This window comes from Crinia signifera, chromosome 3, assembly GCF_055691185.1.
Source record: "Crinia signifera chromosome 3, ASM5569118v1, whole genome shotgun sequence".
NCBI lineage: Eukaryota > Metazoa > Chordata > Amphibia > Anura > Myobatrachidae > Crinia > Crinia signifera.
This window is the reverse complement of record NC_139219.1, coordinates 56,294,968-56,583,325: the sequence shown is the minus strand read 5'-3', so window position 1 is coordinate 56,583,325 and position 288,358 is coordinate 56,294,968. Positions and strand designations below refer to the sequence as shown.

The window sequence follows — 288,358 nt, the reverse complement described above, 5'->3', positions numbered from 1 at the left end:
GCTAACTTCCTCGCTGTGGGCAGATGTATGATGCAGTGATAAGAGAGGAGAATGAAGCCAGAGGAGAAGTGGCCCATGGCAACCAATCAGCACTGAAGTTACATCTATAATTTGCATAATATACATATATACAGAGCAACTGATTGGTTGCCATGGGCCACTTCACCTCCCTTATCACTTCTTCATACATCTACCCCTGAGTGAATAGATGTGTATGACTAGCGAGACGTCACGGCTAAGCAAATATGTCAAAATCCATTTGTAGGACGCTAATGATTTTTCCACTGGTCACAGTCATCGCAGGCTCCGAGTAGCAAGGGACTTTTTCGGCAGCTGAGATGAAATCAGCTTGATCAAGGCTGGAGGTGACGTCACACACCCTCCCCTAAAACACTTGGGAACACTTGCCTTATCCTAAAAGCCGCCTAGCATTTTTCTGTTACGCCTGCCTTTTTTATTGGCATGCCCAGTAAACGTCCGGTTACCACTCATAGACGCCGTCTTCCTGTCATTCACCCTGCAAACAGCTAGCGGAGGCAAAGAGCAGAGAGAGGTCTTCACTAGCAGGCATCGTACACGTGCATTGCGGCACAGACACATGCGCAGTGTATTCATAATCGGCCGCTGTGGGAATTTGCACAGCAACAATCAGGTCTGAATCAGGCTCTATGGGAGTTATTCAGACCTGATCGCAAAGCATATTTTTTAGCAAATGGACAAAACCATGCTGCACTGCAGGTGTGTGTGTGTGTGTGGGGGGGGGGGGGGAGGTGTGCAGCAACATCACGTCACCACCTTCACAGGGCACTTCTGTAACGCTACATAAGAAACTCTCACTGGGAAGAATGGGGAGTGCAAACTACTTGCTCAGAACCTGAGCAAATTTGATGACCCAATATCTGGGTGACACAGGTAATACACAGGAGGTCAGTGACTAGCAATCGCATAGCAGCCAGATGAGTGTGGCTACTAGTGGTGTAGCTAGGTGCCACGGTGCCCGGAGCATGTTTCGCGCCCCCCCCCCCAATTTGTAGTAGGCAGGGCTCTTGCATGGCAAAATGGGGACGCGGCCTAACATTATACCACACACCGTAATGCCCATTACACATCTGACACATAAGTGCCGCTTACCTACATGGGACATAGGAACTTCATGCTCGATGCCAAGGGGGACTGAAATAGCTTGTTGTCAAGGGGGACTGAAATAGCTCGTTGCCAAGGGGGACTAAAATAGCTTGTTGCAAAGGGGGACTGAAATTGCTCATTGTAAAGGGGGACCCCCTCCCCGCCCGCTCCCTGCTTTGCCCGGCTGAGCTGCCCCTGTCCGCAGCTATTTTCAATTAAGTCTTCTGTTGGACCGCTAGCCAATAGGCGCTTGCGGTCCAGCAGCAATCAATGCTGCTTCTGACTGGCTGCTAGCGGTCCAGACGCAGACTTAAAAGCGGCGGACAGAGCAGCTGAGCACAGCTGGGCAGAGCAGGGCGGGGGAGGGAGCGGCCCTTTGATGTCTCGCCACCCGGAGCTCGTGCTCCGCTGGCTCCACCCTTCCTAAGCCACTGGCTACATATGTAACTATATATGTAGGGGCCTGAACTAAAGGTGCCCATACACGCTGCGATTATCGCATGCATTTGGGGCTATATTGCATCAAATCGCATGAGATTTGCATGCGATTTGCGTACAATGTGATCGGGACCTAGTTCAAAAAGTACGTGCAGCACATACTTATAGAACTGTGCAATGGGATGCACACGGGGGTACGCATCGTATCGCACAGCAAAAACGCACCGTGTATGGGCACGTTAAAATTAATAATACAGTATCTACTCCTTGTCCCATTCCAAACACATAGATGTCTGACGGGGTGTGGTATATTTCCCTGACAGTCGGGATTCCGACAGTCATTACTCAGACGTCGGAATCCCGACTGCACAGCGTGGGGAGCGCAATGTGGCGAGCGCAGCGAGCCCGCAAGGGGCTTCACTGCGCTCCCCACGCTGTGCAGTCGGGATTCCGACGTCTGAGTAATGACTGTCGGAATCCCGACTGTCAGGGAAATATACCACAGCCCGTCAGACATCTATGTGTTTGGAATGGGACAAGGAGTAGATACTGTATTATTAATTTTAACGTGCCCATACACGGTGCGTTTTTGCTGTGCGATACGATGCGTACCCCCGTGTGCATCCCATTGTACAGTTCTATAGGTATGTGCTCCACGTACTTTTTGAACTAGGTCCCGATCACATTGTACGCAAATCGCATGCAAATCTCATGCGATTTGATGCAATATAGCCCCAAATGCATGCGATAATCGCAGCGTGTATGGGCACCTTTAGTTCAGGCCCCTACATATATAGTTACATATGTAGCCAGTGGCTTAGGGAGGGTGGAGCCGGCGGAGCACGAGCTCCGGGTGGCGAGACATCAAAGGGCCGCTCCCTCCCCCGCCCTGCTCTGCCCAGCTGTGCTCAGCTGCTCTGTCCGCCGCTTTTAAGTCTGCGTCTGGACCGCTAGCAGCCAGTCAGCAGCCAGTCAGCTGAGCTCGCCACCTATTTTATTCTCCCTCTATGGGGGTCGTGGACCCCCACGAGGGAGCAGTCAGGATTCCGACGTTGGAGTAATGACAGTCGGAATCCCGACTGTCGGGGAACCGTCCGGCACTCATCTGACGGGGAGCATGGTAATCAGCCTGTGAGCTAAATGCTTGGGGTGGAAGTGGAGAGATCGCGTCGCTCCGACAAATAGAAGGGGAAAACATTTTCCATTATTTTGTAACGAGTTTTGTATCTAGTTAATTAACACCCATCCCCCACCACACATACCTGCCTGTGACAGGTCCCCTTTAAAAATAGCTCTTCTCAGTAACCTAATAGTCTAAGAACAGCTACAGTACGCTGTGGCCAGAAGCGGCAGCTTTGGTTCAGAATTTCCTAATTGTACAGTGCAGCAGAGTAGGCTTGTATTGTATAAAAAAGCTAAATTAATATAAAAAATAATAATAATAATAGATAATAATATAGTCAGTGGTATATGCCACGTTTGTGCTGTAGTGATAGTCTTCAGAACGTAAGATCTTGTGGCATTAATCGTGTTAAATCTCATGTTAGGAATGATTCTATTGTATACACATTACTATGGCAACCACTGGAGCATTACTTTTGAAATTGTAGCGTCAAACATGAATTTGAGAAAAAATAATTCTGGAAAGAAAGTTTAATAGTTAGGCCCCAGAGCCTGGTTTGGGAGAGGCTAAAGTTATAAGCATAATAATAGCTCATGATTCTAACCTCTTATAATAGCCGAGAAAATCTGTACCATAGACGATTTTCATGATCTAGCATTCTAATTGGTTATTTGACCTGGTATGAGTTTTTCCAGATTTTTTTTCTTTAAACCAACTTGTTCATACTTCATTATCCCAATGGGCATAGAGAGAGAATATAATAGTCGATCGCCATGCAACCACATTAATATGGTGTCCATGTCGACCTCTGTTGAAAGTGACACAAAAAAATAAATACACGTTGTCGACCTTTTCCATATCGTCCTTTGGCTCATGTTGACTTAACGCATGTTGACCTTTTTCAAGTGTTGACTTTTTGCTTCTCGGCCAATAGTGGTTGACCTATTGACTTAGTCGAAGTCCGATCCTGTGACAAAACGCGTGGGGCATGGCCTCTTCTGTCCAGACGCAGTGGCATTCTCTGTGGCTCAATCCTGGAGTATCCTGGCCCTGCAGCTGCCTGTGTGTTGGACGCCGCTCACCGCAGCTGGCTGAGTGGCATCCCGGTATCATCCCCGCATTGCTGGTTCTCTGCTATGGCAAGCTGTTAATCTTTTACCCCAATGTACGTGTGCAGATATACTGTATTGAGTCAAATATTTTATACATATATGCTCATTTGTGTGCTTTCTTTCATTTCTTCCTGCAAGCATATCTGTTGGCAGAAGTGACTGTGTTCTGGATCATCACAGATGGGAAAGGCAGGGTGATTTATTGGACTGGAGTGAAAGGTGTTAAGAGGAGAGTTTGGAGAGTGTAGTGATGACAGGAGTCACTGAACAAGGCTGCAATCCATACTTTCATCATGGACAAATGCAACATTTTCATTTATTAATACTATGTATGACATGGCACGCTCCTACCACACATGGACAGCTTAATAGGTGTTCCAACTGGCAGTGATTACTTCTGTTTGTGGAAAGTTCAAAGGAAGTTATATGGAGATTGCAGTGACTTTGTTCACTTTGCCGGAGTCATACCAGATCATTGACTTTTTTGGGGGGACGTTCCCGCGTCCCTCCTGGGGCCGGCAGTGTCCTGTGGTGGTGGTGGGGGGGGGGGGGGGGGGGGCATTTGGGAGTTCCCCTTGTCATCTGTGAATAGATACTGCAGCCAGAGGGGCTGGGGGCATGGCTAGCACCTCAAGGAGCCGCTGGCCAGGCCCCCACAGCACGTGGGGACGTGTTATTGCGGGAGCATGGCAAGTATAGGCCACGCCCCCAAATTTCGGGCGGTGTCCCTCTTTGCCTCTCTTCAATGTTGGGAGGTATGTAGATGAGAAAATAAATGTTGTATTTCCCTACACTACACAGGTTGAGTTAAGACACAGTTGATGGGTAAATTATGAGTACAATTTTATTTGCAAGAATAACATAGAATAAAGGGGTTTCTACTCCCGGAGCTGCAGTAACAGTTCTATGTGACTGTAGCAAAAAACACAAGATGCAGCACTTCTGAATTGGTTTAAGGCTGAATAATCTCTATTATTCAGGAACACTGAGGTGTCTTCAATTTCCTTATTATGAAGACTGAAGGGAAACTCCGTCACACAGCCAGGATGCAACAGGTCTTTGTAAAGAGAGTAGCATCAATTGAATCCCTCATTCCAATTTCCTGTTTGTTGTCACTTAAAGAATTAACCCATGGGGAATGTCAGCTCGTGTGACTGCTCTATCCGACCACATCCATAGTCTGAATGTGCTTATCATTAACATTCAGGGGGTTATTCTGATTCACTTGGAAAGGCACAATCACTCTCTAATGGACAAAACTATATGCACTGCAGGTGGGGCTGATGTAACATGTGCAGAGAGAGTTAGATTTGGGTGGGGGGTGTACTTCAAACTGATATCTATATTGCAGTGTAAAAATAAAGCAGCCAGTATTTACCCTGCACAGAAACAATAAAACACCCAAATCCAACTCTCTCTGCACATGTTACATCAGCCCTACCTGCAGTGCATATGGTGTTGTCCATTAGAGAGTGATTGTGCAATTCCGAGTGAATCAGAATAATCCCCTCAGACACAGACGCGATGGACAAGCCGATAATAATGGCCATCATTATGCTAAGAACCTCAGAAATGCAATACTGCAATGATATTAATAGGTTTAGCATTTATATTTAGTGTGCACCTGCAATCTCCTCCTCCTGCTTGCTGCACCACAAGTCTCAGCAGGTAGCACTTCACATGTCCAGGGTGTTCCAGGGTGTGCAGTTTATGGTCCCTCCCCCGAGGTATCACTACTGATTACACAGTATCCTAGGACACAGTATTGGATCATGTACGCAGGGCCGTTGCAAGGCACCGGAGCGCCCCAGGCGAGTCGGGGTGGGGGCGCCCCGGTGCCGGGGGGGGGGGGCATTTTGTGCCGCCCGGTTACCTGTCCTGCGGCGCTGTGTATTTAAATCTGGCGGCGGAGGCAGCAGGAGTCCCTGCAGTCCATTAGAAATAACCAGCGCTATCCGCCGGGCTATGCGGAAGCGCTTCTAGTGTGAAAACACTGGCAGCACGCTGATTGGCTGAGATCAGCGTGCGCCGTGCTGCCAGAGTTTTCACACTAGAAGCGCTTCCGCATAGCCCGGCAGATAGCGCTCGTGATTTCTAATGGACTGCAGGGACCCCCGCTGCCTCCGCCGCCAGATTTAAATACACAGCGCCGTAGGACAGGTAACCGGGCGGCACAAAATGCCGCCCTCCAGTGGCCGGCACCCTAAGCAAATGCCTAGATTTGCCTAGTGGTGGCGCCGGCCCTGCATGTACGACACCATCAGCCGGTCCAGTCCCTATTGCCGTGGGCAAGAGCGGCAGGCGGGACAGTGCACCACCTATGCTGTAGGGCATACATACGGGACCTTATTCAGGTCCGTTCGCAAAAGCTATTTGTTCGCACGTGGTCCGATGTTGTGTTACTGCGCCCACTGCAAATAGTTGGATCGCTGGGTGCACGCATCCAGGACAGCGGGCGAGGGGCGTGGATCAGCCTCATTAGCATATGTGAATGCTCAGCGTTTCATAGGTGTTCCCATGGGAATGGTGGGCGTTCTCATGCTAATGAGGCCGTGACATTGGCGCCATGGGTTGGACATCCGGTGATATGTCAGCTGCCCGCCCACTTCCTTCTGAACGTGCACACAAATGTAAGGGTGCCTCAGAGCACCCTTACATATACGTGCACGTTCCGCATCATTCGATGGCCGCCGACCATCGAATGATGTGGGTGTTCCCCTGCAGGCTGCGAATGGATGTTTATGTAATACAGAACGCACCTCGCAAATGGTGGGCCGGCGTACTACCATTCTCAAGGCGGGGTTAGGTTGACTCCCAAGGATGCATCTAAGCGAATCAACCAGAATAATCCCCATGGAGTGATCCGGGATCCATTTTTAAGCATTTCACTGCTTGATACATCAACACCGTTATCAATGTAAAGTAAATAATGAAAAGTACTTGTATTTCCAACAATAATTCAGTGTTTACATCTATAATATAACTATGTGACTTCCCTTTGGACTTCGGAGACTGTACTATTACTTTTCTGTATTGTTATATTCATATAACAATATCTACAATTACATTTTAGTTCCTAAGAACATGCCATAACTCAGTTTCATGTCGTACCCTGGTACTTCAGGTCATTGTATTCTCCTCTCTCCTTTTCTACAACCCTCATTTATTTTTGTTACGTTTCTATTTGTTTAAAAATCCATTTAAGCGTATGTTTGTCGACCGCGAAAAGGTCGACCACTTTTGGTCGACAGTGAAAACATCGACACGGGAGAAATGCCAACCTGCGGTAGGTTTGACATTGACAAAACGTCGACACAAGCAAAATGTCAACCTGGGTCTGTCACGGCATTTCTGGTGTCTGTGTTGACCGTGTCGACTGGTCCCCCGATTAGTGTACCGTCGCAACGTTCTAAGTGGTTACCGACGTGGATCGTACAGCTGCTGCGGAACTTCTTGTGAAACCAGATATGTCATCCTCAGTTTCGCTACCTTGAACAAATAAAAAACCCAGAAAGAGGTTCTGCAGGAGCTGGGACTATGTACTTACACATCATCAGTGATATATTTCTAGCTGCAAAATACATTTCAGAGCTCCTGGTTAGTTTGTATAAGGGCTAGCAGCATTTACTAACTCTGTCAATCAAAATTCTATGACTGTGAAGCTGCTGACGACCTCCAGGTGAGCTGTGCAGCCGGAGGAAGCTGCTGGCTGGTAGATGTGCTGGGGAGCTGCATCCCCCTGTGGCGAGTATAAGGAAGATTGTTTGTAAATGATCCCTGGCTGAGCTGGAGCACACTCCACAGGGGGGGAGAGGGGGGAGAGTGGGGGTGGGAGGGTAGTGTAATGACAGGGGGAGGGGTAACACACACACCAACAACAACCACTATAAAGCACATCTGACACGCTGGGCGCCTTGCATGCACACACGGATTGCAGTGCAGCAGCAGCCCAGGAGTAGTGAGCGCAGAAGTAGTGTGTACAGGGCTGCAGAGCCGGCAGAGGAGGCAGCATTGCAATAACTACAGCGGAAAAGTCAACATGTTGCAGACTTCTCGGAGCCCCACGGTGGGGAATGGAGACAGAACACTCTCTGGTGCTCCTAACAGCTGCTGAAGGATCTGGGGAACCCGGAGGAAGAGAGGACTAATGAGAGATACCCCTGATTCCTGTCCCTGGAGCAGTAGCCCCCTCTATATACCATTGCCATAGACCCACCTGTACACGCACGGTGCATGGTGCCCCCGTCCCGGGATCCTGCGCCCACTTTGCGCCCACTGCCTGGATCTGGCGCACGGGCGCTTTGCGCACCTACTACCTGTGCGCGCAATTACGCATCAGCAGCCCATGTTACCGCTGGATCTCCGCCGGCTGAAGGAAGTCCTGCCCGCTGCTAAGCTGCCTCCACCCCCGGCCTGGGGAGACCCTCAGCCGAGCCGCCCCCTCCCCTGTAGCTTTCCCTGGGGCTTTTGTTCCTCCCTTGTCCCGCAGTGGCTCCGAAGTGCTGCGGTGGTGGTGGCGGTGGCTCCTCCGCCCAGCCGGGACCCCTGGATCCGGAGAGCGGGACTGCAGCAGCAGCTGGCCCCAGCGAGCGGGCACTGAAGGCTGGACGCATCAAGAGGATGGTGCGGCTGGCAGCGGAGCTACTCCTACTGCTGGGACTCCTGCTGCTCACACTGCACATCACCGTGTTGAGGGGCAGCCCTGCCAGCCCTGCCAATGCCAGCCAGCATCAGGTGAGGGGTGCTCATAGGCTTACCTGTAGGGGGAATATCATTACAGTATGTGGGCAGAGATCTATCTATCTTTATTTTCTGTAATTTTAATTTTGGGATTTTTGCAGTGACTTGTAGTACAACACCAAAATGTGCAAGGGTGTAACATTTTCCCAGGTATATCCTTTACCTGGATCTGGATTATTAGGTTGTCAGTAATGCATTTATTATTTTTTTGCTGTCTGTGTCAACACCTGTTGACATGGACCAACCCTCACATGCTGCCCCACTGCGCTGGTGCTTCGCTCGGCACACTTTACCATTCCCAAATGTAGTTCACATGGATACTAAATTATACACATTTTATCGGAATGAAAAACTCATGCATCGACTTTGTATGTGTTGACCTATTGATTGTGTCGACCTTCTCAGTGTCTATGTAGTCGGTACCACCTTCACCTATAAATACTTGATTTTCGTGGAATTTGGCTTTGCATACCTGAATGGCTGGGAGAAATGATGTGTTGTAGTTTACCATCCCCTGCAGAGTTGCTGGCTCCTTGAGCCTCCCCTAAGATTGGTAGCAGAGTCCCTATTTGTTTAACGGAGACTTGGCAGAAGTTTAGAAGGAAAGCCAGCGGCTGTCACGTCAGAAACTGCTGCCATATGCGTCCTGCTTTCCTTTATGGTGGAGCAAAATGATGAGATGGGAAAGTCTTCTCAACAGAGGCAGATTAGGGAGAGGATTTATGCCCTGCAAAATCCACCATGGACATCAAAGCCAGGTGTGTATTATAGGAACACTCTTCTGGTGGGTTCTGCTGACAGCGGTTCTAAAAGAATTTTGAAGTGGAAAAACTAGAGCACTTCTCAATGTAGTTTTTAAATTGCATCAAAAACAGACTGATCAGTACAAAATCTCAGCACAAGTCTTTAATATGGTGCAGACACAAGTGCTGCCAATCTGTCTGGCTGAGCCACAGTTTAGAGGGCACTTACCTGTGTTGTATATTTGTTATAGCTCATAACCTATTTAAAATGCCTGGTGATGTGTTATTAGCGATAGGTGCGTCTTTCTTTCATCGTAATTTAAATTCAAACCAATGTCTGGTCCTTTTTAAAGGTTATTCATCACTGAAGTGCATTGAGTTGCCAATCCCCGATGTGACCAGTATAAGTGCCCCCTAGTTGCACAAATGTGATGTCAAAAAGACAGCACGGACAGGGTAATGGTTAGCGTTACTGCCTCACAGCACTGAGGTCATGGGTTTCATTCCCACCATGGCCCTAACTGAGCAGAGTGTGTATATTCTCCCCGTGCTTGCGTGGGTTTCCTCTGGGTACTCCAGTTCCTTCCCACAAGCCACCCTCCCCCCAAAAAAACATATACTGGTAGGTTAACTGGCTCCCAACAAAATTAACCCTAGAATGAATGAATGTGTGTGTCCGTATACATGTGGTAGGGAATATAGATTGTAAGCTCCACTGGGGCAGGGACTGATGTGAATGTTCAACTATTCTCTGTAAAGCGCTGTGGAATATGTGTGTGCTATATAAATAACGGGTAAATAGACCCATGGGTCGTGTCAGGGAATAGAAAATGTCACAGGAATGTTGGTAAATATGGTGCAAAAGGAACACTGAAACAGTAGAACACTTTTTGCTCTGTAAATGTACCCCTATGTATTTTTGAGCTGCTGGAATTCCTGGTCGGCCTATTTCTATTGCTGCCTGCCCAGTCAATTATAGTCCTATCAGTTTGACGTTGTGTGAGATGACTGGGGTGATGCCCTTGTGGTATGGAGATGGGGGTGCAGTAATGATTTAAAAGAGGGGAAAAAATCTGACATATTCCAGACAGGCTGGGAATTTTAATATGCTCTGTAGGGAGATGCTCTTTAGTAGTGATTAACTTTCAGTACCGTACCAGTGCTCAATCTGTTATTCTGTTATGAAAATGGCCACATTGAAGCAATTGGAACAAGGAAGTGAAAAAAGAGGGTGCAACAGTGAGGATCAGCTGCTAGTGTATCTCAGACGTTATGTAATACACTCACTTGTGCTGTCAGGTTGGTTTTTTTGTTCAGCGTTTGTATGCTTTTCTTGGTTTGGAGTCTCCTTTAAATTTTGTTTATTTCTTTAACCATTCTGAATTTCCGTTATATTGGTGACGGTGGATTCAGAGCCAACTTAAAGCCATTCCTTGCTACTACTGTTGCCCCCCACCCCACCCTTACAAGTTTGGTATAACCCGCTGACTGCTGGGATTTTGATGGTTGTTTCTCCAGCATCGGAATCCCAATTCACAGGAGCCCAACAGGGGGCAAGCACATTGAAGCCCCTTGCAGGCTTGATGGCTCACTGCACTCACCACCTATTCTCCTCTATGGGGGGGTCTTTAACCCCTACAATGGAAATTAGGCCCTGTAAGTCGGGCTTGTAACAGTTGGGATTCCAATGTCGGTCAAACGTCTGCTGGAATCACGACTGAGTCGTCCGGCACCCCCTCTTTACTTTTGTTACTATTTGTTTCTTTCAAGTTAAGCTGACCACCCAAGTCAAAGGGTTCCCCTCTGCTCGGTGCGACACTAGAGATGTGGGGTTGTTTTTCTTTAATAGATATCGCACCTATTTTACCTCTAGCTGTACATCATATCTAGGCTGAGGCTTATCTGCACACACAAGCTTATAAAGATAAGCCACTGTTAAACATCTGGGGGAATCATCTCGCTCAAGTTGAGTTCATTGAGGTCTAGCTAAAATATGACCACACTATGCATAAAGCAGACATGATGGTCAGGTACCTTTGCTGCAACCTGGCATTTGATCTTCCTCCCATCACCGCAGGTGCTCATCTGACTGGTGTCGGGGGCGTTTTATGGTGGCAGTCATGCTGTGAATTAGCCACGTGACAGCTTCTGTCTTGTGTGCATGGTAACAGCGGGACATACAGGGGCTCCAGGACTGTTCTGCCAGGTGCTAGAAGCTGCTGCTGATGTTGTGCAGTCCACCATACCTCCTACTGTCAGTGTACTCCACCTGATGCTAACCTGCAGAATAGCAGTTACTGAGGCTGGGTGAGAAGTGTGCATGAGAAGTGTGCATATCAGACCCCTGCCACCCCCCACATTCTACTACCCAGGTTATATTTACCCCCTGACCATTCCATTCCCAACTTATCTACATTTCCACTACACCTGGAATGAAAGACTAAATCGATCTATCCCGTCCCTGTATACATGTCCTTATTCACCCGTATATTGTCTATGGCACATTACCTACTTCAGTCCTCAAGGCACACGAACAGTCCAGGTTAGTGCTTGAGAACAGATGGTGAAACCTAAAATAACTACTGATTAAATCACCTGTACTCAAGGCTGTTAATTGCTACATCCTGGACTGTTAAGCTGGATACACACTGGGCGATTTTTGAGCTGAAAGCCGCCCAGTGCGTATGGCTGGGTGCTGCGCGTTCCCCTATCATCGCCATGAAAGCCGCTCATCTGCTGGTATTACCCCCCCCCCCTCTGACCGCGTCGGTCAGGGGGAAAGCCACCCCCGTGTGTATCCACGGAGCGGCTTTCCCCCCAGCGATGACAGCGTTCATCGCTGGGCATAATCGCCCAGTGTGTATGGACCTTTAGCAATCGGTCAGCCATATTGTCTTCATCGTTCAATGTCTATGCTCAATATGAGCACTCCATCGGCTGCATGCAATGTTATCGGGCGTGATGGGCTACACCCCAAACCTAGCGATATTGCTAGCTATTTGGTGCCTATCGTGTATGGAAAATGATTTGTCAGGCCAATGTGATGTCACCTTCATACCTTTACCTAGAACAGCGCGGCATAAGGATGTTCTAGTGTGCACAGAAGCAACAATATATGTCAAGCAACCAAACCATGTTCTATATCCTTTGGTCATTAGCAAAATTACGTGTGTGTGTGTGCGTGTGCGCGCTCAGTTTGTGTTTGGTCTTGTGGGAAATATTAAGTCAGAACCTGAATATAAAGTCCTCGGTGACCCATCCGTTTTACTTCTTTTAACTACTAGAAATGTCTCATTGGAAATACTATTTTTGTGTAAACATTTCTTTTATCTTTCATACTATTGCGCAGCTTGGTAAGTGTGAATATTAGGATTGTCTGTCTGTTAATGACTCCCTGTAACATACAATATAAGGCGCTTTCATGTCAATCTGCTGCAAAAGCCCGTGACATTCCTGAATCCCTTGCCTGTTAGCAGGCTCCTTTTTAGGACCAAATGGTTTAGATTATCCTCCTCAATGTAACAGGATTTGAAAGCTCCAATATTGTAATTCTATCTCCTGACGTGCTTTCAAGTAAATTATTTTTGTTGAAGCAGCTGTATTTCTGAATTGAAATATCTAGAACAAATATTAACGCGATCATATTCAAGTAATTAATATATACTAAAGTGATGTGTAACATCTGCAAGGCGGAAATCCTGTATCTGCAGTACTTTATAGTCTGCTTCAATAATACTTTGGAATTAAAGGGCAATTTCAGAATTTTAATCTACCAATATAAGCAATTTTCTGCGATGGAAAGATGCAGCAGTGTGTGTGTGTGTGTGTGTGTGTGTGTGTGTGTGTGTGTGTGTTCATTCCAGGATGTGGAAGTTGCAGTGTTGGCGTTCTGCTCTATTGCTGTGGATAGTGTAGTGTGCCTGTGTGGCATAAGGGAGGGGTGGTTGGGTCTCATTTAGGGCCTTATTCTAGTTCACTCTTTCTTAGATGGACAAAACCATGTGCACTGCAGGGGGGCAGATGTAAAATGTGCAGAGAGAATTAGATTTGGGTGAGTTATTTTGGTTTCTGTGCAGGGTAAATAATGACTGCTTTATTTTTACACTGCAATATAGATCTCACTTTGAAGTAAAACCCCACCCAAATCTAATTCTCTTTGCACAAGTTACATCTGCCCCACCTGCAGTGCACATGGTTTTGTCCATCTAAGAAGGATTTTGTCAGAGTGAACTAGAATAAGGCCCTTAATCCTACTTAATTTTATGGATGTTACAATCTTTTGTGGCTGTAATCTGTTCTAGGTGCGATCTGTAGGAATCTGGTCAAATTGGACCTTAACAGATGTTATGGGTGAAATTTTAATAGGATGAGAGATTTGGGAAGAAATCTCCATTATTTTTTTAAAGCGGCAATCATTTACACGGCAAAATAAAACTGGTTTTGCAGTGTAAAGGATTTCCGCTTTAAAAAAAAAAATGGACATTTCTTACCAAATCTCTCACTTTCTGAATGTCACATCCTATTACATTTCACCCTATTTCTCTGACCTAACAATTGTTTAGTGTGTACGCAGCAGGACCCAACAGTCGGTCCAGGACTTGTAGGCTCATCTATCGTCGGTTATTCTCTGTGATTTGAGATCAAAGATGAAATGCAGTTGGTATGGACCTTGGCCTAATTTCAGTTGGGAGCCACTTCGTACATTTTAGTGGGTATTTGAGGGCCGCACACAGTTCTTGCATATACAATACTATCCGTGGAGGAGGGTTTTTCGGCTGGTAGATAAGGGTGATAGTGCGATTGTGCAGAACTCTACTATCAGTGACAAGTGACAGATCCTGGGTGCGTCGGCCGACTTTAGTGATGGTTTGCAGAGGAAGCTGAGCTATTTCTATCGGATGAATATTTTGCACCCAGCATGAGGCTGGCGTAAGGCCCAATACCAATGATAGTTGTGGATGTAACCCAAACGGTGGGCAAGGCTTCCATGTGATGCTTAGTATGCACAGGTGGTTTCTCCTATCACCATAATGTACTAAGGGGACAGATGCAGCAGGACACAAGTGCGGCCGACTGCTTTATATTTATACACTGGTGTCTTCCTGCTATAGCTCAGTGCACGTTGGAACTGGTTAGTGTGCAGCCAGGACACAGGACAATACAGCTGCAATTAGTCTATTCGGACTACTTGCAGGTGATTAATACTGGAATATACCGAGTCAACTGCAGTGAGAACTGAGTAAGTTCCAGGTCTAACCCAGCTTGGAACCGTGGGTTAGATGTATGAAGCATTGATAAGGGAGGAGAAGTTATAAAGTGCCTGGTACTTTATCACCGGCCAATCAGTTAGTGCATATGCGATAATTATGAATGCGATAGGGGCGGAGCTGGGGTGCGAATGTTAGAACATCCCCCCCCCCCCTTGGTGTTAGGCATACCTCTCAACATTTCAAAATTGCCCAACGGGACCCCTGTGCAGTATTGGAAAGTGGGTTTTTCCTTCCACAAAGGGGCATGGCTTCACATCGGTGCTGATCTCGTGAGACCACGCTTCATTTTTGGCAGAGCAGCACCGATCGGAGGGATTCCCAAACCCCCCCCCCCCCCCATATCGCAGGACACTGCCAGTTTCAGGTGGGATGCTGGACAGTCCCAAATAAACAAAAATTGGGACAGTTGTTGAGCTATGGTGTTAGTAGCGGCAAAAGCGGCTTTATTTTCGCTGCTTAAAAATAAAAAAAAACTGCACCTCTTGGTTTGCAGCATAGGCCTCAAGTCGAATCCAATTTACCTGAACTTCCCTGGCAGCTCCTCAGGAGTCTTTTCATCTAATTTGGGGGCAGGTTCAAGGGAAACCGAATGCGATATATTGCAGCTTCTAAAAAGCAGCTGCGATGTGCACTGATGGCTGCAATCTGGTTTATCTTGTGTGCAGCCGGTTTGGTCTCTGGATGTGATGTGCATGGGAACTCGCATCGGATGTCAAATGTGATTTGGCCACTTTTTCTCATTATTTCTCAGCCCAATCCGTCAGAATCGGGTGAAATCAAATCGCATAAGGGTATGGCCAGCTTAAGACCTTATGTGAGGAGCTGTTGCTGATTGGGATTGCATAATATTCGGGACAAGTGTCCTGATCATGTGGCGTGAAACTGGGACTGTCCAAGGGCTCTCCATTAACGCAGTGGTCTTAATACTACTCAATGAGAATACAACATCCCTTGCTTTTGAACTGTATTGAGCATTATTTAAGACCAGACAGTCTGGGAACATAAATTACATTCCTTGAGAGATTTTGCCAGTAGCTTAAACTTGACTTTGCTTCTGATAAATTAGAAAGGAAGAGACACACAGCTGGAGAAGTGATAAAGAAATAAAGGCACTTCTAAAAAGAAAACCACTGACCATCTCGGAACAAAATCCTTCTGTTGAAAAGATCATTGATTTTCCCCTGACAATTTAAGTGAACATCTGTGCAGTATTGAAGCGGATTTCTTCTGAGGCAGCATGGGCCGTGGTGTGTGATATTTGAGATCACAATGCAGATCCTTCTTTCGGCACCCAATAATGAATCTAGCAGGTCTGTTAATATTTCGTTATGTCTTGCCATTTCGTTTCATCACTATATTTTACAGGCATGTACCAGGAATGATCGCAATGTGTCATCTCGGTTGAATTACATTTTATTAAAAACAAAAAATTGCGAACCACCTTAGTCAACAGCTATTCTTATTACAGAGATAAAGCGCTTGCAGGTCTTTACAAGTACCTTGGCCACTTAATGGACTGTAACCATCCGGTATGAAGATCCGGGTTGACATGTTGGTCTGTGAAAGTGGTCCCCTCAATATAAGTCCCCCGAGTGATTTCTAATGGTATAGGTCATGGTGATCAAGGCAAGAGTAATCCATTCATGAAGTGGCGGGTGGCTTTGGGCGGGTGTGTGTATGTGTGTGTGATCCACCTATCAAGATTTTTTTCTATTAACCTGCGAAGGTTCTCTTTTGTATGGAGCTTACAAAGAAACATTGGGTGAAATGTAATAGGATGAGAGATTCAGAAAATGAGAGATTTGATCAGAAACCTTCAGTTTTTTTAAAGCGGCAATCATTTACACTGCAAAACTAGTTTGATTTTGCAGTGTAAATGATTGCCGCTTTAAAAAAACCTGAAGGTTTCTTACCAAATCTCTCATTTTCTGAATCTCTCATCCTATTAAATTTCACCCATAGACTTTGCTGGCAGATAAGAACAGTTTGGCCCTACATATTCTCTCTGTGTATGATGTGAGGCAGTAGTGCTAGGAGTGCACATACGGGATTGAGTCGCACGGCACTTTGTACTATATGGTCTTGCCTGCAGCCTATTTTTCTATTTGATTTTGATGACCCGCTTCAGGATCGAATGCATTCAATTTCTGTTCGATCTCGCTTACATAAATAAAATCAAATAGACAAATAGTCTATCTAACAGTGTGACCACTCTAGAACTGCCAAGCCAACTGTATTCAAAAGCTCAGGTGACTCCTAATTCTACTGTACGATTTATTTACATGTGTACACTAGTTTGTGCCTTTACCATCTGACACAGCAACTGAATTGTGCCAAAGACATCTGATATGCTAAAAAATGTAAACTGTTGAACAAAATGTCTTTACGCTACAAATATATATGGAGTGAAGGAAAGTGTATTTTCTACTAAGGATTCTAGTAGCTTTTTTTTTGGACTAGTGTAATATGGTGAAGTGTTAGTAATGGTTCTCCTCAACGGTGACACCATAAGCTTGGGGGGGGGGGGGGATTATTGCACCATAAACGGAGATTGCTGTTGCTAGGTGACGTTCTCTTCACCTTAATGAACATTTACAGGTCATGGATTCCTATAAACTCTTGTTTGATCGTCTAGTAGATTACAAACTAGCAACTAATAGGATAGCACGCACCTGATGGGTCCTCTTGTAAATGCCACCTGTTCCTTTACTGAGAAAAAAAAGAGACCATCTGGCTACTGATGGAGCCTAAAAATGAGGCCTCGGTCTTTGATGACTTTTTTTATGGTAAAATTCTAAACCCCTAACGTTTGGTAAGCAGGCAAAATATAATGAACAGATGATTCCAAACTGTAGTGTTGTATTCTAAATTAATAATTAGTTCTGCAGGGGACAAGTTAGTACTTCATTAAGAATAATGCTAAATCCATCTGCAGTAGATTATATCTAAGGAACGAGTTAAAGGATTCCTCTGCACATCTGGCTGGTCTGACAAATTCTAAATCCTTTCGCAATTTGATGCAATCAAATCAATGAAAAGATTGTAATCTCTCTCTATTCCAAGTGGAATTATCAGCCCAGTAAATGCTGCTCCTTTCAGTGAGATGCAGGTGTGTACAGTCTGTGCTTGACATCTGGAAATAAACCTATGCTGTAGGGTAGGGTGTCTCTTATTTAAGGTACATTTTTAAATTTGAAGGTACGACGTGAGACACCTTCTGGGAAGTTCGCAGTGCTGCGTGTGGTTTTAAGCTGCCTGCCAGTTGCCATGCCCCCCTCGCTCGCCAAATTCGCCTGCACGGCTACAAATGGATGTTTTTTGCATATAAATCCATTTGCAGCCTTGTGGGCGGGGACCACATCATTCGATGGTCACTGACCATCGAATGATGTGGAACAAGCACGCAAAAATAAGACCCTCTCGGGTGTCCTAGCTTTGTGTGCACCCTGTGAGAGGACAAGTTCAAGTGTAAAAAATTCATCTTACTTCATCATTGGGGGGTGTGTGTGTGTGTGTGTGTGTAATATACATATAGAATACACACACAATGTCCAGTGATAAAGGCATATGTTGCTCAGAGGCCCACCTTTTGCAACAAAAAGAAAGTGCACTCACTTAAAGTGTTTTGCAGCAATTTGAAGAAAAATCACCTAAACCGTAAAACTTTGTGCCGCTTCGGGCATGTGTTAGAGCTGTCCGATTGACTTCATATTTTGCATTGGCTCTCAGAATAGCAAAAAGAAAACAAATAGAGCATGTCCCCTGTGTGCCGTGGCACCATGAGGTGCCTCGGAACACCTGCAGGGGTGCCCTGGATTGGTGGTCCAGGATCAATTCATAATTATTATGGTCAATGTAATACTCCAAAACCAGTGCTCGTGGTTCCAATCATAAAATATATGGACAAACAGAAGCAAATTCTGTCACTCGCCACACAGCTGACCCTAAGGATGACATATAAACACAATTTACTTAATTTTAATATATTTTTCTAAATTACTCCTTAACCATAACATTTTTTGGGCCTAGGGTTGCCCCAACAAAATTTCTGATACTATAGGGAGTCGTGATTCAAAAAAGTTTGGGAACCACTGGTTTAGATCAAACTTGCCAGAGTTTTAGGTCCTGATCTCCAACATTCTTGTATCTATTGCTGCTTGGCTTCCCAGTGTTTGATCCAATTATCTCTCACCATCCTGCTGGTTTGCTACCTTGCCTCTGTCACCAGGGTTGTATCTCGTGGCTATTTCTGTCAGTTCTTGTAGACTTCTGCTCTGTCTTATCCATTGCATTTCTTGGCTTGTCTGACTACGATGTTCTACTACCAGTTTAGCTCACTAGGAGTCTGGACAATGGATAACAACCTGGCTGCATGTAGGGCTCAACAAGTCCAAATCTCTATGCAGGGCTCCCTGCCGCTGTACCAGCTAGAGCCATTTATAAATTGAGAGTACAGAATCTAGCATATCCATGACATTGATTAGGACTGGGGTAGCCAACCCTGGTCCTCGAGAGCTACCAACAGTACATGTTTTGCAGGTCTCCTCACAGAATTACAAGTGAGCTAATTAGCTCCATCTGTGTATCTTTTAAAATGTGTCAGTGATTGAGTGCAGCTGTGCAGCAGCTAGGTTGTCTGGAAAATGGGACCTGTTGGTAGCTCTCGAGGGCTAGGGTTGGCTACCACTGGATTAGGCATTTCATGTGTCATATACACAAATTATTCATCCCAACAGAATGTAAGTAGATGTTGAATAAATGGATAGTGAATGAAATGGCTACTCCTATTTCACTGTCCATTGGGTTTGGCCTTGAATGGTCAGTAGATCAAAGTATTTCATCCTAAATTGTTTTGGCTTCAAAAAAAAAAATCGTACACTAGCCTTGGGATTACATTAACTGGAAATTTTGATTTTTACCCTTCACCTGTTATCCTAATGCCCCACAATTTAAGGTATGAACAGCTCCACTTTTTTTCTGCATGGAAATAGTGGCATTCTTTACCTGAAAGACCTCAATAGAGATGCAAATTTCCCTCAATTCTCACAGATTTGGAAAGATATACTGTATATTTACGCTTCCCTTTAGATATTTCTCCATTGACTAGGACCCAAAATAAATTAATGCTTCATGTGGTTGCTACTACGACCTGTCGGTTGGTGGTGGACTGGAAACCATTTTCCTTTTTATCTATACAGTCTGTTCAGTCCCGCATGTATAATATATTTGTCTAGTGTCCGTGAGTCTCCGAAACACTGACATCTGCTGGCAGGGAGTGAAACGACATCTTTCTCACACATGCACAAACACAGAAGGTAGCAGACTAGCTCACAAAGCTTTTGCTTCTAGCAGGCTTACTAGTATAATATATATTCTGTATGGAATACATGACCAGTATTTAAATGCTCTTCTTAATTATATGACAAAATTGTGGTGCCCTTGTTGGCTTTAGTAGAAAAAATGGACTGGTATCTTTTTAGTCTACTATTGTCTATCTGAACTGTTTGTGGTAAAGGTTCATTGTCACCCCGGCTGACATTTCACTGGTGCGCTAAAGATACCCGTACTGGGGGTGTGTGGCTACGGCAGCAAGTGGGTAGGTCGTGTGGTACCGGAGCTCCCCGGCCAAATATCCTACAACCCCATCCTGAGCCTAAGTAACGCCACCATCCAGGGCCGACTTTTCGTATGGGCTTAATGGGCACTTGCCCAGGGGCCCCAGGTGCATAAGGGTCCAATTCTGATAGCTGAGGATCCCCTTTTTCCAGAGATACCAGAATTTTGAAAATCGTCCCTGGGGAACTGGAGATATCCAACTTCAAAGCAGCAGTCCACATACGACCTGGTAAATGCAATTCCCAGTCATATTTCTCAGGTTCTCTTGGACTTAGAGTTTTTCTGAGTATATATTGACACTAGCAACTTGTCTCTATCATGCCCAGAACCATAGATATCAGCCTTCCAGCAGCCAGTCCCTGCTCCAGCTCCAAACGTCTAGTGTACAGTTTTATATTTTTGTCAATGGATTGCTCTGGCTCAGTCCTAATCTCTGATCCCCAAGTCCCCAGCACCTCCTGAAAGTTGGGACTCTAGGTTTTTATACTATTGAAGGCTAAGAAATCTATTTTCAGATAATGGCGATATCTGCAGTCAAACAAGCTGTCCTTCCACTGGAAAATGAACAATATTAAGCCCACTCCATTATCCAACCCTCCCCTGCGTATAAAACACCCCCTACCTCCCTGGAAGTCATTTATAAGGGACCCTTCATTCAGCTCAGTGCCCCCTTCCACACGTTAGTGTTCTCCCTCCAACCACCTGTGCAGTAAAGGAGTAATTAGCAGAAGTTACTGCTCCAGGTCCTACATGTTGAATGGAAGATAGAGCACCCCCTGCCACCCGTGGGACATCAGCTGATAGCACCCCCCACCCCTAGGAGGGGAGAATGGGTAAGGGCCCCAGTGCATTGCTTTGCCCGGGGGCCCACACTGCTGTTAAGACGGCCCTGCCACCATCCCCCGTGTAAAGGCACCCCTGTGGACGTAGAACCTTACCGCTGCCGGCTGAGATTGAGGGGAGGCTTGGGGCCTGCCGCTGCTCCGTCCCGCTGACTTCCGGCTGGACGTCCTCTCTGCTGCTGGGCTGGAGTGAGGGGGCGCGCGCTCTGATGAACCACCCGATGCTGCCTGCCTACTACTGCGGCGGTGAATTCGCCCGACGGCCGGACACTGGGGGCTGAGTCCTGGGTGAGTCATCTGTGCCGGTGGCCATATTGGTTGGGGAACTGGAGACTGCAGCGCACAGGAGGCGCTTCCCCTCGTGCAGGTGCTCTCCCTGGGCTGGTGGTCCCTCTCCCCCGCTGGATTGCCTTTGCTGCAGCTCCCACCTGCCCAGCTTCATTGCCCCATAGTGGCAGAGCCTCTGCTGCACCCTCCTACACTGCCTCAACATTATAAAGGCCTGGGACTGAAATACCCAGTCTCCTTGCAGCAGCTAATTACTCCACAGCTCATACCACTAATTACAGCCTGTGCTGCGCATAGCTGGGAGTAGGATTCGGCTGGCAGTTGGATAGTACTGGCCCACATTCCTTCATTATGGTGAAGCAAAAGCAACATAACACTCCTGCAGCGAAGCTGGCAAAGTATGCTAGGGGACAGGAGACACGTGATCCGCCGACATCACAGGTGGACACTGCATCCGGCCTGGATGAGGCTGGTGGCCCTAGCGCCCCCCCCCCCCCTGAAGATGCCTTGCCTGCACCCCCATCCTTTCAACAAGTTCTGGACGCCATTGCTGGCAGCGAGAAAAGGCTGTCGGACAAAATGGAAAAAGTACAGTGTGACCTGTCCCTGCTTAGGCAGGATGTGCAACGCATCAGGGAGCGTGTGGGAGAGGTGGTGATGCGGGTCTCTACGGTAGAGGATGCAGTTGTTCCCTTGCAGACCACCGTTTCTACCCTGACGCAGCAGGTCGCAAGTATACAGAATAAACTTATGGACATGGAGGGCCGTTTGAGAAGAAATAATGTCAGATTTGCCGGCCTACCGGAAAGGGAGGAGGGCTCAGCCCCGGAATTGTTTCTGGAGACCTGGCTCATCGAGTTGTATGGCAAGGAATCCTTCACCCCCCAGTTTGCCGTCGAGAGCCCACAGGATTCCCACTCGACCACTCCCCCCGGGGGCCCCTCCTAGGACATTTATAGCCAAATTCCTGAACTACAAGGATCGGGACGCAGTCCTGAGGTTGAACCGCACCAAGGGCCCCATGGTTAGGAATGGTGTGACCGTCTCCACTTTCCCTGATTTCGCCATGGATGTACAGAAGGAGAGGGCCTCATTTATGCCCGTGAAGCGCAGGTTGCGTGACTTGAATCTTCCCTACTCCATGCTCTTTCCGGCCCGCCTGCGGGTGGTGGCAGATTGAGAGACAAAATTCTTCAGCAACCCCCGGGAAGCGGCGACCTGGCTTGATCGGTTTGCGCCTGGTGCCCGGCAACTGGCTCTGGCTTGACCCTCCTCGATAGTCGAGTGGCAGATGTGGACTGCGTCTCCTCGAATGTGCTGCAGTGTCCTAGAATTCTCTGAGACTCACCTAGGTGTCCGCCTGTGGTTGATGATGCTTCTCTAACATTATTAGAACCACATATGCGGTACTATTGCTATACTCCTGTTGCGTTATATGGGGGGATATGTTTAGAATATCTATGGGTTTTTTTTATCCTCAAATAAGTGTTACTTTAGACGATTTACAGTTCTATGCCTTGGCCGGGGGGCCCCGATGCTTGCATTGGTGGTTATTACTTGATAGCCTCTAAGGTTAACTGGGTATTCCCTGACCTCTTTGGTCTTGGTAGTTTACTAGTTTAGGGATATAAGTATGCCGAAGTTGGGGGTGGTATACAGGGAGGGGGTGTGTTATGTTGGGACTGTTTTTTTTTATATGCTCTTCTATTTTTTTCTTTTCCTTTTTTTTTTTTCTGTTCTCTTGTCTATTTGTCATGCAACAATTATTCACTTACTATATACAGGTGGGGAGGGTCTGACGATTGAGGAATTGATAACTGTGATGTGCCATATGATCCGGGGCCGCTGTCTGAACAATGGCTGCCCTCAATATTGTGCACCTCTTACTCTAGTATGACGCAACTTAATATTTTAACTTGGAATGTTCGTGGGATAAATGACAGAGTTAAACGCTCCTTGGTTCTTAAAATGGTCAGACAATATGGTTCAGACATTACCTGCCTGGTAGAGACCCACATGGAGGGCAATAGACTACTATCTTTACATAGGCCCTGGGTAGGCTGGGCCTACCATGCCTCTCACACTACCCATTCTAGGGGGGTCTCAATCCTGATTAATAAGTCGGTACATTTTTTAATACTTGGGGTTAAGACGGACCCACTAGGTAGATACGTCTTCCTAAACTGCAACTTGTACTCACAGCCCTTTTTTATCCTGGCAGTCTATGTTCCTCCCCCCTTCACTTATGACGTCCTACGACACGCGGCCGCCTACGTGGCCCAATCTCCTGACACACCAGTTATATGCCTTGGGGATTTCAACAAACTAATGAACCATGGTCTGGACAAATGGTGGCCTCCTGGCTCTGTCCCTCCGGACGACCGCCCCTCAGGTTTTGCTAAGTACGTAGAGTCGATTGGTTTACTGGATGCTTGGCGCCTAAAAAATCCGTCTGTTACCCAGTTCTCCTGCTTCTCTAGAACTCACCACTCCTTCTCACGAATAGACCTAGCTCTGGTTTCCCCCTCGGTATTGCCTAGACTCCAGACTGTCTGTTACAAGGCGAGGGGAGTCTCGGACCATTCTCCTCTGGTGTTGACGGTGGAGATGGAGTGCCAGAGGGGACAGTCCTTCTGGAAGCTACACCCCTCATGGATACTTCAATTTGGGGAATCCTCAGGCCTTCAGTCTTTATGGGAGGGATGAATGTGGACAAGACGGGCCGTCTCCTGGTGCATTCAGACCGTCCAACTAATTCAATTGCCCAGATATATGGTTCTGACGGAGTACTGAAAACGTCTACTGCTGACGTGTTTCTTAAATTTTACCAGGATCTGTATCGATCAAGACTGAGCTGCTCGCAGGGGGGCCTTTTTGGCTACCTGGACTGCATTAATTTACCTGTACTATCCAAAGAGGCTAGGTCCTCTCTGGAAGCCCCTGTCACGGTTGATGAGGTGGAAACTGCGATCCGGTCCTTTCCTGGTGGGAAGGCACCGGGCGTGGATGGCATCCCGGTGGAGCTGTATAGGTCTCACCTGGACTTGTTTGCTCCCAAGCTATTGGATTTATTCAATGGCCTCTTTGAGCTTAATGCTGTCCCGGACTCTATGTCAGAAGCCATTATAGTGGTTATACCTAAGCCTGGTAAAGATCCTGACTTCCCTGACTCATACAGACCTATCTCCCTAATTACTACTGATGCTAAGATTCTGGCAAAAATCCTGGCCATTCGGCTAAATAAAGTGATACTGTCCATTATTCACCCGGACCAAACCAGTTTTATGCCGGGTATGTCTACCAGCACGAATTTAATGCGGCTGTTTACACATATCCAGGCTACACATGTAGACGAGACCTACTCTGCCATTGTTTCGTTCGATGCCAACAAGGCCTTCGACTCAGTCGAGTGGCCTTACCTGTGGCAGGTTATGGGACGTATGGGCTTTGGCCCTAAATTCCTAAAAGGGGTGCAACTATTGTACCTTCACCCGATGGCCAGGATTTCTGTTACTAGTCACGTCTCACTCCCTTTTGCCCTGGAGCGGGGTACTAGACAGGGGTGTCCTCTCTCCCCTGGTCTATTTGCTGTAGCTATTGAGCCGCTGGCATGCGTTCTTAGGGATCATCATAACATAGTTGGACTCCAGCTGGGACAGAGGACTGATGCAGTGGCACTCTACGCTGGCGATTTACTCCCTTTTTTTTTAAAGACTATAAGCTGTCCCTGCCAATCACCTTACAGTTGATGAAGGAGTTTGGTAGATTCTCCGGTCTCACCGTGAATTGGTCCAAATCCTCTATTATGCCCTTGCGTGGTCCCCCACCTCTAGCTGCAGATGCCCCCCTCTCGTTTAGCTGGGTCTCGCAATTCAAATATCTGGGGATAGTTATCACTAACGATAGTCAAGATTTTATCCCCAAGAATTTAAAGCCATTATTGTCCCTTATCAAAGACAAATTACTAGTATGGACCAAGTTGCCCTTAAACGTCATTGGCAGGACCAATCTAATTAATGATTATACAACCCAAGGTGCTTTTACGTACTTCATCAATCCCCGGTGTATGTACCGGCCTCCTTCAGACATTTAAATAGCCTATTATCCTCCTTAATATGGGCAAACAAGCGCCCTAGGATCAGCATCCGCACCCTCACTAGACCAAGGACTGACGGGGGTCTAGCCCTGCCCCAGTTCAGGTTGTATTATTATGCTAGCCAATTCTCACATCTCAGGCACTGGGTGCAGGATACCGATCTGACTTCGCTCCCAACTGCGTTCTTACATCAAATATGTCCCACGGTCTCACCTTCACATCTGCTGCTGGGTGGAAGGATCCCTAGATGTGCCCCCCCATTGGTTGTTCAAGCTATTAAAATCTGGCAGGAGACTCAATCCCTGACGGGGTACACCGCTATTGACCCCGGGGCTCCCCTCTGGCACTCCATCAAATTATCCGAACTTGCCTGCCTGTCGGGCAGGCGGCTCTGGTCGTCTCGGGGAGTGGTGACGATTGGTCAGCTATATGAGGCAAATGTGCTGAAATCCTTCCAGCAGCTAAAGGAGGAATACGAGCTTTCCCATATGTACTTTTTTTTAGGTTTTTACAGTCACGACATGCCTTAAATACTCAGTTCAACAACAGCCCCCCCTGTATTAATATCCTCCCCAACAAAAAAATTTCTAACCAACTTAGGGCAAATTAAAACTATTTCTCTAGCCTACTCATTTCTATTATCATTTGTACACAAGGACCCGTTATCCACTCTAAAATCCAGGTGGGAGGCTGATGTGGGTTGCTTTGAGGAGGAGGAGTGGGAGGAGGCATTGGCACATCCACGATACGCTACAGTGTCTGCGAGAGTCCAGCAAATCCAAATATTCATTCTGCATAGAACATACTTGACCCCGTGTACGCTGGTTAAATTTGGCGGTCGAGCCTCCTCAGACTGCCCAAGGTGTCGCTCCCCACAGGGGAACTTCTGGCATCTCCTTTGGGATTGCCCCCAGGTCAGCTCTTTCTGGGCTGCTGTTAAATCCACAGTAGTCTCCACTGGGATCCCCGGGCAGGCCCTGACGCCCAAAATGTGTGTGCTGGGAAGCAGGACCAATACCCCATTGAATAATTCGGAAGGCCAATATGTGAACAGTGTATGCTCCCTTGCCAAGGTCATAATAGCTAGATGTTGGATGGCTGACTCGGGGCCTACGTTGGCGGAGTGGAGGGCCCTGGTAATTGCCAATGTACAACACGAAAAATGTCTATATGTCTCGTGGCACTTTACCTAAATTGGAAAAGATATGGAACAGGTGGTTAGAGTCCCCGCATTCCTCACACTCCTAACACAGGGCACTGGGTGATGAAAGTGAATATTGGTGCTAACAGCCACATTGCACTGTCAGGTACTGTGTAATCTATATTATGATGAAAATGTTCTCCCCGCTTTTGTCTGAGCCTTACTCCACACGCTATATGCATGATAGATGCTCTCTCCTTTTCTTTTTCTTTTTTTTGTGTTGTACTGAATAAAATAAATCAAGAATTTATAGTATTGCCATGAAGCTTGCGCAGAACGGAGACACTGTAACCTTTTAGTAAAGATGTTCTTTATTCCACATGTACATGCAAATACAAAACATTACCGTATCGTGATACTCTGTTTTGCTCGTATATTCTGTTCAATAAAAATACTTTATTTATAAAAAAAAGATACCCGTACTGTTTTATTGCCCTTGTTGACTTTTCAAGACCTTTTACCGTACAATAAACTCCTATTTTTATACTATTTTTATGTTTCTATCCCTAAGGCCCATATCAGAGATTGTGTTCTTTCCTCATTCTGTGCTTTTTTTCTCTTCTATAGGACTTCACTGTTTTTCATTTGTGTTAGGACTCTCTATCTTGCATGTACCAACAGAACTGATCTCCAGTCAGTATGTTTTTTATTTATACCGGATACCAAGCTGGTCTACAATTTTTTGTATCATTGTAATTCCATTCACGGTTAAAGAAAAATTAGCAGGAGAGTGGCTCTTTCTGAAACCTTTTGTATGCAATTCAATTCTATGTCATGTTCCAAAAGGGAATTTTTTTACCCACCAACCTTTTTTTTTTCTTTTAACATCGGCAATGTTTTTTCTACAGTTTATGTATTTGAATTTAACCCCTGTAGTCTTCTGGACATTATTCGACCGTAAACAAATATAGTCACATGATACAAGGACGTGCATGACAAATTGTCATACAACATTGACTATAGGTTATAGATTAATTTCAGTCTTGCTTTAGAACTCACGAAAATGTAGAAAATGCAGACAGTGTATTGAATGCAAAGTGGTTTAGAGCCTTTTTTCTTAAACTAACCCCATATATCAAGAACATGCTGTTTTGGGATTCTTTGCTGATCCAGGTGGTTTAAATTATTACAATTAATACTTTTTTAGCTCCATGGCAGTAGAAAGTGCAGGTGCTAGTAGACTATAAAAAATATGTAAGATTATAAAATGCTCAAAGGAGATTTATTAAAAGGACATTAAATTTTATTTGTGGTAAAATGTGCTTTTCAGCAAATGCTGGTATTACTATAATTTTTACTAGGCAAACTTAAACAGGTCATGGTAGAAATGTGTGTGTGTGTGTATATATACAGGACCGGTGTCCACCCCTAAAGTGGAAAGGCACCGCACTCCGGGGGGGGGGATGCCGGGCGGCTAGGAACAGCGCTGGCAACCAAGCACGGTGGGGGGCAGCGCGTGCCACCTGCAGATTAACTACTCCACACGGGGGGGAAGGGGTATGCTTGCGGCTCCCCTGCTGGCCTGGTACCTTTTCTTCCGGGAGCGGCGCTGCTGCTGCTCATGTGACAGCTCACTACCGCCCTCCAGTGGCCGGTGCCCTAGGCAAATGCCTAAAGCTGTTTAGTGGTGGCGCTGCCTAGTGGTTTTCTCCGGCACTCCCAGGTACTCATGAAATGCTCTGGTGCCTTCTTTGAACTTGGCAGTTCAAGATAGTGAAAAATCAAAAAGCGGCACTCCTGAGTCTTCTTAGTGAACATAAAACAATGATTTATTCAATTTTTTTTTTCGTTCACTAAGAAGATTCGTGAGTGCCGCTTTTTGTTTTTTCATATAATATATAATTATTATTATTTTTTTTTTTTTTTCAGGCTCAACTGACAGTTTTAACTTATACCCCTTTCACACCAGCCTAAATTCCCGGGTTGGGTCTGGGAACAACCCGGGACTAGCTCTGGTGTGAAAGGTTCCAGGGACAAATTTCGGGTTAATTTGCTGGCAATTCAACCCTGCTAGGTAGCAGGGTTGCTCCCGGGTCCTTCCAGGGTTACTGGCTGGTGTGAAAGGTGCAGTGACATGTCCCTGCTTCCCGTGTTGCCTCTGCTAGTGCTGATTTGCTAGCAGGGCAACTTCCTGTTGTGGTGGACGCTCAGACACACCCAGGGGCAGCATACAGTGTGCAGGGAGACACTGCATGTTCTGTAGCACCACAGACCCCAGAAGTGCATTTTAACCCCTGAAATCCTGCAATGTGTGCCATGTCTTGAACAAATGAGGTGAGGGAGCTATTAATCATTAGAGGGGAATATGCTTTCATAAGCCTTTTAATTTGTTTTATACAAGTAAACAAAGGCTGAAACACTACAAATGTTTTGTGTCTTAATTATTAATAATCAATAATCTAATGTGAGCCTAAAAAAGGCCATTTTCAATGCTATTCTCATAGAAATGCAGGGTCATTCCGGGTTCAGTGTGAAAGGTGCCGACCCGGGTTGTCTCTGCTTCAAAAGCATGTGTGAATGGGTCCCAACCCGGAAATGTCCCTGCATGTCCCTGGAATTTAATTCCCGGGTTTGTCTCTGCATTTCTTGTGTGAAAGGGGTATAAAATGCAAATTGTATCCTTTTTCCTCCTCTGTTGCCGATACAGAGAGTACTTAGTCTGTTGCCTCTTGACAAGTCCAGATTGTAAGCTCCTTATGGAAAAGGTCCGATATTGTATATGTCTGAGTAAAAAATATCCCAGTTTGGCTGCAGAGTGGAATTGCAGTAAGCTCTGCCCCGCATGTGATAATTGATACATTTGTGTGATTTAATAAATGATTGCATTGTGGATTTAGGCTAATATCACACACATCCGCATCCTCACGGGTGATGATAAATCAGCCCCTTAGCCCAGGGGTTCCCAAACTGTGTGCCGTGGCACCCTGGGGTGCCTTGGAGGACTTGCAGGGGTGCCCTGGGTTGGTGGTCCAGGATCAATTCAAGTTATTTATGTTTAACATTATAGTCAAATTGTGCACAAACAGAAGTGAATCCTGTCCAATACCACATTACTGATCCTAATGATTAGATATAAACACAATATATTTAACTTAATATTTGTTTTTAACTTTCTCAATGAGAAACCTGTAGCCTAGGGGTGCCGCAAAATAATTCTGATGCTTCGGGGTGCCATGATTCCAAAAAGTTTGGGAACCCCTGCAGCCTTTTATTATATATGATTCAGGTCTTCCTATTGCCATAATAGGCTGTAGTTTAGCTAGCCCATGCTGCTAAAAACATGTCCTCAGACACCGCCTGTAAAGTTACAGTTAGGGTTGATGCATATTCCTCTTTATCTTACACGTGGACAATCGTTTGCTTTAAAATGTAAAAAACAAGCAAAGGATTAAATAACATTAGTATCCATAATATATACTAATATACATACTAGTATTCTCGATCTCTCACCTTTTTTTATAATACTATATAGTACTGGGCCAATGTACAACTATTAGATTTTGCTTTTTTTTCCAGTATTTTTTTGGTATCCAGCTTCAAAAGTGATAAACAGCCAGCCAATCCGCTCCTACCTACCATGTGACAACATGGGTTTGGAAAATGACAGTTAGGGGCTGGTTGTTTATCGCTCTCCATTTTATCACTTTTTGAAGCTTAGTGCATCTGGCCCTTCAAGAGGGAAAAATGTATTCTTTCCCTGATTTATTCCACATGTTTGCAGATTAAGGATGGCTCAGAAGTGAATGCAGCCAATGACCTCTCTGGCTCTGCGTGCACCTGTTTGCCTTTTTTTTTTTTTATATTATCTGAAGTCTCAGAGTAACTACATGTGCGTGTGCCTTCCAATTCATTCGATGTTCGCCAACCATCAAATGATGTGGTCGTTCCCCCACAGCCTGCAAATGGGTGTTTAATTTTAAACATCCATTCACAGCCCATGTGTATGAATGCGGTGTGCGAGGGGGGTGCATGCGTATCGGCATTCGCAGAGCGGTGTCTGGTGGACTCGCAAGGCTGCAAATTCACAGCCTTGCGACTCACCACAATAAGGGGGGGGGGGCAAAGATATCAGTGTTCCGGGACCCAATACTTTTATGTTGCCGGCCCTGCCTATAGAAGCCTATGGGCTTCTTTTTGCCAACCGACTCCTCCGCAGCAAACCCGCTGCCCCCCCCCCCCTTTCTCTCTCTCTCTCTCCCTCCCTCCCTCTGGCTTACCTTAGTCCAGGTAAGGTAAGCCCTTCCTCCCCCTAGTAAAGCAGCCGGATGTCCTTCCGGCTGCAGGGGGGAGGAGGAGGGTCCTGGGACAGCCTAGGGGATGGCCATCGATGGCAATTCTGCAACTGGCCATCGATAGTGCTAAACTATTCAATGGATGACCATTAATGTTTTTACATATCAATGGTAATCCATTGTGTTTGATGAAAACATGAGGGACGGGGCTTCACGGGTGTTGGGTGTGAAGCTATGCTCCGTGTCCCGGCTCTCTGAAAAAAAAAAAAAAAAAAGGAAAACCTTGTTTTGCTGTTCCATCAATGGAGGGAAACCAATCTGATTCTCCCCTCATCGATGTCAAAAGTATTCGACAACGGCCATGAACCATCGATGATTTCGAATGGTCGATGGCCATCCCTAGGACATCCTGCTTAGCTGTCCCCGGCGTGAGAAGCAGGGAGATGACGGAGACCCCCGCACACCACAGTACAGGTATCTCGAGGGATCTCCGTCACCGCACCGCGATGCTAGCCGCATATGTTAGTACATATGCAGCGAATGGGCGGCACTGTATTTTAATACATCCCGCCCTTTATCTCCTACAGTGTTGCTTAAATTCCGCATACTGAATCTTTTGGTGAATTGGCTTCTCATTACAAATATGTGTTCTAGTCAGTGTCCCTATGTGATATTTCCACTGTAGGCATTTAACTATTCCTTCACAGTTAATACATTGGTAGTTTGCAGTGGGATATTGATAACAAAATAAATTAACAGCAATAAGGACAGGGTTAGTCAATAAAGTGGCTCGCAGTGGGGGTAATAACTTCACTGCTGGTAAAGGACAGAAACTAGCGTGCCATTCATATGAGACTTGTGCAGTACAAACAGAATAGGCCTGAGAAGGGCTCGGGCTGAGAGTACTTTCACTGAGCCGATCAACAATCACATAGTGTATTAGAGCAACACACGGTAAGCACACGCCCGCAGGACTAGAGGTGCCGAGCGTGCGTTTTCGCTTAACCGCTTCTTCAGGGCAAGAAAGGTCCTAAGTGCAATATCTACGTTGTGCTGAGCGATCTGTGCTGAGCAGGGTTTTGTACACTGGGAGATTTGAGTTTGATTTCTAAGCAATCTGGCTGTATCATGCATCACTTTTTGCTTGGTGGTGTACACGCGGAGCGGCCAGTGCTTTTATTTCTAAGCAACCTAGTCATATCGCCCATGTGTATGCCCCTTTAGAGAGAGTTACTGTTTTCTAACATTTGGCTCAGACTGACTGACTGAATTTTTGGCCAAACCTAAATAACCTCAAACAAACTGGACCCTACACAGTACGCTGCTTGTTTCCAACAAGTGTTGTATGAGCAAGATCTGCAAAGGCACTAAGCTGGCTGCCATGCAGAAGCACTGTACACTACTGCTGCAGAGTCTTCATGCTGGGACGTTCCAGGAGGTTTTAACGGACAGCGCTTCCTTTAGGATTTGATGAGTGTGGCTGTCCATTTTTATGGGAATTCGGTCTAGCCATAAATTCACTTTTCACTCTGTCCCAGTATGTAGTCTTTGATGTTGTAACAATAGAACGATGTGCCTAGTGGAAGACGGCACCCTGGAGGAGTGACCAGAAAGTCCAAAGTCATTAACCCTTTGCTTGGTTACCGCTATGGATTCTCCATTCTATACACAGCGTGTCACCTAGGAACAGAGTAATATTGTTTACAGTATATCTTACTGCACTGCGGGACATGTCGTTTTCAGGACACGTTCTGAATCCTAATAATGATCAGCATAAAAGGGGGAATACAATTGGCTTACCCTGGGGTTTTAGCTCCCGGCTTAATTGCCCTGAGCTGTTGAATTACTGCTACTAGCCCCAGGGGTGCATTAAATGGGGAATTCTGCTCTGACCGACCTGTTATGACTTTAGCTTAGCTAGTTACTGCCCCCCGAACATACACTCTCTCTTACTTCCAGAAATGTTGCTTTTTAATTGAGAAAAACCCCAACCCCAAGTTGGGCTATTACTCACGGATACCCCTTTCACGCCGCACCGGATTGTTGCTGTGTGAAAGGGCCATTTGGAATAACCCAGATCCAGCAGGTTGCTGGGCAGCGCAAATGGGTAACCCAGGTCAAGCGACCCTGGTCCTGTTCATACTACAGGGAGGAAGCCGCGTCCGCTCTAAGTGCGGTCTACTCCCCTGCCCCCTTCTTATATCAGTGACCCAGTATATTGGGGCTAATCATCGCAAATACTTGGTTGCTCCCAGGATGGTCCCATGTCCAAATCCTGAGTGCAACCTGGCATTTGTGACGTGAAAGGTGCATGAGGAGTGTTAGTGTAGAGCACCAATCAGCGCTGCTCTGTCTGAGAGGCTGGGGCAAATGATTTCGCTATTCAAACTGTTACACTTACAAAGTTGACAACGTTTTAAAACTCTTCAGCTTCTCTGTAGGAGGGGTTAATGATTATAGTGTGATGTTATAGTTACTGCAAAGTAAAATAACATAGCTGCTGCCTGCCAAATCCCATTGTTAGAAGTAGTGAATATGAGTGCTCACACTAGTAAAAAAAACAAAAAAAAAACGGTGAATACATAATGTGCTCAAACTTAAATAAAATAATGGGTGCACATCTTACCCTTGGTGTCTGGAAGTCCACGTTTGTAGGGTTACCTGAGGCACAAAATATATTACCTCATCAATCCATGTGGGTCCCAGCGCGTGCCGCTGACATGGCGGAGCAGCAGCTGGCAGCGTCTTTTCAAGGTATTTTAAGTGGTTGTTGTGGGCGAGGTAGTGTTTTATAAGAAAGTTGCTGGAATATACACCAAACTGTGAACCACCAAATCTAGGGGAGACATCTTTTTTTTTAAATGTGTGCTTTTTTTTCCCCTTTCTTATCTTTACATTTATAGATTGAGTTTTGAAGGTTTGTTTGACAGTTGTCAGCTTAAATTGTGCAGTGTGTGTGTGTGTGTGTGTGTGTGTGTGTGTGTGTGGTTTTTCAATTTAGACGATACCTATTTACTTAAAGCAACACTTTTACAGTACATCAAGTTTATTGGCTCCTCCCCCTGCTCCGAGCCATTACGGAAGATGCTCCATGTTGTCCTAAATAAAAATGACAGGGAAGTGACACTGGCAGCAGGGAATGGGGTGGGATGAGCTGGGGTCTAATGACACTTACTGGTATTTATGATTTTAAGCTTGCGAGCAGGGCCTTCATACCTTTTGACTGTCTGTAAATATCCAGTTTGTTGTATCACTGTCTCCTACTGTAAAGCACAATGGAATGTGCTGTGCTATGTAAGAAACAGTAAATAATATGCTTTTTTGGGGGGTACTGCACCCCACATCTAGATACAGAAACCTGCAAAAAAAGTAGATGTGTCCCTAGCAACCATCAGATTTTGGTATGTGTAGCGCAGGCCTCTATAGCCTTCACTGCACCATGGCTGCTATTTTGTGAGCCCACGCTACCCTGCTCGTCAAGTGACTAGTGTTGCGTCTTTACATCACCAGGTTTGTGACGATACAAAGAAAAAATGGGCAAATCAATACTTTGTTAAATATGCTTTAAAAGCCAGTCTAAGTCCCTGTAGTGATTTCTCCTTTCATCTCTACAGAACGAACAACCCTCTTCTGAAGCCAGCTTTCCATTTACCCATGGCGAAAGACAGGAGTATCTGGATGACCAAGCGAAACGCAGGTCTCTACCTAAACATCGTGTTATGACCAATGGACATTCCTCTTTACAAAGAGATGGACCAGGCTCCTTCCTTTTGGATCTTCCAAACTTTCCAGACTTGTCAAAGGCTGATATTAATGGACAAAATCCAAATATTCAGGTAAATTTTGCACCTTTTTATATACAGTATCTTCCTTTTGGATGGAGGGAAGTGGGATACTCTGCGATTTTAAGTCCATCACAATTGAAAGGGTTTGCCCTATCCTGCAGGCTAGCCCTCCATTAGTTATCAGGCTTGCGTTGTGCAAATAGTTTGTAGTTGGTTCTAAAGAGGGGAGCGGGAAGGGGGGTAGAAGTAACATGAAGTTGTCAGTGAGGTGTCAGGGGTTGGTCCCACAGGAGGATTAAGCCCAGAGTAACTAGTCGCACACTGTAGGGGTCAGACCTACTGTAGATGCAGGAAGGAAATCCCAGGAGGTATGCTTTGGGGAGGGAAGTGGTGCAGCCAGCAAGGTATGATTTCTATTCAGAGACTACAGACACTGGCTGGGGTAACCCTAGACCAGGGGTGGCCAAACCAGTCCTCAAGACCTACCAACGGTCCACGTTTTCCAAATCACCTAGCTGGTGCACCGCTGTAGTAATTACTAACTGTCACATTTTCAAACCTGCTGCATTCATTCCTACTATAGATCCACAGGTTGCCTGAAAAACAAGAACTGGTAGATCTTGAGGACTAGCGTTGGCTACCTCTTCCCTAGACAGTACCCTCTGATCTCTATCCACACTCCCTCCCGTCCTCTTCACTCCATCGCTGACCGCCGACTGACCTCTCACCTAATCACCTCCTCCCACTCCCGTGTCCAAGACTTCTCTCGCGCTGCCCCCCTGCACTGGAACAAACTCCCGCAACCCATCAGGCTTTCTGATTCCCTTACCTCCTTCAAGCGCTCCCTCAAAACCCACTTTTTTCGACTAGCCTATCCCTCCTCCTAACCTCTTTTGATCCTCCTATCCTGCCTCCGTTCCTACTTATCCTGTTGTTTTTCGTTCGTCCACCCACCTATTTTTAGTATGTTAACTCTTATGAGTAGGGTCCTCCTGCCTCACGTACTCACCATACCTCTTTACCTCACATGTCCTCCTATCCTGTTCTTCCCTTCCTCTACTTCATCTTCAGTCTCCTCGACAATTTTGACACCTACTTCTGAACTGATGCTGATTTTATTTCTACCAGCTATACCCCTATTTATACTTTATTTTTCAACACACCCTGTACGTTACCTTGTAATTTGTTTTTTGTTTGCTATGTACGGCGCTGCGGACACTTTGCGGCGCCTTATAAATAAACGTACTACTACTACTACCCTGCAGACCAGTACATAAGCTGATGCCTCAAATGAAGAGGGATTGCTACCCTTATTCTTACACTTAAGCTTCATTGTACTTTATTAGACCACCATTGAGTGACATGAAGTTACTGGCATGTAGCTGTAGATCAATGGTGCATGTTGAAAGACTCTTAAAGAAACAAAAAGGATTACAGTGGTGTAGTAACGTGGTGCTTCTGTTGGACTAAGTAAATAAACATAAACACACAACCTACAATGAAATGGAGACCTTTCTCTTTAGCAATAGATATGGGGTTTAAAATCCAGTACTTTTAAATTACATGAAATGAAGACTATATACAACATTAGTGTAATGTGTTTTTTTAATACTAATGAGGAAATGTGTGTGTGTGTGTGTGTGTGTGGTGTGTGTGTGTGTGTGTGTGTGTGTGTGTGTGTGTGTATATATACCAATATTATTTAAGGCTATAAAATGCGAATTCAGCTTCTTGGCAGAGCATGATGTGCAATGAAAATAAACCATTTTCTTACATAAAAGGGTTTAAGATGAAGCTGTAAAATCCAAATAGTCAAAAGTGAAGTTTCAAGCAGTTAAATTGAATAACAGTTAACTGCTGAGTTAATGAATGTCCTATTGTGGAAAGACAGCTATAAGCGTCTGAAGGCTGTATTTCAAGCTGACCTAATAAGATCATATAGGGTATACAATATTGATGGGGTTTGTTGAATTAAAAGAATAAAATCCACAATAAACATAATTACAGTATAAAACACACCTAAAAATGTGGATGGTTACCCTAACGGTAAAAGCACAGCAGCAAATAGGGTATTCCCCCTAGGCCAGGCATGTCCAAACTATGGCCAACAGCTGTTGTGAAACTGCAAGTCCCATCATGCCTTGCCACAGTTTTGCTATTGGGGAATGCTAAAACTATGGCAAGGCATGCTGGGATGTGTAGTTGCACAACAGCTGGAGGGCCACAGTTTGGACATGCCTGCCCTAGGCCTCTAGAACTGCTTTTAGGCAAGGTTATACAGGATGCCAGGGTTCAGAAGACTGAGAGCAGCGTCCTGATGTTTAGGGGGGTATTTAATCTGGGATTCTGGTGGAACGTCCCAACAGTTGGAATCTCATCTGAATTCAATGTTCCGACTGAGTCCGTGGATCGGCGAAAAAGTTGCCGTTTTATCAAAACTGCCATGGATTCGACACTTCACGTCCGTTTCTGACAATAGACTATCCTATGGAGGCAGGTACTGTTGGAAATATCGGTAGAGATTGAATACCTCCTTACAATCCTGATGGGATAGTTGTAAGAATGCTTAGCCTGTAACTGTAAAGCTCCCGATCGGATGCCTAACTCTCCCTGTTAGTGCCTAGCTCCCTAATCCCCCCCCCCCCCCCCCCCCATTTCACAATCTAACTCTAAGGGACACAGCATACTTACGATTGGCTGTCAGGAATCCAGTGTCTGCATCTCCAGTGATGTCGGGATTTTAGCACCAGTATTATGCATGTCTGTAGGGATTCTGGTGCCGGGATTTTGACAGCCTGCATGCTGAATCACTGTATGCTCAATATTCTCACATGCGCTATTGAAGTGTCCAGATAGAAAACAGTGTCCCAAAACTTGTCCTCCAATGGGTTCTAGAATTTGTTTCTCCATATGAAGGCACATAAAGAAAATGGTATAGAACTGTAATGGTATATAACAGTCTCCTGATGTGTCAACGGGGACCAAGCAAAACGTGGTTCCAAGGGTACTGCAGGGTCATCTCACTCGTGCAAGATTGAAATCGCCTCACTCTGAAAAGGAAGCAGCTAATCTGGTGGATCCTCCTTGGCTAGATATGCTGTTAAAGTTCATTGCATGCTGAGGCCAGAGTGATTGGTCACCCTGGTCCTTCTTTGTCACAATGACAGAGACTGACAGGATTTTCAGATGAGCATAGAGAGGAGAGAACTGGGGTTCCGATTTTACTTAAGTAGATGCACAGGAATGGTCTCTGCATCCTGATGTGTTCACCCAGCTAGTGCTGTGCAAGGGTCTGCTGGAAGTAGACTTAATGGCTTCTTGTCTAAACCACCGAGTGCGGTGGTATGGGTCCCAGGCCCATACATCCTCAAGTGGTTCCTGTGTATACCTGAACAGCACTTGAGTACTCAAGAAAATCATGGAAGAAAACCCAGTCATCCTGGTGGTCCTGGATTGGCCTAAAAGAACTTGACATTCAGACATGCTGACATTCAGGGGCGGATTGGTAATGAAATCTGTCCCGGGAAACAACTGGAAGCAGCCTGGGGGGGGGGGGGTGTTACCGCTACTGCCCGGGGGGGGGGGGGGGAGGTGATATAATGCTACTGCCCTCGGCGCGTGGTAACACTACTGTCCGGGGGTGGGGGTGGTTGAAATGCTACTGACCATGGGGGGAGATGCGCTCCACGCAGGTTCCATCAGTGGTGCAGCTGCTTCCAACCTCACCGAACAGTGACCAGCAGCCGCATCCTGGTCACAAAGGGCAGGACAGCCCTAATCAAATATGGCCTCTGCATATATTCCCCGTATAACGACGCCAGCACCGGCCCTGGTAGAACAGTTGGCGGCCCAGCCAGTGGAAAAACTGCACCAGCCCACCGGGATATGGCCAGGTTTCCCGGTGGCCCAATCCGCCCTTGCTAACATCCTCCTATTGGCAGCTGAACTTTTACTGCGACTTCTGCACACAGAGACCTGTTCATCCTGCATGAAGCAGTTGGCTTCCTTGACATGGTTATTGAATCAATGGTTTTTCTAGTTAAGGGGTGATCTGATGAGGTCATCCAGAGGATGATGTGGACCAGAAAACTGTTTTCAAAATTTATTATAGCATTTGAAAGCTTTAAGTTGCTTGGTGCAAAGGGAGTGAGACTCCTACTTCAGCGTGTAAATTCCCATGGCTTTGCTCTTTTTGCAGGATGATCTGGCCAAAAGCTTGAATTGACTATTTTTGCAATAACCTTCTTTTTGAGTCTCTTGACACAGTTGGATTTAAGCCTCTTACTTGGAAGGCAGCTATTGGCCATTTGTTCTGCGAAATGTGCTCCCCATCCATATTGCTCCGTGTCTCTGAATGCCTTCTGCCATTTTATCTTGGATGTCCTCTCGCCACTTCAAACTCCACATTTTCAAAGCAGAGTTCATTATATTCCCACCAGCGAGGAATAGTTACCAACCTGATATCTTTATCACTTTTGAACACAACAATCAAGCCTACTCCACAAGCTCACTGCCATCCTTGACTCTGACCTGTCCTTTGTTCCTCACATTCAATCTCTCTAAATGTTACATGCATCTAAAAAACATCCAAAATGTATTTGTATCGTACACAAGACACTGAAAAATCCCTAATCCATGCACTCATTATCTCACGCATTTATTTATTGCAGTCCTCCGAACTGGTCTTCCTAAGAGAAGACTCACCACTAAAATCCATTTTGAATGCAGCGGTGAGGCTGATCTTCCTGGCTGATATTCAACCAGGTCAGTGATGTACCCCATTGGCAGCATGACATGGTGCATCATTGGAACCATTAATCAAGGCAGCATCTGTTTATATTTTAAGGATGCCAGTTTTGGGCACAAAGCTATGTGCACTTCAGTAGCCAAGTATACATCCCATATGGGCAGCTTTTATGCAGGATGGCCCCCATGGGGAGTAGTATCCCTTTTATAAAAGAGAAAAAAGTTTCCACAGAAGTTAAAACCAGGAAAAATATTTTCTACCACACTTGCGAACAAAGTTTGTGGACAGGCCAGATAGTGTTGGGTAGTCATCCATTGGTCGAATTGAATCATTAAGCTAAAATGTTATAAATGTTACTTCAGTGTGTAAACTTGAATTTTTGACATGCTCTACAATATCCATACACGTGCCAGGTCCTGCATGCAGTTGGGGCACTACTGAGGTTTGCTGTACTTCTAGTCTATGACCATGGTACAGTCTTTCCAGTCTAGGTACTACAATTTTATAAATACTGGACAGTCTACGTGTTCATTTCAGTGACGTCCGTAACATGTCATTTGTGATATGTGGAAAACTAGCCACAACATCGGTCTTGAGTCTCTACACCACAAAACGGTTGATACAACTTAGAATGTGCCTAAGAACTTTGTGCTAACCTAAGCATGTCTCTCATTTCTTATCTGGTTTTTAATTTTGAGGCTGATTCTTGTACTGTACTTAGAGATGGAGAAATGGTAACAGCTGGGTATATGGTATCCTTTTTTTTAAATTTATTTATGTAGTCAAGTTATTGGTGTTTTTTATGCAGTGCCATTTTTTATTTAATTTTTTTATTTTTTTGGTCTGTCTTAGCTGGTCCCTAAAATCTGTACAGCTCGAAGGGCAGGATGTATTAATATACATCGCCGCCCTTCGCCTGCCAGCCGCCGCGATGCTACCGCATATGTACTAACATATGCGGCTAGCATCGGGTTGCGGTGACTGAGACCCTCGCGATACCTGTAATGTGTGCAGGGGTCTCTGTCACATCCCAGCGGCTGTCAGTGTCCCCCTGCGTCTCCTCCCCCCCCCCCTCCGGCTGTGACACCTGCTGGCGGAGGAGGAGATCGATGGAGGACGGGAGGGGGGGTCGTGCAGGCGGCGATAGAAGCCCATAGGCTTCCAGAGGGTGGCGATACCCTGCCAGGCGGAGACAGGGCGGACGGCTAATGGCACATAGGAAAATGCGGTAAAACCCCCATTTTACCGCATTTTCCCTTAAGTACATCCCGCCCAAAGTATTCACAGTTTGGGCCAAATGTAATAGGGTGTGATTTTTATTTTATTTTTTTAAGCTGCAATCAATTACATGGCAAAATGAATCTGTTTTTTCAGTGTAAATGATGTAAAAAATGGGAAAAACCCTCCCAAAATCTTTCTGATTCTTGCACCCTATTATACTGTATTTGGATCCTTAGCTTATTAGCCCATATCCATGCATGATGATCCATTATAGGAAACCTTGTGTAATAATGGCGGTTAAGTAACCATATGTTTAAACCCCCCTCCCCCGCCAAATGTCTACATATCATATACTGATCATTTGCACAAATGAATTGTTCTCCCTTCTATATGGATCCCTACTAGGAACCCACAGGCTGAGGACTAGAACAATTTTAAACCCATATCTAAATACAGATGTTAACAATTTGAACGTCTTGTTTTGAGTGCAATTTCCTACCTTTTTTTAATGTACACAGTTATTTCTGTAATGCCTGTAATTTCTGTAATCGGGTCAGTTTATCTGCAATGGGAATAAAGTGGGTTATTTCTAAATTGTGTGGGTTTGTTTTTTTTGGGGTGGGGGGGGGGGGGTTCTTAGCAAATTGTGCAAGTTTCAAAATAGCTTCATCTTGTCTTGAGGGCCGCACACGTCCTCTGACAGCTGCATCTTCTATCAGCTTTGCAAACTGGTGACCAATCCTACCACCCATATTTTGTTTGGCTGTTGACGATAAATTGTCACCATTCATATTTTTGGTACTTTTAAAATGATCGGAAAACATATCTGCTGTTCTTTGGCCATAGATTTGATGGTTTACTCACCACAGGGCTGGAGCTGAGGGGGAACAAGAGGCGGTTTGTGTTTTGCTGATGGCATTCAAATTGTTCTGTACATGTGCAGGAAGACATTGGTATGCATGGGCAGATTTGTGTATTACTGGCACTTACCCTGGGAGATATGGCATTGGGGCCATAAGAGGCACCAATGTTAACCGAGCATAATAATGGTATGTTTGCTCATATACACACACATGTGCAACTACATAATGTACCCTGTGCAGCATGAGATGCCTGGTGCGAATGAGTCACGCAGTGACGTGTAGCCTTTTTTTTTTAATTCCAGTGCGATGCCACAAAACCACTTCATGAGACTGTACTAAGTTATTTGACACATGATACTTGTGACTGATTGATTGTGAACCGGTTCACGGAGCACAACAGAATTCGGGGTGATATAAGCTCCGGAGGCTGCTGTTTACTTTTAATAGATTGAGACTCAGTTGCACACTGATGTACAGGTGACACCTATTGAATTAATAAGACTTATGAAGCAGTTTTGTTGCATCACATTGTGATTCAAGACGTTTGAGAAAGCAGTACCATGAAGCTGGCATGCTGGGAAGGGATGTTTGGTGCAACTGCAATAGTGCATGATGAGGGACACCTTTCCAGCACTAGTGAACGCACACACCCACACGTGCATCTTGCAATCGTTGGAATTTCTTATGTGCAAACAATTGCAACTTTATTTGTGTGTGTGTGTGTGTGTGTGTGTGTGTGTGTGTGTGTGTGGTTTATGCCTTTTGCTTTTATTAAAAGTTTCTCTAGTCCTATTAAACTAACAATATGTCGGCTTTTTTTTTTTTGCCACCAAACTAATTTATCAGACTGCTTGCTTCAATGTATATTGACTAAAAGCACTACTATTATTAACCTTATTTGTATAATTCTTATTAAAAAAAAAAATTATACATTTTAAAAGGCTTTTTTTTCTTTTGTATACATTTTCTTAATTCCCGTACTAGAAGATCCTTTATAATCTTTAAGGAGCTAATGTACTAAGCCCTGGATAGTGATAAAGAACCAAACAACCAGAGCATAACTGACATTTTTCAAACACTGCCTGTAACATGACAGTTAAGAGCTGATTGGTTGGTACTTTATCTCCATCCACTTCAGCACTTAGTACATAGACCCCTAATTATGATGCCTGCAGTTATTACCTGTCCTCATCAGTGACTTAATTTTTGTATCCAATTTATCTTGACTTCGGATGAACTGTTAGTTTATTATTATACCCCTTTCACATCGCCACTAATTACCGGGTACAAGACGTTTTCTTGCCGGCTCGACCTGGTAATTAGTGCGATGTGAAAATGGTAGCAACATGGCAAGAATAACCGATTTAAAAAAAAAACGGTTCTTACCAGTTGCTGTGCAAACGGGTTAAATGGGTCGAGCAACCAGTTTCCCGTTCACACTATGGAGGAAGTAGCGACAGCTCTAAGCGCTGCCTCCTCCCCCAATGATGCGCTGACTCCCCGCCATGCCCCCTGGAGGATGTCAGCAAATTATGCCAGTTCGCTGAGGGAATGTGAACATGCCAAAATGCAGGGTCGCGCTGGGACTGAACCGTTTCAAAGTTCCGGTGCGACCCTACATTTTGCCATGTGAAAGCAGTATGAGTTCTAACATGACTGTTCTAGGTGGCCGAGTTGCTAAGCCACTGTTTTGTACGACACATGCTTATGTGCACATGTAAGTTTTTACAGTGACAAAGTCTGTGTCAAGAGTTTCCAACCAGCTACAACAAAGGTGAAGAAAGCATTTTCTTGGCTCCCCATCAGAAGCCGAAGGAACACTTTAAATTATCAGCATTTGGCAACAAGTGTAGTAAATTATACAGGACTTGTTTTTGTTCTCAGCCGTACAAATCCCAAACCGTATTCTTTATGATAACTCCCCAAAACGGAAGTATTAACCTGCTGCATCTGCTTTTTGTGATATCCAAAACCTTGTTTTATTGGTAAGGGAGCTGTCTGGCCTCTAGGTGAATGAGCACATATATTAAAAATCCTGGGCTCAAAGCAGATGTTACTGTCCTTGAATTTGCCGGTATTTAAAACATCTGTGCAGCACATGTATTTTTTTTTCTCAGTACATAATCCACAAGGTGTAAAACGTGACCCAGGGTATGGTTTTAACAAAAAAGATTTATTAAAATTGGAAATGTTGTATAACGAGTAATGGCTGTTTGACACCTCGTTCGGATATCCTATACATCGAAATTCAAGGTTCAGTTCTACTTAAAAAAAAAAAAAAATATTTAGCATTTATTCAGAAGAGGTCATTCTTAGGCATAAGTGAACGTGGCCAATGAGTCTTGTATTCTGCCTGGCCCTCACCCACATCACAGATAAGACCTGATTTTACTTTTCGGTTCACAAGTGCCCCAATAGTCCCCTCTGAGTCACATTTCTTCTGATTGGAATGCCAGGCCTGGCATTACCCTGTATTTTTACTTTTGCGAATGTTTGGTCGCCCTTGTTTTATGCCTGCCCTGTTTGTTGGGCGCGGTTGAGCACTGTGGCCGCTGGCACTACTTCGGTAAACGTAGCCTGTTCCATAGGCTGGCATGGCAGTAAGGGATTGTATTGCCTCCACCAGCAGCTGCTTCAGACCCGTTCGCTAGTCTGAGTATACTTGCAGCCTAGTGAACAGTTGAGCGCCACCCTGCCGAACGCTAGCATGTGAGGGAGATGTGTACGAGAACCTGTCCCCTTGCATATGGTCAAAGGGGAGAGAAATCATTCAATGATAACCAAACATCTATTTATTTTTGTCATAAACGTTGGTGAAAACTGACTTATTTCAGCCAGAGATGTCCGAAAAGGGGGCAGGAATCAGCCCACCTGCGTTCATGGGGATGCCCATAAAGCTCTGGGCGTTCCCCCTGCTCGAGCCCAGTGTCAGCCCCTGCCCTCCCCCTCTGGAGCGAACCTGTGTCAGGTGGTTTGTTACAAACCATATCAGTTGTCGCAGTGGAGGCAGCCATTATATGGGCTGAACCCAGGGTCCGTCTGGCCCACAGGGGAATCCCCAAGTGAGCCCCACAACCTGTGGGCCCACCACCACCTCCAAGGATCAGGTTCAAGACCACATTGAAATTATACGTGTGTTAAATTTTACTGCACAGGATTATGGTGGAGTTTGTTTGTTCTAGAGTGCATTGCCATTATTAATCTGGTACATTTTCATGCGTACACTAGCAGTATCTACTATATAATATTTATTGAGGGCTCCAGATCAGGCACTCTATGGCTAGCCAAGCCTTATGTATTTTCCGCTACCAGTGAATGCCTCAGTCCAACACAGGTGTGGTTTAGTAGTTCTAAACTAACAAGATGGTCAACCCTAAATATTAAACACAAGATTTAAAAAAAAAAAAAAAATTTGGGTGGGATTTTGTATGACCAATTAGTGGAAATGTGTAGATTCGCAGGCAAACTTTGATCGTAGTCTATATGGATGGTAACTGATGGGAAAAAAGTGTCAACCATTTTGGGGTTGACCTATTGACTTTACTGCAGATCTATCAACCGGTTATTGTCCTCTTCAAGGGAGACGTGTGGTATTGTCCACTATCCCTGGAGCCAGGGGAACTCCCTCTTAGGTTGGGAGTTTGCTGGAAATTTCGGCATAGTAGGCAGTTACCGGTTGATATTTTTAATTCTGATGATCTAGCCCTGTCATGTGACGCTTATGCTTGTGCTCCAACTTTTTCCACCATGGCAAAAGTAATTCCACTTCCAGATTTTGCGCATTCAAATTTTTCGGAAAGTCATGTGTTACTAGCTCCATACATTTATAACCGGTAATTTATTTTAAATGTGGCAATCTGTGTGCTTGTTATGAAGTTGTCCTTTATGGTACAGTGATGCTGCAGTGTATATGTATAGTGGGGGCACAGGCCTCTGTGCCGGGGGGGGGAGGTTGGGCACACATAGTTCACCCTGTGCCTATTATTCATACTTGGTTTCTGCTACTAAAGCAATCCGCATCAAAATGATACAAAAACCATTTCTCAAAGGTGCATGTGTCGGGGAGTAGGAAGGGTGATGGTGGAGTGTGCACATGGAGACTGCTCATGGACCTTCTTCTACAGAGAACTTATTTATACATTACCATGCATAAGCTATACTAGGCTATTGGTTGGGGGCCCACAGGTTGTGGGGCCCACCCGGGGATTCCCCTTTGAGCTAAACTGACCTTTCCTCTTCTCTTTACTGGTCGGTTAGACTGGGCACAGTTACTCTTGTATTCTTTCATCCCCTTGTTTTAATTCCTCTTTCCTCTCTGTAATTCCTCAGGTTACTATTGAAGTAGTCGATGGCACAGATACAGAGCCGGACAATGACATGCAAAAGGAAAACAAGCCCGGCTGGCCAGTTCCATCACCGGACTGGAGGAATTGGTGGCAAAGGTCATCGACTTTACCCAGGATAAATTATGGAGGCCAGGATTACAAATACGACAGCACCACGGAGGACAGCAACTTCTTAAACCCTCTAGGTGGGTGGAACAGACAGATTCCCAGTCACCGGACATTTGATCTGAAAGAACAGCCCGAGTATGGTGAGTTCACTGCACAGCTCATCCGATGTCCTATGTATGCTCATATGGATCTTTTCTTTGTATTTACTTTTCTACTAGAATAGGGATTTTAGAGTAGAAAAACCTATTTATTGCTGCGAGACATATTGTTTACAGTGCGGTGTATAGGTGGGTAGCTTATATGCATTTTCTGATACTACTATCCTCTGGCCTTTTAGAATATACTTATTTCTTAGTATTTAAAACGGAAAATGGTACATGTATAATTGAGTGCTTCAAAGGCCAATTTGTAATATTAACAACTGTGCCTCTTAAAGTTAAATCAAAGACAATTGTATAATTAGTGTATTCTATTGTCAGGGGTGGGCTGGTAGGGCTATTGCTAGGCACCACCATTGGTGCCATCTGCAAAGCTGCACTTCAGAAGTAAACAATTGACTGCACTACAGGAGTCACACCTGCCTACTGCCGCTGGGATATAAAAGTCCGGTCCAGACCTCTCCTCCCTGATGTCATCTGGCGTGATGTCATCGCACCATGTAATCTCATCACACTTCATATTGGTGAGAGAGAGAAGCCACACCTTCAACGCTTCACCCGCCTGTGCTCTCCAGCCACTGTGGGGGACTATTTTTATTCGTAAATTAAAAGCTGGCTGGTGGTAGACTGTGTTGTGTGGTGCCTGTGTATTTACTTATTTATTGTTTTTCTTGACCATCTTAATTAATGTTGATAACCATTACATAAACTTGTGGGTTGTGTCATATGGTCAAGACGATTATCTGCATGCAGTGAGTTGCTTGTATAACATAGACATCTATTGTATGTAATGTTAACTTCTTAAAAATGCTGTTTAGTGTACATGGGGGCATGAACACATTTCATCTGAGTGGATACTTTACAGACCAAGATATAAAAGCACAGCGATTGCCTCCATCATTCTACAGCTGGGGTTGGATTTGGCCGGCTACTGCGTAATGGCAACAAACGCAAAGCTGAAGGGAAGATGAGCTCCACTCGGCACATACGGATTGGGCAATCCCTCATTGCTTGGGATTTTCCCATTGAGCGAACTAGTTATTCCTTCTCATTTTCCTGAGATATTAGTTTTTTGTAAGGTGTGGAGGGGCTGGGGGCGGAGAAGCGTTCTTGTAAAATACTTCCTTCCTGGGCTCCACATAGGCTACATTTTGCCCTGGTCAGATAAGATCTTTCAGTGTCCCTCAATGGCCTTACAGAGCGATCGGTCTGTGATGCTTGGGTAAAATTAATCTGAAACAAGTGTGGATACTGTATTAGTAGGTAGATCTTGGTTTTACAGAAGTCCTTATGTCCATCTTGTATTTTAGATGCATTGAACCAGTAGTGCAGATTATCATTGTAATTAAAGTTAATTCAGTTAAATATCTGAATTCCTGTTGGGAATCGTTAAATAACATTGAGAAAAGTTTGTGTAAAAAATCGCATAACTTTTGTTCTATTTTAAAACCGAAAATAATCCAGAGATTTTTTGAGTTGTTGACTTAAATCAAAAAAGTTTTTTTTTTGTAATTTTCTTTTTATTTCCCAACTATATGTAAAATAATTTTAGTATAGCAGTGATGTTCCTATTCCAGAGTAATTTGTAGGCTGTACGCTAGCCATCGGGGACCCCATAATCTGTAGACTTCCATAAACCCAATATATATCGCCCTCTAGTTTAGTTCATTTTTAAGTGACAAAATAACTGTTCCAAAACCAACTTTTAAAATGTCAGTCCTTGGGTTGGTGAAGAGTTGATGCTGCTACTTGAGGTCCACAATAGTAATGTCTACAATTGCTTTGCTCATAGATTATGCTGATGGAGAGGGAGACTGGAGCACCTGGTCTGTGTGCAGCGTAACATGTGGAAGTGGAAACCAGAAACGCACCAGGTCTTGTGGCTATGCCTGTACAGCCACAGAGTCTAGGACGTGCGATATGCCAAATTGTCCAGGTGTGTAAAATAATATGGGCCAAAAAGTGTCCCTGTACTGTGCTGAATTTGTATTTTCTCCCCACATCAAAACCATCCTAGAAATATCTGGATCACTTCTTTATAAACGGGTGTTCTGTTGATAATTATTGTGCATATAATGAATGTGTTTTCAAAAAAAGAATAAAATGGTATTTGGCTTGTACTCAAGGTGACTGCAGAACACCTGGAAAAATGTACTCCTAGATATTTGGCTCACAAAATACATTCTTGATGACACGATAATACATTTTTTAAATACTCTACTCCTGCAAAACCAGAGAAAAGCACCTTCCAGAATACGAACTGCAATTTACCAAACTAGTTCTGAGATTTAATGCACCATAAGTAATATAACTTAGGAAATTGCTCCTTCTTCCTTTTATTTTTTAGCTAAAATAACTTTTCCAAATATATGTCCTAAATGAGCGCTAACCCTCAACTATGAATGTTTTCTTTATAAATGATCTAGAATTCAGTACATTATGCATTTTAAATGGATCGATATCTCCAATTAAAGTGCATGCTATGAAATTAAATATCAAAAATATTTTGAACACTCTAAACCTCCCTTCTCATAATGACCTTCCAGATGAAATTGGTAGTTGCTCGTTTATATTGGTGATTTCCTGGTTGGGAGGTCTGTTCCTCTACCAGGTTTAGAATTTTTTTTTTTTTTTTAGACCAAATCTAAAACTGACCACTCAGCTGTCAGTTAAATGGTTAAGAAGCAAAGTCCTTCCAATCCACCTAAAATGGTTCCAAAAATAGATTGAGGGTTAAATTTACATAAGGTTGAAATCATGAAAAAGAGGTGATGTTTCCCATCGCAACCAATCGGGTTTTGTCTAGAATGCAATATAGAAATTATAGACCGATATGATTGGTTGTGAAGGACAACATCACCTCTTCATGTTTTCAACATTTAGGGCAGTATTCAATGAAAAAAATTCTCTGTGCATGGCGAGAGATTTTTTCTCTCGCCATGCACTCTCCCTGTTCCGGAGCCTCCTGCTCCCACTATTCAATGTATTTAAGACTCGCCGCCACTCGCGGCGAGTCTTAACCCCTGCAGCGGACGAGCGTCCGCGGCAGGGAGCTTTCAGGGAGCCGGGGGACGGAAGCAGCCAGTGAGATTAAAGTCTCCCTGGCTGCTCCAGAGGAATGTGGAGGGGAGGAGGGCTCCCCGGGACCCAGGCAGCACAGGCTGCCCCCCCCCCCCATAGCCAGCTGGGGACCCAGTATTCCCTGCACCTGATCGTGCATATTAACGATCGGGTGCAGTGAATATATGAATATCTAATGAGCGGCTCGAGCGCTCCGGCCCCCTGCTGGCTGCACTGTGTAAAAAAAAATATATATATATTAAATTTTTTTTTTAAATTAAATATATATTCATGTGCTATAAGCACATGAATAAAATTAACATGCCCCTTCACAGAAAAAAAAAACTGATTTTTTGACACCAAAATTAAAAAAAAAAACCTTTTAGTTTAAAAGTTCACATTCCAGCTCTCCATCAAAAGATGGAGAATTTCTACACGGAGAGAGACGGCGAAAATCACTTAGAAAGACGGCAAATATTTCACATTGAATAGGGTGGTTCACTTTTGGAGAGCAAAATGCTCCGTCCAAGGTGAAAAAAGCAAAAATTCTCCATAAAACACGGAGAATTTTTCTCATTGAATACTGCCCTTAGTAAATGTACCGCTAAGTTGTTAAATGAACTAAACAAAATTTACCACTAAACTAAATTTTGACCACTGCAGCTATATTGAGTCATTAAAGGTACCTCCTCACGTAGTGTTTTCCTTTTGATTTGTATTGTAAGACAGACCTGTTCATCAGTCTAAGAAAGTAAAGGTGGTGTTTTTTTTATATTTTTTATTTTTTTATTATATTTTTTTTTTAAAAACTTAAATGGTTCATAATGGATCTTGAGATGGCAAAATGAGTAATTCAGAATTTGGGCTTATTGTAGTCAGGAGACACTAGGCTTGTTCAATTATCCTATTGTTAAGTCAGACCATCCTGGTGTGACAGACATCATGATCAGACATCATAACATGGGGTTCATAACCATGTGTAAGGACTTGGGTGGCTTGATTAGTCAGTTATCCTTTGTAACAACTAAGGAGAACGTTGCCTAATGGTAGCCAGGATATAACCCATGTCTTCTCATATTGTCTAATTTTATAGACTCTCCTGTTAAAACTTGCAAATTATAAACGTGGCTTAATTTTTAACCTTTTATTTTGATGTTCTGTAAAATGCAGACCTTGAACTTGTTTGTTTTTTCTTTTTATCATGCTTTATTACAACAGTTGGTGGGTGCACAGATTTATTCAGCCATTTTGTTTGCATAACCTTCGGAGCACAGGTGGCTTTTGGTGATTATATTTTATACAGCAGCAGGCATAATGAAGGATTTGGAATAACTTTTTTATTTTATTTGTTCACTTAAAGTCCAGTACCACTTAATTCCTTTCCTATAACTCATTTTTTGGCAGTTATGGGTGTTTCCTAAAGTTGGTAAGAAAAAGTGTAGCATTTCATAACCAATGAGGTGTTTGTAATTAAATTTCTGTGTGGTCTCCGAGCCTCTCGGCTTGTTACAAAGCTGCCATTTCCAACACAATACGTTTTTTACAGTAAGTAAGATTTTTACAGCTCACAGGAAGCTGGTCTAAGATTAATTTTTATACGAATACGCATTTTGCTGTCTTTGGCCAATAACTGAACATGTCTGGGTACAGTTAAGCGTTGCTACACTTCAGAATGCTTGTTACAAGGGCAAAGATGTGTTGGTGTCTTTTTTGCAACTGGCTAATATGCAAAAATAACATTGGCTTGACTGGAAAACTCCCGTGAGACCCTTTGCTACAGTGCGGCACTTAATCCACTGTAGACTGTGATACTTTTTGCTCCGTGTACATTCTGAGTCACTCGACACAAAGTACGGTTGCTTATTTTTATTATTACTTTGACAGTTTGAAAAGAGGAAATGGACATATTTGTACAAGGGATTCCATGACTACCATATGTGCAAATAACTTTATCACCTGCTCCTCCAGCTGATTCGGCTAAATCCACCTGCAAATTTTATATAACTTTAAAATTTAGATTTTTTTTTTTTTTACTTTATGCATGCAACTGAAATTTATTTCTACTTTCAGGAATTGAAGACACCTTCAGGACGGCAGCAACAGAAGTAAGTCTACTTGCGGGGAATGAGGAGTTCAATGCTACAAAGTTATTTGGTGTTGGTAAGTATTATAGGTGGTTACATAACCTTATGTTCTCATGTATATTTATTTTTTGTAAAGGTTCCAATGTGTGGGGAAATATGACTGACTCTTAAGCTGCCCATACACTTTTTCAGAGAAATCGGGCCAAACCGGGTGTGTTTGACATCCCTTCCGACCCAATGCAAGGTCCCGTGTGCATCCGGTCGGAGTGGGGGGGTCAGATGGGCAGCATTTTAAATCTATCGGATCGGACCAATCAGTGGCACATCGCAGGTGCTTTTTGGCTCCCGTGATGTCTGTCAGATCCATAGGGGTGTGCCAGCGGTGAATGACTGCTGGCTCACACCTACAGATGTAGCAGGATTCATCTTTGCAGGGGATGGCGATGGCGATGCCATCCCCTGCCCCGTGCCATCTGTATGCCGGAAGCGTGCGCGTCCCCTTCCGACGGTGCTGCCCTCGGTCGCCCGGTGCTCACACCGGGCGACCACACCCCCCCGCAGTGCCCTCGGGTCCCCCCCAGCCCCCTCGAGCGTGGGGGATGCACGCGCGTCTCAGTCAGATGGAGCGCCGTGTTGCTGGCGGATTGCCAGCAACACTAAGGCCGGCTCCATCTGTATATGCTGCAGGTGGGCGGCTTGTAGTGGTATTTCACGCTTATTTCCAGCTGCCTGGACCCCGCTGCCCATCCCCCGCCACTGCTGCAGCTCCCTGGGGGATATTAAATGCAATAAATTGCATGCGATGGCTCAAAGTGCCAAATCATACGCAAGCTTCCTGGGGAGCTGTCTTTAACCTAATTTATTAGTACATTCACAAAGTAACAAAAGTACAGGAATAAGCAAATGACTATAGTTTAAGACCGCGTCTGTTTTGTGAAGACTCAGGCTTAGTCAGTGCCTTTTTGAAGTTAAAATAATGGGGCAGATGTATTCACTTTCGTTAGTGAGGAGAAGGGGTATTGGCGCACATTATGTGCACTGATATCGCTTGTCCCTCATGTAAGGAGCCACTGTTTGCTATGAGCCCCTGTCCATATTGGCGCTGCTATCTAAAATATAGCAGGACGATATGCAGGGCAAATGTATGAACAGTCAGCAGTCAGCCGCTATATACTTTGACACCAGCAGGGTGGCGATGCCCTATCCCCACAGCAGGGACAGTTCTGTCCCTTCTACCAGCACCAGGCTGCGCAGGAGATCTCACATGAGTAGGGGGATCTCATGCATTCCCAGTACAGCCAGGGAGGGGAAAGGCGTCATGGAGACTAGACTACGCTCCCCCGCTTCGGCAGAAAAGATGTTAATACATCTTGTTGATGACCCTTCCTGCTTCCACTCGTTATTGAGGCAAAGCAGGAGGTGTTATAACAGCGCGATGAGCATCGCTATAATAAATCTACCCCAATGTGTGTTATGCTGGGTCGACTTTATTGTTTGTACAGCTTTTCAATCGCATGGTGTGTATCGTATCTTTCAGAAGTATTGCAATAGGTGTCTGGCCAATCGAGTGATATCTACAAAATCCATTGACTATGATCTCATGAGTGGGCAGGCATTTTCAGATGGTGTCTCCTGGTCAGACCTATCGAGCAGATGATATATATAGTTATATGCACAATATTGTTTGTGCAGAAACCTTGGCAACTGTTCATTTGGTCAGATGGCTAAACCATTAGTAATGTGTGTACCCTACAGAAGTCCATGCTTTTTTTTTGGAAAAGAAAAAAGTTGGCAAGTGATTGATTGAGATACGGGAATACACTTAATATTCATTCATTAGAGAAAAATCTGTGCTGGCCACATCTCCCAAGTTAGGGTATATTTGATGGTCCTGATTTTATATTTATAGTTATGGATATTGCCTCTGCATTAATGTTTTTTTTTTTTTTTCTGATCACCTAGATACTGACAGTTGCGAACGTTGGATGAATTGCAAAAGTGAATTCCTGAAAAAGTATATGCATAAAGTGGCAAATGACTTACCAAGCTGCCCTTGCTCATACCCAACAGAAGTAGCCTACAGCACAGCCGATATATATGATCGCATTAAGCGGAAAGAGTTTCGTTGGAAGGATGCAAGTGGTCCGAAGGAGAAGTTAGAGATTTACAAACCAACGGCTAGATACTGCATACGGTCAATGCTGTCTTTGGAGAGTACCACATTAGCGGCACAGCACTGCTGCTTCGATGACAGCATGCAAATTATAACACGGGGAAAAGGAGCTGGTACCCCGAACCTGATCAGTGTAGAGTTTTCCGCAGAACTCCATTATAAAGTAGACATCTTGCCCTGGATCATGTGTAAAGGTGACTGGAGTAGGTATAATGAGGTTCGCCCACCAAACAATGGACAGAAATGTACTGAAAACCCATCAGAAGAGGACTACTTAAAACAGTTTCAAGAAGCTAGAGAATTTTAAGACTTGACGCAATTCAAAAAATTGTTATCGCAGTTGGGTCTTCATAGCATAATGGGAAGATGAAAAGGTTGCACAGTTTTTTCAGTAGTCTTGTTCATGGTCTCTTTGTAAGTCTACAAGGCTAATGCTAAACTTGCCATGTTTTGTAACCAATGCAATGTAAACTTCTGTATCTAAATTACCATATGTATTTGTATATACAGTATATATATATATATTGGCAGACAGAAACTTTTAATCGTCTTGATCCTGTGAATTTTTTTTTTTCTTAAATAATGCAAAGTTGGTTTACTCACACAGTAAATCTAGAAGATCTGGGACCGAATCTATAAAGCCTCCCAACATCGTCAAGGAATGGGACTTGTCCTACAGCTTCCCTTTGGAATTTTTGGGAGACACCTATTAGGATTTCTGTATTTTTGATCTATATGGCTAACCCCCAAAAAAAAAGATTTTAAGGAAAAATGGCATAAACGGGATCATTGCAGTATAATAACTAAACACAAAATTATAAGATTGTTAAGCCTGCTTTTAGGTTGATTAAAATAAATGCTACAGGTTTTTATTTTTGAAAGTGGACTCCATGTCGATACGCCGATGAGGAACGCAGGGTAGCTCCATACATGTGACTTCTATTTCAGGGACTAAAGATTAAGAAAAGTGGCACTTTCTCAAAGACAATATATTCAGTGTTTTGTCGTCCTGTTTTATATTTTATTAAGGCTATATAGCCAAGAAACAAATGCAATTTTTAAAGATTATTTGAATAGTGTGTGCAAGAATCATTTGTTATTGCTGTTTACAAATACTACAATATTTTTGTAAAGTATTTATTATGTTGTAGTTCTATATCATGCAATGCGCATGTCTGTTATATTGAGGGGGTTTTATTTTTTTGGGGGGGGGGATTGGTTTTATTTTGTCTCTTCTGGAAATTTTTCACAAATTTGGGGCATAACTGATCTGTTATCTTTGTCCATGAAGTAGACCTCTTTAAATAAATTCACCCAAAGTGAAAGTTTTTTCCAGTCTTGTTTAAATTCTTACGATTGCCAAAATTTCTATAAATTACTTTAGCATGTCTACAAAGTCAATATTTTGGATAGTACACTCTACAAAAGGGACATGCTTAAAAGCATGACTTATTTTATTCTGTGGGGAAAAAACAAAGGCCCCCATCCACTAGTCAGATGTGGCCTGTTTTTATTCACATTCAGATCGATCTGGCAGACCGATTTGAAGAAAAGAGGCCAAATCCTGAGCTCCCTCAGATCAGATGTGCGGCTGAGTCTCAGATCCATCTGACAAAAAAATCTTAGGTGGTGCACCAAAGATCCATATGATCTGAAGCTGTCAGGGGTTTAACATAGAATTGATCAGATGCATCTGAAGTGAATAGAGTGAAAATTTAGCCCAGGTTCAGATCAGATTCCTGGGAGAGTTCAAGGGAAATCTGAAGAGATTTTAGCTTCAGATATGTCTGTGTAGTGGGTGTGGGGGCTTAAGAAAGCCATTTTGTGGGAGGAACCAACACTATTGAAACACACTGTACCTCATAGAGGTCAGAGGTTCCTTAAGGATTAATAGATTGGTCTCCTGAAGATGTTTTTAGACCATGAAATTAGGCAACATGTGTTTGTTAATTTGTAATCAGCAAACCAATTTAATGAACCACTTAAATGTACTTTCAATCCAAAAAGAGAGCGAGATGGTGTTAACGTTAAACATGCATTTTGTACAGCAATTTTTTTTTTTTCGCTTATTGAGTGCCAAGTGAATTTTTTTTTTTTTTTTTTTTTTAATTGGTGTGAAAATTGCCAGGCAAACATTTTTATTCATCATAATGACCTGTATTGTTTACCTTTTTAATATAGGAAATATATTTTTACTCCACTTTTTTTAATTTGAATTTATATAACAAATGTGATTACCGCTGGCATTTTTGACTGTTTTTTTTTTTTTTTTGCACATCTCTCTGAGATGTTGGCACTCAAAGGGTTAAGAATATAAAAATCTGTAAACCTTTTTACTTTGTATCCACTTGAATCATTGCATGCATATCCATATACAGAGGTAGATATTTGCCACTTTATAGAGATTATTTCATGTTAGTGGAAAATTGACAGCTGCAACAGCCTTTCTCCTACTGGGAAACGAGAAAGGAGGAACAGCTGTCTGTGCTGTCATTCCTGAGGCTTTCTGGATAGAGTAGTTATTCCCAAATAGGCATAGTGCCGCCGACGGGTGTTTTTTAAAATTTCACTTAAAGCGTTGCTTCCAAAACTGTCCCTAAAGTTTCCTTCTAGTCCAGGTTTTAAGGATATCCTGTGATTTAAGCATGGATATGATTCGAACCAGGACTTTAGGGCTTTAAGAATTGAGTCTGGGTAATACTGATGGCGTTTAGAATAACTACAGTATGTAGCTTTCCTTTTTAAATGCATTGCCAGATTCTGTCAGACGCAGGAAAAGCTTCAGCTGCAGGCATCCGTTCTCTCTGTTCGTGCTCCAGGCGCACTGCACATATGTCCTGATGGTTACATCATAATAGCTTGGAGTTGCATGCAATTGCAATGGGAGTTGTGGATGTGTCGGTGCAATGTCCAGTGATGCGGCCAATGTTTTATGCAAGGACATCTGTGCCAATTCCAGTGACAGCAGCTCAACAGCATGCTGTATTAACATAAAGATGGCAATACCCATCTCCATCGCAGCATCTCCTTTTGTACGTACACTCTGTAATCTAAGTGCAGTAGGGTTCTCTGAAAATATCTTGCTTGTGCATTTGCAAGTAGATCTTATCGATATTGTGTGCAGCTTAGAATTAGGCCCATGTTTTAAATTATAATGTTCTTATTCCTTATTGGTTGAAAGATTGCTTTGGGCAATCTTAGTCTTGATTTTTTAATCCTCTATCTCAGGATAGGGGGAATAAGAATTTTGACCTGTGCAAATAGATGTACAGTAAACAGGTGCCCAGACTGCAAGGAGGACTATGTTCGTTATATTCCGCTCTTTGTGAAATATACATATGTGTATTGGATATTAGTTGTATGTTCAAATCTATTCCAATTGAAGAATATTACAAATAACCAATAAAAGTTTTGAATAAGACTACCTACCATACTAATAGGTGTAAATGTTATGGCTTATATTGCTTAAAATAGATACCGCTGAATGATAAAGAGGTTAAACCTGGATTTTCTTCTTCTGTCAAAGAACAGTCGGTTCTTAAAGCTTAGGTTTTGGAAGAAGGAAAAATGGGCAAGTCTAAGGATCTGAGCGACTTGGTCATCTAATCACCATAACTGGCCTTTGTCAGGGCATCTCCAAATTGGCAGTTCTAGTAGAATATTCCGGATTTGCAATGTTAGTACCTACCAAAAGAGATCCAAGGAAGGACAACTAATGACAGTGTTATGGCACCGAAGACTGACTGATACATGCGGTGAGAGAAAGCTTGTCTGTCTGATTAATGCAGGCTATAGAAAGGTGTCCAAAAAACACACAGCACATTGTAGCTTGCTGCATAAACCGTGCCCCTGCTGACCCCTATCAACCACCAAATGCACCTTAGTCATGTCCATGCCCCTCCCTTGTGCCCAGAGTGATGTGCCAGAGCTGGCAAGCCCAGTCTATTACCGAAGACTATAATAATGTCCACTCCTGGCAAGATAAATTGTAAAGTGGTTAGTAAGCCTGTACGTTTAATATTCTCTAGAACAGACCTGACTGTCACTCAGCACAGCAGGAGGCGCAGCGCTGCAGATCGGATTGATAGCTGAGCCGGCACCACATAGCAGGACAGCAAAGAGGTGGTGGGAGGGGAGGTTTTCAAACGGGGGCCCCAGGGGTACTTACCCCCAAGGAATCCGGCTCTGCATGAAAGAACTAATGGCCTATCTAGAATAAATTGTCTTATCACCAGAGCCTAGAACTTTTATGTATGACTCCACTTCCTGAAAGGTAAAGTTCCTGGTTTAGCAAGATTGCACCCAGAACTGAAGCTCCTCAAAGATGTGAGTACCTGTTATCGCTGCTGCAATTATTAAATCCAATATCCCTGTTAATATTTTTACTGTTGTTTCACAATAAAACTGCAAGCTTGGTTAAGAATCACTATTACCCTTTTTACACCAAAAATCCCGGATCCGAAACTGCATTTGGAACACGGATCATTCAGGTCGGATCCAGGATTTACATTGCAGTGCCATGACCTCTCCAAGCACCGGGACCGCAATCACCCCTGTTGGGACTGCCAATTGGCACACTGGGGGCAGTCCAGCACCAAGGTAAACTGCTGGGCTGCCCCCGTGCACTCCCCCAGCCGCCGTCCATGAGGTCAATGGATGCCGCTCACAGGCATCCATTCACCTCCTCCCTGCTGCCTCTGATGTCTGCAGAGTACAGCAGTGGAGGCTGTGTGCCCACCATGCAACCTGCGGATTCTGTGGTTCGCAGGTTGGGCTTCCCCCATTGATGTAAACGGGAGCTGGCGTACCCATTTACACTGCCCTCTACCCAAATCCTAGCCATGTTCAACCCAGGTCAGGACCCATTTACACCGCTGCTGACCCGGGTTTTTGCGGTGGTGTAAAAGGGGTATAAGTTACATTAACTCCATTTTACAATTCTGATTGTGCTTATTATTAACCTCCTAGTTTTTACACCAATAGGACATATCAACAGGTTATGGGCCCAGACAGAATTGGGTCAAATCTGACAAAATCTCACAAGTATAAGGGGCCCTTGGGAGTTGCGGGGGCTGCTAGGAGGAGAGGTGGCTGCTGGGAGATGTAGTTCATCCTGTCTCCAGAGACAGATATGGCAGTTGGTGTGGCTCCACTATTTGAATTTTGGGTACTTGTTTCCTAGAACGGCGCCCACGATATTGATCTTAGGCATCGCAGGTAAAAAAATCACGTCGGTCGCATCGCATGCGGCCAAAAAATCGCATGCGATGCGACCGACGCGATTTTACATAGGGAACAATGTTAATGGCCCAATTGACCCGATTTCACATAGGGAACAATGTTAAATGGCCCACAGACCCCAAATACCCACCCTGAAGTGTGAAATGGCCCTCCCAATTGTTAACGCCACCTCACCATCAACGTCAACTTGAAGCGTGGCGACGGTACGCGTCCTCCGACCTTTTCATACCCCCACTATCCACGTCGGCGTGGAGTTGAGAATAGAAAGTGTGGCGAGCCACAGAGCCCGAAGCGTGGCGAGCGGACGCGGATACCTTCACAGCTATACGCGTCCCCTTGCGGGCTTCACACGTATCCGCGTCCCCTCGTGGGGCTCGGTGGCTCGCTGCGCTCGCCACACTTTCTATTCTCAACTCCACGCCGACGTGGATAGTGGGGGTATGAAAAAGTCGTAGGACGCGTACCGCCGCCCCTCGCGGGCTCGCTGCGCTCGCCACGCTTCGGGTTGATGGTGGGGTGGCGTTAACAATTGGGGGGGCCATTTCACACTTCAGGGTGGCTATTTGGGGTCTGTGGGCCATTTAACATTGTTCCCTATGTGAAATCGGGTCAATTGGGCCATTTAACATTGTTCCCTATGTAAAATCGGTAATCGCGTTGGTCGCATCGCCACCAAAAATCGCATTTTTTTGGTCGCATGCGATGCAACCGACGCGATTTACATTTTACCATGCATTTCTATGTAAAATCGCGGGCATCGCATTGGTCGCATCACATGCCATTATAATGGCATGCGATGTACATGCTATGCCCGCGATGGGCGCCGTTCTAGGAAACAAGTACCGAATTTTGAACTGTGCTGCATCCCCACCTCTGGAGCTGTCACTGTTATTGACTAATTAAGCTACTGTAATTGGAAACTTCTTCTTGCTTAATTAGCCATTATAAGGGATGCTGCAAGGGTGCCAGTCCCAATGTTTTTTCCAAACAAAAATAACGAATTCAGGAAACATCGAGCTTGTTCTGGTGTGAGAAAAAAGAAGCCGTAATTTCTATAGAATCACCGCGGCTCATTTTCTCTCCTTCCATTGACCAGGAAAAACACAACTCCCCATACAATTGAATAGGCCCCATAGAGGCTGATTTTATTTGATTATTTGTATTTTTTGTTAATACGCCATATTTTACTGTGTACATTATATTCTGCTACTCTTTTATGTATTACGTTAGCATGACAATAACACCCTTCATTCACAGTCAAGGTATTTCTGAATTTAAAAAAATAAATACATTTCTGTTCCTTAAAAATAACATCCCCACTATTTATGTTGGCAGTTTGACAGCAAACTTTCTGTTTCAAGTGGAAATGACTGATTTTATGCTTCAGATTTATTTTTTCTACCTTTCCGGCTTCAGACACTCAGCCAGTCATTCCACTTCTCGTTTATCCATTCATATTTCAGAATCCATTTTTATGCAGCCGTGTAAAAATAAAACACACAGGTAGGGCCATAAAATATCGCACTATAACATGATTCCATGTCACAGAGTGGTCTTGTAGTTTCTAAAAAAATAAAACCCCTCGACTCCACTGGTAACATGAGTAAAACTATTTTAATGATCGCCACACTCTGCCTTGGTGATGGATATCTGCTTTTGTAAATGAGCAACTCATGCAGCTTGGAAACAAACTGTGGAAATAGTTTGGTAAGTGACAGCTTTCTTTCTCCCACTCAAGAACTTAATTCCAGGGGTATAGATAAATCTTTGTGGGCCCCATTTCAACATATTGAAGGGGCCCCTGTCCCAGTGCTTATTGAGAGACACCTCTCCACAGTAATTATTACTTTTATGCCCTCAAGTATTGCCCTAGTTCATGTTTTGAATCATAGTAGTGTCCTAGTAAATTTTATGCCCCATAGTAGTGCCCTAGTTAATGTTATGCCACATAGTAATGCCCTAGTTAATGTTATGCCACATAGTAATGCCCTTGTTTATTTTTTGAACCATCGTACAATGTTTCCCCGATAATAACCCTAGGATCTTCATTCTCCATGACATCTTAAGTCTTACCCCCTTACCCCAACATCTTCAGAAAAATATTCTAAGGACCCATTTCTCAAACAAGATTTGCATCTATTTTCCTGAAACACCCTTTTTTCGGGGGTTAACCGCAAATATTAAGTATCCTTGAATGTGTGTAGGAGCGACCTCAGCAGATCTCTCAATACCTGCTGCAATGCCTCAATTCCCGCCAGCATCTGCTGGTTTCTATGCAGAATACAATGCAGCAAAATTTATCAATTTATCAATTTCCAGAATGCAAAACCGAATTCCTAGCCGGCAGAGAGTTCAACTGGGACCCTTCTCTGGAAGTGGCCGCTGTCCATATGCAGTCAGCAGGACCGCGCATGTACAGAAGCCCCAACGCGTCACATCTCAGAGACACACTGCTTTCGGAGCCACTATCCAACCAAAAGTGATCACATATTGCGTTGTGACCCTGGGTGCCAATGCCAACGTCAGCTAAAAGCAAATCTTCTCTAAAACGTGATCAAATGACAGTATAAAAAATTACATTTGTGTTCTTAAGCCTAATACAGGTTGAGTATCCCTTATCCAGATATCCGTTATCCAAATTATTCCAGAAACCATACATTCCAGAAAGTGAAAAAAAAAATTCTTGCTATAACCACTACTGTACACACACCTGTAACAGCACTACAGAGGACATGATATGTAACTGGCACTACCGAGGACAGGATATGTAACTGGCACTACTGAGGACATCTGTAACAGCACTACAGAGGACATGATATGTAACTGGCACTACTGAGGACATCTGTAACAGCACTACAGAGGACATGATATGTAACTGGCACTACTGAGGACATCTGTAACAGCACTACAGAGTACATGATAGGTAACTGGCACTACTGGGGACATGATATGTAACTGGCACTACTGAGGACATCTGTAACAGCACTACAGAGGACATGATATGTAACTGGCACTACTGGGGACATCTGTAACAGCACTACTGGGGACATGAAGTGTAACTGACACTACTGAGGACATCTGTAATAGCACTACAGAAGACTTGATATGTAACTGGCACTACTGGGGACATTTGTAACAGCACTACTGGGGACATGATATGTAACTGGCACTACTGAGGACATCTGTAACAGCACTACAGAGGACATGATAGGTAACTGGCACTACTGGGGACATCTGTAACAGCACTACTGGGGACATGATATGTAACTGGCACTACTGGGGACATCTGTAACAGCACTACAGAAGACATGATAGGTAACTGGCACTACTGAGGACATCAGTAACAGCACTACAGAGGACATGATAGGTAACTGGCACTACTGGGGACATGATATGTAACTGGCACTACTGAGGACATCTGTAACAGCACTAGAGAAGACATGATATGTAACTGGCACTACTGAGGACATCTGTAACAGCACTACAGTGGACATGATATGTAAGTGGAGCTACTGAGGACATCTGTAACAGCACTACAGAGAACATGATATGTAACTGGCACTAAATATGCAAGAAAATGATTGCTTAGCATTCAGATTCAGTATCTGAGTTAGTACACAAACTATGTTTCATGTTTTGATCCCTTGTTTTATGCACAAATAAAATCTATTTGTGCGTATTTCATGTGTTTGATGTGTTAGTACAACACAAATGCAAGATACCTTAAGATACCTCATTGAAATAAAATATTCCGAAATACGGAATAATCCATTATCCAAAATTCCTCTGGTCCCGAGCATTTTGGATAAGGGACACTCAACCTGTACAGTAATTCTGTAAAGGCTGTAAACAAGAATGTACATTTATGGAGAAATCGTAAATGGTGGAGCTTATTAGCATGTTTTCTGAAAATAGCACCAACAAAACCAAAAAAAAATCTAAAAAAATTTCCATTGCAGCTATGTGTAATGGGTTTTCAGGCTGGTATAGTATTTTCCTAACAACTTCTCCAATAAATGCTAGATGGTGTACACATGTGCATACAGAGTCGACCATGGAATAAGGTATGCTCCCTTTTAAACCACAAGCCATTGTATTTTGTGGTCCTAAACAAATTAGGTGCAAGCTCTAAGCATGCTATACAAGCAGTAACTTAAGCATTAATTACAGCTATCTTTAGGGTAGAGATGTCTGTGCCTATACATATGGTAAACGTATTTAACTTGCATATGTCCTTGCGTACTTGTGCTAGGAAATCATGCATCGGAAACACCCTATGTATCACCAGATTTCATTTACTGCATTCGTTTTTACAATGTATACTTAATCTTAAGGACTTGTTTTTGAGAACATTTGGGAAAATAGTCAATCTTTGTTTTCCCTGAAGATAGGAACAACATTAAATAAATTTGAAAAACCGACTCTCATTTCTTGACCATTTGTTTTAACATTACTATTTGTTATTTGATTATTAACAGTTTCTTATATAGTGCGGCAAATTCCATTGCACTGTACAATTGGAAACAGTGATAAAACAAAACTGGGCAGTTACAGTCAAAGAGATAGGAGGACCCTGCTGGCAAGCACACAATCTATAGGGATAAACAGCCAGCCAATCAGCTTCTACCTGTCATGTTACAGGCTGGGTTTTAGTAATAACAGGTAGGAGCTGATTGGCTGGTTGTTTATCACTCTCCATTTTATCACTTTTGAAGATTGATAAATTTGGCCCATGGGCATTAATACACAAGGATAGGTGTTATCTATTGCATAATGGTCCACCAGTTTCCTAAGGTTCTTGGTGGGCTGCAGGAAATGGTCTCCTAGCAATGTTCGCCTGGGGTCAGGAGGATGGCAAATTTTAATAATGGCAAGTGATGCAACGCGATTTCAATGTTAAATGCCAACCCAGACCCTATTTTTAATTGTATCCCCACCCTGATGGGTAATTACAATTTTAAATGCCCCCCCCCCCCATTGTTAACGCCACCCCACTATCAACGCCAAAGCGTGGCGAGCGCAGCAAGCCCGCGAGGGGCGGCGGTACACGTCCTCCGACCTTTTCATACCCCCACTATCCACGTCGGCGTGGAGTTGATTTTATATTTTATACACTTTTATATAGTGTGGCGAGTATGTGTAACCTGCGTAGTATTTGCATTATAATAGTATAGTATTGTATATAAAGTTGTGCTATATAATCTAAGTTGGCTTACATAAAAAGGTGCTAATAAATGTTAGAAATATATCTAAAGCATGTAAACATTCCAGGAGCAAATCAAACTGAAGGTATTTGAGATAATATTGTGATTATGGAGTGTGCACTTGCTTATACAGGTTGAGTATCCCTTATCCAAAATGCTCGGGACCGGAAGAATTTTGGATAACGGATTATTCTGTATTTCAGAATATTTTTATATTTGAAAGATGTATCTTGCGGTATCTTGCATTTATGTTGTATCAGCACATCAATCAAATGAAATACACACAAATATATGTTAAAACAAGGTTTCAAAACATGAAACAAAGTTTGTGTACAATCTCAGGCACTGGTTTTGAATGCCAAGCAATTATTTTCCTGCACATGTATAGAGCCAGTTGCATGTCCTGTCCCCAGCAGTGCTGTTATTGATGTCCCCAGTAGTGCTATTAGCAAGAATTTTTTTTTTCACTGGTTTTCGGAATAATTTTGATAATGGATATTTGGATAAGGGATTCTCTAAACATCCTAGCACCTTATGTGTGTACTTCTAGCATGTTCAACCTTTAAAATTACTTAACTTACTTAACTAAACCTGAAATAAAGACTCGGAGACATAGGTTTGGCAGAAATTGTTAGCTGATTTATTATCAAATTTTAAGCTAGATTGAATTCTTTAAACTAATTAAATAATGGTGGCCAAGAAAGAACGGCTACTTATCTAAACTCCACCCCCACTTATTGCAGACGTAATCAAAACTACCCTACCAAGCGGTATCCACTCAACCTACTCCATTGACTACCCACCTAGCCGGGTGGGGTCCCTGCCCCCGGGCGGGTGATCGAGCGAAAGGCCTAAGTGTTAGGCGCCGTCCCAGGCACCGCCGCCGTCCTAATCCATCAGCAGCATCTGCGCTGCTAGGACGGCGGCCATCTTCCTGGGACGCGTCACTGGAAGGCTTCGGGGACGTTGCTAGGCAACGCCCCGAACTTCCGCCGCGGCCGTCTCTGCAGGGGGAAGACTCTGCAGGACGGACCGGATGTGACGTCACGCAGGGGGCGGCAAATTCAAAATATAAGCCGGCATCTCTCTCAAACAGACGCCGGTTATAGCGTTCAGTCAGTCTATGCCTGAGTGTGTTCCTGGTCCTGGTGCCTATCGGAAGCCTCCTGTTGTTCCACGCCTGTCCTGCCTTGCCTGGTTTGGTCCCGCTGTGCCTGGGATTCAGCTTCTGCCTCGCTGTACACTCATCAGCCCAAGAGATCTGCAACTGCCTCTGGGACTCCGTCATCTTCTCAGATAAGTCAGGGGTTACCCTGTCTTACTCCTTACGCAGTTTTTTGACACACGGTGTCACTGGGCATTATTGTCATTTCTTTATATAACATCTCATTAGCATTGTTGCCATTCTCTTTATATAACATCTCTTTCGCATTGTTGCCATCTTCTTTATTTAACATCTCCTTAGCATTGTTGCCATTTTATTATATAACATCTCATTAGCATTGTTGCCATTTCATTATATCATATCTCATATACACTGCTGCCAGTCAGGGTCTCCTGCTCAGCCTTATTACTTCTTTGGGCTTCTGGGAGTTCCCCGGTATAGGGATTTAGCTAGCTGTTCCCCTTGTTCTCTCCTGGCCTCGGCGGACGTGTTGTCATTTCCTAAGACCTGCCTGTAGCGGAGTGGGGCGGACCTAATTCGCCCTTCAGCCGAGACGGGCCCAGGTGAAGCCTAGCACCGCACACGTCCGTCGATTCCAGTCAGAGGCAACGGAGTTAGGGTACCGGGGATACTGCCAGAATCCTTACACTAAGTCAATGAATAGGCGAGCGCACCGAAAAACAATCTATATACGTTTATATAAACAGATAATGAAGGCTAAAACTATTAACCTGCCGTTCTTTCCCGCCGATCATCCAACACGATTAAACCTCCAACACCCCCCCATCATTAAACAAGGGAAGGGAGGGCGGGAAAACTCAGCAGGAAAGAGAGGAAGACTCCTCCCTTTCCTGCCCTAATATCTCAGCTACCTCTGCCATTCCCTTTAACCTTATTGGATCCCCGAGTCACATGCTTCCCAAGGGTCACACACACAGCCTTGGATGTTTAACCCACTCCATGCCTATTGCTGGCATTACGTTAATCAACCTGTATAGCAAATACAACCGTGTTAAGGATTCACTGCTTTCACTCTTGTCAATGCTATTTTAGTGGTATTTGTTAGGATTTGTGATCCTTTCACATTGGCCAGAGCCGGCCTTAGGCATAAGCAAACTAGACAATTGCTTAGGGCATATGGAATGCCTAGGGACATCAGTAGCTTCTGCTGATTAAAATGATATGCAGCATGCTTATATTCTGTGTGTGAGTGAGGCTGTATCTGCATATGAAAGTGTATTCATGGAAATCACTGTAACATAGCATTCCGTATGCAGGTACAGCCACAGTCGCACACAGAATATAGGCATCCCGCATATCATTTTAATCATCGGAAGCTCCTTGTGTTTGCTGGTCATAACAATGCAAATAAGATGAATTTTCAGCAAAAAAGGCACCCAACGTTAGCAGAACTGGCCAGGAGCTGCATGGCTTATTGAGTCAAGATGTATGAGGAAACATCTGTATCCAAGCAGAGGCAGAGGTCACAGTGTTAGCGGCTGTGCGAGTGCTGTCTGTGGGTGGGTTGGTTGTGCAAAAGTGTTTGGCATATGTGTAAGGGGCATTATGTGTGTCATGTATAAATGCATATATAATGTGCGACATATGTGTAACAGGCATTATGTGTGTCATGTGTATAAGGGCATTAATAATGTGCAACATATGTGTAATTGGCATTATGTGTGTCATGTGAATAAGGGCATTAATAATGTGCAACATATGTGCAAGGGGCATTATATGTGTCATTATGTGTATGAAGGGCATTAATAAAGATTGGCATAATGTGTAAGGGGCATTATGGTTATAAGGACATTAATAATGTGTGTCATGTGTAAGGAGAATTACTGTGTGGTATTATCAGGGGTGCCGAGAGAAAGGGGTAGGGGGTACAAATTACCCAGGTCAAAGTCTGATGGAAGGGCCCACTGGGGGCCCCAGGCCCCTCCCCTTAAGTGACAGCAGCAGCTGCAGCTCTTCTCCTCTGCCCAGCACACACTGCTGGGTTGCAGTGTGGCCATGGAGGTGCTTAAAATACAATATTTTCTCAGGATTTTTTTCTAAGGGTATAATGTGAATAATGTGAGGAGTAATGTACATAAGGTAAAGTGGTACTACTGTGTGATGTTACGTGAATAAGGGACACCATCGCATGATATAATGTGAATAAAGTTGCACTACTGTGTGGCATAATTTGAATTGGGGGTACTATTGGGTGGCCATGCCCCTTCCCAGCAAGAACACACCCCTGTTTGGGCTGCGCACCGAATGTGTGCAATGTTTCTTTTTAAATATTGCGGGTAGGAGCACCAAAATGATGACTTCTATGATGAGGGTTGATGGTGCTGGGAAAGGGGAGCAGGGTCAGAGGCGGAACTAGTGTCGGTGCTAGGGGGCACCAGCCAAAATCTTGCCTAGGGCGTCATTTAGGCTAGGGCCGGCTCTGACATTGGCATATGATAAAATGGTCACCTGTCTCACAAAACAAAAATCGTGGTAAAATATTCTCTTATGATAACAATATTTAAAAATGTCTTCAATCTCTGTGGATATTTAAGATGTTTTAATTGCATTTCATTTCTTTAGGGAAATTATTAAAGATAACAAGCTCAAAATTGTAAATTGCAGCGTGTTACATGGAGAACATGTATTTGTCCTTTACGCTGATTGGTTGTTATGGGCGATTTCCTCACTTGTCATCTTAAGAAGGTATGATCGTTGTACCCCAGTTCTGTTAATGATACAAGTAGATGTTTAATATACAAAATACATGCAGAGTATTTCCTGGTAAGTTTTTCGGCTTCATTCTTAATTAGGTACTTTTATATCAATTATAAATTGACTTCACTATCACATTTGCTAAACAAGGCTGATACAGAGTTCAGATTAATGAAATGACACTGAGTAGTTTGAAGTTAATACCCGCTTCCCTTACACAGTTTCTGAGATACCCCACTCAGAAGTTTCCCACCAGTAATTCTATTGATATACAGTAGTTTATTGGAGCACATCGAATGTGAAAGTTAAGCTGGGTTAGACACTATACGATGTTAGGACACAGCAAAATCACCTGCGGGGGACCCGACGGAGCACTGTAGACGCTATGTCCATCAGTGACATAGCGGGTCCAAACTAGATTATGTGTCCCATATGTTGCTCCGATCCACCACATCAGACGACATATTGGCCCTTATTCTGGTTCACCTATAAAGGCAAATTCCTTCTCAAATGGACACAACCATGTGCACTGCAGGGGGGGGGGGGCAGATGTAACATGTGCAGAGTTAGATATGGGTGGGGTTTTACTTCAAACTAAGATCTGTATTGCAGTATAAAAATAAAGCAGTCAGTATTTTCCCTGCACGGAAACAAAATAAGGGTCCCAAATCTAATTCTCTCTGCATAAGTTGCATCTGTCTCCCCTGTCTTCCATTTGATAAGGAATTTGCCTTTGCGAGTGAACCAGAATAAAGGCCATTTTCTGTTACACAGAGAGTCCTTAATCAGGATGCTGTTTTTTTTTGTTATACAGCCAGGTTTAATGCAGGAACACAGTATTAACAGCAGTGGTATCAAACAGAGGGTTACAGCAGGTATCTGGGTGTCTCACCTCCAAAGCTAAGAACTGTGCATCTGCACTACACATGATTGCTCTGCACAGGAAAGGTGGTTGTAGCCCGCACATGTACACTAGCACATCAGATCGGAAGTTGCACCAACCTGAGCATTCTGGGTCCTAGTGTCCAGCTTGTTCTAGTTCAAGGACAGGGGCGGTGCCGAGTTCCTGTCCTTCAACAGTATCCTCCCTGGTTATTGTATTCATTTATTTCACTTTGCCAATGCTCTTAATAAATCTTTAGTAACAAACAATGTGAAGAGCAGTTGCACAACTCTGACAAACTCATCCATCCTATCCTTGCAAAATCACCTGCAGCAAATTTATGAAAGGAATGTGAGTAGGTCATTCTTGGAGTAGCTACAGAAATAGCTCGCTTTGAAGACTCCGAACTGCCTTGCTAGTAAAAGCGTTTGAAACCTCACCATCAAACAATTGCCAGCCAAGGAATTTTACAGAATTGTTCAGCTTTTGAAAGAGTTCCAAGCTTTAATAAAAAAAAGGAGAAAGGATGTCTCAGAAGTGCTGTAGGTCAAAGCAGGAACAGAGGACACAGAGGTAGCTCATTCCTGAATCGGTATTATGACTTTATAGGGTGAAAATTTGGAACACTTAACATTTGTTTGTGAGCCCTGAGCAAATGTGTTCTGCATTTTTTTTCTGTACTCCTGTCATTTGTGTAGCGCTGTAGTACGTTGAAGAGAGAAGCATTGAAATACATATGACTTAAGGGCTGCCAGTCATTTGATGCGAAAACACTCAGCTAGCTGCCTCACAAGCAGACCATGAATATAAATGACGACTGTAACGGTTACTGCTCTACAGCAGCCAAAGGAAACCTTACAGGAAGCAAGGAGACTACTCTTCGTACAACTGAGACTATGTTTTCTCCCCTCAAAAATAAATATTTCTTTTGGCAGTGATGACATTAAAGGCTTCATAGGTTATTCTGGCAAGTCCCGTTTAATACTAAAAACAGGAATAATTATCTTATATTTCATTTTATTTGGTGCTGCCTAAGTTAGCACCTACAGGCAAGTGAGAGTCACTCAGACGTTTCATAGAAGAGAATGTAGAATAATTATGTTTAACAAAGTGTTTATACAACTTTAACAGACTGGGGAATTTCTATTCGCTCTTTATAAAAGTTCTAGAATATCTTTGCAACAAGATAAATATAAAAATGAAGCACTTCTACGTATAATTTATAGTCCTGCAGTGACAATGTTATTACAAAGAGGAATTGAGTACTTGGTTAACATGGATCATTTTAGTTCATTTAAAATAAGAGTTACATTTAAAGTTACGTTGATGGAACAAATGTGTCCAAGCGGCGCAGCGCAAGTGGGCCCAAAATAGAAGCTCAACTAAAAAGAATCTGTCAGCAAATATTATAAAAGTTGAAGCTGTATCTATTTTTATTGAATCTATTTTCAGTGGAAAGTAGAATTCTGTGCGTATATGTCTTCATCCACTACCCATGTGTGGGCCATCTAGTGTAATAAAGCAAGATGCAGACCAGGACTCCATGAGATAAATGAGGATAACTGGTGCTGGTGTCCTCTGTAGGCGAATCACGACATGTACTGTACCTTCGAGTATCAGAATCTTGCTGTTGACCCCTATCCTGTGCTTTACGTGAAGGGGAGAATTCATTTTATTCATGAGTATGATGCTACATCAATGATTTTATGAAGAAATAACTTTTTAACAAATGGATGTGGCCAATATTTAAAGACACAATCACACACTGGTGGTAATATTCGGACCAGGTTCTAGGCACCACTAGTATTTTTGTTCTAGATTGCGACCAACGGGAAATCAGAGTGAGTTAGGCAGCCACTTACTAGTACTCCTATAATATAGTGCATTAAAGGGGGATACGGTCATTTGGTCTACAACAAATATGACGCTGCTCACAGCCTCACCCCCCCCCCCCTTCAATCTTTAACTTAACTGGCACAGTGCCAGTATGTGTGTGCAGGCTGGCAGAGGGATTCAGAGAGTGTCTCTCCCTCCCCGCACATGTGTCTACTCTCTGCTGCGCCGACCCCTGAATGTATGACAGGACTCAGGAGTCAGGCCGGCCTGATGAAAGGGAGCAGAAGAGGACACAAGCAGGGTGCCTGCCACTGGACCAGAAGAAATACGGGTCCCAGTGGCAAAAGGGTGAACAGAAGGGAGAAGCAGCCTGCAGTAAACCTGGAAGTGGAGGTTCCCATAGGATGCAATAGTTCATTGGTCTGGCATATCCCCCAAAAGCCGCCTTCTTTTAAGCCCAGGTTAGTAACCACACACACTGTAACTCTACCTATACACCCCCTCCCCCGCAACCCTAACTCTATTTATACAGTACACCCCTGCAAGCCTCACTACAGTGTATACACATCCCCCTCCCCGCAAGCCGAACTATCTTGCAGAACACCCACCCCCTACCACTGTATACTGTCACCCACCTGCAGCCACTCCACGTACCCCACTTCCCCAACCGCACTACTAATGCACCCCGACCTCACCAACCCAACACCCAAACCTCCTAACCCCCCTGGACTCCCATAACACTACCTGCCCATAACCCTACCACATTACCAACGCGCCCATCCATCCCACACCACCACCACCCCCTCACCAATAAGCACCCTCCTCCACCCACCACCCACATCACTACAATACGCACGCAACACCACCGCACCCACCCCCCTCCAGCACCCACAGGAACCCCGCATCCACTTGCACAACCACGACAACCGCCCCTCCCACACCTACACTACACTCCCCCCATCTACCTGCCAAAACACTGCACCTGCCCCTCCTGGCATGAATACACCAACACACGCCACACCTCCACCCCAAATTCCTTAACTCAAAGTATCCATGCACCCACCCATGCCTCACCCAAATACACTACCCTTGCTACTACACCCCCAGCACCACCGCAAATGCACCGCACTAAAACGGTGCACCACCACACCTAACCAACCCACACCACCCCACATACACTCCACCACACACAATATCCCCCCCATCCGCCACTTAACAACACACACCACCCCCTAATGCCTTTTCACACCCATAGCACCCTTGCACCCAACCTTCACACACCCACCACACCCCTACCTACAACATCCCCCCACATCCACCTGCAAAAACACTGCACCTGCCCCTCTCCATCCTGCAGTACCCCCGCAACAAGCAGCACAAACACTGCACCCGCCCATCCCCCCCCACATTACCCACGCACCCATCTGTCTCCCAACCACACCACACACTTCCCACAGCACACCCGCAAATGCATGTTTCGCAACCGGTGCACCCACGCTCCACACCTACACACCACCCACACGGACCACCACCACACGTGTAACTCCACCACCCACACTATCTCGCACCTCACACTAGCCCACCCACACCACCCACAAGCACCTCTGCCACACACCATACTACAACACACACCACACCACCGCACCCGCTCCTCCACCACGACCCACAGCACCCCGTCATCCACTTGCGCAAACATGACAACTGCCCCTCCCACACCACCTCTCCCCCACCAACGCTACACCAGCCTTTCACACATCCACAACATGACCAAATCCTTCCCTAACACACCCCTAAACCCCATAACCGCCTCCCCAACACTGGCGTCACCTAACCCCCACCCAACTTCAGCACCCTCACCCCCGCACCTAACACACCCACACCACCCACATGCACCTCCAACTCCAACACTCACAAAAAACGCCCCTCCAACGACACCAAACGCAGCACCCCCACATCCACCTGCCAAAACACTGCACCTGCCCCTCTCCATTCCGCATTTACCCCTGCAACCAGCCACACCAACACCACAGACGCCCATCGTCTGTAAGCACTGTTCATACCAACAAAATAACCTACACCCTCTTCATAATCTTAAAAATGAAACCTCTAACTATAGTATGAATACAGGTAATCCTCCATATAATACAAACCAGATTTCACACACTAAAGGCTTCCACATGTTAAGTGGGCGGAGCCCCTTACGACGGTGTACATACATACATACATACATACATACATACTGTATGGCTGTGGCTTGTGGTCAGCTGTCACTGAGACCGAAGTAGAATTTACTATTTTTGCCATCTACAGATTCACTGATTCACAGATCCCCCCCCCCCCCCCCATATGAGCATTAGGTATTACACAATTATACCTCAATATGAATTTCTTCATACACTATGCACAAAACATTTAAAAAAATATTCTCATGTCCTGCCACATAATGGAAACACAGTTCATTATAACAGAAGAGACATTTGTCTTTTGAATAATGGTCCATCCTGAGTGTTGCACTGGTAGCAGAGAATCTCTGTTTGCTAAAGGCTGTGCTGTGTATGCCTACTTGTCTGACCAGTGTGACTTTGCTGTGTGCCTATGGATTTGCCAATATTTGCATTGGATTTACTATGCCTACAGGTGGCCCTGGGCTGTCCAATTTCACACAGTTCCAGCATCTCTGGAACATTTACACAGCTGCAGTAGGACAAGCTGCATCCTTCATTATCTACTGGGCATAGGAGACTGCAGCGGATCAGCACCACTAAAAGAAATGTGACTGAATGTTCCATTTGTACATTGCACACTTATCTATATTTTCCAGCCTGTTTTTTGATCCACCTAAATGTGATTACATAGGTTTTTTTTGGCACCATGAGACCCACATCATCTCTACTGACTTCTAATTGTATTAAACTGCCTGTACCTGTCAGCCCCAACGTCTACTATTGGTCTTCTCCACCAGCCAATAAAAATAGTCAATACAGATACTATATCAGTGACTCCCAGGCCTGCCTAGAAAAGATGGAGTTTTAAGGCAGCAGAACACCCAGTGCCCATCATTTATAATATCATGTAAACTCAGAATAGTCCAGTATCCCACAATTCCACAATGCTGACCATATACAGACTTATGCCCGCCATATACACACATATGGACCCAGGATGTACCGCTGATGAGTCTGATTCCAACCCATCCTATGGTCTGGACGTCTGACCTCCAACTATGATCCGATGCGCACAGGACCACACATCGCATCAGATGTCAACCTCATCCGATTTGGGCCAATTCCACACGATTCCTTGTCTCAATCTGTCAGAATCAGGTGAAATCAGCCCCAAATCGGATAAATGTGTGCGGGCTTAAGAGCCTTGAATCCACCACATATGATCACTATATTTGGCCAATAACCCACTAATCTCAAAATGTCAATCAAATATAGATGTGCCTACTACAACTGTACTTTTCATGTGCCACTGAATTTGCAACATAATCCAGCCAAGCATCCCCCTAAAGTCTTCTGGTCCAGCCAAACTTCCCGCTAGAGTCTTCTGGTCCAACCAAGCATCCCGTTAAAGTCTTTCCGTTAGAGTCTTCTGGTCCAGCCAAAAATCCTGCCAGATTATTCCCGCTGGAGTGTTCTGGTCCAGCCAAGCATCCCACTAGAGTCTTTTGGTCCAGCCAAGCATCCCACTAGAGTCTTTTGGTCCAGCCAATCATCCCGCTAGAGTGTTCCCGTTGGAGCCTTTTGGTCCAGCCAAACATCCCACTAGAGTCTTCCCACTAGAGTCTTCTGGTCTAGCCAAGAATCCTGCTAGAATCTTCTGATCCAGCAAAGCATCCTGCTAGAGTCTTCTTCACAAAGCATCTGTCTAACTGGCATTACAAAATGCAACAAAAATAAAATCCAAATATACACTGAATAATAATATTAGCACATCATGTAGCTTCCTTGTGCAGCTTCTTTTTTTTTAACATCAATATTTTTATTGAAATGGTTGTTTTTCAACACATTTTTAAAAGGAGGGGTTACAGAGAATAGAAAGGGGAGGTTTAAACACTGTGACATGGAGTGGGAGGAACTTAAGATATTTCTCCACTGGGCATCTGAGAGCTTTATGTCGAGATCAGCTTCCCATTTTTCTTGTGCTTTTGATTTAGGGGTGTCGAGTAAGTCCAAAAGAGTTTTATACCAAAATGTAATATCTCCACTGGAGTCAGATTGGTTAAGGCGGGTATATATTTGTGGGATTGAAGTGTGTGAGGGACTAGCTCGATAGGAGATACTGTTCCACCAGTGGCATATCTGGAGATAGTGGTAGAGCTCAGATCTGGGTAGAGTAAATTTTTGTTGGAGATGTGGAAAAGATGCTACTTGGGGGCCATGTAGAATATCTCCTAGTTTTGTTATTCCTGAGGAGTACCAGTGAGAGAGATGTAGATTGGGTATCAGATGGCTGGAGTGCTTTCGAGGAAACGTAGGGAAGCTGAGACGTGGGGTGGGACAATTTATTCAACAGTGAGTCCCACACTGTGAGGGAGGCCCTAGTGGAGGGAAGAAGTGATTGTAAGTGTGGGATCGTACAAAATAAGTACATTCATTTGGGTAATAAAGACATTTTAAATGCAGCCATGCGGCCTAGTCATGAAATATCAAACGCGAGCCAAGATTTGGAGAGAGTAGTTAAGGACTGGAGGAAGGGTGCAGCTTCTGTTGTGACTCAAGGGATTATGGAAGTGATTCTAGTAGGTTTGCAAAAGCAAACTCCTTCTTTAATGGACAAAACCATGTGCACTGCAGGTGGGGCAGATGTCACATGTGCAGAGAGAGTTGCATTTGGGTAGGGTGTGTTTAAACTGAAATCTAAATTGCAGTGTAAGAATAAAGCAGCCAGTATTTACCCTGCACAGAAACAAAATAACAAATCTAACTCTCTGCACATGTTACATCAGCCCCACCTGCAGTGCAGCATCATTTTGTCCATTAAAGAAGGTGTTTGCTTTTGCAAACCAACCAGAATCACCCCCCTATGTACTAATCCTTGGAGAGAGATAAAGTGAACAGAGATAAAGTACCAACCATGAGGGTCATGTCATTTTTCAAACACATCCTGTAACATGGCTGTTAGGAGCTGATTGGTTGCTACTTCTCCATCCACTTTATCTCTCTCCAAGGCTTAGTACATAGAACCCTTTCCTGAACATCGGCACTCACCTATTCAATGCTGCTGTTAACGACAGCATTGAAGGGTGTAAGATCCGACTTTTTTAAAGTCGGATCTGTTTTGTTGGAAACGTTTGCTGATTGTCAAATTCACAAGCATTTTTTTCGAAAAAATCTGCGGCCATTTCCAACAATTTACGGACTTTCCGACACTCGACAGTCGGAGCATTGAATTCCAACTGTCGAGTGATTGTCAGATCTGACGAAAGCGGCCCAGGATTCGAACTGTCAGGTCATTCAGAATCCTGGAATTAATACCCCACTTAGGGCCTTATTCAGATGTAACCTGTATAGAGAGAGTTAGATTTGGCTGAGTTATTTTGTTTCCGTGCAGGGTAAATACTGGCTGCATTATTTTTACACTGCAATTTTGATTTCAGTTTCAGCACACCCCACCCAAATTTAACACTCTTTGCTCCGGTTACATCTGCTCCTCCTGCAGTGCACATTGTTTTGCCCATTTTCCAAACAAATTTGTACTGAGCTCAGATCTGAATAAGGCCCCTAGTGCCTAATTTAAGTAAAATGGACGTAAATATACAAGTTACATTAGACTCCCTGCTAATATTAAATTGTTTATGGGTACAGTTAGTGGTTTGTTTTCTAAACTAAAAGGTTTAATTATTATTATTATTACAATATTTGTTTCTTTATAGTGGCAGGCGTATAGAACACTGCTGGATCTCATTAGAAAAATAATTGTGTCTAAGAATAACATCTTTGGAAGTTCAGGGCAAAACAATAATTGAAAGACTATGGGATGTATTCAATGCAGCCGAGGAGGGGTTTTTTTATGGCGAGGATGGCTTGTTTTTGGATTGCAGAAAAAAGCCATCCTCGCCGTTTAACCCCCTCACCCGCCACTCGTCCTATTCTGTGTGTTCTGGGATACTCCTCGCTGCCAGAGGATTCCCCATATCGGCTTTTTCCACCTTGCTTTTTCTACCTCGCTTTTGAGTAATAGCGAGGTGGAAACAGCGAGTGCAGAGGGTCAGAATACTGAGGGTGGGCTATGATGGCGAGCAATAGGCACTGTTTGCTGTCATACTGTAGCTCACCTGATCAGCATTGAATATACCCCTATGCCTGGCTTATGAATCCACAAATTGTTATAAGGCACTGTAGAGAGATGGAAAGATTACAATGTACGGTACTTTAGGAGTATCACGGCTCCCACGATGGGCGTGGCACATGAAAAAATCGCATTGCATCGCTTCGCATCGCATTTTTAACAGAAAAGCATCCAAATGCATTGAAATTTGTATGAAACATGTTCAATGGCACCCAAATGGCATTTTTGAGGCTGTACCACCCCCACTATCAATGCGAACCCGAAGCGTGGCGAGCGCAGCGAGCCCGCGAGGGGCGGCGGTACGCGTCCTATGACCTTTTCATACCCCCACTATCCACGTCGGCGTGCAGTTGAGAATAGAAAGTGTGGCGAGCACAGCGAGCCACCGAGCCCGAAGTGTGGCGAGCGCACAGGTATCCGCGTCCCCTCGCGGGCTTCACAGGTATCCACGTCCCCTCGCGGGCTTCACAGGTGTCCGCGTCCGCTCGCCACGCTTCGGGCTCGGTGGCTCGCCACACTTTCTATTCGCAACTCCACGCCGACGTGGATAGTGGGGGTATGAAAAGGTCATAGGACGCGTACCGCCGCCCCTCGCGGGTTCGCTGCGCTTGCCACGCTTCGGGTTCGCGTTGAAAGTGGGGGTGGTACAGCCTCAAAAATGCCATTTGGGGGCCATTGAACATGTTTCATACAAATTTCAATGCATTTGGATACTTTTCTGTTAAAAATCGCATGCGATCACATGCGATTTTGTAAAAAACGTTAAAAACGGCAAAAATCGCATCCCATCGCATGCCACTATTTATGGCATGCGATGGGAGCCGTGATAATCCACAAGTACCCAATGTACTGTACAGAATTTCAAAATAGCACTGTTTTTTTACCTGAATGTCAACACAGTCGACATGGACACAGTTTAAAGTGCACTGCATCCCCTCGCAATGCTCCTGGAACAGTGCCTCGCTAGGCTCGGCACACTATTTTATTCTCCCACCATAGTGGATGGTAGGGCATGAAATACCTGTCGGCACATGTTGGCTCAAAAAACTGTGAACCTTTTGACTGTCGACCTAGACACTGTCGAACTAATGACCTTTCGACCTAGAACCATGTCGACCTAGAACCACGTCAACTGTTTCCCATGTCGACCTAATGGTCTCGACCTAATGACTGTCGCCCATAATGCTGTAGACCAAATTACCTCATCCCAGTGAATTTGTCAAAATGGGTGTAAAAATTGTCAATAAAACATTTTTATTCATCATAATGACCTGTAATGTTTACCTTATGTAGGAAATATCATCTTTTTTTTAATTATTTTTTTATAATTTTTATTGGGTTTTACAATAAAATGACATTAAAACAGTGATATATAATCTTTTTTTTTTAAACAATTTTTTTTAATTGGATTCATATAACAAATGTGAGTGGCGCTGGCATTTTTAGTGGCCTTTTTGAACATCTCTCACAGAGATCTTGGCACTCAAAGGGTTTGTTTGTTTGTTTGTTTAAATAAATAGTATCTTTCCGAAACGAAACAACAGGTTTCGTAAAACAAAATCGAAAAAAAGTAAAACATTTCTATTAGTTTTTTAGTTAGAAAACTAAGTATGTATTATAGTGACACATTTCATGAATTATATTTTAGATTTTGATTTTCCAACTACTGTAAGCCCCCATGAAGCCCTGAACTTATCCCACCAGTGTTGATAATTTTTAAGAACACTACATGTATCAAGTGCTTTGATCCATGGCAACACTTCAACAGATTGGAAAGAGGTTATTATTGCGAGGTTTATTATTCATACGTTGTAAATGCTTTTGAGGCTGTCCATACGTTTGCTTCAGTGCTGGTTTTGATCACTGGGTACTTCACGGTCTGTTCTGGATTTAAGATTGCAAGTGATCAAACGCTGCACCTGGGATGGTTCCCTTGCTCAAAAATAAAAAAAAAACCTTATCTGTTTTAAACTTCATGATCAAAGCGCGGCAGTCAACCCTGCTTTTTGCTGAGAAAGCCGTAGTGGCATATTTCAGCCGTACAATCACTGACTTTCCATTCTATTAACCTTTTCTCCCTCTCCACTTGTTTGGATATCATATGTTTGAGAAATCAATTCGCTCCTTAACTCTTTCAGTGGAGGAGGCGAGACCTATAGGCTACCATGGCAAAGGCTGCAGAGCGCTGTTCATACAATGCAATGGACAGACTATATTGCAGAGGCCTGATCCCGTATGTTGGGTGTGGTATGGTGGTCCAACAATTGAGATCCCGGCTGTCAGTATCCCGGCATTGGAATCCCGACTGCTGCTGCGGGCTCGGTGGTTCGCTTCGCTCACAACAGTTAAGGTTCCAATATCGGAGTACTGACTGGCGGGATCCCAATTGTCGGGCAGTCATACGGCACCCCAGCGGAGATGGCCGCCGAGTCACTGTACGTGTGTGTGTGTGTGGGGGGGGGGAGAGTTGCAGCCTCTGCCGGCGCCGCTCACCTCCATCCAGGGGGGGAACACCTGCTCCCAACTGCCCCCAGGCAAATGCCTAAAGCCGCCTAGTAGTGGCGCCAGCCCTGATTATACTGATATTTTTTATAATCAAAACTCACCACCCACACACATATGTGATACAAGCCGATGCCTCCCCAGCCACTAACCTCACTGCACCTCACTGGTATGCATGACCCGCATTGTAATCAGGACTTTCAATCATTATAATAACAATCGCATCTCAAGTATGAGATGTCTGTCTATCAAGGAACTGTCTATCAAGGAACCAATTTAATTATTTTACTATGGAGCAAGTTGGTAAATCAAGAATCTGGGAAGCAGCTGTCACCTTACTTTGCATTTCAGTGTTTCACGTATGAAGATCTCTGGATCGGATTACCGGTAAATTCAATTTAATTAAGCGAATACTGTATACTGCTAATGCAAAATGGGCACACATCACAGAATAAGGATAGTTATATATTTTATTTGATTCTCAGAAATAAACTGTTAATTGCTCCAATGTGTTCAAGCATTAATTCATTTTTAATTGACTCGATTAACCAGCCAGGACTTCATATTACCCCATCTTTTTATGGCTTGAGTGAAACAACGTTACAGCTAGTGGGGTCATCACTGCATTGAGTTGTTATGTATTTATGGTTCCCTTGGTAACGCATGGGGTAAGTCTTACCTGGCTTTCCTCCCAGCAACCCCTGGTGAGTATGCATCTTAGTACCTTAAGTGTAAACCGCAATGGTCATTTTTCACTAATATACAGCGTCTACTTTCCAATGAGCCATGCTTGGCTTTTTCTTAACATTTCTGAATGTGATATGCTGTCATTAAATTTCTGTAGTGCACCGTACAGCCAATTTTAGATTTAATCCTTCCTTCCCATATGTAGTTTACAGCCAAAGTGCATTTTTGCGTTCAATTCTTGCTTGGTCAGCCCTGGAATTATATACTCTGTACAGCTTTAGCCAACACTGGTTTAAGGAAAGTTTAATCAGTCCTCAAAGGAAAGAAAAAAAAAGAAACAAATATATTATTCTAAAAATATATATATTTGTTTAACCTACTTTATAGACTGTCTCCCATATACAAATTCTAAAATAGTTTTTTTCTTTTTTTTAGCGTGAATGAGATAGTGCCACTTTTGTTTTCTGATGGTTCAACGCACAAAAGCTTTTTTTTTAATGCACAATATTATTTAAAAATCTTGTATAAAATGACCTTCAAGTGTATATGAAACATATGTATTTTTAAAAAATTGTATAAAATAACCCTAAGGTTATGTGTTTAAGGCAGTGGTTCTCAAACTGGGTGCCGTGGGACCCTGACAGAATTTTAATACTTGGAATTTATGACCAACCATGTGGTCAGCTGGTATCTGTTGTTAGGTATCGGGTGTGACCCCGCAGCCGGGACTGCTGTTTAGGACAGCCACGGCAAACCCTATTCTGACTCTGTTGTACCCCCAAGGCTGGGTGACCGACTCCTGCAGGTGTTCTAGGCTTCGCCTGTAGCCGTCACGTTTGAAAGGGAGAGTTAAGCCCGCCCTAACTCCGGTACAGCCAGGTGTTAGGTATGGACAAGGAGCCGGGGACCCCCCCAGGGTACAGTCAACAGGAAAAACTGACTAAGGGGCCTAACTAAAGTTTAACCAAACGGCGGCTTGCCGGACCCTGGCTAACGCCGCTATGCGCCAGCGACCTAGTCGCTACGACCTGCGACACCTGTCGCAAAAAACCATAAAACAATGCAATAGAAGCAACACACAAAAGGAGAGACCAGGGAAGGAGAATCCCCGTAAAAATGGGAAGAGGAAAGAAAGTGCCTGCTGGACACTAAATGGACCCAAAAGTAATGAGACTAGCCTGACCCGCTGTAAAGGAATTATGGTACTCTTTACTTAGAAGGGCGCCCACGATTTTGATCGTGGGCATCGTTAGTAAAAAATCTCGGGCATCTCGGGCATTGAATGCACTAAAAAATCGGGTGCGATCAACCGACGAGATGCCCGAGATTTCCCATAGGGAACAATGTTAAATGTCTCAATTGACCCAATTTTCCTGTTCAATGCCTCAATTGACCCGATTTTTCCATAGGAAACAATGTTAAATGGGCCACAGAGGCCAAATAGGCACCCTGAAGTGTATAATGGCCACCCGAATTGTTAACGCCACCCCACGATCAACGTCAACCCGATGCGTGGCGAGCGCAGCGAGCCCGCGAGGGGCGGCGGTACGCGTCCTACGACCTTTTCATACCCCCACTATCCACGTCGGTGTGGAGTTGAGAATAGAAAGTGTGGCGAGCCCGAAGTGTGGCGAGCCCGAAGCGTGGCGAGCGCACACTTTCTATTCTCAACTCCACGCCGACGTGGATAGTGGGGGTATGAAAAGGTCGTAGGACGCGTACCGCCGCCCCTCGCGGGCTCGCTGCGCTCGCCACGCTTTGGGTTGACGTTGATCGTGGGGTGGCGTTAACAATTCGGGTGGCCATTATTCACTTCAGGGTGCCTATTTGGCCTCTGTGGCCCATTTAACATTGTTTCCTATGGAAAAATTGGGTCAATTGAGGCATTGAACAGGAAAATCGGGTCAATTGAGACATTTAACATTGTTCCCTATGGGAAATCTCGGGCATCTCGTCTGTCGCATCGCACCTGATTTTTTAGTGCATTCAATGCCCGAGATGGCCGAGATGGGCGCCCTTCTAAGTAAAGAGTACCGGAATTATAAAGCAAGAATAAGCAAACAAGGGGAAAGAAAGGAATCAATTGAACACCCTCTGGGGCAACTCACGGAACCAGGAGAACCAAGGAGCAGCATTCCACTGGGAAGAATCACGGAGGGCACAGAGCGGAAGGTGCTGAGGCAGGTGACAGAGACAAACTGAAGCTATCACCGGCGAGGACTGCTGGGCTTGCTCCCTTAACCCCTTCCCGACATTTGACGTACATTTACGTCATGGTCGGGATGTACTTCCTGACACATGGCATAAATGTACGTCATGCCATTAAACTGTCACCGCGTCTATAGACGCGGTGACAGTTTGGAGATGTCTGCTGTCCCTGACATGAAAAATTTTGAGCCAGAACTGCATTTTTGTGTAAAAAATTACATTTTTTTACACAAAAATGCAGATCTGGCTCAAAATTTTTCATTTTCGCAAGGAATGAAGGAGACAAAGCACCCCAAAATCTGTGCCCCAATTTCTCCCGAGTATGGCAATGCCTCACATGTGACCAAAAAATACCAGTTGGGTGCATGGCAGGACTCAGAAGGGAAGGAGTGATATTTGGATTTTGCAGCACAGATTCTGGTTGAATGACCCCTGAAGCACCCATACAGTGGAACCCCCCCACAAGTGACCCCATTTTGCAAACTACACCCTTCAGGGAATTCATCAGGGGGTATAGTGTACATTTCAAACCCCCAGGGGTTTCACCAATTTTGATACAACTGAGCTGTGAAAATGAAAAATTAAATTTTTTCATTTTCACAGCCCAGTTGTATCAAAATTGGTGAAACCCCTGGGGGTTTGAAATGTACACTATACCCCTAAATGAATTCCCTGAAGGGTGTAGTTTGCAAAATGGGGTCACTTGTGGGGGAGGTTCCTAACTTTTAGCATCTTATGGTGCCTAGAAACCTACATGGTGCCTAAAATATAATCTCATAAAAAGGAGGCTCCAAAATCAAGTAGGTGCTCCTTCTATTATGAAGCCTGTGGTTTGGTCAACGTGCACACTAGGGCCACATATAGGATATTTATGAAAACAAAAGAATTGGGGGAATCAATTTTTAGTCACATTTCTCTAGTAAAATCTACTGTGTTCCTTAGAAAAATGTATTAAAATTGCAAATCTGCAAAAAAAATGAAATTTTGAAATTTCACCTACACTTTGTTTTAATTCCTGTGAAACACCTAAAGGGTTAACAAACTTCCAAAATGCTGTTTTAAATACTGTGAGGGGTGCAGTTTTTGAAATGGCATCATTTATGGGGGTGTCTCACATACAAGTCCCTCAAAGTCTCATCAGAACTGAACTGGTCCCTAAAAAAATCAGTGTTTGAAATTTTCTTGAAAATTTGAGAATTTGCTATTCATATTTTAAGCCTCCTAGTGTCCAAAAAATTTAAAAGGAAGTTGAAATAATGATGGAAACATAAAGTAGACATGGTCTATGTTAGTTATTAACTATTTTGAGTGGTATGATTATTTGTCTCACAAGCAGAAAATTTAACATTTTGCAAATTGCTAAATTTTCCATTTTTTTGCGACATTTTGGTATTTTTCACAAAAAAACACAGACTGTATCGACCCAAATTTACCACTAACTTGAAGTACAATGTGTCACGAGAAAACAATCTCAAAATCACTGGGATAAGTAAAAGCAAAAAAAAGTTATCCCCACTTAAGTGATACATGTCAGATTTGAAAAAAAGGGCTCTGTCAGGAAGGCAAAAACTGGCTGTGTCAGGAAGGGGTTAAATGATCCTCAGGACCCAATGAGGATAGAAGTCCAGCCCCGCCTACATTAATTGCCCTCTCCGGACACCTGAGGTTTATTTGGCCTAATAGAGGCCACCCTATCCTGCTGCCCAGCGGCGTCATCCGTTGTTAAGCAACGGCGCCGCCGTGAGCAGGAAGTCCCCCCGGCGTCTGCTGGCGTCCCAGGTTGCTGGGAGACGCCTGATTGGAGGGCGGGTGCTGCGTCGCTCCGCCGCGTCCTCCGGCGTCTCTGGTTGCCTAGCAACCGGACGTCGGACCCGGAAGGACAGGCGGCTGGACGGACGCACCGCTCTGTCCTTCCTGATGTGCGCCTACAGCGCGCAACATCTGTCTGGTGATCATCATGCTGTACTGATGATGGGCCCATTTTTATGTGGAGGCCTGGCACTGCAGCTCCATCTGCCCCATTGTTAATCTGGCCCTTCCCATAATATATCTGACACCACAAGACAACTTCCAGGATGGAAATGGAATAGTGCAGTTAGAGATGCTAGGAATAGAGCGAAAGATACATACGCTTGCGTAAGAGCACCTTTATAGCTTGCACTACCTGTCAGCCCCCCCTCCAAAAAAAAGCTTTCAATAAGGGTCCATAAGTATATTATATTACATCACAATATTTTGCCAAATTAACACCCAGACACTTTACCCACTTGAGTGCAAACATGAGATGTTCAAAATATCCGCTAATCCACTCTGATACTCCACTTTAACTTTTTATTTGTGTGGTGCCCTGGGGTGGTCTGGATGGGGCAGTTTTGGGGCGGGTGAACCCCTATAATGTTAGGGACCTGTCCGACGAGGTCACCTTGGCGAGCGGCGGGCATACTATTGGCCAATACTATGCCAAGAACCTCATATATTATATATAAAAATGTAAATGGTGTCTGGTGCACCCGCTATTCTGTAAGCAAATATTCCAAAATAAGCAAAAATCTGATATCCAACATATGTCTGGTGCCAAGCATTTTGGGTATAAGAGACTCAACCTGTAATAATCCAATGTGCCTTATATTTTGTGGAGGAGAAATGGTAGCGTTGCATGGGGCAGTGAGTCAGCAAATTGGGAATAAAGTATGTCTGAAACTAAAGTATTCTGCACTAGTTTTGTATAGTCTAGTAGTAGCCTTGTATGACAATTTTCTATATAACAGCATTAACCAGTAGGCTCATTTACTTGGCTGTGTTTATCCTACAAGATGTGTGGATTAAAGGCCACTGTTTACAATTCCAAGTGTAAGGTTCCATGAGGAAATCAGTAAAGCGATAGGGGGGATTTACTTCATGGTAAAGAAAGTAAACTGTAACTTATAACTTACATCTAGCTTTAGTCTTACTATAAACTAAGCCAGTGGTTCCCAAACTTTATTGAATAATGGCACCCAAGAGTATCTGATTTTTCCACGGATAGATTTGGGCAACGGTTCAATGTCTTTAACAATTTCTTCTGAACTCCTGCACAAACAATTTGGTGTCAAATGATGAACGATTGAGCAAACGATTACACATGAACGATTGATCTTTAACGATGGTGGAGGGAGCCAGTCAATCAGCCTTACCAAATTGTTCATCATGCATACACATGAAATGATTGGTACACATCGCTAACGATTGGTCGCTGATCTTTCTGCATGCAGGAAAGACCAGCGACCTCTACCAACGACCGGTGGGTACGCGCATCGTCCGATATATCATTCATACACACGGAACGATTTGAGAAATTGGTCGTTTCAATCCGTCGGGAACGCCCAGATCTTTTGCCAAATCTTTCCGTGTGTACGCACCATTAGGCCAGGAGTTTCTTATTGATAAATTTTGAAATAAATTTAAAATTATGTAAACTGCGTTTATATGTCATGCTTAGGTTAATTAGGTGGTGATGGATAAGATTTGCTTCTGTTTGTCTGCATAAAATATGATTTGACCTTACTAGTTACTAATAATTTGAATTTGTCCTGGACCACCAACTCAATGCACCCCTCCTAGTGGCATAAGGCACCCCACGGTCACAGTTTGGGAATCACTGAACAAAGCTACACAAATAGGTGTGAGATTGGAATATCAGGTGATCAAGGGCGTAACTACCGTAGGTGCAAGGGGTGCAGCTGCTATGGGGCCCAGAGCTGAAGGGGGCCCATCTTTGCTGTCTAAGTAATATGTTTTACATACATTTATCACCACCAGTTGCTAAATAAGGGGCAAACTTTTGCTCTGGGGCCTACGAATATCTAGGTACGCCTCAGTAGGTGACCATAGTCTGCAGTAAGGATGTGAGATAGGAGTAGTTTGGAGAGAAGAAAATATATTCACAGATAGAATGAAACAAACTTTTAAAGATTTTCTTTTTACCGTACTTTTACAGTAGCTATCCTGTTACGGGGGATAATGGGGGAAAGAGAACCTCTTTGATGTTCCATTAAAGTCTCATTATTCGACTAGTATACATTTAAGGGGCTTATTTAATTAGCCACAGTTTAAGCTTTTTATGCTTTTACTGTGGATTAAATGAAAGCATCCAATGCGTGCTCCGGACTTTCGACAAATTCCATTAAAAAAAGCAATTGCAATTTCACCATTAATAGTGATGCTAAGTGTGGGAGGAAATGGGGAAATGACCCTGTACCCCCAAAAGTGCAGACAAATATTGTAAAATAATAGCAAATATCTATTAGTGGGCATAAGAAAATAAGGGGCTCGTTAAATGTTTCAAATGGCAGATTTATGCTTTTTTTTTTTAAATAAAAGTAAAACAATACTCTGGTTTGATTTGGGGCACATACAAATATTTGTAAATTGATTTGTGCGTCATTTATAGCCAAATATAAAACACCTGTAACTCCCACTTGCAAGGCTACAAGCGCCTGTCCCATCCATGCAGCACCCACATATACCTGTCCCATCCATGCAGCACCCACATATACCTTTCCCGCATCTTTTAAACCACTATTCCACACTTGCGGAATATCACCCCAAAAATGACATGTAATTATTGACTAAAGTAAGCTAATTAATCATTGGGGAAAAGGGGGGGCACGGAACCAATATCTGATCCAGAGGGCTAATTAAGCCTAGTCCGCAGCCCAAGTGATTATTGGAGGACCGCGCATTCGCACAGTCCGTGGTGAGCATGGGTGACCTTCCTGTGCGATCATAGCCAGGGATGGCTGGCCATTACTAGCTGTTTGCAAGGTAATAGACAGCTGGTGGCAATTGTAGGTGGCACCCCAGCGTTTTCTAGGATTTACACCTAAAAATGCAGATGGGCCCAACCGTAGGGAGGGAGGGCAGCTGACGTTAGCAGTGGCCTCCATCTCCCCACAGTCATCGCAGCGCCAAGTAAGTCTAGCCTTACCCGTGCCACTGCCATGTAGTGTAGTGTAATCTCCCATGCTATTTGCAGTATACATACTACCATTGGGTGACATAATCAGATGACATGGCCTGGCTTCCTACTGCTATGCAAAAAACAAACAACTGTACCTGTCTTTTTATCCAGGTATTGAGGGGCAGATTTATTAAGCTCGGAGAATTGATTAAGAGGGATATTCAATCGCCGTCGAGCATCTCCCGTGGGGGAGATGCTCGACGGGCCCTATTCAATGCTGTCTTCCCCGACAGCATTGAACAGGGTTTCCTGGCAGAACGAGCCTGACATCTCTAGCTGTCGGGCTCGTTCTGCCGAGAACAGCCGGGAAGTGATGAGCTGCCGGCTGCAGCTTGTCACTTTCCGGCCGCAACTCTCGGCCACGCCCCCTTCTCGTCCCGCTGCAGGCGGGACATTGAATCCCGCCTGCATGTTCTCGGTCGAGCTGACCGAGAACGGGACTGGGTCACGGCAGGCGAGCAAGCTCGTCTGCCGTGACCAGAAGATTGAATACCCCCCAAAGTGTCTGGTTTTTATCACCGACCAATAAGCTCCTAACTGTGTAGTTACAGGCTTGGTTTGAGAAATGACAGGTAGGAGCTGATTGGCCGGTGATAAAAACACTTTATCACTTCACGAGTTTAATAAATCTACCCCTGAGAACCCAATAACAACCTTAAATGGCTGTCTAGCTGAGCTCCAGCAGTGGATGAGTGCTAGTTGGCTGCAGCTGAACCCGGATAAAAAAGAGGTCCTTATGATAAAACAAAATTAAATTCCAACCAGCCAAGAGTAGTCCTGATATCTCTATCACTGTTGAGAACACAACAATCGGACTTACTCCACAAGCTTGCTGCCTAGGGATCATCCTCGAACTGTCCTTTATTCCTCACATTCTATCTGTCTCTAAATCATGTTACATGCATCTAATAAAAACGTATCCAAAATTCGTCCATATCTTACACAAGACACTAAAAACTCTAATCCATGCACTCATTATATCACGCATTGACTATGGCAATAGCCTCCTTACCGGTCTTCCTAAGAAAAGACTCTCACCACTACAATCCATTTTGAATGCAACTGCGAGGCTGATCTTCCTGGCTAGACGCTCATCGTCTGCTGATCCTCTCTGCCAATCCCTCCATTGGATGTCTGTATACTGTATTACCGTATTCAATATAAAATACTTCAAATCAAATCAAATTTTATTTGTCACATACAAAAATCCTACATAGTACAATATGTAGTGAAATTCTTTTTTTTATACAACTGTCCTACATTACGATAAAGTAGATCGGCTGAGGAAGAGTGTAGAGAGAATGTGTTGGGTAGGCCCAGAAAGAAAGAAAGAATGAAAGTCCCGGTACTAGGAGGTCTGGTTGAGGGCTCTAATGGTCTGTGGGAAAAAGCTCCTTCTCATATGCTCTGTGTTTGCGGTACTTGTGTATTATCACGACGCCCACAATTTCCATCGCAGGGCATTGTACAATGAAAAATCGCGTCGCATCGCATCGCAATGTTTAATTATACAGGCACCCAGATGCCTTATTACCAGACTTGATTTTTTATTGTATACCCAGCCTCATGGGTCATCGAGTATGTAAAATGCCCCCCCATTGTTAACGCCACCCCACTATGAACGCCAACCCAAAGCATGGTGAGCGGCGGCAGTACGCGTCCTCCGACCTTTTCATACCCCCACTATCCACGTCGCCGTGGAGTTGATTTTATAAAGTGAGGCGAGCGCAGCGAGCCCCGCGAGGGGACGCGTATACCTGTAAGTAACTAATTAAATAAATAAAATATAAATCCCAGGACAAGGACCAACAGGACTTACACTTGGAGGTTCAATACTAAAATACACTGAACATGTGTGTAATCTTGTCATTGTTCTGGACAATGGCATGACACTAATCATTGGGTATCCACCACAATCAAATCCTCATTCTTTCATATGAGGAACATATCCAGAATCAAGCACTTCATTCCCCCAGAAGATCTTCCTACAGTCTTACATGAATTTGTATCATTACTCCTAGACTACTGCAATGCCGTCTACCTTGGGTTCCCAGCATTAAATTGGGTGTGGTATAGGGTACCGACAGTCGGGATCCCGACAGTCATTAGCCCGATGTCAGGATCCTAACTGCCCTGACTGCACTCGCCACGCTGTGGGCACGGTGGCTCGCTATCCTCCCCACCTATTCTATTCTCCCTCTATGGGGGTCATGGACCCCCACGAGGGAGAAAAGCCGGTGGCCGTCGGGCAACCGTCTGTTGGAGTTTTGACAGTCGGGATCCCGACGTCAGGTAAATGACTGTTGGGATCCCGACTGTCGGGACCGCGTCCGGCACCCCATTAAATTGCACCGCTTGCAGATGGCACAAAATACAGTTTCCAGGCTATCAACCAACCAGCCCTTCTCCAGCCACATTACACCCATTCTCTACTCCCTTCATTGGCTGCCTGTAAGATGGCAAATTGCTTTTAGGGTTGGCTTACTGACTTTCAAAGCCCTTCATGACCAGAGCCCAAGGTACTTGAGGCAGCTTCTGATTCCTTACTGCCCCTTTCGATTACCACTTCCTGCAGATGATGGACTATTAACAATACCTAGAATCTGCCTGAGCTCATCTTGGGGTGAAGCTTTTGTGGCCCCCAACTCTATGGAACTGTCTTCCTAACACAGTGCGAGAGGCCCCCTATATAGAATCAATCAAAAATGGACTCAAGACTTTCCTGTTCTCTCTAGCATTTCACTAATATTCACTGTTTAGCCTGTTTTGTGCTGTAATGATAAATGTAAAGCACTTTGAGTCCTATTGGGAGAAAAGCGCTATACAAATAACATTATTATTATTATTATTATTAGTACCAACTAACCAGCTCCTAACTGTAACATTGGTCGGTGCTTTATCTCCCTCCACTTCACCGTTAAAGGCTAATGGGCCCCATACATCAGCAATCACAATTAATGGATTTCCAGATCCAGGGATTATTTGGCCAGATAAATGGATTTTACAATCTATTTGACTTGCCCACACATTACAGATTTATTTCAGTGATCGGCAGATTTTTCCATCTAAAGATTGCATCTTCATATCTGGAAATTGCCCAATCGATTGTCATTTCAGCTGTTCATAATGTAAATAGATGAAGACGAAGAATTGGGAATGCCCACACATATTAAAAAGATCTGCAGATAATACCAGATTATTAAGCATGTTTAAAAATCTGATTAAGCAATCGATTGGCGATTTTGATTGGGATTGCCAAAAGGGGGAGCCCACACATCTAAAATTAATTGTGGCAATCATCTCCATATCTGAAAATTGTCACAATTAATTGCTGATGTATGGGGCCCTTTAGTATATCTGCCCCATAGTTTGCGGAATGCCACACATCAAATGGGTTCCAATACAAACTGCGAGATTTACTATGCTGCTGTTTGGAGGCTGAGGAAGCAGTTTGCAAGTGAATCTAGTTTAGATCAAATAGTTTTTTAAGTTTTTCCATTTTATTCTGACACTGCACAGCCTCCTCTGCATCTTGCCGAGTCCTTTCAGGGGACTATCCAGGTCGACTCGACATAGATATCCCAAAAAACAAACATGTGGACGTTTTTCATCCTGACCTTTTCCTGTCGACCTATAAGATGCCCTTAACTTATTGTGACGTACCTCTACTTTAATTTAAGCTAGCTTAACCTAAAATAAACTACACTGACATAAAATAAACCACACAGACAATAAATAAATACACAGACAACCATGTGCTAGATTTCAAAAGTTTAACAAGCATTTATTGTTTGGTGACCATGTTTAGACAAACTTTAACGAGAATATGGAGCTGAATTTTAAAGTAAATTTGGAGGATGGGAGGTTTCCGGTTCCGGAGCTGGAGGAGCAAGCTGCTCTAGCTTAGAGCTCCGTGCCTCCCAGCCTTACCATCACCGGACCGGACCCGCAGGCATCCTAGCAAGCCTGCCTAAATCCCGCTAAACACCCCGAGACGGCTCCCCGCTGCCTACCTGATCCGCCTGAGGCTCCAGCCGCCCTGACGCCGCGATCCCGGCTCCCTCCCGCAAGCCGCCATTGATTCCAGCCGGCCGCGTCCACGTGACCTGAGACGCGGCGGCTGCCTCGCCGCTGACACAGACACAGACCTGGACGATCGCCCTACCTCAGCCCCTCAGCCCAGCAGCCCTGAATAGAACGGGCACTGAAGAACAGCTCCCCGCGATCGCCCGCCATTGTGCCTGACCGCCCACACCTACAACACCGGTGACGCGGAGGCGCCCTGCACGCAGATCTGCAGGGGGACCTGGAAGGAAACATACCTGCAATTCCAAACTCCCCAGCCACGACACAGCCGACTGTGAGTAACCAAGGAGCAGTGGACACATTATTACTGCTCCCCCCTGACTCCCCCTCCATCTCCCATCGCCAAGCCATTGGGAGGGACAGACCCAGCTATCTCACTCTCCTCATCCCCTGGCTGAATATTATAACAGCCTAACTATAATGGCGACCATCAAACCCGATAAGACACAAGGGACCCCAGTTTCTGAGGACACCCCTAGGCACCGCTCCTCTAGTCGCAGCACTAGGGACAAGATGGCGACCGCCCCGGCTACTCAGCTCCAGAACAAGCAGCCACAGCCCACTGGCAGAGGGAGGAAAGGGGCAGACACTCTGGAGACTCTGATGCCTGCACCACTACCCACAAGCGAGGACTCATCCTCGATACCAGACCCTGGATCCCCTGCCCTTTCTAGCACTGGCGATAACCCCCCCCGATCTACAGGTGCATCCCCACTACCACCTCCCCATCAACAACAGGAGCCCCCTATAACATACTCCGCTATGGTAAAAGCCATCCAGGACACAATCAGCCCCATAATGGAGGCCCATGCAAACAAGGTGACACAGGCAGTGCAGGACTTAAAGTCACAATACAAGCAGATATCTAAGAGACTCACCACCGCCGAACAAGTGGTGGGAGAAGTTTTCCAGGATGTCGCAGAGTTAAAAGATAAGACGACGCTTATGCAGAAAACACAGTATCAGATCCAGGCCAAACTAGATGACCTTGAAAACCGATCCCGTAGGAATAACTTGCGAGTGGTGGGACTCCCTGAGTCTCTGAAGGGACAGGCCCTCTTTATCTTTATCCAGACCACACTCCCTGAGCTCCTAGGAATCTCCGAGGAATGTGAAGGAATGATCGTCGAAAGAGCTCACAGAATAGGCCCGCAGAGACCCTCAACTGACTCCCGCCCACGCCCTGTTATATTCAGATGTTTGAACTTTGTCCATAAAGAGGCATTGTGGACAGCGTCCCGACGCAAAAGAGACCTCACCTGGAATGATACAAAAATATATATCTTTCAAGATTACTCGGCTGAGGTCGCCAGGGCGAGAAAGGAGTTTGCCCCCTTATGTTCACGCCTAGCAAGGAGTAACCGAAAATTCGCCCTGATGTACCCGGCCCGGCTCCGTCTGTTCTCTGGTTCAACGTTTAAAGACTTCTCCACAGTAAAGGACGCGGAGTCCTTCCTACAAGAAGAGAGCACCGGGCCGCCCTCTCCATCTTTGTTTTCCCAAGACCAGCCTGCTGATGAAAATAATGACGCCTAGGACTTTTTTCTTTTTAGGGTTCATTGGTCATCCAATGCTAAGTGTTGTTGAGATCTAGAAGTTAATTGAATTGAGATGTTGAGGACTCGCATAACACTGTTCTGGTGCTGAAATGTCGGGGTGGGGGGGGGAGGTTGGGGGAATTCCCCCTCCCCCCCCCCCTTTCCCCGACTGAACATTATTTAGATAATAGTATTTTATTTTTTCCTTCCACGTTTAAATAGAAACAGGTTTGCTAGGAGTACAGATTAAGCAAATTAATACATTGATAATTTACCGGGTCTGGAATGGCGGGCGAAAGCCCTAATCGACACCTAAATAGGTGTCATATAGTACCACCTTAATGAGGCAGAAGAGGCCCATGGTCTGCTGGCTCGGATCTTGGGGCGCCTGCCTGATCTTGCCACACCTGCCACTCCCCGGAGGTTACTTAACTATAGATTGCTATATTTGTATATGTGTTTATATGTTTGTTTGTCTGTCTGTTTATTGGTTTGTCTTCAGCAAGACGAAGATGGTGAGAGGGCCTCTCGCTGGCCATCTTGCTGACACGATAATTTTGTTAATCCCCCTTTCTGCCCTCATGTTGTTCTCCCTCTTGTGTCAGATTGTGTCTAATGTCATCATTTTTATCCGTAGAATGTTCATGCTCACAACTAAGCTCATAATGTTAAGATCAGAAGACGTGGAGGACTCCAGGACCTGTAAGTTGCCTTCCCCTCCCGACTGACAAATGACATGCATTAAGGTTGGTACGATTAATGTGGGGGGCTTTCACTCCCCTGCCAAGCGTAAAAAAATATTACTATACCTATCCAAACTGGCCTTAGACATAGTATTTATCCAGGAAGCCCATCTGGTCCCTGCGGAGATCCTAAAACTAAATACCTTGGGATGGGCTGTATTATCTTCAGCCCCATACAATTCGAAAGCTAGAGGGGTGGTCACACTGATTAGAAGAAACATTCCAACAACAACTCATTCAGCACAGGTAGACCCTGAGGGACGCTATACCATACTAGATGTAACTATAAACAATTCCAGATATATTCTGGCTAATATCTATGCACCTAATACAAACCAAAGCCAATTTTTCATCACTCTAACGGCTAGACTGCTTCCTTACGCCCACCAAAATATAATCCTAGCAGGGGACTTTAACTCAGTGGCATCTGCTGCCTTAGACAGAAATACCGTGTCCTCTACCAGACGCACTAACCCCAAATATGGGATCCAATACCTCCTCACGCAGTTACAACTAATAGATGTATGGAGGGCATGCCACCCTATCGAAAGGGAATACACTTGCCTTTCGGCAGCACATGGCACTCTTTCGAGAATCGATTATGTTCTGATTTCCTCTTCCCTTTTTCCTAGGGTGGAGGGATCAGAACTTGAACCCATAACAATTTCGGACCATGGTGTCTGCTGGACGGCAGTGGCAACGTCTGTAGATAGGGGACCAGTTAAACAGTGGAGATTCCCATCCCAGTTGACAGATACCCCATCTTTCCGCAACATGTTAGAAGCGTCCTGGATGGACTACACAAACAATAATCCCCAAACAGAGGAAGACTCCCCCTCCCTATTTTGGCAGGCCTCCAAACCTGTCCTAAGGGGAAACATCATGTCTTACACGGCCAAGCACAGAAAAGAATCCCAAAAACTATATATTGAAGCCCAGTCACGCCTTACTGAGGCGTACCACAATTTCCAGACCTCTCCTACCCTAGCAAATAAAACCAAATACACTGAGCAGAAAGCACTCTTTGATGCCCTACTGGTCCAACTAGAGTCTAAACTCACCTTCCTGTCCCGGGCAAGATTCCACAGATACGGCAATAGGTCTAACCGACTGATGTCTAACTTGCTTACAGGACAACATCCCCCCTCGATCATACAAGCCTTACGCAGAAAAGACGGCACAATAATCCACTCCGGACAACAAATAACTGAAACACTACATGAGTTTTACGAGACGCTCTATGCCCCCCCACACATAGATGAACAACAAAGAACAACATTTTGGGAACCACTCTCACACCCATCTCTAGATACTGACTCATCCAATACCCTGATAGCCCCCATTACAGAGGAAGAGATTCTGGCCACAATTCAGACACTTAAGACAGGAAAGTCACCAGGCCCGGACGGCCTGTCCAATGAATATTACAAATTACTTGCTCCCAAGATTGTCAAACCACTTGCGGCCCTATTTAACTTAATACTACAAGGTTCCCCCCCCCCCTATACTTCAATTCAGCCATTCTTAAAATTATTCATAAACCCGGTAGAGACCCACTACTCCCAAGCTCCTATCGCCCTATTTCACTCCTTAACACGGACTATAAAATTTTTACAAAAATACTAGCGGACAGGCTCAAGTTCAAGCTTCCCTCCCTGGTTCACCCCGACCAAACGGGATTTGTATGGGGCAGACACTCTGCACTTAACGTGCGTAAAGCATTAACAGTCATACAGTGGGTGGAATCCACAGACAACACTGAGCCTTGCGCTCTACTATCCCTAGACGCCGAGAAGGCTTTTGACCTCGTTACGTGGGACCACTTATTCTTTACGATGGAAAAGTTCGGGCTGCCGGAGGAGTTCACCCGCACAGTCAAACTACTATACTCGGGATCATCCTCCCAAATATTATCAAATAACTATATGTCTAGCCCCATACCACTATTTAGGGGGACAAGGCAGGGCTGCCCCCTGTCTCCCCTACTGTTTGCCCTGGCAGTAGAACCGCTAGCTATAGCACTGAGAACTTCTGAGGACTTTACAGGTGTGCGGGTGGGCTCCTCCGAGGTCAGGCTAAGTCTCTTTGCGGACGATATATTATTATTTATATCTAAACCCAATACCTCCATACCAGCGATCCAACATATTATATCACACTTTTCCCATTTCTCTGGCTTTCGAGTAAATTATGACAAATCCAGATTGTTACCACTCTCAACCCTTTCCACATCACCAGACACATCTCAACACACCTCGCAATTCACTGTGTGCACACACACACTCAAATACCTAGGAGTTCTGATCCCAAGAAAATTGAAAGATCTCTATAACGCTAACATTCCCCCCTCCATTATATCGGTCGACAAATTGCTCTCAGGTTGGATGGAACTACCTTTGTCATTGGCAGGCAGAATCACTGTGATTAAGACAATAGCCTTCCCTAAGCTGTCCTATCTTCTACAGATGTTGCCACTTCAAATCCACAGCACAGACCTACAGAAACTTAAAACCCTATACCTCAAATTTGCTTGGGCAGGGAAAAAAGCCTGCATACCATTTAGTAGACTTAAACTAAGCAAATCAGATGGCGGATTCGGCATGCCTGATATACAAGCCTTCTCACAAGCAGCCCATTTTAGGTATATCACTGACTGGTTTACCTCTAAATCAGAGTATACCATCCCCACATTGGAAAACCAAATATTTAATCAGTATTCCCCAGCAGCTCTGCTACACGCCCCGATAAGACTTATCCCCAAGACAATCAGAGATTCCATCCTGTTCAAGGCGACTTACAGATCCTGGAGGCAAATCAACAGGGCCGTACACAGACGGTTCACCTCCTCACCATTTACCACCCTCTGGGGTAACCCCTTATTCCCCCCCGGTCTGGAGGGTGCGGAGTTTCTCGGCTGGAGAGACAAGGGCATCACGTGCATACGCAAAATATTTGACCCAGGGGGTGGAATACTCCCATTCTCAACGTTGCAGGAGAGATTTGAACTGCCTCACCGACAGTTCTATATGTACCTCCAGTCGAGACACTTCGCGCAAACACACCTAAGACCAATGGACGGGGAAGCAGATGTAGACCCAATTTCAGATCTATTGAGGCCAGATTGTATACTGGGATATAGAATCAAATATTTATATTCTGCCCTAATAGCGACAGATAAGGAGGCACACTACCAACAACTCCAAACTAAATGGACCAAAGATATCCCAGACCTTTCACCCTTACCTACCATACTTAAAAAACTCCCGGTCACCATGAAACACTTGCAGTCGGTTGCTTTACAGGAGACACACACAAAATTTTTAAATAGGGCGTACATAGCCCCGGTGCAGAGGGCACACTTTGTCCCCAGTGATACGGGAAGATGTTATAAATGTCAAAAAACAGATGCCTCGTATTTCCACAATTTCTGGGAATGCAGAAAAACCAGAACATTCTGGGACAAGGTAATAAATTTTGTCAATTCTGCATACTCTCTGAGACTCCGGAAGCAACCGACTGCATGCTTATTCCTATATTTTAGAGATTGGGACCTTGGTCCAAATAAGGGCCAGATCATCCCGACTCTTACTATTATACTAACGATTGCAAAAAAATTGATATTAACACATTGGATTCATAGGACTTCCCCGTCCATCATGGAGTTAAAACAAAATATCTTAAACACACTGTTCTATGAGAGACAGGCTCTGAGAGCTGATCTTGAGAAAGGAGCAGGACGCTTCTATAAAAAATGGGGGCTCTACATCAGCAGCCTAGACCAACTAACACAAAATAGAATCCAAAAAATGTTTGAGACTATGACCTGGTACTTGCTCAGACAACTGTCCACCTGAATTAAACTAATTTGGCGATGCCACCCATGTTTTCTTTGGCAACAAGAAGATAAGAATCACGACATTAGAACCTTACAAACGGATAATTTAGATAAGGACTCTTTGCTTAATTTGGCTACTGTCTGACGTCTCCCCCCCCCCCCTCCCCTACCCTCCCAATACTCTCCCACCCCGTTTCCCCTGTTAGACTTATAGATAAGATAATAAGATATACTGTTTTGTGAGACTGAAAGAGTGAATAATTCGGATTAATATACCTAAGAATCCATGTGGTCCCCATGAGACTTGGTCCCATGATTGATCGTAAACATTCTGACTATAACACAAATAAGATTCACAAGTATGACAATTTTCTGGCGATGGTGTGTATATTGTTGTATTGGGATATGTATCCCATAACACCTGATGTTTTGAACAAAGAGCTGCATAGATATACCTAATTATTACCATATGGCGGCTATGTCTCGCAATTTATGCATATGTATATTTTATTCTCTTTCTTATGTACTGAATAATTGAAAAAGACAATAAAAATGTTTTTCAAAAAAAAAAATTTGGAGGATGGGAGAGAGAAAGTAGCTACCAACGCCAGCCCAGTCAACTCCAAAAAACAAGGAGGGGCTCACCACCGCCTCCTACCTGCATTGTGCGGGACTCACCACCCTTTAACCTGGCGGAGCAATGGGCGCTCCCGCACAGGAGCGCCCATTGTCCACCTGCATGGGAAGGACACACCCGCAGTCCTACCTAAAGGGGGTGCCCCACAATGACCGCTTATGCCATGCTTTGACCGCTGACTGGTAGCGACTTCCCACCAATCTGGCTCTAAAAGCCTACAAGAATCGCACCCAAACTAAGAAACAGTGCAAAAATGTCCTGAAAAATTCCTGGGCGGGCAGGAGGGGCTTCCGAAAGGCAAGAGGAAGCGGAAACCACCTGACCAGGACAATATACCCCCTAGATGTAAACGCCCCTCAGACTGCTCATAGGACGCTACCTTATCACCAGACTACCCCCAGTACAACCCTCCTGAAACTGAAACTAGCCTAAAGCTGGGTACACAAACATACAATCATCGGGCCGTTCTTCCGTTCTGGGTCGGACGGCCGTTCAATTGTATAGGTGTGTACGCTGTCCCGACTCCCTCTGTACAATCAGTAAACGGCCAAAAATGGTCTTGTCAGTCGAAGGTTCAGTGCTGTTTCATTTTCATCCGACAGGACGGGCCCATATCGGAACAAAAGTGCAGTGTGTACGCATGTTTGACCGATATGCTGGCCGTTCTTGCGACTATACTGCCAAAGCTGGAACGCCCATGTGGGCATTCCATAGCTGCATGATCTCTCCTACAGCACAAGAAGCGTTCACCTCTCCCTATAGCATTTTAATAGGGAGTATACATAAAATATATATATGTATATATAGCACATATGGTAAAAGCTCTTAATATACAAATGAGATAGCTGAATATATCCTGACCGCTAAACAACAGTGTCAGACGGAGATACTGTATAAACGGGGAAGAGTTTTACCAGCGGCTGTGTCGGGAGCAGTGACCGGCGGCTGTTGTGACAGGGAGCAGTGACCAGTGGCTGTGTCGGGAGCAGTGACCGGCGGCTGTGTCGGGAGCAGTAACCGGCGGCTGTTCTGACAGGGAGCAGTGAGCAGCGGGTGTTTCGGGAGCAGTGACTGGCAGCTGTTGTGACAGGGAGCAGCGACCCTGATGTGATTTATCATCGCTGCCGCTGTGTAGCCCGGAGCCGCATCGCGCTGCTGCAACATCAGTGACAGGACTCCGGGCTTCACATATAGCTATACATATAGCGCCAGCACAATCTTTAGCGGTGTATGCTGGCTGATAGACCAATTCCAAAAGATCATATTAATCTAAACAGTGATCTAGTAGTTTAGGTTGTCATGCTACCTTTAATACACATTCTTACTGTCTTTTTACGGAGGGGGAAAGCGTCTACAGTCAGCCGGCAGGGTGACTATGGACAGATATGGCAAACTGCTATAAAGACGGGGGAAAGTATCTACAGTCAGCCGGCAGGGTGACTATGGACAGATACGACAAACTGCTATAAAGACGGGGAAAGCATCTAGAGTCAGCCGGCAGGGTGACTATGGACAGATACTGCAAACTGACTGTAGACGCTTTCCCCCGTCTTTATAGCAGTTTGCCGTATCTGTCCATAGTCACCCTGCCGGCTGACTGTAGACGCTTTCCCCCGTCTTTATAGCAGTTTGCCGTATCTGTTCATCTGTCCATAGTCACCCTGCCGGCTGACTGTAGATGCTTTCCCCTGCGTACCCCGACTTTTGTTTAGGTTCTGTGCTCACGTCTCTTTGTTTTGGTATGCCCTTAACCCAGACCATTATGATAATTTTGTTTATATATATCGTGTCAAAAGCCCAAATCGAGAGAGTGTGTACGGTGGTACAATCTTTTTCTTGCGACTGTTTGGACGGGAGCACATCGGACGTCGCAAGTAAAATTGTACAGGTGTGTCCGTGCGTATCGGCTGTTTGTGGTCGGTCCGACGCGTCTACGGTCAGTCGAACGGTCGCAAGAAAACAGGGATTGTATAGATGTGTACCCAGCTTAACACTTGCTTCTAAGTAACTGTCCCAAAAGATAAGGCTCTTATGTGGCATCATGCTTATTCAGCTCTCAGCCAGTTTAATGGTTGACCCTATGACCCATACCCCCTTTCAGGAGGGTAAAAATAGAATAATATTTATGAGCCTTTGCCCCTTGAGTATCAGTGTTACATTGTGGATACCACTGGTACCTAAAAGTCAGGGTTGATACTAAGAAAATATACATATTTGTGCTTGTAAAAATAAAAGCGATAGCACGCAAGTAGGTTCTAGGGGCGTACCTGCATTTGCCAAATCTTGCCCGGAAAATAAAGATTCCCTAATAAATATGAACAAACCCCCATACTAATCAAACATCTTCATTATTTCTGTGTCTGATGTAATCCAATGAGAATAAAGCAATCCATATGGGAAAGAAAATAATTTAACGCACTAGGAACCACACAGTAGAACATCAGGACGCCTAGTACTGCTATATGGGATGCCTACATGTAATTCCTACATAAATCCCCATTCCTACAACCACACCGTAGAACATCAGGACGCCTAGTACCGCTATATGGGATGCCTACATGTAATTCCTACGTAAATCCCCATTCCTACAACCACAATGACGCTACAGGGGTTAAGTGCTCTACACTATTATTCTTCACTGTGCATTTTAGAATATACGTTTTTTTCTCTCTAAATGATATTTTGGCATGTGGATGACTCCTCTATTAATTAAGCAAATCCCGCCGTAGGGAAAATTAATGAATGAAAGGAGAGAAATGCGTGGGTCTAAATATTTGAATTAAAGCTGTCTCTTTTATAAACAACTTACTGTGAAATTTATTGCCAAGCCTTTTGATTCTAATTGTGGAAATAAATTAAGTCTAGAAGGTAAAAGAAACAAAAATTATTTACCCACTTAGTATCCTTGGAAGTTGTTACATGTTCTTAAGATTGGCCAGCTGGAAGCTTCAGCAACTCGTGTACAAGATTCTGAGGCTCTCACGTGTAAGGAGGGGTATTAGACAAATGACATCATCCTGATAGAGGGGACCCCCACAGGGGTCAGTTAAGTTTACTTACCGCCCCCCTGTCACCCCAAACCTTAACTCTCTGTCACCACACCCTAACCCTGCCCCCAGGGATGTGGTCAAAATTTTGGCAGTCAGGATAGATAGACAGAATACCATTAATGGAATATTGATGGACAGAATCCTGACAGGTCCTGCCAGTAATCAGTGGGGTTAGGCACTAGGGCAGGCATGTCCAAACTATGGCCCTCCAGCTGTTGTGAAACTTCAAGTCCCACCATGCGGTGCCACAGTTTTGCTATTAGGGAATGCTAAAACTATGGCAAGGCATGCTGGGATGTGTAGTTTCACAACAGCTGGAGGGTCACAGTTTGGACATGCCTGTAGTAGGGGAATCTTAGGGATAGACTAGGGAGGAAGGAAAATAATCTGATTGGTTGCTCATAGAAATATTCCATCTTCAAGAAAACTCCCATCTTAGTAAATAAACCCCTTAGTGATAGCCATGCTTGAGCACAGGTGACTTAGTTAAATCAAAATATTTGAGGGACTAATTATCTGTGCTAAAGCCTGCACATCACTAAATCCTGCACTGTTGCTATAGGAGATATGGTAGAAGGAGACAGGGACTGCAGAGTAGGGTAATAGGGTGATAAGGTAGAATAAAATGGAGATTTTTTTTTTAATGAAAACTATTTTTAACCCCTTCCTGACTGAGCCAGTTTTTGCGTTCCTGACAGAGCCCTTTTTTTCAAATCTGACATGTATCACTTAAGTGGGGATAACTTTTTTTTGCTTTTACTTATCCCAGTGATTTTGAGATTGTTTTTTCGTGACACATTGTACTTCAAATTAGTGGTAAATTTGGGTCGATACAGTCTGTGTTTTTTTGTGAAAAATACCAAAATGTCGTAAAAAAATGGAAAATTTAGCAATTTGCAAAATGTTAAATTTTTTGCTTGTGAGACAAATAATCATACCACTCAAAATAGTTAATAACTAACATAGACCATATGTCTACTTTATGTTTCCATCATTATTTCAACTTCCTTTTAATTTTTTTGGACACTAGGAGGCTTACAATATGAATAGCAAATTCTCAAATTTTCAAGAAAATTTCAAACACTGATTTTTTTAGGGACCAGTTCAGTTCTGATGTGACTTTGAGGGACTTGTATGTGAGACACCCCCATAAATGATACCATTTCAAAAACTGCACCCCTCACAGTATTCAAAACAGCATTTTGGAAGTTTGTTAACCCTTTAGGTGTTTCACAGGAATTAAAACAAAGTGTAGGTGAAATTTCAAAATTTTTTTTTTTTTGCAGATTTGCAATTTTAATACATTTTTCTAAGGAACACAGTACATTTTACTAGAGAAATGTGACTAAAAATTGATTCCCCCAATTCTTTTGTTTTCATAAATATCCTATATGTGGCCCTAGTGTGCACGTTGACCAAACCACAGGCTTCATAATAGAAGCACCTACTTGATTTTGGAGCCTCCTTTTTATGAGATTATTTTTTAGGCACCATGTAGGTTTCTAGGCACCATAAGATGCTAAAATTTAGGAACCCCCCCACAAGTGACCCCATTTTGCAAACTACACCCCTCAGGGAATTCATCTAGGGGTATAGTGTACATTTCAAACCCCCAGGGGTTTCACCAATTGTGGTACAACTGGGCAGTGAAAATGAAAAATTTATTTTTTTACACAAAAATGCAGTTCTGGCTCCAAATTTGTCATTTTCACAAGGAATGAAGGTGACAAAGCACCCCAAAATCTGTGCCCCAATTTCTCCCGAGTATGGCAATGCCTCACATGTGACCAAAAAATACCAGTTGGGTGCATGGCAGGACTCAGAAGGGAAGGAGCGATATTTGGATTTTGCAGCACAGATTCTGGTGGAATGTTGGTGGGTGCTATGTCGCATTAGCAAGACCCCCAAAGCACCAATACAGTGGAACCCCCCCACAAGTGACCCCATTTTGCAAACTACACCCCTCAGGGAATTCATCTAGGGGTATAGTGTACATTTCAAACCCCCAGGGGTTTCACCAATTTTGATACAACTGGGCAGTGAAAATGAAAAATTACATTTTTTTACACAAAAATGCAGTTCTGGCTCAAAATTTTTCATTTTCATAAGGTATGAAGGAGAAAAAGCACCCCAAAATCTGTGCCCCAATTTCTCCCGAGTATGGCAATGCCTCATATGTGACCAAAAAATACCAGTTGGGTGCATGGCAGGACTCAGAAGGGAAGGAGTGATTTTTGGTGGTGGAATGTTGGTGGGTGCTATGTCGCATTAGCAAGACCCCCAAAGCACCAATACAGTGGAACCCCCCCACAAGTGACCCCATTTTGCAAACTACACCCCTCAGGGAATTCATCTAGGGGTATAGTGTAGATTTCAAACCCCCGGGGGTTTTACCAATTTTGATACAACTGGGCAGTGAAAATGAAAAATTACATTTTTTTACACAAAAATGCAGTTCTGGCTCCAAATTTGTCATTTTAACAAGGAATGAAGGAGAAAAAGCACCCCAAAATCTGTGCCCCAATTTCTCCCGAGATCGGCAATGCCTCACATGTGACCAAAAAATACCATTTGGGTGCATGGCAGGACTCAGAAGGGAAGGAGTGATTTTTGGATTTTGCAGCTCAGATTCTGGTGGAATTTTGGTGGGTGCTATGTCGCATTAGCAAGACCCCCCAAGCACAAATACAGTGGAACCCCCCAACAAGTGACCCCATTTTGCAAACTACACCCCTCAGGGAATTCATCTAGGGGTATAGTGTACATTTCAAACCCCCAGGGGTTTCACCAATTTTGATACAACTGGGCTGTGCAAATGCAAAATTACATTTTTTACACAAAAATGCAGTTCTGGCTCAAAATTTTTCATTTTCACAAGGAATGAAGGAGACAACGCACCCCAAAATCTGTGCCCCAATTTCTCCCGAGTACGGCAATGCCTCACATGTGACCAAAAAATACCATTTGGGTGCATGGCAGGACTCAGAAAGGAAGGAGTGATTTTTGGATTTTGCAGCTCAGATTCTGGTGGAATGTTGGTGGGTGCTATGTTGCATTAGCAAGACCCCCCAAGCACCAATACAGTGGAACCCCCCCACAAGTGACCCCATTTTGCAAACTACACCCCTTAGGGAATTCATCTAGGGGTATAGTGTACATTTCAAACCCCCAGGGGTTTCACCAATTTTGATACAACTGGGCAGTGAAAATGAAAAATTAAATTTTTTTACACAAAAATGCAGTTCTGGCTCAAAATTTTTCATTTTCAGAAGGTATGAAGGAGAAAAAGCACCCCAAAATCTGTGCCCCAATTTCTCCCGAGTATGGCAATGCCTCATATGTGACCAAAAAATACCAGTTGGGTGCATGGCAGGACTCAGAAGGGAAGGAGTGATTTTTGGTGGTGGAATGTTGGTGGGTGCTATGTCGCATTAGCAAGACCCCCAAAGCACCAATACAGTGGAACCCCCCCACAAGTGACCCCATTTTGCAAACTACACCCCTCAGGGAATTCATCTAGGGGTATAGTGTACATTTCAAACCCCCAGGGGTTTCACCAATTTTGATACAACTGGGCAGTGAAAATGAAAAATTACATTTTTTTACACAAAAATGCAGTTCTGGCTCAAAATTTTTCATTTTCAGAAGGTATGAAGGAGAAAAAGCACCCCAAAATCTGTGCCCCAATTTCTCCCGAGTACGGCAATGCCTCATGTGTGACCAAAAAGTGGCAGGACTCAGAAGGGAAGGAGTGATATTTGGATTTTGCAGCACAAATTCTGGTGGAATGTTGGTGGGTGCTATGTCGCATTAGCAAGACCCCCAAAGCACCAATACAGTGGAACCCCCCCACAAGTGACCCCATTTTGCAAACTACACCCCTCAGGGAATTCATCTAGGGGTATAGTGTACATTTCAAACCCCCAGGGGTTTCACCAATTTTGATACAACTGGGCAGTGAAAATGAAAAATTACATTTTTTTACACAAAAATGCAGTTCTGGCTCAAAATTTTTCATTTTCAGAAGGTATGAAGGAGAAAAAGCACCCCAAAATCTGTGCCCCAATTTCTCCCGAGTACGGCAATGCCTCATGTGTGACCAAAAAGTGGCAGGACTCAGAAGGGAAGGAGTGATATTTGGATTTTGCAGCACAAATTCTGGTGGAATGTTGGTGGGTGCTATGTCGCATTAGCAAGACCCCCAAAGCACCAATACAGTGGAACCCCCCCACAAGTGACCCCATTTTGCAAACTACACCCCTCAGGGAATTCATCTAGGGGTATAGTGTACATTTCAAACCCCCAGGGGTTTCACCAATTTTGATACAACTGGGCAGTGAAAATGAAAAATTACATTTTTTTACACAAAAATGCAGTTCTGGCTCAAAATTTTTCATTTTCATAAGGTATGAAGGAGAAAAAGCACCCCAAAATCTGTGCCCCAATTTCTCCCGAGTACGGCAATGCCTCACATGTGACCAAAAAATACCAGTTGGGTGCATGGCAGGACTCAGAAGGGAAGGAGTGATTTTTGGATTTTGCGGCTCAGATTCTGGTGGAATGAATGGTGGGTGCTATGTGGCATTAGCAAGACCCCCGAAGCACGGTGAAATGATGAACCTAAAAATCCATAGATGTGTGGTATATTTTAAAACACTCCTTTATACATAGGCCGGGTTTGTCGGGGCAAGTGTCACACTGGAAAATAGTTTGCTTTCTTATTCCCTTTTTATAGCAAACTTTGCACCTTTTTTGTGTCCTGCCCTTTTTTCCAGTGGAGGGGATTTCATCAGGAAAATGCTGCCCTGGTACAATACGGGGGCCAGTACTAGAAGTACTGGGGCCCTCTGCCTGCTGGTTCCCAAATATTAGGCCCTTTATGACTTCCTCTTGAAAGTGCATAAATGTCCCCCTCTGGCTGGTAGAACGGAATAGCACGTAAGCGTTATACAGTGCCATCTGGATGATATACACGGCCAGCTTCTTGTACCAGATTTTTGTTTTCCGCAGGGCACTGTACGGCTTCAGTACCTGATCTGAAAGATCCACTCCGCCCATGTACCTATTGTAATCCAGGATACAATTAGGTTTTGAGGTGTGGGTACTGGTACCTCGTACAGGGACGGAGGTGGTACTGTCTCCGTGAATTGTTGTCAGTATAAGGACATCCCTCTTGTCCTTATATTTGACCAACAACATATTTTCGGTGCATATTCCCCTGCTTTCACCCCTTCTCATTACTTGGGCAATGTGCGTTTTTGGGAGGCCTCTTTGGTTCTTGCGCACAGTACCGCAAGCTGCTGTACCTCTTGAACCAAGGGCCTTAAACAGGGGGATGCTGGTGTAAAAGTTATCCACATAGAGGTGATAACCTTTATCCAGGAAGGGGTGCACTAAATCCCAGACAATTTTTCCACTAACACCTACAAGGGAGGGGGGGCATTCTGGCGGTTCAATTCTTGAATCCTTCCCTTCATATACCCTAAACCTGTGGGTGTACCCTGAGGTGCTTTCACACAGCTTATACATTTTTATGCCATACCTTGCCCTCTTACTGGGAAGGTACTGGCGGAATTTAACCCTTCCTTTAAAATGTATAAGGGACTCGTCTATGCAAATGAATTTATCTGGGATGTACATCTCTTCAAATTTGGCACTGAAATGATCAATGACCGGCCTGACTTTGAATAGCCGGTCAAAGGTGGGATCATCTCTGGGTGGGCACTGTGCATTATCGTTGTAATGCAAAAATTTAAGGATCGTCTCAAATCGAGCCCGGGGCATGGCCATACGGTAAAGTGGGGTGCTGTACAGAACATCTGTACTCCAATATTGCCTAATTTCTGGCTTTTTTACTATGCCCATATGAAACACCAGACCCCAAAACGTCATCATCTCTACTGCATCTACAGGGGTCCACCTAGCAAATGATGACGTGGGGTTTTGAGCAATAAACTGCTGGGCATATAAATTAGTTTGGTCCACCATTAAATTTATAAAATCATCAGAGAAAAATAATTTGAAAAAGTCAATTTCTCTGAGACCTGTGGAATCAAATTGGATTCCTGGCATGGCCAAAAACTCAGGAACCTGGGGCTCAAAATTGTCTGGTGGTGGGGTCCACACGAGATCAATTATTGGGGGGGGGGGTCTCAGCTGCTCTACGGGGGCGTCTTTGAGGGGGTCCCTCATCACTAGAGGAGGAAGAGGAGCTTAAGATGAATCCTTCAAATTCCCCGCTTGCATCACTGGCTGTGTCAGAGGCAAGCATGGCATATGCCTCCTCCGCTGAATACATTCTTCTGGATGACTGGGATGACATTTGGGATGACATTTGGGATGCCATTTTTATTTTTGTGTTACTGGTAGTGAAATGTTTCAACACGTGTATAGTGTAGGGGGGGGGGTACAAACTTTATTTCAACCCGGGGGGTATGTAGTGTGTAGTGTGTATGTAGTGCAGAAAAAAAAAATACTTTATACAAAAAAAAAAAATGAAGGGGTTAAAAAATAAATAAATTGAAGGGGTTAAAAAAAAAAAATTGAAGGGGTTAAAAAAAAAAAAAAGGTCCTGTGCCAAAAATTGAGCACAGATGTTGGTCAGTAACGTCCGTCACTGAACAGCGCTCAAAGGCAACAGGAATTTGATCAAAAAAAAAAAAATAGATCAACCCTGTGCCGAAAAAGCTGATCAGTGATGTACGTCACTGATCAGCGCACAGTGACCACAGGACACCCACAAAATCACAGTGTGTGTAAAAAAAAAATTAAAAAAAGACCCCACAGCACCCACAAAAAAAAAAAGGTGATCAGTGATGCGACACTGATTACCAGTGAGGGGCAGCAGGTGCACAACCTTTGGTGCAACTGACAGTGCAACTGGCAGCAACTGACAGGTATATATATAAAAAAAAAAACCTCTGCACCCCCAAAAAGTTGCTGATCACCTCAGATATAGTGATCAGCACAAAAGGCGGGGGCAGCAGACACAAAATTTAGCACTCTCTATCACTCTCTGTCACTATCTCTCTCTATCTCTCTATCTCTCACTACCTATCACTCTATGACACTGCAGCAGCAGCACTGACAGTTATATATATATGAAAAATAACCCCTGCACCCCCAAAAAGTTGCTGGGGGTGCACAAAAGGGGGGCAGCAGACACAAAATATAGCAGTCTCTATCACTCTCTGTCACTATCTCTCTCTATCTCTCTATCTCTCTATCTCTCACTATCTATCACTCTATGACACTGCAGCAGCAGCACTGACAGGTATATATATATATAAAAAAAAACCTGCGCCCCCAAAAAGTTGCTGATCAGTTAATTTATACTGATCAGCACAAAAGGGGGGGCAGCAGTCAGTTATATAAAAAATATATAGCACAATCTGTCACTATCTCTCTATCTCTCTCTCTCTCTATCTCTCTCTCTCTATCTCTCTCTATCTCTCTATCTAATAACTCGCAGCAGCACAACACAGCACAACACAGCACAGGATGTCACAAGAAGAAGCAAGATCCAGGCAGTGATCAGGTAAGTATTTAGCAAGGTTCTGGTCAGTATATGGCGGCAGCTGGGCACGGTGACCGCACTGCACGCAATTCCAGACCGGAATGGCGTCTGCAGTGCAGTCACCGTTAGTTTAAACCCCCCTCCATGGCTGTGATTGGTCCGTCGGTCCGACGAACCAATCACGGCCTTTGGGGGCGGGCGGGGTGAGGTGGGGTGACACCAGTGTCACCCTTACACCCCGCGGTGATTGGTGCTGTACTTTACAGCACCAATCACCTCCGATCCCGTGTCACCGGCGAACGTTATTCGCCGGTGACACAGAAAACGCTGTGAATGGCTGTTCACACTGAACAGCCAATCACAGCGATCGCTGACGGGGGGGCGGCATCGCAGCCCCCCCTGGGCATGCAGGGACATGTCTGCTGTCAGGGACAGCAGACATCGTCCCTCTGTCACTGCGTCTCTAGACGCAGTGACAGTTTGAAGTCATGACGTACATTTACGCCATGTGTCGGGAAGTACTTCCCGACCATGACGTAAATGTACGTCAAATGTCGGGAAGGGGTTAATTAGGCGGTAATGCTTTTGGTGCATTAATTCATTATGTCAACATGAAAATGTCAACATGTTCCTGAGATCGCCATTGGCCATGATGACATTCAGAATGTAATTATGTAGGCAGGGATGAATGTTATTATGCTGACTCTTCGTTCTGGTGGCTCAGCAGTAACTTCCCTTCTCTGAGTGACTGCAGCAACTCAACCAGCGTCTTCTGTGCACCAACAGAAGACATTTGCCTCACTTCTGGGTCAGAACTGTGGTCCTCCCGTGTTCTGGTGAGTATATTTGTACCCCTAACCCTCCCTCTAGTGCCTAACTCTAACCCCCACACCCATGGGTATGGGTCATAGGGGTGACACTATGAAGGCAGGGGCAAACGCAGGATTTTCAGAAGGGGGTTTCCAGAGGGGCAGAGCAAAGCACGGAGATGTACACTTAGGTGACCCAGTATATGCCGGGTCATTTAAAGTATTATAGATAGACCAAATGTATATAAATAATAATAATACCCCTGGGCATAACAATAATACCCCTGGGCATAGCAATGTATTGGGGCACCTACCGATCCTCCAGAAGTAGGGGTGTGGGAAGCTTTGATGTCCCGCGGGTGGTAGGGGGTATTATATCAACCCCTCAGCATGTAGGGCCTGGATCAGTAATTTCCACTGATTACCCCTTTACTGCACAGATGGTGGGAGATGAGGTGGGAGAAGGGGGCATTGGGCTGAATGAAGGGGCCCTGATACATAACTTCCAGGGTGGTAGAGGATGTTTAATACACAGAGGAGGGGTGTATAGGGGAGTGAGCTTATACTGTACATAATTTTCTGGTGGGAGGACAGCTTGCTTGACTGCAGATATCTCCAGTTCCTGGAAATAGATTTTTTAGATTTTAATGGAATAAAAAACTAGAGAATCCCACCTACCAAATGATATTGTGGGCTAGGGGATCAGAGTTCAGGAGGCAGAGCAATCTGCCACCGAGGATATAAAACTACATACCAGGTGTGTGGAGCTGGAACAGTAACCAGCTGCTGGGAGGCTGATATCTCTGGTTCTGGGAACAGTAGAGACAAGCTACTAGTCTCCATAAAAGGGGGAGAGCCCCAGCTTTTGGAATATACCTTTAGAAAAACTCTAGTCCATGGGTCTTCAACCTGTGGCCCTCCAGATGTTGTGAAACTACATGTCCCAACATGCATTGCCACATTTTTTCCTATAAGAGCATGCCAAAAACCCTCAGGGCATGCTGGGATATGTAGTTCCACAACATCTGGAGGGCCACAGGTTGAAGACCTGTGCTCTAGTCAGACAGAACCTTAAATATCTGAGTGGGAAGAGCAATTAACAGGCTTGTATGGGGACCACTGCTTTGAAGTCAGATATCTCCAGTTCCCACAGGCCGATTTTTTAAATTCTTGTACCCATGGAAAGAGGAGACTCTCAGCTTTCAGCCTAGGGCCCATAGACTCCTGGGGGGGGGGGGGTTCTGGGTACTCAGAAACCCCCCTGCGTGCGCTACTGTGAAGGTCTACATACATTTAAAAAAAAAAACTTGAAAAACTCACGTCAACCTTCTGTTAACCTTTTCATTGTCAACCCAATGCTTGTGTCGATCTCCCGTCCCTGTCAACCTCTTAGCCATGTTGACCTTTAGTGGTCAACTTAATGTATGTTGACCTTCATAGTCTCGACCTAGCGACCATATCCCCACACCCACACCCTTATCTCCAATCTGCAGCCTTACACTCATGCCCACAGCCTAACTATCACCCCCCCCCCACAGCCTAACCCTAACTCACCCTCTTGCAGCGTAACCCTAACCTTCCTGTGCACAGCCTAACTCTCACCCCCCACAGCCTAACCCGAACTCACCCTCTCACAGCCTAACCCTAACCTTCCTGCACACAGCCTAACTCTCACCCACCCACCCCCACAGCCTAACCCTAACTCACCCTCTCGCAGCCTAACCCTAACATTCTCATGCACAGCCTACCTCTCACCAGTCCCCCCACAGCCTAACCCTAACCTTTCCATGCACAGCCTAACTCTTATTCCCCCCCCCCCCCCAACACACAGACTAACCCTAATGTAGACATTTTGGTAATGTGTATATCTAACCTGTCAACATGTTGCTGCCTACATTTTAACAATTTCGACATCATAACTGCATTGTTGCTGTTGACCTGACACCTCCAGACAGGGAGAATGTGAGAGGACCCTCATCTAAAGTGGACAAAGATTCTACAGTCTCAGAAGACGTCTGTTACTTCTTGGCTCATGGCTAGGCACAGGGGATTATTCTGGTTGATTCGCAAAGATGCAAATTTGCAGCCTTGCTTGTCCACCAAACCCCACCTTGCGAATGGTTGGCTGGCGCCACCCATTCGCGATTCGCACGCAGGGCATGTGAATGGCTGTTACACAGTAACATCCATTCACAGGCCAGCAGGAACCTCCTCGCCGATGTGGAAGGTGCACGCATACGTAAGGTTGCTCTGAGGAACCGTACATATGCGTGCACGTTCAGGGGGAAGTGGGTGGGCAGATGACATCTGGTGATGTCAGTTGCCTGCCCCTGCCCCCCCCCCCCCGCCTGTCCGTCATGCCCGCATTAGCATGAGAATGCCTATAAAATGTTCCCATATGCCAATGGGGCTTCCCGGCACCCCACGCCCCTCTCTGCCCCTCGCTGTGTTGGGTGTGCAAATGCGCAGAAATGCGCATGTCAGTGACGTGCGGTGGTGGCTATGTACAGAGAGGAACAGTAAAAGCCACCACCGCCCCCGCTGCCGCCGACACCCACCCTCACCCGACCATACCCCCCCTTCATATATTTTTATCACTCACATTAAGCAGAGGGGCCATTTAGAAGCCCAGGCTGCATCAGGTACTCCTTGTTGGCAGCCTGCTGCTGGCAGTTGGGACTGGAGCCCCAGCGACCTGCGCTGGACATGACAGGGAACTGGGGGGAGGTGCCGATTCTCCTGCTACTGAGCTCAGCTCTGCTCACCAGCAATGCTGGCACCTTCAGTCTTTGACTGGCGGGATGAGATGGACTTCTGGACTGGCTGAAGTGGCATTTCATCAACGACCTCCTCACTGCAGTCTCGGCCGCATATCATCAAAACAGTCGGGCCGGCCCTGGATGATGCAGTGTACAGGCGGCCGAGGAGGAGCAGGAGCTGTGGGCGAGCTGGTGGACGAGCTTGTCTGACTCTAAAAATGGGCCAGGTTGTGAGGAGAAGAGAGCGGCAGGCTGCTGCTGGCATGTAGGAGAAGCAGCTCTTCGTCTGCAGCCCCAGGGATAAGCACTAGGACGTGACAGGCAGGCAGAAAGGTACTGGCAAGCTGCACTGCAGGCGCTGCGGCACGCCCCTGTCACTGAGTCACCTGTAAAGGTGCCGCTTTGGCTTGCATTTTTAGTGGACTTCTACAGCCCTCTGTTTGTCCCCACCCCCTGCCCTCCCCCCTGCTTCTATCTATTTGTACAGCGCAGCTGGAGGCACCCCTTTTGGTGCCTCCAGATCAATTAAAACATGATTTCACAATTAAAAATGATTAGATTAATATAAAGAAAATACTTATGACACAGAGTATGTGTCATAAGTATCTTCTTTGTATTATTTTAATCATTAATGACATGGCACTGCCTCCCCTGCCTGCACGTCCCTGACACATGTGCATGCGTACTAACAAAACATCGGTCCCTGTGCCATCGCAGGGAAACTGCAAACGGACATGAACAAGATCCACAGTGTAGTGTGTGAGTGCCACCCCTAACGTGAAGCACATTGACTCCCATTCATATTAGCATTACTGACCACAATGGCATCACTTTATCATGAGCATTATTCTATAATGTGCCATACTACCTACATGAAAGGTGAGCACTCCCTTTACATACAGCCCATTCACAATGGAGACTCGGGCAAGTATATAACCAAAACAATAGAAGGAATTAATAAAATGGACAATACAAATGTTATACAATGAAATACATTCAGTACTTTTCTTTGACACGGAGGACTGTTGGCAGCCAATTGTCACTATAATTATATGACGACGTCTACTTCGACTGTTTTTTATTTTGCAATTAGACCACACACATGCACGTGGTGCCAAACCTCACTTTGCGGTGTTTCCTGGCAGTGAGACGTCCTCAATCACTGCCAGAGCTTATCAGATAAAAGGAACCACAATTTATTTTTTGTATGTCAGTCTTCATGAGTCATTAACAGCGCAATGTGCATGAGCAACAGGAGAGCACATGGGGAAAAGGCTCCCTTTGGGTCAATGTGTCAGTTAGATTCACCGCCCTGCTTTTTCCAGACTCCTCATTTGGTGATAGACTTCGCAGCTGATCACAAAAAAAAATACTTGTAAAAATCCAATATTTTCTAGGATTCCAGGTTTAGAGTTGTTTAAATAGGATCAGGGTTTTCATTCTTCATCTCTGCGTAGAGTCGCTTTCACTATGAGCAAAGTTCGAATACATGTCACATTTGGGACAAGGCAACAGGTAAGGGCCCTCATTCTGGTTCACTCGCAAAGGCAAATTTCTTCTCAAATGGACAAAACCATGTGCACTGCAGGGGGGGGGGGATCAGATGTAACATGTGCAGAGAGAGTTAGATTTGAGTGAGTTACTTTGTTTCCGTGCAGGGAAAATACTGGCTGCTTTATTTTTACACTGCAATATAGATTTCACTTTGAAGTAAAACCCCACCCAAATCTAACTCTCTCTGCACAAGTTACATCTGCCCCCCCTTGCAGTGCACATGGTTTTGTCCATTTGAGAAGGAATTTGCCTTTGTGAGTGAACCAGAATAAGGGCCAAGAAATGTTCGCATCTAAACATTAGGACAGATCACAAATTGTAGTGACGCGGGTCTCATAGGACTGTAACGATTGTGGTTCCAAACAGCCGCGGCAGTAGTGCTGACCATGTAGTGCAGAGGGGGGTCGCTTTGCATAGATAAACATGTGATCATGTACGTAACGTATGTGCTGGATGGTTTCCACCGTGATCAGCAGTGTTGAATACAACAGGGGCAATTTGGCACCAGAATGCAGTCCTTAGGTCAACAATAAAAAGGTCAACAGGCAATAAAGTCGACCACTTTTGGTTGACAGGCCATAGGTCGATATGGTCAAAAGGTTGACACATTCAATAGGTCCACATGGGTCTGAGAGTCTGAGGGCAGGCTTAGGAGTGTGTGAAGCATGCGGATTCCCGGGTGCAGCTGTATTCAGCGCTGCTAATTCCCAGGACACACTGACATTTTTGTAAGGTGAAAGGTTAAACATTTATCAGAAAGGCATTTGGTCTAAATATGGAAAAAAAAGCAGCAGAAAGATTCTGGAGCACTCACACGGAGATGTAGAGGTGTCAGGATATGAACTCGGCGCTTCCGTTTCTGCTGCTCTACTCACAGCTATTCTGGCTGTTGGACAGCTCCCTATATTCCCTCTGTGTTCTAGCTCCGTCTCACTGTTCTCCTGACTGATGTTCCAGCATGTTCTAGCTATGCTTGCCCACCCTTCCAGAATGACCAAGAGGCTCCTGAATACCATGTCCCATTCCAGGCCCTGACCTCCCACATGACCCTGCACCCCCATACTACCAATATATTATGCACTAGAAAATGTCCAAAGCAGACAAAACACATCAGCAACCCCAAATTCCAGGTTCTTCGCGGGTTCATCGAACAGACAGATCATCGTGATCCAGCTTTTCCGAATTTTGCAGGGCTTCCGGGAAGAATAGGGTGCGCGAGCGTCTCATGTGCGCGCGCCCCATTCTGGCAGACTCTGACAGCTGGTGGGGGATGGTGAATGGAGATAGAATGAGAGCGGCTCCATCTGTATATGGGAGACACCTGCTGAGAACAAATAGATGGGAAGGTAGGGATTGCCAAAAAAGGAATGGGTAGCAAACAGCTAAAAGAAGGGAGAATTTCTAAACCTCTTACAGCAGTTAAGGGTAGGTTCTAATATGGGAATACAATAATTAGGGACATTTAGCAACCCAGGGAAGGAACTATGATGGAATATTGGTTGCAGGTCTTACAATACATGGCCATTGTTTAGAATGTTGACAATAGTAGCCAAGTGTACAGAATAATAATAATAACTAATGAAGTGCGGAGATGAAGGTCTCGTCTGGTATGACTTTGAGTCTACACTGTTGTAATAGTCGAGACCCACCAGTCCACCAAACAAAGCGTCCTGCCTTTGGGCCTGATTCAGACCTGCTAGCTAGGCTGCATATAGCCTAGCGAGCAAGTTAACGGTGCCCTGCCGGAGAGATCCCTCGCTACGCTGCGAGCAAATGTGTATACTTACACGTCATCTCGCATGCGCCCGCGCAGAGGAGAAATCATTAGATGGTTGCTCACCATCGAATAACCTCTCCTCTGCTGCACGGTTTTGTCCAAATTTGGGGTGGGCACAAACGTCATGTGACGTCGGTGCTGAGAAGGTAGGGGGACCAACATCATTTGATGTCTGTGCAGAGCAGGTCGGGGAACCAACGTCATGTGACGTCGGTGCTGAGAAGGTCGGGGAACCAACATCATTTGATGTCTGTGCAGAGCAGGTCGGGGAACCAACGTCATGTGACGTCGGTGCTGAGAAGGTCGGGGAACCAACATCATTTGATGTCTGTGCAGAGCAGGTCGGGGAACCAACGTCATGTGACGTCGGTGCTGAGAAGGTCGGGGAACCAACATTGTTTGATGTCTGTGCCGAGCAGGCTGAGGAATGCCTGCATTCAATGGGGCACACTCACAGTTTCTATGGGTGCTCCCACCATTTTTGAGGGCATGCCCATGAAAAGCTGGGTGTCCACCCCAGGACACCCCTAGCTGCCAATCACTATGCAAACGCTTCGGCGACTGAAAGATCTCACCCAAAGCGCTTGCTGCAGGGGTCTGTATAGGCGCATTACCGCTTATGCACAGTCGTCGTCCCACCCCCACCCCCATCAAATTCAGACCAGAGAAGGTCTGAACCAGCCTCTTTGAGTGTTCTAAACAAAGAATTGTGATTGGCAAGGTTTGCAGGAGCCTGTTCGCTGCCATTGAAGGGTATCTTAACCTTGCTGCCTCGTATTGAATATTGTCTCCTGTATCTGTGATGAAATTGCCTTGATAAAGGTCCATGTTATAGGAATGAAACGTCCAACAGCATCAGCTGGTATGTGTTTGTCCATAAATTCAAATAACTTAGACTTTTTAAAAAATATCTCTGTTCCCCCAAAAGGGAATGTGTGGATTCTTTTTGTCATCGGTGTGTCCTTTGTAGAGCATCCTCTGTTGCCTGGCTGAGTGAGAGTGCAGGTTTATATTATATATCTTTAGAATGTAACACCAATTTATAAAGAATGCGTAATTTTTAATGAAAAAAAAAAACTAATAATAAAAAACAGTAGATTATTTGAAGTAATCACTATTTGCTGTAATATTGTGTTTTGACGTTCTTCTTTCTTACACCAGAAGGAATATTGCCTTCAGCTGCGGTGATGATGCTGGAGGGTCTGGGCTGCAGGAAATGCAGGGGTGAAGCACCTGTTCTAAACTTCAAAGAGCTGCGCTTATGCTCTGCACTTTCTACACAGCATGAAAAATTGTGAGAGTTCCCTTTGAAGTTTGATTCAGGCAGAGCATTGTATTGGCAAAGCCGACTCGGAGTCCGTATAGGATTCAAGGAACTGACAGAAGCATTGTGAGGACGAAATCTAAACGGTCATCTGAACATTTTACATATTTGTTAAATAATAATAAAAAATAAATCATTAATACGGTGTGACAATATTGCTGTGAAGCTACAGTAGCTGTGTAAATAGCGACAGGTTGCATTCTAGAAGTCACTATGGGACACGGCTCATCCCCTCCTTGTAATGTGACACTTTCTTCTTCTTTTTTTCTGCAGAGAGTTCATTTCTTTTTGCTGATGACAATAAACTTGACTTGACAATTCCCTTACGCTGAATGCCACTAGGATTGGATTAAGCTTGACATGTGATCATTCCCAAAATAGGATATTTATATTTATGCTTTTGAATTGAAATACTATAATGCAATGAAGGAAGATTTGAGAATATGTTCCATAACAGACTAAAGGAGGTAATTCTGGTTGACATGCAAAGCTGCGAAAATTTGCAGCTTTGCGCATCATTTTAACACCGCCGGCTGGGTACCGAAACAGCACTTTTCACGTGCTACCCAGAACTTTAGTTGGTTTAGACATTTTAAGCGGCTAAACCCAGCACTGAAGGAAATAAAAAGAAACCAAAAACATTTCATTATCAATCCTCGATATCCCGGTATTCTCAACAATTGAATTGCCCCCCCCCCCCCCCCCACAGATGCTATATTGAATACTTAATTTAAAATATACAAACAGCATGACTAAGAACGGAGCACACATCTTCGTTGCTTTGACCATTTGATGCCGTAGATGGTTCCACACACATAATTATTCCCCAGGGTTCCATAACCCAACCTCCTCCCTAAATGAGAAGCATTTGCACTTGGAGTTGCACTTCTGTGGGGAAATACATTTGTAGGCACTGTTTGACCAATGTAATGGAAACCTTTAAACACACAAATGACATATGAAAAGCAGACCTAGCATCACCTCACCCCCAGAGTCATTTAAAACATTTAAGTATAAATTAAGAGATACTTTAGGAGGACAAATGGAAATGTTTAGTTAAATGATGGCGGTGGGCAAAGTGGTGATAGGAAAGACTTTGATGTGACATTTGTACTGTTTTCATCTGGCACATTTTCCAGAGCGTCCGCCAACTCTACAGATGTGAATGCAGACTGCTTCTGAAGGCAGGGAGGTGAGCTAGTCAGCCAAGTAGGAGCACTTACACAAATATAGAAAATGCATTGCTAACCCGGAGTTCTGCTGCTTTGAAAAGGTGCCTCAGGGGTACAGTTACTAAAGCTTCTAAAGATAAAATGAGGCACCGATGCCCATAGCAACCAATCAAAATCTATCATTTTCTAGGATGCAATAGACAAATGATAGACAAATGAAAACTTCTGCAATGTACTTTCACTTTGAGCTGTGACCGTTTTTAGCCCACAAACTCCGCCCACCCCCAGTCTCTAGTGACCTCGCTGCCTTGCCGCTGATTGGCTGAGAGAGCACTTTCAGCCAATCAGCCGCAGGCCTATCTTTTGGAAAAAAAAAATCAAATTCTGCAGCCGCTGTCCGCAGTGTTCATTCAGCGCTTCCCAGGAACTGCGGACTGCCCGTCCCGCCGCTGCACCTAAAGCCCCTCGGCGCTTCATGCAGCACAGACCCCACACTGTCCACCCCCTTCACATGGGAGTGTGCCGGTGGTGCTTTACCGCTGGCACACACCTACGGATCAGACCAACACATCGTGAGTGCTAAATAGCCATGATGTGCCGCTGATGGGTCTGATCCGACAGATTGAACCTGCAGCAGGTAATGTAACCTTTAGAATGTAAGCTCTACCGAGCAGGGCCCTCTCTCCTCGTGTGCGTTACTTAGAATATATCTCTGCCACTGTTATAATTGCGTCAGTGTCTGCTGTTGCAATGGTCTTTTTTATTTACCATGTACTTGTCCTAATTTGCATTTGTACAGTAAATCACACTCTTTTTTGTATTGTTCTTTGCTCACTATGTATTGTCAGGCGCTGCGGAACCCTTGTGGCGGCATATAAATAAACAATAATAATAATGTACCATTAGATTGGATTGATGGTTGCTGGAAATGGGCCTCTATATACCTAAGTAGATATTCTTTTAAAAACCAGATGTTTGCAGCGACTATAGTCATTTACCACATTAACAATGTATAGAGTGTATTTCTGATTAAGTTAATATCTTCACTGAAAAAAATAGTGCTTTCCTCTCAAAAATAAGGACATTTCTAGGTGACCCCAAACATTTGAATGGTAATATATGTAAATATATATATATTTGTTGGACGTAAATATATATATATATATATATATATATATATATATATATATATATATATAAAAAGAAAAGGTTTCAGAGGGTGCTATATAATGATATATTTATTTTGACAATACGCAATGTCAAATTTAGAAAACATAAAAATACTTTAAAACATGACATAAAAGACACATATATGTGTATTACAAGAGTAAATCGTTTTGGTTATACGTAGACACTTCAATTTTTTCACATGAATAGAGTACTTCTATGAAGATAGTTAGCTCAAAATGAGCTCAAAATATATGGCCTTTAGTCCAGCCAACAACCATATATAACTGATGTGTCTCAGTTGGATCCCAAAGTTGAAGCCAACTGAGACACATCAGTTATATATATGGTTGTTGGCTTGACTAAAGGCCATATATTTTGAGCTCATTTTGAGCTAACTATCTTTATAGAAGTACTCTATTTCACGGCTGTTTACTCCTGATTTGTGAGATTCTGGAATACTGGTTTGGTATACATCCTATTCAATATTCGAGTATCGGTTTGCTTTCGCCCCTGAGGAAGTCATACTGACGAAACGCGTTGGGCTCTACATCCTAACCGACTAAACTCCTACCAACAAACAGTCAAAGAACAGTACTAACAGTGACTAACAATCTGTCAAAGGAGTGTTCATGTGAAAAAATTGAAGTGTCTACGTATAACCAAAACGGTTTACTCTTGTAATACACATATATGTGTCTTTTATGTCATGTTTTAAAGTATTTTTATGTTTTCTAAATTTGACATTGCGTATTGTCAAAATAAATATATCATTATATAGCGCCCTCTGAAACCTTTTCTTTTTATACCTATTTCCGGATTCTTCCTAACAGAGGATCCTTCAGAGGTGCTGCTCCTTTCATCTTTGTGCGCAGGTTGGGGAATCCATATATATATATATATATATATATATATATATATATATATATATATATATATATATATATATATATATATATATATATATATATATATATGTATATATATATACACACACACACACACACATATAAAAGAGAAAAATACCCAGCGCAAATAAGTCCCAAAGTGTCCAAATTATCAGGCTAAGTCCAATCTTTTCCCATATGTGTGCAGCTTCATTAAGGGATCCAACCACAGCTCCCACGAAGTATGCTTGCAAAAAGAAAAGAAAATGAAGCGCAACAGTCAGCAACAGGTAAGTACACTTTTACTGATATACAGCTGACAAACATAGGTAAAACATAAAGGAATAAAAACTTCCCATATGGAAGGGCGGTACAGCGATACCAGGTACAGATGGAAACCCGACAGCAGTGATCAGTTGCGGACGGAGCACCGGACGGCAGATTACCAGCCACGACTTCCACAGGATACAGCAACCACGCCCAACGTGTTTCGACTACGGTCTTCGTCAGGGGGTGACGGGTATCGCTGTACCGCCCTTCCATATAGGAAGTTTTTATTCCTTTATGTTTTACCTATGTTTGTCAGCTGTATATCAGTAGAAGTGTACTTACCTGTTGCTGACTGGTGCGCTTCATTTTCTTTTCTTTTTGCATATATGTATGTATATATATATATATATATATATATATATATATATATATATATATATATATATACTCACACACAGAGTTTAAAGCATCAAATACAAATTGGTAGGAACAAGAAAAATCTAATCTAAAACAGGTCAAGAAGGATAAATAGATATTATGCTGTAGTAACAACTGTTTATCAATTCATTCCCATTTAGGGGGGTATTTAATTCCGGGTCACGCCTGTCGGAACATCCCAACAGCCGTGACCCTATACCTTATTCAGATCTGATTTGCAGTACAAATTTGTTCTGAAAATGGGCAAAACCATGTGCACTGCAGGTGGGGCAGATGTATAGAGAGAGTTAGATGTGTGTGAGTTATTTTGTTTCTGTGCATGGTAAATATTGGCTGCATTGTTTTTACACTGCAATTTAGATTTCAGTTTCAACACACGCCCATTTTCAGAACAAATTTGTAATACATTCTGGGCCTGCTCAACATCAAATCAAGTCCTAAAAAGGGGGCGTAGCCTCGAGAAACGACCGTGGATAGTTGAGATCCGTCCGTGAGCTCGACAATACATGTCCGTTCTCGGAAAAACGAGCACAACTGCTTTTAAAGTCGGGCTTGTTTTGCTGAGATGCCTGTCCAATGCGGTCGGGAAAGACAGCATTGAATAGGCACCCGCAGCTGTTTCCCCCCATCAGAGCGATGGATTGAATACCCCCCTTTATCTCTGTAAAAACTGACGTCAATGCAAATACCGATACAGTATTTACATGTAATAAAATTTGTACAAAAATATATTTACAGTACACTTGGAATAATCTTGCAAACACAATACAATGTATATTAATAGCTGACTTTATTTGCAGTCTTATAAAATAGATTTAAACAAACAGCGGTTATATTCCGTTTACAGTACATAAGACTCTTACATACTTTGTACATGTTTACTTCAGTTTCCTCTTTTACCGAGAACATCAAAGTTCAAGAGTGGAAATATTGACCAGAAGTACTAGCAAATATTTGTTATATAAGATCACCGATTTGTTTGTAATCCCATCTAAAATATACTGTCATTTAAATAGACTTGATATAAGGTTCCATTAAACTTCTGATTTTTTTTTATGATTTAACTTAAAACTATTGCGTTTATTTCCTAGTCAAATATATGTGCATACAACAATAAATATATGTTTTCCATGACTCCCAAGTAAATTAAATGTTAGGTTGCAACTCACCTTAAATGCAGGGGAATAAAGTACTCAAAGATTCAAATAATGCTGAAGAACAGGCACTGCCCATTATAAATTAATTGGAGATGGGACAAGAGTAATTAAATTCACCGGAAAAAAAAAAACTGCACAATTATCTACACAACAGCCATAGGTATGGAAGGCGGTTAACGGAAACACACTATTACTAAAACATATCTGGAATTTAAAGGGAAAATATAATTAGGTAACATATAGCATCCAAAATGTAAAACAGGCACTATACTTTGGAAGCAAAAAATAGTAAATTATTCACGGAAAAGGAGATGTACAGTTCACACCAAGTCCAATAACTACATACAGATTTAGGTCTAATGTAAGTGTATTATTATCAAGACGCCATCACAGTGGCACATTATGAGACTACAGGTTACACAGCTGCATGCTGTTCAGCTTATACAGTGTATATTGTGCAATGATAAGAGACTGAGGATTAGTGAGTTGTTGGAACACAGCAAAACATTCCTATGAGTGTGTTATCTGTGTGGAAGAAGTTGGAAAAGCAGCAAGAGTCTGGTTCAGCTGAGGGAACTCTCCAGTCTGCACACTCCACCTTCAATGGCTACAGACTGTCCAGCCACCGCCCCGGGAGGAAGCCTCGAAATGTGTGTCTAAAAGAAGCAACAGAAGAAACTATTGTCATTAATCGTACAATGATACAAACTAGTATCTAAAGCAAAAGCAAACGCAAACAGAACATATCCTGCATAAAGATCACCTATTATTTATCAATGCCGGAGAGTAGCCGTCACTATCATCCTTTACTGGTGAAAAATTCCTTATAAATAGGCCCCTCGGCACAGGTTTGTTGTGTATACTTAAAACTACCCCAAAAACACTTGTTGCCAACAATGTAATGGCTCCAGTCACTTCCAGCTCACATAAATAGGCAAGAAATGGCGTTAGATGCCTTCTAGTATCTTGAGCAAGGCTTGCAACCTATGTATGAACAATGCAATCAGGGGAACTCCACAAGAGGTGCACTGGTAACATCAACAAAGACTTGTGGCCCGATCCCATACAGCATGCAGTGCAACAACGGGCCGCGATGTGAACTATGGGCCTGATTCTCAACTGGGAATAAAGTAAGAAGAGCAAGTACTTGGACAAACCATGATGCAATGAAAAGGGTGGCCATTTTTTTTTCTTCATTTTTTTGCATGCAGGGTAAATACTGGCTGCTTCTGCATGTAGCCCATAAATGCTGGGAAGCTTTCTTTTTTACATTGCAATTTATATCTGAGTTTGGACACATTCCACCCAAAACTACATCTCTCTGCACGGATTTAGACACCATGGGGCACTAGGGAATATACCAGTTAGGGCCTGCCTCCCTCAAACAATCCTTATAACACTATATTTTTGTTCTCGATAGAGCACCTTGGCGCGTGCGTAGTTTAACAAAAATTGCTCAGCTGTATGAACATCAGTATTGCGTACAAATCTGAATCAGGCTCTAGGTCTTATGGAAGTAGGCCTAATACCTGTGTCACATTTTAAGTAAACTGACAACACAGTCGGTTGTGTTCAGATATTTCTCATTATCAAAGAACATGGGGAGGGGGTTATACTGGTTGATTCACAAGGCTACAACTTTGCAGCCTTGCATGTCCACCAAACCCTGCTGTCAGCTGCCCACCCCGGCACTTGCCGATTGCCATGGGACCGCCCATAAACACTGGGCATTCCCATGGGCGTGACTATCCTCCGCCGCCCCAAGCCCACAGCCTTGGCTATGTGCACCTGGTGAACATGCTGTTTGCTGTGGCCACATGCACACGGCGTATGCACATGACCATGTGCATACACTCGCCATCGGTACCTGTGCGAATGTTCTGGTCCAAGCGAACAGACCGGAATAACCCCCATGGTGGAGTGGGCAGGATCTAGGTGTATAGGTTAAGTGTGTATAGAGTGCAATTCCTCCTTACACAGAAGCTGTAAACTCTGGGAATGAGCATAAATCCATTTAGATTTGTAAATTAAGGGCGTATAGAATCCCTAACATAATCTTGGCCCTAATTCAACCCTTAACCCAAACCTCAGCCATAGCCCCTAACCACTACACTAACCCTAATACCCCAACTGTAAGATTTTTGCCTACCGCCGCTTTCTTAGCCAACAGTAGACATATACCATAATAAAGCCGATAAGGGTAGCGATGAAAAGTAAGTTTGGTACTTGTTTCCTATCTGGGCGCCCACGATTTTAATCGCGGGCATCGGGGGTAAAATCGGGGCCATCGCGGGCATCGCGGCCGATAAAAAATCGGGTGCGATGTGCCAGACGCGATGCCCGCGATTTTCCCGTAGAGAACAATGTTAAATGCCTCAATTTACCCGCGATGACCACGATTTACCATAGGAAACAATGTTAAATGGATCAATTTACCCAAATCAGCATAGGAACAATAGTAAATAGGCCAAAAACACCCCTGAACACTGAAATGTCCCCCCAAAAGTAGTTGACGCCACCCCGCCATCAACGTGAACCCGAAGCGTGGCGAGCGCAGCGAGGCCGCGAGGGGCGGCGGTATGCGTCCTCCGACCTTTTCATGCCCTACTATCCACTAGGGCGTGGAGTGAGAATAGAATAGTGTGGCGAGCGTAGCGAGCCACCGAGCCCGAAGCGTGGCGAGCCCCGCGAGGGGACGCGGATACCTTCACAGGTAAACGCGTCCCTTCGCGGGCTTCCCAGGTGTCCGCGTCGCCATGGACACCTGGGAAGCCCGCGAGGGGACACGTATAACTGTGAAGGTATCCGCTGCGCTCGCCACGCTTCGGGCTCGGTGGCTCGCTGCGCTCGCCACACTATTCTATTCTCACTCCACGCCCTAGTGGATAGTAGGGCATGAAAAGGTCGGAGGACGCGTACCGCCGCCCCTCGCGGGCTCGCTGCGCTCGCCACGCTTCGGGTTCTCGTTGATGGCGGGGTGGCGTCAACTACTTTTGGGGGGACATTTTTATGTTCAGGGGTGTTTTTGCCCCATTTCCCATTGTTCCCTATGATAATTTGGGGAAATTGATCCATTTAACATTGTTTCCTATGGTAAATCGCGGTCATCGCGGGTCAATTGGGACATTTAACATTGGTCCCTATGTAAAAATCGCGGTAATCGCGTCGGTCGCATCGCATGTCATTATAATGACATGCGATGTACCCGCGATGCCCGCGATGGGCGCCCAGATAGGAAACAAGTACCGTAAGTTTTATTAATACAGCGCAACCGGACTCAAGGCGCTTTACAGACATAAAAAAAATGCACATAATACATAGGATTTGGGTAGTATTCAATAATTCACACGGACATAAAATCAAACCTTGAGAGCACAGTTAGCATGATGCTGGATTTGTACAGGCATTTTGGATAATAAATTCCACGTTGTGTATTCCACCCATACAAGGTACCAGGTGAGGCAGCCATCTTAGGCTCACTGCGTAGGATTACCCTGGGTGGAATAGTTTACCCCTAGAAGAAATTACATAAAGTTAAGTGATTGCTGTGTAGAGTAGGGTCCCAATAAGACAGTCCGGTCCATGTATTTTTCATCTCATTTCCATGTGTACCAGATGAGGCAGCCATGTTGGGCACACTACACTAGGTTACATTGTAGGAGGTAAGCCATATAAGGACCCAATGCAGATATGGGAAAGCGGATCATAGCCCACAGAGGCCATTTGTAGGTGATACCTCTAGTATACCTCTATTACTATGCAATTCCCATTTTATCATTACTATATGATTGTAAAAGTATTACCGACCCATATACAATGTATAAAATCAGCGTCAGATTGGCAACCCTTAGGGGATATTCAATCTTTCTCCTAATTTCTGATTTTTAGAAATAAGTGGATTTCACTATTTAATACCGGCTATTTTGACAAAGGAAATGGATGGGATTTGTGAATCTGCATCTGCAGAAAACGCGGCTACATTTTGGAATTATCGTCCGTTTCTACGAAAAAGATGGAGATTTGTGGATCCACGTCTTTTCCAATTTTTGGAAAAGTTGGTAAAAAAATTGGTAAAAAAAAGGGAAAAAAGGTTGAATAGAAAGCGAATTCCATCGATTCTTTGAGGAAACTGACGCTATTTCAGCATTTTTAGGCAAAATTGCGGTGTTGAATACCACCCTTAGGGCTAAAGCTTCTAAAAAGGAAAAGAGGTGATGTTGCCCATTGCAACCAATCAGATTCTGTCCATCATTTGCTTGGATGCAATAGAAAAAGGAGAGCCACAACCTGATTGGTTGCTATGGGAAACATCAACTTCTTTTCATTTTTAGAAGTTTTAGTAAATTTACCTCATAGAATCCCGAGACACCAATAAATAATTAAAACAAATATTGTCTGCTGCGCCAATTTTAAATAAATAAGAATAAAAAAAAAGAAACAAATAAAAAATCACCCTATCAGAACAGGCATTCTTGGGTTCACGCTGGAAATTGCTACTGGCAGCTACAATTCCTGAGACACAATTATAGGCGCGAGATTAAATGATTTCAAAGAAGGTCAAAAACATTTCTTTAGAAGTGGACAGAGAGGAGCAGCTGTTTCTGTCATCAGACAGAAGATTACAGGAATACACCGGCAATATGATAACTGCGTAGGCCAGATGTCAAAGCATGCAACTGTGGAAAGTGCAAGGTTTGTGAGCGTAGGGGATTGAAGCTATAATGGAAATACATGAGACATCTCCTATCTGTGTCACACAAAGACTGACACATCACAGCAAGGCAACATCTTAAGGTTAAGCAGGACGCTGCCTCATAAATCAGCAATGCCACGGTCACTGATGAGTAGGCCACATTCTTATGCACGAGACCTTACGCCCTATTAATGTCACAGACTGCCAGCAAATCTATAGGCTGTATTCGCCTTCGAATGTAGGCTGTGGGTACAAATTAATGACCAGATTAAAAAAAAAGAAAACAAAAACTTTTTTTTTCCCAAGAACGCATGGAAGCGACTTATCTATATGCTGTTCAATCATCTTGGTTGGGCACTGTGGCCAGTTTGTGTGCATCCTGAAGGATCTGGTATACGTGACGCAAAGCACTGCTGTTATGTACCTAGGGCCTTATTCAGATGTGTGTGCGTGAATGTTTAAGCTGCGAATGCTTTGCTATCACAGCTTGATTTCAGATGGGGCGGCGAATGACTGCTGCGGGTACATGATGTTTTCTGGGAGCAGCCTGGAAAACAAAGACGTGTCCGGGCCAGTCTGGCGACTGCAGCAGCGGATGCTTGACTTCAATATGCAAAAAATGTGTGTTTTTAATTGTCAGGACCTAATTCACAACTATCTGGCACTCAGAAAGTTTTTAAAAAGCTTCATGAGACAAAGTTGACGATATAATACATTCTATTAGAAAACATACCAGCGCACAAAAAGTAATGTATATATTTATGAGACAATGCATTGTGTAACATTGTGCACCAACCTTTAGTATTTTTAAAAGTCTTTAGTAGAACTTGAAGGAGTGGGTAGCAGATTAGCACTGCTACTTCATTGTGTGGTATCCCATACCCATGCCATTTGCCCTGAGTTATATGCCACAGGATGCTGCATGAAGATTGTGGACACATCTGCTGCCCACACAGGCTCCCAAAAAATTGTTCCCCATTGTATCAGGCCTTCAGTATTCTAGCATGGTAAGTGGCCCAATAGCGTCGTTTCCTGCCTCTCTCCACCCCCCATTCTCACCCTCCCTTAGTTTCCACGCCCCCTTCCTCCTGGGAATCTGTCCACTCATACCAACCACTTCTCTGGCACTTTCTCCTCCCAAGTGAAACCACCTTTTGGTACCTTCTACTTCTACATAATGCTCTGCTCAAACTAGAACTATATACCAAAAACAAATTCCTTGTATACGCAAGTATACCTGGCCAATAAAGCTGATTCTGATATCCAACTATAACTAAACTATATCCAACAGTCGTGGCCATATCACCATGCTTCGAACACGGTGCCTTGTTGCACTTGGCGCACTATTATAGTCTCCCGCCACACCCTAGTGGATGGTAGGGTATAAAATACCGCCTGTTGGCACAAGTAGGCTCATAAAAACGTGAAAAACTCATGTCGACCTTTTGACTGTTGACCTTCCCATTGTGGAGCTAATGCATGTCGACCTTCACAGTGTCGACCATATGACCCCTACCCTTTCTTGCAACTGCTTATCATCACCCAGCTGTGACTGGCTCAGCACATAGCCAATCAGAACAGCCATGAAGACCTAAAACCGCGAATGAATGTGTGTTGGAGAACAATGGTACAATGGAAGAAATGAGCGGTAATGCCGCCCATACACTGTGCAACGGACAGGTGCGATGCACTCTCCCGCACACATCACATCGCACAGCACGTCGCATGCGCCTCTCAGCCAGCTCAGCTAACAGCCAGATTCCCTGAGCTTGTGCAGGCTGGGGGAGAGGCGCTCCATCTGATGTCACTCGGCGGCTGGGAGCAGAATTCCTGTTAGTCTCCGCTTCAGGGAGACGGGCAGGGTTAGGGGGGAGTGTGGGCAGCTATGGGGAGGATGGGGGAGCAGCGGGGAGGCGGCGGAGGGCTCCGTCAGATCGGGGCACGCGAGCGTCTCGTGCGTGAGTTTCCCTTCTGCCGGACTGCGAAAGGTGGCAAATGGTGATAGAATCACCAAGGGCAGCTCCATCTGTAGGTGCAAAGTGATCTAGTTCATCGCTTCGTGAATGGGAAGACAACTCAATTTGCCAATAAAACCTCCCCAGAAAAACAGAGAGCAGAAATAAAAGCACATCGAGCTGATGGTGCTAATGGCAAATTCCTATTGTAGATCTGCACTTATATCCTTTGCTGTCACTATTACATATTTTAAATGGAAGGGTAAAGAGAGATTAGGTATGTGGTCCCATCCTGGTGTAATCTTTCATCATACCAATGGTGCCACTGGAGAACTTCGCCAAAATCGAGGAATACGTATGAAAAGCACCTAGCTGGCATTGAGGTCCTAATTCAGACCTGATCACACGGCCACCTATTTTCGAAGCCAAGCGATCAGGTATATGGATTTTCCCTGACACTCCCAGAAAATGGCTGGTTAACCCCACAAACGCCAGATTCTTGTTGATAGCCTTGCGATCAAAAAAGTAGCAGGATTTTCTCACAGGACGACCTCGCGTGTTACAGCCCGTACGCATGCGCAGTCTATTGATAATTTCCAGGCCTGCCATGTGATCAGGTCTGAATTAGGCCCTTATAACACAGATGTGCAGAAAGTAACTTCATTAGATGAATCTGTGCCACCTACTATCCCTACTGATCAGACCCCTCAATCGGTTGCCTCATAATGCATTTCCTTTAAACTGTTGGCCTAATTTGGCAAGATAGAACTTCAATATTTTGGGTCTTCCATTGTTAGTGTTGAACTCGCCTCCCTCCCCCAGTAGGTCAATTCTGCTAAAAGTCCTTTCCACCTGAATGTAAGTTCAAAGAGCAGCCATCGCTCTCCTCCAGCACTGGTACAAGTTGCAATCTACATGCATATTTTAGTGGATGTTAGCGGGTCCTCAATAAGGAACACGTTACAAGAGTAACACAAAATTCTATTTATAATATTGAAAAAAATTATTTTTATACAGGTAAAAATTTTTTTTTTAAATGACTGCAAAAAAACTACAATCATCTAGTGTTTGTGTCTCCTATCTAACACAAGCACAAACACAGAGGCAATCACAAGGTAGCAGACTGGCTTTCGAAGCTTTTGGTTTGAGCAGGCTTAATAGTTTTGTTACACATATATACACACACACACACACACACACATAACAACAGATGAAAGAAGGGGCGCCCAATAGTGTAGTATTGTCAAGCTAAATTTAATAGATTAAAATAAATAATGTACGACACGGAATTGGACGCCGAGAGACGCACCGCAAACAGGAGATGGCTGTGCCGGAGGTACCCGTGAGTGCACTGAGTGGCTCCAGTCAGTTCACATTCCTGTATTGCCAGTGTGGATATTGTTTTTACACCATGTGGTTCCTAGTCCACCACTGATCAATACTGCGGTACGCATGTCGTACATTATTTTAATGTTTTAAATTTAGCTTGACAATAGTACACTATTGGGCGCCCCTTCTTTCCTCTGTTGTTGTAGATTGTCCTCTGGTGGTCTCATGGGGATTGAGACTGAATGAGGGAGCAGCGGTCCTTAAGTTGGACAAGTGTATTAAAAACTAAGACCCTGTGGACTCAACGCCAGAAGTTTATTGGCAGCAGGTGTCAGCCCACCTATTCCAGTTCTTTGGCTATATATACTGTATATATATATATATATATATATATATATATATATATATATATATGTCTTATTCACAAAGCGCTGTTGTGATGTAGAGGGTAGGAGTAATTGGGTCGACCAAGTTTAGTTCGACATGCATTGGATCAACAACTGAAGGTCGACACCTGAAATAGGTTGACATGGGTAAGGTCAAACGAGTTGGAAGGTCGACACAAGCATTAGGTCAACAAGGGGAAGGTCGACAGTCAAAAGGGTCGACAAGAGGTTTTAATATTTTCTGTTCCGAATGTCGACATGGGCACCGTCTAAGTATGCCACTGTGCTCGCCATGCTTCTGGCACAGTGACTCGCTGCGCTCGGCACACTATTTTGTTCTCCAAAAAATATACCGCTTGTCGGCACATGGCTCAAAAAAAAGTGAAAAACTCATGTCGACATTTTGACTGTCAACTTTCCCATTGTCCACCTAATGCTTGTGTTGACCTTCTGACCTTACCCATGTAGACCTATGGCCTGTCGACCTTCACTGGCTGACCTAATGCATCTCAACCTTAATAGGGTCAACCTAATGATCGTATACCGATGTAGAATCAATGGTCTCTTAAAACAGCAATAGAAACCAGTGCACATAGTTTTGGAAGATGCTTTTTTACGCGCTCACACTGACTCCAGTTCTGTTCAGATTTAGGCCACAGATGAAAAATGTGGTTGATAAAGATTTCCAAAGAAACCACACATACCAAAGACACGGCTCCGCTGCGACAGGGAACAAAGCTGCATTATTACACGTTTGTATCCCTAAGTGCTTTGTAGATGGGATTACTGGTTTTAATTGCATGTGGTATACCTCCGTCCTTTTTACGTTTTATAAAATGTATAGAATAATTATTAGGGTTGCAATTTAGAATAAAAAAAAATAAAATAAAAAAAAATAATACGTAAAAATTACAGTTCTATAATAGTAGCTTTGGTGTAGTGCCAATCCCAAGAACATATAATTAGAAAGTGCACCACTGAGGCGCTCTGCCATAATACTCCACATCTGCAAACACTGTAATGACAGCCATGAAGGCGAACAAAGAGAGCGTGAAAGATTAAGTCATCTCATTGTCTTTCAACATATATAGGGGTGCATTCAATCCCTGCCGCTATTTCCGACGGGGGAAATAGCTGCGGGCGCCTATTCAATGCCGTCTTGCCTGACAGCATTGAAGAGGCAGATCAACGGACCAAGCCCCGACTTCAAAAGCGGTCGGCCCCGTTTTTCAGAGAACGGGCGTGAATTGTCGCGATTACGGGCACATCTCGACAATCCACGGGCGTTTAAGCGGACACTCCCCCTTTCCGCCGTTCGAAAGGGGGGACATTGAATCCCGCCAAGCGATATGCGGTTGAGCAAAACTAAAACGGGCTAGGGTACGGCTGTCGGGATGAATCGACAGTCGTGACCCGGGATTGAATAGACCCCATAATCTGGAATAGCAATCAGTTAAGCGTTTATAATGTGTCCAGCACACTGTCTGTTGCATATTTATGCTAACTGTTGTCATGGCAGTAACAATGGGCTAATGGTTCGCATTACTACCTCAGAGAACGGTGTGGAGTTTTTATATTATGCCCGTGCTTGCGTATGTTTTCTCTGGATAATCCGGCTTCCTGCCACAATCCAAAAATGTACCAATTGGTTATTTGGCTCCCGACAAAAATCGACCCTAGTGTGCCAAGATTGGCCACTAGATGGGCCAAGTGTTTCTCACATGCCAGCAAATTCTACGTTTCTATCGTTGTAACAGAGTTATTTATTTATCCCCAACTTACTCCGAAGCTCTTAAATTTGGAACAGTGACCACAGAAGACTGATATTAACAAAGTGTTGAGGGCCTTTTTTGCAGGTTTACAATATACAGGTGCACAACTGATACTCCTGCTCCCTCGGATCCAGCACTGTGCCGGATTATACGTTTTACGGGATTATCTGTGGTATCCCAACACTGACTCCCTCTCTCGGCAAGAAGTGCCACGTCTCTCCTTCAATGCAACCAACTCTCTCCGACAGCAGCGCTGCTTCTACCACCCGTAGCGCAACTTACCCTCCGCCCCCTCTAAACCCTCCCACAGCCTAATTTCCCACGGCAACTGATGTGTCCGAATTAAAAGAGGTGCCGGGAACATCAATGGTGTACCTGTATAGGGAATTAAGAGTATAAATTAAATGCCACATACAGCATATTAGTGGGGACAGATAACAAAGGGAAACATGCTTATGTATACTATTCAGTGGTAGGACAGTTTCTAATATTGAGGAAAGTTAAATGGAAGTGTGAGTGAATCAAATCGCGTACTTTTCCCTGTACACACTGTAAAAGATGGACTAAAGCAGTGGTGGCCAACCCGTGGCTCTTGAGCCTCATGCGGCTCTCCCCCTTGTAAAGTGTGGCTCCTGCTCCCACTGCTGCCCGCCGCCCACCATCCGTCCCAGTCCCCCCTGCTGCCGGTTCCCTGAATCCCTTCTCCTTCTGAGGGGAGGAGAGTGCGCATTGCGCATCTCTCCTACCCCTTACTGTGCATCCTTGTGACTGGGCCGTCTGCCAATTAGAGCTCGCGGGCCAGCAGCCAATCAGGAGCCGGCCAGTGAGCTTTAACTGGTGGACGGCCCAGTCACAGGGAAGTGAGGGGGAAGGAGACGCGCGGTGTGCTGTGCTCTCCTCCCCTCGGTGACATCACAGGACTGCAGGGGGACGCCAGATTTTTCCCCTAGATGGATAACAATTAGAGAAAAGAAAGACTGAATTAACTGCCCAGTAGAGAGACTTATTGAATAGATTCTTTAAATATCTGTTTTATTCCAACTCCAGAAGGGTTGTGATAAAGTGACATTTCTATATAAATAAAGGAGATTAAAAAATATGCAGTATATACATTTTTTTTAAAAGAGATTTTAAACTATGTGATTGACAGACCAATACAGAACACACAGCCGCCGCACCTGCGTATGTAGCGGCTGGGTGATAATATGCTAATGAGATTCAGGAAATGTTGGATCATCTGGAGAACATCAGTCATCGGATCCAATTTAAGATTACTCAGAATGGCCCGGAACTTCATGCTGCTGAAGCCAATGAAGTGCATCCAGACACTCCCACTATCTCAGATCTGCTGCTAAGTAAAAAACTATGTAACTTTGAGAACAACAGTTGCTCCATAGAACTTCTGCGGAACCCTATGGTGTGTCAGAATGTCCATCTCAACTTAAGACACCAGGGGCCAGGCCAACTGCGAATGATTCAGTGTTGTGACACGCCTGCATTTTCTTAGCCACTCCCCCGATACCACCTGCAAATGGTCACGGTCAGTCTCTTAGTAAATATTCCTCTTGCGACTCACTGTTGCAAATGAAAATTGCGGTACTTGTTTCCTAGCACGGCGCCCATCGGGTCCCATCTCATAGCTTAACTTAAGGTATGCGATGGGACCCGACCGACCCGATTTCGGGCTTTTTTTACAGCTTTCCCGACAATTAAAAAATCGGGCCCATCGCATGCCATTATAATGGCATGCGATGCGACCAATGCGATGGACCTGATTTTACATAGGAAACAATGTTAAATGGCCCCCCATACCCGATTTTTGATTGTATAACTACCCTGATGGGTAATTTCTATATCAAATGCCCCCCCATTGTTAACGCCACCCCACGATGAACGCCAACCCGAAGCGTGGCGAGCGGCGGCGGTACGCGTCCTCCGACCTTTTCATACCCCCACTATCCACATCGGCGAGGAGTTGATTTTATATAGTGCGGCGAGCCACAAGCGTGGCAAGCGCAGCGAGCCCCGCGAGGGGACGCGTAATACCTGTGAAATAATGCTCGCCACGCTTCAGGCTCGCCACACTATATAAAATCAACTCCACGCCGACGTGGATAGTGGGGGTATGTAAAGGTCGGTGGACGCGTACCGCCACCCCTCGCGGGCTCACTGCGCTCGCCACGCTTCGGGTTGCCGTTCAATGTGGGGTGGGGTTAACAATGGGGGGGCATTTGACATATCATTTACCATTAGGGTGGGTATACAATTAAAAAGGGGGTCTGGGGGGCATTTAACATTGGGTCCAATGTAAAATCGGGTGTCAGGGACCATTTAACATTGGTTCCAATGTAAAAATCGGGACGGTCTGGTCAATCGCATCGCATGCGATGCGGTTGAATACAATTAAAATCAGTGGAGCCGTGCTAGGAAACAAGTACCAAAATTGCTCCACTGCGTCCTACAGCGACACTGCGGGCAGCACTGAATAAGGCTATCAGGGACTGCTGTAGAACCATTGAATTCCATCTGTATAAACATTTAACTGAAAATTCCACTTTTATATAAAACTAAATTATCAATGGGAAAGCCAACATTTCTAAATTACTGTAATTTATGAGAATCTGCCACCTCGCTACTAAACTTAAGTGTTATATGAAAATTAATTTAAGGGGCTGCGATAGTTCCCAATGCGTGTTATGTGAACGTCTGCATACGCAGTTCAAACTTATTACTTCTGAGATTAGCAACTGTGAAATGAATTAATTGCAACACTACTTTTAATATATACGTTTAAAAAGTGATTATATTTGGTTTTTATTGGAAAACGAAATGCAAGTTATTGCAATGTAAGAACACAAGAGAAATCATAAAAATCTTAATAAGAATGTTTTCTCAAGTCAAAGTTTAATGAGGAATTATGCTCAAATACATAACAAAACTTTGGTTATTTTTAAAGCGGTTGAAATGGTAATTCTTAGGGGTGGCCAAACCAGTCCTCGAGTGCAACAGTGCCAACAGCTCATGTTTTCCAGATCACTTAGCTGGTGCACAGGTGTAGTCATTACTAACATTTCACATTTTCTGAATGAGGATACTGCCAGATCATTATTATTAATATTTTTTGATAGATTACTTTTCTGAGAAATATATTTATCGATATCAATATATGTACAATATATGGGTTTGGTGATTATATTACATAACTTATTGTTTGAAAACACATTTAAAACGCAACGTGATATTACTAGGCAGGGCCACTGAAAGAGCCACCGGTTCGTGGGTAAAAGGGGGCGTAGCCAATAGAGGGGTGTGGCCAATGGGAGGTGCATATATATATATATATGCTGGTGTTGGGGGCTATGTGCCGGAGGATAGTCTGCTGCCTCTCTCCCCCACTCGGCATATGGCACTGAGCGCTGTGCGCTGAGTGGGGGAAAGAGGCTGTGCTGCTGTGGCTGCCTGTGCTCTCTACTCCCACTGCCAGGTCTCCATCAAGTAAAGGTAAAAAGTTCCCGCTCCCCTCTCGACTGCATTCATTTGATATGCAGTCCATGTATATTGTGTCTGACTGAGTCTGTATACATAGTGCAACAAAAAGTATTAGTATACACATAAGTGTGGAAATAGAGTGACTTGGTGCGCTTATATGAACACCGTTTAGCAGCTAGATATACAGTTCTTAAGGTGCCATTCAATAACACCTAACAACAACAGTACAAAAGAAGAAAGAACTGTTCTCCAGCGCTTAGGTGGTTCCCATCAAATCAATCACCATTAAAGTGATTAAATAAAGGTCTCAAAGTTATATCACCATATAATCCTTTTCATAGGAGATAGGTAATTAATATCCAAATGAATACTCCTCCACAAGTGGTACCATAGAATAAAAGAAAAAAAACAGATAGTGCAGACTGATAAACACTTATCTATTTTAATCAAGATGTACACTTACAATTGCGGGGGGTATAAAAACACATATGTACCCACAACCCGGGGCAATTCAGGAAACGGGGCAGTCTCAGCGGCAGGGCAATCCAGTCTAGATCTGGTCAAAGTCCTTCCTGCTGAATGTCCGAAATCCACATGGTTCCCAGGTCCAGATAACAAGCGAATGGTGGTGGCTAAGAAGCGCTAAACGCGTTTCAGATCCAATAGATCCTTCATCAGTAGCATTCTTAACCCAGTCTCTGAGCGCTTTAAATAGCGCTATTGATTACAAACACTTCCGCGTTTGCGGCGGAAACAGTATGGCCGTGCGTTCCAAACGGCCGGAAATGCGTTCCACAGTGTTAACTGTGGATGCGCATATGACTTGCCGGGCACGCTCTGGCTTCTCACGTGATTATGACATGGCTCTGCGTTCCAACCTTGTATATTATGCGTGTCACCAGTGGAATTTCCCATACATTTAGATTAACACATGATGACACATTACAAACATCATGTAATATCACAAATACAATATATTAGCGTGCATAAAAAGAAATATTCAGATATCACAGATATATATAAATATATATATATATATAAAATAGGGTTATACATATATATAAAATTACATTAAAAATCAATGTTAAAAGATTATAAAAACAGTGATCACTTCAATATGTAAAAAGGAGGGATGGTCATTTTAAGACAAGAAATGTTTGAGCTCGAATTCACCATTTAACCTCCCTGGACCAAAGGTGTTAAGGCGGTGAATCCATCTCATTTCTGTCTGAGATAGCCTTTTATCGATATCTCTAGTACGCCATCTGGGGGTGATCATTTGAATACTGCAAAAATGTATTAAAAAACATTCCTTCGACTGATGGCGAGTTTTAAAATGGTTTGATAAATGGTGCGTTGCTAAACCTTTTCTGATGTTATATATATGTTCAGCTAAACGTACTTTCATTTGGCGACTCGTCTTGCCAATATAAAATAAATTACAAGAACATTCTAAAAAATATATTACGTTTTTCGAGTGGCAAGTTATGAATTCATTTATCAAATATTTCTTTTCTTTGACTTCCACTATTTTGCGGTTCGGATTTTTAACTGATTTGCACATAAGGCAGTCACCACATCGATGGAATCCCTTTGTTCTAATGCTCTGTCGTGGTACATTGTCGATGGTGCTTTTAACTAAATGGTTTTTTAACGAGTGGGCCTTTCGATAGATAAAAACTGTTTTTTGAGGAATCAAATGTCCCAGAATCGGATCCTGTTTGATCAAATGCCAGTTTTTGTTAAAAATATTCTCAATCTTAAAATGGATGTTATTGTACTGTGATATAAAAGCCCATTGGTATTTATTATTAGTCTCAGTCTTCGGTACTTTCTCAGTTAATAGATCCTTCCTATCGATGGCTTCAATTCTATTTTTAGCTCTTGTGAGAACTTCTGTAGTGTAGCCTTTTGCCTCCAGTCTTTCTGTAACTTCATTAATTTGCTCAGAACATACCAACGCATCTGAGCAATTTCTTTTTATTCTGGTGTATTGCCCAAATGGAATACCGTCCAGCCAATTTTTATGGTGTTGGCTGGTTGTATCGATGTATCCATTTGAGGTTTTCTGAAGGTCTTTGTGTTAACACGATTATCGTCAATATAAATAGTCAAGTCTAAAAATGCAATTTCCGATGTGCTGGTATAAAAACTTAGATTAATATAAGTCATTAATATTTAAGTTCTCACAAAAGGTTAAAAGGCTTTCTTGACCATCCCTCCAGATAAAAAATATATCATCAATAAAACGGTACCAGAGCACCAGACCCGCCCCCAGCTGCCCGCCCTGCCAAACATGCAGATGTTCCCAATATGACATGAATAGATTGGCGTAGCTGGGGGCGAATCTGGTGCCCATGGCGGTGCCCACACACTGCAGGTAAAAATTCCCTTCATGATAAAAATAATTATTAAGAAGGATAAAATCAATACTCTCAATAATAAAATTCTTAAGATTGCAGGATAGTGGTGATGTTTCTAAAAAATATGAAACTGCTCCTATACAGATGGGTCTTTTCCCATCTTTGCAGGGGATGGCGCTGGCGTCGCCAGCCGCCATCCCCCGCCAGCGCCATGGCGATCGTGAGAAGGGGACGCGCGCGCACGAGAGGCGCGCGCGTCCCCTTCCGACGGCGCTTCCATACGTTTCCCCGGGTCCCCGCCGGCTTGCCGGCAGTAACCCGGGGTCCCCGCCGACTGCCCGCACCCCCCACTAACCCCCCCTAACCCTGTCCGTCTCCCTGAGGCGGAGACGGACAGGGTTTCCGTCGCGCTAGCGCCGGAGACTGAGACGCGCGTGCGCGTGAGACGCACGCGCGTCTCAGTTTTCTCGCTGGCGAGGCTGCTGGCGGGTCGCCAGCGCGTACGTTCTGGCGACCCGCCAGCAAGGATGTACAGCATGACATACTGTACCTTTATTTTTCTCTATTATGGTATATAAGGTGCTGATGTCTGCACTGCATAGTATGTCACCTTCTTGCCAGGAGTAATTATTCAAATTGCGAAGAAGGTGCCCAGTGTCTTTCAAGTAGGCTCGGGTGTTTACCACAAGTGGTTGTAGGTAGTAGTCTACAAAGCCAGATAAGTTACTTGTTAAACTGTTGCACCCCGAGACTATAGGTCTCCCTGGAGGTTTGTTTGCGTCCTTATGGACCTTTGGTAAAATATAAAGTGCAGGTATAGTGGGTTCCTTAATGTTCAGGAACACAAATTCCTTTTTCGAAATAGTTTTATTGTTAAGGGCTTTGGCAGTGAAGTCCAGTAGGGCTTTGCCTATTCTGGTTGTGGGATCGTTTTTCAATTTTTTATATGTACCACCTGATGATATTTGTCTCTCTATTTCTTCCAGGTACATTTCTTTTTTCATCACCACTACCCCTCCTCCTTTATCTGCCGGTTTAATTATAAGCGATTTATCATCTTTAAGTGCTTTCAATGTCATAAATTCATTTTTGTTTAAATTACACTTTTTTCCATATTTTGTATCGCTTTTTTCTAAAATTTTATTGATTTCTTCACAGACCACTTTGTTAAAACAGTCTAAAAAACTACCCCTGCAGTGTGTGGGATAAAAACTTGACGGTGGTTTAAAAGGTGTACAATCACTTATTGGAGGATTATCCTCATAATTTTCCTTCGATTAAAAAAAACGCTTAATTGTCAGTTTTTGGATGAATTTTTGTACATCCAGAAATAGATCAAAGCTATTGGGCTTAGAGGATGGTGCAAATTTCAATCCTTTTTGTAGAATTTTTATCTCGGACTCCGTTAAATCATGGTCTGACAGATTAAAAACGTTTCCAACAGTTTCTTTAGAGGGGATTGAACTAGGTATTGCATCAATATTGTTTTTACTTACAGAAGTAAGTATTGTTCTACACTACAGAAGTTCTCACAAGAGCTAAAAATAGAATTGAAGCCATCGATAGGAAGGATCTATTAACTGAGAAAGGACCTAAGACTGAGACTAATAATAAATACCAATGGGCTTTTATATCACAGTACTTAAATATTTAGTAGTTAAATATTAATGACTTATATTAATCTAAGTTTTTATACCAGCACATCGGAAATTGCATTTTTAGACTTGACTATTTATATTGACGATAATCGTGTTAACACAAAGACCTTCAGAAAACCTCAAATGGATACATCGATACAACCAGCCAACACCATAAAAATTGGCTGGACGGTATTCCATTTGGGCAATACACCAGAATAAAAAGAAATTGCTCAGATGCGTTGGTATGTTCTAAGCAAATTAATGAAGTTACAGAAAGACTGGAGGCAAAAGGCTACACTACAGAAGTTCTCACAAGAGCTAAAAATAGAATTGCAGCAATCGATAGGAAGGATCTATTAACTGAGAAAGTACCGAAGACTGAAACTAATAATAAATACCAATGGGCTTTTATATCACAGTACAATAACATCCATTTTAAGATTGAGAATATTTTTAACAAAACCTGGCATTTGATCAAACAGGATCCGATTCTGGGATATTTGATTCCTCAAAAACCAGTTTTTATCTATCGAAAGGCCCACTCGTTAAAAAAAACATTTAGTTAAAAGCACCAATCGACAATGTACCACGACAGAGCATTAGAACAAAGGGATTCCATCGATGTGGTGACTGCCTTATGTGCAAATCAGTTAAAAATCCGAACCGCAAAATAGTGGAATTCAAAGTCAAAGAAAAGAAATATTTGATAAATGAATTCATAACTTGGCACTCGAAAAACGTAATATATTTATTAGAATGTTCTTGTAATTTATTTTATATTGGCAAGACGAGTCGCCAACTGAAAGTACGTTTAGCTGAACATATATATAACATCAGAAAAGGTTTAGCAACGCAACATTTATCAAACCATTTTAAAACTCACCATCAGTCGAAGGAATGTTTTTTAATAAATTTTTGCGGTATTCAAATGATCACCCCCAGATGGCGTACTAGAGATATCGATAAAAGGCTATCTCAGACAGAAATGAAATGGATTCACCGCCTTAACACCCTCGGTCCAGGGGGGTTAAATGGTGAATTCGAGCTCAAACATTTCTTGTCTTAAAATGACCATCCCTCCTTTTTACATATTGAAGTGATCACTGTTTTTATAATCTTTTAACATTGATTTTTAATGTAATTTTATATATATGTATAACCCTATTTTATATATATATATATATATATATATATATCTATCTGTGATATCTGAATATTTCTTTTTATGCACGCTAATATATTGTATTTGTGATATTACATGATGTTTGTAATGTGTCATCATGTAATCTAAATGTATGGGAAATCTCACTGGTGACACGCATAATATACGTGGTTGGAACGCAGAGCCATATCATAATCACGTGAGAAGCTGGAGCGTGCCCGGCAAGTCATATGCGCATCCACAGTTAACACTGTGGAACGCATTTCCGGCCGTTTGGAACGCACGGCCATACTGTTTCCGCCGCAAACGTGGAAGTGTTTGTAATCAATAGCACTATTTAAAGCATTCAGAGACTGGGTTAAGAATGCTACTGATGAAGGATCTATTGGATCTGAAACGCGTTTAGCGCTTCTTAACCACCACCATTCGCTTGTTATCTGGACCTGGGAACCGTGTGGATTTCGGACATTCAGCAGGAAGGACTTTGACCAGATCTAGACTGGATTGCCCTGCCGCTGAGACTGCCCCGTTTCCTGCATTGCCCCGGGTTGTGGATACATATGTGTTTTTATACCCCCCCGCAATTGTAAGTGTACATCTTGATTAAAATAGATAAGTGTTGATCAGTCTGCACTATCTGTTTTTTTTTCTCTTTAATTCTATGGTACCACTTGTGGAGGAGGAGTATTCATTTGGATATTAATTACCTATCTCCTATGAAAAGGATTATATGGTGATATAACTTTGAGACATTTATTTAATCACTTTAATGGTGATTGATTTGATGGGAACCACCTAAGCGCTGGAGAACAGTTCTTTCTTCTTTTATACACATAAGTGTATCAAGTCACCTAGCGTGACTTAGACGTTCAGCCTCAGGGCAGCGACTCCGAACTTGTTCTCGAATTGTGTGTCATCATTTGTTAACAGTGTGCTCGGTACTAATATGAATGAGAATTGTTACAAAGTAACTAAGAATTAGGGCATTCTCATGCTAATGGGCCGATGACAAGGGTGTGTGTGTGTGTGTGTGTGTGTGTGTGGGGGGGGGGGGGCAGCTGACATCACCGGATGTCAGCTGCCCACCCACTTCCCTTTAGAATGTGCCCGCAGATCTAAGGTTGCCCTGAACAACCTTAGATCTGCGTACAAGTTCCACATCATTCCATCGAATGGTGTGGGTGTTCCATTCGCAGTCACTGTGAACGTACGCGCCTTGCGAATGGTGTTACGCAAATCAACCAGAAAAACTCCCCTAGGTGTAGCTGGACATGTGTATATCACCTAGCATTTCACTGTGGGTTCTCAGTGAACAGATTTAACAGCAGCTTTTGAAAGCCAGATGAAAGGTTGGAACAGCCACAATCTAATCCTGCAGGTTTCTGTCTGTCATACTTCTGTGATTGCCGTTTTAAATGTTCAAATAAAGTATAAACAATGTCTGAAAATTGAAGCACAGTTGTACATAACAGGGCCTCGCTAAACAATCCTTTCCTTAAATTAACAGGGAGAATAATGCAGCTGGAGGGAGACGCTAGGCCACACTGCGTGTCTCTTCCTCCTGTAATCTGGTTCTGGAGCCATACATTGTCTGCTTCTGCAAGTCATTTCAGGTTCGGTCAACCTCTGTTTTATGACCTGCATAGATTTACCCGTTGCCACGTTTCCGGATGGGTGTGTGAGGTAATCTCAGCAGGGCCAGGGCATAAAGCTGGGGCTGATATGGTGGGTATGAGACAAAACATAGACATTCTGAATGTCAGCACCGACATGTTGGCAGTCTACATGTTGACAGAGTTGGCAACCGATTTTAACCCTTGACAACTCTAACTGCAGCCTAATCCTAACCCCGGCCTAACCAAAATACAACTAGCGGGAACACTAGTGTGTATCCAGTTTTAATGATGCAGAACAGACTTATCACCACGAGGGGTATTCAATGCCTCTGATGGCGAGCAGTGCCGATAGCTCAGCATCAGAGTATTTAACGCTCTCCCGTTCACTGGCCGTTTCTACCTCGCTGGTTTAATTTGGCAAGGTGGAAACGACGAGTGTGGCCATCAAAACGGTGGTGCTCTCCACAACTCTGTATTAAAAAGAATACAATGAAAAACCACATAATTACCAAACTCAAAATATAATGTATAGCACACACAGTAAGCTAAAGGACGCCCACACGGACCCCCTCTCACGTCGGAGAAAAAACCACCGCTGCCCCTTTGTGGTTACAAATGACTGCTGCTGGGTTTCCAAAAGCCTCCGAAAGTGGATTTGATTGGCATTGCCCTTAATATCATATACGGTAAATAAAATCGCATTTTCTCTAAGACATCAAAGGGAATGAAATAAATGCAGTGAAAACACAGACATTTCCCCTGTAGAATAACATTAGTGCCACAGAGTAAACGCTGGAATAAAACGAACCGGGGCTTTGTCTTATTTTGAGAAAACACAAACTTTAAATCTGGTTAAATCAGATATAGAAGCCAACTATCTGCAATATTCTGAAGTGTGAAATTCATCGCCTACGGCATCTGTTCTTAATCCCTTCCCGGCATTAAAAAAGATATGCAATGCTTTGAATGCGGAGCAAGCATATAGTATGGCCAAGATCAACTACAGTTTTTTTTACTGGTCTACGAACTAAAATCCCCTATCAGGAGCAATTTAATAATAATAAAGTGCAAAGCCAATAGCAACTGGCGGTTATCACATCAAATTACAGTGCAGAATAGCACACGGCGATGGGGTATAGTATGGGAAATTTATTATTATTATCATTTATTTATATAGAGCCACAAGGGCAGTGCCTAACCGAATACATAAATGAGCAAATACAATATATTTGCTTTTATATATACTTTTAACAATATATATATATGAATTTTGTACTGTATATATAACCCCTGCATTTGTTCTCATCAACTACCCAAAGTAACCTCCGCTTTCTGGCAGTGACTTAGGGCTCAGCCTGGGGTGCAGCCAAGTTCACAGCACCATTACCAGCCGACGGGAAGCAGTGGATTTTAGCGCAGAAGATAAAACAAAGCGACATCTTAGCCAGCATTGGATTGGCTGAAAAGAGCAGTTTCAGTACTGAATTGAACTCTGGTGTCTTGAGGAAACGAGTGCACAAGAGTATACATGCTGATATAGCAGTGGGGGTTATACATTTTGCACTGGGTCACCAGATGAGCTATATTCTACAGTCAGAGACACAAAAATAAATAAACTTTTTTTTCTACCAATAGTAAGAAATCTGGAGGATTTCAACTATATAGACTTCTTTTGTAGTAATCACATTTTATTATAGTCTATGATTTTCTCTACATTTTTAGGTCAATCTATGATACTAGATTTCTTATTAAGCATATGTTAAAAACTAAATACATAAGTAAAGGAATTTTAACGCTATACCGGTTATAAACTTTCAATTAAAAAATAATTAAACAAACAAAAAAATTCAACTATTGGAATGTACTTTTCCAAAGACAGATGTGTGTGTACATCTCTGTAATGATTTTATTGCTTTATTGCATGGATATGTGTCAGATACCTTTGATTTAAAAAGAGGAACCCGACAGGGATGCCCTCTGTCACCAGCATTATTTGCTATGGCAATAGAGCCATTAGCTTGCAGAATCCGTCTAGACCCACAAATAAAGGGAATAAGGATTGGAGAAATTGTAGATGTCATAGCACTATATGCTGACGATATACTGGTATTTTTACAAGAGCCAGAAAATAACATACAGGCTATGCTTGACTTGGTGAACAGTTTTGGCGCAGTCTCAGGACTGCGAATTAACTGGGAAAAGTAAGTATACTTCCAGTATCAGGTAGAATACTAGAAGAACATCGAGATCTATATCCATTGAGGTGGACACTTAAATTCAAATACCTGGGAATATGGATAACTCCAGATGTCCAGGAATATATAGAATTAAATGTCGACCCAATTACAGCTGGTTTTAAGGAAAGGATACATACATGGAGGAAATTGCCAATAACCGTAACCGGACGCATAAACATGTTTAAAATGATTATGCAACCAAAATACTTATATGTATGGCAGAATTCACCTGTATATATATCCCTAAGTTAATATTTACAGCTATAGAAAGAATACTATCATCATTTATCTAGAAGTAATGGTTAGCATTACTGCCTCACAGCACTGAGGTCATGGGTTCAATACCCACCATGGCCCTAACTGTGCGGAGTTTGTATATTCTCCCCGTACTTGCGTGGGTTTCCTCCGGGTACTCCGGTTTCCTCCCACAATCCAAAAATATACTGGTAGGCTAATTTGGCTCCCAACAAAAATTAACCCTAGAATGTCTGTGTGTGCGTGTACATGTGGTAGGGAATATAGATTGTAAGCTCCACTGGGGCAGGGACTGATGTGAATGGTCAAATATTCTCTGTAAAGCGCTGCGGAATCTGTGTGCGCTATATAAGAAACTGCTAATAAATAAATAAGGATAAGCAGGCACGAGTGGCAATTAAAACCCTATATAAACCAAAGGAAAAGGGAGGGCTAGCTCTTCCGAACCTGAGGAATTATTATGTAGCGTCACAAATGGCGGCTATGAAAGCCTGGGTGACTAACGAACTGGAACCAACAATAAGAGCTCTTGTAGGGGAACAGCAGGGAATATGGAAATTACCAATACACTTTTTATTGTCGGGGCATTCTCTAAGAGGAATAGCTCCAACGTTTCGGCAATTGGCATTGGTATGGCGATATGTGCATACACTGTCTGAGTGGACAGGACTAGAGGTAGAGTCCCCCATATGGTTTAACAAAAAATACCCAGAATTGGACAAGCTATCTATGAATAATATTTGGCAAAAAAAAGGCGTAATAGAGATAGGACACCTATATAATAACGGCCAATTCAAATCATTTAATCAATTGCAGAATGAATTTAAAATATCAAACAGCTATTTTTTTTAGATATCTGCAATTAAGGCATGCCATAGAGAGGCAATTTGGAGGGCAAACTCTAGAAATTTCCATATCAACTAACTAAATGGGAAGAAGATATAGGTCCTCTATCAGCAGACAATTGGAAAAGAGTAATGGGGCTATTAAGAAATGCTACATCGTGTGTTAGATACCAACAGGTACACTTCTTTACTCTGCATAGAGTATATCGTACTCCGATGATGCTACATAGAGCAGGCTTAAGGGATAATACAAGATGCCCTAAGTGTGCAGAAGAAGGGGCAGACTTCTGGCATTTAATATGGGGATGCTCTAAGATTCGGTCATTCTGGGAGGAGGTATGGAGCGATGTTAGGGCCACAGCGCCCAATATTGCCCGGCTGGGCCCCAGGATATGTCTATTTGGATTAGGAATGGAGGGAGGTAATTCATCACAGCTATACTCATATATTATAAGCTTGATCACCTTAGCAAAAGTGATAATAGCACGCACCTGGCTCTCAGCAGCGCAACCAGAAATAGCGAAATGGAGAGCCCTAGTGAAAGATGTGATTAAACATGAGAAACACATGTTCTATACAAGAAACGTAATGGCTAAATTCCATAGTAAATGGGATAGATGGTGTGACTCCAGCATGTATAGAACAAGTGAAATAGAAGAAGATCTAGGCCCGGACCAGTGCAATCGGGTAGATATATAAAAACATTGGAAAGTGATATATGATAGGCCTTAAGTATTAAAATGTTTATGATGAGAAACACAGAGCACTAACATACATAAACACAATTAGTTGATATGGATAATTAAAAACGTCACAAAGAACGAATAAAGTGTAACAAAATTAATATAAATATATACACACTTTAAGATATATAAACACATTATGTAACACTAAATAAGACACCTTAATAATTGGATTGAATTCAAAAAGGGGAGGGGGGAGGGGGGGTGAAGCAACAAAAAAAAAAAAAAACATTTTGTGGTGTTTCTTTTTTACTATAAACACATATAATAATAGGAGGATTGAACTGTGACATAGATTTGCACTAGTGGATATAATCTATAAATACATAAATAATATCATTATAGTATAAATTTAATCATTATAATATATATATATCATTTTGCAAGTGTTGGAATGGACTCGGGCCGAATGCACTGGTCTGAAAAGGACATGCTACCACATAGTCGAACTAGAATCGATATAAAGTATAAGAGTGAATATTATATAAAAAGGTGACCTGTAATTGTATTGTTTTAAGTGTATTATGTTTGTAAAAAGTAATTGTCTTTTGTATGAAATGGAAATTAAAATAAAGATTAATGAATAAAAAAATAAAAAAAATGATTTTATTGCTGATCATAAATCTGAAGACTCTATTGTATAACTTATCCAAAATGCACGGGACCAGAAGATAACGGATTATTCCGTATTTCAGAATATTTTTTTATTTCAATGAGGTATCTTGAGGTATTTTGCATTTATGTTGTACAAACACATCAAACATGAAAAGCACACAAATATATTTTATTTATGCATAAAACAAGGTTTCAAAACATGAAACAAAGTTTGTGTAATATCTCAGGCACTGCATTTGAATGCCAAGCAATCATGTCCTTGCACGTGTTTAGTGCCAGTTACATATCATGCCCTCAGTAGTGCCAGTTACATATCATGCCCTAAGTAGTGCTTTTAGCAAAAAAATCCCAGAAAGTGGGAAAACATTTTTTTTTTTGGTTTGTTTTTTTTGGTATGGTTTTCGGAATAATTTGGATAACGGATATTTGGATAAGGGATTCTCAACCTGTATTACTTTCACATTTGTCTATAGTGCAAATTAATTTGATTTATTTTCTATAATATCACATTATAAAATTTAACAATGGCAGAACTGGTTACAGTAGATAAGGACTACAATGGCTAAGGCAACTTTGGTCCTGACGATATATTCAGATACTGGACAATTTATTAGTCATCCACAAAGTAGAATTTATACACATAGAAGATGCTGGGCCCAGGTTTACCAAGAGATAGGTGGTGTGGGTACTAATTACCCGAACCTGTTTGAGGGGCCGGTGGGTGCCCATGCCAGCTGTTGATGGGGATAAACACTCCCATTTTCATTATATATATATATATATATATATATATATATATATATATATATTTCAGAGAAGGCATAATCACACCTCCCTGATTTGACCACATGCCTAAGTATCAACTGGGCCCCCCCTGAATGTCTTGATGGCCATGGTTGCGTCCTTATTACTCTTGTGACCAATGCTGGCTACAACATTATTTTTGAAAGCTTAAATTTGAAGGCACATAGCATGATTTACATACTGATATCAAACTATTAATTATTCAATGCCATATAATGCACAAATATATTGAATTTGTCAAAATAGGTGTGAAAATTGGCAAGCAAACATTTTTTATTCATCGTGACGCCCTGTAACGGTTACCTTATTTAGGAAATCTAATCTTTTTCTATACAACATTTTTAATTTGAATTGATATAACAAATGTGCGACACTGGCATTTCCAATGGATATTTTGCACATTTCTTACAGAGATTTTGGCACTCAAGCATTAAGAATAGATCTTTATTTACAAACCTTAGCTTTTCCATCCTGAGCAGACATATAACCAACACACATGCTTTCTGTGGTATGACTCCACAGGAACTCCACTATAAAGGAAAAGCAAGAATGAGTATTTGCAAAGTTCCACAAATGGCTCAAAAACACCAATACAAAAGCATTAGAATATAATGCAAATGTATAAAAAAGTATTTTTCGTGTATACCTAGAAGTGCTTGTTTATCATCTGTGGAGTCCAACTTTGATGAACACCTGCATGATCGAAGAACAATTACCCCACCAAGAATGCTGTCTTCATCAGCTAGGAAAGGTGAACCTGAAAATGATTAATTCAATTAAAAGTTATACTTACAAGAACAACAAAAAAGTAAAAATAAATGCATTCAATTAGAAGTAGGTTTATTTGAGATCCATACACCAAAAACAGAACTGAGCTAGAGTAAATACACTACTGGAAAGACCCAAGTCTAAAGCTGGGTACGCACCTAAATAATCTTCAGGACGTTATACCAATATCAAGTGAACGGCAGTTGATTTGTATAGGTGTATATGCTGTGCTGATATAGGAGCATTAGCAGATACAGTACATATATACTGCCTCACAGCGCTGAGGTCATGGGTTCGATCCCCACCATGACTCTAACTGTGCAGAGTTTGTATATTCTCCCCGTGCTTGCGTGGGTTTACTCTGGGTACTCCAGTTTCCTCCCATAATCCAAAATTATACAGATAGGTTAATTGGCTTCCAACAAAAATTAACCCTAGAATGTCTGTGTGCGTGAACATGTGGTAGGGAATATAGATTGTAAGCTCTACTGGGGCAGGGACTGATGGGAATGTTCAAATACTCTCTAGTAAAGCGCGGCAGAATATGTGTGCGCTATATAAGAACCTGTTAATAAATAAATATAATGCTCCTGCAAGGGTTTTGGAACAAAAGTTTGCATCTCATGTGCTGTATAGCCAACCACCCGATCCACATAAAAGAACTGCAACACCCCCCCCCCCCCCCCCCTCCCGATGATGCCCCTGCCCTTACAGATGGTAACCAGATCAGCTAGGGATTGAAGTTTACCCAGCTTTAATGGGGTCTTTCCTATTAAACTAATAGATCAACTTTTAGATTACAGTATGTATTTATCTAATACGCACCAGCCAATGAACTGTGTTTGAAAACGACAGTTGTGAGTTGATTGGCTGGTGCTTTATCTCCTTTCACTTTATCTCCAGTTTATCTCTTCTCCAGGCTTAATACATCTGCCCCTCTGTGTATAATACAATAAGAAGTTTCAGTGATTGTCTTCAAGTCTTATTAGTAACAGTCTCTGGAAAACTGATGAGTTCACAAACAGGGGCTGGTCAGTGATATCACCACTTTACCATTTCCGATGTTTGTGTTGTAATTCATGATGGAGAGGGACTGGAAGTACCCCAGAACACTAGTCAATGTTTAAAGGTGGCCATACACTACTCCAGTCTTTTGAATAGGATTTCTTTCTATTCTCCTGCCGCGCCCCCGGTCTCTTTGCTCTGCACTGCGCTGCGGTCCCCGCTCCCTGCCTGCAGCTACATCTCGCGTTGCTCCCCCGGACCGGTCCCCACTCCAAGCCTGCTCCTGCCGCTCCCCCTCGGACCGCTCCCCGCTCCCACGGACCGCCAGCTCCCCGGATTTTTACATGTGATAAGTCGCATCCGATTTATCACATTAAAAATGGCACATCAAGTGCCAAATCTGATCAAGCCCCCCCGGGAAGCTGTCGGGAATGCTCAGGGGAAATCGAGGCTGACTTGTCCTTAGGACAAGTCGCCCTAGTGTATGGGGGCCTTTAGTCAGTGCTGGCCACACCAATCCTTGACATCTACCAACAGTTAACATTTTCCAGACCACCTATCTGGTGCACAGGTGAATTAATTACTAACGATCTCATTTTCTAAACATTCATTCCTCACTGAACCATTCTACAGATCCACAGGTGGTATGGAAAATATGAACTGTTGGTAGATCTCGAGGACCGGTTTGGCCAACCCCTGGTCTATGCGATAGTCAATGCCAGCACTGGTGGCTGATAGCCCTAAAATGTGTGTGCAAGCAGAAATGCAAGCATGTCCTCCATCACCACATAACCGACAAATGAGCACAATTTACTTAATAGAAGAAGTTTTGATAAATCTCTCAATAAGAAACTTTTGAAACCTCCGGAATCTCTACTGTGAACATATACACAATATAAACTCCTGTCTGGCTTACAAGTATCAGGAATCATACGCCATGTAGATTACCTATAACCTACAGTAAGCATTTATTACAATACTAGGTGATTCATTGCGCCCTACGGGCGCTCTTCACACCGTCGTAAGGGGCTGCGCCCCCTTAATTTGTGAACATTTGCATATGAGAAAGATGGTTAGAATTGTATGAAAGATGCCTGTATTGCAACTTGAGTTATAGGTGAAATGTGTTAAATAGAGAGCATATGATGTGGAAGGGGGTGTGTATTGTTTTGTTTAATTAAAAAGAAGTTACAGGGTAAGATGTACATTGATAGTGTGGATAGTACAGTGACATTTGTGGGTGTGGGGGGGGGGGGGGCTGTGTGTGCATGTTGTTTAGGTGTGTGTGTGCAATAGTATAGTAGGGTGTTTCTGAGTCAGCGGCTCCCCACTGGCGGAGGTCACGACACAGGAAAACAGGAGGCTGGGTAGTGATAGGGGTGTGTGGGCATAAGGGGGACTAAAGAGGAGGGTGGGAGATACTGTGCAGCTTCTGCCAGTGGGTGAGGGTCCATCATGGCAGTACAGGAGTACAGGATGGTGGCCCTTAGTCAGTGTCTCCTCCTACTGGGTGGGAGTTCGGGTGCATGAGAGCAGGAGGCTGGGCTATGAGGCATGATAGGGGCATGTGGGCAAAACAGCGTCAGCGACTCCCCAGTGGTGGAAGTTACGGTTCAGGAGAGCAGGAAGCTGGGTAGTGATAGGGGTGTGTGAGTATACGGGGGACTAAAGAGGGGCTTAGGGGTGCCGTGAATCAAGGGAGGGGGGGGCGCAGTTGTCGGCGAATCGCGGGAAAGGGCGGGGGTCCGCAAAGCGTGGGAGGGGGCGTGAATTGCGCAAGGGGGGGTTGCGAATCGCGGGTCCGTGAATTGCGGGAGGGGGGGGGGCACGGGGCGCGATGAATCACCTAGTTGGTTATATATTCTTGTAGAAGGATGGTAGGATGTTGCTGTCATTCAGAATGCATTTACATAAACAGTAATAGTAGCAGTAAAAGATCTGACTTAAAACACCTACAGTAAAACAGAACAGGTGTTATATATTATACAAAGAATTGGTTGATGATGTGTAGGTTGACATGCACATAGTTCATAGTTGTCACTGGAAAAAAATTGCTACACGAAAAAATCAACACAGAAAGTTCAACACATGTAAATGTTGACATAAGTGTGGCACTTCATCGGTGTCCATGTCGACACATGAGAATGAATATGAAAACATTGAAAAAGTGAAAAATAAATCTTGTCAACCTTTTTCATTGTCGACCATAGCCATGTCAGTGTTTTGCATGTGCCATTTAATCGTGGGGATGCCGTGAATGGGGGGGGGGGGGGAGGGAGGTGCATACCTCCCAACATGACCCTCTCCAGGAGGGACACATTGCTCTGTTTCTGGACTTTCTTCTTAATTTATGGATTACCATCATCTGTGCTTAAACTCCTTTCTTATCAATTACCCTGTTTAAAACAGGTGATGACAATCATAAATTAGGATGGAAGTCCACAACCCAGCGTTACAGCTCCAGACACACTTTGAGTGACAGATGTAGCCAAATATATAAGAGATGATAATATAGTGTCCTTACAAATCTTATAATGAGTATAAAAATGTAAAGCCTTTGGGCCAGATTCTCTAATCTTCAAAAGTGATAAAATGGAGAGGGATAAACAGCCAGCCAATCAGCTCCTGCCTGACATTTTTCAAACACAGTCTGTGACATGGCAGGTAGGAGCTGATTGGCTGGCTGTTTATCACTCTCCATTTTATCACTTTTGAAGCTTAGAGAATCTGGCCCTTTTTTCCGAAGCATGGCGTAAATCTGTCCCTACAAATAGCATATATAAAACAGTAGATAATCCAATATTATTGTGTATTAAACTCTCACTAGGATGCAGCCAACAGAAACCCTAGGAGTCTTACTAAGTGACATCTAATGTAATATTCTCACACGCAGAAAAAAAAAAGACAAAATCAAAATCCAGATGATTTAATGTTAACAGTAAATTTGGCTTGTAGTAATGGCCAGCGATTTACTGGTGGGAATAAAGTGCTGACGTGCTTCCCCGATCAGTACAAACAGTATGGACTGCTCCAAATAAATTAGGCAAATGGGAGTATCCTTGATCCAATGTAAGATCCCACAAACAAGTATCCATGATGTGTTTGTTCGCCAAGGACATTTCCTCAGGGTACAATACCGGAATGAGAGCTCTACAGACTAATCAAACGAAGACATTTGAATGTAAAAAATTAACAAATACAGACATTATTCTAAATTCAATGGGTGGACACCTTTGTAAAGTGCAACAGAATATGCTGCGCTATATAAGAAACTGCTAATAAATAAATAAACAAACTTTGGCTTTCACTGAACTATTAGTATTCTATGAATATATCATAGCTTGTATACAATCCAGTATAGTTATACTATAGACAAGGATTCAGACCACACTACTTTGCAGTGAGAGAGAGAGAGAGAGCTTGTGCTTCAGTAATGCTAGAAATGGACGTTTATCAGCTATCATCAAACAGATCTCTCCTGCAGTCATAACTCACAGCACCACTCAGTGATATCTGAGGCATGACGCTAGTACAGGCTCTCCAGACCATATGCACTGAGCAATGTTTTAGTATTATTTAATTTTTTGGTACATGTTTCCTAGCACGGCGCCCACGATATTAAGTTGTATGACATTGCATCGCATGCCATATGCACGCATGCAATGCGATTTTAAATTGTATAAGCCCCAATACGATTTTTAATTGTATAAGCACCCTAACACTATCAACGCCAACCTGAAGCGTGGCGAGCGCAGCGGTACGCGTCCTCCGACCTTTTCATACCCCCACTATCCACGTCGGCGTGGAGTTGATGTTATATAGTGTGGCTAGCGCAGCGAGCCACCGAGCCCAAAGCGTGGCGAGCACAGCGAGCCCCGCGAGGGGACGCGTATTACTTTACATGTACAGATTCGCCAGCCACCATCCCCCGCCAGCCGCCGTAAGGGGAAGCACGCATCGCCTTACAACGGGGCTCCCCCAGGGTCCCCGCCGCCATGCCGAGGGTCGCCCCGGGTCCCCGCCGCCTTGCCGCCCCCCCCCCCCCCCAACCCTGTCAGTCTCCCTGAAGCGGAGCTGGACAGGGTTCCCGTCCCCCCGCCGACGGGAAACTGAGACGCACGTGCGTCTCAGTCAGATGGGGCGCCTCTCTGCCGGCGATCGCCAGTGGCCAGATTCTGGCGCTAGCGAACCAATAGTGAGAGGCGCTCCATCTGTATTCCGCGTCCGCTCACCACGCTTCGGGCTCAGTGGCTCGCCACACTATATAGAATCAACTCCACGCCGACGTGGATGGTGGGGGTATGAAAAGATCGGAGGACACGTACCGCTGCGCTCGCCACACTTCGGGTTGGCACTTATAGTGGGGGTGGAGTGGGGGTGCTTTTAACATAGTAAGAACCCATTACGGGTGCTTTTAACATTGTAAGCACCCATTATACAATTAATTATCTTATAGGGGGCACATTTAACATTGAAAACACCCATTAGGGTGCTTATACAATTTTAAATCGTATACCATTGTATATGGCATACAATTTAAAATTGTATAACATCGGCTGCCATCATGTAACATTGCATCGCATACCATACCATCGTATGCCTTATGGTATGCGATGCGATGGGTGCCGTGCTAGGAAACAAGTACCAATTTTTGAATGCATCATAGGTGAAAAAAAAAATTAGCACAAAAATATAAATATATTAATGTGGCACTTCTAAAGAAAAAATATATAGATCCTTCAAATAAATAAAAAATATACTTGAAGACACCAAAAAAAAAAGAAAAAATATTTTTTTTATTTGTACGTAAGTTCAGTTCATCTAAAAAAAAAAGCCAAGAGCAAAACGGAGAGGCAAGCCAAAAATACACATTGAATACACAAACTCCGAGGTACACAAAATTTCCCATAAGAAAGCAACGACGATGACCAAGTGGCGAACAGGGCAAAGTTCTCTGGGTTTTTTGGGGGGGGAGAACCAGGAGCGTTGGATAGAGCGAGAACCATTTTTGGAGAGAGGACTGCCCCTCGACACAAAAAAAGCAAACCTCGCTGGAAAAAAACGCGAAATGGGAGCATTGAATACTGCCCAGTGTGTATATCTACAAAAAAAAGTGCACAAAAGGGCCAATTCAGACTCATTCATTATGGGCTGAATTTGGACCTGTCCCCAATGGAGGCGGACAGGAGGCGGCAGCAGAGGAACGCCCAGTGTTTTATAGGCGTCTCCATAAAAACACTGGCCGTTCCTCTTCTAACACAGATGGGGCGGGCTGCTGATGTCGAATGATTTCTCCTCCATGTGTCCGCATGCAAGGTGATGTGCTACTGCTGTACACATGCACTCACATGCTAACAAGAGGATTCATGCGGGGGGGCTTTCGGCCGGGCAGCGTTTATCTGTTCCCTGTGCTGCGAACATACGAAGCCTAGTAAAATGGTCTGTATAAGGCCGAAAGTACGTTTCTTGTGGCTTACGCCACACACTGGATATATAGCCACCCCCCACTTTTAAAAAAAAATGGGATAACTCACTTTCTGAGTTTGAAAATGACAGTTGGGAAAACTCACTTTCTTTCACCCTATCACATTTGGACCATAATGGCTATATATAATTATTGTTATAAGTGAATGATAACTGAAATAAAATTGGTCACAGGTTGTGGTGAAACGTGAAGTGAAAGGTGACGGAGTATTATAAGAGAAGGGTTGTATGATACTGTGACTTAGTTACACAGGGATCATATAACTAAATCACAAGGTTACTCTTGTTAGGGCAATTTCAACCTAGAAAAGAAAGCAATGGCCAACAGAAACCAGATTGCAGATGGTTTAAAAGGGCAAACTTCGGAATTAAAACAGAGAGAACGAGCAAGAAAAACAGATGTTCAATTAGTTAGAAGCAAATTCCAAAACATCAGAAGTCTGTTATTTTTAAGAATTACGCGAGAAGAAGAAAGAACAAGAGAAGAGCGGCAGGTTAAAGATACGAAGGAGCAACAGAGAAAAAGATTTCATCTCAATGTAATTAATTCAGGGATAGGCAGAAAGCTTCATTTCGGTCTTTGACGAACCACAGTCTTGCGATGGTAAATAGTAAAATGTCTGGGCTTTCAGAGTTTCCAACTTCGCAATCACTACAATGCTGGCGGAGTTAGTTTAAATTGTATTATTTTCATAACCTTTGCCAGCTGTGTATCAAGTAAAACAAAAAAAAAACATAAAGAGGGGAAAGTTTACAGAACAATAGAAAACTCTCTTTGCCAAAAAATGAAAGATGATGATTAGAGTCGCAGCAATTTAGTAAACAAAATTCCCAGAAATACAGCGTAATGCAGAGAACGTTCAGGGGCTTACAGTTCATGTGAAATAAGAGGAGAGGGAAGATGATGAATGGGACTTTTGCATGATGTGGACGGTATTAATCCGTGCACAAAGACATTACTATGCTCAATGTGTTGAATTGTACAGCAGGTGATTACATTGACAAATACATGGAGGGTATTGTTTCTAACAAAGCTCGTCATAGCGTGAAACAAGATCAAAGAAGCGTTGTTGTGAATTTAAGCCATGCTTGCAAAAAAAAAAAAAAAGGTTTGGTGTGACAGTGCTGTTCCCCTCCCTCACAGAAAATGATGTACTTGCCAAGATAAGAAGAAAAAGAGGGCTGAAAATGAGCAGGGAGTTGGAGGTCAGAGGATTGAGATGTTAGAGAATGAACATCTCGGGAACAGCAAGGGGTAAAAGGCAGGAGAAATCTGAGAGGAGCAAGGATTAGAACGGAACATTATACATCCCAAGATTTCAGCCATTAGAAGTCTTTCAAACACGGTTTAGCAAACAACAGTAGAGATGTTACAGTTGACCTGTCATTTGCCGCATAAATTCCCAATAGCATATAAAAACAAAATAAAATAAAAAAGAATAAAGGAGGTTACAATCGGGCAGTGTGAGTGACAGCGAAACATAATAGGAATTTTGTTAAAGGGATTTTTTTTTTCATTTTTGGAAAAGTCAAAGCATTTTGAGCCCCACATAGGAATTCACTCCTGAAACTGCATATAAGTTCTAAAGACTACATTTCTCTAGTTGTCTTCTAGAGAACTATAGAATATACTGAGGGTAATACAGCAGTTAAAGATGTCACCTAGGAGAAACCTCCCCTCCCCAGTTATTACATAGGGTGCAAGGTTTAGAAGAAAGTGGGGGTTAATGGACTATTTAACCTACGGTAATACAACTTCATGCCAGAACTCCATTCTACGTCCCATAGACGGGGGGGGGGGGTTGGGATCACGGCTCGAGGGGGATGACACACACCCACTGTGACCCAGAACATGGCCGGCCTGGGTCTGGCTTCACAGCCAGCCTGCGCTGCCGGTAACTTGCGAGTGATTCGCTGTGTAGCAAAGCGCTCGCACTTTAGTGATGTGTCCATACTTTTTGGGCTGAATTCGTATCCTTTAAATGCACTCACCTAAAAGCGGTGAGATGTATGCACATAAAGATTTCTTTCATTGTCATCCGTCATATATCCTGATACGTCCTCACACAGTGCTGGGATTCCCCTTATGAAATAAAACACTCACCTGGGAACAGGTGTTACTGTTCACATAAAGGTTTCTTTGTCACAGGATATATAGAAGGGCCACATTCTCCCAGTCATATATAGGAGATTACATTCAGAAAGCTAATCCAAGTCCAATAAATGAAGTTAAAAAGAAGTGTTTATTGAGCTATAATCCACATGGAATCCTCAAAGTATATCCCACCATCCCTTCAAGGTTATGTACAAATCCTGAGATCCAGAACGAATCACATTTATTCCACAAGACACAAGGAATAATAAATAAAATCAGTAAAACGTATCGGTAAAAATTGCTTAGACACGTGATCCACTGGAAGTGTAAAATGAATGCTTCTGCATCCTACCTTCCCATGATTCCTATTATCTCGCCTCCCCATATGTATCTCTGCCTCTTGTATGTCCAAGGATGCCTCTTCCGCCAACCTACCTATGTGCATCCATCATCTCCCCTTCCCCTTGCACCTGTCCCCATGAATGACCATGGCCACTGCCTCCTCAATTGTGCATCTTACACCCCCTCCCTATTACCTTCTCTGCCTCCAATCTCCCCATTCATGCCCATGATCTCCCCTCCGCTTATGTCCCTCTAACCTTTCTTAAGTGGGCCTTTGACCCCCCTTAATGTACCGCTTACCCCCAACATATGCTTCTCTGACCCCCCTCCCTAGCTGTAATTTTGACGAGGCCACCAACGCTAGTGTACCATGGCTGGTGGCTGATAATAGTAGCATGAAGAGTACTTATGTAATATCTGGGCTCCCGTTTTTCTTATGAGACCGTGTCCGCTCGCCACGCATCGGGCACGGTGGCTCGCTGTGCTCGCCACACTATATAAAATCAACTCCATGCGTAGTTGGATAGTAGGGGTATGAAAAAATGGGGTGCATTTAACATGGGAGCCCAGATAATACATAAGTACCGCATGAAGATTAATAGTTCACAAAAGGGAGCCGAGCAGTGACAATTTTAGTGAATCAAGTAAACGAGCTCTTCAAAATTTAAATATTGCATTACCATTATGCCGAGATGGAAAGAAACTATACGTTGTGGTACATGTAAATTCAAAATGGCTAGTTTTTTTATAAAATATAAATAGTAGCTTTCGAAAAATAATTGAAAGTACTTTAAAACTTAGTTATTAAATTATGTTTTACTGCACTTTAATATTTATTTTATGTAGTATTTTCTAATTTTTGTTTTTGATTTATAAATGAGAGGAAGGAAATGGTCCACCTGTCACACAGCTGTGATTTTGGAGGATTCTGTTACAGATTTGCATTATGGGTTGTGACACTGGTGACTCTGGATGTAGTGTGACCAAAGTAATGTCTGGCTGAGGTAGTTTTACTAGCAGAAGATGAGACTAAAGTAGAGACACTTTATCCACCATTCAAAGTGTGTTAGAAAAGTTTAGGTACTTGTTTAGTTTAACGGCGGCAGCGTCTCAGTCGCAGCAGCGTCTGTGTCCCCTTGCGGGGCTCACTTTGCTCGCCCGCGCTAGCTCGCCACACTATCTAAAAACAACTCCATGTCAACGTGGATAGTGGGGGTATGAACTATTCACGTTGGAATGGACTTTATTTTAGAAAAATTGCCGAGCGCCAAACCCGGACGTAGCGGGCGGCCATACTTCCGCCGTGAAACTAAACAAGTAGTAAAGTTTATTACACTCGCTAGCATGGTTATCCCATGGAAATTGTGTAAATACACGATGACTAGTTATGAAAGATTGAAAAAAGAAAAAGCTCAACATAAAACTAAAGTTCCATACACACTGGTCGATTTTGCCCAGCGTGTATGGACAATGATGATGGGGAAAATCGCTGGACTGAATAGAGCTCTGTGCATTCACATTGAGCGATTTTTGCCCTTCTGAGTGATTTTCCCAGGAGTGGATGACTTTCCATAGCAGGACGCTATGGAAAGTGTCCACCCTGTAGCTCATCTGCTGGTAACACCAGCAGATGAGCGGCGGCCACCAGCGATGATGCGGGAGCATTGCTACCCCGTACACACTAGCTCAAACTACAAAACTGACCTGCTTTCAGCTCAAAATCACCCTATACGTATGGGCCTTAAGAAATCCACAAATAAACAGTCTGTAACATTTGTAAATGATAAATTCAGATTTACTTAATCTTATATGATAAAAGCCTAATGCTGCTCCTCGCCTCGATGGGGGCAATTCAAGTGCATCGTTGCCAAAAGATGGTGCTTGACAAAAATGTCGCAACTGAAAAAAATCAACATTCCGCAGGAGCTGCTGAAGCTCTTTTGCACTGCTATTGTGGAGTCCGTTCTATGCTCCTCTATTACAATCTGGTATGGAGGGGCCAATGAATCTGACAAACGAAGCCTGCAAAGAGTGGTGAGGACAGCAGAGAGGATTATTGGGACGGACCTCCCCCTATAAGGGAACAATACTTAAGTGGGGTCAAGAAGCCAGCTGGGAAGATCGTGGTGGACAAACTTCACCCTGGCCATAACTTATTTGATATTCTCCCATCAGATAGACGCTTCAGGTCCATCCCTGCCAAGTCGTCAAGAACTGCAAAAAGCTTCTTCCCAACAGCTACTCAGCTATTGAACAATGTACTCTAAGATACTGCTAATCTAACACCTAACTGCTCTGTCTAACCTTGCAAATCATAACATGTGAATTGTCATTTGTATGCGCAACTGATGCAATGAACGTTTGTCCTGTTATCCCTCTTGTACCATGCTTGAAGCTGCACTGTATCCACAAAAAAGTCCTAGTATACGAGAGTATACATGGCCAATAAAGTGATTCTGATTAGGCACATTGCCATCAGCACTGACATTACCATGAAATTGTTCCCTAATTTTAACAGACTAGCATGGTATAGTTGTAGATGAAAATGTTCATTTCTTTTTGAAATACACAGTACTTTGGATTGAAAAAGGCACAAGTGATGGAAAATTAATTGGTAATCTATAATACCTCTTCCTGTCAGCTATTAAAGCCTTATACCATAGCCCAATAGCTTTGGTTTTGATGAACAGTCTAACCGCTCCGATCTTTGGCTTAGGTAATGGAACAAGACAGGGATGCTCTATTTCACCTTAGCTTTATGCATTGAGCCATTAGGGGTCCCGGTAAAGGATTCACAGTATCATTCATCTACCTATCTATTTCTAGAGTCCGTGTGACATTGGGGCAGATGTATTAAGCCTGGAGAAGATAAAAACTGGAGATAAAGTAAAAGGAGATAAAGCACCAGCCAATCAACTCCCAACTGTCATTTTCAAACACAGGGGTAGATTTATTAAGCTCGGTTTTTATCACTGGCCAATCAGCTCCTAAGTGTGAAGTTACAGGCTTGGTTTGAAAAATGACAGGTAGGAGCTGATTGGCCGGTGATAAAAAACAGACAATTTATCACTTCACCAAGCTTAATAAATCTACCCCACAGTTCATTGGCTGGTGCTTTATCACCTTTTACCTTATCTCTTTAACAGGCTTCTTACATCTGCCCCTTTGAAACACTGCAATCTGTTGGCAGCAAGTGAAACAACATATACTAGCTTTGGAAGCATTAGCTTCAAGCGGGCTTACTAGTGCCACATCTTTGTTTGCAGATGATGTCCTGTTAACCTTACCATAACCTTTGACCTCTCTTCCAAATATACAAGATTAATAAAAAGCCAACGGTAGAAGCGTTGTAAAGTGGATTGTACCAAGTCAGAGGCACTCACATTTTATCAATGAAATAAATTCAATTCCACTAGAACAGGGCTGGACAAACTATTTTTTGATACCTACCAAGATTTCAAGCTTTCAGATCACCGAGCTGATGCTGATGCACAGGGGCATGAAGCCCAGGATTCTTCGGTTCTAACCTATTTTTACCCTCTCATTTTTATTGAAATGTGTATTTCCTTTTCGGTTTCACAGATGTAGCCATGGTCATTGGTGCGGCGATCCCGCAGCTTGTGCTCGTTTGTCATGCCAAAGTCGCCGGAACCGCCCCGTTGCGATATTGCCACTCAATGCATTTCTATGAGCCGCGGGAGTGGTACATGCATGGCGGCAGGATCGCGTCAAATCCCACGGGAGTCACACGTAGTGATTGGTGCAGCAACGATGAGCATGGCTACATCTGTATATACCAGGAAATACCATTCTTAACCCTAGAACACATACAAGAAACACTCAAATTACTGCCTGCCAAAATGATGTAAGTGTTCTAGCGTTAATTTCTACAGTACCTAAAATGACCTAATCTGAGTGTTAGTACATAAAATTATCTACTTTGCTGTTAGAACCTAAAAAGACCTACTTTGTGATATGCGATGCACTAAAAAGTTCAAAACGCATGCAACCATCGCAACATGTATGGGCACATTCAGTCATTACTGTCACATTTAAAAAATGTCCCTAACTGACACATTCTACAGATCCTCAGGTGGTCTGGGAAACAAACTGTTGGTAAATCTCAGGACCCTGCAACAGAGAATACTAAAGCATTAAGGTGCTGTGTGATGGGATGCCCGCGGAGCTGTGCCGTGCAGGCAACCGGGCGTGCAAGGGGGGGGTTGCGTGTGGACCAGAATAATCCCCTAAACTTCAAAGGAGATAAACTCTCAACCAATGAGTACCTATCTGTCATTTTTGAAACACAGTCTGTAACATGACAGTTAGCAGCTGGTACTTAATCCCTCTAAGGCTAATGCTGGGTACACACCAGAATAATTAGGCCTCAATCCCCTCAATTTCGATGCAATCTCTACCGATTGTATGTAAATTGGGCATGTTTTAGATCCGATGCGATGCACGTTATTGCTGGTCGTTTTGCAGATCCTACCTGCTGCAGTCAGGATTTGTAAACGATCCCTTCAACTGGGTACAGATCGTTATTGGATTGTATGCAGACTGGGAGCAGACCGTCTGACCCAAAAGATCATGTGCTCACGATCATAATCGTTCTGGTGTGTACCCTACACATTACACTCCATGGCCTGTTAGGATGTCAGAAGGACAGAAATTTGGAACCACTGCAATATACTTCTGAATAAAAATAAGAAATCTTCATTAGGGTTGATCTGGAGCACTACCCAAATTTGAATTCCAGAATGTTTTCAGAAACAAATGTTGATGAAGCTAAATCCATTCCATGCTACACCAGTCAATACGGCGCCTATCTTACAATGACACAGCAAACGTGCTGTAGCCTCCACAGGTGTGTGGCGGTGGTTCTACCCAGAGTCATGGGGATAGTGTTCATTAACCATATCCATTCTAAACAAAGATCCATCTTTATTTCGGATATGTTTTATTCTCTACATTGTTGACCCCTGAGGTCTGTAAAAGACTGCTGCCCCCTCACTTATTTTTCCTTTGCCATACATTACACCTTCTACATACCTATTGCTTACGTTCTGTACAGACTTACCCTGAAGACCTTGGACTTGGGTCTTCTTACGTAAAATCTAAAAAAATCCAAATAACCTACAGTATAAAGTAGACTTTAGCCTCCGAACATCCAAATAGTTCTAGAAAAACAAACAACATATGACCTAACAATGCCGTCCAGAATCTTGCGGTGAGAAGATTTATCAGCAATTTCTAAACAATATTTTTATCTGCTCTTTATTTGTCCAAGTTTTCCTGAACGCATTATAAAAGACAAATATTTACGGCAACTCTGCAATCCATAAACGCTGGCTACGTATTAAAAGAACCCATCACGAACACATCCCCATTTGTAATACTTAGAATTTTGGATAATACTTGTGTATATACAACATCTTTTTATTTGCCGTTGTTTCGCTGTTCGATTACTCAACAGATCCCTGTCCAGCGCATTAACATTTAACAAATGTGTTTTTACAAATCTAATTATGCCACATCTTTTATTTTTAGTCTGGAAACACTGGTTGGTTGTACACATTAAAAAAAACCGACATCTGCCATTGGTTTGTCCATCACCTGCAGATTAGAAAGCTCCAAGTGCCTAAGCCAGCCATTGCCTTTTTGGAAGAATTCCCAAACCTTTTATAGAGTTTGAGAGATGCGCTCGAAATAGGATGGAAGGAATGGACTGAAATAGCCAAAATCAGTCGCCTCCAAGTACACAACAAGGTGGTATTTTGTGGGAGAATTTGATATTGCCGAGCCCATTCCTCATTGCTCTGGAGTCAAAGCATGAACAAATTTTATCTGGCTCTTCTTGTGCGATTCATTCTAAATAGATAACTATTGTTTTACATCCTGCTGCACGGCTAGAAAGTGCTATTCAGTTTGTAACTGCACATTTTCTACACCGCTTTCAATTACCGTAGCACATTAAGAATTGTTTACGTTGTGCGCAGTAACAGTCTGCTAGGTGTATGTCCTTATGCAAAAACAGAATATTGGTACCCATGAAACTTTCATATTGCTACAACCTAAAAAAGTAAGAACAAATACTGAAAACTTTAATAACGGAATAAAATAAAAAATGGCATATTGAATAATGCTCTACCTTCTAGTACATTCTAAGGGTATTCAAAGGTATATATTTCTGTGTATGTAGAAAAAGGTGAAACAAGGTAACCCCATCAGAGATGGCTTCCAATCTGCAAAGGATCAACAGTATACTACAAAGAAATGTATTTACTAACACATAATTGGTATTGTTTTGGAAGTGTGTGTGTATATATTTATCAGTTTCTTATATCGTGCACACATATTCCGCAGCGCTTTACAGAGAATAATTGAACATTCACATCAGTCCCTGCCCCAGTGGTGCTTACACTCCTATATTCCCTACCACATGTACACGCACACACAGACCATCAAGGGTTAATTTTGTAGGGAGCCAAATAACCTACCAGTATATTTTTGGAATGTGAGCAGAAACCGGAGTACCCAGAGGAAACCCACGCAAGCACGGGGAGAATATACAAACTCTGCATAGTTAGAGCCATGGTGGGAGTCGAACCCATGATCTCAGTGCTGTGGGGCAGTAACGCCCAAAATATACAGTTTTGGGGCGCTGGTCTTGGACCAGCACCCTGAAACGTTGAAGTTGCATTAAACACATTTTTTAGAAGTGTACCCACGTTTTCCAGTCTCTGAGTGCCGCTTGCCACGCTACAAGGATTATTAATGGATCTATTTGGTCCCACTTGAAGGCACCAGAGCAAGCCAGTCCCAGGGGACAGCAGAGTGCCGGAGCATGGACATTGTATATATATATATATATATATATATATATATATATATATATATATATATATATATATATATATATATATATATATATATATATACATATACTAGGTGATTCATCGCGCCCTCCGGGCGCTCTTCACACCGTCGTGAGGGGCTTCGCCCCATTCGAAGTGGAAATATATGTGAGTGTGAGATCTAGTGTAATTTGGTGAATAATGTTATTTTAGTGAATTTGAGTGACAGCATAAATGTTTAGAAATGAAAGTGCATATAATTGCAAAGGTGGTGTAGTCTGTGATAGCTTTTGGTGGGAGGGTGAGGCAGCGGGTCCCCTAGGAGGCCTTGCTGAGAGTGGTAGGCAGCGGTGGGTGGCTGGGAGCCTGCGTGTGTGTTGAGTGGGGGGGGGGGGGGGTGTGGGGGGGTTGTGCTTGCGTTGTGTAGACGTGGGGCTGGCTGTGTGTGGCAGGTGGTGGGGAGGGGGGTTGCGTGTTGTGTTGAGGCAGCTGGTTCCCTGGGTGGCCTAGCTGAGAGCGTTAGTCAGCGTCTGGGAGCCAGCGTTTGAGTCTGACCTGGGAGTGGACAACGTTAGTTAGGAGCGTGAGTCAGTGTGTCCCCTGGGCGGCAGGTAGTGTTGGGGGGGTTGTGGGGGGGGGGGGGGGGGGTGTGTGCGTTGTGTAGACATGGGTTTGGCTAGGTTGGGCGGCTGGTGGGGAGGGGGGTTGGGAGGCAGCGTTTGTGTCTTACCTGGGAGCGGACAGAGTTCGGTGTGAGCGTCAGGCAGCGGGTTCCCTGGCGGCAGGTAGGGTGTATGTCGGTATGGGGGGACACTGTGGGGTGTATGTCGTATGGGGGGAACACTGTGGGGTGTATGTCAGTATGGGGGAACACTGTGGGGTGTATGTCGGTATGGGGGAACACTGTGGGGTGTATGTCGGTATGGGGGGAACACTGTGGGGTGTATGTCGGTATGGGGGGGACACTGTGGGGTGTATGTCGGTATGGGGGGACACTGTGGGGTGTATGTCGGTATGGGGGGACACTGTGGGGTGTATGTCGTATGGGGGGAACACTGTGGGGTGTATGTCAGTATGGGGGAACACTGTGGGGTGTATGTCGGTATGGGGGGAACACTGTGGGGTGTATGTCGGTATGGGGGGGACACTGTGGGGTGTATGTCGGTATGGGGGGGACACTGTGGGGTGTATGTCGGTATGGGGGGGACACTGCGGGGTGTATGTCGGTATGGGGGGAACACTGCGGGGTGTATGTCGGTATGGGGGGACACTGTGGGGTGTATGTAATATTGGGCAGCATCGCCTCAGGTCCCTGGGTTACCACCATTCTAGGATGGCGGTGGGGCAGTGTGGTCAGCGGGGTCGGTCGGGGGTCAGCGCTAACCGCACATACAGACCCCATGGCATCCAGCTGAGAGCATTGCAGGGACAGGATCCTGCAGGAAGGTAATTACTGGCGATAGGATCGCCTATTACAATGCGATCATAGGCAGTAAGATTCTGCGCAGATCGCATTGTATATGTGATCCTTGCTAAATGTGCCCCTTATTGCAGAGGAATCCAGCACCTGCATAAAAAAGCCCAGGTTTTGTATAAATATCAGTTTTTTTTTTAAGTAAAATAAGCCAATCTAAATAGTTTCTTGTGCGCACTATGCACACCAGCGTGACCCTTTCCATCCCTCCTATAGGATTGAATACATCACTTATATTATGGCATGCCCCCCCCCCCAGAACCTCACAAACTCACTTAGCGACTGCCAACCAATGCAGCGCAATTCTGCTCCTCTCTCATAGCCGCCAGGAGTCGGACCGCCTTGACCTATCAGGACCTTGCTGAATATCACTGCGGCAGGCTCGCACCCCCAGCCCCCTTCCGGTCTCCCGTTAAACCAGTGGTTCCCAAACTTTTTCAGTCCAAGGCACAAATGCCAGGGACGAATCAGCCGCCCAGTCTGTCCCTGCAAGTAAGGTAAGCTGAAGACACAGGGGGTAAGCCATAAGCTACAGAGTGGAGAGGGGGGAAATAACTTACTGTGGGTAGCAGCTGCATGCTCTTCATCACTGAGAGCCCTCAAACAGCAGCAGCAGCAGCACTGATAGGATGCATTAGCATCAGCTCCTCTGTGTATTTGGGGGCGGAGCTTGTTACTGCATGCTGTTTGGAGTTGAAAGGAAGTTTGCCTGCACCTAACAGTCAGTTAGGCATTGCTTAGTGCTGCTCATCACATGCTGGGAAGGGGAACACCCTAGCTTTCATCTTCACAGTTCACGGCATTTTCCGCTAAGCCCCGCCCACTGCAGCTCGTTAAACCATGCCCACCACACCTTAATTGTGTCCCTTTCTTAAAGTGAGCACCAGGCACAGCATTCAGCAGCAGCCGGAGCCTGACCCTGAAGGCAGACGGAGACTCTTTCCCTGCAGTCGGGTATATGCTGCTGCTATGAATCCACCACTGGGGGCAGAGGGAGTGCTCTAGCAGGGAGCTTGTGCTGCACTGGTACCACCCTCCGTAAGCCCCTCAGCCTCTCCGTGTGCACTTGTGCATTTGCAGAGTCACCTCCTCCCCCGGCTCTCTCTGTAACTCTGCATCTCTTCCCTGCCTCCCGTTGCTGGCTCCGCTCAACATAAAACAGCCTCCTTAGCACTGCCAGCCGCGGCACCCCAGTGACAGCGCTGCGGCACCCCAGGGAGCCGCGGCGCACAGTTTGGGAACCGCTGCGTTAAACAACTCTCCCCCTGTTGTCCTTCTTGGCTCATCCAAGCACATCCGCTCGTGCCGGCTGACTGACTCTGGCAGCCATCGGAGTTAATTGTGCTGGCACCCCACTCCCGGCGCGGAGAGACTCCCAGCAGACAGACACTTCCGCACACCAACCCCAGTGCCGGCTACCTCCATTCACTTCTGGACCGGCTCAGCTCACCTCACACCACGGAAAAAAAAAAAAAAATGCAGCTGTCAGTAGGCTTATTTGTTAGGGCCATCTGCCGCGGCACCCCTGTGACAGTGCTGCGGCACCCAAGGGAGCCGCGGCGCACAGTTTGGGAACCACTGGGTTAGAGGCAGAAGGGGGGCGGGCGTTGCAGGTGTGAGTCAGAAGGGTGGGCGGGCGAAATGTCCGGCGGGGCGGTCTATGAGGTGGGGCCTGGGCGCGCGGTGTGTAGGTGCCCTATAAGCAGTCCGGGGATGAGTGTGTTGGGGGAGGGGTTGTGGGAGGTGAGCAGCCGTGGATGGAGTTAGTGGGCAGGCATGGGGAGTGTTGGCCGAGGAGGGGTGTGTGCTTGTGGAGAGCATGTAGGACGGAAGTGCGGAAGTGCCTTGCTTCTGCAGTGTGGCTGACGGTGGATGGGACTGTCAATCACCCGTGAAACCCCGCCCACCGTTTGCCACACTGCGTTGACTGACAGATCTGGCCAAATATATAAGAGATATACACACACACACATACACATATACATACATACACACACACTGTATATATGCACACACTTAAGAGTGTCATTGTTTTAATGCACTTGATTTTGAGTAAGTCTATGGGAGTATTCAACCCAGGGTCACAACTGTTGGTTCTTCCTGACAGCCATGATACTGGCCCATTTTCATTTTGCTTGACCGCAAATCGGCAGCCGGGATTCAATGTCTTGCCTGCCGATCAGTGAAAAGGGGGCGTGGCCACGTAAACAGCCGTAGATTGTCGAGATCTGTCCATGATTGCAACAATCCATTCAGGTCCGAGAACCTGCTCGGGTCCGATGCGCATGGCACCGCACATCAGACCTGAGGGGGACATCAAGCTGAGCCGATTTGGGATGATTTCACGGCCCGATTGGTCGCAAATGGACAAAATCGGCTCAGGGTATGGGCACCTTAAGTCAACAATCACTAGGTTGACACCTAAAAATGGTCAACAGTGACAGAAGGTCGAAACAAGCATAATGTCGTCACTTTTTTTTTTTTTTACAGACCTCCTAGTTTACTATCTCAATGGGAGAGGCAATCTAATAGTGTGTTAAGTGCAGCGTGGCATTGTAAAGCTCGCCATGCTAGGGGACAAGTCAGACTCAGTGTATGGGGGCCTTTAGACATTGTCGACCGGATGCCCCTGTAAATGCAGAATACATGACATTAAACTAGAGGTCTACTGATCTGCTGGAAGACACTCTGGTTTCAATTGGTTCTGTGTATGGTCCGTCCAGTGCTCCAGAAGCCACAGACCACCCAACACAAGTGTATGGCCACAGGTGATCCATCCGTTTGGCTTTGGTTAGATTAGCGGCATAGAACCTTCCACGAGATGAGCAATGTGCTGATAGCAGTAGGTCAGAAGTATTACAACTCGTTTCCAGAAAAGGAATGTGTGCCGTATGCCCATCTATTATTGTGTCAGCATAATGGGAGTAACACTGGAACATACATGGCAGAATCTCATACTGAAAATATTCAGAAACCCATGTGCTCTTTCTCCAAACAACTGCACAAGACGTGCCAGCGGTACTGAAGCCACGATGCTGGTTTAATTAACTGTTTAAATACACTTATGTAAATCTTAGTTTGAACTGTAAATAGCAGGCGTCTGCTCACCGTCAGTGGGACCTGTGCGATTCAATTTGGACTTCTTTATCAAACTGAGCGCACTTGTTTCATGCTGCTTATTCCTCGGTGGGGGGCACAGGGGGTAACTGGAGACCACTTCACCAGTCACGATTTACGCATGACACATCAAAAGCTGGTTTTGCTATTTTTGTATAGATAAAATTACTCTTTATGCACAGGACAATATCCAGATCTAAGCTATAAACAAATTTCTCAGTCAGCTGGAAGAATTTCCTTTTATCTGGCAGGCATATGTGAAAAAAAGAAATAGATCTTCGGAATAAATTCACAAACCCTTCACTTTAGAAGTCACATTACTTTATTTATTTACTTAAGATAAGGAGTGGGTCAAGTTGTTAGGCTTATACACCTAGTATGAAATCTGGCTTCCAAAAAACTCTCTGTAATATAGTATACACTAGTTAAAAGATCATCAAAATGAAGGCTTCTGTAATGTACTTTCACTTTGAGCTGTGACCGTTTTTACTTCACTTTGAGCTGTGACCGTTTTTACTTCACTTTGAGCTGTGACCGTTTTTACTTCACTTTGAGCTGTGACCATTTTTACTTCACTTTGAGCTGTGACCGTTTTTACTTTACTTTGAGCTGTGACCGTTTTTACTTCACTTTGAGCTGTGACCGTTTTTACTTCACTTTGAGCTGTGACCGTTTTTAACCCACAAACTCTCCACCCCACACCCAGTCCCTATCTGCTCCTAACTCCAATCTATGGGGTGTATTCAATGCGGCCAGCGAGGGTTTTTCTTTTATGGCAAGAATGGCCTGTTTTCGGCAAGGATCGCCAAAAAACAAGCCATTCTCACCTTTTAACCCCCTTGCCAGCTGCTCACCCTATTCTATGTTCCGGGGAAATCCTTGCTGTTAGAGGACAGCGAGAATTCCCCCAAATGGCGAGGTTCCCGACTAATGCAGCGGACCAGCTACATATAGGTGGAAATGGCGAATGCAGGGTGTCAGTTGAATACTGAGGGAGGGCGATGACTGCAAGAGTTGGGCACTGCTCCCCTGATTGGCATTGATTATACCACTCTGTCTTTACCGCTCCCTCTCACCATATCCAGCAAGTTTGAAAAAGATCAGTGCCCCTACAAAAACCCCCACTTAACCTCATAGTGGTGACACGTAGATAGCTATAAAAGACCACACACAGGTTCCTGTGTGTGGTCTTTTTCTTCTCCAAGATGCCCAAGTGCCGCCTATGCTCTTCTATATACATGCCAGCCTGGAAACAGCCTGTTGCTGAGGAAGGCACGGGGTGCTATTGCTGTCTATTAAGCAGTGGATTGCCGGCTTTCTCTTCTGTGTATGTATATATATATATATATATATATATATATATATATATATATATATATATATATATACATACATATACATACACACACACACACACACACACACACACACACATATATATATATATATATATATAATGAAACCACTATAAAGCACAGTGGTTGTATTACAAGTAGTTCACAGAAATCTGTACATAAAATAATGTGCTTTTCATAACCTGTGAAAGACCTTCACTATCACTACTGTTAGAACTCCAAAACTAATTTACGGTATTGCTGAGGGTTTATACAGTATGGCGGCCATTCTCCTGATTACTGTACAGCATAGGTCTCCGCCATGGGATTCCTGTTGCCTGCAGGTTCTACCTGTTCTAAAATGTCAGCAAATAGAATAGGAATTTGTCAAAATAGGTGTGAAAATTGCCAAGCAAACATTTTAATTCATTATAACGACCTGTAAGGTTTACCTTATATAGGAAATCTAATCTTTTTTTTTTATTTGATTTTCTATAACAAATGTGAGCGACGCTGGCATTTTTTAGCGGATATTCTCACTGAGATGTCGGCACTCAAAGGCTTAACCACTACATTCTCTGATAGCACTGATGTAAATATCTAGCAAAGACGTCCAGTACCAAAGTGGGGTCCGTGCATTATTACAGGAGACGACACTTGGAGCAAGACTGTGTAGAAGAGGGTTGCTGTGGTTGTGCCAAGGTTGCAAATCACTGTGTAAATACCTTGTAGTTTATTTCCAAGATGGGAGTTCTACTGAAGATGGGATGAGCAACCAATCAGAATCTACTTCTTTATTTAGAACCTTCTAGAAGATAATAGATCTAATCTGATTGCTTGCACATAGCCACATCCCATCTTTAATAGAACTTCCATTTTAGTAAATAAACCCCCTTGATTCAATCATAATGGATAATCAGGTAAGCAGTACCCAACCGCTTGATCTGAACTTAGGCCAATAAGCAGCCCTCCAGGCGTTGATCTACTACACTTCCCAGCATACCTTGCCTTGGTTTTGCTATTTGACATGCCAAATCTGATGCAAGGCATGCTGGGATGTGTAGTTTATTATCAGCTGGAGGGCTGCTTATTGCCCCACCCCTGTACTAAAGCATACATTCTATGTTCAGAATAAGATCTTACCAATAAATTTGTTTTGCATAGACTCTAACAGCGCTTGATGTGCATCTTCTGCCTGCAATGCAAGAGAGCATTCCCTGGCCAGTATGGTCCTCACGAGGTGCTCGCCACAGCCTACAAATACAGAAAGACAGATAAAATTCACATACAGCTGGTTGAGGTTTCCTGCATTGTGTGTACACATATAACTTGATTTACTTTAGCAGTTGATAACATGACACATAAGCCAACCTGCCTTGACAAGACCCTCTCCCCACAATATATAGGCTTGCTTACGCATGTAATGTAGGAGTAGGCCATCATCATATCTCCCAACTGTCCCGCTTTTCGTAGGAATGTCCCATTTCTTTGGGACGTTCTCGCGTGCGCACAGCGTCTATTCCTGCAGCTTGAGGGACTGGGTACACAGCCAGCAGCCCACAGAGCCGCTAGCCACGCCCCCATAGCGGCAACAATTGGGGGGGGTGGCCTTGTGGTAATAGGACACACCTCCTTATTGCTAGACCACCCCCAAAAACCAGGCACGAGCCTTCGGCGTGCAAAGTGTCCCTCTGCAAGGCAGTCCAATGTTGGGAGGTATGCATCATGCAAACTACAGCTGGGCTGGCACATTATAAGCTAGAACAGGGCTGGGCAACACCGGCCCTCCAGATGTTGATGAACTACACATCCCAGCATGCCTTGCATCAGTTTCAGCATGGCCACATAGCAAAACTAATGCAAAGCATCCTGGGATGTGTAGTTCATTAACATCTGGAGGGCCGGTGTTGCCCAGCCCTGAGCTAGAAGCTCCGTACACAGGTTTTCCAAGACAAATTTATAAATGAAAGCATGATACTAAAGCAATGACATATACATAGAGATATTTACTAAAGTGCAGGTTTATAGAAGTGTGGATGTTGGCTATATCAGCCAATCAGATTCCAGCTATGGTCTTCCTGAAGGTGCTTGATATATGGTAAGTAGAATCTGATTGGTTGCTATGGACAACATCTCCACCTCTATAAACCGGTACCTACGTACATATAGCCCTCAGTGTGCCTTAAGGAAAGAGATTGTAAAACATTGGCGTCATAAGCGATAATCTTACATTCTACAAAATTGCAAGGCACAGCGAAGACTCATTAGGGTGAAAAGGCCATAAAAGAGGACAATGTTATTTTTTATCTTTTCACAGTTATTAAAAATTGATCAGGTAGACATGGGTGCCCCAAGCCTCCAACTTACATTACTGCTAGCAGCTCAGTATCCCTCAAATGTTATATACATAGATATATAGATCTCTCTCTATCGATATATATATATATATATATATATATGCAGAAAAAAGGAAAAAAGCGCACTAGTGAGTATAATGAATGTATAAATTTACTCATGTACATATGCTCACATACATCAAGGTTTAGGATAATCAGCTTGCCAGCAAAACATGGTACATCAACCGGTAAGATGGAACAGGTGGGGGACGTCAGATGGTGTCCGGAAAAACCTCCAAGGCAGACCGCTCTCACCGCCGCACTTGTTGTCAGGAGTCTAAGCCACGCCCAACGCGTTTCGTCACCGTTGGACTTCGTCGCGTTGGGCGTGGCTTAGACTCCTGACGTGATCCTGCGTCTCTGGCTGTCTGCTTCCAGCTAACAAGTGAGAGGTCCCGGAGTGTTGCGGTGTGACGTCCCTGGATACAGGCCTACAAGTGCGGCGGTGAGAGCGGTCTGCCTTGGAGGTTTTTCCGGACACCATCTGACGTCCCCCACCTGTTCCATCTTACCGGTTGATGTACCATGTTTTGCTGGCAAGCTGATTATCCTAAACCTTGATGTATGTGAGCATATGTACATGAGTAAATTTATACATTCATTATACTCACTAGTGCGCTTTTTTCCTTTTTTCTGCAAGTACTGTACTGGATCCTTTTGGTGAGGATCTCCAAAAGAGCGGCACACATCGAGATACCATTGATATCCATATCATCAGAGGACTGAGTTTTGCGCTGGTATTTTCTCTGTATATATATATATATATATATATATATATACACAAAAAGAAGATGGAAAATAACACACACAACAAAAATCTCTTCAGGACATATTTGCATCACAAACAATTTGCAGTCATGCAGGTGATAAATAAAGAAAGTACTGTAGTAACAGAATTTTCGCTATCCGCATTTGCAGTATAGAGCAGCCATACAGAAAGTAACCAACTTTCCGGTCTATGGTTCTCCACTGGTCTTTAGGAAACATGGAAACAATTAAGGTGTAAGCTGCCAAATACAGGAGCTGAATGGAAAGATTAATCTGCAGTTTTGATATACACAATACAAGTGATGATATACATGAACAAAGTACATTTCATATGGATATGGAACACAACAGGGAGTGCTAACTTGAGCTCAAAACAGCTAATGTTTCCTCCACATAGAGCCACCAGCTCCTGTCTACTCTCCCTCACCTCCACTCACACAGTCCCTCCCCTTTCACACCAGTTAAATGTGCAGTCTGTCCCAGTCCCATGGTACTGAGTCTCCTATTCCTTCTCTCATAGTCCCAACTTGTACATCCCGCATTTGCCTTTTACTCATAGCCCCACATCTCACCCACCACTCTGCACCTCCTTATACTGCCTCACAATCCAATAATAATTACTCAAAGTCTGTAACACCACCAGTCCCACATACATCTGAATGCTTTTTCTCTCTTGGGCCCTTATTCTGATCTATGCGGCCGGAGCCGCATACGTTGCTCCGGCCGCACAAACCCAATCCCCGCCTACAAGACGGATCGCCACGGCCGTCCGTACGCGGACGGCTGGCGATCCGCATGAAAATGGTGGGGCGTACGCCTCCACCATGGTGGGAGCTGCCCCCTGCATTCGATGGTCGACGACCATCGAAGGCAGGGCCGCACGCTCCACCAGCTCACGCAAGCTTAGACCACACGGACAATCGTCCGTGTGAAAGCTTGTATTGGGGCGGGCAGCTGACATCCGGCGATGTCAGCTTTCCTCCCCCATCACTGGCGTCATAGCCTCATTACCATGCATACGCCCCGCGTTTGCATGGGAACGCCCATGAAACGCGGGGCGTATGCATAGGGAAATGAGGGTATTAAGCCCCTCACGCCCCTATACGCCCCCTTTGCGGCGTATAAAATTTTTGTGCGGCGATTTCGCCTGCACATGCGCAGAGTGACCTCTGCGCATGTGCAGAGTGAAAACATCGGCGGTACGGCCGCACGCGGGCCGTACTGCATAGATCAGAATAAGGGCCATGGTCCGTTACATCTAGCTTTGCCCTTTTCTTCCACATTGTCTCCTGTGGCAGGGATAGCAGGTTTCCACAAAGATAACGTGGAAAATCCAGAGCAGGATTTTAGAGCAGCAGCAGAAAAATTAGACCCAGTCCAGTATTCTAAGTTATGTGATCAGGGTTGGGCTGATTATCAGCACCTGTGGCTTTCTGATATAAGTGTTTCCAGGGCAGGAGGTCATTTCTCCTGATGGTGGAATAGCTGCCCAGGTGATAGGCCTGGGGTGTGAGCTACAGTAGGAATATACTGAGGAGTTCGTACTATGCTGTGACAATGCTGCAATGCTGTAACCATTCTTGCCTATGCTGTGTACCTGCTACAAAATAAAGACCAAGACTTCATTTCATCCAGTGTTCCTTGTCACACTCCATTACATTCTACATTTGGACAGTATGATATGCCTAATATTTGCAATGACTTCAGTGAAAATTGCAAACTTTAAAATTCAAAAATAAATATTAACAGCATATAATTTGTGCGGGAGAACCGGAGACACCTTTCCTTGCAGCGTCATTACCTAGGATGGCACATGGGACTGAGAGATTGAAGTATGAAGCAGTAAAAACAGTGGTTCGCTTGCTATGGGTAACTTCTCCATTGGTCCGCTGCTTCATAAATCAACCCCTGAGTTACATAAATGTACAACATACTTCAGCGTTTAGCTATTAACCTATCCCAACCCAACCCAAATGCACAGCTGATACAATGGCTTAGAACTCATCACTGCTTGACAAATCATTAAAGGGTTGAGTTTAATAAATGTGATGATGCAATACATGTGATTAGTGCGTGCAGATAAAGAAGGGGCCCGGCTCAACAGATTTAGAGGTAATAGACAGACCATCCATAGGTCGGCCCCATATGATCGACAAGGTCAACAGGTACAAAAGGTCAAGATGCAAATAATTGAAAAAGTCAACACTAGTCTTTTTGGTACTTATATGTTAGTTGGGCACCCACTAATCTATTTGCTTAGCTTTCCCCATCTGCTCACCATGCTTCGGACTCGGTGGCTCGCCACACTCTATAACTCCATGCCGACATGGATAGTGGGGGTATGAGCGTACTAACTACATTGGGCGCCCAACTAACATATAAGTACCTTCTTTTTTATTTTATTTTTTAGATTTTGAAGTGTCATTTTGTATGTTTCATTATATGCAATGTAGTGTACCATGTACGTTTCCCACACTACAGACAAGGTGGCTTAACACAGATTACTTTACTCATTCGTACGCCACGTGGATGGTAAATTAAGCAAATGCAAAAAAAAAATGAGCAAAAAATAATAATAAAAAACTTGCGCCAACTCTTTGTTTGTGGACCGATGCCATGTCGACCTTTTGAATCTGTTGACCATAAGATTAGATGCTGAGGGGTTTATTTACCCATAGCAACCAATCAGAATTTACTTTCTTATTTACTTAGCCCCTTCTAGAAGATAATAGATAAAATCTGATTATTTGCCCATATCAAAATCCCTTCTTCAATAGAACTCCCATCTGGTTAAATTAACCCCCGACTATCCAGTGATTTGAACCCATAAAGAAATGCGTACCTGAACAGAACATACGATCAAAATGTGATAGTGGTCACATAAAGTATTGCCATTATGGCATATATATATATATATATATATATATATATATCCAATCCTGCCGGCACTCTTCACATGTATGTGTTCTGACGAAGGGGATCAAACCCCCGAAAGCTTAACTTTAATACACTGAATTTCTTCTGCTGAATTGTTGCCTCCAGAGTGCCATCATTTATTGAAGTTTATATATATATATATATATATATATATATATATATATATATATATTATATATGCCAACAGAAATTTATATATTTCTGGGGGCCCCCCACCCCCTGCAGTCAGCCGCCCGGCACCCCCACCCCCTGCAGTAAGCCGCCCCCCCCCCCCTGCAGTCCGGCACCCCCCCAATAAGATTTTTTGCGCTGCAGACTAGGAAGGGGAAGCTTCCTGGGGATGCCAGTTTAAAGACGCAGCTCCCGGCCGCCACGCGCTTACACACACTGCTGCGGCGCTCATGTCAGTGTGTGTCAGCGGCGGCCAAAAGCTGGCATCCCCAGGAAGCTTCCCCTCCCGAGTCTACAGCGCCGCGGCCGCAAATATTCTTGTTAGGGGGATGGTTTAAGTGTCAGCCGCCCACAGAAATCGAGTACCGGGCGGCTGAATGCATGAGTGGCTGATTCTGGGGCCCCTCCGATGGTCGGGGCCCGGGTCAGCTGTCCCCTTTGAACCCCCCTGTCGCCTGGCCTGACTACATCCACCCACTGCGTATGTCCAGGGAAAATTACACATCCATCATTTGGTGTCCGAAGGGCTCAGACGACTGAAATAACCGTTTTACTAATATTCATATCATTTAAAAAAAAAAAAAAGAATTTACAAGGGAAACAAAATAATGCACATTATCTAATATCACAAATGGAAAAACGGAAAAACTTATACAGTATATACCATAAGTTAAATCCACAGAGCTTGGGCAGTAAAAAAAAAAAAAAAAAAAAAGAGTGTGTTCAAACACAGAAAAAAAAGGTATTGGGTAGCGATTGCCCCCTTTAGGGGTAAATTTATTGATGCAAGCACAAAAAAACAACAACTCATCAATGGTGTTCCCCCTAAACACTCTGTTCTCTACTGGATTTGCATAAAGATATCCTGTAGAACAGGGGGTGGCCAAACCGGTCCTCGAGATCTTCCAATGGTCCACGTTTTCCAAATCACCTAGCTGGTGGACAGCTGCAGTCATTACTAATACCCCTTTTACACCAGCCCAAATAACCCTGGTTTTTACCCAGTAGCGCACAAAACCCAGGTTTGTAGGCGGTGTAAACACTCTGAACCGGGTCGCGAAACCCGGGATTTTAACTCGGCATCAGGGTGTAGTGTAGGGTAACCCGTTCACTGCAATGGAAAAGACGGCGCTGGGAGATGCCGTCATCTCCCAGTGCTGGCCCAGGCCCCGTCTCCCATGAAATCACCTACCCGGCATTATGCCGTGTGGGGATGCCACTCTAAAAATAGTCAAAAGCCAGGTCGCACCCAGTTTGGAGCAGGGTTCAAAAACCCAGACTGTGACCCGGCTTTTAGATGTAACTGTCACATTTTCATACCTGCTGCATTCATTCCTAATATAGATCCACAGGTTGCCTAAAAAACACGACCTTGAGGGCAGGTTTGGCCACCCCTGCTGTAGAGAAAAGAATGCTAAGTGAACCAACACCTGTGAACTGCCATTTCAAAAAAACAAAACAAAAAAAAACATTCTTTGGAAGGTTTTTATTGGAGGGAGACACACACCTGTGTTCAGCTATCTTCAGGAACTTAGAGCAGTAACTGCACAGTGTATTTTGGGGTTTTTTTTTTTGGTAAATGACATGTCTACCTGTCGAAAAGTGTCATGAAAGCGTCGCAGAAGTAAAAAAAATCCCCAGCAGTCGGGCACTGATGCTCTTTAGAATAGTGAAGAGGCAGCTGCTGGTGTCACATTTTATAACACTATACCACTTATTGCAGCTTCATTAGTATAATCTGACTCCAGCAGCTGCCTTGTCAGATTCTAAAGCAATTAATGTGCATGCTGAATTGATAAACGTCTGAATTGATCTTTACTTTCAATTGGTGAAAATAAACTGTAAAATATAATTACAGAAGAGAAGAAAACGTCAAGGCTGCAGCTCATGGGTTATGGATAAAAGGGTGGACAGAAGCTAAGTAGACAGTCAATAGGTCGACAGCAAAAAGGTTGACATGCACAAAGTCAACATTGATAAAAGCAAAAGGTCGACGTGGATAAAGGTCGACACGTGAAAAATGTATTTAATAAAGAATAATAATTTTCTTACGCCCCATACGCACTAGAAAATAAAGTAAAAGATGTCTTTCAGAAAGCCCTTTCTGAAAGATATCTTTAACTTAATCTTCTAGTGTGTACACTGAATGTGGATAGTTAGCAACCTTCTCCCTCGTCCTGCATGTTCAGGCAAGGGAGGTCTTTGTTAATGGCATTCCGCACGTCCACCGAATGCAGAGGCTATTACATTTGGTTGTATGTATTTATCCATAAAGGGGCGCTCCAACATGGGAAAGTGCAGCATTTCAAGGGCGCCCTCATCCAAATGCTGGGCTTTCCCATGTAAATGCGGCTGTGATGCGGTGCGCCGGGCGGCTGACGTCACATGACGTCAGCCGCCCGTCCTGTATTCAGTCCAAAGCCCGCAATAAATAATAAATAATTTGTCTGTGCTTATATTACATAGAGAATGTATGCAAGTGATTTTAGGGTTTTGATTTATTGAGTTACATATTTATTATAGTTTTCTTTTTTCTTTTTTTTTTAGACATTCATAGGTCAAACATTTTTTTTTTAACATATAATTTAATTTCCCCAGGTATATCTGCACTCCTGGCGTTTTTTTTTCTTCTTCCAGTTTAATTTAGAATAGTAATAATATTTTTAAGTTGCAACATCTTAAATAGTATATCTATGTGTAATTATACTGTACATCTAGCTTCAATACGGCAAGGGGAAAGTAAGCCGCCAGGTCCTAGTGCAACACTGATAACATTTAGCGTTTTGAGCTGCACCACCTTAGTCTTAGGGGATGCAGTCAAAATCCCGATGGTCAAAATCCAGACAAGGTCAAAATCCAGACAAGGTCAAAATACCGACATTCAAAATCCCAACATATAGAATGTAGACAGGTGAAAAAGTCAACATGACTTTCGGTCGACAGGTCGCGATGGTTTTTTTCACTGTTTTTTGACCCGACATGTGCCGACAGGTGGTTTTTCATGTCCTACCATCCACTAGGGCGTGGTGGGAGAATAAAATAGTGTGCCGAGCGCAGCGAGGCACCGTGCCTGAAGCATCGTGAGCGAAGCGAGCGATGCGAGGGGCTGCGGTTGACTTCCAACTGTGTCCATGTTGACTGTGTCGACATTCGGGTAAAAAAAAAAAAAAACAGTGAAAAACCCCATGTCGACCTCGCGACCTGTCCACCGAAAGTCATGTTGACTTTTTCTCCTGTCTACATTCTATATGTCGGTATTTTGACCTTGCCGGGATTTTGACCATGTCATGAATCCAGTCTTAGACACAACACTGTGCTGATTAATTTGATATTTTAAATATTAATCACTGAATAATGTATAAAATAAAAATCTTAACCATTGTATTTAAATTAGCAGATATTACCAACAGCTAAGGGGCACGATATGAAGAGAAAAAATGAGTTTACTTTACAGATGGCTAGTTACCGTTACAACTGAAGTACTATGCTCAATTCAGCAGATAAATGTTGGATATTAAATTAGAGAGAACAAATGGACAGGATTTATCTTTTCGATTCTAGGTAAGTAATAAACTGTTTCCACAAATACCAGTCTCCAGACTAACCCTGCTGCCGTATAACTGTCTAAGTGGGGCTTATATAAATAGTTTGTGTTAAATTCCTGTGCGCTTCCTCAAGACAATTTCACAATTAAATAAATTATTCAGTGGGCCAAGCTACGGAAGTCACATAAAGCGGTTGTACAAGTACATGATTGTAAAAAGTATTTAATTCTTCTCTTCTCTTTTATTTTTTTGCCCATTTGACTCCTGGGAGTTTTGAGATTTCATGCATATAAAACTTCTAACAGTTGGAAAAGAAGTGTAGGTTTGAGAATGTATAATATATCGCTTATGCCTGGAAAAACCACAAATCATCAGGTATGAGGGGCAACGAAAATGGTTTGATTGTTACTCCAGTGTAATTTAAATCATTAAACCAGACAGTCTGATCTGTAACTGGTGCTCAAGTCAATGACCTGTTTACGTAGAGCTCCACCAAACACGGCCTCCCATTATCGTAATGTCAGAAACAGTTAAAGCCACATTACAAGAATTTTAAAGCCGAACATTCCAACCACCAGTATATTAGTGGAGCCGAGCAGAACCACAACAAAAGATTCAAAAAGCAGCGTGCTACGGGGCGTAGCCCATGTACTCATTTGGAAGCACACAATGGAACGAAATTGCCAACACAAGGCAAGATGACCTGCCAAACACTGGGAATTAAAGCCCTACCATAGATAAGGAGAACCTTCACAGCTGATGGTCCTAAAGCGGCTGAAGAGAAAATAACCGACGGTGTAGGGCCTACCAGCAGCACTTCATGGAGAAATTATTGTAGTTCTCCCTCTTTTGAAGGACTCTGCTTTTAACTCAGGAAATTAGAAACAGGAGTGCCAGAGGGCATACACATCCAAAGCTGTACACTGGAACACACACGTTTTCAATTACCGAACATGAAAGGAACTTCTGATGAACGAAAAAAAAAAAAAATGAAATCCAGTCTTCTTTCTGGGAGCCATATGCCGAAGAGCTTGGAAACCTGACATCAGCTCCAAGCTGGTTCTTTCTTACTCCTGAGTCAGGTTATGCTATAGACGTTGGCCCCATATCCCTTTCATTACTGATCGAGGGCTTAAGATGTTAAAGAGCCCTGCTTAGTCAGCAACTTTCAGCTAGCACAATGGTGGTGTGAGAATAGTGTAATATTGGGCCTGAAAATATAGGTAAAATTCACATCATATCTTTGAAAACCCATGCATTTGCTATTCCCTGACTCATACTCTAGGTGCCGATTTATGTTTTTGCTGGTGGGTGCTCAAGCTAAAAATATAGAGGAGTGGCTTCATGGGGAAGGGGTGTGGCCACAAAATACCACCAATTTATATTACGGAGCACAGTTGTCTCCAATATTCAAATTACAGCAACAGAGTTCCACATACATAAATGCCCCCACAGTGCAGGTACATAAATGCCCCCACAGTGCAGGTACTCCACGGACAAAATACACTCTTCCCGGCATACTGTTTCCCAGGTGGTCGGGTCCGGCAATGTGGGTGCTGCAGCCGCAAATTAGCAAGTTAATATGGCGGTCCAGCAGCAGGACACGGGCCCGTGGGTGCTCAACAATGTCCGTGGGTGCTTGGGCCCTTGAGCACCCCCAGAATCGGCACCTATGCCCTTACTGGGTTGTAGCTCTCTGCGGTGGTGCTTCAAGCACAGTGTGGTCTGTATTTTAGCACTGATATGCAGACCAGACCTGTGCTATAAGTAGCACAGCAGAGAGCGACAACCCAGGCAGGAAGGAGGAACTGCACGGGTTTTTAAAGATGCAGAGTGCTAGAATGAACACTACAATTGTTTTTTTCCATTCTTTTAATTGGATGGACACTCATTGCTACACTGCTAATTAAATGCAACAATATAATAACAAATAAGTTTCACTTGTTTTGTTCATTACAACTTGAGTCATACATCTGATTCTGCAGTGATCCCTAAATATGTTACTGCCTATCAAATGAGTAGATTGTAGATTGCATTTCAAACACTTGTCCAAGCAATCTTCCCTGATATCTGAAGATAATTAAGGTTGAGTAAAGTTTGTTCCTTGATGAAAGTGCAGCAGATGTACGGTAGATATGACCTAATGTAAACAGTCAATAGTTTAAAGTCCGCACATTTTCTATGAAAAGCCAGAAGGTAGTATTACACTATTGCTCAGTCCTTCATTCAAGTATTATTATATCACCAACTACATAACCAAGGAGGTCCTGAGGGCATGGGGTCAATTGGGTCAACCCAATTTAGGTCAACATGCATGGGGTCGACCACTGAATGTCGACAGGGCTTAGGGAGACAACTGAAATAGGTCAACGTGGCTAAGATTGACAGGGTTGGAAGGTCAACACAAGCAACAGGTCGACAGTCATAGTCGACATGGGCACTGTCTAAGTGTACCGCATCCACTGCCAAAATGCTTTGCAGCGCCCCCATATTTTTTTTTTCAAAATTAAGCTACAAAAATGTAAAAGCGAGCCCGCGGGAAAATATGAGTGACATTGTATCATTTGCGGTGTCATCTATTGTGTACCTAGTTTAACTATTACTTTGTCGCTGTTCCCACAGTGCAATGCGATATGCTGGCGCTATGTATATTTTAATAAATAAACTTGGGCCTTTAGTATAATGATATATCATACTTGTCTGCTATCCAGGATTGCCTAGGACTGCTTACCATTGTGCTTTATCCTGGTAAGTTACCTAGTGAAGTGGGTGAGAACCGGTCTTGATTATATGATGTGCGGTGAATCACATCACCCATTTCCGCTCTTGCACAAGGGTGTGTCCATGAATACACAAATTGCACCTTTATGCCTCCACCACAAACCTCTACAGCAGTTGGCTCCCAACCCTGGTCCTCAAGTAACCCCAACAGTTTACGTGTTCCAGGTCTCCATACAGAATCCTAAGTGAAATAAGCAGCTCCATCTGTGGATCTTTTATAATGTGTCCGTGAATAATGAGTACACCTGTGCACCTGCCGGGTGACCTGGAAAATGTTAACTATTGGGGGTAATTGAGGACTGATATTGGTAACTGCTGCTCTAGATTTAGGGCCAGATGCCCTAAAGCTTCAAAAGTTATAAAAGGGAAGAGTGATAAACAGTATTAAGCCTGGAGAAGAGATAAACTGGAGATAAAGTGTATGGTGATAAAGCACCAACCAATCAACTCCCAACTGTCATAAATTCAAACACAGCTGATTGGTTGGTGCTTTATCTCCTTCCACTTTATCTCTAGTTTATCTCTTCGCCAGGCTTAATACATCTGCCCCTTAAGGTGCCCACACACTAGAAAGATCTGCACATCTTTACCAAAGATTTTTCTTAAGATCCCGTGTGCGTTCCTATGGCTCTTTTGTTAAATCTTCTGATCTTTAATGCAGCATGTAAGATCAGAGGATTTAGCAAAAGATCCACGGGAGCGCGCATCGGACCGAAATTGGCCGATTTTCAACCGATTGTCGGTAAACATCGGACGATATATGTGCCGATTGGCAAAAAAATCGTTCTAGTGTGTGGGCACCTTGTGTCTCTAGGATCTCCCAGATGTAGAGGTTAGCAATATAACGCTTTGGATTGAAGGATCCCATTGAGAGGCTATATTTATTGGTTTATTCTGAATTCATGCATTTGCAACACCCTCTCCCCACCTTGCTAATAAAACACTACATGCAGCATTTTAAAACAGGTGGTTAACGCATATAAAATCTGTTGTTACAAAAAAAGCCTAAAATAAGTTTTCAGGCATGCATTTTTATAGGCAGACTTAACAAAATAAACTTTACCAACCATATTCATTCTTGAAACAAAATCTGTTTCTTAAGTTTGAAACAATATTTCTAGGATGAGTGTAAAAGAAATGACATAGAAAATATTTTTCAAATAGATGCAAAGCCCAAAAACAACAATGCATCAGCGCTGCTCTTCAAATCCTGCTCAACATCAACATATTTTCATAAAAGTTCAGTATTAAAGGCTTTCTTGGGTTTAAAGCTGGCAATACAGAGTTCTTACTGCTGATGTTGAGAACACAAATAACATGATAATGGAATATTACCAAAAAAACACATTTCCAGTCAAATGGGGACATTTTGTTTCCCTAATACAGTTTAAAGTAGCAATCCCATTTTGTTTATTTTTCTGATACAGGCTATAAAAGATTACTAATTATCCTTTTCCTTGTTTTGTTTCTTCAGGTTGCTGCTAATGATAACTCTGCACCGTTTGCAATCATGTGACTACTATGGTAACCACAGTTACACGACATGATGTAGTTAACAGAGAGGTGCTGCAAGGTCCCATATAAGCCCAGTCTGCTTCCATACTGATTTTCCTACCAGAGAGATTTTGAGAAGGAGAAAATTATATGAAGGGGGCAGCAAAGGACCGACTCCCTTAGTGGGCAAGGGTCCTAAACCTGACCACCCCCCCAACCACAAGACAGTTAGGTCCCTTTTTGTGGGAACTGTCAAAACTTTGCCCAAATACAGGAGTCTCTCATCCACCCCCTATTCCAGTGACAAAACAAGAGAATAATATATAGAGCAGTGGAGTACAGCCACAGCCTTCCCATGTGTTATTATACTGATTCTGAAATAGGCAAAATAGTCCTCTATAGAACAGAATTCCTCACATCTAAAATACTGTTCAATATAGCACCCTGCATTTTTACAAATCCTGTGCCGTTCCTCTTCCCTGGCTGGGGTTTCACTCTTTGCTGTGCTGTTTCTAGCACATGTCTGGTCTGCCTATCAGTGCTGAAATATAGACAATATTGCGCTAGAAACATCAGAGCAGAGAGCGACACCCCAGGCAGCGTAGAGGAACTGCATGGGTTTTGAAAGATGCAGGCTGCTAGAATGGACATTATAAAACCCAATGATGTAGGCCAAAACCTGCCCTAAGGAATTGTGGGAGGACTGTGCAAATGCAACGCATGGAAACAGCTGTGCCCCAAGTTATTTAGACTGGACGGTAACAGATAAGACATATCTGTTTCACAGTTAACCAAGAAGCAATAAACTATATTTTACACAGTTAAGGTTTATCAAATTTAGCAATTTGTTGGTTCAGCATGAGCAGTCTTTGGCCCGTATTCAATGCGGCCGGTGATGCCATTAAATGGCGGAGATTGCAGAAAACAAGTGATCCTCACCTTCTTCTACGTTCCAGAGGAATCCTCCCTTTCAGAGGATGGCGAGGATTCCCCCCAAACAGCAAGGCTCGCGGCTAATGCAGGGAGCCCACTGCATTTAGCCGCAAGTCTCGCTGTTTTAGCGGACGCATACGCCGATTCCGCCTCGCTCCAAAAACGGAGCAAGGGGGAATTGGCGTTTGCGGGGGGTCGGTTCAATACTGAATGCGCTGCTCGCTTTCACAGCTCGCCAGAAGTATTGAATACACCCCAATGTTAACTCTCCCAGAATGTCAGGGAGACTGCTGAATTTTGGGTAATCGTTGCAGACTAATAAAAGAGTTGGAAATTGTTCCGAATCCCACTCCTCCGTCTTATGTGTGTGGGCCGTTTAGGAGGGAACTCTGCTTCATTGGCTGTACTCCTCTATTCTGCTAGTTTATTACGAAGAATTGTATTTCTGTGCAATCACATCATAAATCTGCTAAACATGTAATTGATCATATTTAGTTAGTACTTAAGATGTGAATTGCTTCACACAAATTGGTGCAACATAGCCAACCCTTAAGTTTCGCTGTAGGGCACTTTCAAACCTGCTACAATATAAACGCACAATCACAATAAACACAACTTCATTCAGATCTAAACTTATTAAATTATTAATTGATTTTGACATAATTTCTTTGCATTGTATCAGGATACATATGGATCTGGATTCCGGTATTGGCATCCTGACACTTTCAGGGATCTGGCGCCAGTCTTCTGAAGGCTGTCGGGATGCCGGTGTCGGTATACCGAACACTGGCATTCTAACTGCTGGGAGTGCACCCCCATAGTATTTATTATCATGCACATAATAGACAGACAACTACAACGCATAGCATCATATGCATTACAATAGAACACTAAACACTGAAACACAAAGCAACGCAAATGATGGGGAAAATGGTTAATATGTATATATTACTGTATCTCTTATATATTTGGCTACATCTGTCACTCAAAGTGTGTCTGGAGCTGTAACGCTGGGTTGTGGACTTCCATCTTAATTTATGATTGTCATCACCTGTTTTAAACAGGGTAATTGATAAGAAAGGTGTTTAAGCACAGGTGATGGTAATCCATAAATTAAGAAGAAAGTCCAGAAACAGAGCAATGTGTCCCTCCTGGAGAGGGTCATGTTGGGAGGTATGCACCTCCCTCCCTCCCCCCCTCCCATTCACGGCATCCCCACGATTAAATGGCACATGCAAAACACTGACATGGCTATGGTTGACAAGATTTATTTTTCACTTTTTTAAATGTTTTCATATTCATTCTCATGTGTCGAAATGGACACCAATGAAGTGCCACACTTATGTCAACATTTACATGTGTTGACCTTTCTGTGTTGATTTTTTCTTGTGGCGATTCGCGGCACCTCCCGCGACCCCCCTCCCGCGATTTGCAGCACACCCCCCGCAATTTGCGGCACCCCCGGTGACTCCCGCGATTCGCGGCCCCACCCCGTGACACACCCCCCCTTCTGCGATTCGCGGCACCCCGCGACCCCCCCTCCCACAATTCGCGCAAACCCCCCGGGCCCCCCTCCCGCGGTTCACGGTGCCCCCCACGACCCCCCCTACCGCGATTCCCCACCCCTGACCCCCCCTCCTGTCATTGCGGCAACCCCCCGCCCCCGCGACCCACCCTCCCGCGATTCACTGCAACCCCCCGCGCCCCCCCTCCCACAATTCGCGGCACCCACACCCCCCCCCCCCGCGACCCCCCCTCCCGCAATTCACGGCATCCACCCATGACCCTTCCTCCTGTGATTCGCGGACACCCCTCACCTCCTCCACCCCACCCCCACCCCCGCGCGCGATTCACGGCAACCCCAGGATTAAATGGCACATGAAAAACACTGGCACAGCTATGGTCGACAATGAAAAAGGTTGACATGAGTTTTTGAAGATTTATTTTTCTTTTTTTGAATGTTTTCATATTCATTCTCATGTGTCAACATGGACACTTATGTCAACATTTACATGTGTTGAACTTTCTGTGTTGATTTTTTCTTGTGGCGATTCGCGGCACCCCCGCGACCCCCCTCCTGCGATTTGCAGCACACCCCCCGCAATTCACGGCACCCCCGGTGACGCCCACGATTCGTGGCCCCACCGCGTGACACCCCCCCTCCTGCGATTCGCGGCACCCCGCGACCCCCCTCCCACGATTCGCGCCGGCCCCCCCTCCCGCGGTTCACAGTGCCCCCCACGACCCCCCCTACCGCGATTTCCCACCCCTGACCCCACCTCCTGTCATTGCGGCAACCACCCGCCCCCGCGACCCACCCTCCCGCGATTCACTGCAACCCCCCGCGCCCCCCCTCCCACAATTCGCGGCACCCACAACCCCCCCCCCCGCGACCCCCCCCTCCCGCAATTCACGGCATCCACCCACGACCCCTCCTCCCGTGATTAGCGGACACCCCTCACCCCCTCCCTCCCCTCCCACCCCCGCGCGCGATTCACGGCAACCCCAGGATTAAATGGCACATGCAAAACACTGGCACGGCTATGGTCGACAATGAAAAAGGTTGACATGAGTTTTTGAAGATTTCTTTTTCTTTTTTGGAATGTTTTCATATTCATTCTCATGTGTCGACATGGACACCGATGAAGTGCCACACTTATGTCAACATTTAAATGTGTTGAACTTTCTGTGTTGATTTTTTCTTGTAGCAATTTTTTTCCAGTGACAACTATGAACTATGTGCACGTCAACCTACACATCATCAACCAATTCTTTGTATAATACTGTATATAACACCTGTTCTGTTTTACTGTAGGTGTTTTAAGTCAGACCTTTTACTGCTACTATTACTGTTTATGTAAATGCATTCTGAATGACAGCAACATCCTACCATCCTTCTACAAGAATATATAACCAACTAGGTGATTCATCGCGCCCTGTGCCCCCCCCTCCCGCAATTCACGGACCCCCCACGCACCCCCCTCCCGCGATTCGCAATCCCCCTCGCGCAATTCACGCCCCCTTCCACGCTTTGCGGACCCTCTCCCGCGATTCGCCGACACCTGCGCCCCCCCTCCCTTGATTCACGGCACCCCCGCGCCCCTCCCGCAATTCACGGCACCCCTAAGCCCCTCTTTAGTCCCCCATATACTCACACACCCCTATCACTACCCAGCTTCCTGCTCTCCTGAACCGTAACTTCCACCACTGGGGAGTCGCTGACGCTGTTTTGCCCACATGCACTGTACTGCCACGCTGGACCCTCACCAACTGGCAGAAGCTGCACAGTATCTCCCACCCTCCTCTTTAGTCCCCCTTATGCCCACACACCCCTATCACTACCCAGCCTCCTGTTTTCCTGTGTCGTGACCTCCGCCAGTGGGGAGCCGCTGACTCAGAAACACCCTACTATACTATTGCACACACACACACCTAAACAACATGCACACACAGCCCCCCCACACCCACAAATGTCACTGTACCATCCACACTATCAATGTACATCTTACTCTGTAACCGCTTTTTAATTAAACAAAACAATACACACCCCCTTCCACATCATATGCTCTCTATTTAACACATTTCACCTATAACTCAAGTTGCAATACAGGCCATCTTTCATACAATTCTAACCATCTTTCTCATATGCAAATGCTCACAAATTAAGGGGGCGCAGCCCCTTATAACGGTGTGAAGAGCGCCCGTAGGGCGCGATGAATCACCTAGTATTAATATATTTTGTGACAAGGACCACAAACACAGTGTCTCAGATGACCACTATCACAGGCAGTAGCATACAGGCACTCTCAGCATAGCAGACTCTGGGAAGGTTCCAATGATCCCTATGCTAACACCCCCTCCCTATAACTCGGGTAGATAGTCCATCATCAAGAGCAAGATGACTCTGCCCTGGAAACTTTTATATCAGAAAATCCCAGGTGTTGCGGATTACACCTGGCATTCTGCTACGGCTTCTAAAACCTGGTCTGGATCCTCCACATTATTTTCATGTGGGGGAATGCTGACTCAATATATATCTGATGTCTCCTCATGCACTATTGCCACAGCCATGACAGACCGCCTTCTATGGACCCTCCTACATCCAGTGCCTGGCTCCTATGGACCCTCCTACATCCCAATGTTGAGCTGTGTCACCAGGACCATATCAGAGAAAGGGATTCAAACGGTAAGTTCATACAAAAATCCCTTTTTCTCTTTCAATGGTCCTGGTGACACAGCTCAACATTGGGACGTTCCAGAGCCGGTCCTTTGGGTGGGTACGCTCAGGTCTGCAGCTCTCATCACTGCTCGCCCGAATGATGCGTCCTCCGACGCGAACTCATGGAACCTATAGAATTTGGCAAAAGTGTGAACAGATGACCAAGTGGCGGCCCTGCAAACCTGCGGCCCCATGTCGAACCGCCCAAGAGGTGGCGACCAACCTGGTGGTATGCGCATTAATCCTGGCCGGCACAGGCCTACCAACCTTAGTATATGCAAAGGCAATAACAGAACGCAACCACCTAGCAACGGTCTGCTTAGAGGCAGGCCAACCAATCTTGTGCACATCATACTAGCAAAGTGTCGGTCTTCCTGACACCCTTCACCCTGTCCACATAAATGCGCAAGGCGCGCACAACATCCAAATTCCTCAATTTGTCCCTTTTTCTTGAACCCTCTGGGGGTTGAAACACAGGCAGAACTATCTCCTGATTTAGATGAAAAGCAGAGACTACTTTTGGCAAAAATTGGGGTACTGTTCGAAGAACAGCCCTGTCATCATGAAAAATAAGAAAAGGAGACTTGCATGACAACGCTCCCAACTCTGATACTCTCTTTGCTGACGCAACAGCCAACAAAAATACAAGCTTCCATGAAAGGAACTTAAGGTCAGCCGACCTCAGCGGCTCAAAAGGCGCCTTTTGAAGACACTCCAGTACCAGCGATAAATCCCATGGAGCCACTAGTTGCTTGTAGGGGGGTTTCAATCGTGAAACCCCTTGCAGGAAAGTTTGCAGCTCCGGTAGCAAAGCTATCCTTTTCTGGAAATAAATCGACAAGGCCGATATCTGTACCTTAAATGACTGAAGGCTTAACCCAGAGGAGAAGCCATCCTGCAAAAACTCCAGCAATTTAGAAAGTCGAAATCGCGATGTGTGCGACTTCTGCCTTTCACACCACCTAATATAGGTCTTCCAGACCCAATAATAGTTAGCCGAAGACACTGACTTCCTAGCTTTAACCATGGTGTTAACCACAGCCTCCGAGAACCCCTTATTCTTCAAGATAGCGGTCTCAATAGCCAAGCCGTCAAATTTAGCTGAGCTGAATCCAGTTGTAAGAACGGCCCTTGGCTTAACAGGTCTGACCTCAGGAGGTAGACGCCACGAGTCCACAGACAATCTCTGAAGCCTCGAGTACCAGGACCTCCTTGGCCAATCTGGGGCCACTAGAATCACCGGAATTCCTTGGGACTGGACTCTTTTCAATACCCTCGCCAGCATTGGAAACGGCGGGAAGACATAAAGCAGATTCCCCTCCCAGGGGATAGTCATTGCATCCACTGCTTCGGCTCGTGGATCTCTAGTCCTGGCATAGAACCTGGGCACCTGATGATTGAACCTTGATGCCATCAGGTCCACATCCGGAGTTCCCCACTTCAATGTAAGCTGAAGAAATACTTGTGGGTTCAGGCTCCATTCCCCTTCCAGCAGCTCCTCCCTGCTCAGAAAATCGGCCTTGATATTCTCCACCCCTGGGATGAATATCGCTGACAACGCTGGAACATTCAGCTCCGCCCACAAGAAAATCCGGGAAACCTCCCCCATGGCCAGCTTGCTGCGTGTGCCTCCCTGGTGATTCAGGTATGCCACAGCCGTGGCGTTGTCAGTCTGAATCCTCAAAGGAAGGCCCTGCAATCTTTCTCCTGCCAGAGATATCACTTTCCAAACAGCCCGCAGTTCCAGGATGTTGATTGGCAAGGCAGACTCCTTCGAGGTCCATAAGCCCTGAAGGCGTAGGTCCAAAACCACCGCCCCCCAGCCCCTGAGACTGGCGTCGGTAGTCACTACCAGCCAGTCCCAGGACTGCAGAGACCGACCCCACTGAAGGGAATCCACCTGCATCCACCATTGCAGAGAAGACCGTGTCTGTGGAGACAACACTATGTGCTCTGACTTCATGCTGTATTTCCTGACCAAGACGTCAGAATATCCCACTGAAACTCGAGAGTGGAACCTGGCAAACTGTAGCGTCTCGAAAGTCGCCACCATTTTCCCCAACAGTTTGAGACACCTCCAAACCGATGGACTCTGAGGCCCCAGGATCTCCCGAACCAAGGTGGCTATGTCCCTGGCCTTTGTTTCTGGCAGAAATACCCGATGTAGATGGGTATCCAGGACAACCCCCAGGAATTCTCTGGGGTGGCACAAGCTGAGACTTTTGTAAGTTTAAAAGCCATCCGTGAGTCTGCAAAAAACTGATGGTCTCTGCCAAGTGACTCTGCAACTTCTCCGCCGACTCTGCTTTGAACAGCAGGTCGTCTAAATACGGAATCACCGTGATCCCTTTCAGGCGGAGAGCAGCCGCCATTACAGACATAATTTTGGTGAATACCCTTGGCGCTGTGGCCAGACCGAAGGGCAACGCCTGAAATTGCAAATGCAGGTCTCCTATCGCAAACCTCAAGAGAGCCTGATGCTCCGGATGGATAGGGACGTGAAGATATGCGTCCTGAACATCCATGGACGCCAAAAATTCTCCCTGGTCCAAGCTTAGCAGCACAGACCGTAGAGATTCCATCTTGAAATGGTCTACCCACAGATGGAGATTCAAAGACTTTAGATTTAAGATTGGTCTGAAAGACCCGTCTGGCTTGGGCACCAAAAACAGTTTGGAATAAAAGCCTTTTTTCCACTCCGCTCGAGGGACCGGGATCACCACACCCTTCTCTAAGAGAGATTGAGCTGCCCCCAAAAGAGCAGCCCGGAGCTGAGACTCCTTTGGTAGTGGTGTAGGAATGAATCTTCTCGGAGGAAGACCTTTGAAGGGAATTCTGTAACCCTGGGATATAATGTCCAACCCCCAAGGATCCCGGCCCAACAATGCCCAAGTGTCCCTGAACCATCTCAGACGCCCCCCCACTCTGACCACCGTCGGGATAATTCCCGGGTAGTCATGCTGAGGGCTTGTCCTCACCTTTGGTGCTTGGTTTCTTATTAAAGGAACCAAACTTTGACTTAGGGGCCTTGCCCCTGGAGGACTGAAATTTTCCCCTAAAGGACTGTCAACGAAAGGACGCACCACCTCTAGGGGAGGGCCGAAAGGACGGCCTAAAAGCAGAAAACCTTGAGGCCTGTTTTGCTGCAGGAGCCGGCAGGAAGGTACTTTTGCCTCCCGTGGCCTGCTTAATAATATCTTCCAGCTCTGAACCAAACAACAGCTTTCCTTTAAAAGCTAAAGCCTCCAAGGCCTTTTTAGATTCATTATCCGCTTCCCAGGCTTTAAGCCAAAGCACTCTCCTGGCATTGACGGACACTGTGGAAACTCTGGAAGCCATTTTGAGAGCTTCCTCCTCAGCCTCAAGCACATACTCCGCAGCTGCTTTAAGCTTCTCAGCAAGCAGCAACACACATGGATCAGCATGTAAAATTGTACACAGGTCATTGGCCCACACAATCATGGCCTTAGAGACCCAGGCTGATGCTATAAGCGGGCGTACAGTGAAGCCTACCCCCTCAAATATTGCCTCGAGGTTACCTTCCAGCTTTTTGTCTACGGGGTCCTTAAATGCTGCCCCCCCGGACAGGTAGCACCGTGGCTTTAGAAAGCCGAGCCACAGAAGCATCCACCACCGGAACTTTTTCCCAGAGGTCTGCATGAGCCTCAGGCATGGGGTATAGACTTAAGAATCTCTTAGGCATCTGCAGCCTTTTATCGGACGTTTTCCAAGCCCCTTCCAATAGATCCTGTAAACCTTCATCCGCAGGGAAGGTAATAGTCTCCTTACGCTGCCATTTAAAAACACCCTTTGCCGGAGTTTTATCCTCCACAGACAAATTCAAAGCATGCTTAACAGCAGTAATCAAGTCCTCCACCCCTGAGGCTGAGGACTCTTCAGAATCATCACCCTGATCCCAGGGGATGTCTGTGTACTCTCCCTCCTCATCAGCAACAAGCAATGGCACTGAATAAGACCTTTTAGGGGTCCCCACAGTATCACCATCAAATTTGTCTAACAAATCATTAAACCTGCTGATCCCCTTAGCAGTATCCTGCATGACCTGTAAGAAGCCAGGATCTGCCTGCGTCAGAGGCAAGGAGCCAGAGGACTGCTGAGAAGATGACATAGGTCTCGGGGAAGCTACCAACACATCACTCTGCCTGTCCAGCAATTGCACTAAGGCATTAACAGACCTGTCCAGGGCACTGGCCCACGCAGGTTCCGATTGCTCTACCCTCTGGGGTTAGCTCCCCATGGGTCTCACAGCAGCGCAAGTAATACACAAACCCCCCTTGGCCATCTGCTCAGGGACAAAATTCAGTGTACAAACCCTGCAAGCGCTGAATGCATTAAGGGCTCCCTCCCCCAAAGCCACAGACTGTTGCTCAGACATGATGTTCTACAAATAACACAATCACAGCGCACACTGTACAGGCGTTTTATACAGAGCCAATGTACTCAGTCACTTATCTGTCTGAAGGCTTCAGATGTGGGGAAACGATGCCCAGGAAATCCAATCACTCTGCCAGGATCTGTCAGCCAGCTCAGCTCCGCTGCAAGCGTTCCGAATGGCGCCAAAACAGAGTGAGGGAAGAGACCAAGTCCCTGCTGCTGCGGGGTCAGTGGCTTTTGGCGCCAACCACCCCTAGACAGCCGCTCCCATTGCAGGATCTCCAAGTTCCAGTGTCTCCCCCTCTGCTGGGGACCACTTGGAACATGCCTGTAACACACTGCTGTCCTCTCATATAGGAACTCAGTGTGTAAGCTCCGCAGAAAATGGCCGCCGCCATCACGCCATGCGCCTGTCCCCCATGATCCCCACCTAGCGTGAAGACGGTTTCAGAGCGCTCCGGAGCCCAGGCAGCTTCTTAATAGAAGCTGTAAGCGCTGCACAGGGAGACCAGACAGGATGCGCTTCTGTCAGCTCCTGCTGCGCTGTCAGTGTGAGGATTCAGTGAGAATCCTCACACTGTGCCTACCTAGCTAGTGTAAAAGTTAATAAAATAAAAAACTCCTAACTAACTAATGCTTCGGCTGCTCCAGCAGCCCTTTAGAATAGCACCCACTCCAGTGGGCACCTAACATGAACTGAGGAGTCTGGGATGCAGAAGGGAGGAGCCTACCCTCCAAAAGCTTTAGGATAGGTGCCTGGCTCCTACGGACCCTCCTACATCCCAATGTTGAGATGTGTCACCAGGACCATTGAAAGAGAAATACTCTTCGTAGTCACAACGCAATGTGATAAAACCGCTTCTCAAGACAGCACTGATTCCTCTGTTTATGAGTAGTCGATACGATGCAGTAGCTTTTTTTTTTTTTAAACTAAATTCTGTTGTGCTTCACGTATGACCGTAAATATTTAAAACTAATTCCAGTGCAGATAAAGTCGCAGCTCAGAGTTTCGGCTACAGACAGAGTGATGTTTCGCTGCGACTATGGTGCGAATAAGACGCATATTTTTAAAAAACAGAACCTAAAATATTTTGCACGGTGCGGTTCATCTCAGCCTGCATGGCATATTGAAGCAAGTTGGAAGAGAACACATCTGTATGCAGCCTGATTATAACTGAAGATGCCATGTGAATCATACCACATATGTACTTAGGCAGCATTAATTACAGAACGAAATTGCTATTGTTTTATGCAAAGGCATTTACAAATTTCGACATTTCAAATAATAAACAAATGTATCTTCAAAGGGCTGATTATGTGTTTACATTTAAGCAATTTCCAGTGTTAAGAAGCTGATGTTACCCCCATAAAAATAAATGATTCCAGTAAGGACTTGCAAGTCGCACCTAAAAGTTTGGGAATATACTATAGCAATATTTGTGTTTCGCTGAAACAACATGATCATTTATGAGCTATGGAGACAGACAGTCCCCATTCCCAGATTTATTCACTTAGTGTTTATGCTTGGTCTACACCGCTTCATAAAATGCACACTTCACCAACCCCCAGGCTCGGCCTCAGGAAAAGAAAACCGTTTAGTTGTCACAAAATAAAATAAGATTTTTCAGATCTTCATTCTAGACTGAGTCATTTCATTCATTTTAAATAAATGTATTGCCAAATAAATATAGCTAAGCTTTGTAACAGCCACGTGTAGGTGTTAAACTTTACCAATTAAGTACATTGTGGGCAGCCATTTTGTAAATGTAATCAATAGTTTATCACACATCAATAACAACGTAGTAAGAACAGTGGCAGCCACATAGAAAAAGAGAAAAACACCTGCAATATAAACTAGGGTATATAAAGAAATTTACAGAAAGATACACACTACGCAATATTTTAAACAATATAGCGTATTTTGGCCCTACTGAGTGATATTGGGGTAAATGTATGAACTAACGTTAAGTGCATATGCTGCACTTAACGCTAGTTAATTGGGGGCCGATTCGCCAGACCAGGGCTAGCGTTGTCCTATTCCCACGGCAGGGACAACGCTAGCCCTGCTGCTGGCTCCGGGATGCGCTTGAGATCTCGTGATAATAGCGAGATCTTGCGCATGCTCAGTGAGCTGGCCAGGGGAGAAAGGTGAGGTTTTTTTTATGAAATGTGCAGCCCTGATGAGGGTGCCGCTAAGGAAGCCATAGACGAAGCACATTACGGCTCTTCTTCTTGGCAAGGGGACTGATAATACAATTAGGATATACGGGTGCCCGCTTCAACGCATTATGGCAGGAGAAACGGGACTCGATATTTCCTAAATGGGTACTTATATGTTAGTTGGGCACCCACTAAGCTATTTGCTTAGTTTTCCGTGTCCACTCGCCACGCTTCGGGCTTGGTGGCTCGCTGCACTATATAAAATCAACTCCACGCCGACATGGATAGTGGGGGTATGAGCGTACTAACTATAGTGGGCGTCCAACTAACATAAGTACCCCTAAATGTAATACACGTTAATACAACTACCCTATTGTTTGTAATATTACTTAGTGTGTATGCTAGATATCGCTAATGATGAGCTCTCCCGTGGGTCATTAACGATGTCCTCCATCGTCTATACATGCAGCTCAATTTGACTATATTGTCAACTGCATGTATGGAGCGGGGACCAGATGACATCACTGAACGATATTGTTCAGTGATGATGCACTATATCGTTTGATGGGAGTTCAATGGAAATAGCTCACTATATCACCCACGGAGCGAATCGTTTAGTATGTCCCTGGCTTTAGTAACAATAATAATAAAAACGAATCCAGTAATGTCAAGTTAACATAAAATCATCAAAAGTTTACCTAAAATAGTTGCCAAGAGTACATAAGGGAGAGAGAAAAAGGTCATAAAAAGAATAGGAAAGGGTCGAGTGCCAAGCACATTAGAGGGTTGATAGATTGATCAGAGTGTACCTGGAAGTAGAGATTCGATAAAATTATACCAGTTGTCCCAAACCTTGTTAAATTTGGGGACGGTATTATTTTGGATGCTGGCTGTTCTATTCCTTGGACACCACAAAACCCAATGAATCACAACAGTTGGTCGTTTAAGAAGAGGGGTAGGGAAGGGGAGTGCTTCCAATTAAGACGAATTACAAAAATGCATGAACATTCATTCCCAGAGCTTAAAGCCCCCATACATAAGATGTCTCGCAATCGGACCCATTAGTGGACCCATGGTGTTTTTTTAACACTCGTGATGTGTCGGGTACGGTCCACCATAGGTCTACACACCTACAGTATGTTCAACGGCGGGGTTCGGGCAGCAGGGTCGGAGCGGCGGCTGGGAGCTGGCCAGCGGGGTGGGAAGCTGCTGGATAATTTTGAAAAAATATTTTAAAAGACTGACCGGACGCAGATTGGCTGAGATAATTCTCTCAGCCGATCAGATGGGAGGCCATTGATTGGCTGAGAGAATTCTCTTAGCCAATAACCAGCTGGCCTGTCTTCTCAAAATATTTTTTCAAATGCAGCTGCCTGGCAAACGCAACTACAAGCTCCTAGTGTGCGCAGTCCAGATCCCATTCCAAGCAATCTCATGAGGAGCCTGGAGATGGGAGGCCAGGCCACTATTGAATGATATACGATGGATACATTACCACTGAAAACAAGACAGAATCACTTGAAAGGGGCAGGTTAATGGATAGATATGAATTTATTCTCAGAGTGAAAAAAAACTCTGAACCTAGCAATAGTAAAAAGAAAGCGTAGTAGGGAGTTCGCATCCCTACTGTACCTCGTGGAAAGTTTTGGGAGTAAATTTCCCCAGGAAAAGAAGGAATCAGCCTGGATTATTAGCTTTCCTGCAGCCATAATATCAAAAGCCTCATTTTCTTTCATTACACATGAGTATTTCTAGTTCACGGAGAATGGCAGGTCTGACTATTGCTTCTCTCCAAAAAAATAACTGCTCTGCTGCTGCTAAATGCTGACGGAGGATTCTTTCAATATTTCAGGATTTACATTTACTCATAAATTTTAATCAAAAGCAAATTTTGTATGTAACTGACCCATTTAGGCCCCCGAAGAGAAGATCAAACCTTACTCCGGATGAAACAGCTGGTTCATGGATTTATGACTTCTTCCTATCTATGGCCCTTATTCTGATTGGTGCGGCCGGATCCGAATATGCGGCCAGCACCGTGCGTCCTAAACCCCGCCTTCCATACGGATCGCCAACTCCGTCCGTACGCGGTAAGAAGCTGTCCGAACGGACCGCACGTGTATTTCTCATGAATACACCTCCTCCATCTCAGGGAACCTCCCCCATCATTCGATGGTCGCAGAACATCGAATGCTGGGCCGAGTGGTCCGCCAGCTCCCGCAACCTCAGACCACACGGGCATTTCTCCGTGCAAAAGCAGGGATCTGGGCGGGCAGCTGACATCCGGCAATGTCATATGTCCGCCCCCTACACGTGCGTCACGGCCGCATTACCATACGTACGCCCAGCGTTTGCAGGGGAACGCCCATGAAACGCGGGGTGTAAACATATGGTAATGAGCCCAAACAGCCCTTCACACCCCTCTCCACCCCCTGTTCGTAGTGTACACATTTCATGCATAATGTGGCCGTGCGTCCCGCTCGCACATGCGCAGAGACGCCTCTGCACATGCGCAGACACAAAACATCGGCGGCACGAACGCACGCGGATATTACCGCACCAACCAGAATAAGGGCCTATAAGTAAACCAAACCCCCCCAAAAAAACTAGTTGCCAACTTACAGTAGGTGCACCTACTGTACAGATGTGTCCTCCTACATCTAGCCTCAATATGTCATGAAGAGCGAGATGCTTGGCCAAGTCACTTGCTAACGTAGGGCATCTGTTTTGAAATGAAAGTTTTATAGAGCAATTGCATTTAAAAGTATAAAAATAAAGAAAGATGTCTAACGCTCACCCACTGGGCAGCTCAATAGGCAGATCGCCAATCAAGACACGGTTCTCGTACCACTGAGTCAATCACATAGTATTATGAATCTTGAGACTGGTAAGGTTGTAATAAAACTTTCATATGTATAAAAAAAGGAAACAGCTTTCTTTGCCTTATCAAATATAGTCTCAACCCAATCCATACGGAAAATGAAGGCAAGTTTTTCCTTACATAATTGAAAATTTGCAGGGGTTGGTTGAATCCAATCTTGCAGAATAGTTTTTTTTTTTCTGCAGCACTTATTCCGACGAGTAATTTTCTGCAGCCTGGGGGGAACCTCTGTCCTTTTGGGAAGATACCCAGAACCGCCCATTCTGGAGAACAGGGTAGAAAACAATAAATCAAGTGGGTTTCAGCATCTCTTGTAACCTGTCTCCAGAAACCCTGAACCACTGGGAACTCCCAAAGACAAATGGTATAAGTCTGCTTCTTCCTTGGCGCATCTAGGTCATGTATGGTAATCCGATAAACCCATTCTGAACTGCCTATGAGGGGATAAATAGGTCCTGTGATAAAAGTTTAGAAAGAGCCCGTTATATGTAATAGCCGTTAATAAAGTACTAGATTTTAAAAGACCTTGTAAACAAATCACGCATAGAGAGGGATGGAAACTATGTCAACTATTGACACATCCCTTGGCTGACATGGTCATGGTCTAGGTTTTCACTTAAAAATGTATGATAAAGTAGACATAGCCTTTTGTAGAGGAATTGATTTGGAGAGACAATGGTCTAGTGAATTATCCCAGTCTTTTTCAGAAAAAGTTTTTATTACAGAAGCGATATAATGTTGTGCCAGAAAATAGGCCAGAGGGTATGCCCGTATCGTTTCAAATTTAGCAGTTGTCTCGAGGAACATCAGGGGTCGTCACGCATCAAAAATAAGTGTTGTATATCGTGTATCCCCCCAACTTCCACACTGTGAAGGGATAAAATGCTTTCCCGTCTTGAACATCTGGGTTCTGTATAAATGGGAGGTGGATCGATTTGTGGGCATTGAGACAATATTTATGGCACAGGATGTGCCAGAGTCATCTAGCCGTCATTAGTAAATTATCACAAATCTCTATAGAGAGGCATGGTTATATAATCAAGAACATTAGGAAAATTTATGCCGAAAGACTTGGGTTTTTAATGGAGAATTTCACCAAAACATAAAAAAGGTGTTTATTTTTCCCCAAAAAATTCCTGAATTTAAAATCACTGACTAGATTCAGGGTGCTTACCATGTGTTCTCCAAGCTCCAGCCACCACTCATTACATAATGGCAAACTAAGTAATGATGAACGGTTATTAAGAAGTAGACAAATCCCTCATGGGAGTTTTTCATTAACCTTCTTTTAAATCTCTTAATTATATATCCCTTTTCTTTCAATTTAAGCTAGAGGTTTAATCTAAAAGACAGTACCCACATCCTTTACAGATCACTTCCACATTAAACAGAAAAACTCTAATTTATTACCACAGACCATTATGCTTATCCTTTAGCAAGCAGATGGTTAAGACATATAATCATCCTTTTGGCTTCGACATTTGATTGATGTTTTTGCGTACTTGGTAAAATAACAAATAAACAATAAAAACCACCGTAAATAAATGACCTGACCGGGATTCAAATATTTGGCTTTAAATGCATCAGATTATTACACAATTGTGCATTCAATTTAATCTGATCCTGGTTTTTATTAACTGTATTTCTATTTAATTTTCAACTGACATAATCATACAGATAACATACTAAAATAATATAAACAGGCTTTACAGTGGTCTGCATCTTATAAATTGAAAAGACAAATGATACAGTCAGAAGATAAGAAGCTAGACCATCTCACGATGGAAAAGAAGAAGTACAAAATACTGTTAATTGTAAACTGGGATACATATGGATGATAGGTGGTGAGAATGCCAGCGGTCAAAATACTGATGCCAGCATCCTGGAATACTGATACCAGGAATTACTTACAAGAGTCAGGTTAGTAAACTTAACCTACCCCTGCTGCTCACCCAAACCCTCCCTTCCTGCAGTCTAACCCTAACCCTCACCCCCAGCCTTTCCGTAACCCTCCCTGCTAATGCCTAAACCTAACCTTGGACGCCACCACCTAAACTTAAACCACCCATCCTACAGCCTAATCCCCATTCCCCAAGTACGTAACCTTGCACACTAGTATCGGACACATCTCCTTGAGTTTACTCACTGATTGTAAAGAGGGGTAATAGAGCTAGTTGCTAGGCTAATTAAATACCTAATTTTACCTGGGGGGGCTGCAGCCCTGCAGCCCATACGTAAAAACCGCCACTAGAGATTGTGAATGTGGCACCTAGAAGCATGAGTGTGTACAGCTACATCCGAGAAGAATCTTTTAAAATAAAATATCCAAATGTAGATGAGCCCCAAAGCAGTTAGTAAGAGCTACTATACTTGCTAAAGTGCTGAGAAACGGTGCTGATGACTCAATGTAAATGTATCTAGCTCTCATTCCTTTTTTTCCCAAAAATTTAACAGTATAATGTGGGCTAGGTGTAATGAGGGAGATTACTAGACTAATGAGGGAGAGGGAGATTGCTGTTATTTCAGGGAGTCTCCTGCAGAATGCAGGACGGTAGGCAACTATGCTGTATGCCAAATGAGAATATTCATTGAATCCTTGGTCTCCACAGTACAACAAGATATTTTCAAAATATTTAAACTGACGACATGCTATCTCTGAATTCTGATAACACTGAGTTTTCTATTGATGACTATATATTACCAAATCATCTTAGATAAGGACAAACTACTGTAGGTTGATTGTTGCCATATCTCTTCAGATACTCTTAATGGAGGTATTCAATTAGCCAACTGCCGGCACCAGAGGTATTTAATTAGCATTGAATACCCCACAGACGAGTCCCTGCAGATAGGGAAAACTATGTAGATCCATATTCCATAAAAACGGTGCGTGAGTACCCAGAGACCAATCGGTAAAGACTGGTTGTAGGGCCAGAATTTGTGAGAAAAATTAATGTCATCAGTTGATTGGTCACAGATTAAGTCCCCTGTGAATAGTTAATTTTACCCAACTTCTGAATAATCCATAGATTCTCAAACGTGATCCTCAAGGCACCAAAGCAGTAAAAGTTTTAAATTGGCTTGGTGGCTCAGCAGAGATGGTTAAATCAAAATGTCAAAGGTACTGAATAAGTTACCTCTCGCCAAGCATGGATAGCCTATAAAACAGGAGAGTTGGGGTGCCTTGTGGACCGCATTTGGGATCCTCTGGAATAATCAATTACCAAATAGGATAGATACTACAGTTCAGGGGTATTCAATTAAGTACCGATTTTTCAACCAGTCCAAAAAAACTGCACTCTCCACCTTTTTTATTTAAAATTTACAATCCATCTATCTATTCAATCGAAGCGCCAACAAGTTGAAAAATCCATCATGGTGGACAATGCGGCCATTTTTTTTTTCATTTATTTAGTCCTTTTTCATCGATGCAGTTTCAAATGAAAAAAAAAAAAAGTGAAACCGCATCAGTGTAAAATGAGTAAAAACCGTCCGAAACAGCTGCAATTGAATACTAAAGTCATATTTGAATACCCTGTAAGTCCTTACCTTCCCCATGCAATATCCGCAAATGGGCATGTGCCCAATTAAATCACCCGTCACAAAAAAAAAGGGATACCACATGCTATATTTTCTCGAAGGCGACAGTAGAAAAAAACATAACAATTTGAAAGGGGAACAATCTTGGAAAGATTCAAAGCAGCTGTCACATTTACAAATACAGTATTATTCTGCGTAAAGTGACAAGGGTATAAATAGAAGGAGCATTGGTACAGGAATAAGACTGCAGAAAAAAAATGCCTATGTGGCAGACACATGTTCTGGTTTACTCATTCAGCTGGAGAAGTAGCAGTAAGTAATCATGGAATGGAAGCAGTAAATACCTGAAGTACTCACAGCTGTAGAATAAGGGTTGTGAACTCCAGTGTTTTCAGCCCAGCAGCCACAGCCATAGAGAGCAGCCTGAAAATAAGACACACAGCGCTGAACATTATCAAATGTAAATGGAGATGGAGATGGAGATGGAGATTTCAGATTACGAGCCAGATGTACTAAGATTGAAAAGTGATAAAATGGAGAGTGATCAACCACCAGCCAAACAGCTCCTAACTGTCACGCAACAGGCGGTGTTTGAAAAAATGTCAGTTAGGAGCTGATTGGTACATTTTATCACTTTTCAAGGCTTATTACTTCTTACCCTACATGTTTGTAACAATACTTCATGACAAAAACAACACAAATAGGTCGTGTCACTGAGACTTATATATGTCATATCAGGCAGCTTAATCAGAACATCTTTTATTGGACAGAAAATATAGAAGAATTAGGTTACTGTGGTTATAAAAAGTCAATCTCTATAGGCAACATTTTAAATAAGCACCCAACAGAAGCTTAAAATACAAGCTGAAACTATACTGCAGGTGGCCATTTTGTGGGATGATTGCAGGAGGCCATTTTGTGGGTTGAACCTATGAGAATGAAGCCTTGTAATTCACTAGAAAACCTCAAGACCACTAGTAGGGAACAATAGCACATACTCTTCAATTTCAAACATTTCCTGCAGTTTATACAAGCATGATACAATGGAATCAGAGTTCTAAGGAAGTAATCATGAAGTACAAGATACACTATGCTACAGGGAGCCAATGAGAACACTCTCTTACCATCATGTATTTATCTGCTTTTCACAAATTGAAGTGTAAATCAATAAATCAACCTATGTACTAAATTATTTTATAGATTATTTGGCATATTAAATTTAGGCAGAGTATTTCACCAGGTGAAAAAAACAGGTACCCTCACTGTAATTTTTGCCCGTTTTTTTGTGCATGTGTGTGTGTGTGTGTGTGTGTGTGGGGGGGGGGGTGATCATTTCCATCGCATATTATAATTAGCATTCAGGGATCAAAACAGCAATAGACAGGAGTCCAAAGGTAATAATAAAACTTTCTCTATTGAATCAGTGTTAAAGAATAAAAATCTACCTCAAACACGGTCCTCAAGACTCAAAACAGTTGACCTTTTCTGGGTCTCCTCACAGAATCACAAGTGGAATAATTATTCTACCCACCTGTAGTTCTTTTAAAATGTCAGTGAGCAATAAGTACACCTGTGCACCGGCTGACTGACCTGAAAATTGTGAACGGTGTGGGTCCTATGGATTGAGTTTGAGGGGTTTGGTATAGTTCAATGTCTAGTCAGACAGTCAATAGGTCAACACCAAAAGTTTGGCATTAGTCCAACAGTGACAAAAGTATTGATACAAGTAAAATGTCGACATTGAAAATCATTATGTGTACATAGACACTGGATAAGCGTACTGCCATGCTACGAGCAAACTATTCCATTCTCTCTCTGTGTCCACTGGGATGGTAAAATATGAACATGTTGGTTTAAATAATTTTTTTTTTAAAAAGGTGGTTGTCGGGATATTGAGTGCGTTGGTATTAGGGATCCCGGGATTGAGGTCATCAATACAATGATGAACTTTAATCCCCTTCTGTCCCCCAAACCAGTGTTTCTTACCTGGGTGGCAGTGGTCGGGAGCCCAGTGGTGGTGAGGAGGTCAGGTACCGGGAGGTGATGTGGCAGTCGGGTTCAAGGTGGTGGTGTGGCAGGTGGGCATGGAGCAGCAGGTGGGCTTTGCAGTGTGACCTCTGACATCAGGTCTAATGCCGAGAGCAGCGTGCTGAGGTCAGGAGAAGCCGGGCAACATCTGAACTGTTCTCTCAGCGCTGCGCGGCATTACACATGCGCATGCACAGGTCAATCCCGGAATTGGAAGCTCAAATCCTGGCGTTTTTATGGCCAAATCTCGGTATCCCGCGATTGGCCACCTTAGCTGGCATGTCTAACTTTTGGTGTAGACCTATTGACCGTCTGACTAGACATGGTCTAGTCAGTCATCTGGAACCAGAGTTTGAGAACCACTAGTCTACCTCATGACACCTGAAGTAATCAATCTGAAAGCACATTATGGGGGGTATTCAATCCAGGATCATGGCTGATGATCGACAGGTGAACGACAGGGATTCAGGGATCGCCGCAAAGGGGGTGTGGCCTCGAATACGGCAGTGGATTGTCGATCTGCACCCGGGATCGCGATAATCCATCCATAACGGCTTCTACAGTCGGGCACGTTCTGCCGTGATCCGGCTTCTATGCTGCTGCTAAAGACAGCATTGAATAGGGAGCCATCGGGAATAGCGGCGGCACATTGAATACCCCCCTATATATGTTAGCAAGTTCAACCTAATATTTGCTTAAAGACCACCCATCTTATGCATACCATCTACAAATCATGGAATGAAGAACATCTTTAACCTTGGAGTTTGGTATACATTTAATGTCAAATTAATCTGTGGAAGAATGTTCTGTTTCATAAGAAAAGGAGAACATTTTCTGGAGCAATGCAGGGTCAGAAAACACTTATTACTGAGAGTAACTACAGCTGAAGTATTAATACACACATATACACTTGAACGTATGACACTGTTCTGGTGAGCCAAGTCAGCAGGAACCTCTAGATCTCCCACAGTCCTCTAATAAATACCTTTGCAGTTTAAATCCACATAAAACAACAATCAGAGCACAATATTGGAAACTGCTCAACATAGCAGGGATTTTATTAAATTAAAAGTAATTAAGACCTTAGACTCAATATTTCTACAGTGAAATTCCACCACTTCCTCCAGAGTAAAAGTTTGAATTGACTGAAGGGGATTCAAAGGGATTACCACGTTGGACAGAGTGCTGTGGAATGCTGGCCAGTGTACCTGGTTACAGTACATTGGTTTACATTTTACCCTGATCTCACTTTCTCACACTGAAGGATCTACACTGTGCATGGAGCCTATAGTACCTGAATTTATGAATTACCGTTTACTTATACAGCGTCTGCCGATCCCGCTGCACTTTACAATTGGTCACAAAACTGTAACAAGACAGGGTAATAAAAGACAAAGCAGCATCTGGGTACTGCTTGCAAGCTTTGCTTTTATAGGGAAATCATTCAGAAGAATAAATTATCTACATATAAAAAGGTGCCACAAGGGTTCCGTAGCACCGTACAAATAAAACAGCACAAACAAGCAGCATCTGGCAATATAATAAAGTAACAATAAATGAAGTGTATTCAGGCATAAAATAGATATAAAGCAAAATACAACCAATAAGATCATTATATTTCTAGCTAGAAAAAGAAGAATATTTTAATAACAAAAGTGTTTAGCTAATCAAAAAAGAAAGGGTTTTATTATTAGCCACGGTGATGACAAAAAAATGACGAATTCAGGAATCAGTCTGTCAAACGTAAGAGCCAGGAAAGATCAACAGCGACTATTTCCAAAAGTAACCGAGCTTTAATTATGTGTAAGACAAGTACAGTATATGCCAGGGCTGGGCAACACCGGCCCTCCAGATGTTAATGAACTACACATCCCAGGATGCTTTGCCTTAGTTTTGCTATGTGGCCATGCTGAAACTGATGCAAGGCATGCTGGGATGTGTAGTTCATTAACATCTGGAGGGCCGGTGTTGCCCAGCCCTGGTATATACAGTAGTCATTTATACTGATGACAATATGTATTGTACTGAAGGTGGCGGACTTTGGGTTTGATTCAAGGTTGATTGCAAAAGCAGTATCTTTATGAAATGGGCAAAACCATGTGTACAGTACTGCAGGCGAGGCAAATGTAACGTGCAGAGAGAGTAAAACCCGATACACACTAAAGGATATAGTAAAAGATATCACTCATATCTTTTACTATACCTTCAATTTGTACACGCAATATCATTATTGTTATTCATGTATTGCTTGATGCGATTTAATATATAAATTTATACCTTTTTAAGCAGTGTGTCCGTGTCATTTTCTGCACGTTGGTCATTTACTACTTTTTTTTCTGGAGTATATTCCCACAAATTTACCTGTAGCCAGCAGCGCAAAACACACCACCCCCCTCTTTTTCTTTTTCTAGTAGTGATTATTTGTGGGTACAGGCAAAACCCACAGGTGTGGCCTGCAGCAGCTGCTACATATTTGATATATATTTATACCCAATTTAAACCCTATATTGGGTCTTCATTTAGAGCGCTGGGGTTCCTGCTGGCTGTGATTTGGCTTATCCCCAATTTCACAGCTTGCAAGGAAACAATTTTCTTCTAGTCAAGTATGTATGCAATTACCGATGCCGGTTATTTTTACACCGCTGAGCAACTGAGGACGCTGGGATCGGAGCGGACAGGCATCCCACAGCGCCGGTCATCATCGGGCATCCCCGGGGCGATCGGTGTCCCCATGGGGGTCCGCTTCCTTTTCTAACATCTACTGGGTGAAATAAAGACCATTGTATATGCCGCAGTAGGCTATATTTACATTTTAAACACATTTCCGGGTCACGTGATCAGGACTAAACACAGCCCATCCTGATAACTTACCTCCGGACAGGTGTGTATGTTCTTTATTTTTAATACATTTTGTATAGCTTATGTTTAGATTAACTATATATCTATTTAACGGGATGCGGTCTTTTGGTCTACTGCATTATGGTCGACAGTCATTAGGTCGAATCCATTAGGTCGACATGCTAAAAGGTCGACATGACTCTAGGTCGACATGGGAAAAGGTCGACATGATTCTAGTTCGAAAGGTCATTAGTTCGACAGGTCATTAGTTAGAAAAGGTCATTAGTTCGACATTGTCTATGTCGACATTCACAAGGTCGACATGGAGTTTTTCACTGTTTTTTGAGCCAACATGTGCCGACAGGCGGTATTTCATGCCCTACCATCCACTAGGGCGTGGTGGGAGAATAAAATAGTGTGCCGAGCGCAGCGAGGCACCGTGCCCGACGCATTGCGAGCGATGCGAGGGGATGCAGTGCACTTTAAACTGTGTCCATGTCGACTGTGTTGACATTCAGGTAAAAAAACAGTGAAAAACCCCATGTCGACCTTGTGAATGTCGACATAGACAATGTCGAACTAATGACCTTGTCGAACTAATGACCTGTCGAACTAATGACCTTTCGACCTAGAATCATGTCGACCTTTTCCCATGTCGACCTAGAGTCATGTCGACCTTTTAGCATGTCGACCTAATGGATTCGACCTAATGACTTTCGACCATAATGCAATAGACCAAATGATCCCAACCCCTATTTAACTGCCTCCTGATCTAACAAACATAGTATGATTAAGTTTTACAAGACGGTTCACTTGATTATTTTTAATCAATCCACATGTGTGTATTATTTTAAATTATTAAAGAGATATATATTGAGCTGCTTTTAAATTGAGAGTATACATTTGCTCCTGAGGAAGCCGGAGTGCTACATCCGGGGAAAAACCTTGAGCACCTTTTACCCCATCAACTGGCACTATACCCTCCATTGACTGTTTGTCCTGAGAATCAACCACTGCATCACTGGACATTGTCTTGCCCCTAATTAACCAGATTACCAAGTGAATTACAATCTCAAGGATTCCAGAGCTCCTGGAATTTTCAGTGCACATTAAGGAGGACAAAAGAGGCACGTATATATACGTATATATCTTCCCATCCTCTTCAGACTCCATCAGCCAGTATATCATCATGGAATGGTAATATAAATTAAAATACTATCCACCCAGTTGGAACTGTGGGACCTCATACGAATATACAGCAAATACAGCTCTAGTTTATTCTGTTGTTTTTTTTTAATTATGTTTGAATTAATAATTTTTTATTGTGGTATATATATTACTAATATTATTGTTCTTTATTAAAAACTAATTTTAAAGAGAACCGTCTTGTTATCATTCAGCCAGCGCTGGCACATTTATTTTTCTTGATTTTTTTCACAGCAATTTGGATTTCAGTTTGTACACAACCCGCCCAAATCTAACTCTCTCTGCACATGTTACATTTACCCCCCCCCCCCCCCCCCCATCTGCAGTGCAGCATGGTTTTGCCAATTTCAGAAAGTTTTTGTAATCATCTCTAAATCAGGCCATTAATGTGGTGCATAAGAGAAACAACTAACTTTAATAACTTGCATTTTATCAGCATTTTTTCAATAAATGTTTATTAAGGGGAAAAAAAAACGCTAATGCAACAGTAACGGGTTCTTAGCCTAAGCCATACCATGTATTCTTTACTAATGATTTTCATACAGAAGTTTAACACTACCCAAATTCCAGCCACTAGAGGGAGCCTCTCATGCATACAGAGACAGGCGATGTAACCGTGCTAAATATAAAGCAAACAAAATAGGAGTATGGGTCATAAGGTTGTCAGTAAGGAGGTTGACTACTATTGGTTAATGGGCCATAGGTTGTCACATGAAATTGGTCGACATGACTAAGTTCAACATGCAAAGGTTGACATGAGTTTTTCATGGTTTTTGGCATCTATGCCGATATACGTCGACATGGACACCATATAAGTGTAGCGCTTAGCTTGGCACACTGTTATAATCTAACTATTTGTCCACTTAATAATAAAGTATGAAAAACCACTTGCCTTTGAATTTTTTTTGAAAAACTTATGTCGACCTTTTTCAAGTCAACCTATTGCATGCGTTGACCTTTTGACCATGTCGAACTAAGTTAAGTCTACCTTTTTTCATGCATCGACCCATGGCCAGTTGACCAACAGTGGCTGACCTATTGACAGTTGACCTTTTTGTCGTCGACCTGCCCACCGCTAACCGTAAAATACGAGGGGTGTGCAATACGTTACTGGATGTGCATAGGTAGAATAGACACAATCTGGTTGTGAAGTTTGATCTCTGACTAAAGGTCTTGTAAAATGTTAATGCACAGAAGGGTATAATAGCAGCACTGCACACCATAGAAGTCAGCATGTTCACTTCCTCCACAAAAGGAGCTCAACTGAGGCTACTGGAGAATCACGACCTTCTACAAAAGTAATTTACGACATCATGAGAGTTCTGACTGACTTTTACGGAGAAAGCACAACCCCAAACCTTTGTGTTTGAGTGGTTTGCAGAATTTCAGTGCAGGAGGCAGTTCCTGAAAGACTAAATATGCTGCAGCCAACCTGTGTCTGCCATCACACTCGTCAACGTTGCTACCATGCGAGCCATAGTTGAGGTGGAACCCAGGATAGGTTGCCCATTTAGAGACAGATAGGCATCTCATTGAGATCAATCCGTTTGATGCTCTGTGTGAAAGCATCACCTGTGTAAGATTTCTGCACGCTGGGTGCCCCATCAGCTGACGAGAGGAGAAGGGGCTTGGGTGACTCGATGCTGCAACACGGTGGTCACTCAAACTCTGTCTGGGAGATTATCAGTGGCGATGAATCCTAAATTTACGGTTTCAACCCAGAGACCAACAATCGGCCCAGAGGACCCCAGTTGGAGGTGCAACGCCGCAGAAGTTTAGATGTCAGTGCAGTGTGGCCAAGCAGATGCTGGTTGTTTTTGTGGCAAAGACTGGGCTATGTAGCTACTTTACTCGTACAGCGGTGTCACTGGTACAGCAACCACTGCCAGCCACAAGTGCTGGAAGCCATTTCCAGGCACCGCCCAAGAACTCACGCTCGTGGTGCACTTCTCCATCATGAAAAAGTGGTGGATTTTCTGGTCCATGAATGCATCCTGGAGCTTGGTCATCCACCATACAGGTGAGACCTGGCCCCTTGTGACTTTTTTTTTAATGTTCAAACAAATCAAGTGCAAGATACGTAGGACTCATTTTGAGTCACCTGAAGCAGCAGTAGAGACGTTCATCCAACATGTAGAAGAACTACCTGCTTCAAGACTGGACCAGCTGCTTCACCAAATGGCTTGAGCACATTGAACTGTCCAATGACTTCTCTGGCAAATACTCTGAAAATGGTTTTCATTCTAAATATTATTTTTGCGCACCTTGAAACTTCCCTTGTACCACTGGTAGAAGATCATGCAATTTCTCAGCAGTTTACTTGTAAGTCTACCTTTAAATAATGGATACAGACTAATCTTTTGTGCATTATTTAAACATGCATTTCAGAGTTGGAAATCATTTTTTCTCCTGCACTTGTTACCAGATGAGCAAGAACTTTGCTTAATAAGCAGCATGAATCCATGTTTTCCTTTTAAAGCCACTAATTCTAACTTCAATGTGCTTTAATATGAAATGGCATCCCTAGACTTGAGAAGACAAGAAGGCTGCTTTTGAGTCAGAGGTAAAGCGGTAGAGTTTGAATGAAGCCTGATTTACTAACTAATGCGAGGATTCGTGCGGCATCACAATAGAACCTACATTGCCCACAGCCATAACCGTTATCATTAGTAAATACACTTACACTAGCCCCACGCCAGATCCACCTAAAACAGGCTTCCTTTCCCCATATGCATGAATCAGACTACAGTGGCACTGATCACAAGCTACACACCCACAACAGAATAGTTCCATGTGATCGCATTGGAACCTCAGATCGACCATTGCAAATTGAGAACTGGCAAAGATCTGTTTGAAGGATAAATACAAAAATGTATTCACTTCTGCACATGTGCGGTATGCTAAAAGCGCTATTTGCACATTAACTAAGAGCAATCCAGCTCATGCCTTTATTAAGGAACTGTCCTATACACTAATTCTGGGTACACACCAGAACGATTTGGGCTCAATTCCCCCAATTACGATGCAATGTCAACCGATTGTGTATTTAAAAAAAAAAACAGAATTGGGCGTGTTTTGAATGTGATTCCGATCCGATGCGCGTCCCCGCCGGTCATTTGTCGCTTTGGAGATTTTACCTGTTGCACTAAAGATTTGTCATCTACACTGGATCGGGTATAGATTGTGTGCTCCAACAGATCGTACAAAAATCGTACGATTGTTTCAAGATTGTCTCCCGATCATGGTCATTGTGGTGTGTACCCTACATTAGAAACGATGGGATAGGTAATTAGCTGTGTGCAGAAAAATGCTCTCTATGACCCTAATCTTCACATGCAGTTTTGAATATAAATGAATTTTGTGCTTAATTGCTGTTGTATTTTGCAAATGTAGTTTTATTTTTATGATCCTTAAAAGGCTCATGAAACCTACAGTAAGTCAATAAATCTCCACTTAGTAGAAGGGACAAGCTCTTAAATCAGTAGCAGGCATAGGGCACAGAGAGAGAATAGGATCGGTTCTTCCTTAGCATCAGAAGAGAGATGTTTTGGAAGCAGGGACTAGGTAATTATTATGCAACAGCACCAAATCAGTAGCAAAGCCCAATCCCAGGCTTCAACCCCGAAATCCCTCAGTACCGCAATGAGGGGGATGAATCAAAGTCTTTTTGGGCCTTATTCTAGTTCACTCTTGGAGGCAAATTCCTTCTTAGCTGGACAAAACCATGTGCACTGCAGGTGGGGCAGATGTAACATGTGCAGAGAGAATTAGATTTGGGTGGGGTTTTTCTTCAAAGTGAGATCTATATTGCAGTGTAAAAATAAAGCAGTCAGTATTTTCCCTGCACAGAAACAAAATAACTCACCCAAAGTGCACATGGTTTTGTCCATCTAAGAAGGAATTTGCTTCTAAGAGTGAACTAGAATAAGGCCCATTGTGTGGCTTCAATTATCTGAAGCAGTGGCTGATTTTACCCCTTAGTAAGACAGCAAATCTTCTGACAGTGGCTGACACCATCTGCTTATCAAAAACTAGCCAGGCTCTCCCACAAGTTCTTATGATGTCCCAAGGTAAAAATAATCCTTGCCCCTGCCAATCCCAAAATGCATGCATTCTGCAGTCACAGCACTTTATGCATTCCTAGGACCTTATTTCATACACACGGCAAGTTTCAAGTTGGTATTGCCTTTTAAATTATTACCTCTTTAAAAATGCGGACTACAGAAGGAGCCGGCGTCATGCTTGCAGGGGCTGGCGATCGAATCCATCAGAAGGGGACACGCGTGTGCGCATGAGATGCTTGTATGCCCCGTTCCAACGGACCTTCCAGTCACCGTCTTCCCGGTCCCCACCGCCGTCCCGACTCCCCCCTTAACCCTGCCCATCTCCCTGAAGCGGAGAAAGGCAGGGTCACGCCGCCCAGCCACCGAGTGACTGGGACGCGCGTGTGTGTGAGACGCCCATGCGTCCCAATCTGATGGGAGTCCTTCTCCGCCAGCGCTTGCATTCTATCAAGCGCTGGCAATGAAAGAGGGGCTCCATCTGTAACTAGCAAGACTTGCTCCTGTGCCTCCAGCTGGCGGGGTATTAAATAATGACCGTTACCTGCTAACTCGAGAGCACCGAATGCAGAAGATCTGTAGTGATAAAAGTTTGCTGGAACATGAAATGTGGTTACATACAGCACCACAAAAACAGCAATGGGGACCACATTGGTTAATTTAGTACATGAATGAACCCTTTGAGTGCCAACATCTCTGTGATAAACGTTCAACGTATCCACTAAAAATGCCAGCGTCGCTCACATTTGTTATTTAAATTCAAATAAAAAAAGTTGTGTAGAAAAAGATGATATTTCCATATATAAGGTAAACATTACAGGTCATTATGATGAAATAAAATGTTTGCTTGGACAAATTCATTGGCACTCAATGGGTTAACTATGGTGGGGGGGGGGATTGGCCAATACAAGTTCCATGCAAAAAACGGGTATACCTGGCCAACTCTTCCAGGATGCTTCATGGCTAATCCTCCACTGGAGACAGCAGCAGCTACATTCCCATCTTGGTCAACAACTATTGCTCCAACAGTATCCAGAGTTCCTGAGTCATTCTCCTGTGGAGTAATAACAGCAATTGCTTGAAGGAATATTAACAAGTCACTGAGGCAGCCCTTTAATGTAAACCGATTCTACTATAAATACTGGAAAGGAAATGTAAGCATTTCATTTCAGTTGAGAAGGTCATGAGACACACGTAATAGTTTTTGCATTGTTTATATTGGCATAAAATAAATAGAACACAGTTTATTAGATACACACTGTATTATTGTAACCTCAAGAACCCTTGTGTTGTCACAGTTACTTAATACCATTTTTCTTTTACTTTTAACATAATAATGCAGTAAGGTCATGTTTCGTACAATGCCAACAAGATCCGTGCACAGCAAATGAAGGATGACATTCTGAGACATGATAAACGCTCGCAGGGAGACAAAAGGATACAGAAACAGTATTAGTATAACTGGAAATGGTCATTGCGATAACCTACAATGAGCGCTTTCTTATGTTATTAAGTAACACGTCTCTCCGATATTATATATATGCTTTTTCTTAGTAACTACACACTTGTTGCTACTTTCTGAAAAATCTAATAAAATCCTATTTCAATAAATATATATAGTGTTTATTCTAGCACCCGCCATCTTTGAAAACACATGCAGTTCCTGTTCCCTGCCTGGGGTGTCGCTGTCTGCTGTGGTGTTTCTAGCACAGGTCTGATTTGCATATCAGTGCGCATATATATATATATATATATATATATATATATATATATATATATACACACACACACACATATATATATATATATATATAGTACTCCAATAATAAAGGCACACGACACAACGATGTTAACTAGCCCAATACACTTGTTGTGAAGTTATTGCCGTGTGCCTTTATTATTGGAGTACTACATGCATCGTTTGAAGAGCACCGACCAAGCTGTATCAAGATAATTGGAGTGCCGGCATATTTGGAGGAATGTGTGTGTGTGTGTATATATATATATACATACACACACACACACACACATATATACACACACACACACACACCCACTTAGGGGGGAATTTGATTGGATGAGAGATACAGAAAGTGAAAGATTTGGTAAGAAATATCGATTTTTTTTTAAAGAGGTAATCATTTACACTTAAAATCCAGTTTGATATTGCAGTGTAAATGATTGCCGCTTTAATTTTTTTTGGAGATTTCTTATCAAATCTCTCTCTCTGAATCTCTCATACTATTAAATGTCACCCATATGGTCCAAAACTAAGCCGGCACGCAATACGACAATGATGATGACGACAACTTAACGTCGGGTGCCTTTCCTATCGTAATTCTGACTTCCTGGAAGAACAAGGTATGGCACTCCGAGCAGTGATTGGAATAGTTCCGGGGGGGTTGCCTATGTGAAAGGTGGCAAAGCTGCCACTAACTGAATACCCGTCTCTGAACGAAGTGGGATGTTTCCCCTAACATGGCATCTTAGCCAGGAACCATAATGGACATATTTAATTAAACAAAACTCTCTGTGAACTCTTTGTATAATGTTTTGCTCAGTAAATAAAAGTCTTTGACATATATTAATGTCCAACTGATTGGTCTTTTAAAAATGACAGGTCATGTTTTACATTTTATGTAATTCTTTCTGTAATATGTACACAAAGTGACGATGGAAGCGCCAGGAAGTAGTTTATTTATGATCTACGCACAGAACTAGGCTCCGCGTAAAATGTTCTTTAGATGAAACATGATGTCCTTTAGATGAAACATGAAAGGACCGCTTTAAAAATGTCATTAAAATTCCTTTTTAAGACTAATCTACTAAAACGGTGTATGTACAGAAACTCAGTGTATGGCTTTTTAGATCAAGTTCTTGCTAATTGTGGAAAGAAAATAAGACAGGAAAAGATTTTGACATCACTCAGTTATTAGAGCGATTATCAATTACCTACAGGTAGCCAGGAGCGAGTTCACTCCTGACATGCCCTACAGCCCGTTACTGGTCTACTAGAGTGTTGCTGCTGGTAGCATTTACTGTAGATGGAGAGAAATAAGACCGATGACATCTTTAAACGCTTAGTAAATGTGGCATGCAATCATTTCGCCTAGCAACTCAACCTCTGTGGCTGTAAACATTAAAGTGCATCCAGGATTTATATGGATTCGTATCCTACTTTATTAGAAAAGGTCTTTTAATAACACAAAAATATGGAAACTGTTTCTGGTAAAATGTGCTCGTGAAAAATACCAGATTTATTTTTTTGTGTGGAACATAAATTGCTCTGTAAAGAATACGGAAAGATCCCAGAATGAATGAAATGATTAGAAAACTGTTCCCTATACTACACTTTGATTACTGATATAGCCTTATACCAGCATCCATAACAAATGCGAAATAACTGTACAATTTACTTTACATTATAAAATTATAAAACAACTGTCATTTACCCAAACAGAAATGAAACAGAGCTTATTGCAGTTAAAATATAAAAATTCTTCATGTAAACATTTAGTTGTTAAGACAATGGTTTCTATTATTAGTTATGGTGGTTAATTCAGTGCGTAATACAGGTTGAGTATCCCGTATCCATATTTCCAAAAACTAAATATTCCAAAAACTGTGGTTTTTCAGAATGTTTTGGGGGTTTTTTTTTTGTGTTTTTTTCCCCGGCTGCCCCTTTTTTTCCATACTTACCACATTCCCCGGCGGGCTTCAGAATCCTCTTCAGCAGCATCTCAGGTACCAGGGGTGCATGGCGCGCCGGTGACATCACCGACGTGCCTGCAAACTAGCGCAATGCACCCCTGGGACCGCTGCAGAGGATCCTAAAGGCCGCCGTGGAACACCGGGTATCAGGTAAGTAGGTTAAAAAATATATATATACCGGTATATATATATTCCAAAAAACGGAAAAAAAAAAATCCCTTACCCAAAATGCTTGTGGTCCCGAGCATTTCGGATAAGGGATACTCAACCCATATTCATTGTTTATTGATTTTTTTATTTTTTTATTGATTTTCAAAATAAAATTTGGTTTTCAGTGTTACTATAACTGAAAAAATGATGAACCTTTTTAAAAGGTTATGTTCATCTTATGGTGTAATTTAACCCTTTGAGTGCCAAGATCTCTGTGAGTTGTTCAAAATATCTGCTAAAAATGCCAGCATCTCTCACATTTGTCATGTAAATACAAATGAAAAACGTTGTGTAAAAAATATTATTTTCCTACATAATGGTAAACATTACAGGTCATTATGATAAATAAAAATGTTTGCTTGGCAATTTTCACAAATTCACTCAAAGGGTTAAACAGTGGAAAGAGGGGACAGTCAGAGGAAAGGACATCATAAGCTAAGGTAAAGTATAGGTCCTATATGCTATACTATATTGTATCACGGGACAGAGAGAGACACCTGAGAGACTGCCTCAAGGAGTATGTGCCACTGTAGACTTACAGAGGTGTCAAGAGCTACAGGTATCACAATCTGTTTGGGGTAACCTTTAGTTTCTTAGCAGTAGCAGAGGTACAGTATTTGCTAAAGTTCTTGTAGACGGTGTAGAAGGTTCAATTATTCTATTAAGCTGACTATACACTAGTGCAATATGGCCTCTTTTCATCTGAATCCGACGAGTTAGGGCGATAAATAGGATGAACAGTGGCCAAATCGCATTGAATCGACGCGCTGTTCCGTGCGCATCGGATCAGATCTAAAGGTTGAACCTGTTGCGCCAAGGATAAATCAGAATCGGACCCATCAATGGCACCCCGCGGGTGTTGGTCAGCACCTGTAATGAATCGCAACAGATTCCCTTGAACACCCCTGGTAGCTCCCCGGTAGCAATACACAGTGAGAGGGTAGACAGGGTGAATAATGATTGATTTTAAACAGAGTGGCCCCCATGCAAAAATAAAGTAAAAATTATAATGTGAGATGTGCATGTTCGGTTTTACCCGGATCTCAAAGCGGGATCGTATTGGCTATCCAAAACATGTGACAGTCGATAGTCAAGCAGAAAAATCCGAGCTTGCCTTTTTTGGTCATAAACACTGAGTAAATCCGAACTGCACATCTCTTTTCAAAATCCTCTCTACAATATGCAAAACCGTATTAGAACCCGTCAGCAGTATAAATACCCAAAGCAGTTCCCCAACAGTTCATCTTCTCTTTTCCAAACTCACAAACTTATAAAGGTGCTTAGCCAAGGATGCATCGGGAACACAAAGGACGCCGTTTAGTTTCGATCAAGGGTCCTATTGTGTAAGAAACCATGAACCCAACTGAAACTGGGAATGTATCGGACGATCAATGTGCATTATAATCAGTGAAAACCACTGCTACTAATTTACAGATGAGTACGTTAATTTTTCAAAAACAAATGCATGCCAGAAGAGAGAAGAACAATGTGATGTCAATGGGAAGGAAATATTTAATGCAGAAACAACAACACAGCTGCTTCCAGTCAGGATTACTCACTTGGATAAAGCCCCGTATAGATCAGTGATGTACGATAATTTGTATTGTACATCACTGGGAGAAGAAAACAACTGAAAGCGAATGGACCGGATACTGAAGCACACATAAGACCTTTATTATTTTTTGAATGGTGCGATTTTTCAAATCAACAATTTTAACCTACGTTGTTGGGTTACACTGGGACACGAACATGAAATACTGATCACATAATTATATTATTTTTTTAAAATCTCATCTTATTAAATAAACCTCAAAGATTCAGCAAGGAATTGTAGTGGAATAATACTTATTTTACAGATATCTAGTGCAGGCATAGCATAAGATGTAGCTTGTATTAGGTTTTATGCCAGATTTGTAGAAACTGATCAATAGAAGACAAACTTAGCTCTTACAGATCTGTCGTCATACATCATTACTGCAGTTGCGCCAAGAGGCTCATCTCAGCACGCCAGGACGGCAGACTCTGCTAGCGCTTGGAGTATTTTTGCTTCTTTTTAGCCAAAAATGCATCTTCGTCACAAGCAGTGGCGGCTCCAGAGGTGGGGCGGTGGCATGGTTCAAAATTTTAAATAGAAGAGCCACACGCACTGTCAGTGAGTCCGTTTGGAATGGCAGTTGTTGTGGCTTCCCTATTTGCAATACAAGGAGGACCCTACGAGGAGACTGTGCTGATAAAAGGAAGATGTCACTTGTATATCTGTGTGCGACTGAGTCACAGAGAATTTAGCAGCCGCCGCTTTTTTTCCAATACAAGTTCTCTTCTGCTCCGTATACAGTCTCAGTCATACACAATATACAAGTGTCATATCAAATTAATCAGCACAGTCCCCTGGTGCGAAGATTTTCTGGAAAAAAAAATGGGACACCCAACTCTACCAGAGTTGCATGGGAATTGGCAGGCCACTCGCACCAAGCATCTCAGAGGATGCATGTGTAGCTGGTAATACTTTGAAACATTTCTTAATTTTTTCCACTAAATTTCTTATTTTAACAATAAGCTTCAACAAACTGATATAGATATCCTCTATTTTTATAACTAAAGGATCACAATGGATTTAACAATAACTACAGCAGTTACTATGATCAGAAAAATGCCACACGTCCATTAAGAAAGCTTTGAATGGAATAGCCAGCTCTCATATATAAAACGAAATATGTGCAAAAAGGGCAAAACCCCCAAATTTGATTTTTTTTTTAAAAAGTAAAAAAAAAAAAAATAATCTTTTTAATCAAAGTAAAGTACAAACTGAAAAAGATCTCAGAATGCTACAAAAGCTTTTTACTTATAATAACGTAACAGTTTTACTGTACATAGGACCTTTTTTTTTGCAGAAATATACTCCTCGGGACAGTGTATGCAAGGCCGGATTAAAGGGGGGCAAAGGGGGTCAGTACCCCTTTGGTATAAACTCCGCACAGGCCATGGTGGGAATCGAACCCATGACATCAGCACTGTGAGACAGTAATGCTAACCATTACACCATCAGTGATGCCCCATGGCAATGTTACAATGATTAATGATGCTGAGCATCGGGTGTCAAGGCACACTGCCTGCACAAGTGTGCAGTGCATTACTGGGAGTTGACTAAGTCCCATGACACTTTGCACAAGAGGGCAAAGGCTGAGATGTTTGTGCTGAGCTCTGGTTGGTGGAGCTTATTACATGCTTCTCAGGCCCATGGAGGACAGCAGCAGCAACCTAGTCATGGGAGGGTTTTTAATCAGATGCAGCACTGAGCCTGTGAGGTCTCCTACAGAGTAAGGTGCAGAGGGACAGACACAGGCTATTCATGTGATATATATATATATATATCTATATATATCTATATATATAGATATATATCTATATATATATCTATATATATATATATAGATATATATATAGATATATATATATATATATACACATACTGTACATACATACAGTGTACCCCCTGCAGTGCCCCCTTGTCTAAAGTGCCCCAGGCCCCCCGAAGGCTTAATCTGGCACTGAGTGTATGGACTATGGCGTCAATGTTTGTTGTATCACTGTCTCCTATTGTGAAGCGCAACGGAGTATGCTGCGCTATATATAAGGAACTGTTAATAAATAAATATATATATGGATGTGGGTATGAGTCATGGGGTCGACAGTTATTAGGTCACTAGGTTGACACATGAAATAGGCCGATATGTATTAGGTCACAAACATTGGGTCAACACAAGCATTAGGTCAGGATGGAAAACATAGATATGGGAAAGGTCAACATGAGTTTTTCACGTTTTTTGTGTCTACATTGATTTATGTCGACATGGACAGCAGATAAGTGTACCGCGTCCCCTGGCTTCGCTCACCATCCTTCGCACACTATTATATTCTCATTCTATACCCACTTGGACAGTGAAGTATAAAAAACACCTTTTTTGAAAAAAAAAACAAACTCATGCTAGGCCACTCCCATCACAATAAACCCAATTAAAAAAAAACCTCAATTGTACAGACCACACCCCTCACCAACAGACAACTAGCGCCATCTAGTGAAACCCAGGGTGGTTGGGAGTAAACTACATGCTCAAGAAATCAAGGACAGGGGAATTCTGCAGTTGGTTCAGTTTTAACATCCAATGAATGAGAAAACCCTAAATCCATCCATGTGTTTTTGTGTAGGGATGACACATCCACTTAAGCTATCAACTTTTACAAGAACCCTCCGCTTCCCTCGGTTATGTATCCACCGGACCACAGACAGCAGACACATTATGATACAAGTAGCAGCCTGTGACTCACATCATACAGTACTTAGCAATGGGACACAACTGCTAATAGAATACATACTGCTTTTTATCCCAATCTAATAAGTTGTACAGTTCCAAATATCTGACCATTTTATCAAAGGACAAATGCTTATACTCAAATACATTTCAATGTGCAGTCATAAACAAATCCTAATAAATGTGGCATGCAAAGAGACCACAGCTAGAAGAATATTACACCCCCCCAACATCTCCTTATTACACTTATACACCAATTACATCAGCACCATGTCTGTGAACCTCCTCACATGTTGTTCCGATCCCCCACACACCCTCAGACCTCTTCATATGCTTTTCATGTCCACCAGATTTGCCACATAATGTCCTCACCCCTCCCCATTAGGACACTGAACAAAGCTTTCATCTAACATTGCATCACGTCTACTTTACACTTAGAAGTTACTGCAGTTATATCAGACTTATTTATTTCCACATTAAACATCCAAAAGACAAAACTAAACTTTCCCTGCCCATTACTATACTATCCTCCTGCTTGTGCTCAGCTTGGCAATGAAGGATTATTCTCCGCACCTTAAGATGCCGCGCTCCATATCCCAGCACCAAAGGGGACTAAGTAAAAACCGGACCCGGACAAGGGGGATGTATTGCCCGGGGGGATGCCTCTGATAGCTTTCACCAGGGACATGGGGAAGGGGAGATTACAGCATCTCCGTGTGGAACGTACCATTCCGGTTATTGCCCAGACCATACAAGGAGCCTTTATTCTCCCCCTCCTCCTCTCCTGTAACCCACCCCCTGGACAGGACACCCTCGGACCGGACATCAAACTCTACATTCAGGAGGTTGTACCGTCCGGTTCGGCGGTCCAGGGTCTTGTCCGGGACTGGTTTTTACCCATACCTGCACCAAAGTGCTCATAGTGCTTACTATAGTCTATTTTACCCTCTTTCTGTAGACTGTAAAGCTGGACATTTATACAATATGCTCCATGAGCGTTATCGTTAGTGTTGTCCCTTGAGCCCCCAGGCAAACGCTATAGCCAGCGCATACACACTAAACTATACCGTCCAGTGATGTCACCCTGACACGGCTCTTAATCAACATCTGTCCTGTTGTCTGTTATGTATATTTTAATGTATCTGAATGGTCATTCTGATTGTCAGCGTTGCACTTTGTTTCACCTTACAAACACTGAGATAGGGAATCTCAGCTCATTACTACATCAAAATAGAAACAAAGCTGACGTGGTAATAGGGGAAAGTGTACAATTTGTCACCATCCACCGTCCAGAAACTCCCATCTCTGTAAATCATAAGCGCAGCGAGTACCTTTGGTAAACATCTATGCTTTCCCAAAATCTGCAAATCATCTGCTCTTCTCATACCATTGCATTTCTGCAGCCTCAAGCCTTTGGGTTTTTCTTTTTCATGGAACAAACAACAGAGTTTGATTCAGGACAGATCCCCTTAACATTCCGACAAACCGAGCGGCAAACACCTCCAGCCTGCAATTACGCTATTACACTCCTACATCTCCAAATCCATCTAATGGTGTGTGTGCACACGTGCAATTTGCACTATAAATTTTGAATATACATTGCTAGCAAGTTTTGGTTTTCCGCACCCAATCGTCATTCTATCCCGATGCACAGCCCTGTGGCATCGGAACCTAAAGTAGATATAGATTGTGCGGCTCAGTCTATTTCTACTAACTCGGAACGAGGGCCATGCTGCTCAATGCAGCATTACCCCCCCCCCCCCCGCCACATCGGCCCGTGTGTACATACCATTACAACTACACAGCGGAATATGTCGGTTATGCTGTACTTAACTAGATCCTGTAAAACTAAGTTACACAACATGCTGACAAATAAAACCAACGGAATGGAAAAAACAGTGGCTGTAAAAATGTTACAGGTTCTAGATTCATTTACCAAGTCTGTTTAAAGGACAGAACTTGCTAAATCAATTTCCAATCTCCTAAGTCTAAAACTGAAAAGCAGTAGAGGAAGTTAAGGTTTACACACTGGAAAAAATGCCTCGAACCAGAATTACTTTTCCTGTTGATCCTGGTGTAAAATGATATATAAAAATGATCCGGTTGCTACATGTTAAAAGAATTTCCCAAATTGGAGTAAAAAATGCACTCAAATCTACTGAACAGAACTGTACCGGGAAAGGAGACTTGACCACATTAGAGATTACCAAACTTGTGCGCCAAGCCTTTAGTGTATGTCCAGGAAGCCCGCTACAACGGACCTCCATGGATACTCTTGAGTACAAAGTGGATAGATACAGTCAAGTGGTTTAAAGAAGCAGAATTGGTACTTGTGTATTATCTGGGCGCCCGATATTGTTAATTGCATGCCTTAACTTAAGGCATGCAATGCGATGCGATCAACGCGATTTTCCACGATAAATTTGCGTCAATCGCATCGCATGCAACCAAATCGCATGCGATGCGATTTTCCATAGGAATCAATGTTAAATGGTCCCAAATGGTCCCTGAGACCATTAGGGTCAATGTGAAATGCCCCCCAGGCCCCCCCATTGTTTGTATGCCCCCTCATTGTTAACACCACCCCACCAACAACGCCAACCCGAAGCGTGGCGAGCCCGCGAGGGGCGGCGGTACGCGGCCTCCGACCTTTTCATACCCCCACTATTCACGTCGGCGTGGAGTTGAATTTATATAGTGTGGCGAGCGCAGCGAGCCACCGTGCCCGAAGCAAGCCCCGTGAGGGGACGCATAATACCTGTGAAGTAATGCGCGTGCGCTCGCCACGCTTCGGGTTGGCATTGATGGTGGTGTGGCGTTAACAATGAGGGGGCATCCAAACAATGGGGGGCCTGGGGGGCATTTCACATTGACCCTAACGATCTCAGAGACCATTTGGGACATTTAACATTGATTCCTATGGAAAAATCGCGTCCATCGCATCGCATGCGATTTGGTTGCATGCGATGCGATTGACGCGATTTTTCCGACCGGATGAAAAAATCGGGCGCCCAGATAATACACAAGTACCGCAGAATTTCTGGGGAACCATTACTGCGGCCAAATGTTGTCAGTGTGCACAGTCATAGGAGGAGATGTATCAACCATTGGGGAGATTTACGGCACCAATCTGCTAACGTTTTACAGGCAGTGTTTCAAAAAATGTCAGAAGTGGATTGTAGAAAGTGAAGTACTTTACCTATAGATCTACTTTATCTCACTCCAAAGTTTGATGACCAGGTCATTATCCAATTATTGAGGGAGAGGCAAAATAACTCACAGATTTTAAAGATTAAGAAAAAAAAAAGGCACCCTGTTAGCATCAATGTAATGCCGGCCAATAAAAACAGCAGGATATAGTGATGACTGAATGTCCTTATCACGGTATACAAATATTGGGCATTTTAATCATCTGAATATGTACCAGTAATTGGGTGAAAATGCATAGTATTGCGTATAAGTCCCCAATCTCATGTGGTATCGTGGGTCCCGGTGGCTGCTTACCAGGGATTATTGTTTGTTATGGGTATTGTGGCTAAGGGACGCCGGCATTGGCGCCAATAGATCAGCCCCCGGTGAACCTACTAGCCACATCTGCATCCAGTACTTACAGATGTGCCGGGCTGCCCTCAATCTCTCATCTCAATGCAAATAGATGTATACCTTTTCAATACGACTTTACCCAACCCAGCAGAGCGCGGTCTGGAAGGAAGGGAGCATATTGCAGTTTTAATATCGGGAAGGGCATTGCGCCCTCTTAAAACAGCCTAGCATGAACACTGATATTCAATACCACAGTGAGCAGTCCATTCACCATGGCTGGGTCACATGGAAGCAAAAACAAAGGGACCTTTAAGACCTGCCCACAATAAGTTGTGGGGAGGGCTTAAAGTGGTCTAGGAGAGGTGGTGTAACTCGTTTCCCTCTGCCACCTAATTACACCCCCTCCCCTCCCCAGGACCCGACCTACAAACTATAATGCTTTTTTTTCCGAATTACTGTGCGGAGCCAAGGTGGAGGTTGAACTAGTTCCACCTCACCATTGCATGTGGTGGAATGCAGTTCCACCCAGTCCCCCCCCCCCCACATACACACTTTAAACCTTGGTTGTGGGGGACGGAGGTATGTAAAGGAATTTCATAAGGACGGACTTCTCCTTTAATAAGAAAACAATGTTCTTTTTTTGACTATTTCTTCTGCCAGACGGGTCTGTAAGACATCATAGCGCTTCTTGCCAATAACATGAGAAGTTAGATAAGTGGAGATCTGCTATTGATGTTTACCACAAATTCAACACGCAAAATGGAAAAATGTAGTTCCTAAACAACATGTTGCTCTCTCCAATGACATGAATAAGTTGAAAGCAGATTTTCAATATCTACCTTTCAAACACTTTGGAAGAGCTACAGCAATGTCGCTTTTAGCATGAGAGGAAACAATGAACCACCACCATCCGGAGCAAAACAGAGTTTTCAAAACAGATTAGATCATTTATACCAGAATCAAAGATGTGGTCTAATTACAGGGGGACAATTCCAAGTAAACTGGATGCAGGAGAGCGCACACACTGTTTTAACTAATGATGTGCTACAACGTGGCTTCAAAATAACATCAGTAAGTAAAACAAGACCTAAAAATGAGAGAACTCCACATAAAACTAAAGTCTAGGAGGTCTATAATCAGCTGATGTAAAAATGAGATTGTATTTGAATTCAATTTCGTCCCCTGCCCGAGGGTCGGTATTTCTGCGCATGTGCAAACACCCAACAGCAAAAAGCCGGGGTGAGTTACACACTCAATGGGCCATTCGCAGCGGGATGGAGGGCCTGGGGTGGACCGTGATGGTGCTGGACCCTGGGAACACCCCCAACGATTTATGGGTGTACCCATGTGTACGTGGGTGGACCGAGGGCTTGCCGGGGAGGGCGGCTGACGTCACATGACGTCAGTTGCCCGCCCTGTCTTTGTCCCAGCGCTCGCAAATAAAAAAGTCAGTTGAGACTGACTTTTATTTGCGAAGGCAGGACAAATCATTCGATGGTCGGCGAGCATTGAATGATTTCTCCTGCTCGCGGCTCATGTGAGGGGAGCTGTTCTCATACACATCCTGTTGCATGTTTCCGAGGAGATTCGGCGGCGGCGGGGGTGGAATTTGGCGGAGCAGTGTCTCAAGCTGCGATGTTCGCAGCTTACTGAGCAAACCAGAATCAGGCCCATAGTCAGACAGACCAAGAGAAATTATTTATTTTCATTTTCTGAGCATTAGCTGGATTAAATTGCAGCAATTCCTATACTTCTGCAGACAGCAACTTTCAGCAAAGAATCCCTCCAATCTTGTAAACTGTCAGTTGTGAGAACCTGCCACAAATGTTGCAGCATCAGAGAGAGGGAGGAGACGGCGTCAGAGAAAGAGGGGGAGGAGACGGCGTCAGAGAAAGAGGGGGAGGAGACGGCGTCAGAGAAAGAGGGGGAGGAGACGGCGTCAGAGAAAGAGGGGGAGGAGTCTGCGTCAGAGAAAGAGGGGGAGGAGTCTGCGTCAGAGAAAGAGGGGGAGGAGTCTGCGTCAGAGAAAGAGGGGGAGGAGTCACCGTCAGAGAAAGAGGGGGAGGAGTCACCGTCAGAGAAAGAGGGGGAGGAGTCACCGTCAGAGAAGGAGGGGGAGGAGACACCGTCAGAGAAAGAGGGGGAGGAGACACCGTCAGAGAAAGAGGGGGAGGAGACACCGTCAGAGAAAGAGGGGAGAAGACTGCGTCAGAGAAAGAGGGGAGGAGACAGCGTCAGAGAAAGAGGGGGAGGAGACAGCGTCAGAGAGAGGGAGGAGACAGCGTCAGAGAAAGAGGGGGAGGAGACAGCGTCAGAGAGGGGGAGGAGGCAGCGTCAGAGAGGGGGAGGAGGCAGCGTCAGAGAGGGGGAGGAGGCAGCGTCAGAGAGGGGGAGGAGGCAGCATCAGAGAGGGGGAGGAGACAGCGTCGAAGAAAGAGGGAGAGTAGATGTGTCAGAAGGGGGATGATGTCAGAGAAAGAGGGGTGAGACAGCATCAGAGGGGGGACAACATCAGAGAGGGAAGACAGCGTAAGAGAAAGAAGGGGAGGAGACAGCTTCAGAGAGGGGGGGGACACAGCTTTAGAAAGAGTGGGGCAAGCATACCTCATAAAAGCAGTCTCAGTGAGAGCACAGCCAGGGATCTCTTAAGGGGGCGAGCACTTCACGGCATGAGGCCATGCCCCCTAAATGTCCGCGAATCGCGGGACTGCTGGAAGCCGGGCAGGAGGGGTGTACTTAGGTGGAGGACAATAGACTAGTTTCACCTTTAAGGGCTGTAGGCGGCAATTGTCTCTGGCAGTTATGGCCGTGCAGGGAGTTTTAGATGGCTTTGTGGGGCAGCGGGAGTATGTTAGGTGGAGCGAGACCTTCCTGAAGAATGCACTTTGTCAGAAAACTTGGGTCTCTGTGACTGTGTGTGGGCAGAATCAGAGGCACGGACTCTGCCCAGCGTTATACACACACTCACAGAGTGACAGATCTGGGCAAATATTTAAGAGATACAGTATATATATATATATATATATATATATATATATTTATTTTTTTTAACACTTTTTTTATTTGAATTTATATAACAAATGTGAGACACACTGGTATTTTTAGCAGATATTTTGAACATCTCTCGCAGAGATGTTGTTCCTCAAAGGGTTAACCTATTCCTTTGACAAGTGTGCCCCTTTTTGTTCTGTCTTCGTCCCCTTCGACTTGTTGACTACTGTATTGGAATGATAAATGGCTCTAGAAGGATGCAGATTTATGGAACTGGGCACAGGGATGGCAGAATTTGTTTCCCAGCAAAGGTATTAGGATTACCAAGTAGTAAGCTGTGACAGAAAGTATAAAACAATTTTTTAAATATTTTCAGTGGATTTATCCGTTAACATTTAATTCATATCAGCCGACAGAGCAGGCACATTAAATGTCAAAGACCGGCCTATTAGAAGTTGTCCTGATGACATCATGAGATGATGAAAAATGCAGCGTTTCTATGTTTTACAAACTGCTCTCATACTCTGTATGTAGATATTGCATAAAGTCATAGAAATGATTCCGGACCCCATCACTGTGGATACCTGTGGTCGTGACGCTGCACAAATGAGTCGCATTTACCTACCACCTACGCACAGTATAGGCATCTTTTTACAGAATGTCACTTGTTTTTGATGAAACAACAATGCTTATTATCTGTGCACAATCCATTATTAGAACATAAATCACAGTATTAAAGAAAATAACCAATATCTTTTGCAGCGACTTACTGCAAAGCATACCATGTAGCAACATAAAACACACCTGAAAAAGAAAAAAAGAGAATAATCCAGGATAGGCGTTATCTACATGTGTACACGGCTCTATATAAATACTAACCTTTTCACTTGATTGTCTTCGTTTTTTAAATTGAATGAAGTCCGTTTCCACCTTCTCTGCCAGCTCCAGTTTTCTTTTGTTGCGCTTAAAAGCGGCTAGGCTTAGTTCTACAGAAATAAATTATACACCTATGTGTTCATATGGTGATAAGACTAACACAATAACATGCACATATGTAACAATATAGCATGCACATAGCACATTTTAAGCTACAGTAGCACACATGTTGAATGAGCACTGTCCTTTTTTGGTTTTGTTGTTTTTTTGGTACTTGTTTAGTTTCACGGCGGCCGATATATTGGATGCGATATCGGCCGATCCGATGTGATTTTTTACCTGTTCATAACCCCGCTATCCACTACGTATGGAGTTGATTTTATATAGTGTGGCGAGCGCACTAATCCGCTATGCTTGCCACGCTTCGGGCTTGGTGGCTCGCTGCGCTCACCACACTATTATAATATCAACTTCATGCGTAGTGGATAGCCGGGTTATGAACAGCTAAAAAAAAAATCGCATCGGATCGGCCGATATCGCATCCGATATATCGGCCGCCGTGAAACTAAACAAGTACCTTTTTTTATATGCTTTACGCACACGAATGTCTCATTGATATGGACTATTTTATTTTCAAGAAATGCAACATTTTTCCGTATGTTATTCAATAAAATTAATTAGTGCCAATTTACTTTTCTTTATTAATATAAAAGAAAAATAGATGGTCTAGTCAATAATGATTGTACAGGAGAAGAAACCACAGACCAAAAGTCAGAACGATTATCACTTTATTTGTCTTCGGACATTCAGTTTCAGGAATATGGCTGATATGCTTCAGCCCCTTTGTCTGTGTGCTGTACTCGGCAAGCTACCTCGTCGTGCTAGAACTCCTGGATGTTGACATCAGGTTTACCAACAGATGAACCAATTTTCCCACAATATTGAGGACCATTTGGATGTGTAGAATAAAACCTATTGCGGCTTAAGAAATCTGCCCTGATGTTGCTCATCCCTCCTATATGGGCAGCAAACGGTTATGGTATAAATCATAGACAGACTCATCGTAGACAGTCATATGGTCGACCACTAATGGTGAACAGAGTCAAAAGGTCGACATGGTTGCATGGTCTTCATGAAAAGGGTTGACATGGTCAAAAGGTTGACAGGTGTCAACATGAGTTTTTAATGTTTTTAGGGTGTCCATGTCGGCATGGACACTGTCTAAGTGTACCGCTGTGCTCTCCATGCTTCAGGCTCGGCACACTATTTCATTCTCCCTCCACGCCCTAGTGGAGGGAGAAATACCGCCTGTCGGCACATGTCGGCTGAAAATTTAGTAAAAAATGCATGTTGAGCTGTTTCATGTCAACCTTTTGACCATGTCGACCTATTGCCCATCAACCTTCAAACCCTGTCGACCTCTTCCATGTCCCTGTCGACCACTAGTGGTCGACTATATGACTGTCTATGATGAGTCTGTCTATGACCAGTCCGGATACCACAGCAAACATTGCTGCAACATCGCTTTATGACCATAGTAGGAAATTACAAACGTCTTTTATCAGCCAGTAATGCTTCTTCCGTGTTGATGGCGGATATGGGCTACAACTGTCTGGTTGAGTGAACTATAAACACAACGACACACTTTTCTTAACTGAACTTGTAAATAAGGCATGTACATTAAAGCAGCCACTGATTTTGAGCTTATACAAAGCTCCACTGGGGCAGGGACGGATGTGAATGTTCAAAAATTCTCTGTAAAGCGCCGCTGAATACAGTAAGCATGCGTTATATAAGAAACTGATAAGAAATAAAAAATGTCATCATGATACTGATAGATGATGTCGGCTGGTAATCATGTTAGGTTTTCTAATTGAATTCCATGTATAGAATGTAAAAGAAATGTTTGTTCAACAATTATATTCTGCAACAGGAAATTAACAGTTCTCCCTGTCTTCGGTATTAGGAGGGATGGAGACAAAACAAAACTTGAAGAGACCACAGATGAAAGCGAATGTTACAAAGATCACTCTGGCTGCCAGACATTTATCTAGATTGTGCTACACAATGCAAAGAACAACATGATCTGAGCTAATCATTTTCGACTGTCTAAATATAAATAGACAACGCATGAAGTCATTTTCTACCATGTGTAATCTTTCAAAAAGGACAAACCTATACATAGGTGAGTGATCTGAAAAAGTTACAAGAGTTTATTAAAATATTTAGATAAAAAACTGTTCTATTTAAGTATATACTGTATATTATACACACAGTCAAGTATGGAAAGCCAATTACTTATCCGTGGTAATGAATAATAAAAAAAAAAACTGACCAAAGGAATAGAAAACGACCAGCAAAACTGGCTTTATCTTTGACTTACTATAAATGACTTGATATAAGACAACTTAAAAGAATAAGTGGGGGGGGGGGTATTCAATATGGAAAGCCGACTGTCAGGCAGGGGGGCGGGGCAATTTCCAGGACTGGAAAAAGAGGCGGTCCTGGGGCGTGGCCACACAGATGATGCCCTTTTGGGGGCATGTCTACAGCGTCACAGCATTTTAGCCCCGCCCCCCGCCGTGCAATGCCGGTATTTCAGTCATTGCACTGCGGGGGGCGGGGCTAAAATGCCGCGATCGCTGCATTTTACCTGCGGACCTCCCTGCCGAGGGACACCGGGGGGGATATGCGGGAGGATTGCCACCCTTTCCGGGGGACCGGGAGGGGGGCCCGATTTCCGGGACCCTCCCGGACATTCCGGGAGGGTAGGCAACCCTGATTTAATGTTCTGGCCGTCGAGTGCCAGATGGTCTGTGAATTGTCAAAAACGGCAGCGGATTGTCGAAAAAAAGCTGAGACTTTCACAATCCGCGTCCGTATCCGACAAAACAGATCAGACTTTTAAATAAGTCAGATCTAACACTCTTCAATGTGGTCATTAAGGACAGGATTGAATAAGTGAGTGCCTATATATTTACCCGGTCAGGAAATATTGGCACATATTGAATACCCCCTTATATCTTCCCCTATTCCCAAATGATACCTATTAAAAGTATCAATAGTGATACAGCTACAGCAGCATCCCAGATTGATCAAATGATTGAAAACATTTTTGTAAGAGGTTATTCTTTGCCACAGCTATTAACTACTAAAGCCAAAGTACTTGTGCTGGATAGATCCCAACTTCTTGTCAAAAAGCTACAAGAGCAAACTACTGCACACCCTGGGTTAGTCAATTACCGGTATGTTAGATCCCTGGCCGTTAACTACATCACAAAAAAAACACTGGCTGATTGTCCAATCAGATTAGCAGCTTCCTTTGACTAACACCCACCTCATGCCATGTTATCGCAGAGGTAAAAATCTGCAAGACTGGCTTGTTAAAACAGATTACTCAATATCCTACAGTGGGGGTCACAACAGCCAGTAATTTTCTATCCTACAAGAAACTGCCAGTTCTTGCTTGCAGGTAGTTCTTTGATGACCCTTTTACACCGGCGCAAAAACCCAGGTTTTTCCCTTGTGGACCCAGGCCAGTGGCGGTGTAAAAGGGGTTAACACGTGTCCCTTTACACGGGACTTCTACCCTAGTCCTGACTAGGGTTGAACACGGGCAGGACCTGGGTAAAGGGCAGTGTAAAAGGGTACGCCGGGTCATCCGACCCGGCTCCCGTTTACAGCAATGGGGGTAGCCCAACCTCCAACATGGAAGTTGGGGGCGGGGTTGCACACAGCCTCTGCTCCTGTCTGCTGTAGTCTGCAGACAGCAGCGGAGGAGGTGAATGGATGCCTGTATACGGCATCTATTCACCTCGCGGACGGGGGCTTGGGGCAGCCCAGTAGCTTACCTTGGCGATCGGCGTTCCCAGCGCTTGGAGATGATGTCACCTCCAAGCACTGCCCCCGTTGGTCGGAGGTCGGATCCAGGATTTGGATGTAAAAGGGTATGACTCATTCTCTTATAGGAAAGAACATTAAAATAAAAAAAATCAATTAACCTGTAACTCTACACACGTAGTGTACCAGATTATTTACCCATGTGGTAAAACATACATTGGTAAAACCGATCGTAAGTTTAAGGAGCGCATGACGGCTCATTGTTCTGGAATTAGAGCTGCATTACAACAGGGTCACGATGATCAACCGGTTGCTCGACACTTTCAACAATCTAGTCATTCACTTAATTCACTACGCTATTGAATGATTGACCATATTCCTCCATTATTAAGGAGAGGAAATCGGTCACAGAAGTTATTAAGAAGCGAAGCCCAGTGGATATTCCGCTTAGGCACTATGTCTCCCCAAGGTTTCAATGAGAGTATTTCATACACTTGCTTTGCTCGCTAATATTTTCTGTAAGCTTGTATTGTTTTGTAGTTTTTGCTTGGATCATTTTATTTGTTTTTTATTATTTTGCATTTTTTTTATTATGTTTTGAATTAGGCCGTTGAATTTTTGTCTTTGTACTACATCACTCTAGGTTCATAAGATCAATAATGCGATTGCTGCATGGTTATTCTGTTACACATTTAATGTATATGTATGTCAGATTTATATCTGTATAACATTGTGTAACAAGCTTTTGTTAGATTGTCTGTATCTACAGTTACCCGGCAGCTGGTGTTCTGAGCTGCAGAGTGATGACGTCACTAGCAGACGCCGCCGATTGTTGGGTGGGAGGTCCTACAGCGGCCTCTGACAGTGTTCACTGTGGTGTTGTGTTACATAGTTACAAAGTAGTTAAGGCTGAATAAAGACTTGCTTCAATCGAGTTCAACCTTTAGCAAGTATGATCTATTAGCTTCATCCCTTGTTATACGTAGTGTATTCTGATATCTTTGAAGACAGATTATGATCATTGTTTGTACACCTGGATGTTTTTATCCAATAGATGTTTGTCCAACCTTATTTTAAACGTATTTATTATGTCTGCCGACACCACCTCTGCAGGAAGAGAGTTCCATAGTTTGGCTACCGCGACTGTAAAAAAATGTTTCCTTCTTAGGGAACAAAATCTTTTTTCCTCTAATCTAAACTCATGCCCACGTGTCCTAGACTCCTTCTTTACAGTAAAAAGGGCACCTGACAGTTCCCTATATTGGACCCTGATATATATGTACTTGTTAAGCATGTCCCCCCTTAAACGTCTCTTTTCTAGAGTAAACATTCCCAATTTGTTCAATCTGTCCTCATAGCTTAAAATTCTCCATTCCCTTTATTAGCTTTGTTGCTCTTCTTTGGATCTTTTCCAGTTCTATGATGTCCTTTTTATAGTGCGGGGCCCAGAATTGTAATCCATATTCTAGATGCGGTCTAACCAATGCTTTGTACAGTGGCATAATTACTTTTTAGTTCCTTGTCTCCATACCCCTTTTTATACATGCTAGTATCCTGTTGGCCTTATTTGTTGCTACTGTATATGACATTGAGCACTACACCCGAGTTTATCAATTTGCACTCCTGGGTCGTTTTCAAGTTGTGAGTTAGCCAGTGCCTCCCCGCTTAGGTTATAACTAGCACACTGGTTGGGTCTCCCAAGATACATAACTTTGCATTTAGCCACATTGAACCTCATTTTCAACTTTTTTGCCCACTCATCGAATTTATTAAGATCGCTCTGAAGCATGGAGACATCCTCGGTTGATCTACTTACTCTGCTCAGTTTGGTATCATCAGCAAAGATGGAAACATTGCTTGTGGTATAAAGGTATGTTGTATGTATTTGTGCATTGTACTTTAAAAACAGTTTATTATAAATGAAATGTCGTATTTGCAAGCTGCGGAGTCGTCCCTTTTATTTGCAGTGCTGCACCGTTGCTATGTTTTATACATATACTTCTATATATTTAACTGGTAATTGCCATAATTTTGTCAAACAAATTCATCCACCTATATAGTTACAGCACCATAATTTCAATTGCTACCTATGTAGTGCTGTATAAAGTGGTTCTTAGAATTTATGGAACATCTTTTCACAATTAGCGTTCTACCTCCAGGCTTCAAGGGGAATCAAATAAAAGCACATTCAGATGACATTGTACACACAACAAAAATAAACTACACTGTAAAGGAAATAGAACTGATCTCTGAGTGCATACCAAGATGCTTGGTTCCAAATCTGCTACAGAACCTATGACATACCGTAATATTTTACATCCCAGGGAAGAGGCTCCAGAGTACATGTGTTGTGCATTTCTATCTATTGAGCTGGCAGGCATTCCAAGCACTTAAACACAGATTTCATGCCTATATTCTCAGTGAAGCTAGACAGTCTGTGGTACAGACATACTTAATCTCTAGTCCCCCCTTCAACCTAGACTGATTACATAACGCTATGGCCAACTTTTTTGGATTTTAAGTCAAGTATACTGAAACGGTCATTTTTGTCAACAGCAGAACATGCAGAGAATAGTAGTACAGGTCAGGTCTCCCTTATCCGTGTATGCGAAAAACCGAAATATTCCAAAAATAGTTGTTTTTTCAGAATATTTAGGGTTTTTTTGGGGATGGGGGTGTCTCTACCCCCCCCCCCCCCCCCAGTTCCTTTTTGTCATACTTACCTCGTCCCCCGATGTCCATGGCGGCCCCTGGGATCCTCTTCAGCAAAATCTCTGGTCTTAGTGGTGCATTGTGTGAATGCGCGGGCACACTGGTGACGTCACGGCTCTTTTCCCTGGTAGCTCAACTATTATGCTGGGTGATTTTAATCAAGTAATTGACCCGTTATTGGACAGAAAGACTAGTGAGTCACCTCAGTCCCAGGTCGGGGCGGGGGTGACTTTGCAGATATGAATGGAAAGATGGGCCCGGTGGACCCCTGGAGAGCGAGGAATTTGACAAAATCTCAATTCTCCTGTTTCTATGCTTTGCATTCCTCTATCTCCAGGATAGACCTCATATTTGTTTCTAACATGTGTTTACCTAGCGTTTGCTCAGTTACATACGAGACCAGAGGAATGTCAGGCCACTCCCAACTATTACTTTCTATAGACTTGGGGGGTCATCACGGTTTCACATACTGGAATTTTTACAAATTCTGTCTTTCATGTATGGGGCTGGGGCGGAGTTGGAGGCAGTGTGGCGGGAATTTTTTGTACTTAATGGCGGCACTCGTTCTCCTGAGGTGCTTTGGGAAGCATTTAAATCTTTTCTAAGGGGCACTTTATTTCAAAGGGTTGCTAACTTGAAATCCTTTTATAAAACCCAAGAAACAGATTAAGAGTCCTCTTGCCGAAGATTGGAGGAGGCATACCTAGCTGATGGGTCAGAGGAGTCCAGAGCTACATGGCTTGCCACAAAGGGAGCATTGCGGAGCTGCTTAAATGACAAAGCATGTTACAAATTGCTATTGGCTGGTCACGCCAGATATGCTGGTGGTGATAGACCAGGTAGCTGCCTGGCTAATTTGGTTCGGGTCCCTCAATAATGATAGTCGAAATCTTGGGGCAGGGAGAGGACTCGATTATGGAAACTCCTGAAATTGTTGAGGCTATTGTGCAAGACTATAAACAATTATATAACTCTCGTCAATCACATACTGTAGGTGAGACTCGCCTGTACCTCACTGGGGTACAACTCCCGGTACTAACCTCAGAGGCTAGGTCTATGCTGAATGCACCGCTTACAGTAGAAGAAATTTATATTGCTATTAGCTCATTTCCAGGGGGAAAGGCAACAGAGATTCCTATAGAGCTTTATAGAAAGCATAGGGAGCTTTACTCACCCAAACTGAAATATTTAACCAGATTTATGAGAAAGGATCCCTTCCTGGCTCTATGCCCGAGGCGCTAATTGTGGTACTCCCAAAGCCTGAGAAAGATCTACGCTTTAGATCGTAGAATCATATCAGCCAATCTCGCTCTTTAAAACAGATGTTAAAACTCTTGCTAACGTTTTGGCCACAAGGCTAAATCAGGTTATAGATCAAATTGCCAGGAGAATCTACTATGATTAAACTTAGACGCTTGTTCTACAAGATGTAGATCTCCCACATGGATGCCTCCACCTCCATCAGTTTCTTTGGATGTTGCTAAAGCGTTTGTCTCTGTGGAGGTTATGGAGTCTTTTGGCATTGGTGCCGGATTTATATGATGGATCAAGCTGTTATACTCCACCCCGGTTGCACAAGTATCAGTCAATGGCTTTGTCTCCTCTCTGTTTCCACTTCAGAGGCAGCACGCGACAGGGGTGTCCTCTCTACCCTGCTCTCTTTGCCATGCAAAACTATAACGCAACTACATGTGGCCCCTGTGTGGGACCAAGGGAGAACAAAATATCCTTATACGCAGATGATGTGTTATTATTTCTTGATGTGATATTGAAATGCCCGAGGTGCTTATACTTATTGAGGAGTTTGGTAGGCACTCAGGGCTAACTATAAACTGGGACAAATCCTGCCTTCTCCCCCTTAAGGGTCCATGCCCCTCGGTCCCACTTATCTCACTCCCACTGCGTTGGGTAGATTTGTTAAACTATCTAGGTGTTTGGATTATGTCCTATCAGCTACATACTTAAAAACACGTATTACGCTTTGGGGCAGGCTACCATTAACTTTAACTGGTCGAGTGAACCTAGTTGATGGTGCTGCAACCAAAATGTCTATATATTTTTTCACATTCACCCCTATACATCCCTTATAAGATATTTAAATTGATAGATGGTCTTTTCTCCTCTTTGCTTTGGGCCAGTAAGAGGACTCGATTAAACTTAGTACGTTGACCAGGGTGAGAACTGATGGAGGTTTAGCTCTTCCACAGCTTATATTTTACTATTTGGCTGCTCAATTGTCCCATATTCATACCTGGCTCTGCGGCTGTAACACTACAGACTTAGCATCGCTATTGGTTGATCCGACGTCTCCTGGCTTCATTCCGTTTGATTATGGCATGTCCCGTAGATGGCCTCCTCTTATCAAACAAGCTCTGCTCATTTGGCAACAGGCTGAGAGGATACTTGGGAGTCAGGTTTCGGACCCGATATTCTCCTATGTAGCTCCCATAAACTTCCTGAACTGGTGGACCTACAAGTTAGGAGATCATGAAGTAACCTAGGCGTGCTGACACTTGCCCATGTCTATAATAATGAAATGGACCTAAGTAATTTCAGCAGCTACAGGAAGACTTCCCAATCCCTAATACACATCTTTTTAGATACTTTAAGCTCCACCATGCTCTGGCGGCACAATTTGGGGAAGCCATACCGGTATAAAAGGATTCTCTTACCAAAAAATTGGTCCATAGGCTTGGACAGAGACACCGTATCTCCGCAGTTTACTCAAACCTGCTCACAGCATTTCAGAATACAGCCTTACCTAGTCTGCGGACCTTACGGGTGGTAGATCTGGGGGATATCTCGGAAGAGGAATGGCAAGAGGCATTAGGGAATATTCGTTTTGCCACCAATTCAGTTCAGTTTCAACAAATCCAATTATTTATGGTGCATAGACTATATATGACCCTTGTGAAGCTCTTTTGTTTTGGAGGTTGTTCTGACTCCCAATTGTCCTAAATGTGCCTCGGGGGTGAGAACATTTTGGCACTTGCTGTGGGCCTGTCCTCCAGTCTCCGGATTCTGGACAGCAAATATCACCGTAATTGACTCTACGGCTATTCCTAGGACCATACTTACCCCCACAGTTTGTATTTTATCAATAATTGACAAGAGTTGTTAGAGAAGTGTGCAAGACACTATGTTTGTAACCTCTGTACTATTGCCAAAGTATGCATTGCAAGGACATAGATGGCCAATAATGGCCTAACACTTGCTTCCTGGAAGTCCTTGGTCAATGACACTATTGCTCCAAATGTACATACTTAGCTAGAAATGGTTAATGTACATTTTATAATATTTGGGACCGTTGGCTCAACTCTCCGCATGCCACATAATTTGAAACATACCTTTTCCCAGTAAGTGATACATAGAGTTTATATAATCAAAAGGCTGCCAATTAGATCTATGCCCTTGTTAAAATGTAATTGAATTGTTATGTATTATGTGTTTTTACTTTTGGAATATGTAATTTCTCTCTGCCGCATTCAATGGAGACATTGACCACTAGAAGTATGTAAGGTCTAAATGTTTTATTTTTCTTTATGTATGTCCATTTTCTTTTTTTGTTGTACTTACTTTTATAAACTCAAAAAAAAAAAATACTGAATAAAAAAAAAAACATTAGAGAAAAGATGGTGGACAGTGCTTTGGTTTCCAAACAAGCAGAACAAGCATTTTTTTTCGCATTTTTAGCGTTATAATTGGCTGCTTCATTAGATGACCATTAATTATTTTGGCACCCAAAAGAACTCAACTCAGCAATCAAGTGCATTAAACATTAGGGGTCAGATGCACTAAGCTTCAAAAAAAAAAATGGAGATTGGTAAACAACTAGCCAATCAGCTCCTAACTTCCATGACACAGACTGTGTTTGAAAAAAAGTCAGACAGGAGCTGATTGGTTGGTAGTTTATCACTCTCCATTTTATCACTTTTGAAGCTTACGGCATCTGGCCATAGGCCTTAAAAGGGAAGGTGTTGTCACATTTTGTACTATGCCTAGCAGTGCACGCTTCCACTTCAAGTAGAGAAGACAATTCTTTAAAAAGTTGGCTAGATGTTACGGGTGGCATTTGACATCCTTGCCCAGGTCCGGGAATGAAAGAGGCGGTACTTATGTATTATCTGGGCTCCCATGTTAAATGCACCCCATTTTTTCATACCCCTACTATCCAACTACGCATGGAGTTGATTTTATATAGTGTGGCGAGCGCAGCGAGCCACCGTGCCCGAAGTGTGGCGAGCGCAGCGAGCCCCGCGAGGGGATGCGGTCTCATAAGAAAAACGTGAGCCCAGATATTACACAAGTACCGAAGAGGCCACTCCCGGTATCATGTTTTCCAGCACAGCCATACTGTCAGGACCTTGAGACACATCCTCTTTTCTATAAAGAGGGTTCTCACTTAAGGTGTATACTCCGTGGACGTTTTTGCCCATGAACAATGTAATGAGAATCGCTGGCTGATAAATTGCTCAGGGCATAAACAATCAGTGATTTTCACCCAGCCCAACATTTTTAACGGCAATGGGGGGGGGGTGAACCACTTTCCAGAGTAGGAGAATGGGAAGTGGTTCAATCGTTCAGTAATAAGGGGTGACAGATACGCACTAGGAGGTGATTTTGAGCTCAAAGTGGAAGATGGGAAGATGAAGTAATTTCATTCCTGGATACATCGTGAGCCTTGCTCCAACCCTCGTCTTTTTTCTTACAGTCCAAGAACCATTAAACAGCATCTGACAGGTGAGCAAGGTCATCAAAGGTGCATTTGTGATTATTAATGCTATTATGTGTCACTAAAACGAGGCCAGGTTCAGATGGCTTTATATTTCCTTGTGTACTTCATCTCTGGGTGATTTTACATTTATAATCTTACATTGATAATTAATGTGGAACTAAAAAAATAAAAAAAAGAATAGTGTAACATACAATTATTATCATACTTACTTGTAGCCATGATATCTTGAGGGCAGGTCGGTATACCATGGTCTACAGCCCATTTAAAAGCACCATCTCCAACTAAAAAGCTGCAAAAGAAATAAAAAAAGTTCAGGGCTCCAAGTTATTTGGATGGAACAGATGTCCGGTAGACAGGTAAATTAACCAACTCATAGTAGCTCAACAGATTTACCAGTGTGGTCCATAACCTGTAACTAAAGGGCCTTTGCCACAGATAAATGGATAGGCATTCTCACTCAGATACTGTGCAAAAATATGCTAGTGGTTGGAGCCGCCTGGATTAGTATCCAGCCTCGATATTGCAAATCAGTCGATTATCAAAGTTATAAAGCCGTACATTAATTATTTACATCTAACTGCTTCTAAAGTTGTATAAATTTCTGGTTTCAACAGTTCTATATCCACTTACAACTCAGTGGAGGAGGCGGATGTAATTTAACACAACGTTCGGTACTCTTTACCTAGCACGGCGCCCATCGCGGGCATTGAATGCACTTAAAAATCGGGTGCGACGCGACCGACGCGATGCCCGCGATTTCCCATAGGGACCAATGTTAAATTTCTCAATTGACCTGATTTTTCTGTTCAATGCCTCAATTGACACGATTTTTCCATAGGAAACAATGTTAAATGGCCCACAGAGGCCAAATAGCCACCCTGAAGTGTGAAATGGCCCCCACAATTGTTAACGCCACCCCACGATCAACGTGAACCCGAAGCGTGGCGAGCGCAGCGAGCCCGCGAGGGGCGGCGGTACGCGTCCTACGACCTTTTCATACCACCACTATCCACGTCGGCGTGGAGTTGAGAATAGAATAGTGTGGCGAGCGCAGCGAGCCACCGAGCCCAAAGCGTGGCGAGCGCAGCGAGCCCCGCGAGGATACCTGTGAAGCCCGCGAAGGGACGCGTTTACCTGTGAAGGTATCCGCGTGCGCTCGCCACGCTTCGGGCTCGGTGGCTCGCTGCGCTCGCCACACTATTCTATTCTCAACTCCACGCCGACGTGGATAGTGGGGGTATGAAAAGGTCGTAGGACGCGTACTGCCGCCGCTCGCCACGCTTCGGGTTGACGTTGATCGTGGGGTGGCGTTAACAATTGTGGGGGCCATTTCACACTTCAGGATGCCTATTTGGCCTCTGTGGGCCATTTAACATTGTTTCCTATGGAAAAATCGTGTCAATTGAGGCATTGAACAGTAAAATCGGGTCAATTGAGAAATTTAACATTGTTCCCTATGGGAAATCGCGGGCATCGCGTCGGTCGCGTCGCACCCGATTTTTAGTGCATTCAATGGCCGCGATGCCCGCGATTTTTTTACCTGCGATGCCCACGATCAAAATCGTGGGCGCCGTGCTAGGTAAAGAGTACCCAACGTTCTACCAGACATCGTTGCAATGCCCAGGTGTGCACATATCAGCCATATACAGGTAGGGCCAGCATCAAAACTTTTCCCAGGCACCCTAACCCACCCCCTTTAATTGCAGATGAAACTGTATAATATTTTAGCACATTTTGTAAATTACATTTTTGATGATTATGCAACAAAAATTAGGCAAAAAGAAAAACAAACAAAAAATAAGCCTAATTTTTATAATTCTATTAAATAAAAACTGTTTCATCTCTACGGGACACATATGCCATGATCATCCAAAACCTTGCATTCTTAATCAAAAACAATATTCCAACAATGTAGTTGACGGTCTAACCTTACCTTGGTAATTGTGCGTGAATTATGGAGTGCGGTACTACTGTAGCAGGCAGCAATACTGTGTAGATTGATATAGAGCATCACTGCGAAGGTCATTAATAATTAGGTTAACCACCAATGGCCTGGCTATAGCCCTAGTTTTTTTACAGTCACTACATTCAACGTGAATTAGTCCAAAACAGTAAGCATTTATAACAGATACAAATCTATCATCAAGACATGCTTTGGAGCCGGTTTGTCTGAATAAGAGGTTTTATATCATCTGGAATTACACCAAAGATGCCATACACCACTTTTTGAATGTCCCCAACTTTTATCACACTGCTTCATATGGCAATCTTCATTCATCAATGCACTTTACAGGGACCAATGAAGTAGGAGGTAGACTTAATATGCGTCTGGTTTACAAAGCAAACGATAATTGGTAGCTTTGATTGATGGATTTCAAAGGTTAATAAAACTGTAATTAACATAAACCATGTTGATCTAACATTACTATTGCCCTTCGAAATCCATTGGTCAAATCCACCAATCTTAGATGGCTTTGTAAAACCAACATACAGTAAATCTACTCCTTGGTGATCATGACCATACAAGTAGTATTTATTTACTTCTGGTGGACAATCATGTTTCAGATGATTCCATACCAACGGAACAAAGCCATTCAAAGACTCGAGTCACCTGGTGTATTCAACCAATTAGACTGCAGCGGTACTAATAGAAATTAAGTAAATGTACCTTACATTCAAAGCCACAATCTGCAGATGGTGTAAAAACATTTTTCTAGCCGTTTTCCAGTGAAAAAAAAAAAAAAAGGAAAGTTAATATTCCCCCAGGGTCGTATGGACAAAAAAAACCGAACAGATATCTTCGTTTTAGCCCAATAATTATTTCAAATCCATTGTGCATCTTATGTTTCAGTTTTGTAAAAACTGTATTTAGTTATGTTTGAAATGATTTACTATTTTACGCTATTTCGCACAGCCAAGAGTTTACTGTAGCTTTCTCCAGAAGATTCTAACATCCCACAACTATGTTTACTGGCATACACATGCTTCACATTTTACTGTGAAAAGTTGGACCTTCTTTTCTCAATCATGATATATTATATGTAAAGTATGCAGATTCCGAACATTGAGGCTCAGTGACTGTTGACAGCGCTGGTTTGTCATTCTGATGGCACTGCAAACCAGGGTTGGCACTTTTTTCTTCCTGGCGTAAATGAGGGGTGATGAAGTATAAAACCCGTTCTGCCGAAGCGATGGACATAAAATGTGTTGAAATACACTTTCTGAGTTTCATTTATTAATGAGCTGCAGAACTTCTGAAATAGAATTTCTGAAGTACTAGGGGAGGATTCAATTAAGTTAAGAAGCTGTTAAGAACCGTTGCGGCAACTTTCATATGTGCACGGTAGACCAACCTCAAACTACACAGTATTGATAGTATAATAATCTGCCTATACAGGTAGTACAGATTTAGCCGCGCTCATCGTTGTGCAGATCCAGCTGCGTGTGCTTGTTTGTCGCGCCAAAATCGCACCGCGTAGTGGAATCCTCATGCTGCAATACTGCCTATCAATGTGTCGCACTTGGCGTAACTAGCAGACAAAATGCGCCATGTGTGCTGCTAGCGGCAGTTAAGGAACAAAGCTATATTTTGCTATTTTTTGATTTATGGAAGAGCAATAAAAGGTACGCTAATTTAAATCACGTTTTGGGTGATTTCACATCTATTATTACATATTTTTGGTTAAAAGCCACATTCTATTTCTGGTTGTTTTAGATGTTAGATTTACTGGGCTTTAGATTCTCTTTCTTGAGCGCATTAGCACATAAAACTTTATGGTTTTTTAGAACCTCGAAAAAAATGTCTAGTTTGTTAAAAACAAAATATGGAAAAAGTTAGACAAATAAAAATAGTAAAGTCTGTTTCGGAGCAAAAGGGCTATAAAGGCAATAATGTTGGGAGTTATAAATTCAGTTGTATTCCAAAGAAGCACCAACATTCTTTAAAACATTTGATCGCCTGGTTAGAATGGCTTGGGTGAGAGGTCTCAAACCTTGGAGAGATGGGGACAGATGTGCCTTGGAGAGGGATAAGGTGGAGAGAGATTGAGGGACTTTTTATTAGGCCTTGGTGAGAGAAAAAGAGGATGGTGATAAAGTACTAACATGGTAAACTATTATCCATGTCAGCCTTATTCTAGATGATATTAGCGCAGATATTGCATTTAATACTTGGTCTTTTGTTTTAACTTATGTTGAGATCTTGTATTCCTCCACAGGCATATTTTATATCTGCAGCTCAATTGCATAGATTGTTAAACTAGTGCAATAGCACCAAATTGTTATTAACATTAAAATAGCGCCTAAATATTTTGGAGTGAGAAGTTGTATTACTACTGGACGCCTCTACAAAATCTCCAGCATTCCACTACTGGAACGATACTCAGTCTCCAGTCAATGGGGGGTATTCAATCCCCCACCACTGTTCCCGACAGGGGAAATAGCGGCAGGGCCCTATTCAATGCTGTCTTCCCCGACATCATTGAACAGGGATCTCAGCAGAACGGGCCCGACTTTACAAGCAGTCAGGCCTGTTCTGCCGACAACGGATGGGAATTGTTGCGCTCCTGGCCGCAGCTTGATTTCCTACCGTTCCTCTTGGCCACGCCCCCTTTTTCAGCGCTCGGCAGGCGGGACATTAAATCCCGCCTGCCGAGTTGACGTTGAGCCGGCCGAGAACAGGACCAGGTCCTGACGCAGGATTGAATACCCCCCTAACTCCTGTTTACTGCAAGCTGCTGGATGACCATCATCCAAAAAGTCCATTGAATACCCATTGGCTCTGGTGTTACAGTCTGTCCTATATGCTCATAGTGTTCCTGCTAGGAACAGGGGCGGGCAGGGCACCGCTGCACGGGGGCAGCATCAAGGGGGCGGACCGGGCACGCCGACATCACTGTTCTGAGCGGTCCTGGGCCACCGACGTCACAAAAGGGGCATGCCCGGGCCACGCCGTGACGAAAAGGTGCCGAAGGCTCTCCACTGCCGGGGAAGCGCCGGGCACCGCTATATACTGCGGCGCCGGGCTTCCCCGATATCACCATAAGAGGAGGAGGCAGGCTGTTTTAGCGGGGCGCTGCCAGAGGGGCAGGGCGCATCATGCCCTTTAAAAATCGGGCAGGGCGCTGCGCCCCACTAAAACAGCCTAGCGGGAACACTAGCTCAGTCTCCTCAGTCCCCTGTCTTGATATTTTATACCAGCCCTTACTGGTAAATCAGTGGTGGTTACAATGTGCCTTACATATCCAATGCTGTACTGCCAATATCAATAAATCACTTGTTACAGTATATGAGGATATTCATTTCCATTATATGACCTGGAGCCATATGCAGACCATATCATAGCTCCAAGTCCATTTAGAGACTGGCAGCTTATAGGAAATGAATAAGGGCATCAGTGGGGAGTGCAGACAGCTTCTCAAGTTTTATGTCATTCTAAAGTAGATACTGGGGGCTTTGTTAAATAATTATCTAAATCATTCATTTGTGCAGTTCTGGAAGTCTACATTAATAAAATGATCCTGCATTTACAGAGATGAACATTGCCACAGGCTTGAAATCAGGTCTTCAAAAAGCCCATTACACTCCTATGCAGCCACATATTCAGTCATTTCAAGACAATATATAAAAAAGATAGATAGGATAGATAATCCTCTAAAAGTTTTTATGTTTAAAGGTCAGAGATTAATTAATCACTTAATAGTGTTTAATAAAGATTAATATAATTAGTTTTTTGTGGCCTTCAGATACAATGATAAAAAATACAGAATATAAAAAAAGAAATAAAATCAACACATTACATATCACAATACATAATCAAACATAAGGACATACTTAAAAAAAAAACAATAAGTAGCAATCATCTGGTTATTAATCAGAATTTTTGAAGCTTTGTGCATCCTGGTCCTGTATCTAAGTTCTCAAACGTTTTATTAAACTCAGATCCCTGGGTGGCTTCATCTTCTGTTTCAAAGTTAATACATTAATTCACACTGGAAACTGATCACTCACATAACGTCTGCAGCCACTAATTGGCTCTGTGTTCCTTTCCAAAAAATTTTTGACTGAATGTTATTTTGTTTGATCATTTTTATTACATACTTTTTGAAGTACAGTGAAAAAAAGAGATTACTTTAATGGTATACATTGGAAGCGGTGTTAATTTAGGCAATGAAAATTTAGACTAAAACTATTTGTCGATGAAGGTATTTTTCTGTGACGAAAATAGGAATTTCTTAATAAAGAACATATTGACTAAATATTACTCCATGCCATCATGATGAAAATTGACTAGATGAAAATGCTGTATCATTTTCGGCTGGACACTTCCAGGTTATATTTTTCCAGTGTTTGATTTTTTGAATTAATTAATTATACTGTATTTTATACAGTTTTATCCATCCTCTCTGTTCCTAGATTTACTTACTTGCGCAACAAGTCTGTTTATGTAGTTAGCTATTTAGTTAACTTTAGTTAAATAGCGAAATATTAGAATATGCATCTTTACCGCTTTATCTTTTGCAGTAGACTAGTACTGTACTACTACTTCTTACTTGTATCAGGCAGGTTGTATTTTTCTAGCAATTTATTGTATTATTTAATTATTTAAATTAACATTTTTAACCATTTGAGTGCCAAGTGAATGTGTCAAAATAGGTGTGAAAAATATCAAGCAAACTTTTTTTATTCATCATAGTAACCTGTAATGTTTACATTATATAGCAAATATTTTGTTTATTATTTGAATTTATAGATCAAATGTGAGCGACGTTGGAAATTTTAGCGGGTATTTTGAACATCTCTCACAGATGTTGGCACTCAAAGGGTTAATTAAAAATGTTTTTGAGAATAGATGTTTTCCTGGGAAGGAAACATTATTTGTGTTGCACTTGTTTGATACCTAGAACACATAGTGAGAGGAATACAAAGTATTCAAGGGAATGAAAGAGAAATGATCCATTACAATAACATCCATTACAACAATATTAAACTGCAAAGCTATGACTAAATCAATTACTCAAATCAGACTAGTTATCCGAGAACCACTGACTAAGGCATGTATGCAATACTCCGCTGCTATTTTGGACGGGTGAAATAGTGGCGGATGCCTATTCAATGTTGTCATTACCGACAGCTTTTAAGAGGCATCACGGCAGAACGATCCTGACTTTAAAAGCGGTCGGGCCCGTTCTGCCAATAACGCCCCCTTTTAGCCGACTGGCTGGTGGGACATTGAGTAAGGTTACTAGAATGCTGTGCTTGGGACCAGATCCTGAGAAATATAATACTGCAACTGGGAATTCTGTCCCTCACTCTTTTTGTGCAAAGTGAAGAAAAGGAGTTATTTCCATCTACCTTTTACTATCTGTACTGAATAGCATAGCGCAGTAACACATTATGATTGTGGCATAGAAAGACACTACTCAGGATATCGACATGGGCTGAATGTCTAAAGTTGACATGTCGACCATGCGGTTTCTCATAGGGAGGTTATCTCACCCTAACCCCAAAAACCATGTGTCAACATTATGAATATTTAACATTGTGGATGTGGACATGCTCCATGTCAACCTCTTGCCCATGCCTACATTCTAAATGATCACATTCTGAGCATACAGTATACCCAAATGATAATATTGTGCTCATCACATCTATAGATTGTAAGCGTGTGAGCAGGGCCCTCCTGCCTTTTTGACTCTCTGCAAATACCCAGTTTGTTGTATCACTGTCTCCAATTGTAAAGTGCAACGGAATATGCTGCACTATATAAGAAACCATGGTACTCTTTACCTAGAACGGCGCCCAAGATTTGGATCTTGGGCATCGCAAGGTATAAAATCGCATCGGTCGCATCGCATGCGCCCAAAAAAATCGCATGCGATGCGACCGACGCGATTACCGCGATTTCACATAGGGAACAATGTTAAATGGCCCAATTGACCCGGTTTTACATAGGGAACAGAGCCCGAATAGCCACCCTCAAGTGTGAAATGGCCCCCCCAATTGTTAACGCCACCCCACGATCAACGTCAACCCGAAGCGTGGCGAGCGCAGCGAGCCCGCGAGGGGCGACGGTACGCGTTCTCCGACCTTTTCATACCCCCACTATCCACGTCGGCGTGGACTGGAGAATAGAAAGTGTGGCGAGCGCAGTGAGCCCCGCGAGGGGACGCGGATACCTTCGCAGGTATCCGCGTCCCCTCGCGGGCTCCACAGGTATCCGCGTACGCTCGCCACGCTTCGGGCTCGCCACACTTTCTATTCTCAACTCCACCCCGACGTGGATAGTGGGGGTATGAAAAGGTCGGAGGACGCGTACCGCTGCGCTCGCCACGCTTCGGGTTGACGTTGATCGTGGGGTGGCGTTAACAATTGGGGGGGCCATTTCACACTTGAGGGTGGCTATTTGGGCTCTGTGGGCCATTTAACATTGTTCCCTATGTAAAATCGGGTCAATTGGGCCATTTAACATTGTTCCCTATGTAAAATCGCGGTAATCGCGTTGGTCACGTCGCATGCGATGCGACCGACGCGATTTACATTTTAACATGCATTTCTATGTGAAATCGCGGGCGTCGCATCGGATGCCATTATAATGGCATTCGATGTACATGCGATGTACATGCGATGCCCGCGATGGGCGCCGTTCTAGGTAAAGAGTACCGAAACCATTAATAAATCACATGTAATGAGTAAAGCACTTAATACATTGGCCATTTACAAAGAAAATAATCTACTTCTATTTTACATTTAAACCTTATAGGCCTGATTCATGTTTACTCGGTCGACCCCGTTTCCGATGGTGGGGGTCTACACATGCATAAATATACGCATGTGCAGATCCTCTGTGCGAACGCCTTCAGTGAGTATCACATTCATCAAGTGGTTTGCAGGGGAGGGAAGGGGACAGGCAGGGGGCCAGTGCAGGGGAACATCCAGGGTTTTATGGGCATCCCCATGTCGGGGTGGGCGGCTGACATCACATGACGTCAGCACCAGCCCTGAATTCGCCCATCTCCGGCCAAAATAAAAGTCAGTCTAGACCAGTGGTCTCCAACCTTTTTTGGGGCGGGAGCTACTCGAGACAAAATAAACCGCCTGAAGAGCTACTAAAAAAATTTTAAAACAAGAAATCTGCATAATAATCAAAAAATGCCCTTTACACATTATGCCACACACTGTAATGGCCCTGACACATTATGCCGCATACCACAATGCCCCAGACACAATATGCCACACACTGCAATGTGTCACAAACATACCTCCCAACACTGGAGACAGAGGAAAAGGGTATACACATATACCCCACAGTGCCAGGAACAAGTATGCCCCCACAGTGCCAGGAACAAGTATGCCCCCACAGTGCCAGGAACAAGTATGCCCCCACAGTGCCAGGAACAAGTATGCCCCCACAGTGCCAGGAACAAGTATGCCCCCACAGTGCCAGGAACAAGTATGCCCCCACAGTGCCAGGAACATGTATGCCCCCACAGTGCCAGGAACATGTATGCCCCCACAGTGCCATAAACATGTATGCCCCCACAGTGCCAGCAACAGTATGCCCCCACAGTGCCAGGAACAAGTATGCCCCCACAGTGCCAGGAACATGTATGCCCCCACAGTGCCAGTTTCCCAGCACCAGCAGACTCACCAGTACTGCTGTCCCCCTGTGCCGCTGCTGTCTGTGTCCGCTGTGTCCGGTGTCATCGTGTCATCGCCGCCGCTGCTGCTGATTCCTCTCTGAGGAGAGGAGAGCACCGAGCGTCTCTCCTTCCCCTCACTTCCTTGTGACTAGGCGTCCGTCAATCAAAACTCGCGGGCCGGCTCCTGATTGGCTGCTGGCCCGCGAGTTCTGATCCGCAGACGGCACAGTCAAAGGAATCCACAGTGAGGGGTAGGAGAGACGCGGGGTGCGCTCTCCTCCCCTCAGAGCAGACAGGGAGAAGGGATGGGCGGGCGGCGGGCGGCTGGCTGGATAATGGAGTGTCGGGCGGCTGGCAGGGGCAGAGTGGTCGAGCAACCCGGATCGCTGCCGCGAGCTACCGGTAGCTCGCGAGCGACGGGTTGGCGACAACTGGTCTAGACTGACTTATCGGAAAATGCGGAAAAAAAAAATTTGATGATCGAATGATTTTTCACCCGTGTGGCGACATGCGAGGGTATGTGTAAGCGTACACATTCCCATGCATGCAAATGCAGGGATGCGGGCAACTTGCTGCAACCTGCTAGGCTGCGAACAGGTCTGAATCAGGCAACATGACATATAAATGATGGTATTGTTGAATGACAAGCTGGAGCTCATTTCGGGAAAGGTAAGAACACAAGGATACTTTACTCATTTTGTTTTAGAACACAGACTTTTTGGTTTCCATTGTAGCAATATTAAATATCAAGCGGTCTTTAAAAAAGGGAAAAAGAACTTTGTTTTCATTGGCCGAATCATAGCTTTCAATCACATTTAACAAAAGACAACGCTGGTTGCTTAAATATATATATCTATATCTATACATATATATGAAAGGTTAATAAAATACCCTTTACTAAAGAAACGCACGTCTTCCTCTGAAGATTCTGCTGATTGCTAACAAATTCTTTGGACTTGTTTTCTTTCTGGCAGTTGCCGGGAATTGGGCAGCAGATCAGAAGGCCTGAAATGATATCATGTGCGTTCCAATACTCTGTCTTTTGATTACGTTCCTGATCAAAGTGAACGCTATTGTAACACTAAATTATTATTTGGTAAAGTAGCGCTGGTAACGGACAAAAGATATATATAAGAAGCCCTGACATAACAGTTTAAGTGAAGACAAAACTTACATTTCCAGTAAGAAATGCAGCCTCCTCGCAAGAGAATTAATTGCCTAATATCAGTGTCAGTGCATGCGATCCCTGAACACTAAAAAGACATCTGTTTGAAGAAATCCCTGTTCACCACTACAAAAGGAAAAACACAATTGCACGCCAAATGCGGCTACGCAGCGCACGGGATCTTTGCTAAAATAGTATCATTTGTTTTCAAGCTGAGTTTCCAAACTCTTGTTCCCTAAACCAGAACAGACACGTGAAATTACTAATGTCAAAAGTATCCCCGTAAATAGGAAGAAACCAGGCAATTAATAGTTCTCACATCAACCAGCGGACAAGAAGTTCCCAGAATGAAGTGGGAGTCCCTCACACATCCGCCTCAAATTCATGAAAACACTGCACGTCAAAGGATAATTATAAAGGAGGCCGAAACCTTCTAAAAAAAAAGGAAATTAATGTTCATCTCACCATGGCACTGACATACCGGCAGATACTTCCATGTAGTTATTAATGTTACTGAAAAGTACTGTCGACTGATTAAAAACATTGTTATTTTTAAAGAAGGTGGTGCAAAAAAAAGTAACAAGACTTTCTATAAGATTGACCTACACATAATATTACATATGAATGGCGGGATTAACTCTAGAAAAGAAAGTTAAGGGGTTTCATAATTGTAACCACGAAAACGGGTCAGGGATTTTTTTCTGCTGTCAAAGTCAGTCACTTTGCACTAGAACAAGCTCGTATTCTTTTTGACTATGCGAAAGAATATTAATGAACCATTCTAAGACGTCCTGACATCATTTTAACTAGATCGGAGCTTCTTAATACGTTTCGTTATTTTCATCTAAAGAGGGAAACTTTAGGTGTCTTGCCGGAACAGAAGATATTGACTTAAGAGCAAAACGCTTTTGCACGTTTCTTATTCAGGTCAAGTCACAACTTTTCCGCACTAGCCGATTTTTAATATTTCAATTTCAACTTAATCAAATGTATCGCATCCACTGTTCTGATGTGTATATACCTCCAAGGCTGCAAGTCCTTGCAGCCTTGGAGGGATATACACATCAGAACAGTGGATGCGATACATTTGATTATCTGTCAGTGATCTTCAGTCAGTCTCTCCCGGATTATGCAAAGTTTACACCAGGGGTGGCCAACCGGTCAGAGGTAAAGAGCCGAAAAATATCGGTAGTCAAGCTAAAGAGCCGAAAAATATCGGTAGTCAAGCTAAAGAGCCGACATCATGCACGCGCCGAAGGCGCATGCGCCAAAAAAAGGGGCGTAGTCTATTTTGACCCCTTGGGTGGGTGTGATACAAATATGCCTCCAATAGTGCAGTGCCATATATACATATGCCCCCAATAGTGCCATACACACATATGCCCCCCACGGTGCCAGGTATGCACCACATGGTGCCGGGTATGCACCACATGGTGCCGGGTATGCCCCCACAGTGCCAAAAAGCTGGTATGCCCCCACAGTGCCACAAACTGCTATGCCCCCACAGTGCCACAAACTGCTATGCCCCCACAGTGCCACAAACTGCTATGCCCCCACAGTGCCACAAACTGCTATGCCCCCACAGTGCCACAAACTGCTATGCCCCCACAGTGCAAATTTCCCAGCAGCAGCACTCACCATTGTTGCTGCTGCTGCCAGGTGGGGAGAGGACAGTCTGGTGTCCCCTTGCAGTCCTCCTGTCATGTCACCGATGGGAGGAGAGCACAGCACACCGCGCGTCTCCTTCCCCCTCATTTCCCTGTGACTGGGCCGCCCACCAATCAAAGCTCACTGGCCGGCTCCTGATTGGCTGCTGGCCCACGAGCTCTGCTTGGCAGACGGCCCAGTCACAAGGATGCACAGTAAGGGGTAGGAGAGATGCGCGATGCGCGCTCTCCTCCCCTCAGAAGGAGAACGGATTCAGAGAACCGGCAGCAGGGGGGACTGGGACAGACGGTGGGCGGCGGGCAGCAGTGGGAGCAGGAGCCGCACTTTACAAGGGGGAGAGCCGCATGAGGCTCAAGAGCCACAGGTTGGCCACCACTGGTTTACACAATTCCAATACCACATTTGATGTCAGCGAATTTCATTCTAAGAATTCAATGAGGACCTATATTTGCTCTTCTGAATTGTACACAGTATGACCAAAGTCATGTTTGAAACAGCCATTGAGTATCACTCTGATGAAGTCTTGTAGACGAAAAGCGTCGGGTTTTTTGATGACTACTGTTGTGAACTCTATTAATTGAGTACATGGAATAGGTGAAGTAGGGACAGCATAGAAATCAGTGTCAGATCGTAGGCACAACATAACTCCTAGCACCACACACTCCCAACAGGGATGCAAAGCAAAAGAACCAATGTTGCTCTTAAGTATTTATCCAAGATGTGTGCAACTGATACTTGCCACAAATCGTTTAAATGTCCCCTACAGCTGGCTAAACACCAGACCAAGTTTCAACCAACTAGTTGGCTATTTGAATAAAAAAGACTCAGGTCGAGATGCATGGAGCAGTGAAAAGAGAGTAAGTGGAGAAGTTGCCGTTGGCAACCAATCATCTTTGAAGTAACATTTATGTAACATTAAGAGCATTCTATAAAATTATAGGTACTGTAGCATCTGGTTGGTTGTCAGGGATAACTTCCCCATTAGCACACTTCTCCACTGCTTCATGTCTACCCCGAAAATAGTTGTTCAGAAAAGTTGGCAATATCTTTTTGACAAAAGTTTTTGTCTGTTTTCTGGTGTTTTGGTGCAGATGGCTGTCATTTGCTTCCATACCAGATTTCCAACCCAACTAGCCAACTAGCTGGATGGTTGGATTAAAGTTTGGCTAGTGTATGGCCAACATAAGGCTCTAATGGCTGTAAAACCAAGAGAAAATAGCTAAGAGTTGATCCTGCCCATTCCTGCTCCAGTTCACAGCCTACAGAAGATGTGTGTTTCAGGCATTATGCACTCTGAAAGAAAAGGGAGAGCAACTGAATATAACTTTTAAGCTGTCACATTATGTGATCCATTGAACAAGTTTTTAAAGTTTTGGGGGCAATTCTCTTATGGACTGTGCATTATTTCATGAATTCTCATAATGCCTATAGAAATTTGCACTAATATTTGTTCTGCTAAGTGATGTTAAATACATTTCTTAGAAATTTTATTTTGTCAGTAAAAAGTTATTTAACATGTTGACATCCCCGGAAAGGCCTCTAGTAGATACAGCAGGTGTCACAGCAGACCTGGTGGGTACTGCAGCATTGCCATAGCCTCAGGGGTTTATGTGTGTTCCAGGCAAAGCTTTGCAAGTCTCCATCAAGTGAATAGTCCATGGATCAAGTATGGACCTTTATCATTGGTCTGGTCCCTGGGGTGGCCCCTCGCCATTGGTCTGGTCCCTGGGGTGGACCCTCGCCATTGATCTGGTCCCTGGGGTGGACCCTCGCCATTGATCTGGTCCCTGGGGTGGACCCTCGCCATTGGTCTGGTCCCTGGGGTGGACCCTCGCCATTGGTCTGGTCCCTGGGGTGGACCCTCGCCATTGGTCTGGTCCCTGGGGTGGACCCTCGCCATTGGTCTGGTCCCTGGGGTGGACCCTCGCCATTGGTCTGGACCCTGGGCTGGACCCTCGCCATTGGTCTGGACCCTGGGCTGGACCCTCGCCATTGGTCTGGACCCTGGGCTGGACCCTCGCCATTGGTCTGGTCCCTGGGTTGGACCCTCGCCATTGGTCTGGTCCCTGAGGTGGGCCCTCGCCATTGGTCTGGTCCCTGGGGTGGACCCTCGCCATTGGTCTGGTCCCTGGGGTGGACCCTCGCCATTGGTCTGGTCCCTGGGGTGGACCCTCGCCATTGGTCTGGTCACTAGGGTAGACCCTCGCCATTGGTCTGGTCACTAGGGTAGACCCTCGCCATTGGTCTGGTCACTAGGGTAGACCCTCGCCATTGATCTGGTCACTAGGGTAGACCCTCGCCATTGGTCTGGTCACTAGGATGGACCTCCGCCATTGATCTGGTCACTAGAGTGGACCAGGGGTGAATTTAGAGATGAAAGCACCCCTAAACACAACTGTAATGGCCGACTCCCCCCCCCCCCCCCCCCTGCCCTTTATGTAATATTATTTATGTTGATTCGTTATAAGCCCTCATTAGAGTTTGCCAATTTAAAAGAATAATAAAAAAGCCAGTACGTGCATGTCCTAAAACATTTACATTCCATTCAAGGGGGAATACGGTAATGTACATTGGTAATATTTTGCAATTACTGGTAAATGGCTGGCTGACAGTACGAATACAAGCATCCAAGTACCACCCCTAGGTAGGTGCCTTATGTGCTTAATGGGAAATTGGCAACTAGGGTGGACCCTTGCCATTGGTATGGTTACTAGGGTGGACCCTCACCATTGGTCTGGTCAAAGGGTAGTTTGTGCAAAGTTATTATCAGTGTAATTTATAATTACCAAGGTGGGATTCTGCCAGCTGAGAGTTTTCCTTTTTGTCCTTCAAAAAGCAACTTGTTTGCTGCCAATACTGGATTCTTTATTCCTTAAAAACAAAAACACAACATACATAATGATTATCACAAACACATTAAAGTCACCAGTAGACTTTAAATTAAATAATTTACCAGATGAAAAAATTATCAGATATATATTCAGTAGAAAAATAGGGATATATGTATGAATGCCCCATACACACCCTCGAGTCAACTGAGCATCTATGTTTAGCGATGCACCAGTGATGTGAGCTGAGCGATCTGTCACGGCCGGTGTTCTCTGGTGAGAGAACACTGGCGGTGATTAGATTTATACTGCATGCAGTATAACTCTAGTCAGGCAATGGCGACTCGCGGAACTCTCTACTTAGATCACTTAGAAATAGCCCTCATATCACCCGTGTGTATGCTCCATAATACTTGGAGGGAGACAGGAATAAAGTACAAGCCAATGAGCTCCTGTCATTTCTCAAAACAATATATATTGTAATATTGAAGTTAGCTGATTGGCTCTCACTTGATCTCGATCCACATTCTCTCCAAGTTTTAGTACTGTAAATAGACCCTTAAGATTTCATCAGTGCGACAAACAAGAAGTGCAAGCAGGCACTTACTGGCGGGTAATTCAGTTCACATTGAGTTCATTTACAGATATAAAAAAAGAAAATTTTCTTGAAACAAACCGGTTTGCGTGTTTTTGTTTGTTGCTGGGTTGTTGTTTTTTTATTGAATTATCAAACAAGTGGAGATGTTTCACTTTCCAACCAATCAGATACTAGCTACCATTTAAGTAGTACGGTCTGTAAAAAGAAAGCTACAATCTGATGATATGGGCAACACCTTTACTTGGTCTCTTTAGAAGGTTTGATAAATCTAGGCTTCAGTCTTAACAGCAGCCATAGGTGTGTCGCATGCGATCATGAATTCTGCACTAGTATAATGAGACACCGATCGTTAAAATGAAACTGCGCCATAGATCCATTTCCCTTTCTGTAAAATGTTGCTCTGCTCTTACGGGAAGTTCCGTTGTTATTCACTAAAAGTTTGTCTTTTAATGGTAGATAGGGCCTACAGAACTGTACATAGTATTAATGGATGGGTCATATTAAATACCTGTAAACATGGCCATATATCACTTCAACTTAATGCATTTAATACCTCTTCCTAAGAACCCAAATAATTCACCCGTTTTGTCCATTGTCTACAATGCTTGGTAACCTGTCCTCTTTTGTCGCTGACATCACTTAAGGAGCACACACATTGGGTGTTTTTGCCCAGCGTGTATGCAGAGCGATGATGGGGAAAATCGGTGGGCTGAAAATCGCTCACTGCATACACACTGAGCGGTTTTCGCCCGTCCAGGCGATTTACCCAGAAGTTACCAGCTTTCCATAGCAGGACGCTATGGAAAGCCACCCACCCCGTCGCTCATCTGCTGGTAATACTAGAAGATGAGCGGTGGCGGCCTACGATACTGCGGGAGCTCGCATCAGTGCTCACCGCTCGTCACCAGGCCATACACACTGGATGGCTTTTGAGCTGAAAGCAGCTCAAACGACAAAACAGAGCTTCTTTCAGCTCAAAGTCGTCCAGTTTGTACAGGCCTTAAGGTCCATACACACTGGGCAACTATGCCCAGCGTGTATGGACAGTGATGATCACCATCATCGCTTGGGGGAAAGCCGCTCAGTGCATACACACTGAGTGGCTTTCCTCCTGCCCGGCAATAACAGAGGGGGGGCGGCTTTGCATAGCGCAGTGCTATGCAAAGCCGTCCTCAAAGCCGCTCATCTGCTGGTATTACCAGCAGATGAACGGCTTTCCCGGCGATGATGCAGGAGCGTACAGCAGCACTCACTGCTCATTGCCGAGGCATACACACTGGGCGGCTTTGAGCTGAAAGCCGCTCAAACCTGCTGTTTTGAGTGACATTCAGCTCAAAATCATCCAGTGTGTATGGGCCTTTACGGTTTATTGATTCTGCCTCCCATGTACTCTATTTTATATTGTGGAGTATTACATTTAAAGTTCCTCACTTTAGTCCATTCCACAATTTTCTCACATGCTTTTATTTAGGAGTATCGACATATCTTTGTATCATCTGCAAAAATAACATAACTTCCCTTGTGGGCCAGAAGTTCAATCACATACTTCAACAATGAAAACATTAAAACCCCTGTAAATCAGGCCCTCTATCTTCTATTCTGCTTCAAGCTTCTGGGAATATGAATTTCGTAATAATGTTTAATAGAGGTGGAATGGAGATGAGAATGAAAACAGGCAAAGCTTAAGGTCCATACACACTGAGCGGCTTTCCCCCTGCCCGGCGCAGTCAGTGGGGGCTATGCAAAGCCATCCTCAAAGCAATACTATCAATCATCTGGTAATACCAGCAGATGAGTGGCTTTCCCGGAAATGATGCGGAGCATCACTGCTCACCACCGGGCCATACACACTGGGCGGCTTTGAGCTGAAAGCCACTTAAAGTTGGTGTTTTGGTTTTGCTTTCAGCTCAAAATCGCCCAGTGTGTATGGGCCTTAAGGCTGACTATCAACATAAAATAAACAGAAGTTTGAAGAAAAATGCAACACAGAAAACAAAGCGTCCAATGAACTGCACTGCATAATAAAAATGTGTAATATCAGTTTAAGCCAGAGTTTTCCAAACTCAGTCCTCAAGGCATCAGAACAGTCCAGGCTTTAAGGATAACTAGGCTGGACACAGATGACTTTAGTCAATTTGACTTAACCATTTCTGCTCAGCCATGGATATCCTTAAGACCTGGACTGCTGTGGTGCCTTCAGAACAGAGTTAGAACCACTGATTTAAGCAATTCCATAAAAAAAAAAGAAAATGCTTAAGAACATAACCAGTCAAAAGAGCTCAGAGCCAACACAACTACTAGAAATAGTAGTACATGCAAAGATTCTCAACCGTAAAAGGATTTCCAAATGAAACGGTATTACGGATTTATTCATCAACTGCATTGATCTAAGGTTGCCAATTCGCTCAGTGTCCTATGGGACTTTTATCACCGAAATAAAATATTTAAATATGGACTGTCATCTCCACACTCCATTCCGTTCCCGGGCTCTAACTGAAATAAGTAATCAAATGTGAACCAGGAGCCCCTGATGAAACTGCCAACGAGCAATACAATGCATCAAAGAGCTACAGTAGACTGGTAGAGCCAGGGGAATTGCAACAGAGCAGTGATGATATTGTCCAAAACAGAAAAACTGTTAAGGTGGCCATACACACACAGATTTATCTTCAGATCTGGCTGGTTGGAACAAAGACAGGGTTATGGATAAGAGCAAACGACAGTTGACCATTTGCTTGGAAATGCTGGAAAACTGCCAAACTGTTACTCATCCATAACCATGTTTTTGTTCCAACCAGCCAGACCTGAAGATAAATCTTACTAGTGTATGGGCACCTTTATTTACCGTGAGCACTCAGAACTAAACTGGACTTAACAAATGATGGTCCGTATGTAGATTAGATGCTTTGTTCTGTGGATAAGGTCTCATGATCTACATACAGCAAACATACAATAATGGCTCATACCACTCAACGATCCCACTGCTCCAAAGCTTAAAGATTTCCCATCCATAATGCTGGCATCGCATTCGATTTCTCCAAGAAGATTCAAGTTTGATCCCATTCCTGCATTTGTAAAAGGAGAGTCCTAAACATACAAGAAAAAAAAACAGGATTGCCATTAATATCAAGCTTTAAATAAACGATTACTAGCGACTAATATACAGTAAATACCCATTTCCTTTAAAACATTTTTAAGCTTAGGGGGTGTAAACTGCATACACAGCTGGGGACAGAGGGTAGTTAAGGCAGAAAAGGCAAAATCGGCAGACGGAAGATGGGTATAGCTGTATGAAGCAGCGATAAGGGAGGAGAAGGGAGCCAGATGAGAAGTGGCCCATGGCAACCAATTAGCTGCTCTGCATAATTTTATGCAAATTATAGATGTTGTTATTTCAGTGCCAATTGGTCGCCATGGGCCACTCCTCCTCTGGCTCACTTCTCCTCCCTTATCACTGCTTTATACATCTAACCCATGATCCCCTGTGTGGCAACAGTAAAGAAATAAGACACCATTATTCTACTGTACACTAATTACAAGGATGAGCACTGCACTGACTTGGCTGCTTGTTTATCATGGCTGGGTCCAGCTAAAGGTCTGACTATTGGTGCTACTGGTCAACAGTTTTGCGGTGTATGATTTACATCTACAAGTATATTGTATATATATTTATATACCTCCAACTCCACCAGCGCTGCAGTGACTGCGTCGGTTGCAAGGTCACCGGCTTGTAGCTTTTCGATTGCCTGTTTACGAAGAGAAAATGTTACATTTTGCGTGACAAGTCAGCGAGAACACACAACGTAGGAGATACATATTCTACTCTTTACCAGCAACAGCTAGTGGGGCAGATTAATTAACCAGGGTGAGGAGGTGGAAGGTGATAATGAACCAGCCAATCAACTCCTACCTGTAAGTTTTCAAACATAGCTGATTGGCTGCTGCATTTGGTAATAGATTTATTTCACATAATCTAATTTCGGTCTTGCTTATATGAGTATTTCAATTCAAAGAGAAAGAAAAGAGATATTCCTAAATGGGGCACTCACTGGACTAATATTATATTCACATCAAATAGGGAATGTCCACCAACAAAAGGTTTACTTAAAATTTAACTTTTATTAATGTTGCCTATAAAATTGCTGAAAGCCAGTGATTTTATAGGCACCATTAATAAAAGTTAAATTTAACTAAACCATTTTGTTGGTGGACATCCCCCTATTTGATGTGAATATAATATTAGTCTAGTGAGTGCCCTAGTTAGGAATCTCTCTTTTCTTTCTCTTTGAATCGGTATTTACAACAATATTCCCGGGAGCAGCTCCAAGTCAATAAATATATATCCTAACAATTGTAATAATTGATTAAATTAATAAATTACATAAAACAAAGTTAGCAATATAGGAATGGACGGATATAACATTTAAACATAACTGAACGTCTGTGCGGATGTCCCCGACTCCTCTATGAGTATTTCAATTGCAAAGGAGTTTAAGAAGAAAAAAAAAAAAATTTTTTAACAGTAACGCAAACACACAACAAGCAAATCTAACCACGAAAACACACTCCTTTTCCCAGAATTCAGAGATCCCATTTGGGAAACGGAGCCTGCAACTGTGAGATTAATGGATGTCTGGCATGTTAATATCTTGATTTCCAGGCGGCGATGGACATTTTAGCGATCACAGAATTGGTGAGGATGTGGGTGGAACGTGCCATTGCACGAAGGTCAGACTGCTCCCACATTTGTGCGTATGAACAGGAAATATTACCTTAACAAAAGGCCGGTTAGCCTAGTACAAGCAGTTACTCATTCCAACCCCTTCCCTTACTCCACATAAATATCCTGCAGGTCTCCTGTGCCATATCTGTCTCCTCGTTTGCCAAGCTTACATTTTAGCTGGCTCCCAATACAAGGGAGAAATTCAGACGTTGTCCGCTCAAGCACGTGCCAGCTGTAATCATTTCTCCATAAATTACATTTTCTACCATGTGCTTTAGGTATTCAGCACAAGTCAAAGGACGCATTTTGCTCCAAGCCAAGTCGTGCGGCACAGACGGATGAAAGTACAGGTTATGTAATAAAGATGCTGTTGTGAGACAAAGAATTCTGCAAGAAAGAGGTTCTCTTGATCTGAAAGACTCCTGCCTCTCCGAGATGGAACCACATACCTTTCCCGTGCGTAATACACTACTGGCATGTGCGTGCAATTTGAATTACAAAGAGTAAAGTGAATTACACACGAGTACTGAAAATATATGCATTCTTTTCACGCAAGGCAACCTTATTTACTATGCTGCCATGTAATGATGCCAAAACACAGACTAAAAACAATGTTAGCATTTGCTTGTAGGCAAAAGAGAAACAAAAACATGGTCAAAAATAGGAACCATTCGGACCACCTAGGCTGGTGTACTCTTTAGCTTTTCTCGGAAAACTCTTGAGCTGGCCATATCAAAACAAACGCACGATTTTGAAGGGTCGTGCGGCGCATTGTGTGTTTATTTGGTGAACATCGTGAGATGTTTAGGTACAATGCACGGTCCCGCAAGTCGAGAGGTCGATCCTCAGATCATATGTTCTGCACATATGATCAGTCGTAATTGGGTGCAAATCGTGAGTGGGTTTTTGCACGGTTGTTGGATGGATGGTACAACCCGCGTCATTTGACTAGCATTTTCCCAGACACTCCCACCCGCCTCCAGTGGTGCAACAATGTGATTTGAGAGGAAAAGGTCACATTCCTGGAGTAAGTCGATCGATCACATGCGGCAGCTGGGTCATACGATGCATTGCAAGTACATCGTTGGCACATCGTGTGTCCAAAAATGCACCAAATCATGATTCCAGGACTGGTAAGGGTAAAAGGGTAATTGTGACACAATCAGGATCTCAAACTGGTCGCTCTGCTGTATGGCAAGCTTTAAAGCTGTTGTCCACTCTACTACCTTATGCCCCAATGGAGAAAACAGGATAGAGGAAATCCATCACACTCATTAGGAACCGTTCACCTGTAGCTGGGAGCTAATTCACGGGATCTCTGAATTACAAACTCATACTGCAGAGGGTTCATAGTACCAGTGGGGTGTATAAGAGACCCCTATTGCTTTACAGCCTAACAGGGGAGATTTATCAAGCCTCACAGAGAGAGAACTTACCAACCAATTAGCTTCTGTCATTTTTCAAACATGGGGGAACACCTATACCTTGCAAGGGTGCAAGTTGTCCCACCCTTCGTGGCCCCTTCTAGTGCTAAACTCACACGTTTTTGCTGGCAGCCCCAATCCGCCAGAGAACATAAATCCGTGGATTGGTGTATCTTAAGTACATACAGCCGCACTTACTCGTGCATAATGCATCTGCCCCAATGTACAGCAAGTCTGGTGAAGTGATAAAGTGGTACAGGTTGAGTATCCCGTATCCAAAATGCTCGGGACCAGGAGAATTTTGGATAACGGATTATTCCGTATTTCGGAATATTTTAATATTTCAATTATGTATTTTGAAGTATCTTGCATGTATGCTGTATAAACACATAAAATACACACAAATATATTTTATTACCACATAAAATACACACAAATATATGTTATTTGTTCAAAAAACAAGGTTTCAAAATATGAAACAAAATTTGTGTACTATCTCAGATATTGAATTTGAATGCCAAGCAATCATTTTCTTGCACATATATAGTGCCAGTTACATATCATGTCACCAGTAGTGCTGTTACATATGTCCCCAGTGAGTTTTTAGCAAAAAAAAATTTTTTTTTCCACTTTCTTGAATGTATGGTTTTCGGAATAATTCGGATAACGGATACTCGGATACGGGATACTCAACCTGTATAAGGTGATAATGCACCAGCCAATCAGCTGTCATTTTTAAACACCGCTGATTGGCTGAGGCTTTGACATTTTACCAGCCTTCATACATCTACCCCATTGTGAATGATTGGATTCCCCCCCCAAAGACTATAAAATGACAGTTAGAAGCTGATGATACTTTGGAATCCAATTACTAAGCATTGTCGAGAGATAAAGTACCAGCCAATTAGCGCCTAACTGATATGTTCCATAAACTGATTATGTTACATAATAATGACAGTTAAGAGAGCTGGGTGGTTTGTACTTTAACTCTCTCCATGGTGCCCTTTATTTCTCAGAGAGCTGTAATTTCCTTGTATACAATCTTTGCAAGCGGACATTAAAGCAAAGGGTAACAGAATACAGTAACTATACCTTTTTGCACGCCCGTTTGCAGACATGTTTATATTCCTTAGCTTTTGATTCAGAATGATATCCAGCACCTAAATACCAGCAAAACAAACAGATTAAGGCATTTCCTGTTTCTGGATTAGGCAATGTTGTTCTATACTGTGGCCTTGGGCTGTTTTGAAAAGACGGAATAGGAGGACACCTCAATTCTGTCTGTGAAGAAACTTAAACAACCCAATACATGTTACTGTAACATATGTTATTGTTATCTGCCCTTTTGTGTACTACCTGTCGACTTCAACCATATGTCAGTAAAGTAAAGAAACTTACAGAAGTGTAGAAAAACCCCGTGGTCAGGTCTTATTAAGACTCGTCCACATACTGGTATATTTATCAAGTGTCTTTAAGCTTTGGTGTAACTATACATACTGTGCTGATGACCGCACCAGTATGCATCTTAGCTATAAACATTCATTTATATAGTACCAGTACTGGCAGAACACAGTAGAAATGAAACTATTTTTACTGTAAAGGGGTCATTTGGCATACTTATGGCAGGACTATAGAATACATCATTATTAGCCATTGGAATGTGGTGGTCATAAGGGTACAGATTGAGGGCTAGATTCTCTAAGCTTCAAAAGTGATAAAATGGAGAGTGATAAACAGCCAGCCAATCAGCTCCTACCTGCCATGTCACAGACTGTGTTTGAAAAATGTCAGGCAGGAGCTGATTGGCTGTCTGTTTATCACTCTCCATTTTATCACTTTTGAAGCTTAGAGAATCTGGCCCAAAGCCACACTCAATGAGCATCTGCTACGTCGCACATGTGAAATGCTTGGTGAAAGATGCACACCCTCGTACATCTAAGTCGCAGCCGCAGCTCATAGACAAAACATTTGCTGGAGCCGGGCGCAGCAAGCCTATCAGAGTCGTGGGTATGACTTGCTGCGTAGGACTGTGTATGAGGCGGATTACCATGACACTGCCAGTATATGGATCTCACAGAACTGTAACAAATTTTGGAATAAACGCATTAAACCTGACATATTGCCACTTCTGTGCAATGTAGGAAAGGGGCATTCACTTTTATGTACTAGGTCACTGATCTCTACAGTAGGAAAATACCAGTTGGGAGATAGATGACCATTGTCCCTGAGACCCGGGGGTAGAATCAAAAAGCTTCTAAAAAAAAAAAAAAATAACAGATGGTGGTGATGCCCAAAGCAATCAAATGTATTCTAGCTGTCATTTCTTTATTGCATCCTAAAAAATGATACAGAATCTGTATGGTTGCTGTGGGCAACACCCCTCTTCTCTGTTTTAGAAGCTCTATAAATCTGGGGGTGCATATATAACCACAGCGAGGGCAACAGATTAAAGCCACAAAGGGATATTATTTGCAACTGGGGAAATGGTAAAGTAATTTGCTAGAGGGGTTTATTGCCTCTTGGGGGAACTAGAACGAGTGTGGGGGGTGGATGGGGGGGATGATATATCAGAGAACTGTTTTATTATAATTTTGTGGGTGCCGGACGGCTCCCCGACAGTCGGGATTCCGACAGTCATTACTCCAACGTCAGAAACCCGACTGCTCCCTCGTGGGGGTCCACGACCCCCATAGAGGGAGAATAAAATAGGGTGCGAGTGCAGCTCGCCACCGTGCCCGCACCGTTCATTGTGCTCCCCACACTGTGCAGTGGATTCCGACGTCTGACTAATGACTAATGACTAAGGAATCCCGACTGTCGGGTAATTATACCACACCCAATTTTGTAATGGGGGGGGGGGGGAATCAATTGCCACATACAGTTCTATAGCCACAATAGTGATGGATATTTGATACAGTAGCTGGGGATGATGCTACAGGAGTCTGCTACACACATCTCTGTTGTACGGTCTGACGCCCCTATGATCTATCTTTTAGTTTTTTCACTAAAATGGTTAAATGTTTTTAAATGCTTAAAAACTGACGATTTCTAAAGACATTTTGCTTTAAACGCTGATATATGTGATCTCTTACCTGCATGTACCAGCACAAAGCCAACCCGTTTCTCCTTTCGCATTTTACTAGAGTCTAAATCTTTGGTTGATTCGGTCTCTTTTCTGCTTGAAACCTGAGATGATTTAGAAGGCAACATTTCTGATGCATTTACTGCCTTCTCCATAGTGCTTCTCCCAGGTTATCATTGCCGTCATGGGATAGAGCATCCCAATAACCAATACCGAGAACACCACCTTAAAAAGAAAAAAAAGAGAAACACAGGTATTTTAGGATATTTTCCAATTCGCAAAACAAAACAAAAACACAAATTAGATCAATAAAAATAGAAAAAAAGTTTTGCTTAATTTTACGAATTGTTGCTATGTACTTACAAACCTAATGAAGGAGATTTCATATAAATCTGTAAAGTCTAATCAGCGCTGCAGACCGCAATTATGAATTGGAACTACAGCCTGATCCCTACAGGATATGCCATTGCCTTAAAACCGATGCTTTTCATAGTTTGGGTCTGTTAACTGCTTTATGCCCATGGCGGTATACGCACAGGAAAGGGATCTTATGATCCCTCTCCCACAGCCTCCGATTGCGTCCTAAATCTGGCTCTAACTCCGTGTTGTACAATATTGCTCAGCCATGTGCTAATATGTGAATTATGCAGGAGGCATCTGGTGTAAATAAATGGCTCCTTACTGCTTCTATGATATGCTATCTCGTCTCAAGCGAACCATTGATCATTTGAGTAACCTTCAGGTTACCTGTTGCCAGCAGTTCTGTATGCGGTTCTACATCGCAGGGAGTCGCTCTTACCTCCCCCATTTGCTTCCTGCTGCAGCTGGGGGCTCTGGGAGATTTGTACTGCCCTTCTGGAGACCTGCGGCAGAGGTCACAGATTCGGCGGTCGTTAGAGAGTAGCCAAATTTAACAAAGAGTATGCGCCTCAATTGAATGATTGAACAGCACCACAGCTCACATCGGAGCAAGGGTTAACTAACTAACCTATTACAGTGCATATTGATTTTTGAAATCCCAAACTGGGGAATGGGATTGGTTCCAGTTAACTACTCCCTATCTAGGACTTACCCTTTAAATATAGCGAATCATGGGCGCGCTGGACACTTAGATTAAGCCTTGATAAAGCTTAAAGAGAGCGAAATGCGCATTGGCAAATCGCTGTAAACTGTATGCTTGTTTGTTAACCAGTATTTGCATGTAAATTGTATTTTGATTATTTGCTGTGGGAGATAGCGGGGAAATAGACAAAGCACCAGCCACCGGCAAGCGTGACCAACACGCGAGCACACGCAGGGCATTGAAGGGAATACATCCCCAGCCTGTGTAGGTGCAGCGTGTAACGGAGAATCATCATAGATCTCCGGCTGCCAACTGGCTACATACGCCGATACGCACGGCTATCACAACGGGAGAATTCCCGGACTGTGACATCTATGTAATAAACCCGCTACCTACCCGCCGTATCTCTTAGCTGCAATGTGTGTCTAGGATTTATAAATCCACTGCGAAGGTGCACACTGGGGTACCCCAATTAACAGTATATGTACCATAATATATGTGAAATAAAGCCATCGGATTGTAATATTTAAAACGAGCCATACCAGCATAATTAATGTTTTAAATCTGCACTAAAAATAAATACATCCAATGGCCCTATGTACACATGCTGCATGAACAGTGGTAAGACTGTCTGAAATACCAATAGCAGAGGTCCCCCTGTTAAGAGCAGCAAGAACCTTACCCGCTTTAGTGGCGACTATATACACAGAGTAAGCTGATACATATATACAATAGCTTATGTCTGTAAAGCCACAATACTTCTAACGGGATAAGAGATAAGATTGTCTGGATAAATACTGGGACTAAGCAAACACTCGATGCTTTTGTATGAAGCTAATTATCCTATTTTTTACCAGTCAATTCTAAAAGTACATACTGTGTGCAATTCACGATCTATGGTATAAGTGCACACTAACGCACCCGAATTAACAAAACCTATACTGTTTCCAGACATTAAAAAACAGCTATACTAGCACTATTGAGATTGCCAAGTTTCACTATATTTAAGTACATCTAGAGGCTTTTGGCACATATCCTGCATGTATAGTGGGAACGCTGTTTAAAAAGCAGCAGCGGGTACCTGTATGCCAATTACAGTGGGAACATCACCCATCATAGCGGTAATTACATACACAGATTAAGCTGGCACATATCAATTGTGGCCGACTTCTGTAGCCGCTTAACACAGGACGAGAGATGAGACAGTATTGTCCTAATTTATACCTGGACTGATCAATACCCATGAATATACAGCAGTGACCACCTTAAGTATTAAATAAGTGCTTTCTCTTGATGGCAACAGTACTCATGAATTAAGACTGAAATATTGCAACATTTAAATAGCCATTTCAGCAACAATTAATGTGTGCAAGCAGAAACAATATAACACATTCAACAGCTTTATACCACTGATCATTTAAGCATCTACTGGTACAATATCACTGATACTCATCTGAGAAGTATCAGAATAAACCCTGATTAAAGCTACAGTTTACAGATTTTAATCTTCTTATTTTCTTTTCTACTCTATATTCATTACTTTGTTTTTATATTTCGCCATCAGTATCCCTCATACAGGGACCTACTATACTAAGTCATGGACAATTAATACAATTGACCTACTGAAATAAATGATGGTCTTTTAACCTTAATTGCATTTCAATAAAGAACATTAAACTAAAAATTTCTTTTATGTCCCAAGGGACAACGTGGATGAGGAGTGCATCCTAGTTAAAACTGATTTTCTTTTTCCTCTTTTTGTACAATACTGTAGATGTCCCCAGTAGGTTTTTAGCAAGAAACATTTTTTTTTTCTCATTCTGAAATCCTGAACCATAGATTTGCTCAGAGTGTGATGGGTTGACTCTGGCATTATACTATTTCCGCAGAGGCGGCACTTGTATCCGCCTCTAAATCAGGCCCACAATAAACAGACTAGTTGAAATTGCATAGCACTGTAAATTGCATTCGCAAAATGAAAATGTCAGCAGGTTAGTTAATACAGTATATACAGTAGGATGTGTTCTACACCATTATACTCACATTTTACTTGCCATCCGACACCTCCAATTTAGAACTAAAGTGTATCATGGCGCCAGTTGATAAGTGGAAGCCTACAAAACGTAAAACGATATACAAAAATGTTTGTGAATTTCCTCACATCATGTTAACTGAACATATAAAACAAAAGCTGTATCTGTAAAGATTACAGGCTTACATTATTCCAACACCATGAAAATCCAGGACACCAAAAGTTATATACATTTTATCGATTATGACCTCGCATGCGTACGAATCACAGCCTGCATACGCGAGGCCAAAAAGCAAAAAAAAAAAGTTAATATTCTCATCGCAATCTCCTCATAATTTGACTGACAGGATGCTGCCGTTTGGTGGTGGTAACCAGATAGGGTTTTCTCTCTTCAAAATAACAATGTCTGACCTCACCTTAAAAATCTCCTTTGGAGGCTCCTGCTGCATTGTAGCACTTCATATACAGGTTCATATTTATTAGTACGCAGATCAAGTAAGTACGTTTTGTTTATTTAGTGCACTTTGTCCAATAGGACTCAAGGCAGTTTATAGAAAATTGATCAGTGCAATGTAGCAATGTAGTCCTGTCACTTCCAATTGTTTGGAGCAAAAAAAGATTCTGAGCGCCTTGAAACTTGGGCCCTTCTGGTTCACTCGCAAAGGAAAATTCCTTCTCAAATGGATAAAACTATGTGCACTGCAGGTGGGGCAGATGTAACTTGTACAGAGAGAATTAGATTTGGGTGGGGTTTTACTTCAAAGTGAGATCTTTTTTGCAGCCAGTATTTTCCCTGCACAGAAACAAAACAAAACTCACCCAAATCTAATTCTCTCTGCACATGTTACATCTGCCCCACTTGCAGTGCAAGAATTATTATTATATTTATTAAGTAATGTCACTCTGTGCTGTTTTAGAAGGGTCTCACGCCCTGGCCAATTTCTATAGGGCAAAAAGCGTCCTGCCTGTTTTGCGTAGTCCTACTAAAACAGCCATAATTTTTTTTTTTTTATGGAGCTTATTATCTGCAATTAAGAGGTTGTGCCATGGGGTCTGCTGTGGCCCCCTCTTTTGCAAATATCTTTATGTTCAGACAGGAGGAGAATTATTTTGACAGACCAGAGGTTGTCATCTACTAATGTACACCTGCTATATAGATGTTATATTCATCTTGTGGACAGGTGGTTTGGATCCCACTGATCCCAAACTTATTGCAGAGCTTGATACAGGTGACTCAACTATCAAATATACTGCATCTTGGAGTCTAACTGATATCCAGTTCATATATAGCGGTCAATATTACAGCTGGGATAATTTGTACTAATGTGTTTTTCAAGGATGTGGATCGCAACACGTTCTTGATGGCCTCTAGTCATAACCCACCAGCACTTAAACGTGGGCCACCTCTGTCGCAAATAAAGCGAGTATGTAGGATCATGAGTGATACATCTTGGGCCTTATTCTAGTTCACTCTTTCTGACAAAATCCTTCTTAGATGGACAAAACCATGTGCACTGCAGGTGGAGCAGATGTAACTTGTGCAGAGAATCACATCCCGCCTGCATGTTCTTGGTCGAGCTGACCGAGAACGGGACTGGGTCACGGCAGTAGAGCAAGCAGGTCCCTCTGCTTAAGCCAGCACATGTCCAGGCTTGTCTAAATTTTGCCAGCGACCATCTGGGTGATCCAGAGGAGGATTGGGAGAATGTCATGTGGTCAGATGAGAGCAAAACAGAACTTTTTGGTATAAACTCCACTCGCCGTGTTTGGAGGGAGAAGAATGTTGAGTGGCATCCCAAAAACACCATACCCACTGTGAAGTATGGGGGTGGAAACATCATGCTTTGGGGCTGCTTTTCTGCAAAGTGACAGGACGACTGATCCATATTAAGGAGAGGATGAATGGGGCCATGTATCGTGAGATTTTGGCCAGATACCTCCTTCCCTCAGTAAGAGCATTAAAGATGGAACGTGGCTGGGTCTTCCAGCATGACAATGACCCCAAGCACACCACCCGGGCAACTAAAGAGTGGTTCAAGAAGTAGTTCAAGGTCCTTGAGTGGTCTAGCCAGTATCTAGACCTCAACCCAATCGAAAATCTGTGGAGAGAGTTGAAAGTCTGTGTTACCCAGCGACAGCCCCAAAACTTGACAGATCTATAGATCTATTTGCATGGAAGAGTGGGCCACAATACCTGCTACAGTGTGTGCAAACCTGGTCAAGAACTACAGGAAATGTTTGACCTCCGTAATTTCCAACCGAGGTTATATTTTGACAAAGTATTGAGTTTTTGATTGTCCAAATATTTATTTTCTGCAAGAATATACAATTAAATTGTTTAAAAATCATACAATGATTTCCTGGGTTTGAGCATCCACCCATTTCATTTATTAATAACTGGCCTCAAATTGTCTTAGACTCATAATTGTTACAAAGCATTATACTGTCAGCAACTTCCACAATTCCCCCTCAACTTAAAGTTATCATTATCAAGTAAAGGGGGGTATTTAATCTCCCGACGGGGCAAATAGCGGCGGGGCCCTATTCAATGCCGTCTTCCCCAAATGCATTGAACAGGGATCTCGGCAGAACGTGCCCGACTTTACAAGCAGTCGGGCACGTTCTGCCGAGAACGGACGGGAATTGTCGAGCTCCCGGCCGCAGCTAGACGATTTCCAGCCGCATGTCACGGCCACGTCCCCTTTTCGGAGCATGGTAGGCAGGACATTGAATCCTGTCTGCTGATTTAGCGTTGAGCCGGCCGAGAACAGAACAGGGTCACAGCTGTCCGGCCAGCCCGACAGTCGTGACCCTGCATTGAATGTGATCGGGAAGACCCACAGATATCTAGAAGATAGTGCTCCTATGGGTCCACACCATAGTGGCATTTACAGAAAAACGTAGTATGTAAAAAAAAAAAAATCTTAAATAATCAAGACTTTTTTTTGGCACAATGTGCAATATAGCCCAATCATTGGTGAAAACAGGTGAAGAATTTGAATAAAAAAAACACATTTACCAACCACTAAACCCCATGGTGGATTAGATTATTTATGCTTTGGGGTAATGGTATATGCAGTGCACAGACTATATTCTCTGTGTGAAATTAAATACGGATTCAACTAGAACATCAAATCCTAGAGGCGAATGTCAGAGTGAAGGGAGAAACTTAAGCCGAGAAGAGGTTGGATACTTAAACAAGACAACGATCCAAAACCTACCTCAAAATCAACAATGAAAAACTTACAGGAATGAAAGATTAAGGATTTGGAACAACATAAACAGTCCCCAGACATTACTACTGCTGAGAACCGGTGGGGAGATATCAAACACAGAAGAGTTCTGCAATTAAGACTAGGAAGTAAACTGTCCAGATGCAACCAGACTCTGGCGACAAAAAATTGGGAAGCTGTGATATCTGCCAACATGTTATGAACTTCACGTCCTGTAGAATGTTTTAATTTATTTTCAACATGTTAAATTGAACCCTTTGAGTGCCATCGTTGCTGCAAGAGATCCTCAAAATATCCGCTAAAAATGCCAGCATCGCTCACAGCGCCTGTTCTTTTTTTGGGGTGCAATATTTAACTAAACTTCAATTAATTGACTTGGCTCCATTTGTGTTTATTTATGCTAAAAGAAGAAGTGAATTTGAGCGATGCCGGCATTTTTAGCAGATATATTGAGGATCTATTACAGCTAAATTGGCACTCAAAGGGTTAAAAGAAAATTGATAAAATACATTCAAGTGTTTAACCCAGAAGAGGCCTGGCGAACGGTCCACTGAAATATTCCATGGGAGACAAACGGAGGATTAGGTAAAAACTGTAATGGTCTGGACCCCGTACAGAACCAGCGCCATGCAGCAAACATTGCCATTCCGCTGGTTATACTGCTCATTAACATCCTTCCCCGAGCAGGAGGGTCTGATATGGGGTTTCGGCGTCTGGATCTTTCCAGTTTTTATCCAACGGGAATAAACACTGCAACAATCCAACAAGAGGCCAATATGACGTAGAACTATATCATGCGCACAACGTAATCCACCATATTGATGCAATATATTATTACATGATTTAAGTAACAAAGCTGCTCAGTACATGGTATCGCATGGTATCGCATCATTTTATGAGCAGCACACCAGATGGGACAATGCGACCATCCAGTTCAGTGGTTCTCAACCTTGCTCATCAAGGACCCCCAACAGTGCACGTTTTCCAAGTCTCCACACAGAACCACAGGTGAAATAATTACCGTAGCGCCACCTGTGATCTTTTAAAATGTGTCAGTGAATAATGAGTGTACCTGTGCAGCAGCCATGTGACCTGGAAAACGTGAACTGTTGGGGGTCCTTGAGGACCGATGTTGAGAAGCAATGGTCCAGTTCATCCGACAATGAATTGCGGTGCGCACATTTACATATTGGTTGCAGATACGGTATTGCAATTGCACGACAAATTGTGTAGCATGTACCCAGCTTTATTCCGCTCTCTGAGACGTTAGCCGGCGCATACGCTGGCACGGTAAGGAACTTTTGTTTAGTTACCTGCACAAATCAATGGGTCCCATTTCATGAACTGAACTGCCCCTGGGAAGACATGCCATCCAAGCAGTCTTGCCCAATCTTTTGCATGCCTTGGGTCACACACTCACAGAAAGCAACTGCTTACACACACACACACACTGGGGGATAAGAGTATACAGTATATTACAACACAGTGCACAGGCTTCCTAATCACAGGAGGGTGCACTCAACCAGCAGATCAACAGATGTTGTGCAACTACAACTCCCAGTGTAATGACACCTGAGAAGGAATGCCAGGGCATGCTGGGAGTTGTAGTTTAGCAGAGCTGTCAGTAGGCTGGGAACAGCGTCTGGCCGCAGCTGCCGGGAGCATCACAGACCATGGGAATACTTGGGAGCGCCGGTGCGGGTAACGGCCAGCGGAGGGAGGGGGTGATGCTGCACACACTCACGTGTAGTAACCGGTGCTGCGATCTCTGAGCCCGGCCCCAGCAGCAGCAGGCCCCTTCTCCCAGCAGCACCGCACCGGAGCCGGCCAACTCTTTGCGCATGCGCGCTACGGATTGGTGCGCCGCCGGCCACGTGACCGTGTGCACACAGTGACTGATTCCGAATCCTTAGGGAGGCTGTAGTCAAGTGAAGTGTGCTAGACGTGATTCCAGACAGTCATACTGCTTTCACACTGCAAAACTGGCAGGTATTTTAAAATGTTTCTAAAAACGGGTCTGCCAGCTAAAACCCCTTTCACACCGCATATCTTTAAACGGTATTTCAATGCAGTTTTTGTCCCTTCACAACTACCAGTTCACTCTGCACCTATCAGACTGCACAAATTACTGTTTTAAAACAGTAAAAAAAATTGCAAAATACCTGGTAAAAAGTGCGGTCTGAGGGGCATCATACTGCTTTCACACTGTAAAACTGCTTTGACCCGGTTTTTGAAACGTTTCTTTAATACTACTTTCAGACCGCAAATGCCGTGACGCACACGGGATTAGGACATGGGTCCCATCCCCAGAGCAACACGGCGGTCTGAAAGTTCCGACACGGCATATTGCCGAGTCGGTGACGTCACATGGGGCGGAGCTGGGCGGCGGCGCGTCATCGGGGGCTTGGGAGGAGGCAGTACTTGGAGCTGACAGTCCTGCCTCCTCCATACTGTGAACGGGACACGGGTCGCTGGACCCAGGCACCCGTTCACACTGCACTTGACACGGGTCATAGCCGTGTTTAACCCTGGTCATTACCAGGGTTGAACACCCGTGTTGCTCGACCTGTGGTGGCCTTTTCAGACCGCACCTTGACCCGTGTTGGGGCCGCAAGAACACGGCAATAACCCGGGTCTAGAGTGCGGTCTGAAAGCGGTATGAGGGTCAGAGCAAGTTTACCACACTGCATGTTGTAAACGGTATATTACTGGTTAATTACCGTTTTTGTACCTTTCACATTGAACACGTTGTGAAAGTTACAAATATGGTAATCCAGTAATATACCACTCCCCTGGTTATAACATTCTCTGGTACCTCGCCTGCTCCCCCCCCCCTCCCCTGGTACTTGGCAGCATACACCCGCTTCCTCCCCCCCCCCCCTCCCCTGGTACTTAGCAGCATATCCCTGCTCCTCCCCACCCCTGGTACTCGGCGGCATACCCCGCCCCCTTTCACCTGGTACTTACCTGGGGTTCCATGCTGGGGAGGCAGCGGTGTCCGTCCGGCGAATGGGCAGTGTGTGGCAGGATCCGTTCGGCAAATGGGAAGTCAGCGGCGGGGTACCTGCGGCGGATGGGAACTAGTAGCGCGTTCTCTGCCATGGGGAGCAGCCGGAGAGGGCGGTGAGCGGATGGGAGGGCGCACAGCAGTGAGTGCTCTCTAACTTCCAGGGATAGGGCAGCGGGGAGCAGCCGTCGAGTACTTTCTCCCCAGCAGCGAGTAATTCTCTGCCATGGCTCCAGCAGGTGCACCCTCTTCCTGTCACTCAGTGTGTGTGTGTGCAACTACAAGTCCCAGTTCCATGGACCTCGCTGCCCCAATCCCCGCACACTGACAAGTACGAGGGGAGGGGGGAGAGCTGGCAAGGGGGGACACCGGTGTGGGATCCAATATACTGGTTCAGGCCCATTCACACTGCACAAATAACGGGTCTGAACCGTGTAGGATCCTTCTTTTTATCCATTTTGAATTACCAGTTTTCTTGAACCGTTAATTTAAAACTGGTGCTTTCACACCGCAGCTCTAACCGTTTTAAAAGGCTAAAAAATGAGCAATATACCGTTTTAGAGCTGCAGTGTGAAAGGGGTATCAGTGTAGTGCAACAAGCAGCATATCCTCCAGTCTCTCTACTGCCGGCCTGACCATACAGACTGAGTAGCAGCCAAGCTACCCTGCTGCAGTTGTGCTTTGAGGGCATGGTACAACAGTCAGGGCCGGATTTCCAACTAGGCCTGTGAGGCACGGGTCTTTGGGCGGCACCTGCTGAGGGCGGCAAGCAGTGGCATGATTTTTAGAGAGACAGACTGGTTGCTAGCAGAGAAGAGAGCCGCTGATGTCCCTGGGCCCTGAGGGACGCAGCTGCAGCTTCCAGGTGGCTGGCGGCAGATATACACCCAGTGGCTGGTGGAGGAGGGATCCTGGGACCTGCAGACATCCCCGGTAGATATGTGAAGATTGTGGCGGCCACGGGTGTAACTTCCAGGTGGCTGACAACAGAGAGACACCCAGCGGCTGGTGGTGGAGGGATCCTGACTTGCCGACATACCCAGGAGACAAGTGAAGATGGCGACGGGCCGTGGGTGTAGCTTCCAGGCTACCCGCTACACTGAATATGCTGGGAGCCACTGACAGAGAGGGAGACCTGAGGATGGGCGGCTGCAGTGAACACTCCTGCGGTTGAAGACAGCGGTGGACATCGGAGAGAGGTGCCGCTGAAGATGCCGGGACCCGCTGGAGGATAAGAACAGTCCACAGAGGGAGAGGCTTGCGACAGCCATCTATTGAGCCTAGGTAAGCCCCCTGTGTGCCTCTACCCCACCTCTCACTCCCTCCCAATCTCCCTTCCTAAAATAGGTGTGGGGGTGGCTCAAATAATGGTGGGGGATGGTGGATGTCCAGTCCAGGAGCACCGTTGCTACTGCAGCGAAGACTCAGCAGTACCAGACGGAAGCAATCCTGCCCCCGATTTTAGGTGTTAGCAAGGCTCCTGGGGCAGAGCCATAGTTGCCTACCCTCCTGCATTCTGCAGGAGACTCCATGACATAGCAGCAATCTACCTCTCTCCCTCATTAGTCTAGCAATCTCCCTCATTTCACCTAGCCCACACTACACTGTTTTTGAGGGGAAAAAAGAAAGAGACACAGATACATTTACATTGAATCATCAGCACCATTTCCCAGCACTTTACCAAGTATAGCAATTCTTACTAACTGCTTTGGGGCTCATCTACATTTGGATTAGATATGTCATTTTAAATTACACACCCACGCTTCTAGGGGTGCCGGACGGCTCCCCGACAGTCGGGATTCCGACAGTCAGTACTCTGACGTCGGAATCCCGACTGCTCCCTCGTGGGGGTCCACGACCCCCGTAGAGGGATAATAAAATGCCACTGTGCCCGCAGCGTGGCGAGCCCGCAAGGGGCTTCATTTCGCTCCCCCCGCTGTGCAGTCGGGATTCCGACATCTGAGTAATGACTGTCGGAATCCCGACTGTCGGTCAATTATACCACACCCCGCTTCTAGTTGCCACATTCACAATATATTTTCACAATCTCTCCATATATGGAACTAGACACGCCCTTTAGAGTGGAGCTTGACACGTCCCCTCAATGGGGCGCTTTTCAAAATTCTATTACCATGTATAATCTCCCTGAAACTAGTTTTCAAAAGTAGACAAGTATGGGCAGAGCCAATTAACAGATCTTTGTTGGAAGAGCAGCGGTTATACATGGGTGCTGCTGTACATGCAGGTGCCCCTTTAGTGCTTGGAGCCTGATGGCAGGTATATCCGTTGCCTCTGCCTGACTACATCCAATCGGCGTGTTGCCTCTCTCTACTCATTGTATTCTACAGGGTTTATATAAAAAGTAATGAGACCAAGTTCGGGAATTTTTTTTTATTGAGATTAAAATATCGCTACAAACAATTAAAATTCTTCAAAATAAGACCCTTGTGCATCGACACATCGAATTGTCCACGCTTGGAAGGCGCCCTGGAAGTCCTTTTTCGGAACGTCCTTCAAGCAATGCGTCAAAGCTACTTTGACCTCGCCTATGGTCCCATGGCGGTGTCCTTTGATGGCTGTCTTCACTCGGGGCAACAGGAAAAAGTCAGCCGGGGCCAGATCGGGACTGTTGGGGGGCTGGGGAAGCATTGCGATGCTGTTCCGGGCCAGGTTGTCGTTGACTACGAAGCAGGTGTGGCTTGGTGCATTGTCATGATGCAGCTTCCAAATGGCGGCAATGCACTTTCCGGATCATGGCCATAGCCAAGTTTCCGAGTCCCACACAGAATTTAATTGTGTAGCACTGTTCGATAGAACGTTGCATTTTTAAGCTTCAACTGAGCCAAGGGACAGGGGTGCACTAAAACCACGGTACGAACCGCGCGGAAGCTCATAGGCGACTGACGCTCGGTGTGTGTTGAAGCTGACTTCCCCCTCCATGGAACCCGCCTGGAGCATGCGCGCTGTGATGTACAGTTGCTACAGGTATTACAATATACAGTATGCCATTATAAGCAATAGACAGTGAGGTCAAATGTGTGCAGTATAAATACGTTCCCTCAAAGAATGACCACACAAAAATCTTGTGCTCTAACTTCAACAAATATATTTGCAAGTCAAACGTTACGTTACAGCTGAGCTATCCAAACTATAAATCAACATGAAAAGCTGAAAAGTACTCCAAAAAATTCAGTTGGCAGTGTTTATCTTTAGGGATTTTTTTCCACGTGTGACATATTTTACAGTGCGTGTTTAATTTCAGTTTTAATACTTTATGACATATTTTATAGTGTGTTTAATTACAGTTATTTTTTACATTATTAAATATTTTATAGTGTTTGTTTGTTAAAGAGTATTGACTTCATGTAATAAAATGTTAAGAAATTAACTTTTGTTTTTATGCGTCCTAAAATTAAATAAAAAATAAGGAATGGGTCATATTGACCCGAAAAGCACAAGCGTATAGTAAAAAGAACAGAGCAGCTGGGTTAAGAGATTGAATAACTGTTAAAACTTTTCTGACATGTCTTACCAAATTCCCCTCCCACACAACACTAGTGACTGGTAATATTTTTGTAAGTGTTTTATCATCTAAGTGACTTGTATGAAGCCAGTATTTCTAGCTCTCTCTAGTTTGGGTATACTCTTTATAATGGCCAAACTGAAGTACTGTAGGAATAAACATCATTGTTAAATTATAGTGTGAACGGGACCCAAACCAAATATAACCCACCACCACTACTTACACCACCTTCCATTCGGTCCCCCTGTCCTATGTGGCCCAGGCACCCACAAAGCTTAAGGCCCTGTCCAAATACCTTTCATGGTCAGAAGGGACTGTCTCATTTTCCAACCCTGGCACTCCAAACCTGTCATTATCTAACAGCCATTGGCAGTAATAATGCTCCAACATAGACATCACTTGTTGCATCCTGTCCTCCTACTTGGCACTAAAGGCACCGAGGTAAATGTAATAGGGTGCGAGAAGCCAGAGGTGCTGGAGTTTGTCAGAGAATGGCCACATTTTTAAACTGGCAATCATTGGAAAGCAAAACTCTTTTGCCTTATAAATGATTGCCGCTTTAAAAATACAGATGGAGCGCCTCTTGTTCAGTGCCGGGGAACGCCAGAATGTCCCCGCTGGCGATCGCCCGCAAGTGATGCTCCATCTGACTGGGACACAGGAGCTTCTCACACGCATGTGCATCCCAGTTTTTCGGCAGTGGGGAACGGAAACCTTGCCCGTCTCCACTTCAGGGAGATGGGCAGAGTTAGGGGGGCAGGGGGTGCTGGCAGGGACCGTTGGGGAGCTATAAGTCAGCTCCATGGAAAGGGGACACGCGAGTGTCTCGTGCGCCCACGTCCCCTTCCGGCTGCTGGTGGGGGCTTGCGGTTGGTGATCCAGCCGCCAGACCCCCGCTAGACGAGCCGCACTTCATCTATACAGCCATTTTAGGACAAACTCCAGCACCTGTAGCTTCTTGCACCCCATTACATTTAACCCAATGTCTTGCCAAGCAATCATGGTTTATGTCACTCATTTATACCCTGGCAACCAACCCCTTTCATCATCAGCTCCCTTCTTTGTTCATCCTTTTCAATAGCTGCACACAATTTTGCCACATTTTTTAGAGATGAAATTTACATTATCCATGATGATATATCCTTTCAGTGCATCATCCCACCCACTCCACCTTTTCCATCCATCGCTATATCCTCACTTCCTTCTCTCCTGCTACTGAAGACAAGATACACACTCCTCTTATCCTCTACATGTCCTCATGATCCAGTCCTTTCTGAACACTTTTACCCCTTCCCCCAAATATCTTGCATTGCACCTTGCACATGTCTTCAACCTTTGTCCTCAAGCACTTTCCTCTCCTACTTCAGACATATCATCATCCATATCCTCAAAAATCCCCCTCTTGACTCTACCTCCATATATCACACCAATTTTTTACTCCCATTTGCCTCTAAACTACTTATGCAACGTGTGTAAACTTGAATAACACCCTTTTACAATCAGGCTTCTGCCCTCACCAGTCTACCAAAACTGCCCTTACTAAAGTGACCATGATCCGCTCACATTTACATTTACAGCTTATAGAGTTGACCATCCTCTTGTCCTCAAATCCCTTCACTCTAGACATGACCTCTCCTCCATCCTACTTTTTCTGAATGCTCATTGAGGGGTAGATGTATAAAGCAGTGATAAGGGAGAAGTGATAAAGTGCCTGGTACTTTATCACCAGCCAATCAGCTCCTAAATGTCCCTTTTTGAACCCAGCCTGTTACTTAACAGTCAGGTGCTGATTGGCCAGTGATAAAGTACCCAGCATTTATCACTTCTCTTCCCTTATCACTGCTTCATACATCTACCCCTCACTTCCTCCCTGGCACTCAGTCTCTATTCTGTTGGTGTTCCACCTCCTCACCAATGAAACATAAATCTATCTCCCTTCTGCACTCTCCTTCATTCTATCCCTCATTTCTAACTTCATCTTCATGTCCCAGTGGGGTGCCGGATGGGGTCTCTAAAGTTGGGATGCCGACAGTCATTTACCCGACGTCGGGATCCCGACTGTTAAACACCGGCTATTCTCCCTCGTTGGAGAATAGAATAGGGGGCGAGCGTAGCGATCCACCGTGCCCGCAGCATGGTGAGCGCAGCAAGCCCACAAGGGGTTTGTTGCGCTCGCCATGCTGTCTGAGTCCAGCCAGTTGGTATCCCGACGTCGGGCTAATGACTGTCGGGATCCCCACTGTCGGGACCATATACCACACCCGTCCCAGTGGTACCGGACACCTAACATGAATAAAAACAGAGTTCATCAGCTTCCACCCACTCTGGAGTCAATATACATCCCCATTTTCCCTCACAGTTGACAATATTTCATTATATTTTTCTTACTGAAATCTGCTGCCTGTACTCATCTTTCAGTTTACCCCACCCCATGAAGTCCCTCACTCTATTCAGCCACCTCCTCCCTCAATTAGAATGTTGCTAAACCCTGATCCACTCCTGCCTAGATTATCGCATCCTTCCCCACCACCAGCTCTCTAGAATCCACTGATTGATAAGTCTCTTGCAATGCTCCGCCACTCTATTAAACCCACCATTGGCTCCCTATCTTTGCCCTATCTAGCACAACCTCAGGGTAAAAAAAAATGTCATTGCTTACACACAAATTCTATACGGCATTAGAAAGTTTTTGGTTGCTATATAAAACAGGTGTGTTATATTGAGTCAATAACGTAACATCAGCAATAAGGTCCATGTAGGCCAATATAGGCCACGTTTGATGAAAAGGATCCATAGTGCCAAGTTAATTTTTCACAGCTCCAATGTCAATGAAAGCTACATTGTCCAGGGAACTACCTCCAATGGTAATATGAGCATATAGCAAAATGGGTGTTTTATGTTAGTTGCATACCTAGATGGACCATCTATACAGTATATAACCAACGGTCGATTATTTCTCAGTTTATTGGGCAAGTGTGACAGTCTTTACTGGCGCAATGCAGAGATCTTGACCGTGCCTCCTACTACTCCACAAAAGCTTCAAATGCTGAGAGCTACATAATTTGCACATTAAAGACATTTATCATCTCTTTAATACATTTTGCATTTGCTCAGCATACCTACCCTAAATTGGCTATGATAAGCATTGGTTGTCACAAAAGCAATGCCAAAATATGGTGCAATATTCCTCAATTATCCACTGACTTTAAGTCATCATAGCTGTCTATCAACGGCTTCCATGTCAAGATCATCATCGAACAAATCCAAAGCCCTGAAAAAGGCATTAATAGAAATTGGTATGTCAGCAGGACTGAGAGTAAATTACCAGTTTGGGTGTTTTCCTGTAGTAATGATACAACTCCCATCCATTATTACACTTCACAGTGGTTGTGATCAATTTGAAATTTTCTCTTAAGTTGTGAAATAACTTTCAGCTTACAGACCACTGATCTGGAGATTGCAGAGGCCTCTTTACTGAGCAGACTAATGAATGAACAATCTTTGATGAGTGCAATGAATTCATTGAGCAGCAAGACTCTACCTGTAATCTTTCTCCTCTGGCCAATAATAATGTAAATGGCTTACGCAGAGCTCCATATTAACAGACATATTAATGTATTCACCTGTAGAAAGCCACCTTTCCATTAATATAATTATTGGTAGTAGGGACTTATAGTACCTAAGGGCCAGGATATGGATATTAACAGTAGGTAAAAACAATGGGTAAATGTGCAGAGGTCAGGACAGGCCAGGTAACAACACTGAGGTCAGGACATGCAGCAGACAGAGAATTTCCAATAATGTAGTGTTAATGGTGATTAAAATATAACCAGAGTGACGATAAGTGAAAAGCGTTGGTTACGTAATAAGTCCGCAACCAACGTACCCTTTATACCTAGCTACGTGCGAACAAAGCGTAGCGCAGCGTAGCGTACCTTTTATTGTATTATGTATACCAAGAACCAATACCTTATTCAGAGATTCCTTCGCAGTACTTTGTCTCTAATCTGCGAATATACCTTATCGGACTGTGTCCGCAATATACCTTATCGCTATTATGCGAATAAACAGACACGACCACTGAATAGGAATAAGGAGATTAGAACTCCGTAAAAGGTTTGTATTTAAGTCCCTAATGGACAAAAGGGGGTTACAGAAATAAGAATAAACAGGTATAACAGGTGATACGATATACTAACAATGAATACTAAACAGACTCTGCTAAGGGGAGAGAAAACAGATACAAGACACAATCAGCCAATCAATACAATAAGGATAAATACCGTTAATGCAACCGTTTACCCGTCTCATCAAATATGCGAAGCGCAGTCCGGTCAGAGCTCACTATCGTTCAGGAATGAACTATAGTCCGGTAGGAAGGTCCAGGGAAAGTAGATGTGCCGAAGAGAATTTGGCTGCTCTGGGTCGCCTATCTTATAGGGTCAGAAGGGGGAGGTCAAAGGCCATTCTCATTGGTCAGAGATCATATGTCCGGTCCACTGTGATTGGAGGTTAGACGCTGTACCTGGTCTGACCAGGTGCAGGGGAGTGAACTTTAAGAGTCCTTTGTTTGGTGGTTTCGGCGTCAGCAAGGATAAGAACCGGTTTGAGCTAGTTTCCTTTGTTAACTACTTACAACAGAAACTGTCTCTGGAATATGGATTATGTCCATATCTCTCGGGCAATGTACATTGCGATATATTCGCAATGACCGGAATACTTCGCATAATGAGCTGAACGGAGCGGTACTAAACACGATACAGATAGATGTATGCAGGGCTAACTAAGCTATGTGTGGCGTTCTAAACCTTTAACTATATTTTACTTAGGGTCAGTATGTATTTATGAATTTATGTGTGATAGTATGGCTACTCTTCTGGTCCACTTTGCCACGCATACTCGGGTATGGAAACTTTATTTGCGCAACTCTGCGAACCAAAATGGCGGCCATACTATCCTAAAATGGCGTGTGTGTAACTCGACTTCCATAGTCCACCCTTTAACAGTAATTATAAAACTGTTACAATACAAAAACATTTCACACGACAATACAGAAATTCATAATCCTAACAGAGAAATTGGGATACATGAATTAAACATATAAGGGGAGTAAACCATCTGCTCTCGGCCGATCCAGGATCATGGATAAACGATGGGCCGCATTTATCGAACAACCTACTCAGGGTCACGAAGGATAATGTACAATTTTGGGATAAAAAATAAAAACAGGGGTGGTTACAACATATACACGTTCACAAATATGGTTTCCTTAAAGGGAGGTGGTTTCGATTTTAGGGTCATATACCAAACCCTGGTCTTCCTCTGTATCTCTCGTTCTTACACTCATGATTTCGGTACGTTTTGTCTTTCCCCGGGTCACCACCTTTATACATTTGAACAATAGCACAAAGACTATGATGGCACCACCGATACAGAGGAGGAGTTTTCCTATGCTAGCTATGATCCCTTGCGCCCATTCTCCTAAACCAGAGAACCAGTGCATTGGATTCAACCAGGAGGTCCATTCACTAACTTTGTTACCTATTTCTGCCAGGCTGATATTATGTTCCCTTCTAAATTCCCATTTAAGCTGAAGAATCTCATCCATCCGATGATCGATGATTTCTTCTGGGTCTTCAGTATTGTTGGTGATATATGTACAACACTTCACCCCAAACTGTGTAGAGAGGGTGACACAATATCCTCCTGTCATAGCTGTCAGATAGTTCAACACCATTCGATGTTGGACTAGCTCTCTTTTATACGCTTGCAACTCCTTCCCAGTGTATCTAAAGGTGTCATCATAAATCTCAGTGATGTTATCTACCAAGCTGGCTAATGCTTGTATATATTTAAAATTTATGACTCCTCTGGCGGTATGGGTGATGTCTAAAGCAATGAGGAGTTGGATACCGAACGACTCGTGTATCATTTCGGAAGCTAGGGGTTCTTTCCTGATGGTTAAATCCCTTTTATGGATTTGGTCATAATGGGTATGAGTGTAAGGAGGAGAAATACCTCTGTGTATGTTCATCATCTCATCATGTGTGAGGGTCATCACTTCTGGTAACACTCTGCCTAGATAACAAATACCAACGTAGTTCATGGAGAGCCATTTGTACGCCCTCCTACCACAAATATAATAAACATCGTCAGGGAGAAAATAGGGGACAGAGTATTTCATGATCTTGTCACACATTATCCATAAGAACATCCCCGTCCCCTGTTCCCTGACTTGTTCCTCACAGATTTCTGGCTGTAGGGTTACATTACAGTAGCCGGCTGATACTCTGCCGGCCATCATTTTACTTCTCTTCACCGTGTAGACATATTTATAGTGTCTCCCACTGGTTCGGATTTTTAACAACAATTCTTTATCAATAGGCTCTCCATCTGGACGCTGGGAGTAAGTTATTGTCTGGTTATGCCATGTCACTTCCCAAGTACCAATCGCTCTGGAACTTGAGAAGTTCATACATACCAGGGATTTATCCACTTGGTATGGGTGTAATCTAAGACTAGGGGACCTGGTATACAGGTATCTCTTATCCAATGGCCTCCCCTTATTTAATACGCTTATCTCTGAAATATTAAGCGGGTATGGGACTAGGCCTACACTACTCCTTTTATGTAGCACTTGTGAACACACCCAGCATTCTGTTTGGTTTAAAACCTTACCCACTAGTGAGTGGTAATCACTCAAGGGATGTCGGCCGGTAGTTGCCTTACTTGTCGACTGACATCGCTGGATGCATTCTTCTTCCATTTTAGGTTGACAATATCTACAGACACAGTACTCACCAGACAATAACTCATCACATAGCCCTTGAACTACGTTTCCCTCATACCTTTTACCTTCTCCTGTCATGGGCAAAGTGTCAAGCTGGTTTAGGGATTCTACCTCACCCATATCTGGGTCCATTATTACACTGTCAGAACTCCGCTCCGATCGCTCTAGGATGTGGCAGCCACCGAGTATCTTTGGGTGAATAAAAGAACACAGAAAGAAAACAAAGACATATATGCATAGCTGTGAACCTTTTGCTTGGAGTCCTTCCATCATCTCTACCAGGGGACTTTTATTTTGCTCTGCTCTTAGACCTTTGTTCGCTCAGGTTGCTCGACCTTGGCTGCTTCTCAGTGTTCCCGAAACAATGCTTCTAGCGACACTTCTTCTCTCTCGCTCTCTGCACACTGGGACTCTGGGTTACTGGCTTTCTTGCAGTGGGACGAATGTATCCAAGTCTCTCTCTCTGCGACTTTAATTGATGTAGTGCTGGTCAACAAAACTTGGTACGGTCCTTCCCAACGGTCTATCAAACAACCTGAGCGTAAAAAATTTCGGATCATAACAAAGTCTCCTGGTTTAAGATTATGACAATTCTCTGTAGGCATATCAGGGTTCAGTAATTTCAGCTGCTTTTGTTGCTCCCTTAGCTGTTTGTTTAGCTTTAGGAGATACTGTACAGTTAGCTCATTGTTACATTTGAGATCATCCTGTGGGTCTATCATGATGTGTGGCTGCCGACCAAACAATATCTCGAAGGGGGACAAGTTGAGCGGAGTCCTGGGAGTGGTCCTAATGCTATACAGCACAATAGGCAGTGCCTCTGGCCATAACAACCCTGTTTCAGCCATAACTTTACCCAATTTGTTCTTAATAGTACCATTCATTCTCTCAACTTTGGCGCTCGCCTGGGGACGATATGGAGTATGAAGTTTACTATTAATCCCCAGGAGTTTACACATGATTTGGAAGACCTCTCCTGTGAAATGAGTGCCTCTGTCACTCTCAATGACCTTTGGGATACCATACCTACAGACAAACTCCTGACATATTTTCTTTGCTGTAAAGGTAGCAGTGTTGGAGGCAGCGGGGAAAGCCTCCACCCAGCTAGAAAACATGTCAACACAAACTAATACATATTTCAAATTCCTACAGGGTGGTAACTGTATGAAGTCGATTTGTATTACCTGGAAAGGGCCTTCTGTAGGAGGGATGTGGGATGGCTCTGTTTGGATGGCTTTTCCAACGTTCTTCCTCAAACAGGTGAGGCATGACATTGCCACTCTACCTGCTTGAGAAGCGAACCCTGGTGCACACCAGTAGGCTTTTACCAGCTTGCACATACCTTCCTTCCCAAGATGTGTCAGCCCATGGGCCGCCTCGGCTAGACTAGGAAGGTATGCTCTGGGGGCCACTGGTTTCCCGTGTCCATCTCTCCAAAGTCCGGTAGACTCTTGGCCACATCCCTTCGACTTCCATACTGCTCTTTCCTGTGGGGAACACAAATTCTGCATGTCTATCAGTTTGGATGTGGATACTATGTTCAGTGTACAAAGGTTGGTAGGATGGGTGAAAATATTTACAGGGCATGCGGCCCTTTTCGCTGCCTCATCAGCGCGGCTGTTACCAAGTGACACCGGGTCCTTCTCTGATGTGTGAGCTTTGCACTTGGTAACAGCCACTCTGTCTGGAAGCTGAATAGCTCCCAGAAGTCTCCTAATATATGTCGCATGCGCCACTGGTGTGCCAGCCGCCGTCATGAAATTTCGGAGGCGCCATAGGGCTCCAAAATCATGGACTACTCCGAAAGCATATCTGGAGTCGGTATATATGTTGACTGATTTTCCTTGGGCCAGTTCACATGCTCTGGTCAGTGCCACCAGTTCCGCTACTTGTGCTGAGTGAGGTGGTCCCAAGGGTTCAGCTTCCACAATACCTTCTCCATCTACTACTGCGTAACCTGTGCACAGCTCTCCCGTGTCCGTCTGTCTATGACAGCTACCATCTGTGAATAAGGTTATGTCTACCTCACTTAATGGGCTGTCGCTTATGTCAGGACGTGCTGTGAAGGTCTGATTCAGGTAGGACATGCAATCATGTTTGTCCTCACTCTCACTAAACTCTGCTTTACCATATTCAGCAACATTCCCATCACCCTCCACCCTTTGTGCCTTGGAAGGCACATGAGGAAGGAATGTGGCTGGGTTTAGTGTGTTGCATCTTTTGATGGTAATATTTACTGGGGCCATCAGCGCCAGTTCCCACTTAGTGAACCGTGCTGAGGACACATGACGTGTTTGGGCAGAATTTAGGAGGGCAGAGACAGCATGGGGAGCATGAACAGTTAAATCGTGTCCCAACACTACGTCCTCACTCTTACTTACTAGTTGTGCTATTGCAGCCACACTTCGTAAGCAAGTTGGGAGTGAGCGTGCTACTGTGTCCAGCTGGCCACTGTAGTACGCTATTGGTCGGTTGGCATCACCATGTTTTTGTACAAGCACTCCTGCCGCACACCCACCTGATTCAGTTCCGTACAGTTCGAAGGGTTTCCCATAATCTGGCATTCCCAGTGCTGGGGCCTTTGTTAGGCTCACCTTTAGTTCCTCGAAAGCCAGTTCAGATTCCTCAGTATGAGAGACCCGATCTGGCTTAGTTGAGGAAACCATCTCTTGTAGTGGTAATGCCAGAATAGAGAAACCTGGGATCCAATTGCGACAGTATCCACACATGCCTAGGAACGTACGGATCTGATGCTGGGTCTGTGGCAGTACCATATTCTGAATCGCTTGGATTCTGTCGTCGGTGAGGTGTCTCAGCCCTTGGGTAAGGCAGTGGCCCAGATACTTAACCCTGGTCTGGCATAATTGCAGCTTATCCTTTGATACTTTATGTCCTGTCTCTGAGAGATGCATCAGCAGCTGTCTAGTGTCATCCACTGATGACTCCAGTGACTCAGAACACAACAATAAGTCATCAACATATTGTATCAGTATCGAACCACTCATGGGTTGAAAGGATTGTAAACAATCATGCAAGGCCTGGGAGAAGATGCTGGGGCTGTCTATGAATCCTTGGGGGAGTCGTGTCCAGGTATACTGTACTCCTCTGTAAGTAAAGGCGAACAGATACTGGCTGTCAGGATGCAAAGGGACGGAAAAGAATGCTGAACACAAATCAATGACTGTGAAATGAGTACAATGAGGTGGGATTTGCATTAGGATGACAGCTGGGTTTGGCACTACGGGGAATTGGCTCTCAACTACCTTGTTTACCCCTCTTAAATCCTGCACTAGTCTGTAGCCCCTCCCCCCGCTCTTTTTCACAGGAAAGATGGGACTATTGGCCGTGCTGGAAGTTCTAACTAGGATTTCCTGTTGGAGCAATCGTTGGATCACTGGAAATATTCCTAGCTCAACTTCAGGTTTTAAAGGGTATTGCGGTATTTTTGGGGCTATCCTGCCTTCTTTTAAGCGGATTTCTACTGGAGCTACATTTGCCATTAGCCCAGCGTCCTGTCCATCTTTAGTCCAAAGGGAACCCGGTATTTGTGCTGTAATTTCAGCTACCCTAGATGGATTTGATTCTACAACAGTGGAACACAACATTAGCCTCTGAGGACTGTCCAGCATATCTTGCACTTCTTGTGTAAGATTTTTAGGAGTGTCCAGGAATACCCCATCGGGGGTGCAATAGATGACACATCCCATTTTGCATAGTAAATCTCTACCCAGAAGGTTAGTCGGGGCCGCTGCAGCCAACAGGAAAGAATGTTTGGTATGCAAAGGCCCGATTGTAACCTCTGCTGGTTTCGTCAGTGGGTAATGTTGTATTTTTCCTGTTACCCCAATTGCCGCTACTGATTGGTTAGTGAAACCCAAGTGAAGAGGAGTGTTGAGAACAGATCTGGCCGCCCCTGTATCAACCAAAAAGGTTTGCCTTACTCCAGCTATATCAACCTTCACCTGAGGTTCCTCTCCAAGGTGTTGTGTTAGTCTAACTGGCTGTAGGATACAGGTATGACCTGTTTCCTATGGTCTGACCTGGGTTGCCCTTAGCACAGTGTCAGCCATCAGATGGGGAGGAGGCATGTTGCGTG

The 288,358-nt window shown here is 43.9% G+C and overlaps 2 protein-coding genes across 3 annotated transcripts; one reads left to right on the top strand and one right to left on the bottom strand.

Annotated features, from left to right (window-relative positions):
• The first annotated feature begins 7,686 nt into the window (after window positions 1-7,686).
• ISM1 (isthmin 1) lies at window positions 7,687-54,699 on the top strand. The gene is made up of 6 exons (XM_083175835.1): window positions 7,687-8,532; window positions 34,441-34,662; window positions 45,772-46,036; window positions 47,847-47,990; window positions 51,185-51,274; window positions 53,161-54,699. Exons 1-6 carry the CDS (start codon window positions 8,419-8,421, stop codon window positions 53,676-53,678), a joined length of 1,353 nt encoding a protein of 450 aa, XP_083031961.1. The 5' UTR covers window positions 7,687-8,418; the 3' UTR covers window positions 53,679-54,699.
• A 66,741-nt stretch (window positions 54,700-121,440) lies between these two features.
• Window positions 121,441-272,834, bottom strand: TASP1 (taspase 1). Of its 2 annotated transcripts, none has more exons than XM_083175833.1 (15): window positions 272,687-272,834; window positions 267,721-267,791; window positions 264,625-264,839; window positions 262,625-262,692; window positions 259,063-259,131; window positions 258,352-258,472; window positions 254,746-254,830; window positions 239,695-239,774; window positions 228,202-228,308; window positions 213,492-213,611; window positions 202,769-202,847; window positions 171,348-171,458; window positions 148,375-148,485; window positions 148,185-148,258; window positions 121,441-122,480 (listed from the first exon to the last, which is right to left on the bottom strand). In XM_083175833.1, exons 3-15 carry the CDS (start codon window positions 264,767-264,769, stop codon window positions 122,388-122,390), a joined length of 1,263 nt encoding a protein of 420 aa, XP_083031959.1. In that variant the 5' UTR covers window positions 264,770-264,839; window positions 267,721-267,791; window positions 272,687-272,834; the 3' UTR covers window positions 121,441-122,387. The 2 variants fall into 2 exon arrangements, with proteins under 2 accessions (XP_083031959.1, XP_083031960.1); XM_083175834.1 differs by lacking the exon at window positions 272,687-272,834 and adding an exon at window positions 272,256-272,274.
• Window positions 272,835-288,358: the final 15,524 nt, after the last annotated feature.

Coding starts and splice junctions, on each gene's coding strand:
- ISM1 (XM_083175835.1), top strand. CDS start 8,419: ATGGTGCGGCTGGCAGCGGAGCTACTCCTACTGCTGGGACTCCTGCTG. Junction 8,533..34,440: donor CCAATGCCAGCCAGCATCAG/GTGAGGGGTGCT, acceptor TCATCTCTACAG/AACGAACAACCCTCTTCTGA. Junction 47,991..51,184: donor CGATATGCCAAATTGTCCAG/GTGTGTAAAATA, acceptor TTCTACTTTCAG/GAATTGAAGACACCTTCAGG.
- TASP1 (XM_083175833.1), bottom strand. CDS start 264,769: ATGGAGAAGGCAGTAAATGCATCAGAAATGTTGCCTTCTAAATCATCT. Junction 202,848..213,491: donor ATCCTGGAAGAGTTGGCCAG/GTATACCCGTTT, acceptor TCTTATTTTCAG/GCTGCTCTCTATGGCTGTGG. Junction 171,459..202,768: donor TACAGCTGTGAGTACTTCAG/GTATTTACTGCT, acceptor CTGTATTTGTAG/GCTGTGGCGAGCACCTCGTG.